This window comes from Apodemus sylvaticus, chromosome 6, assembly GCF_947179515.1.
Source record: "Apodemus sylvaticus chromosome 6, mApoSyl1.1, whole genome shotgun sequence".
In the NCBI taxonomy this organism is placed as follows: Eukaryota; Metazoa; Chordata; class Mammalia; order Rodentia; family Muridae; genus Apodemus; species Apodemus sylvaticus.
The window spans coordinates 21999548-22267741 of record NC_067477.1 but is presented as its reverse complement, the minus strand read 5'-3'; the positions used below and the strand labels follow the sequence as shown (position 1 = coordinate 22267741).

The 268194-nt window shown below is 47.6% G+C and overlaps 1 protein-coding gene across 3 annotated transcripts; it reads right to left on the bottom strand.

Annotated features, from left to right (window-relative positions):
• Positions 1–25039: 25039 nt before the first annotated feature.
• Positions 25040–240208, bottom strand: Ttc7b (tetratricopeptide repeat domain 7B). Of its 3 annotated transcripts, none has more exons than XM_052185252.1 (20): positions 239913–240208; positions 216730–216884; positions 214160–214328; positions 187804–187934; positions 175775–175896; positions 145492–145570; positions 141001–141173; positions 132156–132219; positions 128558–128695; positions 112533–112616; positions 111540–111644; positions 109808–109925; positions 107805–107862; positions 101869–101941; positions 99062–99222; positions 80432–80548; positions 72640–72737; positions 58377–58517; positions 50077–50279; positions 25040–25105 (listed from the first exon to the last, which is right to left on the bottom strand). In XM_052185252.1, the coding sequence occupies exons 1-20, from the start codon at positions 240031–240033 to the stop codon at positions 25055–25057; spliced, it is 2361 nt and encodes a 786-aa protein (XP_052041212.1). In that variant the 5' UTR covers positions 240034–240208; the 3' UTR covers positions 25040–25054. The 3 variants fall into 3 exon arrangements, with proteins under 3 accessions (XP_052041212.1, XP_052041210.1, XP_052041211.1); XM_052185250.1 differs by lacking the exon at positions 25040–25105 and adding an exon at positions 26647–27632 and having other exon boundaries at positions 239913–240207; XM_052185251.1 differs by lacking the exons at positions 25040–25105; positions 58377–58517 and adding an exon at positions 26647–27632.
• Positions 240209–268194: the final 27986 nt, after the last annotated feature.

Below are 268194 nucleotides of genomic sequence, written 5' to 3'. Positions count from 1 at the left end.
AGACAGGGTTTCTCTGTGTAGCCCTGGCTGTCCTGGAACTCACTCTGTAGACCAGGCTGGCCTCGAACTCAGAAATCCACCTGCCTCTGCCTCCCAAGTGCTGGGATTAAAGGAGTGCGCCACCACTGCCCGGTTCTTTAAAGTTTCTTCCCCCCCCCCCCCCCCCCCCCCGTCTTCTCATAAGGCATCTAGGGCCCCAGGCAGCCTCTGAAGGCATTTCAACTGCCTGGCTTTGTGCATGTATCTTGCACATTTTGCCTTAGGCAGTGAACGAACCATCTAGCTCTGGTTATTAAGATAAAAGAAGAACCAGATGTGTTGACACACACCTGCACTCCTAGCAGAAGGATCCCAAGTTGATACTTAGAGGGTCCAGGCTTTGCAAAATGAAACAAAAACAAATTAAAAGGAGAAGGAAGAGAAGACAATGTGAGACAAACTAAGATCCCATCTCCCCATTTCATGAAAGTATACATATTAATTTATTTCCCCCTTTTTAAAAAAAAATAGATATCTGCATATTACTTACTCAATAGATTGAACAAGATTTGGAGGAAAATGGAAATCTGAGCACCCTTCCCAAGACATAGTCAGGGGAGACTCCTTCCCACTTGTTCCTCTCCCTGCAGGAGGCTTACTCTGAGCAGCGCTTGCCTGGTTCACTGGCCTGCAGGAGACTATCACAAGCAAAAGCCAAGTGACCTCACCCTAGGGCTGTGGCTGGGGTGACTTGGCAGAGGCAGCTGTGTTTCCACTCTGGTTGTGACCCTGGGCATGGAAGGAAGAGACTTTGGCTTCATGCCATCACCAAAGCCCCCGCCAGACACATGACAGAGAGGATCTGGGAAGTCCCAGAAAGAGAGGCCTGCATACCCAGAAGACCTCTGATGGTCGTAAGCCAGAAGGAAGGCCATCCGCTCTTGGGATCCAGAGCTGGACATAGGAGCGGAGGGGGTTTGTGATCCCTGCTGCCTGCCTGAGCCCCAAAGAGGAGTCAAGGCCCAAAGACTTTTCTTCCCATGGTGCACCTCACCGCTTTCTTTCTTAGCTCTTCACCCATATATGGCGAAGAATGAAGCTTTAATGAGGTTTCTGGCAGACGCTAGCACACACGTGGCACCCACAGCCTCCCTTGCTTGTAGTGACTCAGGAGAGCCATGCTTCGGCTGCTTGTCTGTCACTCCTCCCTGTGGCTGCCCACGGCTACATTCCGACGGGTTACTGGGTCACCTGAAAGGAAAGCTGGGGATGGGAACAGGGTGGCAAGAGAAACATGGAGTCAAGACAGGAGTTCCTGCTCAAGACTCAAAGTTTAATGGAGGTCTCCAAATATACATACATACATATATGTATATATATATATGTATATATATGGGGCAAGACCCTTCCTCCAAATTCCAGGGTGTGTTCTGGGGAACTGTCTCGCTGTTCACTGTTCACTGCTCAGGCAGCTGGGCGGGTCACCTGCTTAATTCAGGAATTCGTAGACCTGGAGGAACAATGAACTTCACCTTGGTCAATGTCAAGTTCCTATCAGGTGGCATAGCACCCCAATACGGCTCTCTACTCCTCCCACCTCTTTTCTTCAGGGTCCCTTGTGGAGACATTTAGTGCTACACCTTACCGTGGTAATTCACACACACACACACACACACCACTAACCAAGTGTTCCAGTAGCCTCAGGGGAAATGACTTGGACACAGACATGTATTCGGAACCCAGCAAGAGAACTTAAAAAAGCACCAAGTGGTACAGACTCTGAAAGATGTCATCAGGGAGAAAAGAGAATCCCATCTTTCAGCCTCCTTGTCTAGGTTTGCCAGGTAGAGGTGTGTGTGCTTGTGTGTGTGTACATGCGTGTGTGTGTGTGTGTGTGTGTGCGCGCGCGCATGTGTGTACATGTGTGCACATGCATGTATGCAGGCATTCTTTAAGCCTGAGGCTGGATGAAGCTAAGGGCAGAGCATGTACTTCTGAAGCTGTCTTGTTTTCCTTTTCTCTCTTCACCCTGAATTTTTAGTCACTATGGTGACTAGGAAAAAAAAAAAAGAAAAAAAAAATCCACCGGCTTTATATTCAGGAAGAGTCAAAGTTTCCTAGGAGGCCATCTGCGGCAGCCGTTGGGTGTGGCTTTTTCCTCTCTGTGAGCACACACACACACACACACACACACACACACACACACACACACACACACACGGTTGGCCAGTCCATGCCTCCAGCCACAGATGCTCAGCCCTTTGTGGGCCTTGTGCCAGCTGTGGTTTTGAACCCTGTTGTTCTCCTGAGTTAAGGATCTGTGGTTTTTAATCGCACTTCAGACTACCACGCTATCCTGTTCCCACAGGTGTTCCTGGGTCATGCAAACACGCACACATGTATCCACTCACAGTGCACCCTGGAAGACGGGCACAGAAGGCCAGAGCGTGTGCTCTGACTTTAACGTGTGTTTGTATATGTTAATATCTGAATTGTGGGGAAGTGTGGACTTACTGGACTTCGGGTCCTTGTGACTGTTCTTCATCAGGAGTCCTTCCTTCCTTCCTTCCAGGCCTCCCGGCCTCCTTTTGCAGCCTGACTCTTCTCCACCTATTAACTGGCGTGTCTGCGGGAAAGTAAAGGCACAGATGCTTAGGCCTCGTTCAGGACACTCTGTAAAGGGTCAGTGTTATCTTTGGTGGGTCATGCAGTCTTGCTTGTACTGACTCGTGCCTGCCACTGTGGCAAAAAAGGCAGCCATGCTTACGGCAAATGAGTGGGCGTGGCTAAGTTCTAACAAAGCTTTCTTCTAAAAGCAAGCTGTGGGCTAGACGGGACTCATCCGGCCACAGTGTGCCACCCTCTGATCTAGAAAAGACAAATGCGAAGCGAATGGCTGACCTGGAGAGTGTTGAGGAAGTGGAGACTTACATGTTTGGATGGAGGCTTCCAGTGTGGCTCTTGAAGACTCAGAGTTGAGAATTCCCCTTAAACCATCACAGGGTTAGGGGCAGACCCACTCAGTGGGCTCAGAGGCTGGCTCTAGCGGGAGGGAGTTACAAAGGGGGGCATCTTCATTCACCACAAGAAAGTCCTCCTGGTTCCTCAGCGCTCAGTACCGGACAGGTGATGGGCACACAAGCAACGCTTGGTTGTGGCAAGTGTATTGCTGTCCTGTGACAGCCTCCTCATCTGTCTCACGCCTCTGGCTCTTACAGTTCAAGGCTAGCTTATTCCTTTTGTGAGGTCCAGGGGCTCTGTTCATCCAAATGGTGGCAGGTCTGTGACTATGTGAGAGGTGAAATTATATGCTAGGGGTGTTAAGATTCTGTCTAAGCTCCACCCCACAGTTACCTGGCAACAGCGAGGTAGGCCTGGCCTACTATAAAAGGGGCTTCTTGCCCCTCCTCTCTCTCTTCTCTTGTCTTGCATCTCTTATTCTCTCACTCTCAGCTTCTCTCTCGCCCCTTCTTGGGCTCTCCTCCCCTCCCCTTCTCTCCACATGATCATGGCCGGCCTCTGCTTCTCTGCTCTCTCCCTCTCTCTGACTTTCTCTTCCTCTACTACCCCCTTAACTCCCTCCTCATGCCCTAAACAAACTGTATTCTACACTATATTGGGGTTTGTCTGGTCCCTCAGGGGGGAAGAGATGCCTCGGCATGGGCCTGCTGAGGCACCCCCTTCCCCCACACCCATATTCACCACCACCTTTTTCTTTTTATGATCATAACAACGGGGAGGAGTCCAGGGGCGGGTGGGGTCTGACTTCAACTTCGCCCACACTGTTCTACCTGGCAGTCCTGCTGAGGCCTTTCTGACATCTGGCTCAACCAACAGACAGGTGGACAGGTGAGTGAGGTAATGCTGGTCTCCACACTGGCAAGGGATCAGAGGCCCCGAGTCAGACCCGTTCGACCCCAAAGCGGTGGGTCATAGGGTGAGCTACAGTCTTGAGAGCAGTAAACAGGTGGTGTTTGTGACTCTCATGTTAGAAGCCCCTCGCTGCCTTTCCCCTGAGCCATGCAGAAATGAGTCTGTGCATGTCTCAGGCGCTGCACACATCCCATGCTTTCTGGAAGCTTCTTCTCGGTGGGAGCAGTGTGTGGGAAATCTCTCTCTCTCTCTCTCTCTCTCTCTCTCTCTCTCTCTCTCTCTCTCTCTCTCTCTCTCTCTCTCTCTCTCTCCTTCACAGCTTCACAGTCTTCTGAGACTCACTCTCCCTCCCTCCCGGACGCCTCTGCTCATCCTCCTCAGGCCCCAGAATGTCTGAAGAGCACCTGCTCTCTTCAGGAAGCTCCTTTCCTGGAGTGGCCAGAACAGCTCTCTGCAGGGAGGGGTGGGGCTTCTTAGCCATGGTTCTCTATACTGCTGTTCCAAAAACCAATCTCTGCTGCTGCCTAGCTCACACGGGAAAGCAAAAAAACCAAGCCAAACCAACCAACCAACCAACCAACCAACCAACCAACCAAAACCGCACCCATGATCAAGATGGCTACAGAATTATGGAGGGAGATGTAAGAGTTGGGGGATCAGAGTCTCCCTCCCTCTTATCCCTTCCACAAATCTCCTCCTCAAGAAGACTGGCAATGCCAGTCTATCCAGAGGCAACCAGAGTCCTGCACCCAAGCCCCTCCAGGGACGCAGTTAGGGTGTGGCCCTGGCACAAGGGTCCCCTGAGGACCTGGACCATTCAGTATTTCCATCTGGGATCACCCAGTCCACCTCTCCGGCCAGAAGCGCTCTGGCCTCCAGCTGCCCCATTTCCTCTACACTTGCCTTCTCAGGTAGAGGTGGCTAAGATGCTTCTGGAGGAAGAGAACGGGGTTAGAGCTCGTGCCTGGGCTTCAGACTAAAGCAAATCTAGGTTGTCCTTTCAGCCTTGTGACCCTGGCTGTTGTGTCCTTTCAATTCGACAACCCTCTCTGAGCCTCCTGAAGGAGCAGTTCCTTCTGGGGCTGTCACAAGGCTTGAAGAGACAACACGAAGAGTCATAGCACAGGACAATCAGCAGCCGTCCCCACTGTCATGGAATGGAACCCACGGAAATCATACCTCCAGCCAAGGCACGTACAAGCGCCACAGTGTCGCCATTCCCCCGAGCTCTCCCTCCACCCTTGCTTCACAGTACTCCTGACTTCCAGGCCCAGGTGAGCCTGTCCCTTCCAGTCACCAGAAGAACCTGGAGCACCTAGCTCCAGAGGTGCTGGTTGTGGTGTGCTCCTGAACTTGCAAGCATGAGCTCAGACCTGTCTCCACAGACTTTCCCTGGACCCCTCCCTCAACAAAGGAGAGAGAGAGAGGTCCAGAAAAAGAGAGGGGATTGAAGTCTGGCTTTTGAGTTAGGGCCTCACAGGCCTCAGAGAAGCCATGGGAACCTCCAGAGGCTCAAGGATACCTTGCTCTGTCCCTTCTGAGCTCTGTGACCATGAGTGAGTCCCTTCACTTTTGTCATCTCTACTGTGGGGACGGTAGTACCAGTCTTGGGATGTCAGGTGCTCTGGGCTGGGCTCTGGGCTGAAGGATGATCCTTTTTGAGGGACCCTGAGGTTGCTCTCTCCTCTTTCTGGGCATATGGGCCCCACCCCCACCCCACACAGAACCCTCGGCACCCCCTATGTGTGTGCCGGCTTGTCTTCCCATCACCTGAGGGATCAGTTCTCACCACAGCCCCTGTTAGTGGCCCTGTCCTGTCCTGTCACAGGGATATCTACAAAGACATCAACCTTGTGACAGCCACACTAATTAGTGATTCACATCTCCAGTCAGGACTGAAGGACCAGAAAAAAAAGGTTCTGACAAACACCCTTCACAGCCACCAGGCAGAAATTCTTTGCATACCACAGGCCTTTGGGGGATTCCTAGGTGCAAAGTGTAGTCCAGCCCTGAACACTGAGGTGGTGATGACTCAGCTGACTAACTGGTCCCCGCCCAGCAGTCACTCTGGGTTCAGAGATCCATCTGCCTCAGCCTCCCAAATGCTGGGATTAAAGCCATTGACCATCACCACCCAGCATGAATATACCTTCAAAAACTCACAAGATGCTCTATTTATCAACGTGGAGGCTCACAGAGCTTGCATACCCAATGTCTAGCAGACAGCAAGGTGGGAAGACATCTGTCTTCAGAGGCAGCTGCTATAAATGAATTATAGAATGCAGCCTTGGGTCCAAACGACATGTTATCCCAACAGCTCCCCCACATGCTATAGAAGAGACACATGTGCTTCAGCTCCAGTGGTAAATGGGACAATAATAGGAAGAGTGGTAAGGGGACACTTGGCTGAGAGACCTGACATCCAGGTCTTCTCCCTGCCTGCTGTCTATCATATGTCTGGAGCAACATGCTCAGGTCTGGTGGGATTACAGCAGGGTCAGACAGGAGTCTGCAGACACCAGGGTTGGCTCTAGTGGAGTGACAGACAGCCTTACAGTATGTTTTCCCCAGGTAAGGGAGGACCTATTTGCCCCTGAGCTTCCTGTCAGGAAGAGAGCTACAGCTGGCTGCCTTAGACAACAGTGGGCCAGGATCCCAGAAACCCAGGGTTTGGCCCTGAGCTGTGGGCTGTTTTCCAAGACATGGTGACCCTGGGGTCAGGAGGCCTCCCCAAGATGATCCCCCCCACCTTTGAGGAAATTCCCACTGTGGTTAGGTCTCCAAAGGATTCCCTGCCGTGGTGTGACCGGGCCAAGGTACACAGAACATTCGTTTGTGGAGTCCAGGCTTCTCGGCAGAAGGGCAGGGTGGGGCTCTAGCCAGGAGAGGCACCTGCCTGGATCTTGGGCACGCTCAACAATCCATTTCTGGTTAGAGGAGCCTCCACTCTTTGCTCCTGGGTCACCAAGGTGGGACGGGCAGGGCCTAGGGTGTGGCCTGCCCTCTCTGTGAAGGAAGGGAGCCCAAGAGTGGTCGAAGTTCACACAGGGATGCTGGCAGGTTGCTACCCTGGGCTGGGCCAATTACCAGAGGCCTCTGGCATGCCAAGTACCTCAAAGGTAGCCTCGGCCATGCTTTCTGAAGAAAAATTGGGCCTCTGACGGGCACTGTTGAGATGTCTGTGGCTGATAGGGATGGTCCCTCATCAGGTCCCTTTCTATGGCCCCTACACCCTTCAGGTGGCTTGTGGCTACCACCAAACTATTGCTCCCAGGTCTTCAGAGCAGCAATTTGTTCATTGCAAACCGTAAGAGATGCCAGCAGGCTGCCTCCTGACCTAGCCCCATCTTGATGGCCTTTGTTAAGGAAGATTCTGAGAACTTGGAAACTACCATCACGGACGGGGCTGGTTCTCGCTCCAGACGCTGGCACCAGGACCTGTTAGGAGGAGGCAAACCACTCAGTCCTTACCTGGGGGAACAGTTGAGGACTTAGCCAAACAGCAAATGAGGGACAGACGTATGGACATATGGGCCTCCGCCTCCAAATCCCTCTGGGCAGAGGCCAGACTTGGGCTGCCTGGTTTATCTTAGTCTGTCTTCTAGGAGTCAGGGTCCCCCTCTAGACTCAGTTTTCTAACTTAATCCTCAAGTTAAACAGAGAGACCTTTCAAGTCTACAGCAGGTCCACCCCTGCAGGGCCTGAGGGGAAGCCTCTGGGCCCTGGGGAAGCCACTACTCTGCTCACGTGGGGGAATCACCTAGCTGGGACTGGGCTCAGCAGCTCAGGAAGGAAGAGAAGGCTCTTTAAGTTGTCATAACAGAGCAGGCCTCCAGGCACCTCCTGTTTACCCAGGCTGAGCAAATACAGCCGGGCCCTAGCAACAGGCACAAAGGGGCCCTTGTGCCTCTGCTCCCGGCTCCCTCTCCAGGCCAGGCCTGCTGGGAGCTCTCTGAGAGGCAGGGGACTTAGCCTGGCAGGTAGGAAGAGAGTGCAGAACCCGCTCTGGATTTGGTGTGAGGAATCAGGTCCTTAGACACTCTGTCCTGTGCAGGAAGGGACTCCCCCATCCCTCAGATCAGCAAACTGAGGCTCAGAGAGAAGCCCAACAGGGGCTTGTCGATCAGAGTTGCAGCATGTGACCCCTCAGACCTACAAGGCAGTGTTGTCCGAGAGACATACATTCAGCAGCGCCTTGAGTTCTCCTTGTCTGCACTCGAGGGATCTTGGCTATGTGGACCCCAAGTCTGAAGAGCTTTGTGAGCATTTGCCTGGTAAACTCTAAGCCCTGATCCAGACGGGAACAGACAGGAGGCAAGAGGCAAGAGGGAATTAGGAGCACCCCAATAGTGCTTCCTCAGATAGAATGTGGGGGTTGTCCCCAGTGGCCCAGCTCCCAGTGGCACCCACAGGCAGAGGTGCCCACCATATAAACAAGGGACTAGCATTGATAAGCTGTTCCTTACAAGGGTGAATGCAGAAATTAAAAAAAAAAAAAAAAGGAAGAAGAAGAAGAAGCCAAGACCCAGGAGATGGCTCAGTAGGTTAAGGGATAGCCTAGCCTATAACATGTCCATGAGGACATGAGTTTGATCCCCAGCAGCCATCCTAGGCTAGGTGTGGTAGTGCATTCTTGAAATCCCAGCTCTGGAGAGGCAAAAACAAGATCCTGGTAGCTCTTCAGTCAGCTAGCCACAATGAATCAGTAGATTTGGGGCCCCAGTGGGAGATCTTGTCCCTAAAAATAAGGGGACTGCTTCTGAAGTTGACCTGTGACCATGTTCATCTGCATGGCCACACCCACATGCCTCTACACAGAATAACATAAAAAAAAAAAAAAAAAAAAAGAGCTGGGTGGCCACGCCTTTCATCCCAGCAGAGGGACTGGGAGAAAGAGACAGGAGGAACTCCGGGTTTGAGGCCAGTCTGGTCCACATAGTGAGTTTCAGGACAGCCAGAGCTACACAGAGAAACCCCTGCCTTGAAAAACAAAACAAGCAAACAAACAGCAAAACAAAAGAGAAAAAGACCTGAGAAAGTAATTTCTACAAAATGGAACCTGGGTGGGACCCTGGGAAATGGAGTTAACCTGACCGATAACAGTGAAAGGGAACAGAAAGGGCTGTGGTGAGTCCAGCCGTGGAGCCCTTGCTCAGAGTGTATGAAGTCCCAGACACCCTCCCCGGGACAGCAGACAGGACAAACAAGATTTTCCTCTCCTCCGTATTTTGCAGAGGATCTGAGAGTCTTTTCCGTGGGTCTGGCAAATATACCTAATGAATGCTGGGCCCCTACAGTGGCTTCTGACCTCCAACATTAATTGGAGACCTTATTATGTTGGTCTGTAAAATGGGCTGTGGCAGCAGCTGCCTCCCTCTCCAGGGAGAGGATCAGTCCTTGTGTTATTAACTTATTATGCCTGAGTGCTTGAAGATGCATGGGGTGGGCTGAAAGGCTGGTTAGCTGTTCGGTTTATGGTTACTGCCGTTCAAAGTGCAGGTCGGATTAGTGCGGCCTTTCTAAATTCCAGAGGAGAGCAGTGCACTTCAGTTTTCAGTGAGCTTGGTGAGTCCAGGGGGTGGAAACAATATGAATAGACAAAGAGCAGCATAGATGGATGTGTGATCCTTGAAACAAATGAGATGAGGTTGTGCTGGTGTCTGGGAGGAGTGCACAATTAGATTCTAAATTGTCTATGCAGTGGGGTGCTTTCTGGCATCAGAGGAGGCAGAGTGGAAGGGCTAGTGCAGAGTGCGCAATAACGGACAAAAAGGCAGCCACTTGGGAGGGGTGCATCTCTGCAGGGGGTTGAGAGTGGTGACTGTGAACAGGCTGTGCCATGGAAGGTGACCCCAAATGTGGAGAAGGCTTGCTTCCCTTCATGAAGGGGTTTAAGGTTACCTTTTGTTTCTTTGTTACACTTATGTTTAAAAATATCTTGGCTTTGCCATTGTTTGGTTGGTTTGGTTTGGTTTGGTTTGGTTTGGTTTTATTTGTTTTTTCCAGACAGGGTTTCTCTGTGTAGCCCTGGCTGTCCTGGAACTCACTCTGTAGACCAGGCAGGCCTCCAACTCAGACATCCACCTGCCTCTGCCTCCCAAATGCTGGGATTAAAGGCATGGGCCACCACTGCCTGGCCATTGTTTTGAAACAGGGTCTCACTATGTAACCCTGGCTAACCTGGAACTCACTATGTAGACCAGAAACTCATAGAGATCTGCCTATCTCTCCCTTCTTCATCCCGGGATTAAAGACCTATGCCACCATATCTGGCCCTGAATTTTTTTTTTTTTAAGTGTAGGTTGTTTTTTGTTGTTTGCTTTGTAAAGCTCCTGGAAGTGACTTCCTTTGTTTATAAAGATCAACAGGGGAGCTGGAGAGATAACTCCATTGGTAAAGTGTTTGCTGTACAAACAGAAGGACCTGAATTCAATCCACAGCACAAACACCCACAGCGGTCAGTAAACCCAAGCCACAGAGGGACCCTGTTTCAAAAAATAAGAACGACACTCCTAAGGAACAACTTCTCCATGGGCAATATCTGTTTAGGCTCCACATGCATATACACATTCATACATAACTACACACACACACACACACACACACACACAGAGCAAATTAAAGTTCAGATATAGTAAGCACTGTCCCGGGGCCTAAGATTCTGGGTCCACAACAGGGATGCAGCTGGGGTGTTATCTAGGGTTCTCAGTGAGAATCCAGTCCACACTAGTGGGGTGAAGAATGCACATCCATTAGTAGAGGACCCAGGAAAGGTTCTGGTGCAGCAACAGAGAGGAGACAGGAAGAAAAGCTGGATGCAGCCTTGGGAGCCGACAGGCTAGGTGCAGACTATCGGAAGTGCCAGGGGTTCAGACCGGCCTACTGCTCTTAGCTGCTTCTGTTTGGATACAGCCCCAGAGAATACCTGGAAAGGAAGGGGTTGTGGGGTGACCCCTGCCTGTTTTTCCCAAGGAGACAGGCCATGGGGGCAGCTGCAGGACCTGTAAAGTAATAGTCTCCTCTTGGGACCTCCTGGGGCTGAAGCTGTGACCAGTCAGGGCCCAGGGCCTGGGCTCCCTGGGGACATGTAAGTCATCCTCCCGTTTCTGCTGGACGTCTCTGTCTATGGTTACCAGGCTGTCACCGCCCCAGAGGCAAAGACCACATGCTACTCTCCAAGTCTTTCACACAGAGATCTGTCCAGGTAGTACTGTGTAAAGGGGACTGTGGTCTCCTGTGCTCCAGTAGCTGTCACTGCCCATGTCCCATCACCTGAAGGAGGAGGCGTGAGCTCCCTACCATCATGCCGATGGCCCAGAGATGTGCTGCAGATGTTTGGGGCCTGCCCTTTATACTACGGCAGTGGTTCCCAACCTGTAGGCCTCGATCCCTCTGTAAGTTGACAACCCTTTCACAGAGGCTGCCTAATACCATTGGAAAACATAGATATCTACATTATGATTCATAACAGTAGCAAAGATACAGTTATGAAGTAGCGACAAAATAATGTTATGGTTGGGGGTCAGCAGGACCTGAGGAGCTGCGGCATGAAGGTTGGAGCATTGGGAAGGTTGAGAACCACTGGGACTGTGGAATGTTTACTTAGACCAACCCCTGTCCCTGCTTGATGCCTGTAGCAGCTCCTGCCATCACTATCAACCTCAAATACCATCAGACATTTATTGCCCAATGATTCTTGGGATGGGGAATCACAATTACCCTAGGTCTGAACCTTGGATCAATGGTAATCTACGTGACTATCAATGTCCTCTCCAGCGCCCTCCCGACGGAAGGAGGAGATCGGTCACAGGACATTGAGCCCCTGTCCGTGTCCCCAGCTGGCCCTGAGGCAGGAAGATAACCCGAGAGAGCTCATTCTCTGCCCCCACCCCTGACAGCTCTTGGTTCTGGAGGGTGAAAAGCTCCACCTTTTTCAGTGAAACCTTTATTTCGCTTAATAGCTGTCCCCACCCCCTATATACAGGGATGACAGCCTTACCAACATGCAATAGCATGGAGGGGGGGGTGTCATTCTCAGTGGGTCACCGTTCCCATGTCCCTCACACACCCAGTCACTACACTCTCACAGGTCAGGGCCACTGGAGGAATGGCAAATTATTCTTAATACTATTTTAAGGCAGAAGTCTCATGGAGCCCAGGCTAGTGTTGAACTCACTATGTAGCTGGAGATGACCTTGAACGTCTGACTTTCCCGTCTTTACTTTCTGAGTGCTAGGGATACCAGTGTTCACCACGGAAGCCAGTTGATGAAGTGTTGGGTGTTGGAGCCAGCATTCTGAGCATGCTCGTCACGTGTTCTTCTAAGTGGGCCACACCCTCAGCCTCTGTATGGCACATCATTACCATCCAAATGCACTTTGGCGGAACCGCTCTCTCAAAAGGGCACTCCCAGGATAGGATCTGCAGGGCCACTATGGGGTTAGCAGGAGCCATTTGAGGTAGGCAGCTGGCCCATGCACAGCTACTTAGAGGGCTGGAGGGACCCAAGGAGCTCCAGGAATCCACAGAGTCAGGGACCCCAAATTTGTATATCTCAAAGGGCTACAGGTAAAATGCGAAGGTTGAGTACTGGCAGACCCCAGTGGGCTTTCTAACCACACCAGAGAAGGGACACATCTCCTCAAGGAAAGGTTGTCACTGTTTCCCGGAGAGGAGATGCTGGATCCAACCAAACACATGAGTTTCGTGCTCAGGGACAGCCAAGTTGCCGCTACTCTACCTTTGGTAACTGAACCATAAGGTGTTAGAATTTCCATTCTAGAAGGAATCGACATAGGCTGTATTCAACAAATCAGCTTCCTAAATGACTTCTGGCTGATCTGCCCTTTGAGGGGTTCCTATTGCCCTGTGAGATCCCAAGAATGAGGCCTGCGTCCTGCCCTCTGTCCCTGGAGGGGGACAGTGTGACCAGCATGCGTACAGACCGGAAGAGTAGCCTCCTTTTGCTTCAAGATAGCAGTTCCAACAACTTCAAGATAGCAGTTGGAGGCCCAGCTGCACTGGAATCTGGGATCTCTCCCACCTCCTCAGGGAGTTCACACTTCCCTCTTCTTTGTCCCCTGTCTTTAGACTGCCTCCTGGAGGAGGGACGGAGCACAAGTGGTAGACATTTTGGTACCCTTTACTTTCCACTCCTTAGCCTACAAACTTGGATTTGCTCGAGGCAGTAATCAAGGTAATGATGCGACATACAGAGGCTGAGACAGATTTTTCCCTTGCTTCCAATTTGTCCCTGTCATGACCACTCTTTGGCCAGATCTCTGCTTGATGGACTCCTTTGCAGCTAGGGGAGGCCATTGGCACAATATCAGGCAAAGACATATAAGGGAAGGTCTATGGGAAGACTTCCAGTCCAGAAGGAGGTTCTGCATCTCCATGAAGGAGTGTGGCAAGAGGGTTTTCTTAGGTTGCCATACTCTTTGTTTATGACGGAGTACAGACATAGTGTCTGGTGTGACAGCAGTCACCCTACAACTATGTGGCTCCAGCTGAGTCTTGAAGGTGACAGGGAGAGAGATTTTGGGTCCTCAGTGACCTCGCCAACCTTTCAAATGATCCTGAGATCACCTGTGCCAGGGTCAAGTGGATAACTGCTCTATTTGCTTTTACTTACACACTGGAGAAGCGCTGGAATCCATGTGCTCAGAGTGAGCACCTGGCACAGTGCCTAGGGCACAGTAGGTCCTCAGGAAACAATGGCAGCCGCCACCACTATGTGTGTGCAAGTTGGTTACTTGAGTGAGTGTGTGTGGATGATGGATCTGAGGCTTACATACACACAAGGACCTCTGGGGTCAGAAGGTCACTTAAGTCCAGGAAGTGTCACTTGGCTCAGGAAAGTGGACCACTCCCTTTGCCTTTCTGAGAGGCAGCTTCCTTGACTGTATGCTGAGAGCAAGAACAAGGGCAAAGTTTTTAGTTAGCACTCTGGGCCTCAGACCTCAGAGACAGAGGTGAAATACTGGCTCCGTATGGGGAAACTGGGACTCAAAGAGGTCCATGGAAATGCCAAAGTTGAAAGCCAAGAATGGTGAACCATGTGACCTCACATAGAATCTGTATGTGGGAGAGCTGTGCGTGTGCATAGTTGAGCGTGTGATTGTACAAGGGCGTGTGATCAAGGGTACATGTGTGTGTCTGCATGTGTGTGTGCAAAGGTGCACATGCAGGGCTGTGTCTGTGTATGCAGAGGCATGTATGCAGGGTTTTATATATATGTGTATAGAGTGTGCATACATGCAAGGGGCCTGTGTATACATAGAAGTGTGCATGAGCATAGGTGAGTGTGTATATGCAAGGGCACATGTGCAGAATATGTACATGTACAGTAACCTGTATGCAAGGAGTATGCATATATGTAAAGGGACATACTCGGGTATATGTGTAGGGTCTGTATATGGGGTGCATGCATGTGTGTGAGTATATATGTGCAGTTGTATGCCTGTGTGTGTCTATAAAAGAGAGAGAGAGAGAGAGAGAGAGAGAGAGAGAGAAAGCAAGAGTGCATTTGAAGTGTGTTTACCTGTGTAAGGTGTGTACGTGAAGTCGCTCCTCTAGTATGTAGACAAACCCTAGAGACCTAGAGACTTACGTTTTGAGGATGTCTTTCCTCAGCCCTAGTAGAGAGGCACCTTGTGCATTCCAGGCTCCCAGACTCCTGGCTTCACAGGCCACCCCTGTGTACCTCTGACTCCTCAGAGCCCAGCACTCCCCAGGGCTACATGCTCCCCAAGGCTGCCTCCTGCTCCCTTCTTCAAAACACCAGCAGCAGCAGCAGCAGCACTGGCAGCAGCGGCCCCCTCCTTCTGGCAACCAGCCTGAGCTTGACCTGTCCAGCTGCTAAGGCAACTTTTAGTGGGTGTGTTTTCTGGGATCCAGATTTCTCCCAGCATCTTCCAGCTGAGTAGCTGGCCTAGAGGGCTGTGTGTGCGTGTGCGTGTGCGTGTGTGTGTGTCCATATCCTCCCTCCCCTCCCCCCCCCTCACGAGCGCGCATGCGCAGCTGCTTCTCCCAAAGCTTTCCTGAGGCCGGCAATCAATTACCCATCAAGCCATGCGGCATCCTCTAGGTTTCTCCAGCTGGGCTCATGTGGGGACTTGGGCTGGGACTTGCAAAGCAGGAAGGCAGGTGAAGGAAGTCCCGGCTCCTCACAGAGGCTTCCCAGAGGACAGGGTCACTGGACCTTGAACTCTGGCTCATCGGTTGTCCAGTGCTGGACAGCGCAGGAAAGCCTCCTAGCCTCACTTACCCTGCAGGAAGTTCTGGCTTTTTGCTTTTGTTTTTGGTTTTTTGTTTTTAACCTCATCCTCAGGTCCATCTCTCACCTGTAGTGTGAGGGAGCTCAGACTCTGGGGTCACCAGCCCTCCAGCTACCGGCCTCCCTCACCTCCACAATCTTTTCGTCTGCCCCCCCCCCCCCCCCCGAAAACTCACAGTCTTGTCCTAGTATCCCCCCTACAGGGAGGCTTTGATCCAGCCTGGGTCCTGAGCCAAAAAGTCATTAAAACAAAGAGCAGCCTTGGAGAGGGGAAAATATCCCTTCTGGCTGGAGAGAGCCAAACACTGTAACACTCCAGGCTCTAGCTCTCCGGGGAGCGGAGCGCGAGCAGAGCGCAGGGAGGGTGGGAGAGGGGGCAGGGCAAGTGCGGCGGCAGCTAACGCAATGGGAGGGGCGGTTTGAGGGTGGCTTCAAGGCTGACAGGCAGAGCACAGAGCCTGTTTTATGTCTGCTGTGGCCTGAAGAAACACCCTGCCCCTTGGGGCGGGGGGGGGGGGGGGGGGGCGTAACCTTGCTGGATTGGGCACTATAGAGGCTGGCATGGAGTCCCTGGTTCCTGATGTGTCCTATAGCTAACAGACATTGGGGAGGGAACCCTATCAGGGCCGTGTGTGTGTGTGTGTGTGTGTGTGTGTGTGTGTGTGTGTGTGTGTGGTGTGTGTGTGTGTTGTAGCCTGCACTCTATAAGACACTTGACTAACAGAGAAACGAGGTACCATTGGCCCTTCCTGAGTTCTCTGTACCTGTGTCATAGCTGACCTGCAGGTCACATGACAGAAGCTCAGTATCCTCAGAAAGCCTCACCTCACTGCCTGGCTGATGAAACTGATGCTCTGGGTGGGAACTCTAGTGGACATGGGAACCGGTTTGAGAGAGTGTGGGGACTAGAATCCAACCGTCCTGACTGCGTGCCTGCTATGAACCAAACACAGTGCTTCTTGCAGTGCAGGGAGGGGGTTGGGATGTGGGGAGGCACAGGGGAGGGGTGAAGACTTGGTGGACATGGGGCAGTGTGGGGACATGTGGGGAGGCATGGGGTGCATGAGGTGAGGTGTGGGGGTGTGGTGGGCATGGGGGAGCAGAGGGACTTGATCTGATTTGACTCTACAGGAGTAGACTCTACAGGACTCTCCCCCCTTATCCACAGTGGAGTCGGGTGGAGCCCAGAGGTGGCCTTGGCCACACGCTCCACATCGAAGTCAGGACTGACACACGGGTGTCATGGCTTGAATCTGGTGCTGATGATCCTGTGTCATGGCTAGGATGAGAGAGAGAGAGAGAGAGAGGCTGGCAGAGTCTCTGCGCCTGGTGGGAAAGGGCACCAGAGAACTGTCTGCTGGGTTCTTGTGTGCTGTGCTGGGCACACGGGCAGGTGTTCGGTGGGCACAGCATTTAGTTGGATGGCAGGCAGGGTGGCATCATGTTAACAGAGTCTGCTGGCTGAGAGCCCGGGGAGAAACTGGTGCCCACAGAGGACGTGTGGGGACGGGTGTTCATGATGCAGAGGCCCATAGAGGTGATCTGAGAGGCACCAGGGCCTAAAGATGGTCAGAAAAATGGGCTACACGCTGTGGCAGGAGAGACCACAGTCTGGAAGCCGTGTGATGGTGGCTGCTGGGCTAGCGGCTTCCTGAAGACACTTGGTTCTGGTTGGGTGTGGTGGTGGTGGGGCTGAGCTGTCCTGTCTGCACCATGAACTGGGGCCTCCTCTCTCCCCCAAGTTGCAGGCCTTCTCTGGCTTCTTGAGCCTGACGCTGAAAGCCCACCTTGGTGCCTGTCCTTGGGATCTTTCCCCACTGGGCTGGATATTCTTGGGGAAGGGTGGGGAAGGGCCGGGTGGAGCAAAACCCTTCAACCTGTCCCCAGGGATCACCAGAGAAGCCCACTCAGCGTGGGCGCCGTGGTGTGAGTGTGAGAAAAGCTAGGCCTTCAGCTTCAGGCTTCGAGCCCGTGTTGGTTGCTAGGGTAACTGCAGCCCATGGCAGCAGGCCTAGCAGCTGAGAGGAGGCGGGTTCCTGGAGTGCTGGGGGGGTGGGGTGGGGGAACAGCTCAGCCCCCTTCTTTCCTGCTCCAGTGGGGGAGTGTGTGTGTGTGTGTGTGTGTGTGTGTGTTTCTAGGCCCAGGGTTAGCATAACTTGGGAACAGCAGCAAAGCTCTTTTCCAGAGACCTCTTCTTAGAGCAGAGCTCACATTTGTTAGTTTGTTTGGTTTTGGTTTCTGTTGTTTTTTGTTTTGTTTTTGTGATGTTGTTGTTGTTGTTTTTGTTTTGAGACAGAGTCATACTCTGTAGCCCTGGTTGCCCTGGAACTCACTATGTAGACTAGGCTGGCCTTGAACTCACAGAGCTCTACCTGACTCCCAAGTGCTGGGATACCAGACTCTCATAGTGTCTTTTAATCACTCAGTAGAAGCCTGAGGCGTTGAGTGTGAGGGCTTTAGTGTGTGAATTTGGAAGAGGTTGTAGTAAAGATTATTAACTATAAAAACACAGCCTTTAAGCTTGGGCGTTCCCACCCTCAGAGCCACGTGTGTGTTGTAGCCATCACCCTGACTTGAGAGTTGAATAATCTTGTCCCAAGCAGACCTTTGGTTCCAGACCCCGGAGCCTGGCTAGGGTACTCCCCCCGCTGCCCTGACATGTCTGCTCTACTCACAGAAAGGTCCTGAGAGGCCCCGCTCAGGACTCCAACCTCCCCGATAGTTTCTGAGACGCTTTGTCTGAGTGTGTCAACGCTGCCACTGGAGACTATTCTTGTGCATATGTCTATATGTTTTCATGCGTGTTCATGTATGTGTCATACATGTGGAGGCTTGAGGTCACCTGAGGCATTGATCTTCAGGAGCGCCCATCTTGGTTTTTGAGGCAGAGTCGTACACTGGGCCTGGGATTCTTCTGGTGGTGGCTTGGGAGGCCAGGAGTCCACTGGGTTGGCTTCCTCGGAGCTGGGGTTATAAACTCTTGCCACCACACCCAGTTGTTGTTTTACATCGGTTCTCTGGATTGAACTCACGAAGCAAGAGCCTTATTGACTGAACCTTCTTTCCAGGCCCTGCAATGGGAATTTTTGAAACAGGAAAGGCCCAGGCTGTTGGATTAAATCAAGCAGGGACCATGACTGAGATGTCACTTGCCTTAGTGTCTCTGACTGTAAGTGCGTGGAAGGTGGCTGTGATAAACCAGGGGCTGCTTTTTTTGTGGTGATAGGCCCAAGGTCATTCTTGTAGGTGTGTCTGCATCTCTTCCAGACCAAAGAAAACCCAAGCCCACAAGGCCAGTTTCTCTCTCCTGCTTCCCCTGAGAGGCAGAGGGTTCCTGCCAGCCGCTTGAGTTGGGGGCTAGACTGCAAGAGACAGAGCAGGTAGCTGGGGCCAGATTTTGAGAATTTGAAGCTTCTAGATCATTTTGAAATTTAAGTTCTTGGAATTTTCTCTTTGGGGCTATGGACTCTCAGAGATGAACACCTCAGAGGGTTTGCCTACCTCTACCACCTGTCTGGCATGGCCTTCAGGATCGGAAAAGCATCAGATAGACACTGCAGGTGCTCAGGGAAGGCACCTTAACACTCATGCCTAAGCATCACCGTCCAGGCCTCTGTCAGGACAACCTGGTGGCTGAGGGGGTCGATGAAAGAGCAGATGAAGGTCTTCACTCTGGGCTGGCAGAGCCTCTCTGCTAAGATCAGAACCTATGACATTTGGCAAGGCCTAGCCTTTGCTCCCCTGATCTGCCATGCTCCCCAAGGCTGGGGCGTGTCTACAGAGGCGTGGGCAAAGGAACAGACCTGTAAGCTGCCGCCTATTTATCTCCTGGTCGAAGGCTTGCGCCTTGGGCCGGACAGCATTGTGCTTGACTGTGAGGGAAGAGCCTCTCAATCCTTCATTAGGAATGTCCCTTTATCCCAGGGGAGTCACCAGTAACTTCCATGGTCCTTATGTGGATACTACCCTTCACCTATTTCAAGGTTTGCCCACCTCCACTGCCTGGCTGGCATGGTGCCAGTTCTGGGGACAATAGGACAAGGAATGTTGACTCCCTTCCAGATGGGGAAACTGAGGTAGTGAGAAACAATGCAGGGCATCCTAGGTGTTGGGCATCAATGCATGGGACCATGGGACCTGTGAGAGAAGAGGATGGGAGGGCGGCTGGTGCCCAGGGTGCTTCTGGCAGCCTGGTTTTCAGTAAGCTAGGAGACTGGGGTGGCCAGAACAAGCAAAGGGTCCCCATGGGCTCGTCCTTGGCCCCTGACCCAAGCACCATCCGGCCGAGCCTTTACTTCCTGAGCCGGCTGCTAGAACAGGCTGGGTTGCTGGAACCCTTCCTAAAAAGGAATCAGGCTGTGGTGGCCCAGGCTATTTTTAGCCAATTGTGTTGAAAATCCCAAGTGCATGTAGCATCATGTGTTTTCTTTTATAGAGGGGAAAATCGGAGATTCCCACACCCTCCCCAAAATGGTTTGCGTCCTTGGGAGGAGTCTCATGTAGACCTGTCATCATAAGAGCCCAGCAAGTAACTCGCCTGTGACTAGCCAGCGTGGAGTTTCTGGGCTCAGGAGTTCTGGTTCACAGAAGTCCTACTACTGACCTAAGTTCTTGGGGGTATAAGGTATGTGGGGATCACTCCATATTTCAAGTCAGGGTTGGAGAACTGTCTTTAGCCTCATCTCCATGTCAGTCCTTATTGTTTTAAAATATGACCTTTGGGGCTAGAGAGATTAATTCAGTGGTTAGGAGCACTTACTGTTCTGTGAGAGAACTGTGCTTTGGTTTTAAGCGCCCACTTCAGGTGACTCACAACCACCAGTAACTGCGGCTCCAAAGGATCCAGTGCCCTCTTCTGGCCACTGAAGGTACCTGCACTCATGTGCACATACCTACATATAGGCACATGCATATACAGAATTGAAACTGAATCTTTAACTTTAAAAGATATAACTGTATCAGAGAATCTGTCCATCTTTGTAGTGTCCAGTGACACCTGTGTGGATATGTATCTACTGCTATGAAGTTATCACCATGCTTATGACACTCAGTCTACCCATCACCCCCAAAGTTTCCGTTCCCTTCTGTGCGAACTGCCTCGCTGCTCTGGCCACCCTGGCTATGCTCTCAGTGACGCTAAATTGGCTCCTAGTTCCTGGAGTCTGGGATTCACTGTGGGACCACACAGCATGCTCGAGCTGAATGGCGTCTCTAACTGGCAGCAGCATCTTGGGATTTGGCTATTTGTTTGCATGTAACTATTATTCACCCCTTTATCACCAATGTCATCTCATTCCAAAGGCACAGCAAAAGTGGTTACCTGTCATCTGCGGGCAGACATGCACAGTGTTTCTATTTGGGGATGTTACACACAGAATTGTTGGAGGTTTGGGTATCAGGTTTTGGATGGGCATATATTTCCTTTTCTGTGGGGTAAACAATGAAGGAATTCTTGGGTCCTTGGATTTAAGTTGTTTTTTATTTTACTTTATTTTTTTAAAGATTTATTTATTTATATGTAAGTACACTGTAGCTGTCTTCAAACACTCCAGAAGAGGATATCAGATCTTGTTATGGATGGTTGTGAGCCATCATGTAGTTGATAGGATTTGAACTCAGGACCTTCAGAAGAGCAGTCAGTACTCTTACCTGCTGACCCATCTCTCCAGCCCCTTATTTTTTCTTTTTGAGACAGGGTTTCTCTGTGGAGCCCTGGCTGTCCTGGAACCCACATTGTAGACTAGGCTGGCCTCAAACTCACAGAGATACACCTGCCTTTGTCTCTTGAGTGCTGGGATTAAAAGCATACACTGCCGATGCCACCACCACCCATTGGGTTTTTAACAAACCACCCAAATATTTTCTAAAATGGTGGCACTATTTCCCATCCAATTTCAGCGCTCCTTTCCACCAATACTTGCAACTGTCTATCTTTTTTTCTTTTAAATTAAATTATTTGTTTATTGTACTTTTATGTGCATGCGTTTGTATGTGCCCACAACATGCATGTGGAGGTCAGAGACAACTTGTGGATGTTGGTTTTCTCCTACCACAAGGGGTCCAGGAATTAAACTCAGGGATCTCAGGGAACCACACTTGTCAGCACACACCTTTAGCAGTACAAACTGACATCCTGGGGGTGGGGTGAGGGGAGTGAAGCAGCAGTGAACTGTAGCTTAGATGTACACTTCCTCCACGACCAGCAGTGTTGGGTATTTCATCACATGGTTGTTGCTGATAGTGTTTGCTCTGCTTCCACAGGTAGGTCATGAATGGGTCACATGGTCAGGTGCATTCTGGATGCAATGCAGGCTGTTCGAGGAGTCACCTCCTGGCCCCAAGTCTCAGGTTTTCCCTCTGTAATATGGCGAGGGCCCTGTGCTACCTCTTATATTGTGTTTAATTCATTCGAGGCCATCCTGGCGTGCATGGATGACAGATAGGGAATTCTAATCAGAAACACACATTCCAATGCTAGTGAGTTGGCATTGGGAAGTTTGTACTCAGAAACCTGTGGGTGGGAGACGTGTATTAAATGCACCCAGAGGGTTTGAGGTGTCTGTAGTCAATAGTGACAAGGAGGAGCAGTTTGGGGGTGCTATGCTTGCATGTGCCCTCTAAAGTATGTGTTAGAAATCTAACATCATGAGGTAAGAGGCAGGGCCTTTAAAAGATGATCCGCTGTGGGCACTCCTCACTCGTGTGTTGATGGTAGTGTGATGGGAGTGAGTTCTTAGAGATGAGTGGGCTTCTCTTTCATCTCCCCCCCCTTTCTCCTCCATCATGGGATGACAGAGCCGGGAGGTGCTCTCCAGATGCTTCTTCAACCACACCTTGGGTCTTGCAGCTTCTGCAACTGGAGACTTTGCAAATGCAGGAGCCACGCCACTTCAGGCTCTGGAGAGGAAAGGAGGCATGTGATGGGGGCAGCCCGGAGCCTGGGACACTTCGAGGGGTGGCTTTTCCCCGTGACACTCAGATGGAATCCATCTTGCCTTCTCCTTGGTTTTTGCTCCATAGAACCAACTTCAGACTTTTGCAGAGCTGCGAGGTAATGAATGTGTACATTTTCAAGGCACCGACTCAGCTTTGTAGCATGTGGTTCCAGGGGTGAAAGGGATGGTGATATGGTGGGCATGCGTTTTATTGTCATCAAAGAGAAACTGCACCATTAAAGCAAAGTGGCCGGCAGAGTGGTTCAGAGTGGCTATCAGGAAACCCTGGCGGCCAGCTAACTCAAGAACAGAAACAGGTTTATTTTGCTCACACTTTTGGTAATTCATGGTCATGGTGCCTGAATTGGCTCAGGTCCAATGAGGATCTCATCACAGCAGTAGGAACACAGATGGAGCACGCCCCTAACAGGAAGAGGAGAATGCTGGGTGAGGCCAAACTGGAGGTTTTTGTAACAAGCCTCGTGAGAATTACGAGAACCACCAGAAGGACTTCTCCTGGGCACACCTCTGCTGGCCTGAGGCCTCTCCTCCAAAGGTTCTACCACCTTCCACGGTGGCACCCCGTGCCACAGACCAAGCCTTTGAACACCAGGGACCTTGGGAGACACTCTGCTCAAACCACCACCAGCTTTGTCCCTACTCAGGAGCCTGTCTGCTTCATGCAGATGGGAGCGGCCAGACATAAGGGAGACTTTAAAAATCACTGGGGTGAAAATTGTGAAATCTCTCTAAGAGTTGAGAGCCAGAGAATTTGAAAATACTGCTTAAAATATGGCTGGTCTGAGCTCTACTCACTATTTATTTTTATTTAAAAAAAAATCATACCTATCATCTATCGATCCATCGATCTATCTATCATCTATCTATCTTCCTTCCTTCCTATCTATCTATCTATCTATCTATCTATCTATCTATCTGTCTGTCTGTCTGTCTGTCTGTCTGTCTATCTATCTATCTATCAATCATCTATCTATCATCTATCTATCTATCATCTATTCTTTCTATCTATCTATCTATCTATCTATCATCTATCATTTATCTATCTATCTATCTATCTATCTATCTATCTATCTATCTATCTTCCTTCCTATCTATCTATCTATCTATCTATCTATCATCTATCTTCCTTCCTATCTATCTATCTATCTATCTATCTATCTATCTATCTATCTATCTATCTATCTACCTATCTATCTTCCTATCTTCATTCCTATCTATCTTCCTTCCTTCCTTCCTTCCTTCCTTCCTTCCTTCCTTCCTTCCTTCCTTCCTTCCTTCCTTCCTTCCTGTCTTTCTTTCTTTCTTTCTTTCTTTCTTTCTTTCTTTCTTTCTTTCTTTCTTTCTTTCTTTCTTTCTTTCTTTCTTTCTTTCTTTCTATCTCTGTGTCTATCTACTTATCTGCTTACTTGTGTGTGTGGGCACATCTGCCTTTGTGTGCATGTGGAGGCTCGAGGGCAACTTGGAAGAGTTAAGTCTCTCCTCCTACCACGTGGGTTCTGTGGATCAAACTCAAGTCGTCAGCCCTGCACTGGGCCATCTTGCCATTGGTTTTTAGTGGTAAGGTTGACACTAGTTACATTCAGACAACCGTGTGTAACACCAGAGGGGCCTCAGGTTGATTATGTCTTCTCATCTAGGGTGGGTCTCATCCCAGGGTGGGTCTTCGCTGTGATTTGAAGCTAGGCAGGCCTTTAAGCCCTTGACTACCTGAGGTAAAGCACCCCCAGAAATCCCTGAGTCCTCTCTGCTGTCAGCTGTCTCCAGTAGCCATCCATTCACACCCTGCATTCTGTGTGTCTTCCCAGCCCCCAGCTCAGATACCCTGCTCTCCAGCCCAGGCCTCTGGGTCTGTCTGTGATCCAGGATGCTCCAGGTGCAATGGCTGCATGAGGAAGGCCTCACTGCTCATGCCAGGAAGACTTGGGGGAGCTCCATCTTCCGGCAGTCATACCTCTGAGAGTCAGCAGGATGAGGGTGGCGCTGAGACCCATCTCAGACCCTCTTTCCTTGTGTGCGCTGTGGAGCTGTGTGGGTATGGGTATGTGTGCACCAGGCTCGATCCGTGGGCAGGCAGGTGGCTGTGTGACAGGCACCACTGTAAGAGAATCTTCTGTGAGGCCCCGTCACAGGCTTGGGTTTGACATTCACTCTAACTCTTAGCAGTCATTCAATGTCTCCATCTGGCATCTGAAGAAGCTGAGGTCTACTGATCCATCCAAGGGTCCTCAGATCTGGGGGCCAGGCTTGGGTTAAAACTCTAGCCCAGCTGACTGCATCCCATAGGCCGAGGTTTGGCCCTCAGGGCTCTGCCTCAGGCAGCTGTGGTTTGAGCTTCACATCATTCTTTAGACCTCAGCAGCACTCAGAGCCCACACACGCTCTCTCTGGGGAGACTGGTGGGCAGGCTGGGCCAGGTTCTGTGCCAAACACATTCTACATCTTCACATTGTCCCACACCATAGCCCCTGTCTCCATGAGTGCCTGGACGCTTGTCTTGCTTTCCACACCCGTGAATCCATCTGTTTAGCAGGAGACTTTGGAGTACTCCAGAGAACACTCACCTTCAGCCTTGTAAAGGAGGAAACCTTTGACAGGACTAGCTTGGACTGGCAAGCACGGGGTGAATGGACTAGTCTATGAATATGCCCAGCAGTCCTGAGGGAAGTCACTGTCTTCATCTGGGAGATTTAAGATTGATGTTCCTTCTCTATTAAAAGTAGCAAAGATGATCATAGCTGGGACTCTAGCCAGATCTGTATGACCCACTGCCAGGTGGTCACTAGAGAACCCTATTGTTCTCAGGGAATGCCAGGGGTCAAATGGCAGACAGGGAATGGGGAACCACTGTGGAGGCTGTAGATAGCCAGAGGGCCAGCTGGAGCTCATGGGGGTGGTGGTGGTGGGGGCAGACCTGCAAAAGGTGCCTGCCACCCTCTTACCACACCTTACCTCCAATCCCAGTCTGTGTCTAGGAGGAGTCCTGCTGGCAGGTCTGGCACCGAAGCTCTGGATGGAAGCCCTGTGAAACAATTGCATCCTCCGTGTCCCAAGCCTGGTACCCCACAACCCTAAGAGCTGCCTGCTGACTCGAATCTTAACTCAGCAGCGTGCTGGGAGCATGGGCAACTGTCCCCAGTTGGCAGTATGCTCCGAAAGGGGCAGATCCAGGGTCACCTGGGAGGTACAGGGCTGGTGGGAGTTTCCCAGGGCAAGACCTTACAGAGCAGGCCACAGCCTGGGTTATTTGAAGCTCCTGTGTCTGCATGAGACGTCTGCAGGATATCCTTTTCCTGGTTCTCCCTGGTGATGGTGATGTGTGGGTGGGAATAGCAGGAAATGAGTGACCAGTGGGGCAGCAAAGTTGGCAAAAGCAGAGGCAATGTGGAGAGGCTGCCTCCTCAGACACACACACACACACACACACACACACACACACACACACACACACCAGAGAGGGGGGGGGTCTCGGAGGCCCTGTGCATCCTGTCAACTGCTGGTTTTCCCAGACAGAACTGCAGCCAGTTCTTAGGGTCTGGGGCCCAGTGTGTGGACACTTTTGGAATGGGCAGAAGACAGAAAAGAAGACTGGGAAGAGGGGAACATGTAAGCAGAGGTAGGAATAGCTATCCGGGGATCATGGTCACCTGGCACAATGCTCTAGGCTGCTATTTACCTCACTACAAGATCCCTCCCTCTACCTCTCTGGCTTTGAGAGGTGGCTGGGGGCGGGGCATGGATGGAGCTGGCTGAGATCTTTAAAATGGCTGGTGCTGGAGCGCTTCTACCGTGAAGTGCACCAAGGAGAGGTGGCGACCACATGGCTAGCTTCTTTTAGAAAGTCCCTTCTACCGCCCCAGGCCTTCAGCCAGTGTGCCACCAACTCCACCCTAGTGTGGCTGTGCTGGGGCTCTTAGGGTGGGATGCTCTCTGGGCTCTGACCTTTACTCCAGCCGGTCTTACCTCTTTGGGGGGGGTGCCCCTCTCGTAGGGATCCACCCAGTTTTCTCCAGCGTGTGCTGTTTTATAAGGGATCCTGGACTACCCTCTGTGAGATGGTGGTGTGGCCCCTCACTACGTCCATGACCTGACTTTATCATGACCCTCTACCATGTCACAGTCAGCATTACTGCAATTATGTCATCTCACACATGGCCCAGTGCCCAAAGCCTCTCTGCACAGGGCACACCTGACATCTGGCAAAGGCTGCATCTCAATGCCCTTTTCTGCCAGGTAGTTTCCCCAGGTGAGTGTCTTGACCCCACATCTCCTCACCCATGAATGAATGGATGAATGAATGAATGAATGAATGAATGAATGAATGAGAGTGAGGTGCTAGAGGCCAAGAAGGAGAAAAGAACTCACGCAGCTCAGACTTGGAGCAAGGAGCCAGCCCAGGCCTGAGGCTCTCTATAGCAGCTGCCCACACAGCTGAGGTAGGACCCTCCCCATGCCCAGGCAGACTGTTCAGAGCAGGCCCGGAGTGGGAGCGTCTACACCTCACAGATGGGCCAATGGTTGTTCTCTGGTCTGCCAGCTTTGTGAAAGACAAAAGCCAAGGGCTCCATTTAAAAATCATTTTTTTATTAACATCATCTTCCTGTTTAGCCAAGTGTCTGTCATGTATAAGGAATGTCGGTAAATATTCCATTTGAAGCTTCTTTGTACATATTTCCATCGATAAATAAACTCTGAATTCACATAAAAAAGTTAAACTTAAATAACTCATATTTCCTTCTCTTGTAACAGCCATATATTGGTAAAATATAAATATTCTTAGACTCGGGCTTTGTTCTAAGGAGGAGGACAGTAATTCACCACATGGTACAACTGTTGACAGTGAGACCGAGACGTTGTCAGCTGGTGTCCTGGCATGGACGAGTACTGAGGCGGGAAACAGAAAATTCACATTTGGTTTGGGCTGAGGGAGGGGCAGGAGAGGTGGCGGAGAGGTCAGAGGGCAGGGCAGTTGCTTTCATTACAGCACTGATAAAAATAATCTGTTCTGCCACTGAATTTTAACCTGGAATATCTTCTTCTACATTCGCTGATTAAATCCGTGATCATTTTACTTAAAACTCAGGTGTCGACTAACTGAATATGGCACACAGTCCAGGGGAACATCAGTAGGTTCAGAGAACGATCCTGGGTCTGGCAAAAACAAGAATGAATGAATGCGGGTGTGGAGAGCAATGATTCTGGGTTGGTCTGGTTATGAATCCATCCAGGGCCTCGGTACTGCAGATGTGTCCCCTGGGTGGCAGGATGGCCCTGGCAGCCCGCGCGGAGCATCCCAGCCGGTGTGGCAGGAGAGGCGGGTGGCCCGCTCAGAGCACACGGGGGATGACAGTGAAGGGCACAGCGGGGCTGCTGGCCTCCAGCTCCAAGGCTGTCAGGAAGCACTCGGTGGCCGCTGCATCGTTGCCCTGAGCTTGAAGGACCTCGCCCAGCCCGTTCCAGACCTCATGGGCTGTCGAATTCACCTGCACTGCATCCCGGAGAATCTTCTCAGCTAGACTGTAGCGGCCCAGCTGGTGAAGGACCAGGGCCTGTGGAGACAGTCAGTCAGACGTTCAAGGAGCGCCAGATCCTACCTGACCTGGGCCCTGAGCAGGGACCCAAGACGTGGGGATGTATCTCCTGTTAGGCACACAAGTTCTCGCCAACTCCTGAGCTTAGGAGCAACAGTTTAAGACACTGTTTGAAATCCATTTATTTACCTTTCACCTACAAATGGGGTACCTGTAGCCAGATGCAAGGCTCACTGCACTCAGGAAGTAGCAAGCGTGAGGTATCCTGGGCTACAGTGAGACCCTGCCTCAGAAACAAAGCAAGCAACCCCTCCAAAACCAAACCAAACCAGAATAACAACGACAGCACCCCCAACTCAAAAACCAAATGAAAGGGCTGGGCAGTGGTGGTGCACGCCTTTAATCCCAGCACTTGGGAGGCAGAGGCAGGTGGATTTCTGAGTTCGAGGCCAGCCTGGTCTACAGAGTGAGTTCCAGGACAGCCAGGGGCTACACAGAGAAACTCTGTCTTAAAAAAACAAAAACAAAACAAACAAACAAAAAACCCAAATAAACCCAAATAAACCCAAATGAAAGGCAGTTTTATATGCTTTATCTGAAAATGTCTCAAGAATCAACCAATTGGAAAGGTCCATCGTGGCTCAGTGTGGCTGACCTGTTCTGTCCTAGCCAACACCAACCTGTATGGGAGGGCATTTATCATCTGTGGCATCACTGGATAAGACATTTTAAAAAAAGGTTCCTAGTCTCTTGCCTTAGTCAAGTGCCTCATGCTAATGTACGGTGCTCAGTCCAGCTCAGCTGCACACAGAAGTCACCTTTCCACTTTAGTAAGGGTGTCTGTGTTGATCCCCAAATATTTGACCACAGACACGTCTCCCAGTTGTGCAGGTCAGTAAGTGCGTTTTCATCTAATGGCCACACTCTTAGGTAACTAGCCTTTCCTTTGTATGGTGACACCGAGGTCATGGCCAACCTCTACTCTCGAATGTCACACATTCACAGCCATCTTTCCAGACAGTGTTACTCTGTCCTTTGAATGGGATTTCACTTTGTAGACCACTCTGACCTGTAGTTTGTGACAATCCCCCTTCTTCTGCCTTTTAAAGTCAAGTGTAGCCACTCTTTACTGGACTGTTAATGTTTTATAGCTCCAGCAGCCTCTAGTGAGATGAACTTATTGAGAAACACTTACTGTTGGTTCATAAACAGACATGGAGCACTGATCTGGGTGGAGGGGGAAGCTGGGCCGTCTGGGGTCCCCAGTCCTCACAGTGGCCTTCAGTTATTTGGAGAGTCTCTCTTTAGGGTAAATGTCTCCAAAGTGGCAGTCATTGTTAGAGGCCCTGACTCCTTTTAGACTGCTGCAGGCTTCCCTGTGAGGGTCTGCTGCTCTGGCAGTCTCCTCCCCCCACATCTCTGTTGTCTTTGTGCTAAGATAAGGACTCATGGTCCTCTCTGCTGAGGTCTGCACTTCTGTGGCAACCAAGGCTAGCAGACCCCCCTTTCCTTTGGACCCTTTAGAAGACTATCTGCTACCACTGTCATCTTTGAGTTCTCTCTGAATCAAGATCCTCTGCCCCACCCTGCCATTTATTAGTTAATTATTTTTGTGTATATGTGTGTGCTCCCGTGTGTGGTTATATGCACATGTGTGTTTTGGAGCCCACAGAGGGCAGAGGCTTAGAGTCCCCTGGAACTAAAACTGAAGTGCGTTTGAGCTGCCATGCAGACAGATGCTGGAGACTGACCCTGGCTCCTCTGCAGGGGCAGCAGGCCATCTTGACCGTGGAGCCATGCTAAGTTCTCAGTTTTTAGATGAAATTCACGAATGGCTCTAAATCTGGGGTGGGTGGTGTCACTCTCTAGCTTACAGAGTTAACACCCTTACAGGACCCACAATCTTTCACTGTGTCTTGTGACTTGTCCTGCTTTAAGTAGCTCATTTTGCCGTAGCAGGCAGGCCTAGATTCCTGCTGCCGTGCAAGACACAGAATGGCTAATGGTGCTTGCCCTTCGCTCGCTCCGTGGGGTGCTGGCTCTGCCTTACAGCAGACAGTGTCCAGAAGCCGGGGCCACCTACCATGCTCCAGTGAGCCACCCAGGTACCCTCTGTCTCGGCATCACGCTCGCTGTTTTAGTTTCCCAACTCTCAGTCATATTTTAACAGGTAGGATTAAAGTCTTTCCTCTCTACCATCTGCTTTTAAATATTTCCTGATCACCTTTCCTTGAAGGATGACGAGACAATCATTGGTCAGTCCCTGTACTTACCCTGACTCTCCATGTGCATGGGGAAGCTCATCTTTATGGTGGATAGTTTTCCTGCCCAAGATTATGGCGCGGCCTGACATTGCTCAATACAATCCCAACTGGAGTGGATCTGGCCTAATGCTGCATGTATTATGTTAATTTGGTCCCCAAAATTGCACGAGAGGGACTGTGCCCCCAGTTGGTTTTGATTGGTAACAGGGCAGGGAAACAGAGGTGGGGCTCTAGGATTCCTGGGCAAGGGACTGAAGAAAGACAAGGAAGAGGGAGGGCCACTATGCCTGGCGTAGGAGGCACGCTTGAGGTGTGCTGGACAGCCCCAGGCGCTGGGAAACTCAGCCCCAGAGGCCACTCAGAAATATCAGCGGGGAGGTGCTAGCCTTGTGGATGCTTGGCAGTGGCCCAGCCATTGAGCTGGTTTTTTGGTTTTTGTTTTTTTTGTTTTTTTCTGAGACAGGGTTTCTCTGTGTAGCCCTGGCTGTCCTGGAACTGACTTTGTAGACCAGGCTAGCCTTGAACTCTGAAATCCTCCTGCCTCTGTCTCCCAAGTGCTGGGATTAAAGGTGTGCACCACCACTGCCCGGCCATTGAGCTGTTTAAGGCATATTAAAATATAAAGCTGCGTGTGCGTGTGTGCGTGTGCGTGTGCGTGTGTGTGTGTGTGTGTGTGTGTCTTTCATTTGGGAACACAAACCATTGGGTCATGGCATGATGACAGTGCTGTTGCCACTGCTGGAACCATTTGAGTAGAGTTATTTGGTTTCCCAAGATCCACTGCTCCCCTCAAGTAGGTCAAGAGCTCTGGCCTCAGCCCTCCAACAAGCAAGAGAGAGGGAAGCTGATGACAAACTCCATGACCCTAGACTCATAGTGGACACAGCCTATGGGGTGATGTCAGACTTGTGCAACACACACAGGTGGGTGCAATTCAGGCCTGTCTTAAAGAGTAGCAACAAGGGCTAGCGTCACCATGCCCTTGGGTGCTAGGTGCTGGCTCGACCCCATCCTCCTCAGCTGCCACCAGGGTGGATACCACTACAGAGCTGTGCCACAGGCCGAGCACCTCCCCCTCTCGTGTGCCCTTACCTTGGGTCCCCTCATTCTTGCAGAATACAAAGAAGCAGGGGCTCCTTGCTAGTTCATTTCACCAGACACAAATGCAGTCAGCTTCCCAGGCTTGTAATTATTCTAATCAGGTGTTTTATACAAATAAGATCTTGGTGATGCACCAAATTAGAAATAAAGGATTAAATTAAACCTGTTATTTCAAGTGAGATGAAATGGACTTGGCTAGTTTGAGGGCAATTAGCGTCTGCCTTTTTGTTGTGGTAATTGCTGCCCTAGACTCAACACCTTGCCACATGCTAGGGAGTGAACAGGAACCTCGGGAAGGTGCGGTTCATGAGTCAGAAGCCTTCAAGGCCAAAGCTCCTCTGGGAATCTTGGACATGGCCATGGTGCTCCCATTTACTGAGCTCAAGGCATGCCACATCTGTGCTTGTCCCAGGGGTACTGGCACGGGGAGGTGATATCCATGAAAGAGCATCCTTCTCAAAGAAGCCATTGCTAAAACTCGTGCTGAGCTGTAGTTGGGGCCAGGTGTCCTGGCTCCAGCTGGCTGTACTTTGCCCATGGCATCTGGGGAGTGAGTGCTGGGCACTCTGCAGACAGGGCATGGATGGCTCTTGCTCCCTGTCATTACCCGCGCTGTCTCCGGCTGCCACTCACTGGACTTTTAACAGCTTTGTTCCCACTTCTAGGTCAGAAAGGCCATCACTGCAACCCTGCAGGGAGCAGTGTTAGGGCAAGTGGCTCAAGGCGATGATGTTTGGTGTCTTCAGAAACCAGAGGCGGACCAACGCCTAGGGCCGGCAGCTTGTATGAGTTCTCAGAGCTTGCTGAACTGAACTGTGTGAGAGGTTTTACCTAACTGCAGGAAACGCTCTCCAGCCCCCCTTCCTCACTGAGCGCTGCTATGGGTGAACCCCATCATGTCAGCAAGCCCTGAAAAATCTTGGATTCAAAAATATGGCCTAAGCATTGAGTGAGTATGGCCTGGGCTTTGCGTGGCTGTGACGGTCAGCTCCAGTGTGGGGCTGTCGGCTCCAGAGAGAGCTGGGCTCAGAGACACAGGCCTGATGGGACAGGCCCAGGCTGGCTCTGAACTCGTGGCAACTGGACGGAGAGGAGCTGCACAGCGCAGACCAGAACGAAGAGAGTAAGCCAGGGGTATTTTAGCAAACGTTTCCTTAAGTCAGAGTCTGACAGTGCACTAGTTCCACTCTCAGAAGCCCACAGGGAGCAGTGGTTTTGTCAGGATGGTGGGTAGTGGCCCTGGAAGGCAGAGCCTTGGGTGGGCCTGAGCCGCTCCACAGCCGCCTTCCTCCTCTGAAGCATTAGAAGATCTGTCTGTTCTGGGCATGAGCACTTTGGGATGTGGCCCAGGGGACTGCTACCAGCCCACCCTGCTTCCCACTGACTCCTGCAGAAGAACTGAAGCAGCGCCTGTAGGTGTGTGTGTGTGTGGGGGGGGCTGTCCTTGGTTTCTCTGTCTGGGTCCCAGCATCTGTGGCCTGGTTTCCACAGGCTGTCTTCTGCTTCCTTTGTTTACTCAGAGCAGAAGATGGGCAAATGCGTGTATCCAGGATGGCTACATCAGTCTGGCTCTGAGCCAGGTAGCCCCTGTCTAGCCGTCCAGCCGTCCAGCCGTCTGTCTCTACTCTTCTGTCCCCACCCACCAGAGCAAACCCCAGGAGGGGCTTGCACCCTGCCCCTGGGCTCCCTGGAGAAGGAACCTGGGAGGTCAGGTAGCCCTATCTTCTTTCAGAACAGAGTCGGGCTGGCTTTGCAGCTTGAGTCTATTTAAACTGTTTTAACCCAGTCCATGCAAAGGCCTTCCTGACAACCTCGTGCCCACTGCAGACGCAGAGCGGCAGCTGCCCCAGTGTGTTTGCCTGCAGCTCTCTCCCTAGCACATGGCTTCTGCTGCCATCCCTGGGTGGCCTCCAGCTGCCTGGTGAGGAGAGAGCGTTTATGAGGCGGCTCAGCCTCCAGAACAGCAAGGGCAGCTCAAGTTCTGCTCTGGGGACCTGGGCTGAAGGGCAGCAGCAGGGAGGCTGCAGAGACAAAGGACATCAGAGAAATGCCATCGGCCAGCTGCCAGAGCTCTGTCACACTGCAGAGAGGGACTTCTGCCAAAGGTCAGCAGCGGGCTGAGGAGAGAGCTCTAGAACTGACTGAGGCCAACTGTGGCCTTTCTCCAGAGCTGGGGTGACATTAAAGGTAATTTTCTCTCATCTCTCTGGCCTCCGCCCTTCACACCACACTACAACCCCTAGCCCCACTTGAATATCAGGACCCAAACAAGGGCTGCCTCCTCCTTCTCTCCTCCAAGTTTAATAATAATAATAATAAATAATAAATAATAATAATAATAATAATAAATACAACCTTGTAGGCAGCCTCTAGTCAGACCTTGCATATGGTATGCAAGGCAGGAAGGAGGAGGAGGTGTTGGCTTGGGGCAGAGGGTGGGGTGCACTTAGCATATACCCCTGACATTCTTTGTTACTTAGTGCTGCAAATACCAGGAGAAAAGTTCCTGGTGCCCCTCATGAAAGACCCCTGCTGCCCCACACAGGTGGCAGGCCTCTGTTCACAAGTGACATCTGAGGTCAGGAGGGTGCTGTCCCATGGGGTTCCTTTGCCATGTCAAATGCATCACTTGAAGGAATGAGCCTTCTGGGGCCTAGGCCTTCCAGCAACAAACTAACTCAGGAGCAAACAAACCTCTTAGTTTTGTGTGCTTGAGAGTCAATCAGCCACAGAAACAGCAGACAGGGGTTCCGTCCCTGCTCTCTCCTCAGCAGGTGGCCGCCTGTTCTTGCATCTTCCTGTGAGCAGGAGCTTGCTATTCCCCAGTATCTCTGGCACTAATGGGTCTCTGATGTGCCCAAGCTCTAATCCCCAAGCTCTGATGTCCTCCTGAAGTCACTTGGGTAGGCCCCCTTCTGCCTCTGCCTGGTAGGCCTTATAGACCAGAAGGAACTTCTGGAATAACTCCTTCCCTCCCTCCCTCCCTCCCTCCCTCCCTCCCTCCCTCCCTCCCTCCCTCCCTCCCAACCCTTTGGGCTTTACAGGGATGGTAGATTCAAATCTCTCTCCATATGACTGAATTCTACATCATGTTGGTCCTTAATGGAAGAGCCCTCACTATGGGTCCAGAGAAAGCCATTATTAAGTCTCAGGAAAACATGAAAATGGCTTTTTTTTTTTAAAAAAAAATATATATTTTTAAAGTCACATGACTGGCAGACTCTTTTAAAACAGCTTCTTTTCAGGATGGTTTGAAATATCCTAGCAGAGTGGTTCTGCAATTAGAGATGCTGGAGTGGTAGCTGTGAGGCAGGACACTGGCAGTGAGGACAGCAGCAGGAGGCCCAAGGGCCCATTCAGCCAGACCTTCAATTTCCTCTGGCCTAATTTCTTGGAAAGGGGGTACTCAGCACCAGTGCCATATATCTATAGGCTTCTATAGGTTGTAGAAAACTGGGGATCATTGGGTTAGTTTGGGGGAGGGACCACAGTCAGCTGGCCCATCACTTCCAAGGCCCAAGATGCCCCCAAAACCACCCCCTCCTAGAAGGAATTCAGGATGCAGTTGGGGCAGAGGACAGTAGGTAACTGGAGCATCCCCATAGCCAGCACCCTTGTTTTATGGGCGGGGCAGGGGTGATGGAGGCTAGGAGAGTAAGCATAGGATCTGTGGGGAGGTTAGCACCCCACTAAGCAATCTGTTAAAACCCTCATACAGATGCTATGCTTCTGATTATTATCCATGCAGTTCTGTGTACTTTTCAAAAGTGAAAATCAGAAAAAGGGGATTTATTCAACATGGCTTCATTGGGAAGGGGGGACAAAAAGATCAGTCACCCCTCCCCCAGCCCTGGCCCATCTTCAGGGTTCTGAAGGAAGGTCACTTCTATACCACATATGACACCCACTGCCAGGGAAATCCTGTTGACAGCTGCCATATCGAAATAGTTACCACGACAAGAAAGTCAGTATGAATCTGGAGCACATATATCTCTCCCTAAACAGTCCCTATGCTGGGACTGCAGAAGTGAGCCACAGAACAGCATCTGTATCCCCAGGACTGGCTCTGCTCGCTCTGCTACAACCACAGCAGCTTTTAGCTCTCTCCTCCCATCCACAAATGTGTGTGGAGAGCAGCAGGTATCTCAGCACCACTGTGCCTGTACTAAGCGGTGTGCTAGCGACTCAGGGGCAGACTGTCACAGGGACATACACCCTACCCCCTGAAGAGCACAGGCCTGGGCCTGGAGGGTAGACCCACTGTGAGTCTTGCCCTGGTCTGATGTCCTGAGCAGAGCTGGGCTGTCTTTGAAGTGTGCAGAACCAATGTCTGCCTGAAGGAAGGAAGTTATAGGAAGTATCCCAGATGACAACATGCAACTCTCCTGCCCACTTGCTAAGTAGATGGGAAGGAGGAGGCTGAGGGTCCATGACCATTTAACTGTAGGGGAGGAGCGGTGACCCCAAGATGGTTGTGAGACAGACAGAAGACAACTATCTAATTCCTCCTGGTGGACACACCAGGTGCCTGGCTCTTGAGAAGATGAGCTCATTTAATAACCAGTAAATGTCCAATCAGAAGGCAATGAGGCAGAGGATCAGGGTGTTATTGTTACCAACAATGTCAGGACCCGGCACTCTGCCTGGGCACACTGCCCTGGCCCCAGACAACTTCACTTGCCTTTGGGATTAATGTGCAATAATTTTGTTAATTAGGGAAGAGGGAGATGTGGCTTTTATGATGGAAAGACACTGTGTCTCAGCTCCTCTCTGAGGTCATGCTGTCTTAGAAAATCATATCTAGGCTGTCTGGGTGCTGCCCCCTGGCCCTGAGACAGGGAACACTCAGTGGCCCTGGTGTCTGAGCACCTGGTGCTTGGTATAACTGCAGGCAAGGGCCCTGGAAGTCAGGCAGGGGGCTGTGGGGAACCCCAGCACCCGAGGAGTTCCCTCTGGCAGCAGCCTGAGGCACAATGCTCACCAATTCAGCCACTAGTCAGCACAGAAGTACAGCACCAGCCCCCGCAGCTCTGCCTGGTGTGCTGACCCACTTGAGGAAGTGTCAAGCCATCAAAGCAGCATCAAAGGACATCCAGTTAGCAGACAGCCAGGGCCACTGAGGGGGGTGAAGTCAGTGACAAGGAAGCCTTGGACCTCCCCAGGATGTGGGGAAGGTGTGTACCTGTCTCACTCTGAGACTGGATGTAGTCCAGTCCCTGCCAATAGTGCAGACTGAATCTCTGGCTTCCCCCTCCAGCTGCCACCTTGAGCTTGTGCTTTGCTGCAGTGAGATGAGCTCATAGGCTGAGCTGACTTGCTCTTCTGAGAGAAGTGCTGTGGTCCTGATGCTGTGGTAACTGCCCTTCCCTAGGCAGTGTGTCCTGTTCCGTGGCTGCTGCCTGGCCGCCCTTCCTGGTACTTTTCCACTGGCAATGGGCTCCTGTTGACTTTTTTATACATCTCCCTGGTTGAATGACTTATTTATTTATTTTTATCTACCTTCAACAACAACTCAGGCCGAAAACAACGAGCCAGAACAGCCTTGAAGTCAAGTGCTTCCCCATGGCCCAAGTTATCCACACAGTGGAAAGTCTGGTGCTAATCACCTCCCAGGGGGCCCTACCTGTCGCCAGGAGAGACTTCTGTGCCTGCCTGTTTGGAAAGGTGGTGTGCTATTCTAAGCAGGTGCAGGAGCACAGCTGTCATAAGAGGCTCCGCTTCCCTAGAGGGGACATGGACAGGTGGGACATCCTCAGGACCCTTGTTGGGGAGGGCAGAGGGCTTCCAATTATGGGCCTGTCACGGTCAAAGCAATGTATATGTAACCAGCCAACAAAAGGGCTGTTCTGAGGCTTTCCTAGAGTCCCAGGGCCTGAGGGGAAGTCCTAGAGACCCTGACCCTGCTACGGTGGCCCCAAGCCTAGATCCTTCCCCCTACTTGGTACAAGCCTTGTCTCATCTTCATGACCAAATTGCAGACAAGAAGAAACCCGGGGAGGGGCCCAAGGCGAGCCGGTGGTGGTGGCTGAGGTGTGAGGCTGGCTGCTTGCATCTTGGTGGACTAGGAAGCAGGGGATGAGCTATCAGCCTTAAGCCGCTTCCCTGGATCCAGTTCCTCAAGCCAGGCCCTGCTTTCTCAAGGCTCCACTCCTTCCTGGACAGCACCATCAGCTGAGGACCAAGAATTCCTACAAACGCCTAGAGTACAATAATATATCCAAACTGTAGTACTGACCCCAGCGCCAGCCTGTTCTCAGGAGGGGAGGGAAGCCACGCCTTTGTGGGTGTTCTCCTTACTCAGTCTGACCATTCTGCACCAATCACTGCAAGCAAAAGCCTGGCTCTAGCAAACTTAGTGAGATGCCTGGGCAGAAGGCAGGGAGTAGCCCAATGGATGGGGCGTCCCGTCGCTATCCTACCATGTGATCTATGACTGCTAGCCTAGACTGAGTCTTGTCTCTCTAAGAGTCTCACTTTTCAGTCTGGAAAAGAAAGATACAGAGTGTATGACTAGTCAGGTCTGTTATTTACTACCTATTTTGGGAGCATTATTACATATTCAATGTGCATGCTGTTCCAGGACTTGAGAAGCAGTGGCTCGTGTGGCCAGGAAGGTTTCTCAAGGAAGAGGCTGAGTGGCTGTGAAACTGAGGGCTCTAAGAGAGCAGCCTTGGGAATCACAGCGCTCTGCGCATGCGACCAGCAGGGAAGGCTGTTCTGCTCCCATTCTGCACAGAGGCTACAGATGAGCCCCAAGAGTTCTGGGAGGAGCAGCATCCCCTGCTGCCTTCTTAGGAGGAGGCGGATGAGCAGGTTTGGGCTGAGAGTGCCTGAGGATCCAGGATTTACAGGAAACTTGGAAAACTCCCAAGAAGTCAACAGTACAGAGCAGAAGCCACCAGCTGCTAGACTCGGGAACCCTAGGGAAACTGAGGCAGAGGCCACAATGACTCACCTTTCTACCTCTGGGCACTCGCAGTGTCCAGACAATGCATACTGCTGACTACCAGCCATTTCACCCCCAGCACATTCTTGGTCACTTACTATAAGTTCTCCATTGATGACCTCAGAGTGGGTGCTAGGTCCTAATTCTGCCCATTACCCATCTCGTCCAGCTTCTGTGTCAAATGTACTCCTGGCCAAGTGTAGCCTGCTACGTGGGAGGTGTTGGCTTCCACACCCATGCCTGAATGTTGCCTGGAGATGTGACTTCTCTGGGCCCATCTGGACTTCAAATGGCGAACGCCAGCTGCAAGAGGGCTTCCAAAATGACACAAAGCCTCAGGGCCCTCCACAGCCAGGGAACCAAAGAGGATGGCCGCCAGGTGGTGGTCCCATGTGGTCATCTGGCTCACTGGGGTACAAACACAGGGATGATTTACTGCCTGCCAGGAGGGATGCGGCCACTTTGGCCGGCACCTACCCCATTCCTGCCAGGGTCTGGCAAGAATGATTTTTCCATTTTTAAATAGGAACAAACAGAAATGATAAGACATTTTCCAATGAGGGAGGGGGGCCTGAAACTGATTAGCCTTGGAAAAATTGTCCCCAAAATAACAAGACAACTCATAATCCTCTCTCTGGATGGGAGAGGGGTGGGTCTCACCGCACAGCACTAGGCCTCCACTCAGCCATTCCTCACCACATCTGTGCTACGCTGGAAACCCAGCCCAGGGGAAGCCCTTTATGGAGGAAAGGAGAAATAGACAGGTTGCCTGGAAGCAAGCTTTCACTGTTGTTTGTTTGAATAACCCCTCCCTGCCCCTGGTGCTCTCAACTCAGACCCAGGGCTGGAGGAAGGAAGATAGTGACCAGGCTGGGGACATAGTGAGCATCTGGGGACAAAGTGGCTCTGCAGAGAGGAAGGTTTCCACCTCGGAGCTCCATGGGAGAGCAGAGATGCAGCAGGCGCTTTCCTTTCCCCCACACCGAGCTCTTCCCATTTCCCAATTCAGTGCGGAATAAATCAGCATCAAGATCAGAGGCGTCTCAAGAGCTCCCAGTCCGGGCTGAGCGGTTTGTGCTGTGCGTGGGAGATGCCGCTCATCTGCCTTTGTAGAGGGACTGAGTTTGTGTGTATGTGGTCCCTGCTATGTAACAGGCTATGGTTGCCACAAAATGGGTGCCCGTGGTCTTGACAATGAGGGAGACTAGAAAATTAGACTTGGAGGGAGACTAGAAAATTAGAATAAATTAAAACACCCACCATTACTCCTGGGCTAGCCTGCTCACAGAGCCGTGCTCAGACTACAGAGTCGTTTTATGCTCTAGCCCAGTGGGGGTGTACCCAGAGGTGACCTTCCACCGCACTGGCAGATCCCGCACCGGTGCTATAACCCTACTACAGCAACTCTTGTTCTGACTGTACACTCTGCTAGAGAATGGGGAAGGGGCAGGCCACAGGGAGCCTCACGCCTGTATCCTAAGGGGATCTGGGGGAGTCTCATATTTCCCATGTGACTTTCATGCTACCATGTTTGGAAGAGGGTCAGGAACTGAGGTGAGGTGCTTGTACTGGGCCAGGATCATGTCTACAAGGCAGACAAGAGGTTGGCATGATTGTGGTAGAGGAAACATGAAATGTCCTGGTCAAACAGATCTCCAATGCATGTCAGAGCTAGATTCTAGATGCTGTTCTTTTCTGCTCCAAATTGTGTACTTTCAGCCACTACTCTGTCTGGCCCTGGCCCAGGAAGTTCTGCAGTTCTTCCTCCCCCCGGTTCCTTCAGCCCTGCATCTACTCAGAGGGCAGGTCTGCTGTCTGCTCAGTGCCACAGCATCTTCTGAGTGTCCATGGTCACTGCTGTTTCCCCCTGCTTCCCTCCTTCATAGCAACTTCCTCCCTGCCCATGAGTGCAAGTGATGTAATGGCCGACATGGCTCTCTGAAAGGAAGGAAGCCCAGATGTGTGGCACTTGCCATTTTCCACAGAGTAAGTCCTATCAAGGCTGACCTCATGCTGCCCGTGTGAGCTGCATCAGCGTGGAGTTCTAACTCCAAGGCTATGCTTGCTGGAGTTAGAGAAGGCTATGCTTGCTGGAGTTAGAGAAGGCTATGCTTGCTGGAGTTAGAGAAGGCTATGCTTGCTGGAGTTAGAGAAGGCTATGCTTGCTGGAGTTAGAGAAGGCTATGCTTGCTGGAGTTAGAGAAGGCTATGCTTGCTGGAGTTAGAGAAGGCTATGCTTGCTGGCCCAGCACTGAGTAAGTGAGACCAATCCCTCCCCCAAACGCAGAAGAAACCACTAGAGTGCCTCTAGGTGACACTAGAGCCACTAGACACCAATATCAGCGTCCAACCATGCTGCTCTCTTGAGGGTTGAGGGGAACCACACAAACCCCAATTTTCTTTCAGCACTGAGACTCCAGAGGGGCACAGGATGAACTTTCTCTACCATGGAGCAGCTCCAGGAGCTCCCCCCGCCCCTCCCCCCCAGCTCTGTGCATCGCCCAGGAATGTGTCACCCTGGAAACATGGCTAACTCTCCTCTGCAGCTTCCAGCTGGTTGCCAGCAACATGACCTCTGAGCCTGACTTCCCATAGCTGCTTCTTAGCAGACTGTGTGTTGCCTGTGATGCTTGCTGGTGGCTGTGCAGGCATCTGAGTGAGGCAGCGGTGGCTGGAGGGGGCTGCTGCCAGCCGGAAGCTGGTGACTGTGGCTGCCTCTTTAATCAAAGGCAGAAATGTATTTGTTACCTTTGTATAGAACGCAGGCAGCAGGTAAAGAATTTAACAGCTTGTGGGAGTTCTAATTAGAGAGCCAATTATAACTCGATTGACCTGCCTTGCTTTGGAAGGCCTGGAAACTTGCATGTTGTCCTTAGGAAGAAGCAGATTTTGCTTCTAGTTTGTTCTGGGAGATCTCCGCAGGGATCTTTCGCTTGAGCTTTGGTCCCAGCCCCATGCATCTGTCTAGATCTGGCAGCCTAGTGCAGAGGATGAGAGAGGACCTGCGGAGCCCTGGACCCCTGTAGAGAGGGGCTGAGCTTCTTTATTTATGAAGACACAGCATCCACTGTCAGAGGCTGCTCTGTGCCGGGCTAGCTTCTGCTGCATTTAGAAGGATGCCGGCCAGAATTTCAGATAGATCTAATCAAGAGTCAACTCTTAGCTAAACAGGATCCCAGACCAGTGTGTGTCTGTGTGTGTGTGCATGTGTGGACGTGTGCGTGTGCATGCATGTGCGTGTGCGTGCGTGCGTGTGTGTCTGTGTGTGCGCGCACACCATCCCCTAAGTCCCCTCAGCAAATCACTGTTGCTACCAGCCTGGAGAGCAGGCACCAGACAGACATGAAAAGGGGGTGCTTCGCACTCGTGAGAGCCCAGGTCTGGGCTGGTCATTAGACACACCTGTCGCCCCCCAGGCTCCTACTGTGATCGTGGCTCACACGTGCGATCGTCTCTCACTCCTGCTAGGGTGATCACCTTCATTCCCCACGGATAGAAGAACTGAGGCTCAGAGAAGGAAAGGCAACTTGTCCAGGAGCCTCAGCTCTGTCCTGCGGAAACCAAGCATGTCTGTTCCTGATGTGTAGACAAGAGATGCTTTGCTGTCTGAGCTGCTCCTCTGCGCGGTGCAGGAGCAGGGCTGGCCGACCCCTGCATGGATAGCAGAGAGGACTTGGGATCTTTCTATAGGGACGAGCAGTGTCCTCTGCACGATTCACTGGTCAGAGCCTAGAATTCCCACGAGTGTCATTTCCCTCCTGCCCCCTAAGTGTTGGCATGCCAGACTCTGCTCTCGGCCTCTCTCGCTTCCTCTCTATAATTTCTGCCTTAGCTTCAGCTACCACCCATTGCCAGCTCCAAGTCACCGATCCAGCCTAGTCACGTGCAGCCTGCCATGATTATAGGCAGTTCTTCCTGGAGCGGGTGTCTGATGCCACGCTGGCACTGTCTAGTGCCCGCACCAAGCCTTACTGGGCTCCCCACATCTCATCTTAAATGTCCTTAAGGGTTCTTTTCCCAGGTGGCCAGCCCGCTGCAGCTTCCAGAGAATGGTCTCTCTACAGTGCTAATGTAATCGCATTGGCTCGGCTGTTTAGATTTCATCTTGCACTATTCCAGACCTTCAGAAAAACAGAAAGGCTAATATAACAAACTAATAGCCGAAGTTGACGGCTGCTAAACCTTTTCCTTGTGTGTGCGCGCGCGCATGCATGTGTGTGCACCATGATATGCTTGTGTAAGGCAGAGGACAGTTTTAGGAGTTGGTTCTCGCCTTCCAGCACAAGGGTCCTGAGAACTGACCCAGGTTGTCAGGCTTAGTGGCAAGCACCTATTGATCCACCCCACTGGCTCTGCTAACTTTCTTCTATATTAGCTTAATTAGTCTATTTGGGGGGAAGGGTGGGTGTTTATTATAAATGACAGGCATTTTTACCTCTAAGCAACCTTTTAAAATCAACCACTTGAGCATCTCAGACTCACAACTGTGCAGTACCCTCAGAAGTGATGCGGCCAGGACTCCTGGTACAGCCATCACCTCCATCCACCTTGTTCCTTCCTACTGGGTGTCTGCTAAAATTATGAAGCTGTGATGATCTCTAAGTCTGCAGTGCACCCAACTCACTGCTGAGGTAAGGTCTGAAGGCACACACCTGCCACGTGGCCATTTTGGACGTCTATGCTATTCAAAGAGACTTCCCATGGGAGATGTCTTCCCAAAAGCTTTGGGCCTAAAAGTTTTAACTTTCTTCTGCAAGTCCAGAAATCAAGTGAAGCTGACATGGCCCAAAGGGAGCCCACAGCACTCAACGGGGACTTCAGAACAAGCCCTAGTACTGGGAAAGCAATTAGGTACAAGAAGGTTTAGAACTAGTGGTCTAGGAAGTCCTAAAGGCCACTCTCTCATGATGGCAGTCACACCGTTAATCCATGTGGAAAGGTAGGTAGTAGGCTAAGGAGGGCTGCAGAGTGAGAGAGACTCAGGGTTCAGATGCAGGGCCAGGAATTTGTAACAGGAGTTGGAACCATTACAGGGAAACACAGACCAACCCAGGCAAAACACTTTCGTGTCTTTCCCAAGCCAAGAAGCTTCCTGTGTGCTGCAGGAAGGCAGAAGAACCTAGCTGGCATGTTGTATTGGAACAACAGGATGGGATTTCTAAGAATAAATGGCATGGGTAGGGTATATCAGATTTGAAAACATTTAGGTACTGAGACTGAACTTGGCTGCCAGTAACCGGTCACCATAGACGGCAGAGCAAAATCAGAAGGAAGCATGGCTTTGGTGTTTCCCTTCAGTTGAAGTGAAGAAAGACCTACAGGGCACCACACAGTTTGCATTTGGGAGCCTGTCCTGCCCTAGGTTGCTTTGGGGTCTGTGACTGTGGTCCCTAGGGAGAGCCATGTCACCTGATGCCACTTCTTCCTGGACAGTATAGGGACAACTGTTGCTGGGTTGGAGGGCCCCCAAACAAACAGAAACTGCCCGTGGAGGAAGTCCCTGCCCCTGAGGGATGTTTTGACTATAGGGCTAGGGCAGGGACAGCTGGGCCACAGCTGGACAGGAGCCACGTGATGACAGCAGGTTCTCAATGCTCAGGGGCATCACTTTTGCTGAAAGGACACAGATGCCCAGTACCCAAAACGGTTATAAACTAAACATAAGTAATTTTTTAATAAAAGAGTTTAAGAATCTTGACGACACAACTGACATCACTTGCAACACATGCCTCTGGATACCACTGCATCTTGCACTGGGATGGCTGTTTCTAGAGTTGCCACATGCTCCCAAACCAGACTTCAAAGCCCCCATCAGGGGAGCCCATTCACAGAGCAAGCCAAGGTCCCCGATGCCCTGGACAGGAGCCATGGCTGCTTTCCTCAAGAGGACGTGTTCTAATCACAGTCACGGACTCCTGGAGGTTGCCGGAGCTGTAATCTACACAGGGATGCTGACAGCTCATCCTGTACTGGACCTATACAGTGACACGTGTAGGCCCTGCACCAACTCCACCTACCATGAGAAAATGCAAGTTTACAAGTGATGTAAGTTCAGTTGCTTAGCATTTACATAGCACACTCAAGGTCCTAGGTTCAATCCTAAAAATATTCAGTCCAAAAAAACCCAACTCAACCCAACCCAACCCAACCCCAAGAAACAAAACAACAAAGGAGGCAACAGAGTTGAAACCACTATTCTAAGCAACTGCTACTGAGGCTCCGATTCCTACATGCTGAGAACAGCTCAGTTTGTCCTGATTTGTGCTAACTTACAGCGTGACCAAGGCACATCACCTAGAGCCACTTTCCTCTCCAGTAACAAGAAATTCTCTATTTCACTAAATATTGTAACAATGGCTATGGCATATAACCTTTTAAATTACACTGTAGAGGAAAAGTGAGATTTAGGGCTAAGTACTACTTACTAGTTGAAAGGCCTTACATTGCCAATGAGGTTAAAATGTCACATGGACCACTCGAAAGAGTAGAGACAGAGCGCTCTGCAGCGATGACCCATCGGCTAGACGGCAGCACTGTCCCCTCTCTGGACCAGGAGCTTAAACCCAGGCCTGCTGAGTACAGCGGGCAGGCAAAGAAGACTGCAGACTTATTAGGGACTCAGAAAGTACACAGACAGATGGCCGGGAGGCATCTAAACAGCTCACAGGCCTTTGGAGAAGCTGCTCGCTCTAGTTTTCAGAGCAGTTTTCTAGTTCTAAAAGCACACAGAGGACAATTACTAGATGAGAGAGCCTTCACAGCAGACGGCGGGGCGGGCTTGCTGTGTCAGTCATTCTTTCTGTGCATGGAAGAAAGCTGACAGCGGATGACAGGGACTGGCTTCTGACAGGAGCTCTATCCAGGACGACCTGTGCCTTAGCCAGACAGTGGAAGGAGCAGAGCCTTCTCCCAAGAGAAGTCAGAAGATAATCTAGGACTGTTAGTGTCACAGGACCCTCATTAAGCTGATGGCCGATCAGACAGATGCAGGAACATGGGCTGCCACGCCCCACAGTCCTAGTCTCTCTCTGCCCAATAGGAACACGTTGGGAGGCAGACTTCTGATAATAAACCACAAGACACAGAAACTTCCTCTATCTTGGGGACAGACAGACACCTCCAAGGATGGGAGACAGCAAACACCAAGTTTCATGCTGGTGATGTCAGCTCCCTTGCTAAGAGAGGCTTCCCTCTTTCTCTGCCTCACAGCCACCACGCCCTACAGGAGGAAGTTTTGACACAGTAAACAGGCTTGAAAGCTTGAAGACAGTTTAAAGACAGCTCTAACTTCGGGTCTCCATTTGAAACTTCAGAAGAGAGGCCATTATGGCAGAATAGTATATGTGGGCAGCTTTGTTTCAATGGGATACCTTAGGGGCTGTTCAAAGAACTGAAAATGTAGGCCCAAGGCAGGTGACAGGTCCCAGCAAACCTTGTGTTGTATTGCCTGCTATTCGTGTAGGGCAGCATGGGGCATCCCTAGCACCACAGGCTCCTCCTGCTGTTAATGCCTTCCCTCTGGAGTTGTTGCCAGCCCAGAGCCTATGCTTCAGAGAACATGAGACCCAGGAGAGCCCCCTCAGCCAGGCTGCGCACACGCCATTTATGTGTATCCGTTCGTGACACTCCTTATGCTTTTGGTTTGCTGTTCTCAGCGTCAGCACTGGCAGCCGGTCTCTGCCTAGAGTAGCCGTGTCTTGGAGGACTGCTCATTTCTGGGGCATACACTGATTCTCCCTGCTGGCTTTTTGTGCTGGAGGTGAATGGTGGGAGCAGTGTTAATTAAGCTATCCTAGGACAGAGACCCCCAAAGTAGGCAGTTCCAGTTGTCCTGGCCAGAAGCAGGAAATGGTCTAATTTCTTCGTGTCTTGGCCAGAGGGGACTTAGGTTCCTGATCAGGTTTTCTACTATCTTTCTTCTTTTTCACATGACCTAAACAAGCACCTTTGCCTGGAAACTATGTGAAGATGAGGCTGAAACTGAGAGGCAGTGGACTTCTCACCAATGGGCTGAGTGGACTGACCAGCTCATCTCCCCATGCCTCACTCTGGCTTCTTCTAGAAGACTCTTAGACTAAGCATCTTATGGTAGTTCATTTCTTAGGACTCACTCCTGCTGTATGGAAGCTCTGCCTCTTTCTCTTAATTCCCAACTACAATCTTATGAAATTCCTTGTCAAACTCACTCTCCGGTTTTCTGTGAATGTCACTGAGTTCCAGAGACAGGGGCCTGGAAGCCACTGCCCCTCTAGCTTCTCATCCTCTCCTATGCTCTGGGCATCTTTGCTCGCTGTCCCCTCCCCCCATGTTGTCCACTCCAACAGACCCTGAATGAGCCCTGCATCTGTTCCTGTCTCCTACCTTTGTCTCACCCTGTCACTCACTGTGGAGGCAGGCCCAAGCCTCCTGTTGACACTCATGTCCCTGTTGACCAGCAACACCTTCCCTTCCGGTCTTACTGACTCCCCTCCTCACAGGCCTCCTGACTCCCTCCCACCTTTGCTTCGGAACACCCATTCCTTCCTTACCTGTCCATCTTACACATCACCCTCAAAAGCCCAGACTGATGTGATCAGAGGGCAGCCAAATGTCCCCGTTTGTAGAACTTGTTCCTGTCCTGGTAACTGTGTCCTTGGCTGTACCAAGTCTCCATGCCTGTCCTTGGCCTGCAAAGTCTGGTCCCGGCAGACAATCTTCTCCCTGAGGCCACCTCTGGCCACGGCCCTGGACCTTCTTCCTTTCCCTCTACTCAAAATACAGGATGACTGCTTTGGGAAAAGCCTGCCCATGCTTCATTAATGCATTGCGGGCATGGTGAGCTAGACTTTTAACATAGAAAATAAATGCAAATGTATACATTTATGCAAACTAACATTAGAAAATATTCCTTTGGGTTTTCTGGGCAAATGCATGATCACTCTGAGAATATTGCCACAGCTTCAATTCCTTGTCTCATAAACTTATTGCTTGCTTAATAACTGTCCACACTCAGCCCCTGACCCTGGTCTGGGCTATCTAATTACTAGTGGCCAACACCTTCGTTTTCCCTACCCTTTCACCATGTGTTGGCTGTGACTGTTAGAAGATTATCCATTCCCCTGGGTTCCACTTCCGTTTATCTCTCCAGCCTGTCTTTCCATTCTCTTCCATCAGTGCCATCTGCCTCACCTTAGCTTTGTAACAATGCAAATACCTTTGCATGCTGCATAACGTGCAGGCACTGCTCGTGTCCCTAGAAGGTACGAAGGCTCTATTTTCAGTGTCAGCCCAGGCTCCCGCTTGTGTCCTGTGCCCAGCTCCCTGTGTCCTCCATCAGCTGCCAATGTCCACTGGTGACAGACGACATGGCTGCCTGCCTGCCAGACAACTCCTGGAGACCACTCCTGCAGCTGCTCGGTTCGGTTCTCCTCTCTTAGCACTGGGGCTGTCGTGGACAAATTTTCTGTCCTCAGGTTTTCTGTGCCTGGTGGTCTGCCTCCCATGTGACCTTGTCCTGGGACCGTCTTGGTTTTATGGTGGTTCTGTTCCATGTTCTTCCCACTGGTACGCCTGATCTTTCTGGGCCCTGGTGCCGCACAGCGTGCTGTGGCCTAACCTCCCAAGGTGGCACTTACTCTCTCCTAGGTACCCGGAAACTTAGTGCTCATCACTGTTTCTGCCTCTTGCTGCCCCATAGATGGGTCTGCCCATCTCCTCCCTGGACTTCTGCTTTCAAGGAGTTCAGAGACTCACAGACTAGGCTGGTTCCTGTGAGGTGTAAGACTCCTGTGAGCCATCTTGGCCTCTAACAGCAACTGGTACTAACATTCTCCATTGTATAGATGAAGAAACTGAGGCACAAGGAAAGGATCTTGCCTCAAAGCTACAAAGGCAATGAGTAACAGCACTGGGATTCTAGCCCAGGCCGGTCCATAACCTATAGCCCTGCAGTAAACTGCGAGCCACCTTCTTGATCTCTCAGACACTGAAACCCGGCTCTGCTTTAAGTAGCTGGGGCAAGGTCCCTTGATGTTTCAAGGCTAAAGAGCCTGCGGATTCCAGGGATTCTCTGTTGGTACTAGAGTCCCAGTGTCCCAAAAGGAAGAATCTGCCCCTGGCTGTGGGTGGGCTGTCCTCAGCTGTGGCTAGCTGAGGCAGGGGTGGGGGTGGGTGGGTGGTGAGGTGGGGGAGGACACAGGTAGTGAACATCACATACAGGATCACCAGGAAGGAGTCTTGCAAGCTCTTTGGGAGTTCCTGAGCACAGGCACTGGGAAAAGCTGCTGACCAGAAGCTCAAGTGCCCCAGAGCTGCAAGCAGGCTGCACAAGTCTGCCTCCCATCTGACGAAGACATCAGGATACACAGGTCTGAGATCTTAGGGTCTGGGATTAGTATGTCCCCACTGGCAAGGCCACCAAGGTGCATAGTGTCTTCAGGCCTGGGGCGGCTCAGAGGCCCTCCCCGGCTCACTTCCCCTGGGCTGCACCTGGCTGGCTCCTCAGAAAGGAAAGCATTGGCCAGGAGCTGGTGCTTGAAGAGCTCAGAGGGGGAAACCCAAAACCTCTCCTGAGGTGACTTTCCTATTGATCTTTTGTCTCAAGTGTTTCCCTTGGGGATGAACAAGAAACACTTCTCTGAATAATTCATCATCAGCCCTGAGGTAGAAACACACTTCTTTTTAATAAGGGCTGGGCACTTTGTGTTGATTTTAATTCTTCGGCAATGTTCTAGCAAAAGCTGGGAGACTTGAAAAGCTCTTAACACATCTCCCTTTCACTAGTGAGACAAAAATTAAAAGCCAGGTATTATCTTTAATCAAACAGAATGGTATTTAGATAATATGTAAAAGTATTTATAAAGCTGTGTCATAGAAGGAAGTGAAAACATGAGTGACTGTAAGTGTCACAAGGCTTGGCTTGGTTTTGAAACTGAAGATGACTGCCTCTGGTTTTCTATTTAGTGAACATCTACTAGGTACCAGAAGCTCGTGAGGCTTCGTACTCAGCCATTTTGTTTAGTAACATTTTACCATTAGTTACAAAACCATATCCTCTCAGTCCTAAACACACAGCCAGTCTAACAGAAGGACTTCTTGCAACAAGGGCATGGGGGCACAGAGAGATTCTGGGCTCTTCTTAGGGCTAAGGACAGTGTGAGGCTCGACTGGGACCTGACATGTGTCCCAGGATTCTGTGTGCGGTACCCCTGATCCATCTCACACACCTTTGTCTGATGACAGGCCTGAGCTCCCGAGGGCCACAGACGTGACAGATACCCATCTCACCTTCACTACAAGGCAGTCTCCTTTCCTGTGGGCTGTTAAACAAGAGAGACCCTCTGCTAAGGACCACACTGCCTCAGAGCCTCAGCTTGGTGCTGGTCCAGAGGAGCCTCCCGCCAACTCAGAATACAGACTTTCATGTTCAGCTCAGAATCCCACATGGAGGAGACACAGACAGAAATGCCCTGTTGGGGAAGACAGCCATGCATATCCCCGCTAGCCACAACCTTCTGGAATGACACCAAGATGGCAAGTGGCCTACTCTAAGGCTTCTTAGAGATGGCTTACTCCAGAGGTGGAGCAGCAGGACAGGAGAGGCGCTCCTTTTCTCATTTGGGCACCCAGAGGAAGGACACATGCATTTCTGAAATAGCCTCGGGTATACACGGGGGGGGGGGGGGGGGGGGGGGGGGGGAAGGGAAGGGGTTGTTGGGGGGTGGAAACTGGCCAAACATCTCCCTCCTGTGCAACGTGGGCACCCCTCCCTTCCTATAATGGGATGCAGCCTACTAGCCAGGACCTTGGGGGCAAACCCGAGTCTCTGGCTCCCTTAGGAGTCTCTGGTATAGATACTCCCTTAAGGTGTCTACTGTAAGCACTGCACATGCCCAGATGACAATGATGGTGACCAATCACAGGGTGACATTGATTGCTGACTGAATTGACCCATTGCACCTAATAGGACTTTAGGTACGACAGTTGTCTATGTACTGTCACCTCCTAGGGTATCACAGGAACTGCCCGTTGGCTTTGTGTCATGTTGTGTTTCAACAGGCTAACTGTACTTGATCTTGGGAACCAGTGGGTAGGAGGGTTGTAGGCTACCTGCTGCTTCCAAGGAGAGCTGTGCTCCAAGAAATGGGGACCCTGGCTGGGGTCTCAGACTTACCAGTCGCTGCATGCTCTTCACATGAGTAGGGCTGATGGATAAGGCTTCTTCGTACCACCGCCGGGCCTCATCGAAGTTTCCTCGAAGCTCAGCAACCTGGCCTCGCATGTATAGGACATTGTGAGACATTGGGAAGAGGTTGGCAGCTTCTTGGGTACAGGCTGTAGCTTCAGCAGGCTTTCCGATGCCAATGTAGACCTCAGCTGTGGGGGTAGAGCAGAAAACAGATGCTGCCCTGGATCGCTGCCCTCTGAGACCCTGTGAGCAGTTGGTGCTCGGCTTCAGGACCTTCACTCCCCTATGGGAGTTTGGCACAGCTCAGAGCCAGCTGTCCCCTACCATCCTGGACATGGCCATAGGCCAACAGTCTTTTGTGACCACTTGTGCGCAGGTCATTTGTGCTTTGGTCCTTGAAGGGCAGACATATGTCACTACCAAACTGAAGGCAGTGAGGGCTGCCTGGGCTTTGCCTCGACCTCTGAGGACAGTCATCCACTTAAAGCCCTTCAGCATGAGGACAGATGCTACCCTTAGTCTGCTCTTCACAGAGACAGGGCTGCAATGAGCCGAGTGCCCAGAGGCCCAGGGCCAAGCACACACAGCAAAGGGCTCTGCCCTCTGGAGCCTGCTCTTCAGAGGCTAAAGGCATGTCAAGGGCTTTCTGGGGGCCTCGTACATCCAGAAGGGATGTCCTTTATGAAACTCAAAGGAGCAGTCTGTTAGGGACATTCTGAGAACTGAGCTTGGTTTAGTGGCTGGTAGATATATCTTGCAAGTCACCTGTGTGTGCAGCAGAGCGGGGTGACACAGCACAGCACTGGCTGTCTCTGTCACTCGGGACAAGCCACAGGCAGACAGACCCTCCAACCTTTGTTGTCTACCCAAGACTCCCAGGAGAGACACCATACAGGGCAGGGTGTCCTAGCAGGGTGCACACAGGGGGTTGGGGTACCGAAAGTGCTGGGAACATGTGGGCTGTGTTCCCTGGAACATTCTTTTTCATACAAAACGTAAGAAGAGGCAAGCCTTGGAGTGATTTTCTGTCACCCTTTCAAGGCTTCAGGGCCCAGGAAGGCCCCCTCCTCCCCGGCCCTCCTGTCTGCAGTTGCTTTGCTCTGTGAGAGCTGGCTGTGAGAAGGGGCGGAGATTCTGTTGTAGCATTGCTTCCCTCTGAACACTTCTGGGACACACCTATGCCTGCTCTCATTGATGGCTTAGCCAAATGCCTTTTCCAGGGCCTTGGCCACACAGCTTCTACTTTTCTCTGGATCTGTGCCTGGTTGTGCCAGTCTGTCAAGAGAGATTCCTTTCCAGTGGCTCAGTGGGTGAGTGAGACACGCTCTCATCCCACCAGTAGACACTCCAGCCCGTCTAGGCCGTGACCCAGCTCTTCTGACTCAGGGATTTTCTGGGGTAGAGCCTGAGTGACCTTGACTCATCAGTGTGAGGAGCCAGAAGCCTGCAGGCAGAGCACCGCCACCGCCACCACACTGACAGACATGTTCTTTGCGCTCACCGCTGGGCTGAGTCCTGCTCCCCCTCCCCCAGTGTCTACTTCCACACAATTCTGGTGTTTGGGTGCTGGCTGGTCTTTACTGGGTTATCTGAATTGTCATCAGCATCTTTGCCAGCCATTTTGCACACCCAGGCTTCTTATCCTATACACCTCCCCAGATCCCAGTGCCGATTGATCCACAGGGACTTTTCTAGCAGGGAAAGAAGTGTGCGCCCTGCCAGTGTGCGGCTCCTGTCATTCACTCTGAATCCCTGGCAGATAGTTTTTAGTCTACCCCTCCTCAGTGGACTGATCTTGTCTGGACCCCCAGCAATTCCTTCCATCCAGATCCACTGGATAATTTGTCTTTATCATGCCACACAGTCTTCAGCAGAAGAGTTCTTTGCTGGGCCTGGGGGGATGGTTCAGTGGGTGACCTTGCAGTATAAGCATGAGGAACCCAGTTCAGATCCTCAGACCCATCTAAAAAGCCAGGTGTCCATCACCTCAGCTCCGTGGTGTTAGAGACAAGACCACTGGGGCTTGCTAGCTTGACAGCACAACCAAAAATGGTGGACTCTAGGTCTGGTGAGACTCTGTCTCAAGAAAACAGAATTGACAGCTACAGGAAAGCCACCAGAACCCTCCTCTGGTTTCCAAACAGCAACATGCACACACATATAACACAAATAAACACACCCCTCTCTCACACAGACATATATGCACACAGTTTTCCCTAGTGATTAGTGTTTGTTGCATACTGAGCATGTCACTGTGTGATCTAGTGTGAATGTTCCAGTTTCCTTATTTCGCTCAGTGGGATGAGAACTAACTTGCCTGTGTCCTACCTGCAAGAGACAGGAGCCAGAATTATGTGTACAGTGACAATCAGAGCTGTACACACTCTATCATGGAGCTACATGTGTGTGCTGGCAATCAGAGCTGTACATACTCTATCATGGAGCTACATGTGTGTGCTGGCAATCAGACCTATACACACTCTATCATGGAGCTACATGTGTGTGCTGGCAATCAGAGCTGTACATACTCTATCATGGAGCTATATGTGTGTGCTGGCAATCAGAGCTGTACACACTCTATCATGGAGCTACATGTGTGTGCTGGCAATCAGACCTATACACATTCTATCATGGAGCTACATGTGTGTGCTGTCAATCAGACCTATACACACTCTATCATGGAGCTACATGTGTGTGCTGGCAATCAGAGCTGTACATACTCTATCATGGAGCTACATGTGTTCTGGCAATCAGAGCTGTACACACTCTATCATGGAGCTACATGTGTGTGCTGGCAATCAGAGCTGTACATACTCTATCATGGAGCTACATGTGTGTGCTGGCAATCAGAGCTGTACATACTCTATCACAGAGCTACATCCCCAGTCCTCATCTTACTTTTGACTTGGGGTCTTACTGAATCCCCAGGCTGGTTTTGAACTGACTTTGCAGTTCAGACAGGCATGGATTTGCTTCTGTCTCAACAGTGAGATAAATAGCAAACACACACTCTCAACTCTCCTCTGCAGCCCCCAACTTTGCTGTCTTCTGCCATTCCACACTTCCTTGGAGGGAGCTTTTAAACGCCCACTCAATAGCTTCTCAGGACCACTAGGATTGAGTTCAAAGAGTCTAATGTGCTGCCTGAAACAGTCTAATGTGGATGATCTGACCCTGGCCACAGGCCTTGCTGCCTCCCCTTGGGTCCTGGTACTGCATTGTCTTTGCCCTCTCAGAGCTTCTGTGCCCTGCAGGACTCTTTTGAGTTGTGCTATGCAGGGTGCTGCACCTCTCCTCATTGTTCCTGTCCGGTGCTAACCAAACTTCGATTGCTTCCTGCTTCTTGCTTTGGCAAGACCTTTTGTTCCCAAGGGTTACGGGAGCTGCACTGCTTGTTCCTGGTACTTGGCACATGGAAGTCACAGGCCTCTGCAACTGTTGTTCTGCATCTGCAGACCCTAGGAAGGCAGGAACTGAGTGTCTGCCTCCGTGACCACTGTGCTGCCGAGCCTGGCTCAACCAGACACTCCACAATGTTACACAGAACAACTGAAGGCAGAGCTGTGGGCTGCACCGTTGGTTCTAAATTTAGGCCTTCCGGCACATGAGCCTTGCAACCTCAGATGAGTGACCTGGCAGCTCTACCTCAGTTATGATGGGAACTAAGCGAGTCACAGAGCTATTGGCACAGTGTCTGAACCACACCTTGTGCTTGGTAAGTGCCAGCTATACCAAAGGTAAAGAGTATTAACCCACACTCCACAGATTAAAAGGCTGCTGGGGCAGGGCTAATGCCTAGAACTCTGTGACCAACACACTCCTGTGTATTGGCCCACATACCACGTGTCTCGGAACTATATTTCCTCATGGTGGCCAACCAAAGTTCCTCTAGATTCCACTGATGAACCTCGTGGTGGCTGAGAGAAGCTGAGGAGGGGAAGGGGTCAAGGCTAAGGAAATTGTGACAATATCATAGCTTCAAATTCCCAGCAGAAATCAGAAAATCTGATCTTGCACATCTGAGAATAGCTACTGGTTTCGGCTGTGAGAGGTGCCAAAGTGAAAGCTATAATTATTAGTAAGTAACAAGCAGGAATTAACCACCTACCGCAAAGGCACTTTCAGCTGCCATCCCAATGTGGATACGCAGAAGCTAGTCTGGCTTGGAAGAGGTCCGGTTGGGTGCTGGATTCCAGGAGCTGTCTGACTTTCCAATGAACATGGGGGAGGCCGGCTGTGTCTGGGGGTGAAGGGCTCCCTCAGCTGCAGTGGGTCAGTACTGGGGTGTGCCACTGTGCCCTCCTGGCTTCTGTCCTGGAAGACTCTGCCATGTTCACAGTTGTTTACTGGGGTTCCCCTGCTACAAGGCAGGGGCGCCCTCCTCCTGCCCTTCTCTGTGGGAGGCCGAGTACAAATGATGCCATCCATAAGATTCTTGGCACTTTCAGGGAAAATGATTAAAAGCTTGGGAGCTGACTTCTAAGTGTCATGAGAAGCTCAGGTGCTGTAAAAACATAATCCTGCGTGGGTGGGGGCACAAAGAAAACAGAAGGACTGGGGAGGTGGCTCAGTTGCAGACTCTTACAGCATGAGTATCTGAGTTTAATCCTCAGAACTCAAATAAAAAAGCCTGACAGGAGGGCATGCTGGTAGCATCCCAGCACTAAGAGGCAGAGGCAGAGGCAGAGGAATTCCTGGACTTCACCGGCCAGTCACCTAACTCACTTGGTGAGCTCCAGGCTTCTGAGGGACCCTGCCTCAAACAAGCAAACAAATAAACAAAGGTAGGCACTTCATGTGGAATGACGGCCAAGGTTGTCCTCTAGCTTCTATGTGCACACATATGTGTGCACCATGCACCACTGTACACACATACACACACACACACACACACACACACAAATGTCTTCAACACATAGTAAATGACTTATGAGTGAAAATTTGATGCTTGACATCTAAGAAGATAAGTGGTAAAGCCATGAGTCATCAATGAAAACATCATCTTCCATGCATCCAGTGGGATTTTGAAATGCATGGTATTGGCAAGGAGATAAGAAGATAGTCATATGCTGTTTACTGGACAGAAATCAGTCCAGCTCGTGGGAGGTCGTATGGCTAATTTATCCAAATAAAGAGGATGCACCATTTGACCCATCAGATCCACTCTTTGGGGTTGATCTTAGAAACAGAACAATACACGTCGGTACACTTACTGACATGCTGTCTGCAATGGCAAAGCATGAGGAATGATGCAGATGCTAATCTACAGTGTACTGCTGACATCATAATGCTTCCTATTGTGCAATTACACTGTGCAGCTGTAGGAAGTGTAAGCCAGCACCACGTAGGCTGGCTTGAGGACATGGGGAGAGGGCAGCAGAGACACAGCACAGAACGGGCAGAACCTCTGGAACGTGGCAGAACTGCCACCAGGGCCTACGGCAGGTGACGGAGGCACAGGGACCGGGGAGCATTTTCACTTTACATTTTTTTCCCATGCTCATTTGTGTGCCAGGAAAGTATGTTATCTGAAGAATGCTATGTTATTTAAATGAATTTGTGACACTTGTCTAAACAAACCAAAACACAAACATGCGCAGCCCAGGCTGTATTGGCTAGCAGGCTAGGGAAAGTCTGTGGCCCTGGGGTCAGAGGCTTCCAAGATGAATGAGGAGGTGGTAAGGGGAGGGGGCTCTCACTCCCCGGGGAGAAAAGGACCCCCTAGAGTCAACTGTCCCCAACTGTCCCCACTTCCTGTGCCCCAGCTGGCCTGTTCTTGAGGTGCATGTGTCATGTTCACAGTTTTCTTGCCATCACAGACACAGCCTGGAAACCTCAATACAGATTGCTGGAACCTGACATTGTCTCAGAGAGACCTTTCTTTCCCAAGAGACTCAAATCAGGACCATTGCCACCACAGGCTCCCGTCCCAAGGTCCACTACTCTCAGCCAGTTCACCAGAAAAACTAACCAGGTAGGAACATGCTCACAAACACCCAGAAGCTTTGGAAGTCAGGTCCTGACTCAGTTTCGCTAAACCTTGTAGAATGTGTGGACTCTGGAGTCCTATAAGAGCTGATGATGGACACAGAAGGCTGACATTACCTAGTTCCCAAGAACTGTCAGAAAGGGAGGTGATTGATTTTACTTCTTAGAGCAGTTAAGCACAGGCTGCACAGGGTGAACCCCCCAGTTCAGTGGAAGCCACCTGTTTTCTTTTAATGTCACCCCTTTAACCACTATGCAAATGTGTATGTTAATTGACTGGGAAGTATCAACAGGGAGAAGATGCTGAGAAGCTTCTACCTGGCCTCACTCACTCTCAGCACACACTATGCTCACCGCATGTACACACATACCGCGGCCCAGAGGCTGGAAGGTGAGATTGGCAACTGCTTTCCATAGTTCCATCCCAGTAAAGACACACCTATTAATTAGTATCAAGACCATTGTTCTGAGCCTCGGTGATGAAATGGAAGTCACTCTGCATGCAATCTTTGTCACTGAGTTCTTCATCGTATGCAAAGAAGCACAGCAGCCCTGGACAGCCGAGTGGGATGGGGGGTAGGGTGGGGTGGGCTGTCACTACCCTCTAGGCCAGTGGCTCTCAGCCTTCCTAATGCTACGACCCTAATACAGTTCTTCATGTTGTGGTGACCCCAGCCATAAAACTATTTTCACTGCTACCACAAAACTGTAATCTTGCTACTGTTAATAACTGCAATGTAAATATTTTTGGAGACAAAGGTTTGCCAAAAGGGTTGCAAGCCACAGGTTGGGAGCTGCTGCCCCAGGCTAAACTTCCTGGCATTCTATTGTGCCCAGTTTTAAGTGTTCTGAGAAGGGGCTGGAGATGGTTCAGTGTGCAAGGAACATTCACGCGGGCCTGACTATGTGCTTTTCAAAAACTAGACTTGACGTTCAGTGAGAACGACAGCTCTCTGCCCTGTGTGTTCAGTGTGGCTTTCCTGGTCTGGTCGTTAAACAACACTTAGTCCCTCTGTTTCCTCTGAGGTCACTGTCTGTACAGGACTGAGCAAGATGATACCAGACTCCTGTGCAGGGCACGGGCTGTTCTGGGGAAAGCTGGGAAGTGGCTTCCTGCTGGGCCCTGGCTCTCGGAGGCAGCCTGTCTTGACCTCTTTGGGGAGTGGGTGGAGGACAAGGAAAGCACACACGTACGAATCAGCTCTCTTGTGTACTTAGAAGAACAAAATTTGTTAATTTATAGTGGCTGTTATGGGTTAATTAAGGATGCCAACACTGAGAATGTAGATGGGCCAGTTCTGTGACTGGCCACATCTTCATACATGCATATCTGCTAAAGGAACACACAAGGTAGACCATCACACAACTGGCCCAGAGGCTGAAGGCGGAAATAGATGGATATCTTGTGGTGACAGGCATCCTTCCTAGTGTCAGATGGGCTCCAAGCATGTCCCTGGCGGTGGCGAGCCTGAGAAGGGGCACCAGGGTCGTGTAGATGAAGTGGTTAAACTCAAGAGATAGGTTACTGTCCTCAGAAATGGAAATATGCATATACACTAATAACCACTACTTCCTTGGGAGCTCGCCATGTAAAATGTGTGGGTAACTATGCACAGACACCTGACTGCTACACGAAACCAGGGCACAGGGGATCACACTTCCTCTGGGTCGGTTTCCAGAATGGGGGCTGCTTTGACTGCTTCCCTCCCAGCATGCCTGTGAAGGAAGTGGGGACACACAACACTGCCTTGCCCTGCCCCGCCCTGAATAAAGGCATCTGTGCCATCAACGCTCCTGTCCCATTGCCCAGGGACTTGGAGGCCCATCGCAGTGATGTGCCAAGCACTGTGCTCCTTGACCTAGGAGACAGGTGCTTTTCTAACCCTGCCATGTAGAAGAATAAACTGAGGCTGAGAGGCAAGGCAACGCTGCAGTCTACCCAGCAGGAAACAGTACAGGTGGGATTCACTGCCACCTACAGAGGCAGCACGGGGCACAACACTGGGCACCTCTCCAGTACAAGAACCCCTTGCCCTGCAAATCTAACAGGGGTCCCAATTTTCTACTGACTGCCTGGGTCAAGTGTGGTCACTGAGGAGGGATGAGGTGATGAAGGAGAGCACATGGTCCCTGTACAGATGCAGTATCAGTGTGGTGCTTGGCCACAAAAACTTCGAGTTCTCTCACAGGCTGAGGAGTTCAGGGCTAAACAGTCGAACGGGCACCTGCAGAAGCTAGTGGTCTCAGGATCTGTAATTGTGGGAAGAGGCCCGTGGGGTCAAGAGTGGGAGTGGTACCTGCATGGAGCCAGATCTGTGCCAGCGTCATCCAGGGATGCAGTGGACCCTGCTTGGGAGCACTACTCTGCAGAGATGAGGCCACTTCTGACAGTGCTTGTTCCACTCTTGAGGCTGCTACTGAGGTGGCGTGGACGGAGCCTGTGGGAGGTTTCAAGACTGTATTAGGGGTTAAAGGGGGGACTACGGACCTCATACCTGACCAGTGATATCCCCTCCCAAACAAAGACACAGGTACAAACACACACGCCCCTTCCCCAACATGTGAGTTATTATTCTTAAAGAAATGGGGGACCAACCATGATGGTCTAGAACTTTAGTTTCACCTCTGCCTAGCTGGTCCTTTAGTCAACACAAAAGGCACATGCTATGCTAAGCACTCTCTAGGAGCTCAGTCTGGCATGGTGTGAGTGCTGGGGCAGGAGGGTAGTATAGCTTGACACAGCAGGAACTCAAGGTTAACAAAGAGCATCAGGGAGGACTGGGGGGGGGGGTTACAAAGCACCTTGCTGCCAGGGACTAAACCAGTAACTGCATGGGGAGCATGGGGGACAGCCATGCTTACTTCCTAGTGTCTGCAGAAGATGGCTGGACAGCCCAGCAACTTCTACTAATTACCACATCCTTTCCTTCAAGAGACAGACAGCACCACGGATGGAGAATCAAGTTCTGCGACTTGACTTAACCATGGAGAAAAAGTATATGCCTTCTTTGTATACAGCAGCTGCCTGCTCTTCAGGCTAACATTGGAGTAGAGGATGAGGCTTGGGCTTCGAACATACTCCTGTTCTCTTGAAAGGCCACTGAGCACAAGTACCAGGCTAAGGCACAGGTACGGTGCATGAATCAAAGCTGGGATGGGGGCCTGATGACCGGAGCCCACAGCCTTAACCAAGAGCCTGCTTCTTCCCAACATTCACTCTTAAAGGCATGGTTCAGAGCTGAGAGGACGGCTCTCTATTATTTCAATTTAGAACTAGTCATAGACACATTTACCTATTATATATATAATTTTGGTGTTGGTTTTTTAAGACTGTGTAGCCCTGGCCATGAACTCCATAGACAAGACTGGCCTTGAACTCACAGAGATCTGCCTGCCTTTGCCTCCAAGAGCTGGGATGAAAGGCAAGTGCCGCCATATCTGGCTCACCCACAACATTCTTATCTTATCATTTATTAGAAGTTCAGCATGGAGACAAACACTGCAGTGTTGTTACTGGTAACAACTATCAACTTAATAAATTTACAACAGTGACAACATGTAAAGATAAATCTTCACTATGTAAATAAATTATACACTGGGTAATACAAGGTTGTAAACCTCAGTAAGTATCTCAGTTGATCTTTGGAATGGATAATGATGATGCATGGAAAACTGGGCGTGGCATTTTATGCCTCTAATCCCAGCATTCAGGAAGCCGGGGCAAGACTGTGAGTCCAAGTCTAGCCTGGGCTATACAGTAAGACTGTCTCAAAAAAACAAAAACAAAACAAAGAGTGGGTGTTAGGATAACAACTGGCCACTCGTATTGTGCAAATGTTTCAACAAGGTGGAAAGATGGATTCTTTGATGGGGGCTTGATGGATAGAACCCAAAATCTATAGACGAAAAGTCATTCTATCTTCCATGGATAAACCACAGGCAGACATGCCTTGGAGGACCCTAGAGAAGACAGCAGCCTCACAGGAGCCTTGGGGTTCTCCAGAGAAAGCTGCTGCCCAAGAATAAGGGAGCCGATGGCACGGTGACACTGCAAAGGAGAAACCTATGACACCTGGCTGAGTCTACCCTGCTTTAGACAAAGGAAGTCTAGAGTTATTACTTTTTAAAAACAGCAAAATGGTTCCGCTGTCATGAATACTTTGCTATAACTTTGTGTATGTGTGTATGTATGTATATGTATGTGTGTGTGTGTATGAGTATATGTGTGTGTATGTGTGTATATATGTGTGTATGTGTGTATATATGTGTACACGTGGGCGGGCACGCACACATGGCTATGTGCATGCTGGTGCATATGCACGTGTATGAGTATGCAGAACCAGGGACAACTGTGGCTGTCACCCCTACAGCTGTCTACCTTGTTTTTTGAGACAGTGTCTCTCACTGGCTTAGAGGTCTCTGGAAGAGGTTTTCAGACTCTTTGGTCTCAGATCTGTTTGGATGTTGGAAAATTGTAAAGACTACAAGGAGATACACTTGTCTAAGTTATTGCCACATTAGGAACTGAAATATGCTTAACATGTTCATTTATTGGATTATTTAAAAATAATAATGTACTGCAGCTGTAGCAGAGCCATGCACACTTTGTCCCACAATCTATAGATTTAGCCCTTGCTAAGGGCCTGTGGTTTGCGGGAAGCTAATGTTGCTTTTGGGATTAGCTGTTTTGTCTTTTGCTCAACAAAGGAACTACATGATCCTTACTGAACTCCTGACCAAATTCTTTTTCTTTGCAATAACTATACTGTCAGAATTAATTCATGTTTGGTATAATAATAAATTTCACTCTGAATAAGGCCTGGCACATGAGAGTGGTCTGACCATCTTACATTTAGACACCACTTCATTCTGTTTATGTGACAGAACTGAGACTTGAGAGATCATGTAACCACTCAAAGCTATACAGCCAGTTGGTGGTAAAGTCAGGATGCAAACACTGTCTGGCTCTAACCCCAACCTCTACATCCAGCCATAAAGGCCCCCTCCTGCAGGAAGGCTGCAGCGAGCCTCCTGCTGTCCCTTCAGCACACAAGGCCTTGGGTCCTTCCACGTGAGTGTCATTATCACCATGCAGTCTACAGGCTTTGAAGAAGATGCACCCACCTTCCTTATTTGGTAGTGTGGTTCTAAAAGACAGTAAGGTGTCTTCTGTTTAGGCCTTTTCAAAGTTATTTCAGCAATGCTAAGTCTATCCAAGGTGTTGGGTAGGTGTTTGTAGACTAAATAAAAGAGTAGCTGTGAGCAGACATCTTTTTATGCTGTTCAGATGAGATGGGGCGTGTTCAGAGTGACATGGCTATAGACTATGACATTCAAAAGATACAGTCAGTGTGGTCTGCTCTAGTAATGGGGGACGCTCTGACCTTCATGTCTGCTAACAACTTTTTCATCATATCTGTCACACTCTGGAAATCTCGGGAACAGAATTAAACACTGATGCTATTTAGTGACTTTCTCTCTCTAATACAATTAAACCATCAAATAGAGAGGATGAGGAGGGTAGTCAGGAATCCTTTCCTGTTCTTGGTCGATTTCTTGTTCCCTTTATCACAAGGGCAGAAAGCCTGGCTGTGATGAGCTTGGGATAGATATTAGAGGAGTCAGAGGGTTTTTAATGGCAGGTAGCAGTGGCCAGAGTACATGATCATTAGCATCCACCGTTCTTTGCAATAACATAACAAGTGAGTCTTTGTCTGGGCTAGAGTTCGGAGGCATCACTGACAGCACAGCAGAGCGGCAGCTATTTTACTGTGGAGTAGGACTGACGAGGTAAGCAGGACTATATACTGTGGCTGTGACTTATGTGGGCACAGTTGGAAATGCTGCTTCTCCGTCTGTCTTTAAGGAACTTCATTTTTTTTTCTCACCACAGAAAAAGCACATTGTGCACGACCCAGGGGGAAAGTGGAGACAGAGTCTTGGAAAAGGAATCCGAAGGAAGACTAAAGGACACATTTCCAGCTTGAAATCCAAGACTCTGGAGAGATGTTTCCAAATTATCGGTTCACCGGCGGAGCCAGGCAGTATGCCCAGGCTGCTCGCATCTCTTATTTATCACACTAACTTGAGAAGTGCTTATCAGCGCTGTAACTGGGGAGCGCAGTGCCTGCTGTGTGCTGCAGCTGCCACGCCCTGCCAAGGAGCTGAAGCGCCCCTTCCCTTAAGCCACGGCCAGGACAAGCCACTGCAGAGTCAGCTTGGCCGGAGCTGATGGAGGCAGGGGGGACTGTGCCCTAAACGCCAGCCCAGGGTTGCTGTGCTAAGTGCTCGAAAGGTCCACAGGGATGCAATGCCCTGAACCAGGCAGCCTGCGTTTCCTCGGCTCACAGATTTTGTTACCCTCCTACTCCGAAGAGAAAAGGCCGCCTGGGACACCTGATTAAAAGGCGAAGTGATGTTTGAAGAACTGTTCTAATTCCCAATTCAGTTTCTTCTAGATTCTGCCAGGCTGGGGTTGAGAATACCAGGAACAAGGGTGGGAAGACCTTCCTCTGTGGGTGGATAGCCGAGGCCTCGGATCCCTGGCACTTCAGATCTAAGCTCTGAACCCTCCTGAGGCTTCCTGTCACGTGCAGAGCTGTCAGAACCCTGACTTAAGGAGGCCACGAGCAATAGTTGGCTCCAGCCTGCGTCTCAGCCAGAGCCTTGGCCAAGCTTGTCTGTATGGGGAGAGATGCCTGTGGTTGATTCCATACAGATCTCAACGTCACTAGAGATGAGCTCTACCCAGCCACCAGAGCTCACCATTCGAAGGGACCCCAGAGGCAACAATTTTGTTAGGTGAAATTAGGAGGCTTAGTTAGGTGTGGTCACCCTGCACCTTCACAAGTAGGGACCCCAAATGAAGGGTACACATAGTATTCTGGCTCCCCCTTTACCTGTCTGGTGGCACTGACAATCCAGCACAGGACACATACTTGGCAGGAGCCCGGCCCTGGAGGACTGGTGGATTGCTTCATGCAATGAACATGGGAGAGTGATGGAACCTGTGGCCGCCACACCCCATTCCTCAAGCATGTTCTCTCCGCCTCGGGCTGCTGCAGCCCATACCTGCCTTCCTCACTTCTTTTCTGAGGAGAACTCGAGGCGCCAAGGCATCGTGCATGTGGCAATCACTTATCATCTCCCTGTCCCTAACAATTCCGTGTTATCCGACACCAGACTATTCAGTCTCCAACATCTAGAAGCTGTGCCCCCCAAACAATTAGAGCGAGGAGAGAACGCAGTAATTTTCCCCCTAAAGATCCCAGTTCTTAACAGCAATCTGAATGATCCTGCCACCCAGCTTCTTAAAACATTCTCATGTTAATAGGCAAAGGCTGTCTTTTAAGCAAGGCTTAGAGAAGCCATCTGTCCAACACTGCAGCCTGCTGGTGGCTGAGGCCTTCTTGTCCCATCCCTGCTTCCTCCATCCCTGCATGTCCTGATGAGAAGAGCAACAGCTCTCAAGATTTGGAGGAAGAGGAGATGAGAGAGGCCACTCTTATATCAGCCACCAAATTAAGCATACTATCTGTACCTTTTGCTTTACGTTAAAAGATTTAGTTCTGTCCCCACAGTCCCCAAGGGGTTAGACTTGATCTGTCTGTCTTTCCTATAAGGCTGTCCTGCTTGCTGAGGCAGTGGCTCTCCGCTGCTGTCACACAGCTCCCCTGTCTGAGAGCATGGCTGTCTCTCTCCTCTCTGGGCATGCCCATCACTGTGACAGCAAGGCCAGGGCCATAGCAGCTTAGCAGACAGCTGCTGCCTCCCACTAACTCCACAGCCCACACTGCCTCCCACTGGACTCTAATAAACACTGGCCAACATTCTCTGTGGAACCTCCTTTTCACCCCAAGTGAAGAACAGAATAGATGTCCATGCCCACAGCTCCAACACGAATCCATTTCTCAGCCGCTTTAACAGTTTCAATCGTTAACACAGACAAAATGTCTTCTCCCGAGAAGGAGAAGCTCTTTCCAGGGGAAAGCTTTGGGACAGGAGTCCACGAAGCAAGGAGAGACAGGGCCATGTGCTCTCCAGGGGGCATGCAAGGCTGAGGCAGTGCTGCCAGGGCTGGAGGGCCGAGTGGTCACACACAAGCATGAGGAGAAGCCATTCGCAAGCATGCGAGGGGAAGGCAGCTGTCAGGGCCACACTGGTGGGTCTGGGTTGGAGACAGTGCCTTCTGGAGGACTACAGTGGGCAGAAGATCCCTCGGCAGCTCACCCACCCCGCTGCACGTTCACTCTGAGCTACTAAGTGCCCTCTGCCTGGGGAGGCTGTGGTAGGTCTGGCATGGTTACCCATGGTTGTAGTACTGTGGGGGAACGCCTGCCTGGTGCTACCCTGTGTCGACACCGACATCTATACTGACTTGCCAGCTGCTTATCATTCCATTCAGCCTTGTTCAAAGAAAGGCACCACAGAACTAATTAAGGAAAACTATATTAAATTAATATTGACCAAATGTAAATAGCAAAGAAAGGTTATATTTTAAAAAGATTGTCTCAATCAGGATCTTTTTCGCTGTAAATTCAAAAATAGGGAATGTAAATAAATAAATAAATATTGAAAAAAATTAAAAAATAGTGTTGGTTATCACTAATGTTATTGATGAGGAACATAGGGTCAAATATGCAATTTGACCATTTACTTTCAGATTGTGACATTCACTAATGTGTGGGATGTCATGACGGAGAGTGGACGTGCACGTCTGTGAGACACTCCTCTCCCTCTCATCTGGACAGTGCTGGCGTTACTCTGTTCTCAGGGAATTTACTCCTAAGCAGGGCGGTGGCAGCCTTATCTCCACTGCAAGGTGGGAGGCCAGAGCCAGTCGTCCTTCTTGGCTTTAACACACCCTTGGAGATGGGAACGGAACTTCCTACATCTCTCTCTCCCCAGTGAGAACTGCTAGAATGGCTGAGAACAGAGTCTCTGGCTTTGGGTCTGGGGAGAGGCAGTGTGGAGGGGCCCTGCACTCTGGATCCACCCAGAAGAGATAGAAAATCTCTTCAGACTCTTGAGAGTCTCCGCTTCCAGGGCTACAGCTCAGGACAGCGTGGTGGCTGGGCCTTGAACTCAGGTCAGGTCTCTGTCAAGCCGCACAGGTGCGTGCAGCTAGAGTGCTTCGCTCATAGTTTTACAGGTGACGAATCATCTACAGACCTGGCCCTTCTCAGAGGCTTGGGCCTGCTTTATGAAAAATATTTAAATCTTTTGTATAAATGTTGCAAGTTTCAAATGAAACAACAGATAGTTAAAGGCTTTAACATAGTCTAGGTTTTGGAAAAATCTTTTTTTTTTTTTTTACATTTTCTCAAAAGAGCTTGGTATTAAAGGGGCCTTGTGAAAAAAATTTTTGTTTGTGATGAGCTTTAACAGAATCAAAATGCACCTCTTTCCTATTATGACTTTCTCCCCCTCCTCTGTGTGTGTGTGTGTGTGTGTGTGTGTGTGTGTGTGTGTCTGTCTGTCTCTCTGTCTCTGTCTCTCTCTCTGTGTGTATGTGTGTGTGTGAATACATGCCACATGTTACATGACTGCTGAGGCATGTATTCACACACACACAGGAGGGCATCAGAGCATCTGGCGCTGGTGTTCCAGGCCATTAGAAGCCACTGCTGTGGGCACTGAGTCCTCTGGAAGAGCAGGAAGCACTGTGAAGTGCTGGAGCCATCTCTCCACATCCACTGCAGATGGACAGATGGACGGATGGACAGACAGCTGGGAGTCACCCATTCCCTTGTGTCAGAGGGAGTTGTGCAGCCTCTGTGCATCCTAAGGAAGCCGCTCTCCCTGTCTCCTCCTCTGTAGTCCTCAGAGCAGCACTGCCTCTGCTGTTTATGGCCTGGCGCCTCAGGCCGTGTGCCCAGGTGACAGAGTGGACGAGCAGGTGGCAGCAAGGGGATCACATCACCCCAGCATTCCCGACCACAGAACATTCAACAGTGGAGGAGGCGTGACTCCAGAGACCCTCGAGGGTTAATAGATCAGAAGACTACTTACTAACTGAAAAGAGGGAGGGAAAACCATGAAAGTGTGCTTCTGGAGAGTTGCCTTGGGACAACAGATCAAACCAAAAATTAAAACCAAGGAACAAAACAGTTGAAAACTCAAAATTAAAGCTAAAATAGCAAAGAAGGTTCTAGTAACCTTCCAACTGCAAGCCTGGCTGGCTGGAATCAGGGTTTATTTTTCCACTAACAATGACTTTTGTTTTAAGTAGAGAAAGGCCAATCAGGCCCCTTGCACACTGCCATGTTCACCCAGCACATGGAAACTGACCAGCTGACACCATGTGGAATTTCCAAAGCAGGAAATCCCAAAAGGAAGAGGCAAACAGCGAAACCAGCAGGTTTTGGATCTCCCCACGTGACTGTGATCCTGGGTCTGTCGGAGCGCAGGGTGGGCCAGTTTTCATTGGTAGGCAAGAGCGTTGAAGTTCTTTACAATTAGATCAAGAAACTCTATTACCAGTGACTTTCCTTCCCAGATTAACAAGTGCATCTATGAGGAACAGCTGGTTACCAGCCAGGCACTGTCCCCGAGGGTGGGACAGTGGCTCATGGCTTCTCTGAGACTAAGCACAAAACACTGATAGGGGCATGCCACATTTAGCAGGGGGCCCAGTGGGTCCTCACTGCTCCAATGATTTACTAATTCGATTACTCCGAAGGCCCCACTGTAAGAGCCAGAATTTCTGAAGAAACACTGGGCTCCTGGGATGACAGACCTGGCAGGGTGCTGAGGTTGGTGGGTGTGCTGTGCAAACAGTGGGCAATGGAACAGATGCCATTATTCTAGAACCTCAGGATCTCATTTAAGATAATAAACTCAACCAAAGCCAACCTAAGAGAAAAAAAACTTTTTTTTCCTTGAAAAAGGAAAGTTTGGCATTTGCCCCTGGGCACCGTATTGTGAGAAAGTGCTGGTCTGTGGTGGATAAAAAGATAACATAAACAGTTTATAAATATCAATTTTATCTTCCACTCCATAAAAGCAAAGCCTGGATTATGCCGTACGCACGTGAGTGGGGTCGAGTGGCTTCCCGTGAGCGTGTCTTTGGTTGACCTTGTTCCTGGCCTGTATGGAGGTTTACATAACAGCAGCAGCCGCCCTAAAGAGCACACTCGCCAGAGTGGTTCCTCCTGGCAGCAGCCTCTTATGGGCTTTTGTTCAGCATGTAACAGCATTTGGAACAAAGCCGAGCCCTTATAAATCACAGATGCAGATGAAATCTGCCGGCTGCTGGCAGGAGTGAAGGAGACAAGCGACTCTCGCCGTGAGCACCATATTTAGGTCCCTATTAAGGACCTCACCAACCACTGTGCTTCATTTTAATATGGGGATTAAAAACAACAACTGACTGAGTCCTGGTACTTCCTAAAGTAGACTTTCAAAATTTCTGTATTATTTAAAATCAAGATTAGGCAGCTCCTATTCAGTCACTCCATACTTTGATGACAGAAACCCTGCCTTCACAAGTAAAAACCAGTTTCCAACCTCTCAAATGTGCTCTGTAACCGGCCTGCACTGGCCTCAGCTGGAAGGGTCTGGAGCAGAGCATTAAGAGCCTTCCATTCAGTGTTGACCAGCAGGTGATGTCATCTTTAGAATATGACTTTTACTGTTATCTGTTTCACTGTTTCATGGATTAACTTCCAAACTAAAATGCAGACATGTTTAGGATTATTTGCAAAATATTATAGCTTGCTTCTTCTTCTGTATATATGCCTATGCATGTATGAGAGGTCACATGTGTGTAAGTGCATGTGTTTGTGGGGGCCAGAGGTAACCTCCGGTAAGATGCCTATTTTATAGGGTCTCACTCAGAAGCTCTGGCTGGCCCAGAACTTGCTACATAGACCAGGCTGGCTTCAAACTCAGAGATCTGCCTGCCTCTGCCTCCCGAGGCTTACAGGTGTGTTGCTACACCCTGCGAGCCTGTCTTGTTTAAGACAGAGACTCCCAGTGGCATGTAGGCTGGCAGGCTAGTGAGCCTGCACAGTCTGCTGTGTCTGTCCCTCCAGCACTGGGGTTAGAGTTGCAGTGCTGTTCCCTGCTTCTAAGTGGGCGCTGGAAACCAAACTTAGGTCTCCCTGCTTGTGTCTCAAGTATTTTGTCAACACAGCCATCTCCTCATCCGTTACCTTTGCCGTGGGACCCCTGTTTCCACTCCCTTGTGCCTGCTCCGGGAAAGCGCCGAAGGACCCAGGAACCAGAGGCCACTCTGCAAAGGCTTCACTTGCTTTGCTCTGGATCCCGCCCAACGCCTTTACTTTCCAGGAGAGGTTAGAGCGTGGCTACTGTCTGTGGTCTTAGCTTCCTTCCATCTGTTCCTAACAGTTTTGGATTTTCAAATAAGCAAGATCTTTCCCTGACACATTTTCCTAGCCAGCTTATCAGTTGGAAGATTATCAGAAAATAATACAACAGGTCAATGAAGTGGGGGGGGGGGGGTCTAAGAAGGAAGAAAAAAACAACCATGTTTACAGAGTGAAGGTTCCAGGTGAGGACCTGGGTCACTGAATGAATGAGCAGCAGGGGGCCACACAAAGATGTCAGGTTTGGGATGAGAATGAAGAGGAGAAGACACAAACAGGTGGAGAGGAGATTCGGTTCTTGAGAGAGAAGAGGAGGAGGAGGAGTCTGATACTAAAAAGTGAAAGAGAAAAAAAAGAATGAAAGCAGAAAAAAAAGAACCTTTAGAAACACAAAGAAAAAAACAAACTAGCTTTTAATATACTCACATAAGCTGCAAAGAAAATGAGGTCATGTAATACAGTCACTCCTCTGCTTGACTAGGATACAAGCGCTTTTCAAAGAAAACAAATCTGTTTTCCACTGGTTATTTAATTGCTCTGCAACATCATGGAATAAAAATAACTCTGGTTTACCTGGGCACAGATTCAGCAGTGTGATCCCCTGAAAATAATCCATCTTTAACCTGCAGCGTGCAGGGCCTTCTGCAGGACACCCTTCCCTCCTTATTCCCACAGATTTGTTTTTTCTCAGAAGCACTTATGTAAATTCGCTTGAAAACTCAAGTTTTCCAAGGTGCAGTGGGCTGAGTACAATGACATGTCCCATGGTCTCAGTGTTGTGACAATGGAATGGTAAGCTATTTGGGTGCTCTCCTGTTGTGTGCACTGGCTGGCCCTTTAGAAAGTAAGCTTGTACCGTAGCCCTCAGGCCTGACAGCTGCAGGGTATGGGGTCATATAAAGACCACCACAGCTGCAACCAGAAACCTTCCCAAAGGAAAGGCATCAGACTTCCAGGTGAAAAGCTATTTTGCTCTGGATAGGTGTCTGGTGATCTCCACCAATGATTAAAGGTAAGTCCCCTTGCCCCATATCCTGCTTTGAAGACAAAAGAAAGACAAGTAATTCCCCTCTCTTTATTTCAGGAACTACTGACTCATTCCAAAGAAAAGACAATGACCCATAGCTTCAAAACTGTCACTCCACTGATTCCTGCTTTCACTGGCTGGGACCTACTAGGGGAAGAAGTGAGGGCGGGACAACAGAAGAAATGCCATGTTCTGTGACGGGGCCTGCGCAGTACCTGTCTAATAAAACCTAATCAGGGTTTATGCTTTATACTTTTAAAAGTTCTTATCATATATATGACATATGTATACACACACACAAATATATATAACTTAGTGATGAAGAATTCATTATATTAGAATCTCTATTCTGATACATTTGAATTCTAGAGAACAATCAAATGTATACCAAGATGATCTTTTGATTTCTCAAGAGTCTGTGTGCAGTGGGGCTTTTGGCCCTGCACCCCTGAGTGACAGGATCAAGACAATGGAAAGTTGCTATTGCTTTAGTTCTGATGTCAGCACTGTGTGACTTTGCTTGTGTCAGATGCTATGGGGTTTAGGAAAATAAGCATCAGGCTGGGCTATCAGTGAAAACACGCTGCCACCTGTCCGCTTGGTTCTCCGAGACAGACCCTGATCCTAGAGCCCCTCCTGCTAGACCACAGCTGGCATGGCCTTCCTTTTCTCTTCTGCTCGGTGGCCCAGTCTTTACTAAATGAGCAAGACTGCAGTGGATGTGCAAAATTAGCTAGCCGCAGCCAGCACCACATGGGCCGAAAGCTGCGGCTGGCTGAGTGAGACGCCCGCCCGAGTGCAAAGCTCGGGTCCTGCAGCACTTCAGAGTTCTGAGACATAATGAGGGCACTGTCGAGGGATGTGTGGGAAGCGATGATCAGGGCTGCGGAGCACACAGCAGTGGCTGCTCCTGGAAGGGGCGTGCTAATTCAGGAGGGTAAGCAGACAGCAGCTGAGGATGCGGCCTTCAGGAAGAGGGAGATGCTGATGGAGGCAGCGCTGGGACCAATGCTTCTCCATGGTGCACCACTAGTTAGCTTTGTGATTGAAGTGGAAGTTGTGTTTGCTCTTGAAATGAAATCAAAATGAGAGGAACAGATCAAATCCATGGGCAGCTGAGGTAGATGGACTATCCACAAAGGTGTGAGTCTAAGGTAACTGTGCCCCCAGATACCTCACACGGAACCAAAGAAAATTGGCTTTTATTAATCAATACAAAGGCATCGTTTCCACTTCTAGGTAAACCATCCTACATTTCAGTGTGTGTTATGCTCAATGACAAGACTTCCTGTGAGTAGGCCTCCTGGCCCCCCAAAGATCCCTGATCTCCCAGTTAAAGGATTCTGTGTAAATAGCCCTGATTTACAGCAGGTCAGACAGAAAGGGTCTTGGAGGGTTCATTGACATAGTGAAATGGACTGTCAGTGGACAATGTCTGGGAGGAGTGGTCTCCACTGTTGTTTGGTAGGGACATAGGAACCAGAAGCCCAAACTCCAGATACTTAGATTTCCTTGGAATAAGGGATCTTTCCAAGCAATGAGCCACACGAGAGGTGTTAGGATGGAGAGGGGAGAACAGACAGCGGGTGGTTGCTCTAGCCTGAGCCACGTGGTCCACTTGGACAGCACGGCACCTGAGAAGGTTGATCCTGCAGAGGGCATCCCTGACAACCATAGCAAAGATGTTCCCACGAACACAGGGAAGCAGGAAAAGGGGCTCATCCCTTCCCTGCCGCTCTCTGTTACTGGTAAACAGCAGTCATTCCAGTCTTGGACCTCAAGAATTAAATAAGATCCAAGCCAGCTCAAAGGAAAGAGGTTGAGATTTAGTATGGCTAATCTCATGGATACTGAGGAAGAGGCCAGAGGGGCTGAGAGCCTTCAGCAGCCGCAGCAGCTCTTTGGAATCAGCTTGAATTTCAGCAGTGGCAATAGTCCCAGCCTCATCTCATTCTGTCTAGAGCCCCAACAGTCTGACCTTTCCTTTCTACAAGGGCCTTAAAAGCCTGCTGAGATGACTGTATCCACAAGCAGGGCTATGCCTTGGCATCTGCGTCCACTCACAAACGCTGATCAACCTGGGGTGAGCTACTCCCAGAGTTGCCTGTGGTTACACCAGTGTGCCTGTGACCAGTACCGGCTGGCCTGGCTAAACTCTATTAAACCAACTTGTGTCATTTCTTGTAGCTGGCAATCACTGGAACAGGGGGCCAGGGTCTTTGGATGGAATGTCTTAAGCTGATTTTGATTCTGGTGAAAGGGAACCTTGGCAGGAATGAGTCAGTTGGACTATGAGAGCCCATGCCTACCAGCCATCCAGGGGTAGATTTTTCCAGAGGAGTCCAGGGTTGGGGATGTGTCACAAGGACAGGAAAGTGTCCCCGAGGCTCCTTCTCTAAAGTCATCCCATTAAGGATGGACTAAACCACATCAAGACTAAGGCTTCCTGCGTCCCTTGTTGGGTGTTGGGGGGGGGGGGAAAGCAGCAGAGCTGGTTTTAATGGTGTCCTAGAAGTACCACTAAAGCTCGAAGTTGAGTGAATTTCATTATGTTTTGTGGGTCTGTGGGGTCCCCAGATTGTCAGTGATGACCCAGCATTACTGCTGGAACTGTTTGTCTGCAGCTATGAAAATTAGGGAGGTGTGCTTCTTTGCCTCATCCAGGGAGCTGTGGACACATGAGCACGGTGCACACGACCCCCTGCGGTCCTTATCAGCCAAGTAGAAACATTTGCTCAGAGGCAGTAAAGTGCTATGGGCCACCACACGAGGACAGTCGGATGAACTAGCAGCTCAGAAGCCCTGCCACCCACAGGTCCTCCTACTGGAAGCATGTGTGTCTATGTATGCAACTGATTAGAACTCAGAATGGTCGATTTCAATAAGGGGAGAAGCCTATGGGGGACACACCGGAGAGGAAACTTGTCTCACACAGAAGCCACCAAACTGTAGTTTCAAAGTTTAAGTTCCCAGAACAAGGGGAAACAGATTTGAGTCCATCTGGGCTAATGACACTAATTTCCTCACTATGAACCAACACTGGAAAATGAGGCTGAAGTGTCCTGTTATTTGCCTCTCCCCACACTCTACCCCTCTTACCCTCCGCCCTACTCCTGGGGTCTGTCGATCTCAAATACCAACCCAGCACCTGGTCCCACCTTCTGCTCTCCCCCTCCCTGCCCCCCTCTGGCCCTTGATTCTCACCTGTCTCAGGATCGCTGAAGTCTGGCAAAGTGATTGTATTAAGCTGTCGCCTGTCAGCGATGGTTCTATCTAAGAGGCTGCTCCCGCGTCCAGAGTCACTGCAAAACACATTGTAAATGTCAGTCACTTGAAAGAGCAAGGCAGGCTGGCACAGAGTGCAGAAACACAGGGACACCTATGTATGTCTGGATGGTCCTCATCTGTCCACGCCCAAAGGGGTCCTGTACCCAGGGCTTAGTAATGTATATAGTGATGTGGATAGTGGTGTATATAGTGGTGTGGATAGTGATGTATACAGTGATGTGGATAGTGATGTATATAGTGATGTATATAGTGGTGTATATAGTGATATGGATAGTGATGTATATAGTGATATATAGTGGTGTATATAGTGATGTATATAGTGGTATAAATAGTGATGTATATAGTGGTGTATATAGTGATGCATATGTGATGTGGATAGTGATGTATATAGTGATATATATAGTGGTGTATATAGTGATGTATATAGTGATGCATATAGTGATGTATATAATGATATATATACTGGTGTATATAGTAGTATATATAGTGATGTATATAGTGGTGTATATAGTGATGTATATGTGATGTGGATAGTGATGTATATAGTGATATATATAGTGGTGTATATAGTGATGTATATAGTGATATATATAGTGATGCATATAGTGGTGTATATAGTGGTGTATATAGTGATGTATATAGCGATGTATATAGTGATGCATATAGTGATGTATATAGTGGTGTATATAGTGATGTATATAGTGGTGTATATAGTGGTATGTATAGTGATGTATATAGTGATATATATAGTGATGTATATAGTGGTGTGTATAGTGATGTATATAGTGGTGTATATAGTGATGTATATAGTGGTATATATAGTGATGTATATAGTGGTGTGTATAGTGGTATATATAGTGATGCATATAGTGGTATATATTGCGAGCAGAGCTTCCTTGATGCCCACAGATCCTTGCTGCTTTTACTCTTCTGCTATTATAAGATCTAAGAGAAGACTGGGCTGGTGAGACGGCTGAGCGGGTACAGCACTTGCTTCCTATGCCTCACATGTGACTTTGATCCAGACAACAATGATGGAAGGAGAGAAGCAACTCCTGGGAATTGCTTCTGACCAGCGTAGATGTGGATGACAGCCGGGGTGTGTCCGCGCCTGCACACATACTTGCCATCTTGTACACACAGAATCTTGCACACTACCTTCCAAGATGCCTTTACTAACCACAGCAGGGCTATGAACTCTGTGGCATGAGGAGAATCACCTAGAACATGTCCTGAAGGGAGCAATGCCAAGGCTTCATCTAGACCAAGTGTACTAGAGAGTCCAGGACAATGGCCACTCCTCAGAACTTGGGCAGCTCTCAGGGCAGCTGCTGGGCTTGAAGTGGCCAGAGTGATCAGTCGTGAACTTGGGTGTGCCCCCAGATGTATCTGAAGTCCCTCACCTGGATAATATTCTCATTTACTACATGAGGAAAAGACAGTGAGGAGCACTTCAGAGAACAGTTGCAGCAGAACTGGGGCAGGGCCCTCTGGCTCTCCTGGGCTTCAAAGGCTGGCTAGAGGGGGCCTGGGGGATCACAGCAGGCTCGGTGCCGTCTCCAGACAGCTACTTCACCAGCTTCCTGACTGCCCAGCTTCCTGACTGCCCTTTCTCCAGCTTGGCATCCCTGTCATTGCCACCGTCATATGGAAGCCACTGCAGGGTGAACAGGGGTGAAGCAGTTAAAGGACTTTAGACCATACAGATCCAATATCTACGAAGTAGGTAAAAATTATTATTATTATTATTCCTATCATGATAATGCCTGATAGGAATTTTTTTTCCTAAGACATTTGAAATCTACAATTTCAAGGAACACAATTTCCTTCCCGTGTGCAGCTGCTGCTGTTTGAAAGTGGCAAACAAGATTCGTTATGAACCTTAACCCAGTTTACAGGCTACAATTTCCATGTCCAGAGATGTAGTTAGAGAGACACAGGAAGCCGGGGAACCCTTGCTCAGTGCAGACTGTCAGCCCGCATTTACCACATCATCTGTGCAGACTTGCTGGAAGCTGCACTATTAATTATTGCCATACTGGGAAACAAAAAAAAGATCTGCCTTAGTAGAAGACAATGCAAAATCCTGAGAAATAATCATACAAAACACACTGAATGCTTCTAATACTGGCCTGCTCATGTAGTGTTTCTAATATATACAATCACAAAGGGTTAGTGATCTGAACACTACAATGGCTCCGCATCCAGGAGCTTTCAGAAGGCTTTGTCTAAATATATGATTTTGGAAGACATTAGGTATTGACAGTGCAAAAAAAAAGGATCAATGCGGCACCCACTGGACCACAGTGGGGGTTGCTGCAGCCGTAACGTTGCAGGATTGCACTTTAAGAGTTCCAGAGCATGAGCTTGGCTGCCACATGTGAGGTTTGAAAGGACTCAAAAGCTGGGGTCCTGGAGCCCCGATGGTCTGGGCTCTTACTCTGCCTGCTGCTGGGGTCCTGGAGCCCCGATGGTCTGGGCTCCTACTCTGCCTGCTGCTGGGATCCTGGAGCCCCGATGGTTTGGGCTCTTACTCTGCCTGCCACTGGTGAGCCATCACTTTGAGAAAGCTTTTGTACCTGGGTGGCTTTTCTGGCCAGATGATGAAGGTAAGATTATCCTCCTACACAGAACCAGGTAACAATTGAAAGAGTGAACAGATAGAACATTCTGGCAAGTTAAAACTTCCAAGTACATGCCAAGGGTCAGAAACACAGTTCCCTTTAAACATGCGTCTTGGTCACTATGCCTGGTGAGTTCCCAGAGACAGCTTACCTCTGGCCTTCCAGTGCAACTATGGGAGATGTGGGAATCTCAGGGCTTCATATTCAAACATTAGAAATTGACAGAAACAATAATCATTAATAATGATACAAGACCCATCTCCTTCCACTGGCAGAGCAACTACATCTGGGTCTGTTCTGCAGTTTGTCTTCCATTGCTACCTTAAAAACAGCATTCAAGCAACATTATTCAAAATTGGGATATCCTTTCTTCATATTGGATGTTTTCTTTCTAGATCCACCCCTCTCGCTGACATAGATGTCACTTCCCTTCCTCCCTTTGTGACTCTGTCTACTTGGGCACCTCTCACCAACTATTTACCACCACACCTCCTCTCTTCTCAGCCTGACTCTCAAATGAGATGGCAGGAAGGAGAGGAAACCAGTACTCCTCAGTGGTGCAGAGACGAGACGTGATTTCAGGAGAAGAAATCAGGAAGACCCCAAGTCCATGGTGTATGAGCTGGAAATGTCTACATACATAAGTATGCACTTCCAAGGGACTACTGCTCCCTGTTACGACTGAGAAGTCACAGAATATAGAGCAAATCCTGCTTACAATCGGAACTGTAGTTTCTCTTAGAGACTCTTCCTGTCTTCCACAGCTGCGGAGGCTAAACACAAGAGATAAGAGAGACGGCCCAGGAGTCAAATCGCTGTTGTTCCTATCACAGCTTTGCCTCTTTCCAGCTCCTAGAATATATATTTCATCTAAGAGAAGGGCTGCAGACAGAAACGCTAACAGAGGCTGAAAGGAGGGGTGTTGGGCTAGGTTTGTCCAGCGTTTCCTCTCTATGTTCCTTTCCTGCCTTTTAGAATGCTAACATATATTCTATGCCACTGTAGGTTCGAAGTTGCTATCTGCTTTTTGGTTTGGATTTCATAGGGGTAACAGTTAAGAGATTTCCTTGACTCCGACAAGAGACTATGGACTTTTAAACAGTGTTGAGACTGTGATAGACTATGGGACTTTCGAAGTTGGACTTTATGCATTTTTTTTTTTTTGCATTATGATATGGTTACAAGTCTATAGCAGGCAGGAAGTAGAATTTAGTTTGAATAAGAATGGATCTCATAAGCTCACAGATTTAAATGCTTGGCCATTAGAGAATGGCACTACTTGAAAGGGATTAGGAGGTGTGGCCTTGTTGGAGTGGGTGTGCCCTTAATGGAAGATGTCTGTCACAGAGGCTGTACTTTGAGGTTTCAAAAGCCCAGGCTGGGTGCTGGGGACTCTCTGTTCTTGCTGCATGCAGATCTGGATGTAGACCTCTCAGCTCCTTCTCCAGCACCATGTCTGCCTGCAGCTGCCATGCGCCCCGTCATGATAATGGACTCAACCTCTAAATCTGTAAGCCAGCCCCAATTAAATGCTTCCTTTTGTAAGAATTGTTGTGGTCTTGGTGTCTCTTCGCAGCAGAAGAACACTGACTAAGACAGGCTACTTGTATGTAGCCTCTGAGGTTTGGTCCTAATCACACAAGCTCTCCTTGTGTCTGTGCCTCACATCTTGCAGCAGTACGAAGAGTGTGATTCAACACGGCACTGGCCCATTCATTCTGCTTTTCTGAGGGCAGAACGAGAACATGTTCTGTAAGATAAGGAAAGCCCTGCCAAAATGCTGGTGATTATCAGGAGGACTAAGAAAGAAACCATGCAACGGTGTGTGTCAGCTTTAGATGCTGTTTGTTAGTAAGTGATTGACAGAGGAGTTAGGGAGAAAACAAATTTCTTCCAATCAGGAGGATGTCAGTTTAAGGCTAATGACAGAGAAGGTTCAGGTGGCAGTGATCAGAGGTAGGAAAGAAGTGACTTGACAGTCTACAAAGAAGAAGAAAAGAAAGTGGCTGTCATCAACAGAAGCAGTGTGCTGTCATGGAGAGAGCTTTGGTGTCAGACAGCCTCCTGTTTGATGGTTAACTCCACTCAAATCAAAGTTGGAAAACTTGGGTATGTTACACAGTCTCCTTTAGCTTTTGATTTCCTCTAAAGTCGGAGTAGCAGAGTACAGGGATTAGAGGCAGCGCAGACAGGGCCCAGCTTGGTCCTGGCACAGAGAGACTCTCAGTGAAAGAAACCACTCCCATCCCTGGCTGAAATGCTGTGATTTGGAATGCTGGGAGCCCATGGGGACCTTTCTGGTGAGAGTCTGGTTAGATTCAGGCTGTTCTGAGTGCCCAAGTCATTATGGAGAAGAATTGAAGGGGCTTTATTCTTTACTAAGAGAGAGACGATAGAACAAGTCAGATCCTTATCCTAAATGTAGGAAAAAATTCAGACCCAGGAAAAGAGAATCTGAAACAACAGCATGTCCCCAAATGTACCCTGGAGAGAACGTCCACCCACTGTTCAAAGCAGGAACTGAGTCCTCCAAGCGCAGGTGGAGCCCTATTGGTACAAGTTGTCCACAGCTCAGCTCTGCAGCCGCTTCTATTGTGATTTCCCTCAAGCAAAAATAAAGATGGAAAGCGCTGTCGAGAACATACAATCAGGGGCTGATCTCATTGGCCACTTTTGGTCTGGCCCATGTCTTCCTCCTCTTAGCGCCCCGAGAGCCTGCGCTGAGTCTCAGGATGATGTGTAAGGACCTCAGGAAAGATGGGAAACCCAGACAAATGAAGCAAAGGGGCCACAACTGAGCTCACGGAAGCAAGGGCGGTGGAGTTGGGTGGTTGGCGTCGGCCTACTCCCTCTGGACTCCAACTACTTCCTGTAAAAATCTTCCTGCTCAGTTTTCAGCTTATTTTATTTTTAGTAAAGCATGTTTCTCATGTACCATGGTTCTCTTGTGTGAAAGTCCATATGACCCAGAGAGCCCGGGGGCTGTTGTTGGTCCTCTGCTATTGCATCTGGGGCTGGGAAGTGTGCCAACTGCAGTGCTAGCCTTGCTTGTGCATGCTGCACTCCTAGCCAGGGTCATTTCTCACCCCAGCTGCTCAAGCATGCCTGCATCTGTGCAGTGCAAAAGGCTTCAGAGAAACATTTATTTATATCCTGAGAAAATGAAGTTGAAACAGACAGGGAGCTCTGATAATGGCTGCCCTGCCTCTACCCCAGGCCCAGGGCTTTGGGAGGGGTCATCTCCACCCCAGGGCAGGAATACCCTGCTCTGTCCCTAAAAGATCTTTCAAGGAAAGAAGAATATGGTCACAAGCATTTGGTTAGGTATTTTTAAAGGCTTTCCAATTCTGCTATTTTTTTTTCTCTGCACATTCAATATTCTTGGTTGCTAAGTGGGAGGAAATGTGGGAGGTGGGAGAGGTGTAGAGAACTGAGGGAAACTGGCAAAGAGAAAGCTGGTGGTTTATTTTCTCCCTTCTAAAGGGGGTACAGGCAAGAGATGAGCTCCAGCATGGAGGCTACCAGCTGAGGCAGTGTGTGCTGCAGGCCAGGTTATAGGGCAAACACTCCCAAATTCTGATGCTATTATGGGCCAGGAGAGGGGGCCTTTGAGAGAGATAAAGATCAGAATTTCCCATTTTTGCTTATAGATATGGATGAGTAGGATTTTTTTTATGTAAAAATGATTTTTATTTTCAGATCAAACTGTGACAAGGAAAATGCTAGTTGAGATTCAGCCCTGCTTCCCCTTTGGCAGAGGAAGCGAGCCCAGCACAGCTTGCAGGGGACTTCCTCCATCTCAGAGGGCCTGTGAGGTGCTGTGAGCAGGCCTGGCTTACCCAGCTGCAGTCCCTACAGTCCAAGCGGCTCTGCCACAGCTGAGTCACTGGGGCACACCCGCCTCTGCAGGCCCAGAGTCTGAATACTTGCTTCTCTTTCATTTGTTTGTTTGTTGAAGCAGGGTCTCTCTGTAGCCAAGGCTAGTCTAGAACTCATGATGCTGTCTAATTTGGCCTGGGACTCTAAGCAATCCTCTTGCCTAATCTTCCTCAGAGTTGGAATTAGAGTGTGAGCCACGCCACATTTTGTTCAACTGAAGACATTTTTGTTAAGACATCAAAATTCCCATTTCCCAGTGCCACAGCCCAGTTCCAAGCCACCTCTCCTCTCTGTAGGTCTCTGCAGACCATGGCCCAGTGCACTCGCCTGCCTCCTACACCTGGCACCACCAATAACAACTCCTTGTTTGCCTCCTGACTGTTCAGAGCATACTATACGTCATCCACATACCTTGCCATGAATTTGAAAAACCTTCTGAATATTTGAGTTGCAGGAAATCATCTGAATAATCGGATAACACTTTGCTAAATTACTCTGGCAGTGTGGCCCAGACTTGGGGCACATGGATTATGGGTGTTTGTTGGGGACCTCCTGGGGGGGGGTTGACTGGCTGTTCTTTACGGATCTGCTGACTCAAAGGGTAGCATTTTGACTTTCTGTGGGGATACAAATGATTACTCCCCCGTGGAAAAGATAGTCCCATAAAATATAGTCTGCAGTCTTATAGGATATTTTTTCCATCTACTTATAAATTCACTTCAGCATTTCTGCTTATACATGTTACAAATTCCTCTCTGAATGGACCATAACTATGTACTGGCTTCTTTACAAGTGAATGAAGTAAATAAAATATTTAATATGTGTTGATTTTATATTTGTATGAGTCATGAATTTAATTTCTTCAAAATTATTTTTAACTGTGCTCACAGTGACTTCTTGTCTTAGTAGGCTGTGACCTGCTGGCAACGCAGACCATTAAATACTACTCATTGACTATGCCATCGGCCAGTTTCTAAAACGATGCTGAGACTTGTCATTGGAGCTGGGAGGAGAGGGGACTAAAAGAAGCCGTGACTTGGAGGCTTCGTCAGCCACAGGAAAGCGTGAAGCTCCAGCATTCATCTGTGGAGAAGTGGGGCACAGGGGAGTGACAGTTCATACCAGATCCGTGCACATACAAGAAGGCTCTGGTTTGCAGATACCCATGCAAACATGACACAAAACAGGCACCACTGGCCTCTTACCTGGGATTGGTGAGGTTGTAGCAGGATTTCCATATTTGTAGCATGTGCTTACAGGTGAGCAGTGCCTCATCCGGGCCCCGGCAGAGTGACTCCAGCTTCACTTTGGAGAACAGTAGTCTACAGTGGAGACAGGGGAGAAAGCACACAGTCAGGCCAGAGGCCCACCTCATCAATTAGATAAGTGGCTCAGCCTGCGGCAGGGCAACTGCACTCATTTTATTTTAATTTTTATTGTAAATGGGTTTTTCTATATACTATATTCTGATCACAGTTTCCTGCACTCAGCTCCTCCCAGATACTTCCCATTCGTTCAAATCACCTCCCTTTCTTTCCCTCAATCTCATTAGAAAACAACAAACAGGCATCTAAAGAATTAATAATAAAACAAAAACCAACAAACCAGAATAGGTCAGAACAAACAAACAAACAGGAAAAAAGACAAAGTACAAGAAAAACATCCAGATGTGGAGACACACAGAATTGCACATACGGAATACCATTAAAAACACAAAATTGGAAACCATAATAAATAAGCAAAAGACATGTTAAGGTAAGAAAAATGCTCAAAGAATTATGAGAAAATAAAACCTTCCAAAACTACCCTTTAGCTCATTTTGTGTGGCCATCTACTGCGGGATACGGGGCCTGCCCTTAAGTGTGGTTTACTGGGTACGGGCCTTGCACACACAGTGAGATTTCCTTGGAGAAACTAAGCTTTCCTTTGTGCACAGATGACAGCTGGAGATAGCTTGTGGGTTGGGACAGACTGTGTCCGCTCCTGCTCGTGGCGCTGGGACTCCGTCTGCTTGGACCTCTGCAGACCCTGAACTGTAGCCACTCAGCATGGGGCCTTCTGTGCACCTGCAGAGTCTACGGAAGGCAGTGATGTGGAGTCAAGGATTCCTGAGCCTGTGCTCAATCTGTGGCTTAGTGTAAGTCTCACCATGGAGGCACAAGCGAGCCCAGGGGGATGAACTGTGGGGAGGTGTTTTGTTTGTTTGTTTGTTTGTTTTCGACACAGGGTTTCTCTGTGTAGCCCTGGCTGTCCTGGAACTCACTCTGTAGACCAGGCTGGCCTTGAACTCAGAAATCGGCCTGCCTCTGCCTCCCTGTGGGGAGCTTAAAAGCACCGGAGTGGACAATTTTATTCAAAATACAGAGATCTTATTAAAAGCATGCTTTTTTTTAGAACTAAGCCAATTTATTTATGAAATTTCAAAAATTCATTAAAAGTGAACCTTGGTTTATTAATAAGATTACACAGGAGATATGACTCAGTTGATACACATATATGCAGCAAGCCCTCCAGGAGAATGCTAACCTTCTCAGAAGCTTTGAAGGCTTACAGAGCTGGGGCATGGTAACCCACCCATGCATGTGGAAGTCAGAGGCAGGAGGATTACTGTTAGTAGCTATACATTGAGTTGCAGGCCAACCCGAACTATGAAATACCCTGTTTAAAAAGAAAGACTGCCTGAAGTCCCATGAGGCAAGAGGAACACGGGACAGGTCTCCCCCCTACCTGCCCAGCTCTGCTCTTTACTGCCTAGACTTTGGACTTTGAGCCCCTTCACAATCATCAAAGTAGTTCCTTATTCTCAACATCGCCCGTGGCTTTAGCCTCCATCTAGACCTGAGTGCCACGCAAACCATCCTTTTCTTTGTGGACATCAGACAACCGACTGCAGCCCACAGCCCTTCCAGTCTCTGCGCTCACATCCATGTCCTGAGTAGGCTGGAGCACAGACCGAGTGCCTCTTGTCCATACCCTGCTCAGTCTCAGAAACCTTACAGCAGACCCGTCTGATGATTCTGTTCCGTCCACTAGAGAAACGGCACGGCTCCTCATCACCTCAACAGCATGTCAAGATCCCTTTGAAGCTGTCATCTCCCTGTCTCACCATGCGCCACGCACCCTGGTGGACCGACCCTTCGTCCTTCTCTTTACTTCTGTGGCGCTGACCAGCTGCTTCTCCAGCTCTGTATGCTGGAGACTGGAGCCTAACCTCTGGCACCTAACCTCTCTCCAACTGTTCTACAGTTCAGCTAACCCCGCCACGTCGAGGAGGTCTTCCTATGACCACCTTCTTACTCCAGCTCCTCTACTCAGGGTATACCCTACAAGCTAGGGTTTGTTATAATAAAGACAGGACAGAGAACAGCTGCAGATCACTGAAGTCCTCCTCTGTGCATATGGGACTTACAGACATTGGCAGTGTCATCGGTAATTACCTTTGTAGGTAGGTAGCATTTATTTCTCTCCAACAGATGCGGACATGGATGCCTGTTCCCTCTGGCCAGTTGCTTTTTGAAGGTGATTTGTGAGCACACAAGCCCTCACCCGCCTCCCCTTCACAGTGGCCATGACTGCTCTTTGTTCAATGGCGCCTTCATCACACTCACCCACCACTGGCTTTCTCTATAGCCCATGGAAGATGAAGACATGGATTTCAAGTGTTATCAATGAGATATGGGAGAGTTCTTCAACCACATGTGATGTAATACCCAACTTTATAGCACTTAAAGTCACTGTTGGTGTTGGTGAAAGACAGGACTGGAGTAGCTTGCCCAGCACATTCCAAACTTAGCTCTGCCTCTCTCCCAATAGAGCACAGGAATCCTAAAGGTGCTGGCTTGTGCTCCCAGAGACATGCCAGGGCTGCGGCCTCCTCCTCAGACCTTGGTTTGCAGTGCAGAATCTGGGCTGAGGTAGTAATGGGCCAGGTAATGGGAAGGTGTGGTCCCTGACCTTTAAGCAGCAGAACCAAGAGGGAGGCCAGCTGCAAGCATGGAGCCAGGCTCTCGTCCATGACATCTGAAGGGAAGATAATTCCCTTGATGCCTACTAGGGCCCTCTACAATGACTGACAGTCGTTCTGGGAGTCGGGGGGTGGGGGTGGAAGGTGGGGGGGGGTTGGGTCTCAAGAGTTTCTGAAAGGAATCAGAAGCTAACTCTTGCTGAAGCGAACATGAGTCCAGAACATTCTAGGAATAATTTTTACCCAAACCCAGCATGTTAGAAGGGAGAAACTTCTGATTTGTCCCCTGCCAGTTTTTAGTGGAGACCATTTGGAGGCCTAGAGGATCTTCTAAGTGACAGTTGCTGCCAATCAGTTGTGTCTAGGAGAGTGGTCTAGGACTGTGGGACCACAGGCCTCTTTAGCACTGTAGGTGGCTGGGCTCTTGGGTAAGGGCAAACAAAGGTTTTATGGCTTGACCAGGCTCAGAGGAAAGTCTGGGAGTGGGTGAGAATGTTTCCTTGTTCAGCAGCAATTAGCCATGATCCCTTTTACTGTTCCTAAGTACAAAGGCCAGAGTACATCTTGAAGCCTTGGCTTGAGGGAGCAGTTCTGTGCTGGTTTCCTGGCTGGAAAAAGAATTTCTAATTAACATGAAATAAGAGCTTTCAAACACTTGACTCATGATATGGAGCTGAAAGGTGTAGGCTGGATCTAAGAGAGCTAGACAGGAGGAACAACAGTGGACCTGCTAGGCACACGTGATGGGAAGGCATTGGAGGGGAGGTACTGGGAACAGCATGAAAGAACCTGTCAGAGGGAAGACCGGGGAGGCAGGAACACAGGCAGCCAGGCCCCGTGCGGGCCCCTGTGCACCGCTGAGCACACTTGAAGGCTGAGAATGCACGGAGGGGGCAGGGAGAGATGGCGCTGCCTCTTTACCCACTTCCTGAACTTCAGTGGCTTTATAAGGCAGGGAAGAGTGTTGGAAACAGAACCGATGCTTCTCATCTCTCCAGAAACCTGCTCCAATGTCTTAAGGAGGCAGAATACATCTGGCGGGAAGTAAGTAGCGCTGGCACCAAAGTGCAGCACACACAATGACTGGCATTGGTCTGATGCTGCTGAATCCAAAGATATTGTACATTTGACCTACTGAGGAAATCCCAAGGCAAGAAAAACAAGTGACCAGAAAGCTTAGGACATGCCAGAGTTGGACATGGGACATTGTATGCTAGCCTGAGGCAATGAGCAGAAGAGAGAGCACAGGAAAGATCAGCCAAGACTTAAGTCAGAAGTCACGTATTCTGTAGACCTGGTTCAAAGTTCAGTAATCTCACTTAAAACATATTTTGATCAGAGACTTACTGAAAACTAATGAAGAACAGGAGAACACGCTAAAACATGAAATCTAACTCTGATGGTTAATTTCATTGGCCAACTGACAGGTTTTAGAATCACCCAGAGGACAACTCTTGGCAGGTCGGTGTGGGTGTTTCTGAATCGGCTTAACTGGGGAGTGAAGACCCATCATAAACTTGGGACACCATCCCCTAAACTGGGGTCCTTACATGAAATAAAGCAGGGAAAGAAAATGAAGAACATTCATCCCTCAAGGTATACAAACTGACCGGCACTCCCCGATTCTACCGCCAGGCTTTCTCTGCACAATCTTTCTCTTTCCCTAAGCTGCTTCCTGTTAGGTATTTTGGCTACAGCAAGGAGAAAGGTAACGAATAGACTTCATTAGTGATAATTAAGACTGAGCAACTTCTACAATGTGTGCTGTGATCCAGCCTTAGTTTGTTCCTAGTACGTCATCTTCACCCCAATCATGCCAAGGCCGGCCCCTCCCTCCCTCACTAGTCTTCATGCTCCATGCCTCTTTGCAGAGGCTGCTGTCTGAAATGACTTTTTAGGCCTTGCATTGAGGCCTCTCGAGTGCCTACTAATCCTTGAGAGTGCATGTTGAACGGCGTCTCTTTAGCTTTAAAGAACAGGAGTAACCGCCCTCCAACAACAACACAATTGTCAAAAACCACGAGCACTTACAACTGCAAGATAACAAATTATAAGCCAAGAAACGTATGCTTCCAAGACAAGTAAAATAATAACAGCGGCAGCAGCTGTGAGGATTTGGAATATTTAATCACTGATTCCACAACCACCCTGCAAATTAGGCAGAGCTAATCCAGCTAGACTCACAGCACAGACAATAAGCCAAATCTATCTGACTTCAAAGCACCAAACAAGAAGCAGGGAATGATTTTAATCTTGCAGTGTCATGGATGGAGGGGGAGGCACAGTGCTGTCTAGCCCACAGCCAAATAGTTAAAGCCCCAGACATAAGACTGTGGAACACGACGCGGCATGAAGTGTAGTCAGACCCCACCCTCTCCCACTCGCAGCCCCGTGAGGACTACACTGTGGCCTTGAGCCTGAGGAGTTGGGGCTGGGCTCTGATCCTAGACTTATTAGAGACAGCCACTCACACTGATGCGTGTGTGTTTGTGATCTGCCGCTGCCCCACAGCCCGAGACGCATAACATCCCAGGTGTTTGAGTGACTCAGTTACTCAGACTTTCACTTTTCATTAAGTAATATTTTACCCTATTTTGGAAAATTTCAAAGAATCCTAAGATAATTCCTGATATAAAGACCATGTTTGGCTTAGAGAAGGGCTTAGAACAGACATGTAACATCCCAGTGAGAATCTGGGACATGTGGTAATGCGAAATTTCAATGTTCTTCATAGGAGATGGGTCCTAGAGAGGAGATGGGCACATCCCAGGGCAAGCTGGGCATCGAGCAGCCCTTTCTAGGATGACTTCTGACCCCGTCACATCTGTCCCGCCCGCTATATGTAAACTCTTGCTCAGCTTTCTCCTGAATCTACTCCCATAAACCCTGACTTGGGCTGAGCAAAGAGGAAGCTAAAAGATGCACATTTTTAAAATTCTGAAACTTAATATACACACGTTTCCAATCAAGAATGCCTAGGGAGGCCTGAGGAGATGACTCAGTGGGTAAAGAACTCGATGTGCAAACACGAGGGCCTGAGTTTGGATCCCCAGAAGCCACCTGAAGGCAGAGGACAGACAGCACTTACCTGTAACCCCAGGGCTCCTAGAGTGAGATGGGAGGCAGACAGGAAGAAGCCAGAAGACCACTGGTCAGTATGCAAGAGGCCTGCTCTCACACAAGAGCGAACAAGGACTGGTATCTAAGGTAGTCCTCTGACCTACACACACACACACACACACACACACACACACACACAGTTATATATCACAGCACATACACATCAAAGATTTTTAAAAAAATTTTTAAAGTTCTAATTTCCTTAAGCTTATTAAGTGCCTCAAAGAGGAAACATGCATATTAATCATGAAAACCTATACTACCTCGCTGTGAGGGCTACATTCATGGAAGCTGATTTGGAAACGCAATCCTAGGAACCTGAACATTTGGGATCTTGTGATGATCTGTGAACTCCGTCTCCCAGACTCTGCATGCCAGGAGCCTTCCTTTGCTTATCAGCTGAATGTGGGCAGGAGGCAAAGGCATCTGTGTAGAACAGCCCAGAAAAGCTGCTGCAGCGGGGCACGGGTGTCAGAGCCCTGGATATCTTCCCCGACCCCGACTGCAGAGCTGGGCAGCCCACCTGGAGAGACGGAGCTGCTGCCAAGAGCCTGAAGGGAAGTGTGCATGTGACACTGGGCAAAGGAAAGACTAGATGAGCAGAGGAGGCGGCGTAGGGTGGGTGGGGCGAGTGTGCTCAAAAGACATTTTTAACTAGAGAAGACGGTTTGGCAGCCGACCCAACCAAGGCAAAATGAAGAGCAATGTGGTGATGAGGGAGCCGAGGGATTAAAGCCAGATGAGTCACTTGGGAACAGGTGTTCTGAGAGGGAAGGCGAAGCGGCCATGTGCAGCCGGCCCTGCCCAGAAGCGTTATCTTCAGGTCTAACCAGCCAACTCTTCTCAAGGGTCTAGTATAACCCAAAGGAACGCTACCTGTTTATTGTCTTCAGCATACTATGTGCTGGTTGGAGCCATGGTAGTCCTGGCTGGGCTTTCTTAAGGGACCAATGCCAGAAAAACAAACACACACATGAACAAACAGCTAGCCTGTGGCCTTGAGTTCAGCCACTGTGACTGATGCCCACCAAGGGTGACTGTGATGACGGCTTACAGCCAGGTAGGTGCCAGAGCGGAGATGCAGCCTTCTTATTCCCCTTGTCAACATCTGGAAGGAACAAGTGTCGGCTAGGTCAGGTGACTACTAATACATGTCAACTACTGCTTGAGGCCTTACTAATTGCAGATCACTCAAATGATCTAATTCTGCATCTGTTACCCAGGAAACAATGTCACAGATCATCTGGCTTACTCAACTGCATATTGGCATGTCATTTATTACCTCATTAGAAAAAGAAGTTGCAAGTTTTCCCAATTAATGCAAAGCTTGAAAAGGCCTTAACAGATCTTTGAATACTTTGTTACTCCAAGTATATGGTCCACGACATGGAGCTGCAGAATCTACTAGAAAGATTCTTGTGAAAAACAGAATCTCTATCTTTCTTCTACCTGTCACCCCAAGTCAGAATCCACACACAGCTGGGTTCCCAGGGATTGTGGATGCAAAGTTAGAAACACTACAGTTCATAGCTCTCCACCCTAATAGAGGACGTCCCTTCAGTGGTGTGTTTTGAAACAAAAGAAAAACAACTTCCCAGGAAAGAGCTCCCATGGTCCTTGCACTTCAGAAATTCTTCCTGTGCTTATTCATTCCCAGGGGAAAGTAATTTATTTATTTAGAATTGAGAGCTTGTTCTGTTGCCCAGGCTGGCTCCCAACTCTTGGGTTCTTGAGAAGATGGAACTATTGGTATGCATTAACTTCACTTGCCTCCAACGCGACTCTTGGGAGCATGGCTTCAGTTCCCAAGCTAGGTGGGAATTCTGCACAAACAATCATATTATGCCTAGAATTGTGGGTGCCCAGGCTGCAGTATGGAACACATGGTACCTGTGAGCACTTTCTGAGGGCCGATCTAGAACTCTGCCCAATGCTGCCCACATAGCTACAGAGAGGGTATGCTAGGTGATCTGTCTTCCAATCTGGGGCATCAATCACAGTGGCAGTTCCTCATGGTCCTCCCTTGAGTCTGTAGAGCACTGAGCAACTGTCCCAGTAGCATATAGACATGGTGGGATCAAGAATGGGCACAGTAAGATCTTTCCTAGGAATGAAGAAGCAAATGCTTTTCCAGAACAGGCAGATAAATAAAAAGTGGGTTTAACAAACAGCTGGGAGAGTTGTGCATCGTGCCTACTTAAATGGGCATCAAGCTTGAATGTTTTTGAAATGTGTTCAAGTCCAAAAATCTCTGCTGAGAGACAAAACCTCACAAGCTTTCAATAAGAAAGTCTTATTCTCAGGCTTTCAAGGGGTCGTTCTGGGCAACTGGTCCTGCTACACACTCAAATGCATTCCGCCTCCTGGTAAGCTGTCAACAGAGGGGAGGAGGGTCTGAGGGCCTGGCCATCCCCACGGTAGCAGCTTCTATGGTAAGGAATCCACCAGTGGCTCACTGCCAGATGTGAGCTATCAAACTGCTAAGGAGGTTCTAAACACATGGCCATTGTAAGACCCTCAGCTGCTCCAGGAGATGGTGTAATGTGCTAGCACATCTGGATCGACCTTTCTCCCTCTCTGGTCTTAGGTGTCAAAGGGCGATGGGGCAGCACTGTCTTCCCACCCTCTCAATTCAGCTGCCCCAGAAAACCCAGAGCATACTGATTTGGTGAAACAAAGATTCTTAGTGCCAAAGAATATGTAAATAGCTGGTTTTTCAGGCCTTAGCTGTCTTTTATCCTGTCCCGCGAAGAGCAGGCGGGAGACAGACCCAAGCTTGGGGATGTGGCTGCCCCTCTGCGATCCTCAGCCTGCCTCCTCTTTATGGACCATATTACTTACATTTGGCCTCTCTGTTCAAAGAGTCAATAAAGTGGAACACACTTAGCTGTCCAGGAGTGTGTTTAGAACAGACAACTGTCACACGTCGCCTCAAGGCACTGCACTCTCCCATTCTAGGCTCTTACTTCAGGGGGTGATCTCAATTTGAATTAGTATTCCAGAGCCATGGCGCCTAAGCAGGAAATGGCCTGGGTAGGCTGAACTGAAAACACCACAGCTATCTTTCCAATAACCTTCAATTTCTGCTTTAATGAAGGGAGCCATTTCACACCATACTTCCCTCAAAGCAACAGGCTCTATACACCTAGGCAGGACAGCTCTCTGACCGGATGGCATGAGGAGTCAAACAAAGATAGAGAGGGAGGCACAGAAGCGGCTGTCAGGTCTGGTAAAGGGCTGGTGGGCAGTGCCACTGGTCCAGGGAGCATGGAGAGCCAAGTGTCAGGAAACCAGGCTGCTGTCAAGGCTGAGAGAACCAGCTGCTGGCGGCATGATGCTCAGGTGTGCGAGGTTCTGGGCCAGGCTCTGCAGACCCACAGTTTCCAGAAAGCATGTTGTATACATTCTGAAGGCGATTCTTGGAATTACTGAATTACTAGGAGAGTTTGGAGATTTTGAAACAACAATCAAGACAACCTCCTTGTCTGTCAGACTTCTCCCAGATCTGACAAACACATGTGCCCTTGAGATGGCAGGGATATTGGCCCATTTTGAAGGATATAAAATTTTACCCAAAGAGAGGGGTTCTTTTGGAAAGATACTTGAGGAATTAAACCAGAACTGCCTGGCTGGGTGAACTTGGGAACAGAGGTGTAGGGAGCACCACCCACCAACCTTCGGCTGGCTGCTTCTAGCAGGACAGAGCCTCCCTCCTCAAACAAATGCAGCCACAAACACTTTCTGGTCTTCCCAGAAACAAGTGTTGGTCTCCAAGCCACTGGCCTATCTCCTAACATGCTTCCATGTTCACCAAAGGTCTCGCCACTGCTGAACCTCAGGGAAGGGTGAAGAGTGTGGGGTGTGTGGCCCTGGCTCAGCGGGTCACACTGAAAGAATGCTGGTCCAGACTCAAGGTCCCTAGTCATCTAACTCTGAGGAATACTTACTGGAACCCATCCTATAACCAAATACATCAACAATAGAAGTCAAGAAAGTTGCTATTTTAATAAATGTAGCAAAACATACATAGCATATAACTTGCCATTTTAGCTCTTTAATGCATATGGTTCAGAGGTGTCCAAGCACATTCACAATGCTATACTATTTTCCACCCTCCATCCCTAGAAACTGTGTGTGTGCACAGAGGCTGGAAATCAACTTCAAGGGTCATTCCTTCGGTGTTATATACCTTGCTTTTGTGACAGGTTCTAGCATAGACCTCACTGACCGGGCTCACTGGCCAGTATGGAGCTGCCTGACTCTACCTTTTCAATGCTGGGATTAGAAAGACACACCATTAAATACGACCTTGTAAAGTATTTTATTTTATTTTATGTATGGGTGTTTTGTCTGCATGTGTCTCTGTCCATATGCGGGCAGTGCCTGCAGAGGCCAGAAAGGATTTTGGATCCTCTAACACTGGAATTACAGACAGTTGTGAGCCATCGCGTAGATGCCAGAATTAAGCCCTGGTCCTCCAGGATAGCAGCTCGCACTCTTAGCCACTAAGTCTCCCCAGTCCCTACATGTGGCTTTCTATGCAGGTTCTAGAAGTCAAACTCAAGTGCTTGTTTCTGCAGCAAGCCTTTACTGAGGGTCCTATCTCTCTGGTCCCCAGAACTCTTCATTTTACAAAACTTTCTATATCCTTTAGACAGTAACTGCCCACACTCCCTGTCCCTCGCCTGGTGTTCCTGGGTTCGGATTGTGCTCTCAGCCCACCCAGACAGCCTTTGAATATCTACAGGTCAAGAACCATGAGGTAAACACCTTCTTCCTTAGGTCCAACTCCTTACCAAAGGCACACCCATATGTCATTACTCAGCTCAGATACAATGATAGCCCCTTTGGAATCACTAAACTCAAGAGGAGGCTTCAACTTATGCTGAGTTCCTTTGAGAGTATGAACCACAGGACAGGTTGTGCCTCAGCTTCCTGTCTGTAAAGGCAGGGGCAAGCATACTGCCCACCACAGATGTTCTCTTGAGAAATAATTTTTGTTAAGTTTTATCGATTTTTTATTTTATTTTAAGTGTATGAGTATTTACTGGCATGCAGCAACCATGTGCATGCCTGGCACTCACAGAGGAGGCCAGAAGAGGGTGTCAGATCCCTAGAACTGAAGTTGCAGATGGTTGTAAGTCCCCATGTGGGTGCTGGGAACTGAACCCCAGTCCTTTGAAGAACAGCAAGCACTCTCTATCACTGAACCATCTCTGGAGATCCGTTGTTTTAATCATGCTTATTATAGCACAGTATGTGAGTGTTACCAACCATTACTGTTAAGTAATATGTCCAGGACTTTCATAAAGTTTCTACTAGTGTAAAAAGGAAACCTGACAAAGTCCTCCCAGGGGTACCCATTAGGGATCCTTGTAGGGGAGGGAGTTTTAGAAGAGTGAAACTGATGTTTTATTTTAGTTGAAAATATACCTGAAGGTGTTCACACATAAAGACCCAAACTTGTGTTTGAACAGTCCCTTCCTTGTGTTTTGCTTAACATCTGACTGTTTCATGACGCGATCGATCCTATGACCTCATCAATAGACAACACGAGTGAGGGTGAGCTCTTGATCCTATGACCTCACCAATAGATGACACAAGTGAGGGTGAGCACGCTCTCTACTTAAACAGGGAAAAATCAAACTCCAGGCCGACGACAAAACTACTGCAGAGTTGCATAAGCACGTTGGTTTCACCCTTGGTACTGGCTTCCCTTGGGGCACTGTAAGCTTGATGCATCAATATTAACATTTTGGTGACACGGAAGTCCCCGAAAGCCACCTGGGATATGACAGCCTGGCCATGTCCTGCAAAGATCTGGCCCAAACAAATACACTCATTTCAGCATTTTATCTGTAAGAAGTTCAGATCTGAAGTGAGACTTTAGGACACAACTGTTTCAATGGGCACCTGGCACCCACTTGACTAAAAGGGTTGAAATGGCCGAGATGCCCAGGAAGGTACCCACAGAGATAAGGGAGGCCTGCCTCATGTCGAAAGCAGTAAGGATAAGGCAGAGGATGACACTCAGCTGGTCGAGGGCTTGCCCAGCAGGTATAAGGCCCTAGGTTGCAGCCACAGCACCATATAGCCTGGGTGTACGTCTGTAATCAATCACTTGGGAGGACCGGGCTGGAGGATCAGAAGTTCAAGGTTACCCTCTAAATACATAGATGACTCAACGGAGAATAGGGCAGCCTGGGCTAGAGACCCCGTCCAAGTAACAGGCACACAGAGATGGGTGTACTGACCAGTGGCATTAAAGAAAAAGCTTAGAAACAGCCCAGGAACCACAGTCTGGACATCTGACTGAGGACAGCAATAACGGTGACAGTGACAGTGACAGCAAGAGGGAAGCAGATCCTTTACATGTGTGACACTGGTGCAACTGGAGAGCCACATGGGAAACAAGCACAATGGTCCCCTGCCCCACGAAGTCTCTAGACAGATCCCGCGATTTCAATGTGAAATGTTACGTGACTTCTAGAGGCTAATTTAGGAGACCACCTTCCTAATCTTGGGGGAGGAAAGGCTCCTTATGCACAGAAAGTACTGTTCATTGGAACAAGGTCTGGTGGTGTGGGCTTGTGACCCAGGTACTCAGGAAGCTAAAGGAAGAAGATCACAAGTTCAAGGCCTGCCTGGACTACACAGTGAGTTCAGGGCAACTTAGTGAGGTCTCAAACTTCAAAGCAAACAAAAAGAGGACTGGGGATATACCTAAGTGGTAGAGCCCTGGCAGACATGCATGAAAAACATGCACATACCGCCCCCTCCCATAAATTATAAAGACAACACAATTCAAAAGTGAGCAAAGACTTCTATATATCCTTTATAAAAGGGGAAAACTAAACGACCAATGTACAAATGAAAAAAAGGCTGACCTCACTGGTAAGGAGAGACAAGCCACTTAACTTGAAACGCGATTATTAGCCTATAGCCACAGTACCAAAAAGAAGTCTGGCAATATTGGTGCAGGAGTCATAGGGGCTCTTGGGCCAGAAGGAACATAGCCTGTCAGTGCTTTGGAATTATTTGATAAGGTTAAAAATACACATACCTGCCAGGTGTGGTATCACATGCTCACCTATAATACCAGCACTTGGGAGGTAGAGGCAGACAGAGCTCTGTGAATTCAAGACTAGTCAAGTCTACATAGCTCCAGACCAGCCAGGGCTACATAGGAAAACCCTGTCTCAAAAAAAAAAAAAAAAAAAAAAAAAATCAAACCACATATCCTATGACCTCTGACCTTTCAATCTTCTATAAAATCTATAAAAATCCTTGAACATAGGTACTAGGAGACTTACAGGGAATATTTCCAGCAGCATTTCTATCACAGCCCCTGAAAAGAGCAACCATATCTATTTAGAGTAGACTGGATAAATATGCAACAAGACCAAACCTCAGCAGCATAATTTTAAGCACTGAAAGCAAGTAGTATCTGGGTTATGTTTTAAAATACACAAAACATTTTAAGCTAAAAATCTTCGTTATTTACAAGCACAAACAGACAGTAGGGGACTAGGAGACAACAGTCAGGACAGAAGTCAGGACAGTAATTAACCCCTCAGGTGACTAGCAACAGGATTGGCTAGAAATGAGACTTGGCCATTGTATTACATGGGAAATATTTGTGAATATTTGCATGAGAACAAATGAAGCCACAGGCACCATCAGTGTTCTTAAATAATGAATATTCATGTTCTGTGCTATCCTCTGAAATACAATAGACATTCTTTAGTTTCTACTCATTATTTAATGACAATTTTAAAGGGTTCTAAAATATGTTTGAAGTCACTGGAGTGGTGTGGTAATATGAATTACTTGTATTGACTGAGCAGTTACCAGGTACCATGCCTTATAACTAGATTAGCTATCTCCATTCTTACAACACCCTCTGAGATGGGCATTCATCATCCACATTTTGTGGATGAAAAGATGAGACAAAGCAACTACGTGACTTATTCAGAGTAGAAGGTTTGAGGTTTGGAGCCAGGTTTGTCCAGCTCCTGGGACTGAAACCCGGCTTTTATAAAAATAATCTATATTCCTTCCCTTCCAGAACTAAGCCAAGAACACCAGCTTCTCCAAACCTTACTTTTGGGGGAGTTTCTTTAACAAAGATTTCCGGGCTAGGGATGTGACTCATGTGACTTTGTTGGTGGAATATTTGCCTAGCACACATGAAGCCCTGGGGTTCCATCCTGAACACGTCATTAACTGGGCATGATGGCACACACCTGTAATTCTGGCATTCAGAAAGTGGAGGCAGGAGGACCAGGAGTTGAAGATCATCCTCAGCCTCAAGGTAAGTTTGGGCTAGCCTTGGCTATCTAGGAATCTGCCTCAAAAAAAAAAAAAAGATTTCTGGTTCTAAGAATCCAAATCTTTATTCACTTATAGTTCTGTTCTGAATGAAAAAGTGGCTGAGATGGCACCTCTTAGCTAAGACGTTTTTGGTCCCTGTCAAGCTTTTTCAAGGTACTAAAATCCTTTATAATTCCGTGGAGAACGAGGATGCTGTGTCGTCCACTTTGATGCAGCACTGAAAGACCTACAGTAATTACCTTATGCATAGAAAGAGCCAACTTGGTTCTAGAGGTTCCAGCTTAAATTCAAGTGGCTGCATCACTTTTGGCCTCTAACCAGGACAGAACATCTTGGCAGGAACTCAGAGTGGCGCAAACTCAGCTTGTGAGTCATAAAGAAAAGGAAAGTAGAGAGAAGACAAACTAAGGTCTAATGATGTCTCTAGCAGAGCCTACAACTCTCTAAGGCCTAGGGGTACAGTACATTTCTTTTATCTATAAGCCACAGGTGGTTAGTAACAATAACCAATAACCTAGAAACTTCTATCAGATACCACATATGGAGCTTTGAATTAGAATGGCCCAGTCTTAGTTAGGGTCTCCACTGCTGTGAAGAGACACGCAGAAACTCTCATCAAGGAAGATATTTAATTGGGGCTGGCTTACAGTTTCAAAGTCTATTATCATCATGGAGGAAAACACGGTGGCATGCAGGCAGACATGGTGCTGGGGAAGGAGATGATCGTTCTACATCTTGATCAGCAGGCAGCAGGAGACTGTGTACCACACTGGGCATAGCTTGAGCATATATGACCTCAAGGCTGGGCTCCACAGTGACACACTTCCTCCAACAAAGCCACACCTCCTAACAGTGCCACTCCCTATGACCAAGCATTTGCACACATGAGTCTATGGGAGCCATTCCTATCAAACCGTCACCGGTCCCCATAGATGAATAGTTTCAAATGCATGGTGCCCAGTTGGTGGAACTGTTTGGGAAGGATCACTGGAGAAGGTGTGTCACTGTGGGCAGGCTTTGAGATTTCAAAAGCACAAGCCATTCCCAGTTAGCCCTCTCCTGGCCTTAGGCTTGGGGATCCAGGAGAAAGCTCTTAGATACTGCTCCAGCACCATGCTTGCCTGCCATGCTCCCTGCCAGGATGGCCACGAACTCACTCTCTGAAACTGTGAGTGCCCAGTAATCATTTTCTTTTATAAGTCGTCTTGATAATGGTGTTTTGTCACAGCAATAGAAAAGTGAGCAAGATATTGCCATTTAAAGATCCAAGGTACCTTCTCAAAGCACCATTTTGGGGAGTAAGCCTCGAAATATGGGTCTTTGGGGTACACACTTCCAAACCAAAGCATATGGCATATGTTTTAGGCATGAGTGTCCCACAAAGGTTTAAATGTTGGAAGCTTGGTCTTCAGTGTGGTGATGTTGGAAAGTGGTAGAACCTTTAAGAGGTGGAGGTGAATCATGGTATGCACTCACTAATAAGTGGATATTAACCTAGAAAACTGGAATACCCAAAACATAATCTACACATCAAATGAGGTACAAGAAGAAAGGAAGAGTGGCCCCTTGTTCTGGAAAGACTCAGTGAAGCAGTATTCAGCAAAACCAGAACGGGGAAGTGGGAAGGGGTGGGTGGGAGGACAGGGGAAATGAAGGGGGCTTACTGGACTTTTGGGGAGTGGGGGGCTAGAAAAGGGGAAATCATTTGAAATGTAAATAAAAAATATATCGAATAAAAAAAAGAGGTGGGGTTTAGTACAAAGCCATTATGTCATTGGGGACACTGCTCTTGGAAGTAACTGATGTAATAATAATTTTCCTTCTCCTCTTCCTCCTCCTCTTCCTCCTTCTTTTTTAAAGACAGTTTCTCTGTGTAGCCCTGGCTGTCCTAGATCTCGCTTTGTAGACCAGGCTCAAACTCAGAGATCCACCTGCCTCCCAAGTGCTGGGATTAAAGGTGTGCACCACCACTGCCAGGCAACTGGTGTAATTTCTGAGAACCCTAGTTAACCTTCATGTGAATAGACTGCTATAAAAGTGCAAGGCTGAACCATTCCTGCTCTACTGATTTCTGTTCACGCTGTGATCTCTCAGTTGTGTATGTGTTCCCTCCGTGTCCATCTACCATGTGATATACCAGATACAGTCAAGGAGACCCTCATCAACACTGAGCAGAATCTAACCCAAGCCCTTGGACCTCTAGATAAATATACAGATAAATCTCTTTTCTTTACAAATGTTTACTCAGCTTCAGACTTTTTGTTATAGTAATGGAAAACAGACTAATTCAGACAGGGTAATGCTGGAGGATCAGCTGCTTCTATGAGAATCTTCAGCTATCTTACCTGGCAACTGTTCAACAAGACAGGCAGCGCTGACCCTAATGGGAGGAGTTTCATTCCTAGGGAACAAGTCGGAACATAATATCAACTAAGTTTGTTATCATATGGGGCTAGGAATAAAAGAAACTAGAGGCAATCCTAGGCTTTAGGACTAGGACTAAAGGACTGGGGACTGGGAGAAGACTGCCTGTCATTCTTGCTTCGGTTGGTGCTAACAGGTTCTACTTAGGTAATCATGGAACTGTGGAATCCACAGACTACATCTGCTCTCAACTTTTAGTAGGTATTCTTAGAAAGAAGTTTCCCATCACAAAAGAAGAACTAAAAATGCTAGAAAAGCAGACAAGTCCTGAGCTGATCTCAGACATGGCGCCTCATCCTCTGATTTTTCCAGTTTGTAGCTTAGCATTACAAGAACAGGCTTACACTGTGCACCTAGCTCCACCACTGCTCCTTATTTCTCAGGCTGGCAGATGCTGACAGTAGAGGCACTGCCGCATTAGCCATTACTGCTGACTGCTTACTGTGCAGGGAGGCTGGTAGTCTAGGAAGTTCCTCTCGGGTGCTGCTGTGGCTACTGAAGCAGGACCCACATGCTGGAGAGTCATAGCGCATGAGGGGGTGACTGTGCACACATGCGTGGGCACATGTGTGCTGGAGGGAGGAGTCCTAGAAGGGCACTTTGTAAATACTGATGAGAGAGCAAGTCCAACTGCATCATGTTGCTGCCACTTTATCAGGATGGAGAAAGGACAAAGTACTTTAAAACATAATCTAATCACCGTGATTCTATAGGGACAAACATTGTGGGATAAAATACAGAAATGCACAGGTGTCACATGAGCAAGTTTGAGATGTCCAGGAAGCAGAACTGCAGCAAAGCTCTGTAGTTCACTCTGCAAACAGCTGAGCCTACAAAAGAACTCTCGAGTTGCAGGTTTCCTGGATTCTACGGAGACGGGGAGAAGAGAAGCACCCTTTCCTTAAAGACAAAGATGTATCTGCAGTGGAAATCAGCACTGGTTAAAACCACCAGGAGCTGGGCGGTGGTGGCGCACGCCTGTAATCCCAGCACTCTGGGAAGCAGAGGCAGGTGGATTCTGAGTTTGAGGCCAGCCTGGTCTACAGAGTGAGTTCCAGGACAGCCAGAGCTACACAGAGAAACCCTGTCTCGAAAAAACCAAATCCAGAAAAAAAAAAGGCAATAAATAAATAAATAAATAAATAAATAAATAAATAAATAAATAAATAAAACCACCAGGAAGGGAGGAGGCGGGACGACCAAACCAGAGGTGAACCACTTAAACGGAGAAAGCAAGGCCTCCTTCTCATCCTCCCACCCACCTCAAGCTGTGCCTACCCTGTCACTGGATCTGCAGCCATGTAGACACATAGAACCTTCCAGCCCGCAGAAGTGGTTACTATTTCTGGCCACTGTGTACTGGTAAGCAAGCCCCAGCGATGATAAAATGGTAACCCGGGAGCCCAGAAGACAATGTTCTCCACAAGGCCTAACCACCAGGAGTGGAGTCTATGAATCTCACATTTGTGGGCTCAATAAAAAATGTGACTCAGAGGACAGATGTGATGACGGTTAGGTAGGCTCAAGCCTGTGGCTGCTGTGATGATGATTCTTATAGTATGTGTAAGTATTGATTAACTTATTCAAGAAATTGTATCTCCTAGATACTAAACCTAGGCTCAGAGAATTAAGCATCCTAATCCAGATTACAGTCTAACAGTTTCGTCACAGCCAAGTGATGGGAATTATTATTTACTTACTACTTTTCTTGAAAACTATCAAAACATTCACCTACCATCTTGGTACAACCGTGTGTGCTTCAGGGAACACAGTGGGGAAGAACAGGTGGGGTACCGGAGCTGTGTTAGGATGGCTAGGACACAGCTTGGTTTTAAGCACCCGGGTGACAGGGGGAGGGGGGAATAGGAGTAACAGTTCCTCTGCCTTCCTTGAGTTTCCATGAAGGTCTCATATTCGACAGTCCAGAGAGGAGGAGAGTGAAGTTCATTCAGTAATTCCAGAGCAAGGTAAGATCAATGGCAGGATTACTTACATAAAATTTTCTGGGTATTCACTCAGGGCCATGTCGATGATGTTGAGAGCATCGTGGTAATGCTTCTGGGCTGACAACAGGAGAGCCAGGAGGTGTAGGGAGTTGGCATCATCACCTTGGAGTTGGAGAGCTTGGCGAACGTATCCTAGAGCTTCTGGTATCTGATTTAAAACAAAACCCCAAAGCCTGTTTAAACAGTCACACAAAGAGGCCCTGGGTACACCAAGCCTGCTGTGAGCTGTTTTATATCATGCTGCACCCACACAGGAGTCCTCATGACAGGATACTGGCCAAACGAGAGCTCATCCTCTTCAGCAGAAACAGGACCAGCGAGGGAACAGGAGAGACCCCACTCCTCTGCTGTTTCCATCTTCTCTCTAAATAAACTTTGATGCCCACAGAACAGACATACTTTTGATTATGTCTAAGATGATCTCTCTGTAAATGGAGACACAGACAAGCTCCCAGGGATTCTTAATGGAACCAAACTGCCTTAGCTGAACCACTCTCCCTTTCAGAGCATTACTGCAATTAAAATACACCATAAGCCATGAAACCTTTAGCAGAGCTTTCTAAGGACCAGATGTTTGGATCTCCACGGGACATGAAGGAAATATGCAAACAAACAAACAAAACCCCACACCTTTCCAAACTACAGCCCGAAGTAACTGGCTGCAAGAAACAAATCACTGGACCACTTGCAAAGCAGATGTATCCAAATTCAATCAGGTGCAGATGCAACCTTGATCACCAGTGCAACAGCTGCTCAGCATGCTCTTGTGTGTGTGTGTGTGTGTGTGTCTCATACACACGTGTGTTGCCTTTGGATGTACAGGTTGAGGCCAGGGCTTGGCATGGGATATCTTCTCCACCACTTTGCACTTTTGTTTTTTGAGGCAGTCTCTCACTGAACCTAGAGCTCCCAGGATCCACCTGTTGCTGCCCCACAGTGTTGTGGTTACAGACGTTACATGAGTGCCAGGGAAAGAGCAGCGCCTTACCCACTGCACCATCTTCCCAGCCTCACAACATGTTCTTGAAAAGCATGAAGCCCAGGGTTACATGTTCAGTAGGTATTTGAAAACTTATCTCACAGGTTTAATAGAAAGGAGAATCTGAAGTTGGATTTCAAAATAGAGCTAGGGATAGAGGCATTCTGACAAACCTGCCCAGGGGACGCCTATGTGGCCTCTAACTCTATCCTTTAACTCTCCTACCTCTTCCCAAAACTTCAGGCACCTTGGCCTTTAGGAGAATCTGTGACTCAAAGACTCCACTCTGAGTTCAGTTCTACATGGACCTATGCCTTTAGTGCTGGCTATGAGGTTTTCTTTGGAACCCTGGAATCATGGTCATTAGAGCTGAGAAGATGACTTGAGCACATCACCCTACTGAGTGATGAAAAGGGGGTGACTCTGGCTGTTCAGATCCCTCTCTAGAAGTGTCACAACCTCTGTCCCAGTCAACAAGGACACACTCATTTAGAGCCTTGGCGCTTCAACATTATATGCCTACAATCCTTGTAGACAGGTTGTACCCAGAGGACTCCATCTACCTATCCACTTTCTAGGGTGTCAACCTTCTATGTGGTTGACAGTGAGCCTTAAGTAGGGAGACAAAGGCAGCAATCCTCATTGTGCTAGCTTACAGGGATGGTCAAATGTTCAGAGGCAGAGGTGGGGCTCAAGATGATGTCTCTAGAGGGGATTGCATTGAGGGGTTCAGAGCTGGCTCCTTCACTCAAAAAGTCCTTCTGGGTGTCAAACACATACCAAGAAGTGTTTCCAATGTCAAGGCAAGGCAGCGACAATGGCAGGCATGGGTCTTCCCTTCCTGCAACCTCATGTGAAAAGGACTGATACTATATAAGGAAGATGGTTTCATGAGGAGGTTCAAGGAAATAGATGGTCAGTGTCAGCACATCTTGACTCCAGCAGCAGTTCCTGGCCAGGCCGGCCGTAAGCCACACTCCACCAATGACAGACCTTTCTAGGTAGGTGTCTTGGCCTCTGTTCCCAGGTTGCCAATGGGACCACTTCTGAACACTATTCTGAGGCAACTGGGAAGGATAATGCATACCTCAGCCCAGCCTATAGAGAATGACATATCTCCAGAGCCAACATCAGATTCACTCTTCCAGTCTGCACTCAGGAACGTGCTGGGGTCACCACCAGCATCTTGCAGCTGGTGGACTGGTAAGCTTATGGCTGCATTTCAAGAACAAGTAGTGGAGTAGGGGAAGGGGAACTAGAATGTGAAAGGCAGCTCAAGATGCCTCTGGGAAGATGAGGGCTAGTGAGACTTGGTCTTCTAGCAAGGAGATGCAAAGTGTGAGTGTTCACATCATCTATGTACTTTTAAAGGATTTGGTGCTCTGGTTGATACCTTCCGGCCTTTTCCAGTTATGCATGAATACCCCTGTGACAATCAGGCTCCAGCCAGTGGCTAAGTCCCCACCATGAAGCTCAGCACTGGTTCCCACTACTCCGTTCCTGTTAGCAAAGGCCAAAGGCTCTTCAGCGACCTCTTGGGTCAGTACATGCTGTTCTGCACTCACATGGACAGCGGGCCTCAGGCTGGGTCCTCTAGACTTGTGTATTCACTCTCATGAGTGCAGCCTGGGCCTTCTGTCTTCACAGCACATGTTCAAACAGACTTGAGCCCCAAGGTCTTTTCTGGGAGTTAGCTTCTTGTGAGAGCAGTGTCCGGCTTCCAAGGCAGCCTCAGGTAAGTCTTATGACACCTCTAGCTGAAGGAGTTGGAAGGGACATCGCACAGCAGGCTTAGGGCACACTGTAAACACTGACCTGTCTGGAGATGGCGAGCTGCAGGGCCAGGTAGAAAGCTGCTTGGTGATCTGTAGGTGACAGGCTGTGGGCCCTGAAAAAGTATTCACCACTATTAGAACATTAGGCCACACTTGCTTAGCCTATCAAAAACTGTCTTCACATCTGCATTTTGGTGTCAAAGCCACATTTTCAGCTGAATTGTATATCATTTTCTTAACCCTTCCCCCACATTCTGACTACCATACACAGATATATTACGGGAATAAGTTTTGGCTTTTGTCCAGCACCTAAAATGGCCATCTTGGTTCCCAGACCGTGGAGGACCCTAGAGACAAGGAATCCACAGGCTCCAAGGTTGACAGAGGAAGCCCAAGTGTAGCACTGGGTCACAGTAAAAATCAAGTGTGCAGGTCTAATCGACTGAAGAAGTATTCACCCTTTTTCAGTATAAACTCTTGACCAGACAATGGCTACTTTGTTTAAGTTTGGTGTGACCTTAACACTACTCATCCAAATTTCTAGATTTCAGAAAAAAACATATGAAAATCAAAGATCAGTTCTGCTTAGAAAATGAGACTTGGGTTTTTGTGAACCAGGAGACGAGAACGACACTGTTCGTTCTGAGAGCTCTACCACATCCCATGCAGTTTACCAACTATGCTCCTGTAGCTGTGTTGTGTAAGAGTGTGGCGGGACATCAGGCTTTGCAGCATTACCTGGCCTTGCCGTGGGATGCGAAGAGGCTGTCTTGGCTGCCTAAGCGACTGCAAATATCATCTTTTTTTGGCATTTATGTGGCAGTTAATTGTATTTCATCAGAAGCAATCCAAAATGTGATAGCTTACAGGACCTACTTCTGCACTTAACAGACAAGTAGGAAGAAAAAAAAAACAAACTTTCTTAGGTAAAAGAGGATCATGGAACAGACTAACTGCAAACTGCGGGTCCTGGAGAGCAAACAACCCTCTCTGCTCTGACAACATTCAGTGATCAGAGGAGGCACTTCTACCCGGAGAAGGCAAATTCAAGAGGAAACAGAAAGCTAAATCATTACAGAGTCATCTGTGGCCAACTTGCAAACTTTTCTATAGACATGAGGCCTTTTAGTTAACTGTTAGTCTTCCATGGGAAAAGAAAAAAGATTTCTAATATGCACAGTCCAGAAAACATGCCGACTCCATGACCTTGGGCATCGTTTGGGCAAATGCTGTATGTGCAGGGCTGGGGTTTACCCTTTTCTAAACCATTTAATTTAGGTACAAAAGTATTGTTATTATTTGTGTGTGTGTGTGTGTGTGTGCGTGTGCAGGTACGCTTGCCTGTGTGTACTTCCGGAGGACAGAAGTACCTGTCTGATTGGTCTTTACGCTTTCTCCCTTCCCTCCGTCTCTCTTGGCCTGGTCTCTCCCTGCCCATGAGGCTCAGAGTCATGACTAGACTGACTGGCCAGTGAGCCACGGGGATCCACCTTTCTCCACCTCCTCAGCACTGGAATTAGACCCACACCATCACACCCAGCTTTTATGTGGGTGCTAGGAATCAAACTCAGGACGCCATGCTCGTGCAGCGAGCATTTTACCCACTGAGCCTCGTGGCTCCTTTTGTTAATACTAAGCAAACAACAAACTCACTCCTGGGGAATCCTTACTAGCAGCCCAGCTGCAAGCCACAGCTTCTGCACTTTTCTGTCCTGGGTTTAAGAGATGGGGGCTGCAGACCCATCACTGCCTCCCAGTGTGAATGGGTTACAAGCACTGGCTCTCCACGCATTTGTTTTTCTTTGGTATTGATAAGGGAGGTGAACATGTCATGGTTTCTGTCTTTCTCAATTTTCCAATGAAAATGACTATAAAATCGATTACGAAGAAACATTTTGTTATGTAAAGTAATTTTTTTTATCTCATCTTCTTTCAAAAGATAATAAAGCCAGGTTTCTACAGCCATCAAAAATAATTTGTCAGAACTATAATTTTTCTCAACCCAGTTTGTATTTTTCCACAAATTAAGTTAAATCATGGTTGCTTCTATCCAGTGCTGATGAAGCGAGTTGGCAGATGATCTGGTGAATTCAGAGTGTGGATTTTTTTTTAGCTATGGCCAAAGGCCTCACCCTGGTCTCAACAAAGGGTTATGGATCACTAACCACAGGCCTGTAAAAGAAACAAACTAGAAGTGCTAACAATTTTGGTGTTTCCAGGGTGCTTTATGGTAACTTCTAAAGAATTTCCAATGAGGCTAATAACAACAACGCAACTGCCAATTTTGAATGAAGTGTACCTTAAAACACACATAGTTTAAGTGCCTTGTTTGCAAAATGAATTAAGTTGACTATTTCAGCTAAAGAAAGGGGGTAAGTGGGAAATGACAAACAAAACAAGAAAAAGCAAGTGGGGGTTGCTCTCTGTAGGCGCCACATGCCTTGCTGCAGCTGTGTGGGATAGCTCAAGCCGCGAAGCTCCTGGGGACAAGGGCCCTCTGGTATGCTCACTGCTAACTTGCTCAATGCCCAGGTAATTGGGCACGAGCCTACATGGAGCTGCAGCTCCACAATCCACCCTTACGCAGGAGCACTGACGAGGTTGCTAAAGGAAATTGAGACAACTAAAAATTCCATCACAAGATGCTCACGGTGCTTCTACTGGCAAAGTGCCTACACCTTAAATAATTCAGTTCTTCTCCCATGAAAAGGAGGCTACCTATATATCCATCCCTCCCTCCTTCCCTCCTACCTACCTTTCTACCCACCCAGCCACACTCTTCCATCTATCCACCATCCTAGCTACCTCACCATCTACCTACTCTCCCTTCTACCCACCATCCATCCATCCATCCATCCATCCACTTGCTTATCATCTATCTACTAGCCCACCTATCCATTGACCTATGCACGTCCACCCATTCATCCATTTATGTATCCCTGTATATCATGTAGTACTTACAGTACGTAATCTGAAGAGTAAGTGCCACCAGGCTCTAGGGATCCTGGAGATGAACAATACAAGTGCCCTTCCGTAAGGAGCTCTTCCTACCTCACACGGAGAAACCCCAAATGAACATCACAGTGTAATGGGTGATCATAGCACCCACACTGGGCTGCTGTTGGAACATGGATGAGTCAGACCACCCAGCTAGACCTCAGCATATCCAATGGACTCCTAAATTCCATGTCCAACAGTGTCTGGAGCTGATCCAGGAATGTAGGTAATGCTGATCAGTTTTGATTCTGGCTTATAAAGCACAGATCCCATATCAATGATGACTACAATTTATGAAGTATCTATTATAAGCACCTAAGAATATCCAGAAAAAAGAGACAGAAGGAGAAATGGAGTGGAAGGATGTGTCTTTGACCTTTAGACCTTCATCCTGCAGCCCTGGTTGGCTAATTTCTCTTCCAGCCCCCTTCATTTGTGATTACAATGGACACAGAACTCATGAATGCACACATGGTTCAACCAGAGCTCTTTCACTAGTGACACACTTTAAGCTTGTCCAGGTGGTTTTCACTGAAAGTCCTACATTCTGGGGACAGCTCGGCCCCAATATCTCATCCTTTACACACACACACACACACACACACACACACACACACACACACACTAGGGGAGGAGCTACAGCAAACTGAGGCTGAATATCCCATGCCACCCTGAATGGCAAACACAGATGATGTAATGCCACCACGTCCCACAGGAGCAGCGTTGCTAGTGCAGTCATGACACTTGCTGTCATCATCTTTGGAACTGCTTTTCTCAATAGGATGTGAGTTCAGTGAAACTACAGCTTACAATACTGCATACAATGGCATTTTCTTTACCATAGTTTTGTTCAACATGGATGATCTGGCTGAAGTGGCTTATGGGTAAGAACAGCTGATATCTCCATATCTGCTTCACCCCTCTGATATATTCAGACACTGCCCCTTTGAGTGCCTCAGAGAACAAATCTTTCTAAATCCTGGCTCTAGTTATAATTAAGACTTCATTCCTATAGGCTATATCTGCAACCTTATCCCTCTTCTAAATGTACCACACTTTTTAAAAAACAAAACAAACAAACAACAAAATCAGAAACAAATATCAGTATAAAATTTGGGGGAAACTTAAATGAAATGCATAGTAGAAAAATATTTCTGGCCGGGTGTTGGTAGCACACGCCTGTAATCCCAGCACTTGGGAGGCAGAGGCAGGCAGATTTCTGAGTTCAAGGCCAGCCTGGTCTACAGAGTGAGTTCCAGGACAACCAGGGCTACACAGAGAAATCCCATCTCAAAGAAACCAAAAAAAAAAAAAAAAAAAAGAAAGAAAGAAAATTTCTTACCCAAGTGGTTTTAAATGATCTATTTGCGTTTAAGAAGTAATACAATTTGTCTTATTTACTTAAAGCCTTTTCTTTAAAACAGCCAGTGTCTGCTTGAATCAAAATCACTGTATGCATTTGAAGACTGTTCTGCATTTCGCACAAACAGTAACTTAGGTCAGCCTTCTGCAGTGCACTCTGTTAGGTTAGGAGGGTTTATGGCTCCTTAGCTGCCTTATGAGCAAACATGTTAAATCTCTTTGAATTTAAACCTAAGCAGAAAAGGAACAGAAGAGAATTCAGGCTGACAGAGCAGCTGTTACATAACCCTCCGTTACACAGGCAGCCCCAGGCAGACCACCACTGTGGCTGTTTTTAGAGAACCAGTAAGATGTGCTGATTTAAGGAAAGTGAAACAGATGTGGTGGCCGCTTTCTGAAGCATCCACATGTGGGTTTGACAAGTAAGAACTGGAGAAAGTAAAACCTGGACTCATCCGAAATGGAAATGCTTGCATGCTCTGGGCTGAGAAACACTGATAACAAAAGCTAAGCCCAGAGACAGGGTCTGTGCAGATGTGGACTGGGGCTTCTTGTCACCAATCAGGAACGGGAGTGGCAAAGAGGAGGCTTAATGGACAAGCCGGCCTGGAGACAAAGAGAGAGGCAGGGGCACTTTCAAGTAGCAAAGTCAAGCATTAATGACTGCATGAAAAACCGCACATGGACGGCAGGACAGACCTACACTATGGCGTGATTCCGAGGAAAGGATCTAACAAGGTGGCTGGTACAGTGAAGGCTCGTGAAGTTTTCAAAGGAACGAAGCAATATAGTTTTAAGAAATCAGTGTAACTTGATGTATTTAAAACAACAGGATCAATTCAAATTCTAGATTTCCCCTCAGAGGGATGTATTTTCAGGGACCAATTCAGTATGGATGATTTATTATAGCTGTAATGAGCAGAACCAAGTACGGTAGGGCTAGAGCCAGTAGAGCCTGGCTCCACCCTGGGTCCCATCTACGCTCAGGGGACTCTTCCCTCCTGCACCTCTTCCCCATACTATAATGGTGTTATTGCTGGTCCTGCCTGCCCAGGAATATACAGGAGCATGGGATACTCAGCTTTTATAATGATAATGCATTGTTCTGTGTTCATGAGAGGCACAAAGACAGAGACAAGAGACAAGGTATTGTGGCATGAGGTAGGGCGGAGAGTTGGAGAAGGCTGCTAAGGGGCTGTTTTACAGACTTTCAAATCTCTAGCTTCTTCAACTCTTAATGTAAAATCCTGCAGCTTGACATGCATAAAAAGCCAGGGGTGGGGAGGGAAGGACCTCTTTTCAAGATGATGACAAATGTCTTTAATAAAGGAACGATCTCCCTAGACAACATGTCTATCTTTCTAGAGCTGAAATCACTTTATCAGGAATGAATAAAAAGTACCCAAATGAATAAACAGATTAAAAGTGTAGCCAACAGGGCAACGAGCGATACTCTGCTTCTAGCTTTGATGTTTCGTGTTTGCTGCTCAAGACATCCTCCCGGAGGCAAAACACTGTTTACATAATCTTTAAAAATACCCTGCCTCTCTCTCTCTCTCTCTCATCATGTTCGGTTGTCACTACGTACAGCAAGTGAAAAGATGAACACCCACTCACCTCTGAAATGCGAGAAGTGCCTTCCTCTGCAGGACCTCCTGCATCCCTCGCAAAGAAGCTGAGAAAAGGGTTCTGTTAGTAGGCGTCAGGAGAAGCTGGGGTGGGGTGTGCCCACACTAAACCCACTACCAAAGCCATGCTGTATGTACCGAGCTATGAGTGCCTACTGCAGGAGGCACTGATAGGACAGGCAGCCAGTCCCATTGCTAAGGCTTTGTGTGTCTATGATCAGGACATCACTGTGGAACAACATCAAGGAAACAGTGTGAGCTTTGGGGCCTATGTGTCATACACACAGGGGGCTGTGTCATTCTGAATCCGACCTGTCCTTATCACTACTTTCAGGCACATTCTGTTAAAAGGAAACCTGGCGTATACTGGGGTAGGGTGGGAGATTAGACCATTTGGAACTCCAGGAAGAACACATTGGTTCCCCAGGTAGACATGTAGAACCATCTCTGCCAGGATGGGTTCAGTCAGGACTCAAGCACCATGAATGGGTGAATGGCTATCAGAGATTCTTTGGTACTGGGCAGCTATGACCCTGGGCCAAGGACTCTGGCTTGATGCTAGTTTAATTCATGTCTGCTAATGGCCAGGATTCTAATACCTTGATGTCAACATAAAAAGATGGAGCTGCCAAAACCCAACATGGATGTAAGAATATCAGTTCACAGGAGTGAGGCTTTCTGGCTGAGAGCAAACACTTCCCTGTGTAAAACAAGAAAAATGGCTCCCTTATAGTCTTATAGAACTAAAAGGGCACTTTTTACTACAGTAAGGAAGAGTCGGGAACCATCTGTCTGCAGATGCACTGCAGGAGACCCTAATCTAATCGCTGCACAGGGGCAGCTCCTGCCAGCCAAGACGTTAACAGTGGGAGGCTGCCCACAGGGACTACTCAGAACCCCAATGGATCTATAGAGAACCTCTACTTGACCCAACAGAACTTTCAATGCTATAAGAGGCCCAGCAGGGTGTACTGGTTCTAGAAGCTGTTAAAAGGTAGACTGTGAACCAAGAATTTATGTGGGTAAGATCTCCTTCTAAAAGTTGTTATTTGAATACATGCTGAATATGGCCAATATATCATATGTACATGGAAAAGTAGCCAGTAATCTAGTACTAAAAAGCAATTGACATGTCAAACATGCAATATTTTAGGGTAGAGAAGGGAAAGATTTGGGCTAATATGTAGGAGTCACAGTAGTATTCTGTTCTACTGTGACTGACAGGGCAGTGAGGGACTCTCCAGGAGGCCGGCAAGATCCTGCCTCTTGCTCTGGGTGGCAGTTCAGAGCAGTTTGCCTTGTTCTAGTCATTAAGTTATATATTTGTATTAAGATTTTTTTGTATTCATGCTATATTTTAAAAATGTTAAAAAATTAATCATAAAATAACATCAACTTATACTTTCTGCAAAAGTTTCATTAACTATATAAAACATAATTAAGATTTATTTTAAAGTTATTAAGATTTATTTTAAAGTTAAAAAACCCATCAACCAAAACTTTTTAGCATATCCGAAATATATAAATCATTATACTCTAGAGCCATGGGTTAGCTACACTGCATTTGGACAGATTTGTGAATTAAAATGTGCGAATGAAGAGGTGCACAGTCCCTGGCCAGTGAAGGGTTGATCCCTGCAGGTTTTTGTCCCTAATTCTATACTGTACCTAAGACCCAATATCCATCCTTTCCCTTAGGACCTGGCCAGGCGCAGGGCTGGGGCCAGGGTGGGAGTGTTGTTGCACTGACTGTTGCATCCTTGAGGCCTTGTTCTTCTTACTCTCAAGAGAGATTCCCAGTACCTGCTGGCTAGGAACCTGGGCGCCACTAGCCCCACTGTGACCACAGCTCAGGGGAGCCCCAAACACTCCCCATCACCAGGCCAGGATCCCAGGATGGCCTGGCTTCTGTTCCCTCCACAGACAGAGGAGACCACGAGACACTGCAGGGCGGTCTTGGGCTGGGGGTGGGGGTGGGAGGTGTTCTCTCACCATCGGTGGCTTGCAGACTATATGTGAGCCCCAGAGCGAGGTAGCCTTTGGCCTTGAATTCTGACGTTTTCTCTCCCACGTCAACAACAGTTTTGGCAAACTTCTCAGCCTCTTCCAACTGAAAGATAAGTTTAAAACAACCTGTCAAGCTCGTAACATCACTTCCCATGAGCACATGAGAAACCCATGAAGCCAGGTTTCTGGTTTGCCGGATTCACCCCGGCAGTTCTCATTTCTTTTCTTTTTTTTTTTATTCGATATATTTTTTATTTACATTTCAAATGATTTCCCCTTTTCTAGCCCCTCACTCCCTGAAAGTCCCATTACTGGGCCTTTCAATGACCCACAGGACGCCTAGTTATCTCTCCTTAAATGTTCCCTTTCTGATTACTGCCTTTTCTTCCAAAGCTGCTTTCATATTTGCTGGGTTTCTTTCTTCTCCATCATCATTGTTCACTCCTTGGTTCTATAATGGGGATAGCCTCAGGGGTCAGAGGTCAAATGAAGTATGTTTAAAAAGAAAACAGCTCTTGGAATGTCTTGTCTTTGTGTCTTTCCCTTTATTCATGACATAAAGAATGCATTTAAACTTGAATTCTCTTTGCCACAAGCTGTAAAATACTTCACGACTCGACCTATTTTACAGAACACAGCACATGGGCCTTGCACCAGCAGATTCCTGTGGGAAATATGTGCCTGTAAATTGTACTCTCAATGAGACCTCTTCACAACTCACTAGGAAAGAGATTTCTTTCTTTAAAAGTGTGGCAATGGTGGCTCTGAGGTGGATGTAGCACACGGGAGTTCATTATACTCTTGATTGCTGAGGCCTTTGAAAATGTGAATAATAAAATGGTAAGAAATGGCACCCAGAAAAGATTTGTTGCTCCCATCTCTAACCAAGGTTTGTTTGGGTGTTTAGGGACCTGTTTGTCCTGGTAATAAATAGAGCCGCCACTGGGAGGAGGGCGGTGGTCACTTGTGTCCCAAGACAACATACATGCTGATGGCCCCTCTGGTCACAGCTCCAAACTCTCAATCACAGGAGTTCGTCATGCCACAGCAAAGCTGTGCATCTATGCCTGCTTCCTTCAAGAGAACCACACAATGCATCACTTTCTTTACAAGGCTTGCTCTTCTCCCTGTTAGGGGAGAATACATGGAAAAAACAGGCCTCGAGGCTATAAGGGAAGAAACCCCAAGTTAGCAGAGTCTTGGGCCTTGGGACAAATTATTCTTCATCTGCAAAACTAACTGAATATGAAGTTGAATCAAAGACATGAAAACTCCAATGCAGAAGACAATCATCTATGCCTCCAGCTCGGCACGCCAATGAGCCTTCTGTTTTCTAATACTGTATTCGCTGAGGTTCTAGAACCTTGATAGATAAGATTACTGCCACACACAAGTCTGAAGAGGCCAGTCTGAAGAATGCGTGGGAAGGAAGCTGCATGAAGGATGCATGCTATGTGTCCTTAAGTATGTTGAGGCAGAGAGTACATTTTTGAAGTCAAAGGTGACTAGAAAGCGTTGGGGCCTTCTCAGTCCCATAAGCCCCACACAGTGAGCTGTACCCCTCTGAGCATGAATCTAATCTAGCCTCTCACTACTACTTTTCAAGCACATTTCCATTAAAACCCAAAGCATGCTGGAAATCTATAGACTCCCCTAGGGCAGGCCGGCGAGGCCTGACATGGGAGCGTGAAGGAAGGAGGGGGGGCTCCCCACTTACCCAGTGCAGGGACCCCACGCAAAGCTTGGCGGCCAGGAGTGGGATGGTGGCATCGTCCGGCTTGAGCCTGATACATTCCTTCAGCACCTTCACAGCACGGGCAGACTGCACAGGGACGGGACAGAGAAACTGTGTAAAACTCACGGTCTGACAGATGGAAGCATTATAGCCTTCTCAGAGGGGCCAAGGTCTGTGAGAGCCAGAGCTTGGGGCTCAGCATGACAGGGAGTGAGCTTTTACCAAGAGCAAGTTGAAATGGGCCCCTGGTACCTGCCTAACTCACTCTTTGCCTGGGCAACCATTGCAACAACAAGGAAAAATAGACTGCAGTAGTTACACTGTCATAAAAACAAACAACTAATTAAAGCATACTACACTATACTTCTGAGCTCAGTTAGCACAAATAGTATTCCATGTGAGACTTCACAACTCACTGAGTTCCAGGCTTACTAATGGTTGCACCTTTATCAAGTGTGCATATGGCAGGACTGACACCCTAAATATTTGTGTGTATTTCAGCATGCATGTCTAGTAACTCTTGAAGTAGGAACACCACTCCATTTTACTAAAAAGAAACTGAGACACTGAGTGACATGTTCCCTGTCACTCAGGTATGAAACTGCCCCGGGCTTCCCCCAAAAGCAGCAGTAAGCCATGGTCTTGGCTAGTATCCTCTGCTGCTCGACACTGCAGACTGTTGGGACAACCCAAAGACTCTCCCCAGTCACCCAGACACCCTACCCATGCACACACCTGGGACATGTTTATACTCTCACAAGGGATTCAAGACTTAAGTTTAACCATTTTAAAGATGGCAAATTAAGAATTCCTCCTCTTAGTCCTGTGTCCACCTTTGACCCTAAATGTGGCGGTCCATTATGAAAAGTGTTTGAAATGGTGTCTTAGCCTTTTACGAGGTAGCAGGTAAGATACATCCTTCATGAGTTTCACCAGCACACAGGTAGACAGATTGGCGGGCAGAGAGAGACTCACCTTTCCAGCAGCCATCAGCGACAGAGCAAACTGGTACCAGAGGTGGAACTCCTCAAAGGCAAACTTCATGGCTCTTTCTAAGCACTGGTTGGAAAGAAAAAACAATGCTCACATAACGAGGACGGCTACCAGCAGACCCGGTGAGCCCCCGCCAACTCCATTAGCCTCCAGTGCCTAGAACTCTCCATGGGCAGGAGGAAACGGGCTCTGTGGGTATGACCACAGCTTTCAGGAGTGGCCTTTCTAAGAACGGCTGCTGAGCCGTGCTGGTGAGGAAAGAACTCATGGAGACGGGAAAGAGGAGTGGACAGTGCCCCTCAGTGTGGCCACGGGGAAGAGGAGTGGACAGTGCCCCTCAGTGTGGCCACAGTGAAGAGGAGTGGACAGTGTCCCTCAGTGTGGCCACGGGGAAGAGGAGTGGACAGTGTCCCTCAGTGTGGCCATGGGGAAGAGGGGTGGACAGTGCCCCTCAGTGTGGCCACCACAAGCCCAGTGAATCCAGTTTGGACAAACATCCACAGGAGGTGGGTCTGGAACCATGCCATCTTTGAGGTGACAGCTGCTTTCCCAAGTTACTCTTCCTCTTTCTACCCTGAGATCTCCTGCTACCGTAACTGCTCCTGAGCGGCCTTCACTCCCGTGTCCTAGTCAGCCACTGGGGAAGGGCACACTCAGGCTTCTTGGCTCCCCGTGGTGGCCAGCCTACTGTGCATACAGTTCACACACTGCCTCCTAGGTAACCAGGGCCCTGCAGAATGACATATTCACCGTAGAGATATAAGAGGGCCATTAAGGCAGGCGAGGTAGAAGACCATAACGGAGGCTAGAGAATACAATGAATTCTAGGAGCTTCAAAACTCACAATATATTCAAGTAAGAGCCAGAAAGGGCAAGCTACAGGAGCATGGGCAACATTTCTTTTGAAGGGAAAGGTAGGAGAAGCATTGAGAAAGGAAATTGAAGTGGGGACCTTGCAGAGAGGCTATTGGAAGTATGACACAACTCGGAAAGGGCCTCAGGAAGGGAACAATAGATTGGAAACAAGTCAAGGAGATACTGGAGCTAACAAGGCACTTGGCTCCTTGAGGACAGTGTGTAGCACATTGGAGGCCAGTAGGCCTTAGGGCTGAGGAGCTGAGACCGGGCAGGTGAGGAGTGAAGGAAGGCACCGCCAAGGCCAGAGGATGCAGACAGGCTGCCTCAGCATGGCCTCATTTCCTTGTGGCAGCAACTAGAACAATCTTCAACAAGGAGGGCTCAGCAGACAGAGAGAACATGGGGGAGCACGCCAGGCCCCAGAAGACACAGAGCACCAGGCCCCAGTGTCAGACCAACCTGTGATGGCAGGGGCTTCAAGTGAAAGGGAGGACTGAGGGGGTCGCCCACCCAGACCATTGCTTTCTTTATCAAGGTGGAGCGAGGTGGCTGCTAAGAGAGACAGAGCAAGGCAGAGAAAAGGCTCAGATGACCAGGAGCTCACGTCAGGTCACCTTACACCAGCCTGGGTGTGCCTTGCAGCTAGAGCGCCTCGTGCTGGCTTTCCCGACAGTGCTGGGAAGCCGGGTCTGGAACGGAACATGATGGAATTCTCATGGCTAATGGACAGAGGGAAGGAAGGGCAGGAAGCAGGAACTAAGAGTCTCATGGAGGGGGTGACACACAGGACACATAAACACATGAGGTAACACACAAAATGGTGGGGTCTGGCAAGGAGAGAACAACTCTAGTATTACTAGGGACTGGGGTGGCTCAGCTGGAAAAGCGCTTGTGGTACAAACATAAGGACCTGAGCTTGGGTCTCCAGCAGCCATGTACGAAAGCCGGGTGTTCCTGTGAGGCAGACCCCAGGGTCCCTGTAGCTCACTGCCGGTTAATCTAAGCTAGTCCACATCAGTAGCCTCTTGGTTTAGCAGGAGACCTTGTCTCAAAAATAATGTGGAGAGCCGCTGAAGATGACTGGCATTAACCTCTGGCCTCCTCACAGGCCACATACACAATACACATACACATACATATAAGGACTCACACACACGCATGTGCACACGATCGCAGGCATGGACTCAGGTCATCAGGCCTGATGGCAAGTATTTTTTTTACTCACTGAGCAATTTGGCCAGCTCCATTTTTGTTATTTGTTTTTTTAATGATCAAAGGTAGAGTCATCTTGGTTTTTCTAAGACCCTATTTTGAAGTTGTAGTAATTAGGATTAAATTATAGTGCTCAAGATCAAGCAAAGTGGCTACTGGATAGACAGAAACAAGAAGCCCACGATCATACAGAACTGGATTGCTGAAGGAGCACGGCCAGGTGTGATGGCGTGCGCGACTTTAATCCCAGCGCTCAAGAGTCAGAGGCAGGAGGATCTCTGTGAGGTAGAGGCCAGCCTGGCCTACATAATGAGTTCCAGGCCAGCCAAGACTATAAAATGAGACCATGATCAGAAAAGTGGGGGACAAAGGAAGAAAGAGCAGGCCAACGTTACAGGTTAGTGTGAGAAAAAGACACTTAACATCAAACAGCACTATGACTACTTACTCACAAAGAAAATATCTTCAATTGAATTTTACCTCAATGTGTTATAAAACTCTGTTCAGGGCAGACTAAAGACAAAGTGCAAAGCGGAACCATAAAGCAACGGGTGAGACAGATGCTTTCTACCTGAACGGATTACAGAATACCTGTCATCTTAGCCCAAATGCAAATTTACAGTAGGTAGTCACTTCCATCTTCATTTTAGAAACGAAATCCCTCTGAGAGCCCTGCCCACCACAGACTGGGCTACCTCGGGCTTGCTTACTCGTGCAGCGAGGCTCTCGCTAGCACTTGCTGTGCAGCGAGGCACTATTTTGAGCACTGCCTCCTTTGATCATACTTACAGCCCTACCCAGCACAGGAAGGTGCAATTACCATGCTCCTTGAGGGATAGGAGGCCGAAACACAGGGATTTAAGTGACACATGGCATCCCAGTGAGCTGGTGACAGAGCCAGCTGTGAATCCAGCAGCCTGGTTCCAGCGGCTGAGCGAGGCACATAATCGTCGCAGCAATGGATGGCCCGAGGTGCCAATGACAGTCACGCCCCTCACGCTTGTCACTCTTGCTGTGTACAGCACTGTGTACTGAACAGGGGGCAAGGGCTCACGATCCCTACGGATTCCAGGCTCCAGAAGTACTCTTTCTGCTAATGGGGTGTCTGTTCCCCAAGCCTCTCCAGGGTGGATCCCTGAAGCTATTAAAGACTGAGACCTTTACAATTTGCAGAATTCACTTCACTGATTCCATGACAGCCTGCCAAATGGAACATTTTCAGCCTATGTGTAAAAGCCCTCAGCTTGACAAAGATGGAGGCAAGCCATATGTTCCCTCTGCGATGTCTTTCACATTCTTCACCTCTCTCAAGGCTACAGCAACCTGTATCCCATGACAAGCCATGGAGGAACCATAAAGAGAGTCGGAAAAGTTGAGGATGTGCACATGAGGGCTGGGGATACAACTCACTGGCAGTGTACTCACCTAGCATATGCAAGGCCCTGGGCTCTACACACACACACACACACACACACACACACACACACACACACACGCACATGCAAACACACACGCACGCACACATGCACACCAATCAAAAAAATGAAGACCATAGGAGCTTCAGTCAAGTGTGCTGGTGCATGCTTGTAATCTCAGTACACAGGAGGCTGAGGTGGGAGGCCAGCCTACAGTAAAGTACATAGTGAGACTCTGTCTCAAAAAGCAATGAGAGTAGCTACAGAAGATGGCTTGGAGGGTGAGAGGTTAAGTCTGCTCTTCCAGAGGATCCAAGTTTGATTCCCAGCAGCTCACAACCATCTGTAACTCTAGTTCCACAGGCTCTGGTGCCCTCTTTTGGTCTCCTTGGACACCAGAACCCCTCCCCCAAAGAACAAAGCAGAGAGAGAGAGAGAGAGAGAGAGAGAGAGAGAGAGAGAGAGAGAGAGAGAGAGAGAGAGAGAGAGAAGAGAAGAGAAGAGAAGAGAAGAGAAGAGAAGAGAAGAGAAGAGAAGAGAAGAGAAGAGAAGAGAAGAGAAGAGAAGAGAAGAGAAGAGAAGAGAAGAGAAGAGAAGAGAATATGCAAACCAATAATGATAAACTAAGCTACCTCCAGATCACAGGTCTGTGTTCCGTGTCATAGCTGATAGCCCTATCTTCCCGTGGGTTCTTAGCATTTTTGCTATACAGTTCTAGCTCTGAACATGTCCAAACAGCTCCAGATGCTCCAAATTCCAGATGCCATCATGCCCAGTGTTGGACTATCTAGCAAGTGCTGCCTTATGTTTTCAGAAACATCTAGAACTACACCTCTAAGAACTCAAGCTGCCCAAGAGACTTGAAGAGACTTGTGCTGTGACTGGAGACCTGATAGCCATAATCTTCTTAGCTGGGGTGGGGGCTTACCCACTTGTTTGATGAACCCTTTTAAGAAACTGCAACCATCTGTATGTGACAGTAAAAATGGTCAGTTTTAATGTTTGTAAGGAGGTTTGAGGACGTATGCTAATGAGATAGAGTAAAGAACACTCATAATTTAGCAGTGAAAGAAAAGTCCTGATGACAAGAGACTTCTCAGAAGGCAGCAGGTGCAAGGACACAGGGGGGGGGGGGAGGAAGGGACACGGCTGAGAAACTGTTGGAGCACACAGACCCAGCATGGCAGGAGAGAAGACACTCGCTCCGAGGACAGATGGCCCAGGCTAATCAACACCCCTCTCCAGCCACAGAGCTGAGTGGGGCAGAAGCTGGTCATGGACAGATAGTGCACCCAAGGGTGTCTGGCAGAGGGAGCGAGCACCTCGACCCTGCAACCGTGACAGCTGCTGCGGCTGCTCTTGTGACACGAAATGGCAGCAGATCACATCTGATCGCAAGTAGGAGAGTTCCTGGGACTGGGAGAGTGACAGGAGCCCGAGTGGAAATCTGGCCCCTGTTTACTTGTAGTGTCAGAGGAAGGGGGATGAACCTGGGGGTCAGGGGATGTAGCCCAGAGAGATACAACATTGTGGACACCTCTGAATCATCTCCATCGCTAGAAGTGAAGATGAACTTAGCAGCAGGATGCTGGCTTTCCAGGAAGTTACAGGTACTCTGACACCCTCTAAAGGCCAGGTGATACTTTCCAGATGCCGTGGCTATGTAGCAGTGCATCCCTTGGGGGCTAAAGGGCTTCATCATATGAGTCGTAGTCAGTATGTTACTTGCAAACTTATTTCCTGCTGGAATAAGGGCTTCGCCTTTCTCTTACTTTGGCTTTTCATGGGAAGCCATATTTGAAGGGTTCCGGGAACAGGCCGCTCCTCTGGCCTGGGAAAGGGATTTAGCAATTACCTTCCTTGTACGTAAAGCTCAATCACACCAACTGGGTGTGTGGCAGTGACAGCTGCACAATACCACAGGCAGGAGAGGCCAGGGCCTATTCTGGGAATTCAAGAACAAGACTCAGCATCCAAAAGCCAGGGGAGAAAGGGCAGAAATAAATAATCAGGTACCTTGTACACTCGGTTTGACGCCTGGAGCTGAAGCCATCCTGCTGAGAACAGTCTCAGCCTGAGCGCTTTGCCTTTCCTTCTGAACAGTTTTCACTGCAGAGACCCTCAGGGCCCTTCACCTAGGAAGACTGTCTTTCTTGTATTATTATTTATTGAGTATATTATTAAATGTCATTAATGTAATTCTTTATAGTTATATATTAACATTAAAAATTAACAAGGTAGATGACTAGCATGTTGATTCTTTTATCAATGACAATTTACTAAGCTATTTAGTCATTTGGGACCACTGCTTAGAACACGCAGAATACCCCAATCATAAGGTGTGTGGACAACCTGACTCTGTTCTTACTTTACAGACATGGGCATGAAGATTCAGAGAGTCAACAAGATCTGCCTAGGGTCACTTAGTGTCAAGCTGAAACCAGAATCCAGGTCTCATGATGCTATTATTTCTAATTTAATTAAAACTGAAAGTACAAATTAAAATGGAGTTTGAGCAATCTCGTTCAGAGAAGAATGGGTCCAGGAAAAAGCGTCTAACGGTCATGTTCTCAGGACTCAAACTACAAACAAAGCCTCCCTGCCCATCTGTGGGAAAACACAATGTCAAAGCTTGCTCAAGTTTCCTCCTCTTTATTTTAGAAATAAAATACAGGATCCTCTGTATCCTTGCCCCACCCCCTCCTCATTCCTTGTTGCTTTCAAACAGTAAGGTTACTCCAGGCAGAGGATCTCCAAGTTTTATTGCTTAGGAAATGCTTAAATAAAAATACATTATTTCTTCTGGCCATAGTGAGAATAGAAAATGAGTTTTTTTCTTTTTCTTTCTTTCTTTTTTTTGGGGGGGGGAGGGTGAGGTAGGGTGAAGGGTGTTTTCTGGAGATAGGGTTTCTCTGTGTAGCCCTGGCTATCCTGGAACTAGCTCTGTAGACCAGGCTGGGCTCAAACTCAGAAACTCTGGTTTCTGAGCGTTGGGTCTCCTGCACCTCCACACCTGGCTGAAAGTGGGTTCTCTTCAGTGGTCCCAGGCAGCAACCTTCTCAATTCTCTGCGTTAGCTTGACTAAGTGCCCAGTATAGGAGCCCTGGTTCCAACTCCCTCTGCCACGTTGCCAATGCGGTTGTTCTTTGTTGGCCTTACAGAAAGCACTAAGTTCCTGTGTCCTCCTCCTCCCCCTCAGCTGCTTCTCCCCTTTGGATCTTTGTTATTGGCTCTCTGGCCTGCCTGGGGTGCCAGGCTCTAACCCTCAGACTGTGCTGCAGCTCCCCTGATATGGATGTGAGGGCTGCAGAAGGTAGGGGGCCAGAGTTGGCGCCCTGGTGGCACGAGGACAGTGGCAGACTGTGTACAAAGGAAACGAGCAGCAAAGGCTTAAGTGAGGCACAAGTACAAAGCAAGCCAGGGCCTGCTCAGCAGCAGCGGACTCTGAAGACTCTAAGATGGCAGCATCAGCGGCTGTCCCCTGAGGAGAGCCACAGAAAGCGAAGAAAGGACCGTAAGGAGTGCAGCGAACTCTGAAGACTCTAAGATGGCAGCATCTGACGGGACTGAAGCCAAGGTGATTAAACCACAGCTCGAGGACCCAGGCTGACTTGATACTTATTTACATATAGACCTCTGGAATAAAATAAAGACCACAGACTTGGCCAGTATGGTTTCTGCAAGAGTTGCGAGTCTATTCAGCAAGGAAAAGAATACTCTCTTCGATAAAAGGTGTTGGCTTATGTGATTTCCACACATAGCCTTTGTGATGTTTGTCAACTGACTGTCAATTGACACAACCTAGAATCACCTGAAAGAAGGGCCCCTGAGACTGTCTGTGAGGGGTTACCTGGACTGTATTAAGTGAGGTGGGAAGACCCACCTGGGCGGCATCCTTCCCTGAGCCTTCGGGTCATGGACTGTACTACAGAAAGGGCGCTGCACACTAGCATGCATGCATCACTGCACGGCACTCTGATCTTCACTGTGGATGTGACGTGACCAATTCTCAGGCTCCTGCTGCTGGGACTGCCCTGTTTGATAATTACAGGACTAGAACCTGTAATTATAAGCCACATACATCTTTTCTCCCTTGAATTGCTTTTGCCAGGATATTTTATCACAACAATAGAAAAACCAACCAACCAACCAACCAACCAACCAACCAACCAACCAACCAACCAACTTAAAACAGGAATTAGTACTGAAAGTACTTTGCTGTGAAAAACCTGACCATGCATGTGGCCTTTAGATCTCTGAACAGTTTTGTGGATAGAAAGTGGCAGCTTTTGATACCTTGGGGTACAAAGCAATTGCATGCTGGAAGCAAAACTTATTGGGCCATTCTGGTAAGAACTTGGAAAAACAAGAATGTTGAAAGAAATTCAGACAGTAGAGGCCTAGATCATGACATTTCAGAGGATAACATGCACTCTACTGGGAACTGGGCTAGGAGCCATTTGTATGGTACTTTGGCTAAGTATCTAGCTTCAGTCTGACCATGTCCTAAGTACCTGAGTGTAGAGCTGGATGCCAATGTTCTGATTTGTTGGGCAGAGAAACAGTCAAGGCAGAATGGTATTCAGACTGGTGGTATAACTGCTAAAGAGATCAGCACCATCATAGAGAACACTCCCTCACTGCACTGAGACACTAAGAAAAATATTCTGAGGGCAAAACCTTACCCATCAGAGGCGACATCTTGAACGTGCAGCAGAACTGGGAAATGGTGACCACGTGACACTGGTTTTGAGGGTACAAAAGATGTAAGATTGAGGGGGTCATGGAGGAGCTGCTGTGTGGTAGGACTGTTATCCCCATGTAAAGGCCCTGAGAGGCTGCTGTGTGAACTCTTGGATGTGAAGCACTGCAGACCCTAGAGCACAGGAGATGTCGGGGCCACAGGACATTTGCCATGGAAAGCTGCGGCACAGACTGAAGCTTGGCTAAGCCCATGCACAAAGCCCTGTGTGCAGAGCAGAAGAGAGGGGCTGCTCTGGCTTGTGGGAACCAGTTGAATATATTACAAACTCCAGATGCCAGACAAAGGCAACATTAATCTGTTTTTGTTTTTCAATTTTTCCAGTGTGATGTGGTGTGGTGTGGTGTGGTGGTAGTAGGGTGTGGTGTGGTGTTGTGTGGTGGTGGTGGTGGTGGTGGCGTGCGTGCATGCGTGCACGTGCGTGTGTGTGTGTGTGTGTGTGTGTGTGTGTGTGTGGTTAGTATATGTATAGGTGAAATGTATGTGAGTGTGCACACATAAGGAGGCCTGTGGTCAGGAATCATCAATGCAAGGACTATAGCTAGTCTTGCTGGCCATCTTTCTTTGGGAATGTCATGTTAACCTTCCAAGGCTGAAATTATAGGTGGGCTGCTGTACACAGCTGGCATTTGTGGATTTCTGGTGGTCTGAACTCTGATCCTCACATTTACTTGGCAAGCATTTTAACTTCTGAGCCATCTCCCCGGCCTCTGCATTAACTCATTGCCCTCAAGCTCCTGCTTTTGTGACGTCACCACTATTATGCTATACACAGACACTTTGAGCTGAAAACCCATCTCCCATGAGCTGCTTCTATCAGAGTTTTATCACAGCAACAGAAAAACAATCTAACACATATGCCACATATATACAGAGTTCACCCAGAGAGGCTCATCAACTCCGAGTATGGGAGCCAAGCCCGGAGGAGAAGACTTGGGGGTACACCGTCATGCTTTTGAATTTGTCATTGAATCAGTGGCTCCTCAGAGAGACACCAAGGGAATAAGCAACAGAAGAAAATATACTGGGTTTAGTTAGAATCAAAACTTCTTTACATTAAAGGACATAATTAAGGAAGTAAAAACAGAATAGAGAAATATCTGAATTATATATCTGATAAGTTTATTATGTATTTAAATAAAACTATAACAATTAAAAATTAACAATTTAAAAATGAGCACAAGGCTTAAATAATCATCTTTCCAAAGAAGACATACAAATTAACAAAGGATGTGGAGAGGTGCTCTGGGCATTAGGAAAATGCAAGTCAAACCCACAATGAAATACCACTCGGCCCCAACAGGGCAGCAGTAATCAGAGTAATAGATGCTGGGGAGCAGGAGGACTGGAGAGAGTGAAATGGGAGGGTCTCTGTGAGAAACAATTAGCAGTTCCTCCAAAAGTTCAACAAGAATTTCCATATGACATGGCAGCTCCTTCTCTACAGAATAAGAAGAGGAACTCATCGCTGCTGGAGTTCTGCTTTCACCCTGTCCAGACACTATTGCAACAAGGCTGACATACAAAGCTAAGTGGACAAGCCAGGCCTAAAGGGGAATGGATGACATCATCTGTTTGTTAGGCTGGGCAGTAGTGCTCACGGCACACTCCCCACAGCCAAAGGGTGAGGACGACTCATGCAGCCATCCATGAAAGAGTGGATAAACACAATGTGACAGGTGTGCACAGGGGAACATTATTCGACAAAAAGGGATGTGGCCCTGATAACATGCTGTCAGACATACTATCATAACAAGGTTGAATCTTAAAAAGATTAGCTCAGTCAGGCACATGCCACATGATTTGTTTAATACTAGGTACCTGAAATAGGCAAATTCACAGGAAGGGAGATTAGAGTTGCCAGAGCTGTGTGTGTTTGTGTGTGTGTGTGTGTGTGTGTGTGTGTGTGTGTGTGTGTGTGTGTGTGTGTAGGAGTGGGGATAGGGAACTACTGCTAACTATGTACAGTTTTATTTGAGGTAGTGGAAAGTTTGGATTAATGATGACAGTTGTACAACAGTGTGAATGTCATTGAATATTTATGAACTGTATTTTTCAAAGATCAAGGCAGCATACTAATTTTTTAAAGAAAAAAATGTAAATAAGACACGAGGCAGTGAACACCTGGAAAAGTGTCTCCCTGAGCTGTACCACATAAGGGTTTTGACCGCTTCTGCTCCTCCCAAGAGTATAAAGAGGGAAGGTGTGCTTCACAAAGCAGGCTTCACAAAGAGAACCCAGCACTGGGGACTGAGATTCTTTGGGGTAGGCTGTGTTACAAAAATAGCATGGATGATTCTACCGGGCTGGTTCAAAATACTGGACCAGATCTGTCTAGCAGCCCTGCCCCAAGCAAGATCCTAATACGCAATCAGTGGTGCTTACAACCTTGGTAAAAGTCTGGGGAAGACACACCCATCATTCTTCCAGGAGAGTTTCCCTCCACAGCCCACACAGGTGGCTGTGGCACGGTCACACGTCACTGCCTTGCTGGGGCACCTAGGGCAAGGTGAGGCGCTTCCCAGCCGATGATGACCCTCTCAGCAGGGCTAGAGGTGGGCAGCACTCTCACAGTGCCTCCTAAGAACAGAAGTGCTCAGTTTGGGAGGTACAAATGTCCCTTTGGTACAGTTATTAGCCATACTACCCACAGCTCTACAGATTTACCATAAACAAATGAATATAGTTCAATGGAACGATAAAAATATCCCTTCAGTTGTTAAAGCTGCCATGTTTATGTAGGGGGAACGCACGCCATCTCCAGAAAGACCCTATAATATTCTTTCCAAATGGAATTGTTAATAGTCACACTTGAGAAACAAGCCTCCTTAGCAGCTTGGGTTCATTCTGAAAAACAGAGGAAGCAGGGCTCCTGGTCGTACTTTTAATAGAGGGGTTGTCATGCCAACGAGGGTTGCTGTTTAAATTGAAGGGGAAGAAAGAAGTGTTCCTTCCTACACAAACTTTTCAGCAGGGTTCACAATTAGTCCTTAAAAAGGCCCACAAAAACTCATAGCACTGGAGTGATGGGAAACACTATGCTCATATCATTTGTCAGAGAAAGGCCATGCATGAGAAATCTCAGGTTTCTTTCTGCTGTGCCATTCTTCATACCCACGAGTAGGGTAAACAGGGCACTGGAGAAAAGAAATGCTGCTGTGGGCACATGCCAGGGCAAGCTGACGCTGAGCGCAGAGAGTGGCCCTCTATCTTGAATAAGCACTGGCAAAGAATGGCGCAGCGAGAGAACAATGTCCCCGGCCCGGCCCTGCTATGGAATTTTCAAAGACTGGGTCTCTACCACGCCTTCATGACACACCTGCTGCCTAAGGGTGCCAGTGACAGGAAAGGGGATGGGGCGGGCTAGCACACACAGCAGGGCCACTTCCTTTTCTTTTCCTGGTACCTGTGGGCTGAGACTTGCCAAAGAGAGGAGCCAAAGGGAAGGAAACCTGCTCTGTGGACATGAGGCTGGTTGGGGACAGGAGGGAAGCTCAAGGACAAAACTTTTATCCAACATCCTGGTGCTATGGTACTCTCTGGGCACAAACGGCCTTGCCCACACACAGGAAGATGCTAGTGTTTCTGAGGCATGCACGGCTAGCTCAGAGATCAGTCAGGGTGTGTGACTAGATCCATTAGAGAGGGCCAACACCAAGCCCGACACAGCTGTTTCCTTCTATACGCCATGAAGTGTGGGAGCTAGCATTGAACATACCTGGCATACCTGACAGTCCATCTGATAAATGAGGAGGCTACTAACTAACTAACTAACTAACTATCTAACTAACTAACTAGCAGGCTGAGGGCCACGGCGCCCATGGCCTCTTTGCCTTCTCCTTTCCAAGCAGGATGGGGCAAGATTTCATGAAGCTGGTCAGGATGCCAAGCAACTGGACCTCTGAATTGCTTATTTTAAAAATTTTCCATTTAATATTTTAGACTAATGTTGGCCACAGAAAACTGAAACTGCAGGACAAAACTGCCAGTAAGGAGGAGGCCTACTGCACTCAATCCCAGCAGGCCTTGATGGTCCCACTCAGACATCAGCGCCTCATCCCTTCAAACCAGCACAGCCAAAGCCCTCACCGGGAAGCCGCCCTTGCTAGCCAGGAACATATTGCTTTGCTCTGCTGTCTTCTCTAGTTTCACCATCTTTATCTTTCTATGTGAGCTTTATAGGTACATCACACAGACCTTGTCACTGCCCTGCCCTGGCAGCGAGAGTGTCAGCAACACCTAAGCACTCAGCTGGCACTTAATGGGCTCTGCACATTGGCCTTCATTCACGAGATTAATAACTACCCGAGGAAATGGCTCAGCGGGGAGTGGCACTTGGTTTGCAACGAGGCTCTAGGTTTGAATGCCCAGAACTCGTGTAAAAAGCCAGGCATGGCTGTGTGTACCTGTAACCTTAACATTAGCACCCCAAGATCTTAATGCCCAGCCAGTCTAGCTGAAACCGTGATATCTGTGTTCATTGAGAGACCCTTCTTATGACAATAACCTGGAGCACAACAGAAGACACCGGATATCCTGTTTCAGTGTCTGCATGAGTGTAACTGTATACTCACATGCATGCACTGCACATATAGCCACATAACACACATGCTCACACACATACACACACACACACACACACACACACACACACACACACCTAACTCTGAACATACATAGCATTATACTCATTTTACAGAAAAGAAATAGAGACATAGGTTAATGATTATGAAGGGTGACACAACTGTGAAGTGACAGGTCCATCCAGAGCTCAATACAAAGTCCTCTCTCTGACTGCTGTGAGTGTGCACAGGGCATGCTGAACGGGTGGCCTGAGTTTCAGGGTAAAAGACAGGATGGGCAGCATGCCAATATGAGAAGAGGATAGGAATTTATCCACCATAAAATATGGATGACAGAATCCCAGTGCATGTAACACACACACACACACACACACACACACACAGCATCTCACTGTCACAGGCCATTCTTTGTACAGATAAATTAAAGATGTCTTTAAGATGCCAAAGAATAGCTAGCTCAGAGTTTCTGACTCTAAGTGACTATTATTATTATTATTATTTTTTATTTATATGTACTGTTTGATTCTTCAAGGAACATGCAGAGCTGTTGCTTCTGACAAAAAAAGAAACAGTGAAGTGAAGTTCATTGTAGGAAGAAAGGAAAACAGAAAGGGGAGAGGGGGCTCTGGGGGTTTCTCAACAGAAGAGTGGAAGTAGTTTAGAGAACATTAGGAGCAGATCCGCCCCACGTAGCAACGCTACTCACATCAGCAACAGAAGGCAGAACCAACCAAGCACTTAGCTCCAAAGCCTCCAAACAGCATCCATAAGACAGAGTGAAATGTTGAAACAACATGTAATGCGTGCAACCTTTAAAACAGCGGTGAGCCACCGGTTGTCGGCGCTGGGCAGGGAACTCTGGTCTCTGCAAGGGCAGCAAGCATGCAGAGTCATCTCCCTAGACCTGGCCATCCTTTTAGGACGAAATGTTTGGGAACCAAAGGCGAGAGTTGCTGCTGTGACTCTGGTATCCGTAAGGGTTCAGTGCAGTGGAAGGCTTAGAGTCTAGGATGGTCCCTTGGGGAGAGGCTGTGAGTGACTGCGAGGCTGTGGGCCTCAAGCTATCGGGGCCATGACGGAGTTCTCATGTGCCTTGTGAGTTATCAAAAAAAAAAAAAATCTTTCCACTCCTAATTTGACATGCAACCTCTTCCTCGTTCTCAAAGGCTCTCACAGATGCTAGCTGGTGAGTCTCACAGATGCAAGCCAAGCAGTGGGTCTCTCCACAGAGGTTGTGTCATGGGCTGTGAACCTCCAAGACTGTGGGATCAATATCCCTCTGCTTCACTGGGCAGCCAAGGCCAGAGGTCTCATTATGGTGCTACAGAGCTGACTATACAGACACACACTGTTAAAGATGCATGAACAACACTGAGTTACATACTTCACACTACTAACTTTGATATGTAAACTTCACCTCAACTCAAAATGTTCCGTTCCTGTTTTAACTGAAAATCTAGAAAACTTAGAACATAGTAAATGAGAACAGAAAAACAAGCCAGATCGATTCAAGAAAACCTCCAATAAATGAAGAGATGTATAAGCTGGTCACTTTGAGGTGTTATCTGAGATGGCAGGACGGCTCTTGCTTAGTAGAGGATGTACTGGCTACGCCCTCAGAGTGCTGGACGGGGTCCCCCTGAAGTACCGTGGAGCCTTCATTCTCATATGGCATCATCCTGTGTCCATCAGAAGATTTGAGACAGGACACTTATCACATTTGAGAAGAAAGTCCCAGCTACCCGGAAAATGCAGGAAAGGCTGAGGCCCTGAGCCCAAAGCCTTTCTCACAGGATGCAGGCTATTGTCACAGGTGTAGGTATTATCACAGGATGTTGGGTCTTCCCAGGTCAGCCATGTGTGCACATTGTTGGCTGTTTCCCTCTAGACTGGAGCCTGCACTGTGCAGAAGACACACCTCTCTCACAACTGTATTCCCAAAACACACAGCCCTTGGTACTGAATAGGTAACAATATACATATATAATGAAAAAATAAAATGTATAATTCTATTAATTGATTTATATATCTAAGGCAAAACACAGCAATGATGCCAAGTCCCAAAGTCTCTAAGGGATGTACAGGCCCAGGAAGTAGGGGCCCACAGAGGGGACTGCAAGGCTGCGTGACAACAGCCTGGCCCAAACCTAGGCCAGAACTAGGTCCCAGCAGGGCAGGCTATGCATGCGTGGGCACCTGGGCCATGGCATTATTTCATGGCCTTGTGGGGTTTGGGCTTTTCAGAGGCTGCGTAGCCACTGCACTGTATAGTCACCAAACCAAAGACTAAAAACAGAATTAAGCCCCGCAGCTCATCCGTTCCCCGGGGCTCTGCCTAATGTGGTGAGGCACCCCAGGCTGGAGGGTGAGTCTCGCTCTGATCTGATTTCAGCCAATCTGTTACTGTGTTTCACTCTCTGTCCTCGTGCCCAGAGGCTGTTGCAATGGGTATAAATTTAGAACGAGAAAGATAAATAACACAGAAAAGTTTATTTTAACAAAATAGGTTGTTTCTGTTTCTCTTTCTCTATATTGCTAAAGGAAAGATAAGTTGGTCTTACTTATTTAGCCTTACTAACGTGAAATTTGGTATTCTGGGCAGGAGCTTAATAATTCATAACCCTGACTCAGATGGACTAACCCCACATGAAACCAAAACATCACATGTCTGTCCTGAGTGCTTCCTGGTAGAGGGGGTAAGAACGTCACAGCCCCTTCCCAAACTCTGGAATCTACCAGTCCACTTCCGAGCAGGCACGGCACTCTAAAAGCATAGATAGTGCCTTTCTGACATGCAGTGGTTTCTACCAGCCAACCTCAGGTTAGTTGTGACCCAAACTGCATGCCATCAGAAGTTACGGTCATAGTTTAAAGGAAACTGTTTCCCGAAGAAAGCAGCACTGGAGAAGCTTTGGTTATGATAGAAATTATGTGGGAAAGAGACTACTTTGGGAACTGCTGTCCTCCTCCCACACACCGCCTGGAGGTTTGATCTGCTGAGGGAAAGAAGCTTGTCATCACAGACTGACTGCTTAGCCCAGGCACACAGGAGAGCAAAGATCACTAACTGGTCCAATGACGTATGCCCCTGGCAGAAGGGGATAAAGAACCAGGTCCCTCCTCAAATCATTTCCCCCCTCTAACAACCTGGAAAGCAACCAGACTTAGCAGCTGTACCTCTGACAGCATCTCATACTGGCCTCTTCTTCCAAGAGCAATGGTCAGTAAGTCATAGACCACAGATGCGCTTTGCAGACTGATGAGACGGTCACTCTTGTGTTCGGGAATCCTGCTCAGCACAGCATCTCGGTTGGCCTGAAGGTGACATAGAAAAGAGACGCAGATGGTTAGCTAGCCTACACTCCGCCATGGTCATGTGGCATAGAGGCCACCTAGGCTCTCCTGCCTCACAGGGCAGGAGTAAATAACAGACGTGTCACCTAAAGTCATACATCCAAAATCCCCAGAGCACCACAGACATAGATTACGGTTTGACTCAGCACTGGAGGCCACATGTAAGCTTCTCTGAAGGACTGCCTAGCTATAGGATTCTTCAAGTGAGCCCCACCCCACCCCCTTATCTTTCTGTGATCTGGCTTCTGCCCTGTGCTGAGAAGGGGAGAGTATCCCCAGCCTGGCACCTCGGGTCCTCGAATTGTATCATTAAGTCCCGCAGAGGTGATCAAACTTTCCTCAGTCACTGACACTCAGATCCCTGCATGACATCTCCATGGGAACAGAGCTCAAAGACTAATTCAATCTTCTAAGTGGAAGCACAGAACAGATTTGAAGTGCAGAACAGATTTACAAGACAAGAAGTGAGCAATTTTCACTTTGCCACAGAGGACTCAAGAGAACACTGGCCAATGTCCTGTGTCCACTGCTTAGTACAGAGACCCATGAGAACAGCCAAGCTCTCCCAGGCCATCTATCCAGAAAGCTCCTCACTCCAACATGCTTTCCCTGTTCCGAAACTTAATCTCACCATAGATTGCTCCAGACACACCACACAGACTAGAGTCTGGGCAGCTGTCTCATTGCCTCTTTCTTCCCTAACAAGCACTCTAAATCACTGAAGTTAGAGTCCTGCTTGCTTCCCCCCCCCCCCCCCCCCAGCTCTGCTAATGAATAGTCCCCACCGTGCCTGTCTGAGGAGCAACAAGGCATGCATGGATTCCATTTGAGAATGGTACTGAGGTTCTGGGGGTCACTTGTCCCCCAGGCTGATGTTTATCTTCCTGCCTGGCATTCAGAAAGGCCACACACACACCTTCCCTCTTGCTAATGAGGCAAAATGCCTTATTTGTGTCTGCGCCCAAGTCCAAGTCATTTAGTCTCCGTCACCCATCAGAACTTACTCACTTGAAAACTCCTGGCTCTTAAATGTCAAAGCCAAATGAGACTATGTAGAACAGGCCACTTCCTACAAAGTGAGTCATCTCTTAGGAACACAAGCCTGCTTTTGAAGAGTTCATTCTAAGTTTTCTTTACGCAGCTCCTTTTGAGCCAGCAAAAGACACTCAGAAGGAAAGAGGGCCTGCTGTAAATGGTCTCTGCTTATTCATTTGCTATAAATCAGCAAATGACTACTCTACTCAGACCAACGCCTGGAAGAAAACAAAACAAACTGCACAGATACTATGTAGGAGAGGTTTTTAAGTTATTCCTAATGTGTCTTCTTTCCAGACAGCAGAGGAAAGCTATAACCTCTAGATACCCAGAGTCCTGACTTGGATGAGGTTACACAGACACACTGCTAAAAGCCTCTGCCTCCAGTAGCAGTGTAATTTGCTATGCAGTGAGAATTGGTGCACTTTCAAATGACTCCTTGTAGGTGGAAAGATGGTAGAGAAACTGATGCTTCTAAGTTAGAGTCAGAGCTAAGAAAGAATATCATTTTTCCAGACATCCAAAGAACAAGGCAGCTCCTATTTTGGTTTTGAAATTGAGTACATGAATTATCTGTTCCCCCTCAATGAAAAATCAAAGTTCCAAAGGACACTGAGAGAGAAAGCCCCCTAGGGCAACTGCATGTAGAAGAGGTTTAGAGACAGCCAGTGCTGTAGTTGGGAGGCTGTGACATCACAGGATTTCACTGTCCCTGAAGAGAAGAGATGGTTCTAGAAACTGGATACCATGGAGGCAAACCTGACTGCCTCTAAGGGTTTCGACACTGAATACCATTGTGTACTACTTATATGAAGGAGTGGGTTAGCTGAAGATACCACTCTACAGCACCCATACCACACTAGAGGCAAGTGCTGTAGACATGTGGTCATATCTCTCAAATTCCAATTTGGAGCATCCAATCTCATAATCATTCAGTAGTCCACCAAAGGGGTTGGGCACCACAACCAATCACATCTGCATGGAAGAAATAAAGCATCCAGTACAGTGGGGAGGCCAACAGGAGCTGCCCTCACAAACCAGTGACACAGCAGGTAAGTCTTGCTCACTTGAAAAAAAAATGATCACTGAGCCACTGCCAGCATTATCCCCTCTGTGCCTTCTCTGGCACTGCCAAGGCAGAGCAAAGAATATAAATGACACCATCCCAAGTTACAAGCTGATGGTCAAGGAAAGATGAACCCGGCACAACCAGCTTCCCAGAGAGAAGTGAGCCCAATGACGTCAGCAGTGGCCCGGTAGAAAGCAGTGGTAACCCAAGCAGTCTGCCCCTGTAAACATCTTTTGGTCAGTTTGCAGAACAAGAGAATGCCAAGCTTTAACCTGAGGCAAGAGGGTTGCGCATGCTGAAGCCCTAGCCTGTGTTGTGCTGGCCACGTCCTCCTGGCATTCCTCTCCCGGCCCTCTATCCAGTCACCTCAGCATTTTTCCAATTCAGCACCACGTTGAGGGTGGGACTTCTCTGCCTTTCCTGATGACTAATTTTTCTCTATGGGCTGCCGGGTGGGCTAAAATCTCTGAGGAGGGAGCCATATAATTTACACACGGGCGGAAAACCAAGCACTAACCAGGTGTACCCTTCTTACTCTGGCCTCAATCTTCATCTGTAGAAAGAGGGAATTAGACAGGAAATCCCTGGGGCCTCTAGCAATCTGTGCTTCTGCTCAAGTGCTAGGCACATACCTTTGCCTGTGGTAGTTCTAACTACTTCACTGAGGTATCCCAAGGCTCCCTCGTGCCACACAGAGCAGAAGCCCAAGAGACAACAAGCACATAGTTTAGACCATAGGTCAATATCCCAGCCAAACACTGAGAGTGACTTTCAGAGAATCCTGATGGTCTGGCCAGAACACCCCAGACTAAAGCAGACCTAGGTGGCAGAGAGCATTCCCACAGCCTGAGAGTTTGTAGGGTTCTGATCAGGAGGTGGTAGAGAGAGCAGGGTGAGAACACTAGAAAGTTCCATCCAGCTCCTGCCAGGAAAGTAGAGGTGGATATGTTCAAAAGTGATCTACCTCGGCGCTGTCTTCATGCCCCACACTGAGGCGATGCCCAGTGTACTCTCCCTGGATTTTCACCATAGGTCCCTTATACGTGAGAGTGCTGATACCCAACCATACTTGGCAGATAGAAGATAAACCAAGAGCCCTCTCTACTGTTGCAGAACTCACGGTGACTAAGAAACGCTGGCTGTCTGGGGGTTCAGAGACAGCTTTCTTTTTAAATCAGTGCTACTTTTCCCTTCGCGTAGGCATTCTTTCTGGAAATTTTCCTCTAGACCAAAAATCATCATAATGAAGGAATACCCACAACAAGAAAGGGGTTCTTGGGACTGGGGAGAAAGCAATGAAAATCACATTCCACTTACCATAGATTCACTAATGAGCAGTAACAGCAGCGCCTCTTCAGTATTTTCTTGAGGACAAAAAATGCTGCATAAAGAAAACCAACTTTGGTATACGGCAGTTTTGAAATAACAAGAGACACACCACTACAAGTAAAGCACAATGCTAAAAGCATCTCGATTTTTATACAGACTCCATGAAAAACACTGTGTAATTTGGGCACTTGAATTAGTTTGCTCATTTCAACAGCAATCTGTGGAATTAACACGTCTCATCTACACATTTTAATGGCAAGCAGACGGATGAGATAGAACAATAAAAACCCAAACAACATATGTACCATTACAGAGGCAGAAAGTGAAATCAATACAACATGACCACAGACGCAATAGGGCGCCCTTCACAAAGTCACTCGCCTTACCTGACTCCTGCTAATTACTGCATCTTATTTTGTCATTCTGATGAAATAGGAGGTTGGTAACAGCTGCAGGGACCGAGCCACCGTCCTAATACTGAAGGAATCTGTGAGCTATCTTAACTTAAACGCAGGGCTCATACTGATTGGGGCAGCATGCACGAGCTGTCTTGTTAATCTATCTCATGGTATTTGGCTAAATCTAAATTCTTAGGTAAAAAGAAAACGCTCTTAAGATCAGTGTTGCTGAGGATTAGGAAACAATAAAATCCCAAATACATCCCAGCCCCCACCCTCTATATCCTAGGCCTTGGTTCTGTAAGCATGATTGCGACCATGTAGCAACCCCACCACCACCACCCCACTCTAGAGTGCTGGACTTGGGAGTAGAATTTTGGGCCAAACAACATTTCCCCTGAGAATTGAAAAGGAGTTTATGATAAATAAAAATAAACTTGGCTAAAACAAAAACAAATCACTGCTTATTTTTAAGATGACTAAATAAGAACTGACTGAATTTATACCTTCCTAGGAACAACATAACAATCACTTAATTGAGATTTCCTCTCCTCAAGTTAAAAAAAAATAAAATAAAAAGGTAAAACCCCACATTTTACAGATAACTATAAATCCTTGTTCTCTTTCTGCTACAGCAGAGAATACCAGAAGTAATAGGCAATCCAGTGCTCGACCCTCCTGCAGAACCCTGCTGTGGGGATTTCTAGGGCCACGCAGGGCTTCAGCGAGGCTAGCCTTGGAATGGACAGTGGGATTCTGGGCCTAGAGCCGGAACTTCTGTGGGGAGTCAGCTTCTGGTATCCTGGGTTTTCAGCAAACACAACACTTGTGATTATTCCCTGCTATCCTGGCCATACTCACATGCAATTGGGGACCTTGTAAATAAACGAGCAGCCTGAACCATTTTTCTAATGGCTAGCTAGTCCTGTATTGTTCAGACTAATTGAAAAGAGAAAGCCCAAGCCGGGCTAATTATGACTTAACACCAGCCAGTTCAGTCCATGGATAATCTCCAAATTCCATTTGAGCCATCTAGTCTACTTAAATGCTAGGTTGTGTTATTTCTTACCAGAGTTGCTAACAAACATCGCATTAACTGCATCTAATTCCGCTTCCTGGGCCCTCCCTGTATGACAGATGGAGATAGGCTCTGGGAAGCTCCAGGGCTGGGGACAAATGGTGGAAGACACAGAGATACAGGCCTGAAAACCATGCTGGAATGTTCCCTCAGAGCAGCTGAGCCTTCTTGGGAGCCATTTCTGGTCACTTCTCTTTTTTGCTCATCCCAGGTAGAGCTCAGGTGGGCAGTCAAAACTGTCAGGCCCTTCCATTTGTGACATTTTCTTCTCTGAGGCCCAAGTATTGCAGGGGGAGACCCTGTTGTACCCTGGCCTCAGTTCTGGAGAGTAAGAAGATGGAGGGCTAGCTGTCCTGGGAGTTGTATCAAGGATAGGGTAAGGGGCAAAGGGAACCATCAGACCATGAGACTCTCCCAAGATCCAGCAGGCACAGGCAGAGGCTGAGGGTGGAAGGTTTGCAAGCTCAACCTAACCCTGCCGCCAGCTCCAGGGATGACCCTCAGGCAAACACCCATTTCTTCAGTTTGGATGAACTCATCAGTGTATCTTGTAGTTGTGTAGGACTCAAGGAAAGAGGGCCCTCAAGGCACTGACAGTTACCTTTTTTCTAGGGCTGCAGGTACGCTTTTTTTTTTCCCCAAAAACTATCCCCTCCCCCCATGTATACTTCTTAGAACAAGCAAAAACAAACAAGAACAAGAAAACAAGTCAACCTATCCAACTGCATCTTAGCTTTCTTGTCACCTGGGGTGGAAGAGGCTGTGTAAAAGCAGTGGTCCCTGAGGAGTTATTGTGACTCTGTGTGACTACAAGAGTGGCACTGAGCTAACAACCAACAGGAAGCTGGTTCAATTCCGTGACCCAGCTGAGGGCCCCAGAGGAGGAGGTGGATTTCAATTAGTCATTGAGAGCAGCTTGACCAGGGGCAGCCTGAGGAGTCCTGGGCCTCCCTGAAACTCTCCCCCTTTGTCAATTCATGTGGATTAGTGATCCCCTATGACAAAGCAAAGGGACTTGGTCAGTCAGGCCAGTCCGGGGGCTGTTGAGGAATTAGAAAGTCCCATGTGGCTTGTCATCTCAACATCCCTAGGGAGGGGACAGAGTCCCTGAATCCCTGGGGAGGGGGCAGGCCTCTCTGCACAGTGACTTTAAGGGGAATGTGTTGAGACCAAAGAGTTCTGCCAGAAAAAGTCACCCTGACCTGTGTCATGTTCTTTGTCTTCCCAAAACCTCTGCACAATCCACTGGGAGATCCAGACCCAAAGCATCACCCAACAGAGATCGCCTCCTCCTTCTCCTTTGTCTACCGGGGAGGTCATCCCAAGACCTGTATTCAAGGATGCTCATTCAATACCTTCTCACTAGCCACTTGCAGGCATGATGGTGGATTTTAAATCTCCTGCTTCATTTGTGCTAATTTTCTAGTCTAATATGCATGTAAGTATCCAAGCCATCAAACACAGTTTTTACAAGGATGAAAGGAAAAATATACCTAGCTGAAAGACACGTGAATATATACGGAGGGACATGTACCACAGCCTCTATTAGTCCCAAACAGAACAGGAAATAGCTCCAGTGGCCATAAGGGAACAGGCTGGCACACTGACATTTATAAAACAGAATAGCATGTAACACTGAAAATAAACTACTGAGACATGGAAAATTCTGTGTGGATTGTTCATGTGGAACATCCTACAAGAGTTTCCATAAATGAATACACGATTGACCATTGTTGAAGACGACTCAATGGCTCCTTTATTGTGAAATGGAGTCTCACTATACTGCTGTCGGGGTGGGGGGACTGGTGTCTAACTCTCCCACCTCAGTCTCCTGAATAAGTATTTACAGGTGTGTCACCACGCCAGACAAACAACTTGACAAAACCAGACAAAAGGTTGGGGACATGATTGAGTAGGTAAAGGCACTTGCCACCATGCTGGAGGACAGGAGAGTGAGCCCTAGAACCCACATGGTAGAAGGGGAGCACAGACTCCTTCAAGGTGTGCTCTGCAGGCACACACACATTTGCACACACAATAAGTAAAAGTAAAACAAAACAAACACAGCTGACTAATCACCGGGCAGTAGGTACCTGGGAGAGGGACAGAGAAGGCTTGAGTGTTGGGCTATGTCTGATGCTGTCTGTCATATACAGTGCTCTCCGCCCTGACAGTCACTGCTTGCCTTTCCTCCACTTAGTACCCCAGCAGTTAAGCTCACCCTAAAACTAAGTATGCCAAGGTGGGCGTCCTCACAAAAGATCCAGAAGGGCAGAGGCCACCATGCCCCTCTCGTGACAGGATGTTCAGCCTTATTTCCTTTTAGTGTCAAGTGACCAGGCAGAGGAGGAGTATGGCCTCCCTTTCTCACTGGGGTTCAGTGGAGGGCAGAGATTTTGGGGGCCTTGCTCTTTAGGGCAGCCCACCTGGCTACCACTCTGAATGGTCACTTTGGTTTGCTGGAGCTAGAAGAATGCGAGAGACCTGAACCACAGCTTTTTAGGCTATGGTATGTCTCAGAGACTCATAACACTAAATTGGAGGGCTATAGAAAGTCTGACAACAGTAAAATGTTTCTGAGTGCAGTGACCAAAGTTAATTCAAATCAAACACAAACACAAAGTTCCTGGCATCAAGAACCCTACTGCAGACTTTGTTCTGAACATAACACATATGCTGTTAACATACATTTCAAATATTTTATACCATACATACAAAGGTCTATGCTCTTCTAGAAACATAATGGTTTAATTTCACAAGTAAAGACTTTTAATGTTTTTTAACCATCATTTCTCAGCACATAAGTAAAAATTAGTCTATGTTGTTGTGCTAGAGTGTTTGTTTTTAAAACTATAGTCTGAGTTGCTAACTTAAGTAGCAATAAACCTGCTCAAGGAATTTTGGTTTGAGGTTGGGACAGAATTTTCAATAATTTTTGAGAAGGCCCCAGACATATTTCAACCATTTAATACTATGTATTTATACAAAGTGGCATTCTCAGAACTGACAATTATGAAGCCAAAATACTGATTAACTCTGAAAAATGCTAAAGAAGCTCTATGTCCTGTAGAATCAAAAATTCAACTAAGATTTTATTCTTTATGTAAAAATATTAGTACATCCATCTGATTAGTATATCAATTTGCTTTCAACTGTAATAAAGGGTGAAATTATATGCACCCCAAAGTTGCATAAACACGTCTCGAGTGAGGCATTTACAAATGAAAAAGTTTAACAAGTTCTAACCTCAACTATAAGTCTGAACAGAGAAGGAGAGTTGGGGCCATTGGCCAAAATACAGTTGGAGCATCATGTGCAGACCCCGCCCACCAGCTCCTAATGAGCTAGCTAGAGGTAGTGGCAGCCTGCCTCACCACTGCTGTGTTAGACGCTCGGCCCCACTACGGGAGTAAGGGATCACTATACAACAGAAGCCTGGTGTGTGTCTGTCTCTACTAAAATACCAACTAAGAAAGAGGGTGTGGGCATACAAACTCAGAAGGCTGAAAGTTGATTAGTGTGGAAATTAATGAAACATAAGACAGACTCACAACAGATTAAACAAATAAAACAGAAAGTTGGTTCTTCAAGGAGGTAAACAAATGACAGGTTTTCAGGGAGCCTGCTCCCGTCCCCCAACAGCAGAAAAGAGCCAAAGAAGAGACGGAGCGTAACACTGAACTCCATGGGAGAAAGAAACATGGCTGACCAGGAAGGTATATGGTGAAAACTCAAAACTCTGACGAGACAGCCAACCTTATAGAAGGATATAACCCAGGAAGACAGATTCACGAGGAAAACGGGAGCTTCAAGAAAAGCCATACACGAGAAACGCCTGGGCAGATGCTCTGCAGCAAACCCTGTGTGATATTTCAAGACAATTAGTACCAAATCCTCGAGTTCTTTTTTAAAATAAAAGGGAAAGAAATAATCCCCAACTCTTTTTATGTGACTAAAATTATCCAGATGCCTCAGAAGAGAAAGGATTTATAAGAAAACCATGGGACAATATCTTTTAAGAGTGCAAATGTAAAATTTTCCAACAAAGATACAGAACCCCAAACAAGTTTGAAAACACTGTACCCTAGGACCTAATGGACTTTATCTCAGGAACGCAAGGCTGGTTCAACATGTAAAAATCAGTGAATGAAATGTCCTTCAATCAAGGACAAACCCCCACAATTAACTGAACAAATGCAGAAAAGGCACCAGACAAAATTCAATACTCCATGATAAAGACAGCAGCCCAGGAGCAGGAGGGATTGTTTTCAACCCATGTAGAGCATCTACAAAAGCCTACAGCAAACACCATAATCAATCTGGAAGGCACTGGCTACTTTCCGTGTCTTAATATCAATTGGAAAAGGAAAAGGATGCTTTCTCTTATCACTTCTATCCACTAATGGAGAAGTCATACATCTAAGAAAGAAAATGAAATCAAAAGTATATGGCTTTGAAAGGAATAAGTAAAATTATCTATTTACAGATGACAGAATAGTCGAAAGAATCAAAAAAAGAGAATTCACAAATCCAGCAAGGTTGTAATATGCAACACTGAAATACAAAACCAAGGCTTCTTCCATATTCTTGCAGTGAATAGTTATAAAATATAATTAAGAATGAACAGAAGAGGCCACATTGTGACTAACTGATGTGGGAGGGTCTACATCAGCTTTACCCCCTTTCCGTAAGAGAAATGTGTAAGGATAGCTGCTGGGGAAAAGACAGTTTCTTTAAGGGTGTGGGCCCTGGTATGCTAACCATGCTCCAGCAGAAGGCCACACACCCAAGAGCGCAGGGTAAGGCCAACCGGACCTGGTGCACCAGACTGACTACACTGCTGCTCTGGGCTCTGCCCCCAGCACCCTGCCCTAGTTTGCCTCTCTGCTGCTGTGATGAAAACCATGATCTAAAGCAACTTACTTCGTCTTACAACTCCCAGGCCACACTCCAACACTAAGGAAGTCAAGGCGGGCCCATGGGAGGAGCCTGGAGACAGGAGCCATGGAGGGACACCGCCTGCGTTCTCAGCTCACTCTCCTCTCAGTGGCTGTGCTTGGCTCACTTTCTTACACAGCCATGGCCGCCTGCGTAGGGATGACACTGCCCGCAGGGGGCTGAGCCCTCCTATATAAATTAGCTGTCAAGTCAATGTGCCCACAGATCAGGCTCATCTGGGTAACTCCTCAGTTAAGGCTCGCTCTTCCCAAATGTTCTAGATTGTATCCGTTACAATCAAAACTAAAAACAAGCCGGCCAGTGGTGGTGCACACCTTTAATCCCAGCACTTGGGAGGCAGAGACAGGCGGATTTCTGAGTTCCAGGCCAGCCTGGTCTACAGAGTGAGTTCCAGGACAGCCAGGGCTACACAGAGAAACCCTGTCTCAAAAAACCAAAAAAAAAACAAGTAAGCAAGCAAGCAAGCAAACAAACAAACAAACGAACTAAAAACAGCACACACCCCCTTCCAAAGCAAAGGAAAAAAAGAAATGTGCCTGTACATAACCAAAAAATTAGGAATATGTTTAACAAAAGAAACACAAACCATAAACCCTGAAAACTAAGAGCCATTGTTGAAGTGATTTTAAAAGCATACATAAATAACCATCTGCTGCTCACAGACCAGAAGATTCAACGCTGTATTGTTATGTGCCTAAAAGTATTATTTGCGTTGTTTTACAAGTTGTGAGTTCAAGGCAATTCCTATCAAAATCCCAGTGCTTTTAAAACGTATTCCTGGCAGAAATGAGCAAGTGGATCCAAAACCGCATAGGAACTTAAGGGGCTGGGAGAAGGTGTGACAGCTACGAGTCCTGCGTCTTACTTCTCCAGCAGTGAGATGCTGTGGTGCATTCATAACTCTGCATCTACTGGAAGCCATTGAATCTACACTCTAAGTCAGTGAGTTACAGGTAGAGATCAAACAGATCTTGTGTATCTGTGTGAAGTTAAGCTTGTAACATGGTGTGGGCCACCTCCCAGAATCCTCCTCATACCCACGGAAAGCTGACGTCAGAGTGGTATCAGAGGATCGGCAAGGATTTAGGAAACGCCAAAGAGACCAGTGAAATATGAGTGTTTCTGTCTCTGAGGTAAGGTCATGCTGGGATAGAGCTCCACCCAGGTGACACTGGATGAGAAGGATAGTGACAGAAATCCTTTGTGCACTTGGTAAAATTATGCACATTCAGAAGTTTCTAAAGTGGGAAATGAACCTAGACTTTGTTTTGAAGATATAAAAATCACTTAAAATTTGAATCTTAAGTCTGCTTCTGGATAGCCCTCCCGAGGGAGTCCAGGCTTCGCGGTGAGTCAGGGGACTGCCAGAGCAGGTGCTTCTGGAATCCAGACAAGGGCCGAGGTGGACGCATGGCTTGTAACTCAGGCAAAGTTGTTTAGCATGGCTGGAAAAACTAAATTAGATAAGTCTCAGGAAAAACCAGGAACGGAGTTCCTTGTCCAAATCTGCCTAAGAAATGCAAACTGTGTAAGATGACTGTGAGGGGAAGAGACGCCGGGGTCAGCGTAGGGGAAGAGACACCGAGGTCAGCGTAGGAGCAAGAAGTAGCTGACCCAGGAAAACTGGGCTCCCAGAAGATGCAGCAGGGATTACAGACGCCACATATGAAGCCAGAAGGCAGGCAGCCGATCGCACAGTGTGCTCCAAAGCAGCTGCTGGCGGCTGCCCGTAGCACCCTGGCAATGTGACAACACTGCAGAGGTCCCCCAACAAGTCCCTTTTCTCTTTGTGGAAATCTGGAAAGGCCATCAGGCCTTGTCTGTGGGCAATAGGCAGGGGGACCTAAGGGCTCTGAGGGGCAGTGTGGAAATGAATGAGCTCCTCCCAGCCCTTCCTCTCCATTCCCCATCCTCCTGACAGGGAGGACTCAGGCTTAAGAAGGCAGTAGCCCTCTGACCCCTTTCCTCTAAGGAAGCCAAATCCCAAATTTAAGTCTTGCAAAAATAAAGACATTCTAAAGAGACATCTCCTCCCAACTGCTGGCAAATTATTCGTTGTCCTTATACATGGTCTGCCTTAGAACGAGACTTTTGAAACGATGGGGGGATTACTGGGATTACTATCGGAATGAATGCCCACTGGCTCTGCCTGCTGCGTGGCTGGGGCCCCTGTGAGAAGCAGAGAGAGTCCCAGGAAGTGACGCAGCAGCAGACAGCTGAGGATGGAGACAGTGCTGAGGAGAGTGGCTGCTCGTGATGGAGACCTGTGCTGAGAGGTCCCTCTGCTCGCCTGACTTCACACAGGCGAAAGCCGGCCTGTGCTTCCTTCCTGCCCTTAAACATCCCCACATTCCCTTCCCCTCTCAGGGTCCCCAGCTAAGGACATCAAGTCCCATACTTCTCTCCTGAGTAGACACGGGCTCTGCGAGGGAGTGTGTAGGTTTTAGTGTTTGCTCCTTTCCGGAGAGGGTCATCCAGAGGTGACTGGTCAGGAGGCTCCTCCAGAGGGTTCCAGTAGCTCTGCTCACACATGCCCCGTAACAAGATTTCTGCCAACTGCCTGGCTATTGTCTGGGAACACAAAGGAAGAACAGCATGATTATTAATCTGTTTTCGATTATCTACTCTATCATGATCATCTATCAGCTTTCACTATGTGTGAAAAGTTATTGCAATACTCAGATTTTAAAAGACTCAGAATTAAATGTTTACTTCTATAGGAAAATCATACCCATTTATGGCAAAAGAAAATATAATATGCCAAGGCATTTGAACACTTTTTTAAAAGGATTTATGTTTATTTTAATTATGAATAGGTGTGTTGGGGGCAAGTATACATGCGTGCAGGTGAAGCCAGGAGGCTTTAATCCCCATGGAGCTATAATTACAGGGGTTGTAAGCCATGTGACATGGGTGGGTGCTGAGAATTGAATTCCAGGCCTCTGCAAGAGCAGTACCTGCACTTAACCACTGAGCCATTCTCTAGCCCATGCTGCCCTGTCTACATACACATTGAATAGGTTTAAGACCAAAAATAACTAAACAAGTAGCTAAGCCTTTCCTAAGAGCTCTTGGGTGAACTGCAGGTGTTTTTGTCACCCTGTAGCAGATGCTTGCTATAGTTCAAACCCGGAGAAAAGCCAGGAATCAACTATAATGACAATATCTCTGAAGGAGGAAAAAAATAGCTCAGCACAGCCATCTGTGACACTGCAGACACTCACAGGACCAGCATCCCTGCTCTCATAACACCACCACAGGATGCAGCACTTGGGGAGTGGGATGCCCTACTTTTCGTCCATCCAGACCTCCCAGCTCAGAAGCTCAGAAGCTAGCTTTGTATAGCAGGAAGGCAAAATGCAGCTTCTGATGAGAAAGAGCTTTCTTCAAAGCTGGTGGGCATCTTCCTCCTCCTTGTGAAAATCCAGAAATACTCAGACCTTTTCCTTCTAGTCGGTGCAGGTTAAAATGCTTTTCTGAATCCTCTGCAATACAACCACTGCCTAGAACATTATCTAACTGAGATGTGTATACAAAGAAGGATCTCGTTGATAAAGGAAGATTGACAATGCTTCCCTTTCTCCCTCCGTGTGGTGTGCGTGTGAGCATCTTGTCTTCCCACCCCCTCCATTTTCAAACAGAATCTCTGCATCCCAGGATATTCAATCCACAGTCACTCAGAGCTGCAAAATAAGACTCCAAGCAATGGGGCTTTCCATTAGCTTTCGTGTTTTTTGGAAGATACAGTGCTGCTGCTCCCTGAGAACGAGGTTTTAAAAGAAAGGCGTTCAGAAGAGAACTTTGTTAGGCTTCATCCATATGAAACTTCCTAAAACTCTCCAAGGAAACTTAAATGCAACCAAATCATGAGCTTGGTAGCTTCTGAGAACCAGTGGGTAAAAGCACATTTTCTTGATTATCCCCATGTAGAACCTACTGCCTTTAAATGTCCATAAAACAGTGAAAATAAATGCATCTAGAGCATCCCCAACTGAGTTATCTGTAAAGATCTCATAAGAACACAATTTCTAGGACCTAAACAGTACCTGAGCTGCTTCCCTGGGCCCTCCAGTACTGTGTCATTTTGATCTCACTGCACTCATATGAGCTAATGGCTTCTGCTGAAAGCTTCAGCTGTCAGAACCACCCTGCACTTACATGGCCGTGATATAAATGTTAAAAAAGAAAACTGAATATAGAACCCCGCTCACTTCTCCCATCTCCCATCTACTATGAGACTGTCTTAAAGGGCAGGATCCTATGGCATTTGGTATATCCATAGGGTTGTGAGTCCTTATAACTATCTACTTCCAGGATACCTCGTCACCCCAAATGAAACTCTAGACCTTTTAAAGCCGCAGCTTCTCATTTGCCAGTCTCAAACCCTGAGAACAACCAAAGCATTTCCTGCCTTTATGGATGTACTGGTTGAGAAGACCTCAGAAATGGGTACAACGTGGGTCTTCTGTGGTTGACTTCTACAGTGTGGTACAGAATTGACAAGAGTCCTCCATGTTTGTTGCTCTGTTTTTATTAGCATCCACCCTTTTATTGCTGAACAAGATGGACACACTCCCTTCTGTTCATTCATTCAGCTTGTTTTCAGTCTTGGGCTGTTAGAAATGGTATTATATGAACATTCATGTTTAAGTGTGTGTTTGAAAATTTGTTTAAACTCCCCTAAAGTCTAGGAGAAGAATGCTATGAAAATACTTTTATATCCCTTTCTGCTATGCTCTCATAAAATCAAGTTCACAAAGCAGCTTTACCATCTTGCAATTGTTACTAAAAGTAGAAGGAATCATAGTTATCAACTAGATTCCTTGGCCTACTGCAGACCTGCTCCGTGGGAATGAATGGTGGATCTTGCAGACGAGGACATGGATTGGCTCAGCATCCCTCAATGGAGTTAGGGATGTAGATCATTGACAAACCACAGCTCCTCATAATTCTCAGGCACCCCTTTAGGAAGGCACTCAATGAATTAGAAATGGTTTAAATCACTTGAATATCCCACAGAGAGCAAAGGCACACTTTGATTCAGAATGTCAAAGTGGGTAATGTTTCCCTTCTTAACACACTAACAACACACGTTAACAACACTAGCTCATGGTTGAAATGTCCAAGGGTAATTCCAGCTACCACATAGATTCAAGGAGGCCTAATAGAAGATTCACGTTCATTCTCTGTCTCTCTCTCTCTTTCCTTCTAGGCCAATAAAAATGCTCCATTTTGAAACACTGCTCTTCTCAGTGTACTTTTAAAGCAATCCACACTGACCAGTTGAAAAACCTTATAGGAGTCTAAGAATAAGTAAATTTGAGAGAAAATATATCTAGCAAAAATTTTCATATAATAATTGCAGATTCTTGTGCCTTGAAGGACCTTAAAACAATTGAAATGTTTTGTCTGAATATAAGACAAATAAGTAAACCAATATAAAATGCTAAAGGCCTGGTAAAGTTTTGATTGTGTGTGTGTGTGTGTGTGTATGTGTGTGTGTGTGTGTGTAATGTTACTTATCTAGTTCAACAACATATTCTAGAAAAGCCTTCTGTTTAGCTGCCTGGCCCCATATATCATATCTACACTATAATACATATATATATATATATATATATATATATATATATATATATATATATATATATATATTAGAAATGGTTTAAATCACTTGAATATCCCACAGAGAGCAAAGGCACACTTTGATTCAGAATGACAAAATGGATAATGTTTCCCTTCTTAACACACTAACAACACACGTTAACAACACTAGCTCATGGTTGAAATGTCCAAGGGTAATTCCAGCTACCACATAGATTCAAGGAGTATATATATATATCCTAAAACTTTGGCGATTCCCAAATGAAACTCTCTGTGCATTTCCCATGAAATGAATCTCTCAGCCTTGTCCAAATGAACATTAATGTCCCAACAACAATTAAGGACACACATGGCTAATAAAAGACAAAAGAAACTAGATTTATATAGGGTTGCTATATTAATTGTAATATATGACATTTATTAGTACAGTGAGCACCAGGACTTCATGGAGTTGATGATTAAATGCTAGAGTTTATATGAGAAAGACTATCCATTGTAATTCTCTTTTAAGTTTTGTGGTCATATCATTATCCAAACAATCAGTTCTTGAGGATCTCACTGCATGTCCTACCATGGACTCACTAGGTACCTACTGAGATGTCTACAAACACAAAGATAACAAGTGCTAGTTAGGCTGTGGAGAAAGCAGAGTCCTTAAAAGTGCTGGTGGAAATGTAAATTGGGGTAGCTGCTTTGGGAAACAGAATCTCCTCAAACTATTTAAAACAGAGTTTTCATATGGCTCGGTAGTTCTCCTAAGTACAGAGGAATAAAGAAGACATGCTCACTCAAAAGCCTGCACACAAATGTTCCCACAGAAGCATCAGTCATAGCAACCCAAAAACCTATCGAATGAATAGAAATTGGGTGAGCAAAATGTGCCAGGCTCATAAAATAGAATATTATTTGGTAACGAAAAGAAAATACTGAGGCAATATGGAAGAAGAATCTAAACAAATTGATGCTAAAAGAAAGGACCCAGTCACAAAGACTAAACTGTATAACTCCATTTATGTTAAATGCTCAAAATAGGCAAATCCACAGAAAAGAAATTAAGTGGTGACTGTCAAGAACTAGGGTAATGGAAGAGTGGGCATAGACTACTAATGAGTTTGGGGTTTCCTTGTGATTAGTGTTCTAAAACTAAATATTAAATATGTTGAAACACTGAAACACACCCTTACCACAGGTGAACTGACCTACATACGGAGTCTATGCGGACACATGTCACGTAAACATGCGTGGAAGCCAAATGCCCTGGCAGCCTCCGGTCAGACTCACTCACCATTCGTAGGTTTTGTGTTGTTCTCGTCTCCACAGCTCTGAGAAGCTCCCTGAATCTCCCGACTCCTCTTGTCAAGTTCCTGGGTAACACAGAATTGGACAAGGTTTCCATCTGGCACGGTATTAATATTGAGTGTTTTACACACAGATTTCAATGCATTTTGTCTATATAAAAACGTCGGCTGAAATTCAAGCAAATGATTATTCTACACACACCAGTCTGTCTTTGAGCAACTGACCTAACACTGATAATTTTGTGTGTGTGCGTTTTAAACCTAATCTAATTTCCTCAAGGAGATAAAAACCTAAAAATCAGTTCTGAGGTGAAGAGAAAAAGGCAAGATAACCTTACAAGAGTGTATTTTCAAACTCACAGCGTCCCGCATCCCAGAGTGGTACTGGAATCTGTACTTTCATTAAAAAGGGATATGATGACACTGAGCAGTTAGGGACTCAACTCAGCAAGGCACTGCATGCAGTGGAGAGAAGGCTTCTTGCTGGAAATTGACGAGCAGAAGGAGAAAAGGTACGAAAAAGGAGAGACAGCCTTACTTAACCACCTCTCATCTTTCAAAACAGAAATCACTGCCTGTAAGTCCATCACATGGACCCTACAACCCTGAACTGACAAACAGAAGCAGGGGACAAAGGCACTCTGGTGAGTCACTGTGTGCTGACTGGTGCCTGGACTTCCTGTCTGATCAGAACACGTTCCATTCATCATCCTACATTCTCCACAAAGACAAGGCTAACAAAGCACTTCACTCGGCACAGCACTCTTTAGAACATCCTGGCCAATATATCCAGGCCATACTTGTTCTCTCAGAATACTGGGTCTGGCCTCTTTGACTGGGAACACCTCCCAGCCATTTCCTTTACACTGAGCGCTGCCACCATCTATGACAGAACTCAGTGATATTTATAACACTCTCATTAGAACACATCTCAGCTTTCCAAAAAGCCATAGAACGGGTCAGCAGGTGCAAGACTGTCAGCCAGCCTCCGGAGGCTGTGACAGATGATCAAGGAAAGTATCTGGCTCTTATCTGGGTTGCATTTTAAATCGGGCAAAAGTTTGAGATAAAAATGTGTTTCTGTAAGATGCTAGCACCACAGGGGTGAAGGCTTCTCCGAATTCTCATTCACAACAACAAGTCCAGAACTTTAAGATACTGGCTGATTGGCTCAGTATGTAACTACTCTCCCAGCCCTCACACCTTCACAGATGAGATGCTACCAGGTCAGAAGCTTTGTGGTGGCATAGAAAGAGAAGGCTGTGCTCAGGACTCTAAGCAGCACTAAGAAAGTCCACTGGAGACATGAACAAAAATTAGGGAGTAGGCCCTGGGGCATGCAGTCTAAACTACCTGCCCCTTCACTCATTTGTATGGGATTCATGGTCGTGGGAAACAACGTACATCGCTCTGGGCTGACGCTCAGTGCTCTGGAGTAACATGAGGGGAGGAAACAGCCACAGCTAAAAAGGGATGGCAATGACTGTGACAGCCGATTCTATCTCCATATCACCAACTAAGTGCCCACTGAGTACATAAAGGGCAGCACTCCGAACTCATGAAACACTGGCATGCTTGAGGTGACGTCACTGCAGACCCTGGAGGACCACAGAAAGAACTGCTTTGCCATTGTGGAAATTAGACCTTGAACAGCACATCAAAGCTAAATATTGTAACTGTGGGAAGGCTACAAATAGGACCTGGTCATTTGGGGCGTCTCCCATGTCCTCTTTGCAGAATGAACTATTTATAGACTTATGGAAGCACAGAATTTTCTAGCCAGAAATGATCCGACACAGTCGCGCTTACATAGAAGTGAAAGGGTTTGCTCAGGCTCTCGGTCTGGCAAGAGAGCAAGCTGGGAGCTTTCCGCCATGCTGCTGCCACCTCGGACAAAAGAAAAATATGACCTCTAAAGCAGAAATGGCATGAGAGGAAGGAACAATGGTCTATTTTGTGCACTGATAATCAAATTACTTCACACACACAAATAGCATAAATTCTATGCTCTAGTGGCGACAGCTAATAAGATGCTCCTTAGGAACCGGTTCAAACTGGAAAGCAAATCCATTAAGCCAGGTGAAGAGCCCTGTGCCTGATGTTCTGCCCTCAGAGAAACCCAGTTCCCCTTTCTGGCTGGCGGTGGTTTCTCCCATGCAAGACGGAGGCCCTCTGCTGGAGGAATGCACAAATCTTCAGGTAGGAGGCTGAGCCTGATGATGGGAAATCTGTAAGAGGTACAGGCTCCTGAGGAAGAGTGCAAGCTGTCTCCAGGTCTTCCCAGCTTGAACCCTGACTGGGTTCAGGATTCAGAATTAAGCTCTCCTCAGCTCAGAAGAATTCTGCTCATAAACAAAGAGTCCAGAGCAGCTGCAGAGTGAAACAGGCCTGAGGCTGTGGGCTAGCCAATGAGTGTGGCATCCCAGAGCAGCAGGGAAGGGGTGGCACATTTTAAATATTAGAAATAGCCACAAGCACCCTAAATACCAAGCTCTTCAATTCTCACCAAATAGTATATAACAAACATTTTAAAGTCACATATTACCCAATCACTTCCTGTTTGCCATCGAACAGAAAAAACAAGCTAATTTTTAATCATGATAGCAAGGAAGAAAAAGGTAATTAGCCTGTAAGAATTCCATTCTAAATGCCATGAAATTGTCCAGTATGAGGAAAATGAACAAAATTTACACGATTGCTTTCATATTTCTAAACTTTTAGTTTGTCCCTAAAATGCTGAGGCCTATTAAATATCTAGAACAAACTGTTGCTTAAAGTTTCCACTCTAAGGATTTAAGTGATAAGCAGAACGCCAAGGAATTCCCCTGCTTCTGAGGGTTTCCACAGACGCCTCACAGGAGGACATTTATTCCATTTCAATGCCCTTGACTGAGATGGCGCGATGATGTCAGAATTCATTATGGTAAGGTTTTTCACCAGGACCAAGCAGCAGCGCTCCAGCAAGGTGTCAGAACTGGGGTTGTCTCCAGCACTTCGCTTCCTGTGCTGGGTGTGGTTCCCTCGGGGTGGAGCAGCTCCAACAGGAGAAAGAGTTGCAGTCCTGAGGACCAGCTGTGTGCTCAGCTGGCCAGGCAGCACCGCCTTCGATCCGTGTACCATTCCTGTGCCCAGCCCGACGCAGAGCTGGCCATGCCCCTTGGCCCAGGCTTGGTCAAACTCCTTCTCTCTTCCCCTTCTATCTGCTTTTGTTGTCCTCTAGCATCTCACCTCTGGGCTCTCTGTGGCCCCCAGGCTAGATTTCCAACTAGTCAGTGCCAGCCCCACTGTGGTCTGTACAACTGAAAGGTTCCAGCTCTCCGGCAGTTGGCCCTCCCTCTTTTTATTTTTAATTTTTTAAATTAACGTTTAAGTTAACATAAATGATGGGTTCGCTATGGCTTTTTCATAAAGCGATGTCATTGTTCCTCCTCCTCACTGCCCTGCTTCCCTCCTCCCGGTCTCTCCATCCTCCGCTGGCTGATACTGTCCCTCGCCAAATGGTGCTTCCCTTCTTTCCCCTCTCAGAATCCCCTTTCTACTTTCATCTCTGCTTCTCCCCCCTCCCCCTCCCCCCCTTTACACACACACACACACAAGCACAGTCTCTCTCCCTCAAATGTCACCTTGCTATTCTTCACAGCTGAATACATTCTGCTGTACGTATGTATGTATTCACGTGTATATCTATATATTTTCATTATATATTATTCTGCTGAAGGAGATCTAGACTGGTTACATATCTTGGCTATTGTGCATATAGCAGCAATGAACATGGACATGGAATTATCTCTGGTTTGCTGACTTAAGAGTTCTTCGGGTACATATCCAGGAACGGGATAGCTGAGTCATATGGCAGTTCTGTCTTTAGGTTGCTCACGGACCTCCACACTGATTTTCACCAACAATCAATAAACCTCACCAGCATTTGTTGTCCTCTGTTATCTTGATGACAGCCATTCTCAGTAAGGTGAGATGTAATCTAAAGAAGTTTTAATTTGCATTTCCTTGATAGCTAAAGATACCAATGTCTTTCTCAAACATTGATTGGTCATCAGTGTTTTAAGACCTGTTTACTCAGTTCAATAGCACATTAACTGACAGTATGATTGGGAGGGGGTCACTATTTTTTACAGTTCTTTATGTATTCTAGCTATTAGTCCACCGTCTAATGTTCATTTGGCCTAGATAGACCCTCCAATCTGTAGTTTGTCTTAGCTCTGTTGATTGCTTCCTTTGCTCTAAAGAAGCCTTTAAACTTATGCAACCCTACTTGTCAATTCCTTAAAATTATCTCCTATGCTATTTTTTTTTCAGAATGTTCCATGTCAATATCTAGAAGTATCTTCCCCCAACAGTCTTGATGCTTTGGTTCTTATATTAAGATCTCTGTCTTGAAGCTCCATCATTGCCACGGGCCGCTCTGTACAGATCTCCCTCTGTACAGATCCTCCTCAGTACAGCTCTCCCTCTGTACAGATCCTCCTCAGTACAGATCCTCCTCAGTACAGATCTCCCTTTGTACAGATCCCCTCAGTACAGATCCCCCTCTGTACAGATCCTCCCTCTGTACAGATCTCCCTCTGTACAGATCCCCTCTGTACAGATCCCCCTCTGTACAGATCCCCCTCTGTACAGATCTCCCTCAGTACAGATCTCCCTCTATATAGATCTCCCTCTGTTCAGATCCCCTCTGTACAGATCCCCCTCTGTACAGATCCCCCTTTTGTACAGATCCCCTCAGTACAGACCCCCTCAGTACAGATCCCCCTCTGTACAGATCCTCCCTCTGTACAGATCTCCCTCTGTAGCTCTGAAGCAGCTTTTTTCCACTTCTAAGCTCCAAATCCACATTGTTAGCATAAGCTTACAATGACATAAACTTTGTTTTACAACTCTGAACAGTTACAGCTCTTTGATATTATCTCCTGAGTCCTATCTAACAAGAGGGAGATATATTCTGAAAAGAACCAGAGCTCCAACATCAGCTCATAACAGAAAACCGAGGCTGAGATGGATGAGAGGATTTGAGAACCTTTCAGGCTCTGATGACCTAAAAATGTCAAATTCAATATGTTTTCTTTATTTATCCCTTCATTTCTTAAGAGATGGGTAGAAAAAGAAGAACTCCTTCACCATGCAGTATTATTTAGTTAATGTGTTTATTATGTATATGTGTGTTTTGCCTGCATGTATATAAGTGCCATAGAGGTCAGGAGAGGGCATCAGATACTGTGGAACAGTAAGCTGTCATGTGGGTCCTGGGAACTGAACCCAGGTCCTCTGCAAGAGCAGTTTGTGCTCTTAACCCCTAAATTATCTACTGACTTTCAGTTTGGCTCAGAACAGTAATATAAAGTCAGTTGCCGTAAAAACTCAAAGTTGGTTGCAAATAGGAGATATTCAATGTGACCCTCTGGATGGTGAGGAAGGGAGCCAGGCCTTCCAGAGTAAACTCAATTTCAATTTCTCTCTGGTCAAGAATTTCTAAGCAAAAAAAGATGAGTCAGCACAACAGAGCAAAGCAGCAGTTCGCCTCCGTCCAGTTTCTCTCCTACCGAGAGGCGCTGAGCTGCAGGAGACGCAGGCTGCTTCTCCAGCTGAGCCTTTTCCTATTGAGCAGTTTCCTGTCAGGTTCCAGCCATCCCTGAGGATGCTCTAGTGAACAGGGTATCCATCCCTGCTTTGCTGTATCCCAAGTTCCTCACAGCAGCTGGCTAGGTATCTGCTTAACCACCAGGAGCCAGAAGACCGAATCCGTGCAAGAAGTGCTTTCTGCCTGCCTCTTGCTCCCTCCTCCTCACTGATCTTAGGTTGGCAGACAGTGCAACAACATACCCGCTTAACACTCTAGACTGCTCTGGGTAGCACAGAGGCCAAGCAGGCTTTCCACCTATGCCACAGCACACGCCTGCCATGATTCTAAAGCTAGCAAGTTTTAGAGACACAGACAGGGAGGTGTCAAGTTGGGAGGAGGGAAAAACCTGCAGGCAGTTTAGAAAACACCTTCTGTCCCTGTTCCTCCACAAGTTTCTCTTGGTATCCAGAGTCCGAGGGACCAAAGCCAAGGTTTAGCTTGGGTGTTTCTTAACTTCCTTTGGAAGAGACAAGGGTTGCTTCCTGGGGGTTCCCAGCACAGCTGCAAATGCTCCTAGTAGCTCTCGTCACAGGCTAGTTCACCAGATAAACTCAACACCTTGAGAGCAAAGTCTGGGTTTTGTTGTTGTTGTTGTTTGTTGTTTGTTGTTTGTTTTTGTTTTGTTTTTTTGATACTTATTTTTCCTGGTCTCAACAGCCTCACAGAGCTGGCAGGACACCAGCTGATGGCTAGCCAGCCAGGAGACCCTCAGGAAAGAGAAGAGTAAACAGGAACCTGCTTTCTGAAACCCCTTTCCCTGTTAATCTTTGTGGCCACCAGGGACTAGGCAAAGCAGATTCCCCCATAGAAAGATGCCCCCACCCCCACCCCCATGAGGATACTGTTAACATTTAAAACGACAGAAACACAAAAATGTATCATCTATTTTCTGAAGGTCAATAGCCCTTAGTTCCCAGCGTGAGAATCTTGCTTCTCCTTCATGTCTATAAACCTTGGTATCCTCTGCTCTGAAAATGTGTGACATCAGAAGTAGATCTCCAGATCAGGAATGAAAACTGCATGCTTCCTGGTACCAAAGGACACTCAAGTTTCCCAGAGCAAAGCCTGGCGTCTCCCTCTGAATACACTCCTCGCCTCAGATCCAGTGACATGCATTTGTGAAGACAGATGGCTTCTGTAGTCAGGGGCCAGGGATCAAACCCACAACCTTGGCCTCATTAGCAAAGGACTCTACAGAGCAAGCCAGCTGCAGCCTAGATATAGCAATGGAGGGTGTGACAGCCACGGCACACTGGGATGTGTGCACGCACCCGGCTTCTGGATGTCTCGTCTCAATCTAATGAGAGCTGTAGTAGGCTTAACAACATTTTTGGATGACTCCACCAATGGAGGCTTCCTCATGACAAATGAGAAGTAAAGTGTATAACTGGTCAGCTGGCCAGGCAGCAGGAGGTAACAGGAACACATCAAACCAGACACAGAGGGTGGCTTCTAAGAGTTCATATCACGTGGGCCAGGTACATCTCACATATCACAGGGACATAAAGGAATCCATTCAACAGACATGTAAAGAAAGCCCACAGTAAAAAGAGAGCAAAGTGCGCACAGAGGGTTGCAGACAGACAGAGGGCTGCAGACAGACAACTCGGCCTTCTCTAAGCTCTGCTTCACACTACCAGACTCCAAATCTCTGAGGAGCAGGAAACACAGGAAAATGCGTCCTATCTTAAATCCTCCTTCCTTCCAACCTTTGGGAACAGTCAAAGGACATCAACATTCATTAAAACCTGCCTCCACAGGAAACTCATCAGGGAGCAGAAAACAAATCTTCTCTCCCATGAACATAATTGTATCTTAACGATGTACAATTTTCTCAAGGATTTATCTGTATTTTACGAGTGTTTTGTCTGAATGTATGAAAGTGAATTTCTTTGCATGCCTTATGCACAGAGGCCAGCAAAGGGCCCTTGGTTCTCTGAATGTGGGTGTTGGGAACTGAGCCTGAGCACTTTGCAAGAGCAGCAACTGCTCTTATCCACTAAGCAATCTTAATGAGCTTCAATTTAATCCCAGAAGCCCAAAAGAATCCAATGGGCTCTTGGATTCCTTAGAGTAATAATACTTTTAACAAACTAACCATGTGAATCTATCATGTGGAACTGCCTTTCCATGTATTTGTTTAGGAACTCTTAAGTTTATCTGTAAACCTAAATTATGAGAAATGAAACAGTACTGACTCTGGAGCTAAACCTCATGGGTTTAAATCTTCTGTCAGGGGAACCTCTGTCTCCATTTTCTTATCTACTTTATAGCTCACTGGTTTGCTATGAAAAGAGAAAGTGAGCTAAATGCATGGAGGAAGTGTTTTTAAATGCCACCCATCATCAAGGCTATAATCTTCCATGATGGCTAGCTCTATGTCGGTGTCAGCTACAGTCATGCTGGAGGAGGAACTCTGAAAAAGGCTCCCATTCACTGGCTTGTGGATGACCTGTGGGGCATTTCCTTGATTGAGGACTGATGATTGATGTTTGATGTAGGAGGGCTGAGGATACTATGAGCAGTGAAACCCTTGAGCTGGTCCCAGGTGCTCTAAGAAATCAGTCCGAGCAAGCCATGAACATGCAGTAGACCGAACTTCCCCACAGCCTCTGCATCAATTCCTGCCTCCAGGTTGATAAAAGACAACAGCCGGGGCCAGTGAGATGGCTAAGAGGGTATACACATGTCTAGATGTAAGCACAAACACAGGCATAATTAAATAAAAGATAACTGATGTCATATGAGTTGAATAAGGACTTTTCTGGTCCTTGTGCTCTCTCTGGGAAGGTAATGGTGGCATCTCCTGAGAGACTGGTGTGCAGGGGGAAGAGGGTGAGTCCCAGACAATCCTAACACTGAACGTGTTGATCCTAACACGGGGTTTAAGAAGTGACTCTTCACTATGATACCTCAGCATGGGCATCTGGGGACTACTCTGAACTGATGAAGAAGGATCAGGACAAACCAAAGACTGAACTGGGCAATGACCAAGTTTTATAAGCTTTTATAAGCCTGTAATGCAAAATGCAAGGATCAGAGTAAGTTCCAGAACATTATATTTCCTCTACCACGACAAGTGCCTGCTCAGACCCATATAAGTGGAACACGGGCTGGGCCTCCACAGTCTGAGCTGTGAGGTGGGCCCAGCCAGTTACAGAGCATCACTGAACACCAAGACATTTGAGTATTCACTTTAGAAGACCATGGTAGTAAAGAAGCAAGACAGTCTAGAAGGCAAGAATCCTAACAATTCTAAATACTCATCAGTTCTGAACAGCAAAGCCACAAAAAGGTACTTGTCACCATCCTACTCACCCGGCGCCTTGGGGAAGGAGAGAGGGAAGGGGGCCGCCCAAGGGAAGCCCATACACTCATGCTAAAAGTTCAGGTGCAGGGACAAAAGTGCACAGTGCAATTAAGCAAGCGGAAAACAGACAATGCATTTCCAGATTAACACAGTACAATACCCCAAATCTAAGACAATGGAAAAAAAGAAATCTAAGAGAACACTTGAAAGAATATTAAGGCCTTTAGGCATTGGGAAACCATGGAAAACAGACAATGCATTTCCAGATTAACACAGTACAATACCCCAAATCTAAGACAATGGAAAAAAAGAAATCTAAGAGAACACTTGAAAGAATATTAAGGCCTTTAGGCATTGGGAAACCATGGCCCAACGGCCCTAAGGATTTGAGCAGTACAGAGGGGGTAGGTAACAAAAGGCCTCAGGACGGGAAGGGGTAGAAACCTGAGGGTGGCCTTGGGTCCCAAGACCAACTCTACCCACAAGCAGCCTACGGACACCCAGTTACTAACCAGTAGAAAAAGGACCGTGACATTAAACTGTTGAGTAAACGCTCTGTGTTTTCCGTGGGGGAAAGAAAGAAGCAGAATGTGGGCTGAGGAAGCGCAGCGCCTGTGGGATCCCCTGTGAGCTGTCCCAGATAGAAGCTGGGGAAGGTGAGTCATTTACAATTAGAGAGGAAGAAAAGGGCCAAGTCGAGGTGGTCATGAGAAGGGGGAGGGCAGGGAGGGACTGCGAGGTGTGAGGCATGTGGAGACACGGACCGGGAGGAAAGGGCCAGACGCCAGACAGACACAGAAGGAAGAACGCCACTATCAACTCTCTCCACTTTTCCTCACTTGAGAAAAGGAACAAGTGCCTCCCCCTGATGGGGCAGGGGAAAGCACCCCAAAGCCCTGACCTGCTCCTCAAAACCATCATTCTTGCATCTCCCTACCATTTGCCAACTCCCACCACCTACCACCTGCCCTCCACTGTACACGTAAACATTTACTGGGTGAAAGCCAGAAGTAGACACTATGCTGCTTGATTTAATAATAAACACTGCAGAATCACAGCGATCTTCCTTATATGCTACATCAAAAATCTTCTCATGTACACTTTTAGATGTGAAGATGGGGGAAATACGCCCATAGCCACTGAGCCAGGAAACAGAAAAACTGGGATCGAACCCAGGCCCAGTATAGTTCCAGTGCCTAGAAAGTTGAAAGACAGCCCTGTCATGATGACAGACCAGACACAAACTTGAGAACAGAGCTAATTCCAACAAGCAAAGGCTAAGCTCATCCAGAGGCTGGAGAGCATAGACACAGTGCTTGGACCAGACCTAGAGGCTAGGCGACTAGGGAGAGCTGGGAGTTCTGCTGGCCGGTCTCTGCCTTAGGCAAACACACTGCTCAGAAGCTGGTCAGCTGATGAGAGAGATGCTGGTCTGACTACCTAGTGGCGAAGTGGGTCTGCACGTACATCACCAGGGCACGCTTCTGAAGAGTGTTTTCTAAACACAGTGCTTTGTTCATTTGACTCTTCCTAGACAGAGAACATAATCAGCCCAGAAGACGGGGTCAGGTTTCCCTGCGCATTATGGAAAACGGCCCAATATGCTATCATTCATGCCACTCTTTCATCGTGAGACAGCAGACAACTCAGTCTTCCGGGCACATCTTGGTCCCCACAGACTGGGACAGAAGCAGATCAAGCTCTCTCATCGTTCTCGCTCATCGCTCTAGCCTCTTGGCACTCTCACCTCTCTGACCCTCTAGGGCTCTCCTCCCCTCCCCCCCCCAGGTGGTCACGGCTGGCCTCCACTTCTCTTCTCTTCTCTCTCTCTCTCTCTCTCTCTCTCTCTCTCTCTCTCTCTCTCTCTCTCTCTCTCTGACTCTCTAACTCCCATCCTTTGCCCTGAATAAACTCTATTCTATACTTAAAAAAAAGCAGATCAAGACATCCTGAGATAATAAATATCACTAGCAAGGCCACCATCATCTTCTGCTGAGATGACTTACGCATCCTTCCCGGTAGCTTCTTCCCACCTACCTGCTAAGGCAGGCAGAAGCGCATTTCCTCGACAAACTTGGGAAAGAGTTCCAAGTAGAAAGGAGAGCCCAGCCTAACAGCCCAGCAAGCTGAGTGGGCCCTGGGAGCTGGCCCTTTCTGCATACTGCTCTGTTCTACATTTCCCCCTCCATTAATTTATTTATTCTCTTTACATCCTGATGACTGTCCTCCATTCTAGTGGCTCCCTCACAGAGGCCATCAGCCATCCCTCTCCCTTTATCCTTTGAGTGGTGCCCCTGGGTATTCTCCACCTCCTGCCCTGGCCCATCAAATCTCTGCAGGCTTAGGCACATCCTCTCCCACGAGGCCAGGCCAAGCAGCCAAGTTGGAGAAGGTATTCCACAGATACAGGCAACAGCTCCTGCTTCAGCTGTTGGACCCCCATAGAGACTGAGCTGAACATCTGCTACATATATGCTGGGGCTCAGTACAGCCAGTGGATACACTTTGGTGGATGGCTCAGTCTCTGAGAGCCTCCAAGGGTCCAGGTTTGTTGACTCTGTTGGTCTTCCTGTGGAGTTCCTATCTTCTTCAGGGCCTTCAGTCCCCCCACCCCAACTCTTCCATAAGACTCCCTGGGCTCTGTTCAATGTTTGGCTGTGGGTCTCTGCACTTGTTTCAGTCTGCTGCTGGGTGGAGGCTCTTAGAGGATAGTTGTTACTCTAGGCTCCTGCCATGCATGTCCTTTTGTGCCTGGATTACCTCACTTAGGATGGCATTTTCTATAGATTAGGAAAAGATCTTTACTAACCCTACATCCAACAGAGGGCTAATATCAAAAAATAAAAAGAACTCAAGAAGTTAGACTCCAACAAACCAAATAACCCAATTAAAAATGGGGAATAGAGCCGGGCAGTGGTGGCACATACTTTTAATCCCAGCACTTGGGAGGCAGAGGCAGGCAGATCTCTGAGTTCAAGGCCAGCTTGGTCTACAGAGTCAGTTCCAAGACAGCCAGGGCTACACAGAGAAACCTGTCTCAAAAAACAAACAAACAAAAAGTGGGGAACAGAGCTAAACAGAAAATTCTCAACAGAGGAATCTCAAATGTCTGAGAAGCACTCAAAGAAATGTTCAACATTCTTGGTCAACAGGGAAATACAAATCAAATTGACTCTGAAATTCCACTTTACACCCATCAGAATGGGTAAGATCAAAAATTCAAGCAACAGCACATGCTGGTGAGGATGTGGAGAAAGAGAAACACTCCTCCATTGCTAGTGGGATTGTAAACTTGTACAACCACTATGGAAATCATTCTGGCAGTTTTCTCAGAAAATCGGAAATACTTCTACCTGAAGACGCTTCTATACCTTTCCTGGGCAAATACCCAAAAGATGTTCCACCATCCCACAAGGGCACATGCTCCACTGTGTTCATAGCAGCTTTATTTGTAATAGCCAGAAACTGGAAAAAACCCAGATGTCCATCAATGGAAGATAGATAAAAAATAAAAAAGGTATAGCAGGATCTTTCGGAAGTGACATGCCCAGTTTTCTGAGGAACCGCCAAACTGATTTCCAGAGTGGTTGTACCAATTTGCAACCCCACCAGCAATGGAGGAGTGTTCCTCTTTCTCCACATCCTCACCAACACCTGCTGTCTTATGAGTTTTTAATCTTAGCCATTCTGACTGGTGTAAGGTGAAATCTCAGGGTTGTTTTGATTTGCATTTCCCTGATGACTAGTGAAGTTGAGCATTTTTTAAGATGTTTCTCAGCTATCTGAAGTTCTTCAGGTGAGAATTCTTTGTTTAACTCTGTACCCCATTTTTTAATAGGGTTATTTGGTTTTCTGGGATCTAACTTCTTGAGTTCTTTGTATATATTGGATATTAGCCCTCTATCTGATGTAGGGTTGGTGAAGATCTTTTCCCAATTTGTTGGTTGCCGATTTGTCCTTTTGATGGTGCCCTTTGCTTTACAGAAACTTTGTAATTTTATGAGGTCCCATTTGTCAAATCTTGATCTTAGAGCATACGCTATTGGTGTTCTGTTCAGGAACTTTCCCCCTGTACCGATGTCCTCAAGGGTCTTCCCCAGTTTCTTTTCTATTAGCTTCAGAGTGTCTGGCTTTATGTGGAGGTCCTTGATCCATTTGGAGTTGAGCTTAGTACAAGGAGACAAGGATGGATCAATTTGCATTCTTCTGCATGCTGACCACCAGTTGAACCAGCACCATTTGGGCAGATACCCAGAGGATTCCCCAGCATGTAATAAGGATATATGCTCCACTATGTTCATAGCAGCCCTATTTATTATAGCCAGAAGCTGGAAAGAACCCAGGTATCTCTCAACAGAAGAATGGATGCAAAAAATGTGGTATATATACACAATGGAGTACTATTCAGCCATTAGAAACAATCAATTCATGAAATTCTTAGGCAAATGGATGGAGCTGGAGAACATCATACTAAGTGAGGTAACCCAGTCTCAAAAGATCAATCATGGTATGCACTCACTAATAAGTGTATATTAGCCTGGAAAACTGGAATACCCAAAGCATAATCCACACATCAAATGAGGTACAAGAAGAACGGAGGAGTGCAAAGACTTAGTGTAGCAGTATAAGGCAAAACCAGAACAGGGAAGTGGGAAGGGGTGGGTGAGAGAACAGGGGGAGGGAAGGGGGCTTATGTGACTTTCGGGGAGTGGGGGACCAGAAAAGGGGAAATCATTTGAAATGTAAATAAAAAATATATCGAATAAAAAAAATGAAAAAAATAAAAAGGTGGTTCATTTACACAAAAGAAAACTGTTTTACCTTAACTGGCCCCTCATTTATTTTTAAGGCTCTTTATTATATGAAATATACAAATAGAAAGCCACAAAAAGTGAATTTATCATTTATTATAAGGCAAATATCCTTGTAACCATCATGCAAGCATCTAAGAAGAAAGACCATTACCACTCACCCTATCCTCATACGCAGGCCGTACACTGAAAAGTGACACACCAAGGTGTCTATGAAAGCCAGCACCAAGCCAGGAAGCTGCACTCTCCATGGCTTCTGCTTCAGCACTGCCTCCATGGTACTGCCGTGAATTCCTGCCCTGGCCCTGGGTCTGCCTTCACTTGATGATGAACTATGATGTGTAAATATAAACCAAATAAACCCAGCTCTCACCAAGTTGTTTTTGTCATGGTGCTTATCACAGCAACAGAAATCCTAACTAAGATAATGACTTAGTTTCTTAGATACTGAATGAGAATTTATGAATTTAAGCATATAAACCTGCTGTAGTTTTTAAATCCTTTCTGAAATTCGAATTACTCCATATTTGGCCCAAGTCCTTGTCACATGACCTAGAAGACTTTGCTTGCTCCCTTGTTGTCACATGACCTAGAAGACATTAATAGTTCCCTTGATGCCTGAACCCATGTAAAGGTATACAACCTGTCCTCATTATGCGATGAAAGTTTCTTGTTTACTGGAATACTGATTTCAAGATTACCATCTGGAGTCAAGGATGCCCACTGCCAACAAGCCAGCACCATGCCCAGCACCTCCCACCCACACTCACAGAGACCTCTTGGCTTCCTACTGATGATTCACATTCAATCATTCAAATTTATGACTATGTTTTTCCTTTGGATATTTCTATGTTAAATCATGTGCTAAGAACTCTAGTTCTCAAGAACACAAGGGATGATAAGATTAGAGATTCGATAACTATCCAATTGCTTTATTCTATATTACATGAGAAAATTTAGGCTAACAATACCACCAATAATAATTGATTGCTAGAAAGTTTTTAAGTTACTTCTATTCTCTGAGTATGATGTCAGCATTCTCTTTGTGCTTCTAATTTATGTACTATATGCATTCCTACATCAAACAGTATTTGCTATGAGACATGCAAAAAATAGAAAAGCACAATCAAACACAGAAGAAACAAAAAAAGACAAACCCATTCCAAACTGGCAAACATGCAGACCTCTGCACAGGACTCTTATGATCAAAGAAGTTATGTAAATGATATTTTTAAACTTCTTTTGAGGCAGTGTCTGCTTTCACTTATTTTATTTTTATGTATATTGATGCTTTGCCTGCATGTATGTCTGTGTGAGGCTGCTAGACACTCAGGAACTGGAGTTACAGAAGGTTATGAGCTGCGTGTGTGCTGGGACCTGTGTACTCTGGAAGAGCAGCCACAACTCTGAACCATGGAGCCGTCTCTTCGGCCCCAAAAATGATTATGTAAAGACTGAAAACACAGCTGATGTGGTGCAGACACTGGTAAGAAACACTAAAGAGAGAAAAGCAGGAAGACTAAGTTCAAGTCCAGCCTGGGCTACAGGAGACCTTGTCTATTAACAAGTAAATGGCTAAATAAACAGGAATTCTCAGTCAGTACATGGAAACTGTAAGCAGGCTTGATAGGAGTGTTCGGATGACAGAATAAGTGAATAGAAATTTGCTAATACACAGAACGGAGACTGAAGAAAACCGAACAGCAATGTACAATACAAAGCCCTGAAAGATAAAGGCTTGACAAAAATCTTTAAAGGCACAGCTCCTAAATAATGACTCCCACATAGGGAGCAGCTGGAGAGTAATGGCGACTTCTTATCAGACACGGGAGAGACGCTCACAGTGCTGAAAGGAAAACGCATCACCCAAGACTTCCATGCCCAGTGAAACTGTCTCTTTGAAATCAACACAGAATAAAGGCATGCTCAGGAAAAAAAGTGGCAAAATTCATAAAGCACAGACCTGCAATATAAAATTTTAAGAAAGTCCTTCAGACTACAAGGAAATGTCACCAGATGGTAATCCGATTCCCCAGGAATAAACTAATAACAGCAGCTAAATGTCAATATGTGGGTAAATATAAAAGACTACATCGTTTCCTTATTTTTTCTTTTTTAAAAGTTCTACTTTAAAAAGCGGACATAAAGAGAAACTAGTATACTGAATTATTGTGTGAATTATAACATGAAGACACCAAGAGTGTCAAGGAGGAGGGAAATGCTCAGTGGTTAAGAGCACTGGCTGCTCTCCCAGGGGACCCAGGTTTGATTCCCAGCATCTGCTTGGATGCTCACACTCTTCTCCCGTTTCAGAGGATATGACATCCTCTTCTGGTCTCTGCAGGCTCTGCCTACGCATGATGCGCAGACACATGCAGGCCAAGCACCCATACACATAAACTAGTTTTTGAAAAACTAAATTTTTAAAAGGAAAAAATGAAACTATATTGGGGTAAATTAAGTCAAGACTAATATGGATTATGGTTGGTGAGATGGCTTAGCAGGTAAGGGTGTTTGCCCCTGGCCTGACAACCTCAGTTGGTTATCTGAGACCCCACATGATAGAAAGGAGAGAAACAACTCTCATAAGTTGTCCTCTAAACCCCCCAGCGTGCGCACGTGTGTACTCACACACACACACACACACACACACACACACACACACCACACTCACTTGGAGAGGAGGAATAAAAATGTAACGAATTAAACAAAAGAAACACTGTGATAATTAATATGCACATTATAATCCACAGAGGATTCATTTTTTTTTAAAGCCCCAAAAATTAACAAAAGAGCAGGGCATGGTGCACAGCTGGGGTCCTAACAGTCAGGTGGCTGAGGCAAGATGATCTTATGAAGTCATCTTGGTCACCACAGTGAGACAAAAACAAAACAAAATAAACAAACAAAAAACAAAGACCAACCCTCTCCCCCAGGGCACATACAGGAGCAAAGAACAAAAGAGCCAGCATAAAGCCAGCGTCTCAATGGCTGCATCAGGTAAACATGAACAAATGCTCACTGAAAAAGCAAGTAAGTTTATGGGATTAAGAAAGCAACATCAAACACGCTTCATGTGGGCGACACAGTGAGAGAATTCATTCAAAGGCACAGACAGGCTGACAGGACACAAGACACGGCACTGCATCTGTAACCGTAAGGGGGATGCAACAGCTTTAGTAATATTAGATAAGACTGACTTCAAATCAAAAAGAAGAGAGACCAAGAGTCATCTCTCAAACCCCAGCTAACAGCACAGTGAACGAGAAAGAGTAAGGGCTGCTCTCTGGCCCAGGAATCCTCCGTTCAGTAGAGAACTGAACGGAGGATTCCTGTCAGTGTGAGGCAAGAAGATTCTGAAAGACCAAGCAAACTGTTTTCTTCACAGACGACATGATCCTATATGTAAAGCCACTAAGTCATCTTTTAAGAAGAGCTATTAATGGGAGCAGGTGACATGGCTCAGAAGACAGAGGCTCCTGCTGGCAAGCCCAGGACCCACGTGACAGGATTAGAGAACTGACTCCCACAAGTTGTTCTCTGACAATTCGCCTACACATGAACACACAAAATAAATACCATTGAAAAAGAACTAGTAATGAGATTATCACGTTTGCAGGCTACAACATCCATATACAAAAACCCCAATATTTTATAAAATAAAAAGGATAATTTGAAAATGAAACTAATGAAACAATTCCATTCACAGTGGCTTAAAAGTGAACCAAAGACATGTGGGAATAGTTATAAAAATGTAAAGCCTCTACCCTAAGTGCTGTGAGACATCGATTGGTTGCGGTGGGGCGTCCATGCGCGTCCTGGTGTGCACATATACAGAGCCCAGAAGGTGTGAGCTCCTCAGAAGCTGTCAGACTTTAAGTTTTTGAGACAAGATCTTTCATTTTGCCCTGTACTTGTAGATTCAGCTAGGCTGGTTGTACAGCACATTCCACGGATCCACCCATCTCCATCTCTCCAGCACTGAGATGACAAACACATACCACATGCCTGGCTTTTAAAATAAGGGTTCTGCATGCAACCCCTTGCAGGTACATTAGAGACTATGCTATCTCCCTGGCCACTTATGAAGTCTATTTTTTCAATTATTTGTTTATTTTGTGTACATACACATGTATGCAAGTAGATGTGGCAGACAGAGGCCAATGTTGAGTGTCATCCTCAATGGCTCTCTAACTTTTGAAAGGCCTATTTTTATTCTTTTAAATGTATGTGTATGTGTATGTGTATGTGCATGTGCATGTGCATGTGCATGTGTATGTGTATGTGCATATGCATGTGTACGTGTAAGTTGCTACCTGTGTGCTGGTGTCTGTGGAGGCCGGAAGATGGCACCAGATGGCTTAAGTTGGAGTTGAGGCAATTGTAAACTGCCTGATGGGGATGCTAGGGGTGGAACACAGCAGCTCCGGAAGAGCAGTCCGAGCTCTTAAGCACTGGGCTCTCTACTCCTCTACTGTACTTTTTAGGTAGAATCACTTACTAAACTTGAGCTCGCTGACTGGACTGCAGGACTGGTTGGCCAGTGAGCCCCAGGGATGCCCTTGTCTCCCCCTCCCCAGGGCTGCCGATACAGACACGGGCTGCAGTGCCAACTTTGCAGAAAACATCTTTTACAGAATCAAAACCTATTCTAATTGGAGAGTCATGGGACTGGACCATCTGCTACTGTAAACTTAGGTTTTATCGTGAGCATGTAAAGCCCACGTTGATCCAGAGATTCACTGTAGTCCTCACCAAAATGCTGGCAGACTTCGTTGAGGTAGAAAGATGACAAGCCTAAAACTTATAGGAAAATGTCAAAAACTGAAAACAAGCCAAGTATGGTGACGCATGCCTTTAATTCCAGCACTTTAGAGTCAGAGAGAGGCAGACTGATCTCTGAGTTCTAAGCCAGCCTGATCTACAAAGGTTCCAGGACAGTCAAGGCTACATAACAGAAAGACCCTGTTTCAAAACAACAACAATAAAGCAATGACACCCCCCCCCAAAAAAAACTGGAAATAGCCAAAATAATGTTGAAAAAGAATATATTTAGAGGATCTATTATACTAAATCTCAAAGTCTATAATACAACTACAACATTTAAGACAATGTGGGCTAGCTTAAGTATAACAACACAGTAATGAGGAGAGAAAAAAATCCCAGAAAGGAATAATGAGCATTTGTTCACCTGGGTTATTTCCCACTAAAGGGAATTCAATTCAGTAGGGAAAGAGTGTACTTTCCAACAGATGGTACTTGAACTATTGGATGGCTACATGCAAAACATCATTAGATCCTCACCTTACACCATATACAACTACTACTTCTAAGCAGATTAAAGATCTAAAATAAAGGCAAAACCAACAGAGCTTCTGGAATAAGACATATTTTTCAGACTTAGACACACTAATAAAAGGGTGATCTATAAAATAAAAATTGATAAAAGAGACTTCATCAAAATGAAAACCTTTTTCTCTTCACCCAACACCATTAAAATGAAGGTATAAGTCACAGACAACACTCATAAAATGTCTATCTGATATCCAGACTGTGTAAAGACCTCTTAGCATTCAATAAAAAAACCAAATGGAAAACCGAGCAAAAGCTCTTAGATGCTCCCCGTGAGTGCACACGTCACTGCAGAAGACAGAGGGACAGCTAATGAGCAGGCGAGAGCTGCGGATGCTGTTACTCCCCAGGTAAACACACATTGCAAGGAGTGATGACAAGTGTGTTACAATGGATCTAAATAAAAGTCCTGACACCATCAGACTGCAACCCTCGTTAATTGCTGGTGGAAATGGAAAATGGAATTGCTGCACTAGCAAAGAGTTGATCAATTTCCTAAAAAGCTAAATAAGCTTACCAATTCCTTACCTAAGAGTCAACACAAAGGAATGGGAACATTCTCCCAGGTTTGTACACAAGTGTCCACAGTAGCACTTTCTATAGTGGCCCATAAGTGGCAGGGGGAATGCCCGTCAGTTGGTGAATGGATAGTGACCTGTATCAAGGTAATGGAATGACCATTTGCATCTGAGGGCAAGAGATGCGAGTGCTTGCTTCACGAGTTCAGATCCCCCTGCCCCAAACCATAGAACAAGCCAGGGGTGGCGGCATTCATCTGTACTCAGGATTGGTAAGATGGGAGAAAGAGACTGGCAGACCCCTAGAAGCTTGCAGGCCAGGTAGCCTAGCCCTCATGGCAAAGCCCCATGGCCACTGAGAGGCCTTCTGAAGGAACGACACTCAAGGTTGTCCTCTGACCTCTACTTGTATGCACACCCATGTACACACACATGCCCATTCACACAAGTGCACACATGAACATACACAGGCATGAACAAATATATAAGCATTACACATACACATACACACACACACACACACACACACACACACACACACAGGAATGGCCTTTGGATATATGCCAAAATATAAGTAAATCTGAAAACCGTACTGAAAGTGGAACAGCTAGACTATACATACTGTCATTACATTTATATGAAATTTCTACTAAAAAAAAAAGCTGTAGAGACAGAACATCTGCAGTTGCCTGGGATTAGGGTAGGACTGGAGATTATAATCGGTGAGTCACTTCAAGATTCGAAGTAACCAGCGATGAGGGCCCATCAACCAGACACTCAGAGACAGTGAGGATACAAATGCTGCCAAAGGGAGGCAGAAGGAAAAGATCCAGAAGAAAGGTACAGTGTGTTCGTGCCAACTCAGAGAGCTACAAAGCACTGTGTCTAACAGCTGAGAATGCAAACCTAAAATAGAGAGGAAGGTGAAAAACCAAATGTCAATTGGAAACACTAATCCATCATCTTTAAATCTTCTCATTAGATGCACAGTTTTGTGAGAACACAGACACAGGCTTCCATCTTGGTGGGCAGATCTACAGCAGCCATTGTCATACCAATAAAAATGTAGGTACCTGCGAGACAAAGGCAATTCTTTCTCTTCTTTTAACAAAAAGTTCTAATAATACCTAAAAAAAAAAAAAAGTCATAAATTATACTGCAGTTGTCTTCCGGGCCTTAGTTCAGTTTTCCTTCTACAGTTTTAACTGTTAGCTAAAAATATTTTTGCAAAACAAGAATGGAGAGAAAAATGGCAATGTAAAAAGTAAGAAAGAAGCCAGGCAGTGGTGGTGCACACCTGTAATCCCAGCACTTGGGAGGCAGAAGCAGGCGGATTTCTGAGTTCGAGGCCAGCCTGGTCTACAGAGTGAGTTCCAGGACAGCCAGGGCTACACGGAGAAACCCTGTCTCGAAAAAACAAAAAAAGAAGAAGAAGAAGAAGAAGAAGAAGAAGAGGAGGAGGAGGAGGAAGAGGAGGAGGAGGAGGAAAGAAAGAGAAAGAAGAAAGAAAGAAAGAAAGAAAGAAAGAAAGAAAGAAAGAAAGAAAGAAAGAAAGAAAGAAAGAAAGAAAGAAAGAAAGAAAGAAAGAGAAAGACAAAGGAGCCATCTCTGGAGGAGCCTGGGGCTTCTGGTGTCCTCTCATAAAATATAATTTTTCTTGGCATGTGAGCTAGGGAAGGCAGGAAGCAGGCTAACACACTTCATTCTAGGCAAGTGCTAGAGCAGCTATGTCTACACTGTATGCATCACTAAATTACGACAGCTCCCTACAGGCTCAGTGAGGGCAATCTCTCCTCTCTTCTTCCCAAGACAGGTTGTAAATTCCTCACTGCCAGCAACAGATGTCAGTTACTTCAAAGGTCTACTCTCAAGACATGGCTACAAAGGACATGCTGAATGCTGTGTGCCTCAATATCCAACTTCACCTTATGAGGTTCCAACTACGTGCTTAAAGGCTTCAAAAAATTAGGGGGTGGGAAGCTGTGGGAACAAGGACCCTAAGGCACTAAAGCCACGGAAATCCTTTCCCACTATGGGAGGTCCACATAGTGTACAAAAACGAGGTGGCATCAGGGCCTGCTTGAGGCACTATAACAATACCGGCATTACTGAAGACAGCCTCCAAGCTCAGCGACAAGGTGGAGAGCCAAAGATCCCAGAAAAGATGTTCCATTTGCTGGTGTCCAGGAAACTCTTTGATACTGGGGTGGTTTGAATAAGAATGTCTCCCATAGACTCCTGTATCTGAATACTTAGTGCCCAGTTGATGGCACTATTTGGGGAGTTATGGGACCCTTAGGAGGTAGAACAATTCCTGAGACAGTATGTCACTAGAGGTGGTCTTTCAGGATTTATAGCCTTGTCCAACTTTGGGCTTACACTCTCTGCTTCCTGTGTGCGGTTGAGATGTGATCTCTCAGCGTCCTGCTCTTGTCACCATGGTTTCCAGCATCTAGCTCTCTGGAACACAAAGCCAAGGTAAGCTCTTCCTTAAGCTGCTTTTTGTCATGGTGTTTTATAACAGCAGCAAAAACATAACTATTACAGATATTCAACAGCCTCCATCTTCCTTCAGCAAAGGGAAACTGCTCAGGACCACCACCTGTTGGCCTCAACACATCTCCCCACCCACATCTAAGAGGAAGAGCAGAGACCCAAGTTCCAGGCCATCTTTTCCTCTTCATATTCCTCATCCCTCAGCACATTACTCGGCACCTCCACTGTTAATAAATACACACTGAATTAATCAGTTTTAAGGAAGATATATGACAATGAGCTACAAGCCATAGGCATTTCTATCTAAATGCCAGGCACTGTTGAAGGTGCAGATCTCTTCCCCAAACAAAACAGTGAAAAGTTGGTGTCGAGTAGCATCTCCTGGTTAACTGAGGCAGACGTGAACACAGTAAGCAACAAACAAGCAGCAAAGCAAGCAGAGAAGACGGTGGACAGAGCGCAGCGGGCTCCTGCTGCCCCTCAGAAGCTGACCTGGGGTTAACCTCCAACTGTCTTCCCCGGAAACCTAATAAAGATAAAATGCCATTGATGTTACCAGGCAACATGGCTTACAATAGCAATGACCTCTGGTTCATAACTTACATGTGGACCAATATGAGTTACAGACCCTGGTGGAGGCAATAGCTTTGGGCACCTACTGCGTGTGCTTATCATCTTACACTGGGCAATGCTATTGAAGGCTCTGGAAATCCCAGGTGAGACAGACAGCACACTTCCCTGACAGAAGATAGACAGAAAGCAGCCCTGGACAGCTGAGGCCTGCTGAGAACACTCACAGCCCATGCTTCCCTCTTGACTCCTGTACATACATGTGGACAGATGACTCCTGTACATACATGTAGACAGATGGGTCCTGTACATACATGTAGACAGATGGGTCCTGTTTTAGTTTATTTTCTGTTGCTGTGATAAACCATTCTGGACAAAAGCACCTTTGGGTGGACAGTTTATTTGGCTTACACTTCTAGGTCACAAACCATCATTGAGGAAAGTCAGGGCAGAAACTTAAGCAAGAACTCGAAAGGATCCATCAAGGAACACTATTTGCTGGCTCACGCTCAGCTTGCTCCCAAGCGCCTGCTCGATAACTAGCCTTCTTACGTGGCCCCGCCCCCTGTCTAGGATTGGTGCTGCCCAGAGGCTCCCACACATTGATCAGGTCAACCCTTCACAGACATGGAGCCTGGGTAATCTCTCAGTTCAGAGTCCCTTCGATGATATAGGTGGCGTCAAGCCAGCAGCTGAATCGAACTAGGACAGGGACCAAGTGTGGTCAGCAGCGTTCTGATAGGTCAATATTTCACAGATGCAGAGAAGATCCTCTGAGAGGCACAGTTCATCAGGAAGCTGTTGCTGAACAAACCAGTGCTGAGGAGGACAAATGCAGACACAACAGGTGGCTTGCTTGGACAAGATGCCTCTGCAGATCCCGTCACCCATGACCCGCGACTTCATTAGTGACTGGTCACTGGTACACTTCAGGGTCCCTCACTTGTTCAGAAAAGGAAAGAAAAGTCCCCCAAACCATCACATCTGAGGCAATCTCATATAAAAATGGCTCAGCATTGCAGCTGTTTTAGAATGTGATGATTGGGTTCCTCTCTCAAAGCAAGAGTTTGTCTAGCTGCTTACCACCTTACCTCAAACAGGTGACTGCCACAACACATCTATAATTCAGGGACAGTGACCAGCACAGCACTCCTCTACCTATGACGTGTGCTTCCCGGAATCATTTCTTCACATCACACCCCTCTCCCAGAGCACAGCTCTAGAACTGATCTGCACACACTACCACTGATATGTGTACCCTTCCTGGGGAATCCATCTCCAGTTAGATCAAGAGGCATCAGGAAGTGATCCCCCAGAATCAAACTAGCTCTGATATTTAACACCAAATTATATGCTTTTCTTTTAAAAGAAAAGCTACAAGATAATAAGAAGAAAAATAATATTGTCTCTTTTTCCCCTTTCTTAAAAGTCTTAGTCCATTTGTAATTATTTATTTTCTTGATGGAATGGAAATTCCACAGGGACCATTTGCTGTCTGGACCATAGTCCAGGTATCTTTATATCTTAACATAAAGTTCTGATGGGTGAATAAATGCTTGAATGAACAAGCAAACACACACACACACACACACACACACACACACATACACAGAGAGAGAGAGAGAGAGAGAGAGAGAGAGAGAGAGAGAGAGAGAGAGAGAGAGAGCGCACCTGTCAGGGAAGTCTAGTTGTTTAATGGTAGGGAAGCAGCAGTGTAGCTGAATAAACCTTCTCTGGGCTGGGCCTTTATGAGGTGCAATTAACACGCCAGTTAGCTCGGCCCTCCCGCCTTTGGCTGACAGTGACCTACCCCATCCTTCTGGAGTCCAGGACAGACAAGCATGGCTGTCCCCAACCTGGCAGCAGCAACAAAGCTTTCTAGAGAAACAGGATCCTGACACACTTGCAGTTAAGTGTATTGACGAAGCACTGAAAGCAAGTACCTGTGACAATATTTCATCACAGAGAACAGTAGATTTTGAGTTTCATCATTAAAATGGATAAAGACTCTTTTGTCTCCATATCAAGTTCTGATAGCATGAAGGGATGAAGCTGTCCCAAGGCCACATTTAAACATGACAGCGATTTGATTGATTCTTTCTATTCCAGATGTCTGAGACTCTTTGATCTCAGTCATGGAGAGCTAGCTGGTGGAGACACCCTGAGAGCTGTGACAGTCCCAGGACGTCCTCAGCCACAGCCGTCACTAGTTCCATCCGAGACAGCATGACAGGTGAACATCAGTCGAGTCTTCCAGATATGTGAGTGCCCGAGTAGCATCCCCAGAGTGGCCTCAGCTGGTAGATACAGAAGCGATCTACATCCCTTTCTCCCTACATCCTGCTCTACGAGAAACCACCTTTTGAAGCTGGAGACTCGGGCTCCTCCCCTCTCCATACCCCCCACTTCCCAGTGAGGTCCCTGTGGAAACCAGACACAGCCTGAAACCAGGAAGCCCCGTGAAACACTTTCTGCTGGAGGCCTACATGAGGACATCAGAAGAAAGAAGTGTTTCTTTTTTGCCTGCTTGCACTTAGGTTTTGGAAGCTACTTCTTCGGGATTCAATGTATATAGAAGACCAAGTGAAACAACTAGTCTCACGGGACTGAGCAACTACTAGTTTCTTGGACTTCTCATTTACAGATGCCCCTTGTTGGGTTAGTTGGACTACAGACTATAAGTCATTACAGTAAATTCCCTTAACATATGGAGACGTTCCATTAGTCCTGTGACTCTGGAGAACCCTAACTGACACAACCGAGCACCACGTTCTCCTGCATCGCTTGGTCCTGGCTTTCCCCAGCTGAGCTCTGCTCACCCTCCACCTGGTCTGTTCAAGTTTATCAAAGCAGGGCTCAACCTTCGCTCTTCCTACGTGCTCAGTACCCTCCGCAGGGGATTGCTGCTCCTGGCTCTCACAGAGCACCCCTCACAGCTTCCCTCCTGCCCCTGCTGGCTTCTCTCCCAATCTCCTCCTTACCCCCTTTCTGCTCCCTGCGGGTCCCTGAGCTGGCTCCTGGCCCGTGCTTTGCTAGTCACGCTATGTGTTCCTGATTTCACTGTCTCTGGGTTTGAAATATTACCAACCTGTCAAAACGTAAGCTTTCAGACTCAAATTCAGGCCCTTTCTGTGTTTGTCCATTTTCCTTGCTGATGCTACCCTTCATGGTGCATATCGAATAGAACAAGGTCAAAAGCAAGCTTCCGATTTCCCTTTTTCCAGACCAGATTCTCTCCTTGTCCCCACCCTAGGCCTTGAAGCCTCTTTTTCTGCCTTTTATATCTAGGCTATATTGAACTGATCTAAATACTCTGTAAAGGTCAACAAGATTATCTAAGAACATTAAACCATTTTGATGCCCATGCTTAATAGAGATTAGTGGTCTGTTTGTTTTCTATAAAAACGGAATTCCAAAGCTCTTGTGTAACCTTCGATCCCCACACCTGCTTCATCCATGCTGCCTTCTTTGAGTAAGGTCCTCCCTGACTCAGTGGTACCTTAGCCAACGGTACAATCTAACAGGTTTGCCTCCCAAGTGCTAAGAGATGTTCATTTTAACCAATGCTTACCCTTCCTGCTTAAAACCAATTTAGAAGCAGAGGAGGCACCAAGCATACCTGACATGGCTAACAAAAGCAAAGTTATAACAACTGTCCTTTGCTGCCCTGCGTGTACAACAGATGCTTGAATAGCCTGAAGCAAAATGTAATTCAGTCAATGATTGCCCACCCCACCACCCCTCCACCATCAGCACCAACCCTGGCCAAGCCAACCTTCTCTGGTGATTCTAGCTCTGAGTAGTGTCTCAAGTAGGGAAGAAACATTTCTCTTCTCCTAGGAAGACTGACAGGAAGAAACCATTCTTTGCCATTGGCTGTACTGTCTAGAAAGGACTCTGCTTTTCAATAGGAAATCCAGTCAGCCCTAGCTGCTTCCCTAAGAACACCAATATGTTATATGGTGGTTTGAATATGCTTGGCCCAGGGAGTGGCACTATTAGGAGGTGTGGCCTTGTTGGAGTGGGAGTGGCCTTGTTGGAGGAAGTACATCACTGTGGGCATAGGCTTTAAGGCCCTCATCCTAGCTGCCTGGAAGCCAGTCTTCTCTTAGCAGCCTTCAGATGAAGATGTAGAACTCTCCACTCCTCCTGCACCATGCCTACCTGAACGCCGTCATGTTCTTGACTTGAACTCTGAACCTGTAAGCCAGTCCCAATTAAATGTTGTCCATACAAGAGTTGCCTTGGTCATGGTCTCTGTTCATAGCAGTAAAGCCCTGACTACGACATGCTGTCAGTGGGAGGTGACCTGCCAAGAACAGGTCCAGGAATCATAGACAAACGTCCAGTTCCCAGGCCGGGCCTAAGAGCCCAGACTCCAAATGAAGCCTGCCTCTCTACCAGCCACCGAATCAACCGGCCTACTCTCATGATACGTTTAGCCGCTGGTCAGCTGAAGCAGACAGATGTGGCAGACAGGCAGATAATACTTTGCTGGGTTTAGCCCAGGCTTCCTGTTCCTACCACTGTGTTACAGCTCATGTCCTTTTATTCTTACACAGTATAGCACTAAGCTGTTCAGGCTGACCTTGAGCTTCAAGTCCTCCTCCTCCAGTCTCCTGAGTTACAGGTATGCACCACCACACACAGCTGATAGAATGTTTTCATTCTTGACAGGCTTGCAGCCGTCACTCAGGGAGATCAGAGAAATGCATACGAAGGATATGTGAGTTCATTCTAAGTCCGGCCATATCCAAGGACTCCTCGGACATGAAGGCTGGGAGTGACAGAGGCCTGAATGGTGACCAGGGGGATGCAAGGGGAATTAAAGCACCAGCAAAAGGAGGGGAAGGAGGATAGGGGCTCACAGGGCAGCAGGGAGCTGAGTGGGACGGTGGTGTGAGGAGGAGCAGTGAATACAAAGTCAAGGCAGGTGGGCAGCCTTAGACACCAGGGCCAGGAGCTGGTACTGGTCTCAGGTTCTCCAGAAGATACTCAAGGATGGTGGTCGTCACTCTGGGGAAGACTGGCAATTATAAAAGGTAAGATTTGTTCCCACAACTCAGAGAGTTTGTAAGAATCACCCGAACGCTAAGTATGGAATTGAGTAAGTTTCTAAGATATTTTACCCATTTCCACCTCTCATCACCAAACTCATCTACGCTGCACTTTCTTACCACCGAAAATCACTCTGTTCATCCACACAGAAAAAAAGAAATAAAGAGAGATGGCAAAAAGCAGTGCACCAACAGATAGAACTGTGGGATGCCCCAGGACACAGGCTAACAGCTCCTCCACGTGTTCAATGTCTAGTGACAGCTGACCCTCTCCGAGTGGTCCTGTGGCCCTGAGAAGCCACCAACATGAGCCAAGTGCCCCAGGGTACTGGGAGCATCCAAAACCACCCGGGGCTTCAACATGGGCTCCCACCTCCACATCTGTAGTAGCTCCCACAAGTGTGGCCACGCCCAGACTTTGAACACCGCAGATGGGAAGAACCCTTGGAGTGGCTGCTCTGTGGAGGATGGAGGAGGAGGAGGAGAGTTTATGGAAAAAAGAAAGGCTTCAGAGGTGCGCAGGCCCAGAGGGCTGTGTCAGAGGGTACTTCCTCAAACTTTGTAAAGGAGAATGTGCAAGAAATAAGTCAGAAAGCAACCCACTGAATGTGACCCATGCAAAGCCCTTATTACCACCTCAGCTGAGCCCAGTGGGCAGCTGGCATTCCCAAGGATGAGGCCAGAGCCCAATAGTCCCATGTCCAGCCCACCTCCCTAAAGCAGGCTTCAACAACCGACACGAGCTGTCCAGCCCACACGGTTACTCGCACAGAAGGTGTTTCCTGTGGAAGGCAGTGATTTTGCCCCTGGGATTCCCAATGGAACTGATTTTTCCCTCTGGATTTCTATATCAATACCCACTGCATGCGCACGTGTGCGCACGCACGCGCGCGCACACACACACACACACACATACACACACACACAGGTTAGAGATAAAGAAGGGTTTCTCTGTGATGGCCACCATTTATTGTAAAGAGGAGAAGAAACAGATGACTAGAAAAGCATCCCCTTTCCCCTCCCTCTCCTTCCATTTACAGAAGCAGAAAATAGACTAGGGGACATGCGTCATTGCTCGGACGATCTCAGTCAGTGGCAGATGAGATCACATTTGAGAGCCTCTTTGTGCCAAAGCCACAAAGCTAGCCAAACCTTGGGACGTTTGTTATAGTCTTTGGTGGGCCATGCTGAGCTGAACCAGTGAACTTTGGAGCAAAGTAGATCTTTCTTCACAAAAAGTTTAATAAGATTTGGAATCTAAGATTTTATTTTTCAAGAATATAAAATGGGCTCATGCAGGAGTGAATTACCAGGCAGACCCTTCTGAGAGCTACATTTCAAGGTTTAAAGCTCTTGAGAATGAAGAGAGAGCAGCTAGCCCCAGTGTTCACTGTGCAGGAGGGGTACTTGTGTCCCTCCTGTCAGTCAAAGCACTACTGGACTCCTAGAGGGAGGGCACAGGCATCTATGGCCTCCCATGCAAAGCCTTGGAGAAGCTACAGAGAAAGCAGATACCTACTGTTGGTCTTCATGCACATCTATCCTGCAGCACAAGTCAAAACAAGGACAACTGAGGAGATGTGGACAGAATCAGCACATTTCTCACACGAACAAAACAAAAGGAAAAGAGATGTCAAAGCCTTAGAGAGCCAGCCCTTCCATCCACGTTCTGCATCCCTTCCTAACCCTCTCAAAGGCAGTATGAGGAGGAAGGGTCCTGATAGTCAGGTCCTGAACTCTTTTCGCTTGGCGAATCCAGTTTTCAGCACTGTTCAGAAAGGGATTCTATGTGTTGGGCTTCCCTTGACGAACTGGAGAGGCAGTGTCGTTCACACGGAGAAAGGGCATCTCAGACATGGCTCCATCAGCACCACTAGCCCTGTCTAGAGCTACCTTCTTGGAGTTCATAGTCACCCACGTATCTTCCTCCCTCCTCTCCTACCTTCAAACCTCACAGGAAGTCAAAAGAATCAGGTAGAGAGGGCACACACACACACACACAAAAACCCATTTAATTCTTTTTACAAAACATTCCAATTATATCACATAGTGGGCTCGTGCATGTGTGTGTGTGTGTGTGTGTGTATGTATGTGTGTATGTGCGCATGCGCGTGCATGTATGTGTGTGTGTGTGTGTGTGTGTGTGTGTGTGTGAGAGAGAGAGAGAGAGAGAGAGAGAGAGAGAGAGAGAGAGAGAGGTCTTATTCTATCACATTCTACCCTGGTTCTTTTGGAGCTCACTGGTGAGACTAGACTAGCTGGCCAGCTAGGCACTGGGACCCACCCACCTGTGTCCACTCCCCAGTACTGGGGCTGTAGGCAAGTCTGCCATGCCCAGTTCTTACATAGATTTGGGTCCTCCTGCTTGTGGGGCAAGTGCTTCACCCACTAAGCCATCTACCCAGTTTTATAATTCATATTTAAAATCACTTTGTTCTAACAACTGAGCCAGAGACAGCATATTAAAAGACTATTTTCCTTCTTAGGAAGTGAATTTAAAGCAACAACAAAGAAAGCTTACCCATTTTTGAAATAGAGGACATGGGCTCTCTGAAGTCCTGTTTCTAGGAAAAAACCTAGTTCTTGATCGTGGGGAGCAGGGCCAGGCTTAGGGCTTCTGTTCTGAATATTAGTTAGTATTACCTAGAAGGGGAGAGAATTGGAAAACTAATCAAATACAGATTAATGCCTACTTTCTTCAAACCCTAGCTCAAGACACAGTGGAAGACTCAAACAACCAATGTCCTCTGGTAGAGACAGGTGCAGTCTCTAAGCGCGAGCATTAGCAGCAGAGATGACTTCTACCACAGGGGACATCTGGGCAGCCCTGTAGCACGCTGACTTTGAGAGCTCAGAGCATGCATGGTACCAGCAGAACCACCCAGCGTGGAGTCTTTGCTAAATACCAAGACATTGCCAGGGAGGCTGAGTGAAGCAGAACTGGTCTCAGCAAAGAGCAGGAAGTCCTTGCCCACCAATGGCTCTGGTCATGCAGGTAGACCTTTTCCTTCACCTAGAGCCATCACATGATGCAATAGGCACTAACTCTGGAATTCACCAGAACACAAACTCACCAGGCTACAGGGCTCAGGCCAGGAGGCTGAGTGCTATTCATCTACATTCAAAGAAAATGCTGAAGCAATAAACCTCTCTCCCTAAGCATGGCCTTGGGAAACCATGAATAACCAGATTGAAAGGATTTAAATCTTTAGTTCTGAAAACAAAACAAAACAAAAACCCAAACCAAACCAAACCAGACCAGAACAGAACAGACAAAGTGCCAACTCCTCAGGTAAAAGACTTCCACATTGAGTTTACAGTGAACTGTAAACACACAGCAGCAACTCTCTTTAAGTTCAGGGGTCAAAGCATTTCTCAGAGAGAATCAGACACATGGCACGTTTAAAAACCACGCATGCAAACATGCTGCTCTTGTTTTCTGGAAATCAGTAGCTCCTTAAAAGACTCAAACCCAAATATCCTAAAGGTTTTGAAATTACTCTCCAAGGATAAGCAATTGCTGGCTCTCTAACCTACAAATTTTCCTTTGGGCACAAAAGAATGCACCACACCAGGAACCCATCGTTGGAGAATGAGATCCAGGCGGTTGCATCTACACTGCATCCCAGCAGCTAATCCGACGTCCCAGGCTCCTGGCCAACTCTGCAGTCAGTGTTCCTTCCCCAGGGGCAGGCATCTCTACTCCACTGCGGCACCTGATCTGTCACGGGCCCAGTGTGGGAGATGCACAGGCTCTTCCCCATTCTCTCCCGTGTCTATCCTGAGATGCGAGCATCCATTCCTGTGAGCGTCAAAATTTACTGGCACGTGACCAAGTCCCCAATTTGATTTCTAATTCTTCTGGATTTCAGACTCATGTAGCAACTGCGCAACTTGGAGGTCCAACACTGAAACTTTTCAAATCACCCTTTATGTTCTTTTGGCAATGGCTTTTACTTTTGAAATACTATATTATTCAAAAGTAAAAATAATTCAGTACAGTCCAAATGGAATTAAAAACTACCTCACAATTCTATGTAAACATCTGCTGGATAACAATCCAGACATCTCTCTGTGCATAAGCATTAAGCAGAGACAGAAACACTTTACAAAAAACAGGCCATCTTATAAATTCTAGCTTTGAATTTAAGCCATTACATGTAATTTAGTTAATCTTGACAAAAGTAATTAAAGTGTAACCAAAGTAGTCATGGAATCAGGAGTTTCTTTCCTGGCGGTGGGGTCTGGTTCAGTGTTCACAGATGCCAGGCTTACACTTTACCTCCAAACTACATTTCCAGACCCCCAAACAATTCTGTTCATGTAATTCATTAAAAATCTAAAAGTTAAATACAAATTTTATTGTAGCTATAGGTACATTAGTATGTGTGTATAAAAACTATATACATGCAAGGAAAGGGGGAGATAATTAGTTTTTATCTACATATTTTAGCTTTATATGGTAACAAATGACCCATGTGAGATTAGTACATCCATGCTTTCTATTTTGACTTTTCCTTCATTTACTTTTATTATATTGCTATTTTTAGATTTAAGAGTCTCACTTTTTGTTGCCATTTTTATATTGCTATGTAAATGTCTGATTGAGAAAAATACATGATGGATGATAGACAGACAGACAGACAGACAGACAGATAGATAGATAGATAGATAGATAGATAGATAGATAGATAGATGATAGATAGATAGAGGTATAATTGATGTCCTTAGATTTGTTTGTTTGTTTAGTTAGTTGGTTTGGTTTGGGTGCTAAAGATTGAAGCCAGGCCTTGAAACCGTCTCTTCACCTCCAAGCTGCACCCAATCTATACTGAGTGCTGATAATGGTAACTTTGTAGTAAGTTCAGAGATCAGGAAGTATTTGTCTTTCAACTTGATTCGTCTACTTCAAGACTTGTTTTGGCTGCTCTGGCTCCTCTGAAATTTCACACAAACTCCTGAACCAGCTTGTTGATTTTTTTTCTTCTTGGAAAAAGTAGATCATGTTCTGATAATTACTCGGACTTTGTGGCTCCGCTTCCAAAACGATATCATTTTATCAGGTTGTGCACTTGAACTCATGAGCATGGGTTATCTTTTGCTTAGTGAGGAGTCCCTTTCTATTTAACATTTTTTTAAAAAAAACTTTTGGTTCACATGTTTGTGTTATATGTATTCCTATAGATTTTCATCTGATGTTAATGACATGCTCTAATTTTAAGTTTAGCGCCGTTCATTGCTGAAGCACATGACTTCATGTACTAATCTTGATATCCTATGACCCTGCTGAATTTGTTTATTAGCGCCAACAGATTTGTGTATGCGGATTTTGGATATATACAATCATATTATCTGACAAGGAATTTCCGATCCAGATGCCCTTCATTGCTTTTGCTGGCCAAAGCTCAATGGGAAGAATTCCTAGTAACACATCAAGCAACTAAAAAATAATAATTTTCTTGTCTCTGATCTTAGGGGTACGCACCCTATCCCAGGCTGAGAAAATTCCCACACATTTCTAGACTATTGGCTGCCTTTTCTCATTAGCAAAACTGGTGTTGGATTTTATCAAATGCTTTCTTTGAACGTACTGAAGTGACTACAGTTTCTTTATGCCACTGTGCTTCACCCCATTAAGATGATAAATTATCTTCCTGAACTGCATGTCTCTTAATCATCGAGGACAATCCTTAGAGAAACCCCTCAGTTTCCAACAGGTTTGTTTGTTTGTTTATTTATTTATTTATTTATTTTGGTTTTTTGGATTTGTTTTTTTCGAGATAGGGTTTCTCTGTATAGCCCTGGCTGTCCTGGAGCTCACTCTGTAGACCAGGCTGGCCTTGAACTCAGAAATCCGCCTGCCTCTGCCTCCCAGAGTGCTGGGATTACAGGCGTGTGCCACCACCGCCCGGCTCCAACAGGTTAATTTTGATAAACGCATCATCAGTTGGAAGAGCACTTAATATAGCTAACTGGGCAACTCAGCTTGGCATAATCTACCTTATACATGCTCTGAACACTTACAATAGCCTACAGTTGGGCAAAAACATCTAATTTATTTTGTGATAAACTCCTGACTAACTCATGTACTTTACTGAATGCCTGGACATAAAATCTGCCGGGTATCGTTTCTTCCTGGAGCTGATCTTGACTTCACACAGGCCCAGCGTCACCTCTGACTTTGGAGTTGTCTTGAGTCTTCCCATATCAGCAGCTCCTCGTGCAGGCTGGGAGCCTGGGTCCTTCCTCTTGGGGTGGGGAAGTCCTTTGGGTCGTGCTCTGCAGCTTCTTCATTATTCATTAAAGGTGCCTGAGGCCAAGCTGCTGATCCTGCTGCCTGTGAGGCTGAGCCTGCTGCCTGCTGAGACTGATCCTGCTGCCTGCAGAGGCTGATCCTGCTGCCTGCAGAGGCTGATCCTGCTGCCTGAAGAGGCTGATCCTGCTGCCTGCAGAGACTGATCCTGCTGCCTGCAGAGGCTGATCCTGCTGCCTGCAGAGGCTGATCCTGCTGCCTGCTGAAGCTGATCCTGCTGCCTGCTGAAGCTGATCCTGCTGCCTGCTGAGACTGATCCTGCTGCCTGCAGAGACTGATCCTGCTGCCTGCAGAGACTGATCCTGCTGCCTGCAAAGGCTGATCCTGCTGCCTGCAGAGACTGATCCTGCTGCCTACAGAGACTGATCCTGCTGCCTGCTGAGACTGATCCTGCTGCCTGCTGAGACTGATCCTGCTGCCTGCAGAGGCTGATCCTGCTGCCTGCAAAGGCTGATCCTGCTGCCTGCAGAGACTGATCCTGCTGCCTGCAGAGGCTGATCCTGCTGCCTGCAGAGACTGATACTGCTGCCTACAGAGACTGATCCTGCTGCCTGCAGAGGCTGATCCTGCTGCCTGCAGAGGCTGAGCCTGATGCCTGCTGAGGCTGATCCTGCTGCCTGCAGAGACTGATCCTGCTGCCTGCAGAGGCTGAGCCTGCTGCCTGCAGAGACTGATCCTGCTGCCTGCAGAGGCTGATCCTGCTGCCTGCAGAGGCTGATCCTGCTGCCTGCAGAGGCTGATCCTGCTGCCTGCAGAGACTGATCCTGCTGCCTGCTGAGACTGATCCTGCTGCCTGCAGAGGCTGATCCTGCTGCCTGCTGAGACTGATCCTGCTGCCTGAAGAGACTGATCCTGCTGCCTGCAGAGACTGATCCTGCTGCCTGCAGAGGCTGATCCTGCTGCCTGCAGAGACTGATCCTGCTGCCTGCAGAGACTGATCCTGCTGCCTGCTGAAGCTGATCCTGCTGCCTGCAGAGGCTGAGCCTGCTGCCTGCAGAGACTGATCCTGCTGCCTGCAGAGGCTGATCCTGCTGCCTGCAGAGACTGATCCTGCTGCCTGCTGAGGCTGAGCCTGATGCCTGCTGAGGCTGATCCTACTGCCTGCAGAGACTGATCCTGCTGCCTGCAGAGACTGAGCCTGCTGCCTGCAGAGGCTGATACTGCTGCCTGCTGAGGCTGAGCCTGCTGCCTGCAGAGGCTGAGCCTGCTGCCTGCAGAGGCTGAGCCTGCTGCCTGCAGAGGCTGAGCCTGCTGCCTGCAGAGGCTGAGCCTGCTGCCTGCAGAGGCTGAGCCTGCTGCCTGCAGAGGCTGAGCCTGCTTCCTGCAGAGGCTGGAACTCACCTCTTTCACTCACATCTGCCTCTGCCTTTTGTTGGTTTTCTTCACTGCTTAAGCCACTGGTTCTCAACCCTCCAGATGCTGCAACTCTTTAACACAGGTTCCTCATGTTGTGGTGACCCCCAAATATACAATTATTTTCATTGCTATTTCATAACTGTAATTTCTACTGCTCTGAATTGTAGTGTAAATATCTGTGTTTTCTGATTGTCTTATGTGACCCCTTTGGGGTCATTTGCCTCCAAAGGAGCTGTGGCCCACAGGGTGAGAACCACTGGCTCATGCTTTTCCCTTCCTTTTATAATTTGGACGTCAGCAGGATGGGGTCTTGGCCTGAGGCCCCTCCCTTACTCCATTTAGCATCAGGCTGTCTCTACTACACTTCCAGGTGTTCCTTTTTTCCTCAAAATATACATTTTTAAATATTTTCTTGCTCAGCTTGCTTCTCTTCCTTATAGATTTACATACGACTGACCAGTAAAACCCACACAACTGAGCCAGTACTAGGCTGTTTGAAACCTCCCCTGTCAACACCATTAATCCCAAACTCTTCAATTTAGCCTCAGGTAGACTTTTTTGAACAAGGGCAGAAAGCAACCACATTATTCATCAAATTCCACAAGAATGATCTCTAGGCCACCTGTCACATTCTTCTCCTCTGTCACCTTAGCTGGGCCATCTCGATCTCCCTTGCTCTCAGCAGCACTGTCGCCATGTAGTATAACACATTAAGCCCCACTTAAAGCATTTAACTGCTTTTCTCAGTCAAAGCCTCAAAATCTATTTTGCCAACAACCAGCATTGTCAGACCTGTGACAGCACAGTCCACACTCCTGGCAACCCTGGTCTTAGTCCATGTTTTATCGCTATGAAGAGAGACCATGACCACAGCAAGTCTTATAAAAGAAAGCATTTAAATGGGCCTGACGTACATTTTCAGAGGTTTACCCCATTGTCATCATGGCGGGGAATACGGTGGCCTGCAGAGAGAGATGGTGCTGGAGAAGGAGCTGAGAATTTTGAATCCACAGGCAGCAAGGAAAGAGAGCCTGCAGACTTGGAATGTGCTTTGTAAAACCTCAAAGCCCCACCCCTAGTGACCACTTCCTCTAAGAAGGCCACACCTCCTAATCTTTTCAAAGAGCGCCACTCAGTGGTAACCAAGTATTCAAATCTATGCGCTTAGGGAGGACATTCCCATCCAAACCTCCCAAGGAGACACTGACTTTTACAACAAAAATTTTAATCATAGCCACTATATCAAACTGAACCCTATTCTTGATTTGGGAGTTAATTCTTTTTAAATATGGAAAAGTGGAAATCTTTTGAAATCCTAGATGGGGGTGGTATTCTAACATTCAATATGATAATAATAATAATAACAACAATAACAATAATAATAAACTTAATGGTTAAGATATACTATTCTTGTGGAGGACCCAAGTTTGCTTGGCAGCATTCCTGTCTGGTGGCTCACAAATGCACACAACTTCAGCTCCAGGAGACCTTAAACTCTCTTCTGGCCTCCATCGGCACTGCCCTTACATGTACAAACCCACACACAGACACATAAACCAAAACAACAAGTGAATTAATAAAAAGTACAATAAATGCAGTGAAAGATTACATGACAATAAGAAGTACAATGCTTGCTACACCAGCAACAGATCTTGAGAACATTATGCTAAGCCAAAGAAGCTAGTCATCATAGGTCACGTACTGTATGGCTTTATGTGAAACATGCACATTTACAGAAGCAGAGAGGTTAGCAAGGGCTCCGCACTGTGAGAAGGGACAGAGTGGAAGGTGACTGCAGGCGGGTACAAGACTTCCTCTAGATGGATATCTAAATAAAATATGCTGGGATTAAATACTGGAGATGCTCACAGGACGCTGAACACAATCACAGTACAGATGGCTGGGCACACTAATGTGTGCCTGTGGGCCCAGCTACTTCAGGAGCTGCGTGTGCTTAGGTGAGATCCTATCTCATCTACATAACTAAACAAACGGATAAACAAAAGTTACACAGAATTACACAACTTAAATGGATGAATTATGCAATGTGTAAATCATGCCTCAGCAACACTATTCTCTAAAATTATTACATTTATTCACTTATTGCATGTAGGGGTATCGCATACACTGCAGAGCAAGTGTGTGACCTAGAGGACAATTTGTAGGAGTTGATGCTCTCCTAGCATGTGGGTCCTGACTGATAATTGAACTCAGGTCTTCTGGCTTGGCAGCAAACACGTTTTCCCACTGAGCTAAATCTCACTTATACCATTCTTTTATTATTATTATTATTATTATTATTATTATTAAGCAAATATGGGGGAAATGTCAATCCCATTAATAATTAAAAATGTAAACTAAGCATGCAAGACACTCTGTTGACCTAGAAAATAATTTTGCAACAATTTGCCAAAATGCAAAGCAACTCCTAGTCTCCTGAACTGCCAAGTAATGGCCCCAGTGTGTGGCGACAGAGTGGTGAACTAGCCCCACATCTGGAAATTTGCCCCTCCCTAGGAAATAATGCAAATAAAGCAATAGAAGTCTGCTTGAGGAAAGACACAAAGTCACACCCAATATTAAGGTATCACTTGAAATAATATATAACCACGAAAGTAATGTAAAATAAATATAAACTGAGGACAAGGCAGACAGAAAATGCTTTACTGTTTTGAGGGATGATTTGATTACAACAGTGCACAAACATGAACATAAGTGAGTATTCCTCTCTGGTTACTAGACTTTTCTGGAATGTTGTACAATACAGGCCCAGGCAGCCAGATGCCAGGCTCATAATTAGTGGTGCTGGAGTAGAGGCTAGCCAGTCCATCTCTGGCTCTGAGTGGGCTGAGCTGAGGGAAGCTGAGAGCTAGGAGGACATGAGCCCTTAAATGTCTCAACTTGGAAAGCCATGAGTGCAGCGGCTTGCGTCCTCAGCGCAAGCTCTGCCCTCTCAGCAGAGCGCCTAGCTTCAACACAAGACACACACTGACCTTAACCTAATCCACTCTGGACCCGTCACTCAGCTGTGCCACTCAAGTTCCCTCGCATGGCAGACATCATAAAGTCAAGTGGTGACCTGTACCCTCTAGCTGCTCATTGAGAAGGAATCTGGGGTGCGCTCTGTAATACTTGGGGACCTGGTGTTTCTTTGTGAAACTTTAGCACTAAGTTGGCCCAGAAACAGTTACAAATGCCTGGCAGTTTAGCTTTAGCTTCTTTTCCAAAATTGGGTGTGAAGAAATAAACTGTCAGCAGAGGGTAGAGTTGCACCCTGGCCCTGCTCCTGCTCTAGAATGCCACCACCAGCTGGCCAGGCAGTATATGCAAAGCCCGAAGACGGATGAGTTCATGTGCCAAAAGCAGGGCTCAGGTTATGACAGCAAGGATGAGGTCATCTTCATCCACGTCACTGCACTGCCAGCAGAACCTTACAGGGCAGAAAACTTTGTTTGCTGTTGGCATGCTGCCTCTATCTGAATAGAAACTAATCAAAGCCACCCTGCATCACTGTTAACGCTATCTGGTTTGATTTGTCTGATCAAATTATTTTACACATATGTTTGGTATGTTTTATCCTCTTTCGGATAACAAGCTATCAGAGAACATTGTCGGCTCACGTCTCTACGACCCTAACTTAACAAGGACAACTCTAAACAAACATTTAACGCACAGCTCTCAAGAACTCATCTCCCTCGACCCTGCCTCCACATTTGGAACAAGAAGGAAGAAGAGCCAGGGCCAGCACCCTGCATGCCCCCTGGTATACAACCATCCTCTGTAAAGGACAGCTAACTCAACTCCTGCTAGTTCTGCTATGAAAATAGAAAGCTAGTAAGACAATGTACTTGTAATATTCCAGATTTTCATCTAAACGGCTGGAACTTTAAAGGCTGTAATGAACACTAAACTAATATTTGATATGTGCTAACAATGTACTGGGACTACATGAGCTGGCCTAACGACATGCCAGTTACTGCGGCTATTTTTAGCTGAGGCTCCTGAACGCAGCGAGGCTAAGTGACATTCCTTCAAGTCTCACAGCTAAGCAGCATCTGCAGCAGGTCTGCAGCACCAATTCAGTGGCCTGCTCTGCTGCTCCTCACAGCTTAAGCTACAGACTCAAGGGAAGGATGGGATCAGCCTCTTTCTGAAGGGTCAGTCACTGCCCTTCTGCACAGCAACTCTGTGGGTGACCTTCTCCCAAAATTCCCTCACCTCGGCATGGCAGGAGGGGAGGGGAAGCCACTGTACACTGCCTTTGCCTCTGCCAGTGACCAGCAAGGCAAACGCATATCAGAGTTTCTTCCCAGGACGGCTCAAAGGCCAGGCTCTGTCTGTCCCAGACTTGCCAGGGCTTTTACTCCTTTCAGAGACTATTTTTTGTTTTCACTTCAGCATAATTCTTTAAAAGTTCAAAATCAAGTCGGCTGAGATCAAAGATTTAAAAACAAATAAGGTTTATGAATCTCTGAACTTCCACTAAGCCTAATTTTCCCAGTTTCTAGACTGACCAACATACACCGTCTTGAGTTCCTATTGTAGCAGAAACAGATGTTTGGCTCATTCAACCTCTCTCTTGCTGAATCGAGTTGGTCTATGAAGGAAACACATATTAAAAAGTCAGAGCCAGAAAGAGTCATGCAGAAAGACTGAGATCTCATTGTAGGCTGTGGAAGGAGTTGGGCTGTGGTACTGAAAGCCAAGGTTCTCACAGTCCAGGACCAGTGGAGAACTGCATTCCACAGGGGGTGTGCGGATGGTGAGAAGGTGACAGTCTAGTGTGACCATGCAATGGCCTAGAGGCCTAACTAGGTGTCATGAAAGAGTTGATTTCTAATATAGCTTTGACCAAACTTGCTGGGTATCCCGGGTCCTTAATTTTCTTTTCAAAATGTATCTCCAATGATCACTATAGCCCTCCTATGATCACGGAGGAAAAGAGGAGTCTTTTGAATTCCATGATTATATGAATTTCCTTGCTGTTCAGCTGAAGAACTCAACAGTAACTGGGGAGTTAGAAATGACTACAGCGGGTCCCATCTGCCACTTCCTGTACCCTTGCACATGTGACAGATGAGCCCCTTGGTCCCTGTCAGGGAAGGGCAGCTCCAAAGTAGACAACCAAATGGTAAGCTGAGGTATAAGGGAGATGAGAGAGCTGAGACGTGGCCAGAAGCAAGGCTCAGCCAGGATGAGCTGAGTGTCCACGGCCACGTGCTGGCCATGACAGGCCACGTGCTGGCCACGTGCTGGCCATGACAGGCAGGCAGGGGAAGAGACAGATTTCACAACCAGCCTGCATGATCCGTATCCCTGACAATCAGTACAGCAACTCTGAATGATGACAACAAAATCCTCTCCTCCATAGAACCTTCTGATGGAACCGCATACCGGCCAGAGAGACAGAGAGCAACCAGAACTCCCAAACACTGTGTCCTATAGTCATGGCTCGGTAAGGCCATCACATGATTCTCCACAGTTCCCATCCACTCTTCAGTTTCTGCAACTCTATTCTGCTTTCCCTGTCAAGGACAACCCTGACTCTCCTTATACCCACCAATATACTCTAATATGATTTACATAAGAATTACTTCCCATCTATACATGTAAAAACAAAACAAACAACAACGACAAAACTCCAAGAGCTAATCACTATGGAAACCAAGGCCTAGAAAATTCAGGGGAAGCATACCTTCTGATCATGCTCAAGTCTCGCAAGAATGGTTATCATTTCAAACAAGCCCACAGGGGGTATCTGGATCTGACAGAGTTAATATCACAGTCCAGTTTTGGCTAGTGCCTGGGAAACTGCTACAGAAGAAACTTCAGAGTTACTGTCATTACGAATCACTGACACCAAGAATCTAGTATGTTCCTAGACCTAGTCTTTATACACAAGTCCTTATAGACGTCGTATGTGAACTTCATGAGATAGTGCTATTTTTATGAGCTTTTTACAGATGGGAAACCTAAGGCTGAGCTGAGAAGAAACTCTGTACAGAGCAGGCTGGAAAGACAGAGATCCTTCTGAACAGGTAAGAAGCCCACCCAGCCCTGACCCCATGCCCGATCCCATCCTTGACCCCAACCCTGACCCCATCCTTGACCCCAACCCTGACCCCAGCCCTGACTCCATCCCTGACTTCATCCCTGACACGATCCCTGGCCCCAGACCTGACCCCAACCCTGACCCCAACCCTGACCCCAACCCTGACCCCATCCTTGACCCCAACCCTGACCCCATCCATGACTTCATCCCTGGCCCCAGGCCTGACCCCAGCCCTGACCCCAGTCCTGGTCCCATCCCTGGCCCTAGCCCTGGCCCCAGCCCTGACCCCAGCCCTGGCCTCATTCCTGACCCTATCCAGCCTCAAGCCAACCCTGCTCACTCAGTCTCTGCTTCCGTGACATACTTGTCGTTGCTACCTTTCCTTACCCTGACACAGACCACTTGACTGCTAGGTCCTCGGCAGACAGTCTCAGGAGACACACAACCTGCTCCAAACAGACTAGTTAAAGCCCCAGCAGACCTCTGCCACACTATCAAGGTAAAGCTACCCAAAACCCAGGTAAATACCTGCTGGTGTGACGATCATGCAAAGATGCACAAATCTTAACCTGGGAGACCAAGAGTGGTAAAGGTATGGACAGCCCATACACATATCTGCACTTACACACTGGCCCAGTTATTTTCATAAATACCATACCTATGACCACTTTTTCCATAACACTAAGGAATACAAGCAGAGTTTGTACCCAGAGGCAGAAAAGCAAGCCAAAGGCTTTCTTTCCAGTGGTAGGCTACTAGTCCCACGATTTGATGTGGGCGCATGGAGTGGGGTGATAGCGTCTAGAATGAACATGTGGCTCTTACTTACCCTTTCTATTTCCTGGAGGTACAAGAGTGCAATGTCCCCTGCTTTCTCATAGCAGGTGATGACGTCCTGTTCCCGGTCCACATGGAGATTACTGGTAGAGGATGAGACAGGCAGTTTCTCTAAACAAAGTCCTAAGGCAAAGCAAATGCACAGAAATTGAACAAGTTGGTTTCCATGGGACTTAATTCTAAGTATGGATCTTCAGGGCCACAACATGGTCTGCTTGTAAGAGGCTGTCAGAGAAGCAGATCCTCCACCCTGTGGTCCTCCTTTTATTGAGAGAGGGCCGCGCTATGTAATGCTGGCTGCCCTGGAACTCCCTAAGAAAACCAAGGATCCACTTGCCCCCCACCTCGCTCTGATTCTCAGTTAAAGGCATGGGACACCACACGCCCTGACTGTCTTCTCTTTTAAACACAAAATGGAACATCAAAATGAATGTCTAAAGTTGTAGAATGAAGGGGCCATTCACAGCACACGCTGTCTGCTTTACCCTGACACTCAGCTTGAACATGAGAGGCCCTCCACCACGGGCTCTGTCAGTCCTGAAGAGCACAGAGGTCACTTTTATGCACCAGCATGACCAGGCAATGGGATGCTAGGACATTTGGACAAACATTCTGGGTGTAACTGTAGGGTTTTTCTGGAGAAGACTGACACTTGGGCTGGTAAACTGATGAAAGAGGTTCCCTGCTCTAAGTGGGCAGGCCTCATCCGATCAGCTGGGACAGAGAAAAACATGGTCTTCCCCTGCCTGAATTGAAGCACTGGCTTCTTGCTTGGGGCCTGCCAGCTGTCTGACTGAAACCTATGCCACTGGATCTCCAGGTGCCCAGGACTCTAGGAAGTATGCTAGCAGCTCCCTTGAAGGTTCTAGCAGTTAACTAAAGGTCTCATCTCCAACTGACCCTGTCCTAGGATGGACCTGATTCTCAATCAACTATGCCCAAAGCTTTTCAACAATTTTTAAAAATAAGCAAGTCTGTCAACTCTAGTTTAGATTTCATATGTCCCCTAAGGCCATTAGTTAAAAAGCTTGACCCCCAGAGTGGTGGGAGCTACAGGGAAGATGTGGACTCTTTTAAGAGGTGGCAGCTAGTGGGGAGTCTTTAGGTCACTGGGGCATGCCTTGGAATAAGTTTTCAATGCCCTGAGGGAACATTACTTAGAAACTAGGGAACTCTGATTACATTAGGTCCAACCCTTGGGCCTCCGAGCTTACGAGGAACCAGACCACATGGCTCATTTCCCAGTTCTAGACCAAGAGAAAACCCAGAACACTGAAGGCATTTTTCTCCTAGATGGGGCAAACTCTTTGCTAGGGTAGAGCTCAGGACTGAGATGTACAAAAGCATGAGAGACTGAGAAAATGACAACGTGAGGCGAGCAGGCACTTCTCGACCCCGTGTGCAGACCGACCTTCAACCCCTAGAGAAGTCAGACTCAGTTCCTACCCACCTAAGGCAGAGAGACAGACACAGTGGGGGCGGAGTTGCAGATTTTCACAATAGGATTTCTGTTGCCTCAAATGCCCCACATGATATGCATTCTAGCTTATTTAGAAGTCTGAGTCTGGAACTGGAAGGGACCAGAAAGATCAAGTCTCTTTTACAGGTAAGAAGTAGAGACCTGTCATAATAAAGAAAGTGATTTTCCTCAAATCAGACAGTTAATGGGTCTTTAGTCTCCTGGCTGGCATATATCATTATACATGGCATACATACATACATACATACATACATACATACATGTTAGGTACTAATATTCAAAGTAAACTCTACTCCACGGAGGGAAGTAGACACACTAAGAATCAGGAAAACCTCATGCGCACCTTCTTGGAGAAGGGCATCATCCAAGTTGCTCTCCGCACAGTGTAAATGCCCCTAGGCCATAGACAGGCACAGGAGAGCACCAGGCAGTGCAAGAGAAGAGCCACCTCACTCACAGGAAGCCAGCACTCAGCATAGTACCCTGCAGTCAGCAGTCACTGCTGTCACCACAGGAGCTCTGCCAGAGCTTCTGTTAGGTTTGAGAAGTCTTGTTGAGGGGCTGGAAGGATGGCTCAGTAATTAAGAGCAGCAGCTATTCTTGCGGAGGACCCAGGCTCGTCCTCCATCACCCACACGTAACCCCAGGCTTGGGTTATATCACAGTATCTATGGGCACTGCATGCACATGGTGCATAGATATACATGCAGACAAAATACCCACAGACATAAAATAAATCTAAAAGAAAGCCTTCCTGAGGTCAAGTTAGACTCTGATAAACTAGGCATCTTCTGTACTTCATGGTGATAGGGCTGGCTTGCGGTCCTGTTTCTTCATTAGTAAAAGGTTATAGCTGTGTTAAGGTTTACTCTTTAAATTATACATGAATTGTGACAAATGTATGACATCATGTATCTACCATTGCTACATGACCCGATGTGCCACCTTAAAAATGTCCAGTGCCCACCTATTCATCCTGGTTCTCCTGGAAGGCACTAAGCTTCCAGTCTCCAGGGGTTTGCTTTACCCAGAACATTATGCAGCTGGACTCAGGGGGTCCACAGCTTGGCTTCTCTTCATAGCAAAACACACTGAAGGCCCCTCCGTGCCTTTTCAGGATTTGCTGGCTCATTTCTTTCTCTTGCTAACCAATACTGCACTTACCTATCTGTCTACTGAAGAGTTTGCTTGATTGCTTAGTTTTCGCTATGGGAGAAGTTATAAACATGCTTGTGTAGAATTTTTTTGAGACATGTTTTTATTTAACTTAGTAACCACTAAGATGTATAACATCTAGATCACATGCAAGGCTACATTGAAATTACAGCCTTGGAAGAAATGGCCCCGCACTGCGTCTCGCCTTTTGACTAAGATGGAGTCTATGCACCCTCCAGGGCTGAGTGAGCTTCACTCCTCCTGCCCAGCACTGGTGTTGATGGCTGGGGTCAGCGAGGCAGGCAGGAGTGCAGTGCTCACTCCTGCACTACTCTGCACATCCCTGATGACTTGTGTCAAGGACTTTCTCGTGCTTTTTTGCCACCTGCATGCCTTATTTAAAGTGGGGCCTGGTTAAAGTTTGTGCTCTTTGGCAACTGGGGTATTTAGGGGACATTTGGCGTATTTCAGTGTTGAGTTGTATGCATTTTCTGTATGTTTCAAATGAAAGCCCTTTATAATAAATCTTTATATTATAAGTACTTTTTCAAATTCTATGATGTCTGTAGAGTATATATGCAGATATGTGCATCTATGTGTAGATGAGTCTGCATGTGTCAGGGCAGGCAGAGTTCAAAATCAGGTGTCTTTCTCTCTCTCACACATCACGTTTTGAGACAGTGCTTCTCACTGCACCTGGAGCTTGTCAGTTTGGCTGGACTGCAGGCCAGCAAGCCCCAGGGGGCCTCCTATCTCAAGCTCCTTAGTGCGGAGGTTGTAAGCACGCGCCAGGCTTTCAATAGGGGCCAGGGCTCTGTGTGTGGGCCTGGGTACTTGACGGCAGCACTTTCCGAGCTAGGCCACTCCCCAGCCTCCAAGCCAGCCGCCTCGTTTTTCCACCTCTTTATTGGCATCTTGTGCAGAGCATCTTACTTTAATACATTCTAATTTCGTCAGCTTTCTCTTTCACTGGACTTTAGATACTGCAACTCCTTGGCAAATACAAAATCACCTAGTTTTCTCCTGTGTTGTCTTCTAAGTTCCATAGTGTTGCATTTTACTGTACTACTTATGATCTGTTTGACATAACACTTGAGAGATCAATAACCGGGTTTTGATCCTTTATTTTTCTGACCATGGCATTTCCGTAGTCCTGGCGCTCTTTGTTAAAGACTATCCTTTCTCTACTGAGCTGCCTTTGCTCCTCTGTCAAAACTTAGCGGACTCGGTTGAACGGATCTATCTTTTTAGTCCTGCTCTGTTCCATTAATGTACCCATCTGTTCTTTTGCCAATATTATGCTATATTGCTCACTATATACCTTTCTGATATCACTAGTGACACATAATATACAAAGTAAAAATCCACCTATTCCGTGTATTCCGAATTTTAAAAACAAATACACAGATTTGCATAAGCATCATCACGGTGTAAGTTTAGAACATTCTCAAATGCTGCTTTCTGCTCAGATTAAGTCAGTGCCTGTCCTGCCCTCCCTCAGCTTACAGAGCTTCAAGCTACTGTCACAGTTCACTCCCTCTGGACACTGTATGTAAAACACGGTCCTGCGTGTGGCCTATGGGAGCAGACTCTTCGTATGGATGCTTCCGGCTCCTCCAGGGTATCGCAAGCGTTGCATCTTTTCGTGGCTTTCTTTCCACTGCTCTGATAGGCTGCACTTTCTATCCAATTGCCAATTATAGACATGTGGGTTGTTTTCACTCTATTATGAACAATGTAGCTATAAATATTCATGGACAGTTTTCATGTGGAGAAATATTTTTAATATTCTCTAGCAGATACCTAGGTGCAATTGCTGGATCACACAACAATTTTCTTTTTAACTTTTTAATTGCCAATGTGTTTTTCACCTTTCTGCATCTGTCCAGCAGTGTGTGTGGGTGCTAGCTCCACAGAGCTGCCATTGTTACTGTCTGACTTTTAAACAGCACTTCCAAAGAGGACAGGAAAGAGCATCTCATTGTGTTGAGTAATACTTCTATCATCACCGACTCCAACCGTCCATCTGTTCATGTGAGTACTTATTATCTGCACATCTTCTTTAGTCAAGTGTCTCCTAAAATCTTTTACCCACTTACAGGGTGGCCAATTCCCTTACTGACTTGAGATATTTTGTATATTCTAGATATAAGTGTGCAGATCTGTGCAGTCTATGACTCCTTTCTTCCTCTTTCTCCTCCTGTTTCTTTTTGCTTGATTTTGTTTGTTTATTTGTTTGTTTTACATTTTTTAAATAGCAGGGAACAACTTCAGATGAAATCCAATGTTTTCTTTAAATGGGCCGAGCTGGGTTAACAAATCTTTACCATACATGCTCCTGTAGACTTGGGAAGCAAGACTGTGGTTCACACTGCCATCATTTCTACATAGGCTGCAAGGTGCAACCAGAACTGACTTCTTTGCAAACAGGCCTTCAGCTTCCTAATTCCACACAACTGGAGATTTTCCTTCCCGGATGAAATGTACTTTCCTAGAGACTTGATAGGCACCAATGGTGCATTTCTGGACTGTCTTCTGTTACGGACAGCTGTGCATACTCACACTGACGCCATGTGAGCACATCACACTCATGGCTGGGGGACCATAGACTGCAGGAGTCTGGCGGGAGAGGATGAATCCTGAGTTCAAGCCTGCTCTTTCCTACGCTCTTCCTTCCATGACTTTCACCTTTATGATTTTAGGCTGTCTGTTCATGTAATAAACAGTAATCATGAATAGCTTTCCTGAGGGGTGGGCATCTTCTTTTCCTGCTGATGTCCTGAAGATAGTCTTGGAGAACACTGACGTGCATTACAGAACATAGTTGAATTCTTCTAACTTTGTCACAGCTTGTTTCTGACCTAGAATACAGTTGTTGGTGCTAGAAGAGAATGTGTGCTCTGTTGTTAGGTGAGATGCTATCCCAGTCATCACACTTTCTCTTGGTCTCTCTATAACTTACAGATCTGTCTTCCTGTTTTAGCCTTGATTGAGACAGGGTTACTGAGTCACAGGAAAACTATACAGCTACCTGCTTCTCTGTGAACTTTTATCAACCTTCATTCATATATTTCGAAGCTCTGCAGCTGAGTATATTCAGAGTTGTTATTACTTAACTTAATGGACTGACTTCCTCGCTCCAGCACCGCCGCTGCAGCTCCTCCCATTAGCACACAGTTAGTGTACTGTCTCATTTGTCTTCACAATCTGGGGATTGAACCTAGGGCCTTGTACACGCTAGGCAAGCGCTCCACCACTAAGCCATAGCCCCCGCCCACATGGTTAGTGTGACCACAGCAGGTTTCCTATCCTTTCCCCTCTCAATCTGTTCTATCAGTACATTTAAAATACTTCCTGTAGGGGGCCGGAGAGATGACTCAACAGTGGTGAGCAACCACTGCTCTTCCAGAGGTCCTGAGTTCAATTCCCTGCAACCACATGGTGGCTCACAACAATATGCCCTCTTCTGGTGGGCTAAGATAGCTACAATGTACTCATATAAATAAAAATAAATAAAATTAAAAAAAAACCCCAACTTGCTGCATTCAACATTTAAACTTTCCTTATTTTCCCTTCTGATGATCTTTGGTTAGCATATTTGGAACATTTATGTTCATCCGGACATGACACATACCTATCTATGACCCCAGCGCTCTGGAGGCTAGGGGTCATGCAGCTGAAGCCAGCCTGGGCTACACAGTGAAAATCTATCTCTAAAAACAGCAACAAAAACCTAACATACACACAAATCCCCCACAAAACCCCACAATGACATTTACTGACAGCATGTGCGGTTTTCTTCCTCTTTTCTGCTCTTACTTGCTAATGGACTAGCAGAGATGCTAATCGCTGCTTTTGGCTTTAACCTGTTGTGATCTGCTTCAGACAACTTCACATCTGTGAACGAGTCTTGCAGCCACATGCTCTCTCCTGCCCCTTAGAGCTAGTATTTGTTCACTGTATATATTTTACTTTCATGCAGGGTGTAAATCCTACCTTGGGTACTTATTAAAGTAGTCAGTTATATTTTAAAGAAATGTGCTTTTCTATTTTCAATGACACAGTCAGGCTCTCTGTGCTACACATTCATCTGTGTTGATTCACATGTCCTTCAAGGGTCTGTTGCTTCTGCCGCAGTAGTCCCTTTAGCATATCTGGTGGTACAGTCCTATGACTGCTGGTTTTAGCTGCACTATCCCTGGGACGTGCCACACTTGTCTCCACCTTTGGAGAGTTCACCAGGAAGGGGATTCAAGGCTGGCGGTCTGCTTTTCCTCCCAGTCTTCCTCTGAAGATGTTGCTCCACTGAAATCTCTTTTTCCAGTTTCCTGACAAGAAACCCCGCTCTCCAGCCTTCTATTTGTTCACTTATGTGAGTCTCTTTTTCTGGCTGTCTTATAACTTTATCACTGGCTGTGAGCATTTTATATTATAAAGCACTTGAGCTTCACCAAGAATCCTAGAAACGAGTGTTTATAGTTTTGTAAAAATAAAAAGTGTCTAGCCATTGTTTCTTTTAAAAACGTTTGCATTAAGCTGGGCGGTGGTGGTGCATGCCTGTAATCCCAGCACTCTAGGAGGCAGAGGCAGGTGGATTTCTGAGTTCTAGTCCAGCCTGGTTTACAGAGTGAGTTCCAGGACAGCCAGGGCTACACAGAGAAACCCTGTCTCAACAAAACCAAATCCAAAAAAAAAAAAAAAAAAACCCAACTTGTGTTGGCTGCAGGGATGGCTTAGTGGGTAAAGTACTTGCCATGATCCCAAGTTCAGATGCCCGAAGAGAAACAAAGACAAGTGTGATAGCACTTGCCTATAAGCCCAGCACTCCTATGAAGTGGTAGAGACCAGAGACAGGAGAATCCCCAAAGGCTGGCCAGCTCACTGGTGTGTGCAGTGGAAAAACATGAGACCAACCTCAAACAAAGCGGTAGACAAGGACCAACATCCAAGGTTGCTCTGCTCTCAAATGTCTACATGTGCCTTGTAGTAAGCACATGCCTGCACATACACACATGACAACATACAGATTACAGATACACAAAGATAAAAGCAAAATTTTATTTTCCCAATTTCCTTCCCTAGCTTTTTTTAAAATTACATATATGTCAAGTAATCTAGTATTACCACACAATTTAGATATATTCTAGTTTGACCTCTTTGCTGTAAAAAAAAAAAAAAGCATCTTGACCAAAAACAACCTAGGAGAGTAAAGGGATTATTTGACCTATGCCCCCATGCTACAACCAAACACTGAGGGAGTCAGGGCAGGGTCGCAGGGTCGCAAGCAGGAACTTGAAGTGAGATTATGGAGGAATGCTGCTGGTGTGTTTGTTCTTTCTCAAACAACCCAGGACCTTCCTGGGAAACAGTGCCTCCACAGTGGGCTGGGCCAGGCTACATCAGTTAACAGTCAGGACAACCCCTCACAGACTTGACCACAGGTCAATCTGGTCTGAGTACTCTCGCAATTGTCCCTTCGTAGGTGACAGTGGGTTGTGTCAAATTGATAGTTAAAGCTAAGTAGGACAAGACTATACTGTATCTTCTTTCCACTTTAAAAAAAAAAATCCCTTTTAATTTTAGATAATTTCTATTTCTTTGTCTTCAAATTCACTAATATTATCTTTGCAATATCTACTTTGCATAAACCACATCCATTGTTTTTTATCTTAAATTTGATCAATTTCATCTGGAAGAATGTTTCAAAAGGAATCTTATGAGTCAGAGTCCAGACTTTCTCTCACATCAAGAGCTGTCCCACCTTGGGCAATCCCAGGACCACAGGCCTCCTAGTACTTGTCTGTTCTATGAATTATTGAGACACTAACTTGTGCTACAGAGAGGAATAGCCAAATAGGTATTTTGATTCTGTTTATTTTTATTTTTGTTTTAGGGTTTTTGGTTTTTTGAGACAGGGTTTCTCTGTGTAGTCCTGGCTGTTCTGGAATTCACTCTGTAGACCAGGCTGGCCTTGAACTCACAGAGATCCACCTGCATCTGCCTCCCAAGTGCTAGGATTAAAGGCGAGCGCCACCACTGCCCAGTGACATTTTAATTCTTAAAAGTCACACAGAAATGAACAGAATGACAACTTCTTATAGCTATACAATGTGACAAAGCTGTCAGGGTTACAATGAACAGGGTAACAACCTCTCACAGTTATATGAAGTGATAAAGCTGTCAGTATTACAGGGGTCCTGTGAACTACAGCACTGCCATTGTTTTCCCATTTATCTTGACCACAGCTCCGGAAGTCAGGCACAGGAAAGGCACATCCTGAGGCTGGAACAGGACTACAGGGGAGTCTGTAACTGGATGTATATATACATCAATAAACGTCAATATAATCTCACATCTCTGATAACCCAGCACCATGGTGTAGGCTTCAAAGGCAGTAAGACAATGTTTAAGGATCTCAAGTTTGAAAACTAAAAGGAGGCCCAGGAAGAGCCCAAGACTCATGACACAAATCGATAGTGAGGCGGCCTGGAGTTGTTAAACGTGTTCTGGTTTATACTCTCAGGATTCCCACAGGCATCAGATGTGCACAGTCTACTAGAGGATGAGGGGCAGCCTCAGAGAGAAGAGATGCCGAGGGAAATGGCCAGGGCTGAGGATGGAGGAGGAGAAGCCCCTCCGGGCCTCCCTCCCACGAGGTCTCTGTAAATCTACAACTTCTGTGACTTTAAGTGGCTCCTGGATGAACGTCGTGGATGCCCCTTTGGGGGACCACCGTGAAATGTTTTCCTTCTAGGCTCAGCATATCCTTCTTAGAGTTAAATACATGTGTACACACACAGGCACATACAGACACACAACCCCTCAGAAGTAAAGCCAATCCTGGATTGATATTTGTCTGCTAGAGTAAACACTTTCAGTGACTGTTTCCTGTCACTCTATAATTCTGCAAGCAAACGAGATGCTAATTCAACTGAAATACTCATGAAATGAGAGCTTGTGGTTTGAATTTATGCTTTTAAAGACTTCATTTAATAACCATATATCAACATGTATTTAACATATAGCAATAATAACAGGTGTTGAAAGCTACTTGCCAATTATCTGAGAGCTTCATGACAGAGGGCCTGGGCCTGGAGCTGCTAAGTAACTCACCTAAGATGATGCCAAAGGGGCAGGGCTGGGACCCAGCCAGCCTGATTCACGCCTATAGTTTCTGGCACTACGTTACACCCTGTAATGTCACTATGCATTAGCCGGTAGCTGTAATAGCCAAGAATGTGGGTTGTGAAGCCAGGCTGCTTTGCTCATTGCACACGGCTGAATGAGAGGCAGAGGCAGAAAGATCGCTGTGAGTTCAAGGCCAGCCTGGTATACAGAGCGAGATCCAGGACAGCCAGGGCTACACAGAAAGCAATGCTACCCGATGTGATGGAGACAGAGCTCAGCACACAGTAAGTCCTTAAAAGCAAAGACGTGAGTGGCCAAGCCTGATGCTTATTGCCTTTCCACTATTGCCTTTAGGTAACAGCAGCTGGAGAGACTCCAACTGGGAGAAGTATACCAATCTTCTCCGATTTTATATTTTTAAGCGACAGCTTTACTGAGACACTGCCCAAATACTACTAAATGATTACAGTGTGTAACTCAGTAGACCATCGCCAGCTAACTCACTCCAGAAGGAAGCCCCCCAGCAGCCCCTTCCCAGGCCCCTCCCTTAGACCCTGGACACCACTCACTCACTCTCTGCCTTCGTGAACTCGCTGTTTCTAGGCAGTCCATAAAATAGAATCGCATAAGATGTAATCTTCTGTGCCTGGCTAGATTAAGGAAAATGCTTTCAAGGTTCACAGTTATTTAGCAAGTATTCAAGCTTTCTTGCTTTTTAAATTGAATTAGTACACAGACATAAGATTGACCATTCACAAGCTGCACTTGGTACAATATTGTATGGCTACTATTATTTATTTTCAAAACCGTATTCCTTTTGATTGCCAAATAATATTCCACTGGGAAGAGATGCTTCATTTTTTTTTAATCCATTACTAGATTGCTGAACTTTGGAGGTTTCCCACGTCTTGCGCAGCTGGGGAGTCTGTCACAAGCCTTCACGCCCTGCCTCTCCTAAGAGCTTCAGTTTTCTTGGCTGCAAAGCAAGGCAGGAACTAGTGGATCATGTTGGGCAACTCTTTCTCTGTTGTGCTATTTTTAAGCTTTGTTTGAGAAAAAAAAATCACACCTACCTAACTATAGTCTTCAGGGAGAAATACTGGAGTAAAGGTGTGTGTGTGTGTGTGTGTGTGTGTGATTCTGAGCAGATGTCTGGCTTTGAACCCTTGCTCCTTAGCACGACTGTCCTGTGAGTCAGGAGCATACTCTCTAACACCCTGGAGCCCCCTTTCTCCTTGTCACGAAAACGTGCATGGTGGCAGTGCCAGGGCCCGGCATTCAGAAACACTGAGCAATCAGTCACCACCTTCATTAGCAGGCATCTTCCTGGTACCCGTGACAATTCTCTTCCTTTTTATTTTTAAAGGGGATATCTAAAAATACAGGAAGCTCTCAAGGAGAAAGCAGCCATCACCCACATTCCAGGTCCTCGGAGTTAATCCCCATTAGCACAACCACCTCAGGCCCTGATCCCAGTGAGGGGCCTTGTCACAGCGGTCCTGGCTCATTTGCTCCCAGAGAAGGGAGAATGTGCCACACTAGGACTCTCTGCAAAAGAAGATGGAACCTCTGCCCATCCAACTGCAGCAAGGGTGACAGTGATCTGGGGACAGGAACAACTGTCCTTGTCTCACTGCATGAAACCCCAGGAGCAGGAACTAGATGTGGCACCCTAGCTGGTGTGCACTTCTCAGAAAAGCCACTTGTAGAGAATGAAGGAGCTAGTCTTCAAATAATGTTTTACACACACACACACACACACACACACACACACACACACACAGTCAGCAGCAAATGTGACAGACATAGTGTGCCTGAAGAACTTGGGACAGGGCAGGTAAGATGGCCAGCCAGCAGAGGCACCTGAGACAGCCTGGTAACCAGAGCTTGATCCCTGGAATCTGTGGTGGAAGGAGAGAGCGGTCTCCTGCAAATTGCCCTCTGACCTCCACACTCTACTTGCACACAAAAGGATACTAAACAAACAAACATATGTAAATTTTAAAGTTTTAAAGATAATTCAGAATAGACACCTCTGCAGACCTTCACTTAAAACTCTGTCTAAAAGCCTTCTATGGACTCTCCGAATTCCTACTGCCTCCAAAAGGAAAACAAAGAAAGAGAAGTTGACCGACACAAACAGCATAAAATGTGAATGTGGGCCAAGCAGTCAAAGGACTTGTGCTCTTCTTACCGCATCTAAATATAAACAGGAAGCCCTGGCCAGCAACCTGAGATGCATGCCCACTCCACACAGCCTGCAGCCTCCTCCCGCAGCACAATCACGACCTCTAGAGTAGAAAGGGTGGTGAGCTCAAAGGAGATGTGCAGTTGGCTAGCAGCAATCCATATCATCAGGCCAGACAGCATCCCCCTAACCCTCCTGACCCCCATGACCTCCCTGACCCCCCTGACCCCACACACACAAGCCCTAGTCCCCGCAGCCTGACCTTCCTTCCACAATGGCAAAATCAGCACGCAGGAGCTGTGCAGTGACCTACTTCCAACGTCCATCCCCACCACACATCGACTTCTCTAGAAAACTACTTGCCCCTCACCATCCAAAGTGATCTCAGAGCTTCAAAGGCAGAAAGCAGCTTCTCAAAGAAAAGCAACAAGGCTTCTCTGGTTTCCTGCACTCTCTCTAGAAATAAGGAAACATTATCACAGGGGGAGTTGAGGCTGTATCCTGGGTCTCAGAGGGTATTAGCCACTGATTCCTGACCTTTCTGACTTAGACACAGACTCCAAAAGATCAGAGAACTGTCTTGTTCTACAACTCACCTAGAAGGTCATGCTCATTTGCAAACACACAATGCTAAAGCTTAAGACATGATTCTGTTGCTTCAAAGAACCTGTCAAGAAACCCTTGAGCTTCCACGTGGGCATCCTTACTATCACAGGCTTTTCACCCAGGAGGATACAGCACTCGACTCCCACTAATGCTCTCATATTTCCTTTCCCTTTTCAAAGGTCCCTGTGTAAACTCAGTCTCGGCTAAAGCTGCCTGGGTGTGACCCTGCTGAACAAAGATGGCTGTGGAGCTTCCTCCCAGGGAGTGCCGGGCATTCCTGGACCCTCCTCTCTAAGTTCCGGTTAACAGAGAAGCCTAGGCAGCTCAATTTTCTCCTTGCATCTCTGAACTCCCGTTTAATTACCCAATGACCCCAGTCTCCGAAACTGCAAATGCCAACTCGGCCTACAGGGACATTAAGTCAATCTGCCTTGTGACTGGGTAGAGAACATGAGGTATTAAGACACAAATGGCAAACAGATAATTGAAGGAAGGTGTGCGAGGCACGGGGTAAGGAGCAACTGCGCATGCGCCACAGTGGTTCCTGTCTGGGTCTTGACAAGGCTCCTGCGACCCCTGGTGGCAGCTGCCCACCTACTGCAGAAGGACCTCTGGCCCCTGCAAAAAGTCCTGATCCTGACAGAGGTGGCCCTAAGCCACAGCTTTTGGTTTCTCATCTTGCTATATAATTTTGGGGTCTAGATTTTTAACGTGTCCAGAACTCCAAAGTTTCCCAGATATCTTTAAACAAAAGAGTCTAAGGGCTGGCCGCGCTGTTTAGTAAAGGCTGTCTGGCCACAACCTGCTGCAGAGTCTGCACTGGTTCTAAGAGCTGTTACTCAAAGTACCTCATCGCAACCAGGATCAACCTGTCACTCAGGGTGTGCAATCTCACGGTGACACAACAGTGAAGAGGTGGAGTGAAGGATCTGCCCACTTAAGTGGGGACTGTGTCCATGCTTGTCTCTAGGGTAGCAGGGATCAAGGGGGATATAAGGGACAAGTGCTTAGGGCATGTTTAGGATGCCTTACAGCTGTAATCATCACCAGTAATTCAGTACTATATCCCAGAACCCAGTATCCAGCAGTCCCTGTGCAGCCTGAGGCTCTCTGCACAGTCGTTGCCACCTCTGATGGGCACTGGGCAAGGCCCAGGGCAGGGACATCCAGCAAAGTGGAATCGGCTTCCTGCTCGTCCTGTGTTGCGCTCTCCCCAGCCCACTACGGACAGCTACACCCTATGCCACACTGCAACACCTCGCTTTCTACGGAACAGTCTGTGCTCTGCTCCCGCCCCCAAGAGAGCTCAGAGCTTTCCAAATATGGGTGTGTGTGTTTTCTTCTTCATTTCCAAAGCATCAAGAATATCTGGGGGAAGAAAATGAGCACTAGATATTGTTTGGCAGCCACAGGAGACGAGGAGGGATTGTGACCAAGCAAGGCCTGCACTTGGGATCCAATTAGTCAAAACACAAGAACCAGGCCAGGTGATAGCCCATATCAGACTTTGTGTAAGTCCAGGCCCCTAGGAGATCCTAGGAGGAACCTGACTGCTACAGTGCAAGAGCTAACGGCATTACAGGGGCTCTTTAGCCAAACAGATTGGAGGCAGTCGGCCCACAGATCTGAGGTGAGTGTCAGCAGGAAAGGTGCAGCAGACAAGGTCACCTGCTTCAAAGCATGCTCTTGACCACACCCATATTCATCTCAAATAGGCAGGATTCCAGACACACTGAAAATCCCTCACTTCTGACTTAACAACCAGTGTCTATGCCAGTAGAGCTCATCACCAGTTGTGTCCCCTGCATGCCAGGGCAAAGCTCTAACAAACAGTCCTGTGCAGTGGCTTGTGAGGCGGCCCTGTCCCTGTTCTAGTACACAGAGACAAGGCAAGCAGTGAAGACATGGCACAGCTTCAACGCCCAGCCTAGACCATGTCCCAGGCATTTGCTAACTCCATCAGTTAATTAATTATATAGTCTAGTTATGGGGAGGCAAGTGGAAGAAGTGAAATAGTTAAACCAACACTGGGTGCCAAACTAGACTATGCTAGCTACAAATAGAGGTGGGGTCAGCGGAAGGAGGGTGGGCTCAGCAGAAGGAGGGTGGGGTCAGTGGAAGGAGGGTGGAGCCAGTGGGGAGAAGGGTGGGGTCAGTGAAAGGAGGGTGGGCTCAGCGGGAAGGAGGGTGGGCTCAGCAGAAGGAGGGTGGGATCAGCAGAAAGAGGGTGGGATCAGCGGAAGGAGGGTGGGCTCAGTGGGGAAGAAGGGTGGGGTCAGCAGAAGGAGGGTGGGGTCAGCAGAAGGAGGGTGGGGTCAGCGGAAGGAGGGTGGGGTCAGTGGAAGGAGGGTGGGGTCAGCGGAAGGAGGGTGGGGTCAGCGGAAGGAGGGTGGGGTCAGCGGAAGGAGGGTGGATCTGCATGCATCAACAGTGCCACTGATGGTGGACACAACTAAGGGACAAGAGGACAGCTTCAAGCTGAGGATGACAAACCCAGTCAGGGAGTGGGCCTGGAGGAGGTAAGGGCAGTGAGCAGGCAGGCGGGAGGCCTGCAGGAGAGGGTGGGTAGGACGCAGCAGGATACATGGCCAGCCTGGCCATCTGGGAGCTGTCCACAACTCTGGAAGGAAAAGGAAAGTGTGCCTACATTTAGCAGAAAACTCACTGAGAACCCGAGCTCAGAGCATGGAAACTCTTACTTCACTGCGGGCTTTTCCCTGGTCCATTTTTAATTTCTGCTTGGCTTGTCCTGACACTCGGGCGCTGTCTAGCTGCTGCCTTCATCATATGTGAACATCACCTGCTGCAATAGGAAATGCGCAGAGGGAGGCGCCACACCACTCAGACCCTCTCTCCTGAGGCCAGAGCTCCACTGAGCACCACCTACCGAGAACCCTGTCACCACCGGGAGCACCAAGTTCAGTCCTTGTTCTCCTCCTTCACTGTGGTCCTCCACAGTGAACGCCAGGCATCCCAGCTTATATGCCCAGGGACAGCCTCCTCCTGTGAGGCTCAGCTGCTTCACTGGTTCCTGCCTAGCGGGCTGGAGTGGCCTTCACTCTGCATATGCTCAGTTGCCTCACCAGACCCTCACACACACAGCTTGTACCCACTGCCTGCCGCTTCCCTTCAAACACCTCCCAGTTCTAACATGTCTGCCCTGGCCTGGGTGCAGCCCTCTGTACCTGGAATCTAGGCCCTGGCTGTACCGCTGGGATCAGTTAGGACCAATGAGAACAGAGGAAGCGCGCTAGTTTTTGAAATGAAAGGAACTGGATGCTTGGAACTGTCTGCATAGGAGATGAAAGATGAAGAAGAAAAGCAACATGGCTACCCCCCTCCCTCCCCTCCCTCCCCACCCTCCTCCCCCTGCATCTAGCAGCAGCAGGAAGCTGCTGCCATCACAAAAGCTGGAAAGGCCAGAGAGAGGAGGTAGAGTTGGAAGGGCCCAGAAGCTGGGGTCATTGTGTGGGAGTTAAACAGAGAGGGACACTTCATTTGTCAGGAGTTGGACATACTGTGACTTTTCTCTCATCCTACCTGAAGACTCCAGCAGTGCCTTCTGGTGGCTAAAGCCAGGTGCAAATCCACTAACTAGCCCTGAGCCCAGGACCAGTTCAGAGCTTCCCACAAGCCTCCTTCCCTGGTCTTTAATGCCTTCCTAGCCTCTCTTAACCCAGTGCAGAAAATCATTCACACTTATACATCCATTCAAGCCACTCTTCATCCTTAAAATTTGCCAATAGTTGGAAGCATCCTGGCAAGAGAAGACGCAGAATTTGTCCACTAGACTGACGCTGTCAATCAACTACGTGTACAGAAAGTGCTGTCTGCTTAGACTATGATATGTACCGAGTCTGCTTTAAAACATGGGCAAAACATTGTCCAAATTATCACTGAAGGATGAAATGCAGAGTATTTGCAAAGCTGTCAATCCTGAAACTGGAACCAGCAAAAACAGCCCAGATTGTCTGTCACGATTGACTAGCACAGAGCGCCATCGAAAAGATGCCTTAGAGCTGGATCTCTGGTGCCACAGAGCAGGTGGTGCATAGCTTTAATTCCTCCTACACAGGAGGCAGAGGCAGGAAGACTGAACGCTCAAGGCAAGCTTGGGCAACAGAAAGAAACTGTCTCCAAAAAAAAGTCAAAACAAAGAAAAACACAACAAACACCAGTATGGCACTAGACGTCACATACAGCACAATGGAGAGTGGGGAAGGCTACGGAAGCCTACGGTGGGAGAGAACCAAGAGGCTGACAGCATGCAAAGGCCCACAGAGAAAGAAAGCCCCAGGTGCATATGGATGTCTGAGAAGCAACGCCAAACACCAGAGGGAGCGAACACTCCTCAAACACCACCTTCTGACATCAGTCTTCATGACAAGGGCAAGCCTTCACATGGAGACCACAGGTGTCCTGTGTGTACACAGACATAGAAAGCCTTGAACCCCAAACCCAGCTACACAGCAAATGATGACCCCATGACCAAATGGGATGGGTCCCAGAATACAAGAGTGAGCTAACATATAGAAACTAACATACTAAAAGAATGAGGCGCAGAAATTCCACGGCCTTCACATCAGAGGGAAAAAGTACCCTGTATTCTCTAGCACACATACATGATTTTTTAGAAATCCAACAAACGGGCTGGAGAGATGGCTCAGAGGTTAAGAGCACTGACTGCTCTTCCAGAGGTCCTGAGTTCGATTCCCAGCAACCACATGGTGGCTCACAACCATCTGTAATGGGATCCGATGCACTTTTCTAGTGTGTGTCTGAAGACAGATACAGTGTATTCACATAAATAAATAAAAAAAAAAAGTGGAATTAAAAAAAAAAAAGAAATCCAACAAACTAGAAATAGAAAACTTTTCAGCGTTAATAAAGGTCATAAAAGAAGACTCAATAACCCACATGTAATCATAAAATTCCCCTACCACGGGGATGTCTGCTCTGGTCACTTCCACTTGCCACAACAGGTCTGATACACATGTGAACAGACAGGAGTGTAGCACACACAAGAGCTGCACATGTTGAAATTAGACAGAATCCCATCATGGAGGAGAGGGAGAGAACACAAAATCTCACTCCTAACAAAGAGGCCATTTGCAACTGATAGCTTCTGGGTACAGGAAAAAAATCAGTGTTCTCCAGTGGAGTGGAAGCGGACATATTAATCATGCCTAAAGGAGGGCCTCATGCTCAGGAGAAGCTGGCTAATACAAAATGGAATCCATGGTTTGGTTTGGTTTTTAAGTGAAAGAAAGAATATGAAATTGTGTGGGTAGGGTGAGGATCCAGGAGAAGTCAGGAGAGGCGAAAGGCTCTGATTAAAGCATAATTACATCATTTTTTAAAAGGAAAAAATGAAAGTTAAAGATAGCACAGACTGAGATGAAACATTTACAGACCATGCCTTGGCAAAATGATCTATAGCTAAAAATGTAAACAAACAAACACTACTGCAGCTCAATAGAAAAAAAGGAGCAAATGACCTCAATAGATCTCTCTTTTAAAAGACACAATAAACGGCAAAAGTATGACAGCTCCTCAGTGTCACCCGTCACTGGGGACATAGACGGAAATCAGAGTGGGTGTGGACAGTCTCATATGGCGGTCGTGTCAGAGGGGGTGGGGTGGCTCAGTGGTCAAGAGTGTTCTTGCAGAGGACCATGTTTGACTCCCAGAGCACTCCTCAGCTGGCCCACAACCTCATAGAACTCCCTTTCCACAGGAAATGATACCCTCTTCTGGCTTCTGTGGGGACTGCACTCCCTCACATGTATGTACAACTCAGACACATACATACACCCATAATTTAAAAACTAGATTAAAATGTTTAGATGACAGATATTAACAAATGTTGACAAGAATCTGGAGGAAACAGGACTCTGCACAGGTAAAATCCTTTAGAAAAGAGTTTGTGGTTCCTCAAAGGGGTAAGCTCAGAGTTACCCCAGGACCCTATAATGCTAGCGTGTATGTTCTAGTATGTGCACAGGCATATGAAAATACATGCTCACCCCAAATCTGTGCACAGCCACTTACAGCAGCATTGTTTCAGCCACTAAAAAAATGATACACGCTCTAACATCTAAGAACCTTGAAAGCATGCTAAGTGAAAGAAGTCAGACTCAAAAATTTATTATAAATTTAATTTATATGAAATTTCTGGAATAGATAAATCTATAAAAACAAAATGCACAGCAGTTAACTGAGTGTTGAGTGGGCTGGACCCTGGGAAGCAATTGCTATCTAAGGAGTATGTCTTCTGACAGCTGATAACGTTTTCTAAAATCAACTGGTGATGGTTACACAACTGCAAATATACTAAAAGCTGATGCATTATATACTCTAACGGCTAGATTTTATGGCAAAATATGTGAATAAATATATCAATAAGTTTGTTAGGAACAAACAAACAATTGAGCCATCGAGATACATCCCAGTAGGTAAAGGTGCTTGCACACAGTCCTGACAGCCTGAGTTCAACCTGACTCCCCATGATGTCAGGAGAAGATCAACTCCTGAGTAGTCCTATAAGCTCCACGTGCACACACATACACACACAAAGTACTTTCTAATATACACAGAGTATTCTGGAAAGATGGTAGACTAGAAATAGGTCTTCCAACTTAGGCAATGTGGCACAGGCATGATTTGTTTGTTACATAGTGCTGGCCACATGGAGGAGGCTGGGCTCTCACACTGAAGGCACGCACAGGCTCGCACAGGCAGCACAGGCATGTACAGGCATGTACAGGCACACACAGACACACACAGGCATGCACAGGCACACACAGGCATGTACAGGTACACACAGGCATGTACAGGCACACACAGGCATGTACAGGCATGTACAGGCATGCACAGGTATGCACAGGTACATACAGGCATGCATAGGCACACACAGGCACGCACAGGCACACACAGATACATACAGGCACACACAGGCACGCACAGACACATACAGGCACACACAGGCAAGCACAGGTACACACAGTCACGCACAGACACGCACAGGCACACACAGGCACACACAGGCACACACAGATACATACAGGCACACACAGGCACGCACAGATACATACAGGCACACATAGGCACACACAGATACATATAGGCACACACAGGCACGCACAGGTACACTCAGGCACACACAGGCACACAGGCTGTGTGGGTCAGCTTTTTGTTGATGGGGCACACGCCCGAGGAACCCAACTACAGGGTGGAAGGTTTCTTGTAGCCACAGACGTGGGGTTTGCTGAGGACAACCTGGTTCCACTGTGTAGCCTGTTCTGAGCTATGACACTGTGGTAGAGAAGGTACAGTGGCTGAGCTGCAGGGGCAGGGACAAGGTGTGCCTTGCAGAGCATTGCTCCAGTTAACCCACTTCCCATTACCTCCCAACAGAGCTCTACCAGCTGGGGCCCAAGCCTTCAATGCACGAGCCTAGGAGGACATTTCGTATTCAAATCTGAACACAAATCTAGCTATTCTACAGAATAATCTAGAAATCCTTCTCTTTTGACAGAGACTCTCTATTTCTGGGAACTTTGTGATGGGACCATGAGGAACAAATACCAGGGCCAGGCTACGAGGGCGCACCTGGCTGTCTTAGGTGTAATGGTGAAAAGCTAAGACAAGAGGCATGCCCAGAGCAGAGGCGAAGTGACACCTTGCACACACAAGGAAAGAAACTTGGGTAGCTCCTCAAAATTGCTGAAACCTATTGTTGGGAAAGGTGTTCAAGAACTCTCACAAGGTGGAAATATACTAATCATAGAACAGAGTATGTAACAAAATTTCATATAGAAAAACCCAAACTCAAGAATGGCAAGTGTACAAGGGGTCTGGGGGGGCACCCAGCAGATTGCAAGTGCTATGCCTCTGGGGAGATGGAGTACCCATGCCCTCTTGATGTGTCTACACACTGGATATATAATACCTATACTCTTTGTTTACATTGTGGGGAAGGGTCAAGAAATCAACCCCAGGGACAGTTGGAAGCACCACTCTTGGCCCTGGTTAGACCTTTAACCCAAGCAGGGAAGTGTGCAAGAGGCAAAGTCTTCACTCAGCTGTCGACATGAGGATGCAGAGGGATGAGGAGGCAGTCACTGGAGTCACTGCTGCTCTGCTCCTAAGCTCTGCCCACGGAGGTGACGCAACATAAAGACCCTTCGCTTGACCTGCATTTGTATGTTTCAAAGCATCTTCTCGTTGTCTCCTTTGATGTTCTCCATACTTTTGTAGAGGAAAAACCATGGGAGTCAGATTAAATGTCTTACAAGTCACAGAATAGAACAGAACACTTGAGTGTCCGACATCAGGGTCTTATGCACACTACAGGATCACACAGATTCTAGACTCCATGAGCCTTGCCTAGAATCTCAGCTCTGCATTGGCCAGATCTCTCAGCTTCCTTGCAGGGAGTGACAACCCTAAAATACCAGAGTCTCCACAACAGTGTATTCCCACAGGCCTGTCACTCTCCACACCTGCTCTGGAGCTCTTTATAAAGGCCAATCCAAGGGAGCTGGGACTGTTGCAAAGGTTTCTGCAAACAGACTGACACTGCATCTCTGCCTAAACCCTGAGGTCAGACAGATACAGCCTTCCTCGAGACCCCTCCGCACACACACAATACCTCCGCACACACACAATACCTCCGCACACGCACAATACCTCCTCCGCACACGCACAATACCTCCTCCGCACACGCACAATACCTCCTCCGCACACGCACAATACCTCCTCCACACACACACAATACCTCCTCCACTTTCCCAGGCTGCTCTTCCCCAGGAAAGTTTTAGTGTTTACTTACTAGACAGGTCTGTCTGAAGATCATAGTGACCCTGTCACAGAGCAGCCTCCTGGCCCCTCCCTATCAGGACTGCCTCAGCAAAGGGGACAGAAGGCTCTGAATCTATTTGAGGACTCTTGCTCACAAGAGTCACCACTGTAGACATCTCCCCAATTCCTAAGCGGGCTACTCACAGGCTGCACTCGTTGTGGTTGCAATGTATGCATCATAGGTGACTCTATCAAAGATGGGAGTGCAAACCTGCCAGTGCTGGTGAGACTCACTGAGGACCCTTGAGCATCGAACCCAAGAGAAATGGGACCTAGATATTCCACCTACCCAACCTAAGTGGGAGCCAGCAGGAGGGTGGGCCCCCAGAGAATGAGAGAGAGAGAGGATCCAAGCCTTTGCTCTGAATCTGGATGATGGAGGTTTAATTGGGTTGGGTATGCTTTCATCTAAAGATTCAAAGGAGTCCTCAGCCTGTGCAAGCCGAGGTCAGCGTGTCACACATGGCCGTCCTGTGTGTGTTCAAGACAGAGCTGTGGTCCCAGGTCCGGGGAGTCATGTGCAATGCAGCATTCGTTGCTGGTTTTGGATTGAACCACCTCTTCCACCTTCATTGTGCACAGAGCACACCTGTGCATCTCACCTGCTCAGCAGGCAGGTGGAGTGGGCAGAGACATGGCAGGCTGCTCCCTACCACTTCTCCACCTGCCCCAGCAGCCACTGCACCTTTGTAACAAATCTGAGACTGCCCTGAGACTCTCTATTGCCCTTGCTACCCCTACAGTCTCTACCAGCAAATAGGAGCAGGCTGAAAACTGAGCTGTGATAGTTCTTCCTGGGACTGAAGCTACTAGCTAAGCAAAAGTGCCATCTGGCCCATGCGCCTTTAGCCCATGGCCTAGAAAGAACAGAGTGACTGTACCAACGACCTGCAACGACCTGGATGCTTCAAGCACAGATATGGACCGCCTGGAACCAACACCACCATACCCAAATTCTCTCAGCAGCCAAGAACAGAGCCTCAACCATGACCTGAGAGCATCAAGAAGCCTCTCTCCACTCCTAAGAAAAGCAGGGCAACTGCCTGGCAACACTGTTCCAGGAGGGAAAGATAAGCTTTGAAAGGAAATTCACTCCCTAAGTCACACTGTTGGGGTGTCATTTCTTCCTGACATATGGAGCTGTTAGAATCTGCCCTAAGGAAAAAGAGTAAATACACTTTGATTGCTTTGTTTTATTTTGAATTGAGTAAGAGAAAAATCCTAATTAAAGATACATGTTTCTTTGGTGGTTTAATGTGTCACCTTTTTAGAGCATGGTAATGTTCAAGTCACAACCGCCCACTCCGGAAATTCCCAACTCAATGTGTCTTGAGCATGTTTGAGAGCATCCATGTGCCCAGAACTAAGGAAAGTGTGGTGGAAAAAGACCAACACCTGACAGGGAACGCCAGTCCCGAGCGGGCCACCTCCAGGGTGAACGCCAGTCACGAGCGTGCCACCTCCAGGGTGAACGCCAGTCATCTGCAGATCATCTCCGAATGTTGGCTTGGCTGGCTCTGTCCTGGGAGGGAAGCCCCTCAAACACAACAATCCAGGAACTTCTCTCTTTGTTGACAGACACAGGCTGCCTACAGGCTAACCACACTGTGTTGAAGTATGTGGGTGTGTGAAGACACTGTGCTTTCAAGATGAGACTGGGTAAGACACAAACCTCTTTAGACATGTCTTCTGTATAAAGACTGTGGCTCCCAAGCTTTGGGGAAACTGGCAGACTTGTGCAAGTCTTGGCCCGAGGGCTCCCCTGGCCTCTGTGCAGCCCACTGTGGGAGGCAGATATCGCAGTTCCTTCTCTCATACTCCACCTTATGAACAGGCGCCTGATGCGCGAATGGGTGCTCAGAGGGAGGGCATGGGGGCTGGTGAGGTTGAGGCAGGGAGGCAGGTGAAAAGCTCTGAGACCTCTGCCAAGGCCAGCCGCTCATAACTAGTTGTCACCTCCTCACTGCTATTCTCTTCACTCACTGCCAGGAAGCAGCACGGTCTGTGGACTCTGCAGCCTGGAGACAGCTAGCTAACACTGCAGGATGGGCCTGGCTCCAGCTTGGTGGGGACTTTAGAGCAGAGGAACCCAGCAAGGGTCTCCAGCCCACTCCTAAGAAAGAGTTGTGTGGGAATGCCTGCCTCTTAAAGAAACATTTCTTGAATTGACTGCATACCCCAACATGAAGGGCCTGTGATGAAATAATTAATTCAGGTGTTTCCACATCAGTCCTGGACAAGCCTAATGAAGTTGAGAGTACTCGTCCAAGCCCTGAGCACTGGGCAGCCTGCTTGCCCTCTCTCGCTGCCCTGAGCCTGGGCAGCCCTGCTTGCCCTCTCTCGCTGCCCTGAGTACTGGGCAGCCTGCTTGCCCTCTCTCACTGCCCTGAGCACTGGGCAGCCTGCTTGCCCTCTCTCTCGCTGCCCTGAGCACTGGGCACTCCCCTTTTCCAAGCAGCTCTTCAGGGCTCATCATCAGATAAGCTGTCTCGAGAGGTAGCCCTCCAACATATCCAGAAAATACAGCCAAGAGGCAGCAGTGTGTTCATGCAAGAAAGCCAGCCTCTCTCTTGCCCCTAAATGGATGCTCCGTAGGCTATCAGAAGAGGGGCATCCACTTGGGGTCAAGTCCAGGGACACCTCAGAACAAAAACAAGCAGCATTTGCTGCTCTGCCAGATGCTGTGCTGAGTGTCTTCCGTGTGCCCCACTCCCAACTCGTTCCTATCATCCTCTGTGAGAAAGCTGGGAGCCAATGAGAGCATACCTTCCTCGCCCATAAGCCTTGGAGCAGGATCCTCCAAGACCCTATGAATCAACTCAGCAACATCAAACTCAAGAACAGGGAGAGGAGCTGATGAGGGCTCTACAAAGTTCCTCAGCACAGAACATTTTCTCTATCTAGGACTAATGCCATGAAGCTAAGGAGAAAAGCTTCCCATCAAAAGACTCTCCTTGGCGTGGGAACATTGGTAAGAGCTGTGATAGAGCTTGCTGTGAGACTGTGTCTCTTAGGAACGTCAGAAGCTGCACTTGTCACGTCTCACCACCATACCTGCCTAAACACGAGCTGAACAAGGATGGCTCCAACAGACATGCCAATGCAGATGGACAAAAAAGTCCACAGGCCTCAACCATACACAAAGAGCTACAGGCAATTAAGGAACACTGAGAACGGAAGAATAGTCTTCGCCAGGGAACAGCACACCAACTGGTTATCCAATACCCGATGATCAGCCCTGAAATATACATACAAGTAATACTATACAGACTGAACTGGTTATATTTAGGAATATCTGTATCTATCTGTCTGTCTGTCTATCTGTCTGTCTGTCTGTCTACCTACCTACCTATCTATGAATATCTGATATATCAACAACCAATAGAAAAAGAGGCCATAATTTGAAAGAGAACAAGAGTGGTAAATGAGGGTTTAGAGAATGGAAAGAGAAGGGAGAAATGATGGAAGTATATTATAATCTCAAAAATAAAAATGTCAAAAAAGAAAGAAAGGAAGAAGGAAAGTAGAGAAGGGGGAAGGAAAGACAGAAGGAGGGAGGGAGGGATGACAGGCAGGCTAAGAGATGGCTCAGCTGAATACTGGCCAGCCTGAGTTCCTGCACCACCTGAGGGAAGACATAGCTCTGCACTCATCTCTGAGGTCAAATCGTGGCTTAAGTTCTTCCTAGCTGAGGACCCTGGGCAGGTTATCTAGCCTCCTGGGCCCAGGTCTCCTCCTCTGTAAAACAGAAAGAACAATAGTCAGCCTTATAGGGTACTGTGAACACCGAGTGAGATTTAAAATTACTCTGTACACTAATTCACAAATTGGCTTCAAAGGACTGTGCCCATTACACTGAGAGTGCATTGCCAAGAGCAGTGCCATCTTTGCCCATCCCACAGGGACATCTAGATAATTAGAGGAACCCAGCAGAACTGGTGAGGACATCAAGCCTGTCTCAAACCTCTTAAGTAAACCTCGGGCTGGGCCCTGTTCAGTTCTGAACAGGATGAGTCAGATAGACTAGACCACTGGCAACCCACAACTAAGCAGTCTGCAGGTGGCCTGCTCCCTGCCCTGGGCCAGCCATGGTCAGGGGCAATGTGTACCTAGGACGTGGGAGGCTGGAAGCAGAAGAGAGGCTTCATGCTGCCCATTTATGAATGCCACGGCCTTGGGAAGCCCACTTCTGAGTGTCCTTCCGTCTGGAAGCATTCCTGAACCTAGCATCCCAGAGAACCTTCTGCTGCCTCTGAGAAGGTGCTGAGTCCTCAGCCTCTTCACACAGGCTTCTTGCTGGAGCTGCCACAAAAGCCTCATTTACTAAATGCCGAGCAGGTGTCAGACGCCATACCAAGTGCTTTCTGTGCATTTTGTGGCCTCCTCCTCAGAACCATGACACAGACACAACAGAAGAGGGACCAGCAGCGTGGTGACAGCACAGACAGACAGTGTGTGCACTGCCTTCCACCCTTCTCCTCATGGGACCACATCCACTCACACAAACTACAAGCTGCTTTGTGGCAGGGGAAAGATACACTTTCTTTGTCCCTGCAATGAGACCCTTCAGGACTGTTACAGATGGCTACAGATTAATCAACTGGCCTTAATTTACCCAAATGTAACACTAACATATAAAAATATGGTCACCCGTGGCCAGGTGGCCATACGAAGTGAGTTCTTGTACATGCTGTGCAGCAACTACATTACCAAAAACTTCACTGCATACATGGTAGAGTATCAAGAAACTTGACCAAGATGTAAAAACTAGAGAACTGAGGCTCTGAGGAAAGAAGATGCTATAGGCTTACAGTTCCCCAGCATGTGCAGTAGGACTGACCCTGGTGGCCAGCCTTCCTGGGAATAGCCAGGTTACTCACCAGTCGAGAGCACGGGCTGAGCAGGACCCGGGGTGGGGCACTCACTCACCTTTGGTAGCATAGGCTTCAGCCATCATCCGCAACCTGTAAGGAGGCACCGCCGTCAGCGGCAAGTCGTCGAGGCCCACCCGGGCATAGATGTTCAGGGCTTCCTTATAATCTCCTTCCACATAATTCAGTTTGGCCATGATCAGATTGGATTCTTGTAGGAATTCTGACTAGAAGGAAAAAGACAGAAAAAAATTCCTACAGTATTACATGCAGTGTTCCCAGGGGTCCTGCCATTGGCTGCAGGACAACCCTACAGAGCCTCTCAGAAAAGCCTTCACATGACTGCTCAAGCACTCTTAGTCACAGTAGCCCCAAAGGGTGAACAACCCAGCATCAATCGAAACTTCAGCTAGCCATAAAGCTACTTCTGTCATAATAAGAAAAAAATGAATTACTAATACATGCTACTACATGGACAAACACACAAAAACATACCAAGTGAACAAGAAGTCACAAAAGGCCATGTGATGTAGTGACTTGCATTGGTCAGCAAAGTCCACGAGTGAATTTATAGGCTCATGACTATGAGACTGTGCCTGAGGCTGGCATCAGGGAATGGCGGAAGGGGAGGTGACTACTATGGGTTATGGGCTTTTTTTTTTTTTTTTTTTTTTTTGAGGTAATGGAAGAAAATATCTGAGAATATCTAGTGGTGATGATTGCATGATATCATGAATATATTAAAACCATTTTTTAACTGTGCACTTTGAATGGGCAGTTGGCTCATTATATGACTTCAGTCTTAATAAAGCTATGAGAAAATAAAACTCTACAGATCCCCACAAACTTGGGCTGGACCAAGGAGAGAGAAAGGCTTCCAGAGTAAAGTTAACAATGTGAGTATTGGCTCAAAGAGCCCACTCCAGGGGCTGGAGAGAGAGATGGCTCAGTAGTTAAGGTCCGGAGTTCAATTCCCAGCAACCACATGGTGGTTCACAACCATCTGGAATGAAATCTGATGTCCTCTTCTGGTGTGTCTGAAGACATCTACAGTGTACTCATATACATAAAATAAATCTTTAAAAAAGAAGAAAATAAAAGCACACAGAACTGAGAAGGAAAAGACTTCCCCAAGGCCCCAAAGCAAGCTAATAGGAAACACAAGTTTCCAAATTAGAATTAAAAAAACTATATATGGCCTCAGGATGGGAGCGCTTGCTCAGCCGTAACAATCACTTGTTGCTCCTGTCCAGGACTTGTGTTTGATTCCCAGCACACACATGGTGGCTCATAACCAACTGGACCTCCAGTTCCAGGGGATCCGATACTCTCCTCTGGCCTCTGAGGGCATCAGCACACATGTGTTGTACAGACATACATGTAGGCAAAGCACCTATACACATAAAATAAAAGTTTAAAAAAGAAAAGTATAAAGAATAAGGCGTCTCTGGGATGGAGGGTAGGAGGTGTACACATAGACAAGTGCAAAGCCAGGAGGCAGGAGGATTCTGGGAACAATTATGGGAACTTGTCAGATAAAAGGAAAAAGAAATCATAGCTTCCAAAGTTCCCCAGAAACTGCTGTCTTCAGTGGAAAACATTCCAGGACGGACAGAGCATCAGCTGAGTGTGCTGATTGGTGGTGCCGTGAGCTGTGTCAGAGCTAGATCACCCAAAACCTCTAGGCACGCTGTGGGGCTTTGACTTAGCCCTGGGCATGCCTGTCAGGGATTAGTTGAGGTGGGGTCCTACGCTGCATAAAAAGGAGAAAGGGAAAAGCTGGCTCAGCACGAGCGCCCATGTCTTTCTGCTTCCTGGCTGCAGACACGTCCAGCTGCTTTGTCCTCCTGCTGCAATGGCTTCTCTCTAGAGAGCAACGGAACACCTCCCTTGAGTTACTTTTTGTTGGGGTATTTTATCACATCACCGGGAAAAGAAAGTAGTACATTGAGAGTAGTGTCAGAAAGAAGCAAGGGACGGAGGAGGGGCAGGGCAAGCAAGGAGAGAGCCAGCCTTCATGAGACGCAGAGGGGATGGCCAGGTTCGCAGGAAACAGGCAAGGGGCCGTGGGGGAAAGAGAACAGACTGAGCTCTACAGGCCAGAAAGAGAATGGATACAGGGGCAGTGCCTGAGTCAGTCTAGACCGGCTGTGTGTGCGTATGTGTGCGTGCGTGCGTGCGTGCGTAAGTGTGTGTGTGTGTGTGTGTGTGTGTGTGTGTGTGTGTGTGCCAGGGAGGTTCCTTGCTCTCTCCCTCAATGTGGCAACACCAGGCTTAATGACTGTGTAATTTAACCACATGATTTAAATAGGAAGCTATATATGAATGTTGAGTTATAGTTAATAATGAGACCTTGTTTCAAGTACCTGGGCGGGGGAGGGGGAATGATCCTTCATTCTGATGGCTGTGTTATTGCAGACTTTCATCAGAGACTCCTACTAGGCTGGGAGCCCCAAAGGCCAGCCAGCCAAGAGCGGATACACTGATCATGCAAGGCGTGTGCCTGCTAAAGGAGACAATCCCAACACTACATGTGTGCTCCAAACAAACCCTGCCCACCACACTGTCCCCAGGAGATGACGGCAGTGCCCTCTTCCATCACTTCTTGGTCCCCGAGGCACACAGTACCTTGAGGTTCCCTCGGTCCAGGGCAGCGGTCAGATGCTTGCGCACTTCAGTCAGCTGGGGTCTGGGGCCCCGGGGACTGGCTCCCTGCCGCAGGGGCTTCTCCTTCAAGTGCTGCTCCAGTTTCGACTCCCCTAGGAGAAGTTCAGCCATGTCATCTGCAGAGCCAAGTGAGAAGATAAAGGAGTAAGACATGGTCTGTGTGCTGGGATGCCCGCGAGCTCATGCCCGCATGCCAGGAGCGTCCAGGTTTCTGGCGAGGCTCTTCTGGAACCTTAGAACTGGGTCTATGTGAGAGACTGCTCTTTAGCAAGGAACATTCCAGCAGTGTTGGCTTAAGCACTCAGTCATTCCTTTGCCACATAGTTACCGACTCCAAGATGGATACATATTAATTTGGAAATTTAAGATCAGAAGGAAGAAAAAATTCTCCTGTGATAGTAAAACATATGATGATCTTATGAAATATACACCAAGTCCAGTGTTGTCTGTTCCAGGAGAAGGCAGTGAAATCCCCTGCCCTGACACAGTCTATGTCCACCAGTGTGGACAAGGAGCCTGCGGGAACATCTTCCTAGCTGGGTTGTCAGAGCGTTGTGACAGCGACCTGAATGAAGTCTGTACAGACCACACTGTACAGCTTGAGGACAGCTCATAAAGATACACACTGTGTTGAGCAGCTACAATCTCCATGCCAGGCGGCTGGTTAATCTGCATTCAAAAGAGGCAAGGGACAGCTCTTTAGAGCCCACACATGCAGACTGTTCTGGATGAACCCAGAACAGCTCATCCACCAGCCTGACTGTGTGACAGACACAGGAGTGCTAAAATACACAGTCAGTTTGAAAAGGTCTTGAAGATCTACAAGGACCCTATTATTGCCAGCGTCTAGGAGACCTCAGCTGGGTCTAGTGGTTACAATGACCTTTAGGTTGATTTTTTTGGTCAATATTCTGGCCATAGAATGGAGAACAGCTTTACCTATCTATACTGCATAAAGTCACAACTAAAACAGTCACCACTGGGGACCCACCACGATCCGGTGGTCAGCCCAGCAGAGGCCCAGTACACCTCATCTTCGTACCAGTCACACTCTGCAGGGGCCACAAGCCTCAGCCCTGCTCTGTCTGTGTCCCAAGGAGCCAGTTTCTCAGCGATGAGACTGGAGTTCCAGGAGGAGTCAGCCAACCCCAGAACACAGCACAAGAATTCCTTAGAAGTTTGTAAAGAAAACAGATTTCTTGTAACACAGGAAGTCAGGTGGCCTGCAGCAGCTTCCAGTGTCAGAAGGAAAGGAAGTGATGTTTGCAGAAGGCCCAGGGACACTGAGGGTCGCAGGCACAGACTGGCTAGGGCCGAAGCCCCAAGCAGGGAGAAAAGAGGAGGCAGCAAGGAACGCTGTCGCTATGTCACAGCTTTCTACAGCCAGGTCGCACTTCACAAGGACAGCACGGCTCGACCGGAGCTGCCACGTTTCACCTGGTCAGTAGCTACGCGTGGCTAGTGGATGCCACACTGGCCAAGATGGGAGCACATGAAAGTGCATCTCAATATTCACATCTATGTATGCCCATGCCTCCATACAGACGCCTGAAATAATCATCAGCAAGGTTGTCACAGTAATAAAATTTGGGATATATTTACATTTTTTATCTTTATAGCTCGAGCTATACACACAGAACAGAATCTTTTATTAGTTTGTTTTTAAACAAAACCCCCTGTGTAAGCCGTCCTGCAATCTGTGATCAGTTTCCATTGCTAGGATCGAAGGAGCGTTGGTGTGCAGCCGGCAGAGCTCAGTGGCTTTCACCTTGGGCTTTTTCCTTTTTTTTTTTTTTAAAGATTTATTTATTTATTATATGTGAGTACACTGTAGCTGTCTTCAGACACTCCAGAAGAGGGCATCAGATCTTGTTATGGATGGTTGTGAGCCACCATGCGGTTACTGGGATTTGAACTCAGGACCTTCAGAAGAGTACTCAGTGCTCTTAACCACTGAGCCATCTTTCCATCCCTTGGGTTTTTTTTTTTTTTTCTTGTTTTTGTTTTGTTTTGTTGTTTTAAAAACAGGGTCTTACTATATAGCCCTGGATATATATGTCACTGTATAGACCAAGCTAGTTTTGTCTGGAACTCAAACTCACAAATATCTGCCTGCCTCTGCTTTGAAAGCACTAGGATTAAAGGCACACACTACCATGCCTGGCTCCGAATCGTTTTATATTACTTACAGGGGGGAAATAGAACTTTCTCTTAAAAGCTACAAGTTTTGATGTCAGGATATTTATTAACTATAATAATGATAAGATCACTGGTCATCACTCTATGCCAATCCCTTTCTGTATATTTTGTTTTTCTGTACTGAGAATCAAATTCTGGACCTCGGGCATGCTAAACAAGAGTTCTACCATTGGACCCTGTATATTGTAAGGAATGGAGGAAGAAAGAGAGAATTCAGTGAGCCCTAGGCTTGATCTCAGCCTCAGTTCCCAGAGGCGCATTCTAAGAAAGCATCCAGCACACCGGCACCCACAGGCACCCACGCTGATGGCTCCTATCACCTCTTTCCCACAGCTCCACCCATCTGCCTGCTTCCCTGCTGCAGGGCCTGAGGCAGAATTCCCAGACCCACAACAGCAGATGAGAACCCAGCTACCTGTTCTCACCGCAATCCTCATTTGTTAAATGGCTGCACCACAGGGCGAGACTAGGACCAGTCTGGTGAACCGGGTGGGAGGGCGCCAGGCTCAGGGAATGGAAAGGCACAACTCTGAACCACAGCCAGGGATGAGGACAGAGAAAGTGGAGAAGAGAGCAGCAAGGTTACAGTGTCCTAATACCGGTAAAGAAGAGACAGGCTCCACCAACAGGCGCTTTCTGACTATACCCCGCCAACAGAGCTTATTGTCTGACTTTAGTTTAGCATGCTATCAAACCCACTTCTGAGTGTTTTTACTCTCTAGGTTCCCTTTTAATCTGCCAAGAAAATTATGTTTTCTTTGTCCTCTTGGGGGGAGGGGGAAGGCATGTTTCCTGTCACTCATTCTCCCAGCCAGGAGAACAGAGATTTAGACATCAAGGGCTCTTGCCAAAAGATCTTTCAGAGACAAGGCTCAGCCCTAACACTGGAGGGGTCCTGGGAGGCTGGACCTGCCAGGATCTCATGGGTCCCCAGTTCACATTCTATCAGCAAGAAAAGATGCAGACATCATTAAACCAGTTCTTAGTGCCGGAAGTATCTGGCTACATGCTGGACAATGAGGCAAGAAGGAAGAAGGAACCCCAAGCCATGGGGATATTCATTTCAGATGGATTAGTATTAAAGAATTAAGTAGAAAGAAGAGAGGATAAAACACATGTTCACTCCCCCAAGGGTAGAACTATGGAGACGAAGTTTCTCCCTCTGGCTTAGTCACAAAAACAACAGAAGAAGCTCAGAGACCCTTGGAGAAAGCTAACAGACACAGGGCTGCCTTTGATTTCCACGTGTGACTCTGGAATGGGGGCCTGCCCTTTGAACTCTGCCCACAAAGCCTAAGTCTGAGCACCCTCCTGTTCCAAGCACTCCCCAAGCACAGCGGAAAGCACAGGCAGGGTCTCCGCCTGACAGGAGCAGCCATGCTGAAAGTGGCCAGGCCTGCAGCTTCCAGGACAGAGAAGCTCAAGCAGCACCAGGTGGAAAAAAGTCTCAGGCTTAGGCCGCCTGGGACCAGAATCCCGCACTAGCTGTCTGGGGCTGAGGAGTCACCTAACCTCACTGAGCCTTAAGAACCACACCAGCAATGCAATGCATACACTTAGGAGGTGCTAAGCAACACTAGAGACTAGGACTGATCTTTTCTTTCACGAAGGACTCACAACATCCCAGAATAGTAACACTGGAGACTGAAAGCTCTCTAAGTCCACTCCTTGTGCACCTGGGGTCTGCAGCATTATCAGGGTAAAGAGATACTGGATACCACTGACTAACAGCCCAGCCATACCAGGCTCTTACTAAGCACATGCCATCTACCAAGCAATTCCTAAAAGCAGCATTAAGATGTTGAGACAAGCACCACTGCCATCTCACACAGGGAACAGGCAGAAGAGAGAAAGCAGCACGCCCAAGGCCACAGCCAGTTCATCCTGGAGCAGGGGGATGAACCCGAGCAGTTCCTGATGTCATCTCTCCAACACGCCAGGCGCAAACTACCAGGCTTTGGCATCTAGACGTGTTCAGCCTCCACCAGAGCCACTCAGGCCCTAGGCTGAAGTTTCCAACTGGACGGGGGGTGGGGGTGGGGGGTGGGGAGCTTTGGAATCCCCTTCCTGTCCCATTGGCTTAGACTCTGGAAAAACCAGAGTGAGGAGGGGATGTGAGGGGCCTGAGTCAGACTGGTTTGAAAGAGTATTCCAGGGCTGGAGAGATGGCTCAGCAGCTAAGAGCACTGACTTCTTTGAAGGTCCTGAGTTCAAATCCCAGCAACCACATGGTGACTCACAGCCATCCATAATGAGATCTAACACCCTCTTCTGGAGTGTCTGAAAACAGCTACAGTGTATTCATAATAAATAAATAAATAAATAAATAAATAAATAAATAAATAAATAAATAAATAAATCTTTAAAAAAAAAAGAAAAGGAAAAAAGAAAGAATATTCCAGTAACTAAAACAGAGCTAAAGCCTGAGGTGAACCACCAGCAGAAAAGAGGGCAGATATCAGCCTCAGTGGATGGACCCAGGGCCCTGGTTCAGCTCTCAACAGTAAACCTACAAGGCCTACAGCCACCACAGGTCCTGGAGCGCCTGGCTCGTTGGTACCCAGGGCAGGTAGGAAGGGCTGTAGCCTTTGTCTTCTCCACAGCAGCTCCCTGGTAGGATAAGCAGCTGGTATGCAGAGATTAGATACTGAAAAAATGTCAGGTTTCTTCTCCGTTTTGAGGAGTCCTTGACACCAACACAAAAATCTCAACCACTCAGTTCATATGTCATTTAGCTCTATTCAGACCATGCCTGGTGTGGCGGTGACCCAAGAGGGAAGAAACAGGCCTCTATTCAAGAGGTGGCCCTGCAGCACCCCTTAGTCACACAGCCAAGGCAGCTGGGTTCTCCGCTTCTCCTGTGTCATGTTGGTCCCACGCCCCAGTTATCTGCCGGTTTTCCAGTGACAGGTAATGGCATTTTCAGTACCTGTTATTCCCCCAATTCCTAAGTGTTCTGACAAAAACAAACAAGTAGTATTGACAGGAATATAAATTGTCAGGAGTGCCTCCAGGGGCAATTTAGCAATTTCTATATAGTAGTTTATAGATCTGTATCATCTGACTCAGGAATTCCAGGTCTAGGAACTTTTCCCATAGACCTTTGCATCTTTAAGTACAAATGCATAATAAAGAGACAATTTCCTATACACAGAAAACAATATATATAGGGACTTGTTTGATTAATTTTGATGTGTCCAATGAAACATAAGGTATCCATTAAACAAATTAAACAGATGGAATTATTTAAGCACATCCATGTCACCTAAATATATGAATGCCCCCTGTCTTCAACGAACTCCCCAAACCTGAACAGCAGGATAGTGTAAGCTATGATATACACAGAAGCTTAGGAAGGGGAGGACTCACTTCCTCTTCTGTCTGGCTACCCGTGGTTATCAGTGGACCTGCTTGGGCCTATGCTGATCTAGATTAGGCCAAGCCACTGGAGGCCAGAGGAAAGACAATGGCATTATCTGAGCCACACTCCACATGAGAGCCCACCCAAGAGCAGCAGGCACCAGGCCGAGCCCAGGCCACAGTCTGCTGTAAGGCACTGCATTTTGAGCCAGTTTGTTACACAGTAACAGCCAATATCTGGGAGACAGAGGGTATTATTGTGTGGAAGGAGGAGGAGGCAGAGAGGGAGGCAGAGAAGGAAGGAAGAGGAAGAGGAGGACGAAGGAGGAGGAAGAAAAGAAGGGAGGAGGAAAAGGAACAAACGGAGAAGGAAGAAGGAGAAAAGGCAAGAAAGGAAGGAAGAAGAAGAAGGAAAAGGAAGAAGGAGAAAAAGGAGGAAGAGGAAGATAAGGAGAAGGAAGAAGGAGAAAAGGAAGAAGGAAGAAGAGAAGGAGGAGGAGGAAGAAGAAAAGGAAGAGAAGGAAGAAGGAAACAGAGGAGGAAGAAGGGAAAGGAAGAAGGAGGAGAAGGAAGAAGGATGAAGAACAAGAAGGAAGAGGAAGAAGAGGAAGAGGAGGAGGAGGGGGAGGAGGGGGAGGAAGAGGAGGAGGGGGAGGAAGAGAAGGAGGAGGAAGAAGAGGAGGAAGAGGGGGAAGAAGAGGAGGAGGAGAAGGGGGAGGAGGAGGAAGGGGAAGAGAAGGGGGAGGAGGAGGAGGGGGAGGAGGGGGGAGGAATGGGGACTGGAGCAAGGCTAGGTGGGTAAGCACTTGCCTTGCAAGCCTGACATCCTGAGCTCAGTTCGGGGCATCTGTGGGAAGGTGGAAGCACGCCCACCCCACAAAGCTGCCCCTTCACCTTCACATGGACACTGCGTCACATGCACACCCCTCCTCCCAAGAATAATATTTAAATTATACATATGGGCATGCTGCTTTGAGACTCCCCATATAAAGTCCCAGAAGTAGCTGTATTGGTGAAAGGCTGCGAGCAGACAGACAGTATGGGACGGACATTCATCTTTTACACTACAGAAGATCCCTCATTTACAATGGTAATACTTAATAAGTTTTCAACTTTATAAGGATGTAAAATAAAAACCAATACTCTAGACTGTGAATATCTTTTCCAAGTTTATTATTAACATAGAAGGGACTCCCTCACAGTATTTGGGTGGCTTTCAGCATCCATGCAAGCACACGGCCCATGTGTGCACCCAGGTTTTGGGTTGGATTATTTTTCTCTAACTGTAAGCTAATCTAAGTGCTCTCTGAGTCTACTAAATGCATTTTCAACTAATACTATTTTCAACTTACGCAGGGTGTGATGACTAAATTTACTGTCAATTCCACTAAATTTAAAACCACCTGGGAAACACACCTCTGGAGATATGTATGAGGGCATTTAGCAGAGGTGTGAAACTACCAGATTTAACAGAAGAAAAAAGGCCTAGCCTGGAGGTGGGCAGCACCAGCTTATAGTCAGGGTCCTAAACCGATAATGAAAAAGGCAAGCAGAAATGGTGTGCAGAAGGCCAGCATTCGTCTCTCTGTGGACATGTGATCAAGTGTCCGTAGCCACAGTCACAGCCACAGCCACAAGCTGCTCCTGCCACTGTGCCTGCGACACCATGGGGGACTGTGTCTCCGTAGACTGTGAGCCAGAATAAATCTTTCCGCTCATAAACTGAGTCTTGTCAGGTATGCGGTTACAGCAATAAAAACAGTGACTAAAAGAAGGGATTTATCAGGACATAATACCACTGTCAGGGGCAAAAGCGCCCATAGAGTCCTGAATTATTTGATTTTTACTACTCTGCACATTCATCTGCCAGACAAATAAGATTAACATTATTCTATGTGTTAGTATGTGCACACATCACAGTGCACACATGAAGGCAAAAGAACAGTTTCTTGTACTTAGTTCTCTCTCTCCACCATAAAATCCAGATTATCAAGCCTGGCAACTGTTTTTGCTCACCAAGCCACTCACCAGCCCCTAACCAGTTAGTTAAACAGAGAAAAGGTGGCTTGTGTTACAGTGTGCCCTGAATCTGGAGTAGCTGCTCTTGGCCATCCACAGAGTTCTCTTGACTTCAATTACCCTCTAAGAGTCTAGAAGAAAGTAACAAGGCTATGACCTTTCATTCCTGATGACCCCCACCCCCACCCTCAAGGCCATTAGCTCTCTCTCTCTCTCTCTCTCTCTCTCTCTCTCTCTCTCTCACACACACACACACACACACACACACACACACAGGCACGGGCTCCAAGCTCTCAGCATCCCCCTGAGGCCACAGTCATCATTCTCACCTAAAAGTCTGGATGCACTGGGCTTTTCCTCTTTCTATAGAATCAATCCCAGAGTGGTGGTTTGAATAAAAATGGTTCCCATGGGCTCATAGGGAGTGGCACAGTTGGGAGGTATGGTCTTGTTGGAGTGAAGTTTTGTTGGAGGAAGTGTGTCACTAGGGGCAGGTTTAGTATGGCATCGCCTCCTGCTGCCTGCCCGTCTGGATGGAGAACCCTCTGCTCCTCCAGAGTGACTGCCTGCACGCTGCCATGCTTCTCGCCATGATGACAAGGGAGTAAACCTCTGCAACTGTAAGTGAGCAAATGTCCTCCTTTATAAGAGTTGCTGTGGTCACAGTGTCTCTTCACAGCAACAGAACACTGCCTAAGACAACCAGGACCCTTTAAGCCACCCTTCAGTGACCCCCCCCCCCCAGCTCCCCCAGCTAATCCTGACAGGCCGCAAACCTCCCGGCACCACCATTTAGTCAGGGTCTGCCAGCTCCCAACTGCTGCTATGACTGAGAGGATGAAGTATCTACCCTCAGAGAGCCCTCACCCCAGTTAGGGAAGACAGATAAATCAGAAAAGGGCCACAAATGCTAGGGTACAGAGGATGAAGGTGGGTGGTCAGACTGAGTGCTACCCCAGGGAAAGACTCTCCAAGGAGAGAGTTCTTGAGACAGTGACAACAGAGACAGGAATGCAAAGACCTATGGGAAGGGCATTCCAGAGAGGGGAGGTGTCAGGTGGCATGGTCTAGGACCAGTGAAAAAGCTGTGCCATTGCACGCTCAGTGCAAAAGTCTCAGTGCAAAAGTCTCGGAGGTTTGCGAGCAGTGGATGACAGGCAGACTTGAGTTTCTGAAAGCTCCCTCTGTCTGCTGTGTGGCAAGTGGGCTCAGAAAGAGGAGAGAACAGGAATAGATTATCCCAGTACTCTGTCCAGAGGAGGCAGCAACTCAGACAAGAGAGACGGAAGAAAGTGAAGAAAGTGGGAACATAACCCAGACGCAAGACGAACCCGGCTGCTCCTGGACTGTGCTGGGAATGTGGCCCCAGCAGTTCCAATATCATGGTCTCAGGAAGGTGTGAATGCATTTATGTGTCACTGCACATGTGACTACATGAAGGACCTGGAGACGGAAGGATTATCCTGAATTGTGTGAGTGAGCACAGGTCCACATTCAGGAGATCTGGCTGCAGTGCAGAGATGGGAGGCTACACTGTTCACTCTAAAGATGGGGGAGAGGGTGTTAGTTAGCATTTTGTCTACATTCCCAGCATCCACTTCACCTGCCTGCTGCCTTACCTATGGGTGGTAGTGCGTGTGATTACGTCACGGCCCAAGTAAAAGGCAGAGACACCCCCCCCTGCCCCTCGCCCTTTCTTCCTCCTTTCTTCCCCGCTCCCCCCAGTAAACCCTCTCCTCGTGGAGCTGTACTGGCCTGGTGTGATCTGTCCAGATACAAGCCGCCTTCTAACACAGCAGAGGGTAGGAGCCACACAGCACACACAAGCTACAAAATGCAGGCCACGGAGGGACACATCCACCGTGGAGTGCCACCTGATTAACCCTGGAATTAATACTTGCATGGCCCTTGATTAACCACAGATGCCCACGTTCTGACTCCTCATCTCCAGGATGCGAAGAGGATACAACTGTGGGATGACTTGCTACAGTGGCCACTGGAAACTCTGATACATGGCCTGTGAGAAAGGAGAGGGATTAAAGACTAATCCACTGCAGGCCTCGTGTGGGCAGTAGCACCAGAGCGCCATTTACGGAAGTAGAAGTATGAAGCTAAGTTCAACCTGCAGTGACATCCAGTTTCCAAGTCAGATCAAAGCTAAGAGAGACTGAGGGGGAAGGCCGAGGAAGAAAATTGGGATGTGTCTGCTACAGAAACCAAAATGAGACTTGTGGGAAAAGCATTCTGGGGAGAAGTCTCAGCAGGAACCCAGCAGGTGTGGTCTAGCGCTTCTGGCTAGAGGCCAAGTGCCTGACAAAGGCTGAAACATTAAGTGAGGTAAGCATGCAGGCCTGGCCATACCCTGAACAATATGGCATCACCACCACACCGCGACCTTGACTACCTGTGTAGTCTCTGTGGAACTAGAGGGCACTGAGGCAGTGCAGTCTGTAGGAAGGCAAGTCACTGCTGGAGAATGGTGCAGGGAGCAAGGACTGACTGCAGCTAAGGCAACACTGCCCTGAGGGGAGGAATGGCACCTGTGTGCTGAGGGCAGGAGCAGAGGGGAAGAGAGAATGGCAGACACTGAGGGAGAGGCATGAGCAGAGGTCGAGCAGAAGTCCACAGCAGGGACAGGAGGGAGGGCTGGCAGACTCCACGGTAGTACCGCAGGGGGCTGCCCGGGTAAATATGAGGCAAGGTCGTGAGGTGAGAGAAAGAAAGTGGGAACATAAGCCCTCAGAAGAGCAATGGCGCCTGTGTCCTGTGGCCAGCACACACAGTGAGCCCTGCCTGTAGGTAGAGAGGGAGAGCATCGGGCAATAGAACAAGAAGACGCACACCTCTACTACAAAATAGGGGTCTGTTGTCTACTCCCAGTTATAAAATGTAAGACGGATTGTATCATGCGACTCTTCCCGAACCCTGAATACCAGCCTATCCCGAGTACTCATTCGATCCTGTCACTCTCTGCTCCCACACTGGAGCAGGGCCCGGCACACAGTAGGTACTTCTGAAATCAGTGGATACATACATCTCCCGTCCTTGGACAGGAATCAACCGCGTACACTGGCTCAGGAGACTGTTCCCCAAAGCTTCCTCCACACTGGCCGCCACTGCCGACCAGCAGCCAGACCTTCCCCGTCCCACCTCAGGGCTTGTACTGGACAAGCCCAGCTGCCGCTGGCTAATCTGTGACCCAGTTCACAGTATGAGAGTATTTGGAGCTCGTGACTAAAAGCAAAGATGACAAGAGTCAAAGATTACGGGGCCCAGAAGATGCTGGTGTAAATGATCTTCTAAGGTAATCTTGGTATCCAAAGTCCAGGCTCTATACCACACCTTCCTCCCCACTACACACAGCACAGAAATGGGGAAGACAGGATTGGAGACAGCAGCTTGGGGAAGACTAGAGGATATGCCAGTCACAGTCTCAGCTACATCCTCACACACATGTGCACACTCCCAGTTATTAGAGTTGTACATGGTTACACAGGCTACACATTCAGCAATACAGTCACACACATGTACACACTCTCAGTTATAGAGTTGTACATGTGTACACAGACTACACATTCAGCAATACAGTCACACACATGTACACACTCCCAGTTATAAAGTTGTACATGTGTACACAGGCTACACATTCAGCAATACAGTCACACACATGTACACACTCCCAGTTATAAAGTTGTACATGTGTACACAGGCTACACATTCAGTAATACAGTCACACACATGTACACACTCCCAGTTATAGAGTTGTACATGTGTACACAGGCTACACATTCAGCAATACAGTCACACACATGTACACACTCCCAGTTATAAAGTTGTACATGTGTACACAGGCTACACATTCAGCAATACAGTCACACACATGTACACACTCCCAGTTATAAAGTTGTACATATGTACACAGGCTACACATTCAGTAATACAGTCACACACATGTACGCACTCCCAGATATACAGTTGTACATGTATACATAGGCCTCACAATCAGTAATACAGTCACACACATGTGCACACTCCCAGTTATACAGTTGTACATGTGTACACACACGCCACACATTAATACAGTCACACACATGTGCATATTCTCAGTTATACACTCTACACATCCTCACTCATACCCTCAGACTGTTATACACTCATACTCACACTCGGTTTACACCTACAGTCACTCATACATGTATGCACACACACTCCAACACTCAGTTATATACTCATACGCATACCCACACTCACACCCACACATGTCCAGTGTCACAGTCTTACACACTTCCCCCATACTTGCTCGCACTTACTTCCTAACCTACACTCTCACACACATGCTCACACACATTCACCGCCACCATCTGTTATATATTCACCCCACCCATACTTGCTCATATTTCCTTTCTAATACACATACTCACACACCACAATTGTGAACACATACTTCTGCTCAAGAAATCCAACCCAAGAACCGAAAGATAAGCTGAAAGAGCCAGTTGCCTAAGGTTGATCTAGCCTGTGTCCAGAGCTCTGAGGACAGGAAGCAACCACAGAGCAGAGGGTGTTATCAGGCTAGCCCAGAGTCTAGGAAATGACCTTCTCAGGAAGCCAGCTCCACATACACAAGACAGACCCACCCAGACAGAGTTGACGGGAGCTCCCAGAGGAGCCAAAGGCCATGTCAGGCCATCCTCAAGGAGCCTGGCCTATGAGGAAACAAGACCCTGAGTCCCGGCACAGGGGACACTCATGTAGAGGGAAGGAACTGTGATAAGGGGCTGGACCTGATGAATTCTCCATGCCTAGTAAGACATCAGTGCCAGGACAATGGGCAGAGGCAGGCAGGGGGTCCATGGGAAGTGAGGCAAGTTAGATAGCTTCTCAGACATCCTCTTCCCAGGCTTCTGGGCCCAGGACTCAGTAGAGTCAACCCCTTCCACCTGGGCCAGGGAGGAAAAGTTGCAATTGCTGTAGGCCATGGGCCAGGCATGGCCTACAGAAGGCCCTTGTCAACCGGCCCCTCCTGGACTCTAGGGAGCTTGAGAGAAAGCCTTTGGATCCACAAGGGCCAGGGAGGAGCAGCACGTCCAGGAAGCAGGGCCTCCCAGGACAGAGTAAGCAGTCTGAAGGAGTGCAGAACTAAGGGCTAAAGAGGGCAGTAGAGGGGACCCAGAGCTACCCCTGTGTTCTGGGAAAGACTTGGATACCCACAAGAGCCCAGGGAGGAAAGGGCCCGGGTGTTCATAATCCCTACAGCATCCACCAGCCAGGACTACACAGGGCCCCAGGCGAGCAAGCCGGGGAAGTCACCCAACCCAGACAGTCCTGCATTTGGACCAGGTCTGACAACCCCCCCTCCCCCCCCCCCCCCGTGGGCGGCCATGGCCCTCAGCCCACCACCACACCAGCCCTGGCCTGAGCAGCATCTGCTCCATATCCATACTCTACATCTAGACAAGCAGGAAGGTCTCAATAGTCACTCCACAGCCTCGGGGCAATGGGTGGTCCTCAGCAGACATTCAGTGTTGAAAAGTAAACGAGTCCTTAAACTCTTCAAGGGTGGCGTGTTCATTAATTGTGCACCACTGTGTACCTGACACTATTATTAGGGCTTAGGGTACGTAAATCATTAACTGTACCTACAGTGTGCCTAGCACTAGTATTTGGGATATGGCAATGAGCAAACCCAACCAAAAGGTCTAGCTCGAGGACCCAGACAGTCTAATTTACCTGCGTTCCCATTACATATACAACTCCCGGACATCCTCTGCTGGTTTCAAAGTGTTGACTCAATGGCTGGAAGAGGAGGGGCGTGGACTCTGCCAGCCATGGGTAGGAGCCCTAGTTCTGTGAGCCACTGACACATCTGTCCTGAGCTCTGGGCCTCTGTCACGTGTAGCAGCACACGAAACCCCGCACTGCTATCTCTGTCCTCATACTTCCTGCTCCCTTGGCCCCTCGAAAGAGCCGGGCATCTGGACCTCAGCTTTCTGAGGCGGTCTGAGTGAGAATGGCCCCATAGACTCCTATGTCTGTAAGCCTAGCCCCAGCGGATGATGTGTTTGGAAGCACTGGGAGGTCTGGCCTTGTTCTAACAGGTAGAGGAGGTTCGTCTCTCAATGGTCGGGCCCAGGCTCCCTCTCTCTTCCTGCTCCCTGAGGATCAGGATGCAAAGCTCTCAGCTACTGCTCCAGCCCCGGGCCTGCCATGATGAGGAGCTCACCATCAGAAACTGTAAGCCAGCCCCCGTTAAAGGCTTTCTCTGATAAGTGTTGCCTTGGTCATGGCGGCTTTTCACAGCAAAGAAGCACTGCCTGAAGCACCCTCCTTCCCCAGACCAGCCTCCCCACTCACCTGCTGGCTGCTTCTGCTCCTCACACCTGAAGAATCGAGGGGCAGTATGCCTCCCTGACACCAGACAGGGCGATGCCACTGCTATCCCTGCACCAGAGCTCCTTCCCCATGGTAAAATGCTTCAGCGCCAACAGCTGCCCCGCTTGCCAGATCTAGCCAGTAAACCTCGGGGGCAGGTTGTTCGTTAATTGTGCACCCCTGTGTACCTGACAACACACTTGGGGCTTTCAGTGCCAAACACACAGACTTTGTCCACTAGGGTGATGTCCTTTGAATGTGAACTGTCCCCACAGGCTCATGTGCTTAGACACTTGGTGGGGGGGGGGGGTTAGAAATGTTTGGGAAGGTTGTGAGACCTTGAGGAGGTGGGGCCTCAGTACAGGAAGTGGGTCGCCTGAGGCTTTACAGCCCGGACTGACTTGCTCACTCCCAGCTTACCGAGAGCTCATACAAAGTGAGGAGCTGTCTGCTGCTCCTGTCGCCATGCCATCCGCAGCATGGTGGGCTGCACCCTCAGACTGGGAGCCAAGAACCAATGCTTTTCCCGTAAGCTGCTCTTGTTGGGGTGTTTTTTTTTTAAATCACAGCAACACAGAAGTAACTGAGGCAGCTTGTCAGCTCCTGCCAGTCTTCCCGCTGTGTTTGCCAGGCCTACCCACTGCCACCTATGCCCAAACCTAGCCTCAGCTTTCCAGCAATCCAACCAGCCTGTGTGGTTTATGACACTGTCACTGTCCCCCAGGCTGCAGGGTCTCACCTTCTCACCATCTGAACAATCGTTCTCACATCTGGTCCGGGGACGCCCTATCGCCCAGAAGCCTGGCCCGGGGATTGAGAGCGATGCTCCCATGTGCTGACAGTGACTCGGCAGTTAAGAGCACTTGTTGCCCTTGCAGTGGACCTGGATTCAATTCCTATGGCAGCTTACAACTGCTTCTAACTGAAGTCCTGGAGGTCCAAAGACTTCTTCTCACCTCACAGGCACCAGGCACACATGTGGTAACACATACACATGCAAGCAAAGCATCCATACACTTAAAACAATAAAGTAAATAACCCCTCCTTTTCTAAGAGAACCCAGCTTTCTGACCCCAACAGCATCTCCTGAAGCAGATGCTTAGCCAGGTGCAGGAATCTGAGTCCTTAACCTGATCTGTGAATGTTGCGGAGTGACCTACTCATCCTACTTTTTGATGTCCCTCTGCCACCACGGTGGTGCTTTGTTTGCCATGGTGCTTGCATACAGTAGGCGCTCATTAGTTACTATGATTTCAAAGCATGGGCCTAGCAGCTGCCAGGTCAAGCCATAAAGTTCTGCTTAAAAATGCAGAGCCTGAGCCCCTACCTTAGCCAAAAAGATCACCATTTGTCAAGAGATTCCTCCAGGACTTATCTGAAAATCTACCATGTCCAGAGCCTGTCCTCACTGCTTCTCAGACCATGACAAGACTGGCTACCCTTGGCACCACTGGGGGCTTGTTAAGAATACAGACCACTCCAAGATTTGCAGCACGGGATCTCTGGGATGGGGCTTGATAACCTAGACTCTAAATGAGCTATCTCGGTGATTCTGTAATCCAATTGGTCACGAGTGAGCTAGACTCCATCTCAGTGAACTGCTCTGGGCTTTGGCCTATTCATCCCCAAATGAGAAGTATTAGCCTCATTTAGTTGCTAGGATCACCAAGAATTTGTGTAGACATTCATACCCAGCATTTGACTCAGAGGAGAAGCCTAAAAAATGTTGTCCAGTCTCCTTCCCTCCTGACACTGTTTTAACAGCTGCAATTCAGGAAAACCAGCTGTAGAGGCTCACATGAAGACCTCGGTGGGCGAGGCAGTGTGTGAAGATGCTGGCTCCAGGTCTAGTGGACCTCTAAAAGAACCCAAAAGGTCTGTTCTGTGTGGTTCTGGCACCTTCTCCTCTGGCACATCTACTAAGCAGGGATGGGCAAGGCCTAGGGTGGCAGGCACGTGACTCCTGCACTAGTTTTTTTTGGTGGCTGTGGCTGTCCTCCATGGTTGAGGGGGATAGTTCTGGAAGGCATATGAAAACCTCCTTCTTCTTCCTGGGCTTCTCAATGGGAACACCAGCTTCCACACACATCAGCTGCCTGCAACACTCCATCGCCTGCCAAGCATGAGGTCACCCAGAGGGAGAGGAATCTTGCTGTGTGAGGCCAACAGAAATGAAGAGCAAAGGCCAAGTGGCCAGACCAGGCTGGCCAGGCAGCCCGGGGCAGAGAGGAGGACTTGTTGAAATGCCCTCAACAGTAAGCAATCAGCAAACACCTGGCTCCGCTGGGCACTGGAGGAACGCATTACCTCACACTGCAGGGAGCCCTGGGAAGAGCTGCTCCAGGCACCAGCCGCCAATACCTCAGCAGCCCCGTGTTTCTTGTCTCTTTGCTGCCAACCTCCACGGCTCAGCCCCACGTAGGGGCCGGGGACCCATTATGGGTACAAGACAGCAGCAGCTCCAGGCCTCAAAGGCCTGAACAGATTTTTCCAGGCAAGAAAAGTGCTTCTTCTTCCCTTACAAGCATGTACAGGGACTCTTCAGCAAGAGGAAATCTTTCCCAGAAGCCCTTGTACCAAGTAAACACCCACTACTGCCTCACTGACTAGAGCAGGCATGTGCTTACACCTCAGCCAATCATTGATCGGGTGGGAAAGCCTCAGAAGCAACCATAGGTTTGAAGCTGGAATCACAAATCAGGGCCCAACCACAGTAAAGCCGTCAGCACAGCACGAGGAAGGCTGGCAGCCAAAGGAGAGTGGGAAGGAAGGCGGGGAATCCCTCACCTCCAAGGCAGGAGAGCCTCAGCCTTACTCTGCGGTCTGCTCTAGTCGCTCAGAGAACTGGACGCATAAGCCGCGGCAACACAACCCTCCACCAGTCAGCTGTGAGCCCAGCTCCACAATTTGAGGCCACAAAATCAATGGCCCTCAGCCCTAAAAGCTGGTGAGGAGACAAGAAAGGTAGTGTGGAAAGAGTGCGAGCCTTGCACAGGGAGTGGGAGACAGAAACACCACCGTCAGCGAGATAAAATGGCTGCTCTGTGGTAATGTCCTCCCTGACCAGGCACTGAGCTGGGCACTAGTAGATTGTCCTCACAGCCATCTTACAAGTCTGACACTTCTAGATTACAGTACATTAGCAGTAATCAAGAACTCTCTAAAAAATCAAAAGCTTGTAGTTTATTTAATGTGTGTGTGTGTGTGTGTGTGTACATGCACACACACTTGCCGTCACCCATGCATGTGCGTCTGGAGGCAGAGGCTGACATAGGGGATTCCATAATCACTCTTCATAGAGGTTCTCACCAAACATAGAGTTCGTCTTTTTGGCTAAACTGGTTAGCCAGCAAAACCTAGAATCCACCTGCCTCTGCTCCCGGGATGGGAAGGGTGGGTCCTGTTGCATGCTGCCACACCCAGCATCTTTGATTGGGCAGCAGTGCTGGGGCTCAGAGCCTTGTGCTCTCTAGTAAGCAGGCACTTCCCCACTGAGCCATCTCCCCAGTCCCCAAAGTTGTTTTTCACTGTTAGTCATTTGAGTAGGAGGACCTGGGTGAACTGTTCACAGTGTTGTCATCCTTTTGCAACAACTACTTATACAGTCTGCTCCCCGGCCCAACTCAGAGTGCCACTCAATGCTCAGGATATATACTGTATTCTAAAATAGCCCTCATTCAGAAATGCACGGCTTCAAGGGGTCCAGAAGGACTTTCCGAGTGCCGCTGCTCTACCCTAGCGTTTCTAAAGGTCCTCTGACACGATAAATCAGGCAGCTGATCTTTAGGGCTGGGGTTCCCTCCCACTCTGCTTGCTTCTCCTGACTAGAGCAACTCAGAGGACGCCCCCTTCTCTGCCCTCTCACGTGTAGGCGTTAGACTTGGTTCATGGATTTCAATGGTTTTGTTTTCTAAGCACATGAGCCCTTCCTTCAAAGGAAACCGTAGGGAAACGTTCAGTGGCTCCAGTACATGAGACCTGCCCCATGCCCAAGAGAGGTTCCCCAACGCAGCTTGAAAAATGGCGTCTGACATGATCTCTATGGTCTTACATTGTCCAGATTATTGTGGCTGCACTTTCTGTGGAGGATGGGCAGTGGGAGGAACTTGGACCAGACCCTGACAGAAGGGTAGTCTGACCTTCACTGAAGACTCCAGGAACAGAATGGGCAAGAGGAACCGTAGTCAGGAGGCCAGGAATCAAAACCAACCAGGGGTAAGGGAAGGACTCTGCTCCCAGGTGACAGGAGGATGTGCTCCAAGAACTGCTGGACCAAGCCCATCAACCTCAGGAACTGTTCCCTTCCCCAGCTCACAGCCTCAGAGTTCCTCCAGGCGTGAGGCCACTGGGGGGCAAGGCAGTCCCAGCCCGTGTCAGCCATAAGAAGTCAGAAAGCTAGCTTAGTGCCAGCAATCCACTGTGGTACACATTCTGTACCACAGAGCATGAGCTGCAGGACACAAAAAGACCATGTTTAAAAGCAGGGTGCTGGCGTGGGAGCACAGCTGGAGAGGGTCACAGGAGGCCTCACGGGCCTGGGGAGCAATTTTACTCCCAGAGGCTTGTTGGGTGCCCCAGGAATGTCCTAAGAGGTCAGTCCTAAACAGCAAGACCACTTTCTCACTTCACAGCAGAAAACCAATGACTGCGGCTCTTGAGAAGGCTGCAGACACTTCAAGATACTAGCAGTCTAGACAGGGAAGCCACGAGGCCATTGGTGCCTGTCCTTCGTAAAGCATAGGGGTCAGCCACAGGCAAACCAAGACCTCTCTCATAGCAATCAATAGATTTTTGGGGCCAAACTCTAACAACCCTCCACACACACACACACAAAAGAGCTGTTTCCCTAGCAACCCATCACCACCAATTGGTTAAAATACCTTACCTTGGAGTCTCACTAAATCAGATGGGCTGGGATCCCTAATGAGAGACCCACCATAAGCCTCAATGCTCAGGTGAGCTCAGGCGCACAGCTGATGAGGTGATGAACTGCGAGTTAATGAGAAGCTTCAGGGCCTCGCACGCCCGGGACTCATGGACGGCTAGCTCCTGCCTTAGCAGCGTATCAGGCCTCGGTCGAGTACCGGCTCAGACACACCTGTTCCACTGACCCTTACTCTGTTTCCGCAGCCAGGTCAACAGCTGGGGCCACACAAAGCCATTGGGAACACTACTTCACCACGTACTGAGGTTTTCAGGTGTCAGTCCTTACAGCCCCGTTAAAGAAGCAGATGGTATCTTATCAACGGAAAGGCAGACTCAGCGCCGTTACTCTGCTGGCTCTAGGTCAGTCAGTCAGTTCCAGGAAGAGTCTGGGTAACACCCCCGGGTGCACTACACTTCACACACAGTGAACCTTGCCATTCAGAACTTGAAGGGTGACATTCTGGGAAGTCAGAACAACAGAAATGTTCTTTGGAGTATCCTGTGTGTCAATCAGAAGTTGATGTATAACTGATTCTCCTCGAATCCTGCTGCTCCTCCATCTTAGCCTGGTCATCCCAGGCTTCCCTGTCCCCAACCCCTTGTCCTCGCTGATATGCAGATTGTGCATGGGTGGGGTGGGCTAAGAAACACAATCCTCACAGTCTAGGTAATGCTTAAACAGGCACAAGAGCCTCAGCACTCGTCAATAGAGATTTCCCTACTGCTTCTTATGAGATTATCCTTGTGCTAGAGCCAGCCGGCACAGAGCCAGCCATTACAACCAGGGTTTGATTTTTTTGAAGACAGTGTGGAATGAGGGCTTGGAGATGTATGTAGCTCATGGAACAGGTGGTATAAACCCTGTCTTACCAGTGGGAAGACAGGCTCAAGAGAGGTTGACCAGTTGGTTCAATATGACTCAGCCAGCTCCAGAAACAGTCTGGACATTGGGAGGATGTGTGTCTGCCGATGCACAAGGCCCTGAGTTCCACCGCTAGTAAAGCATACAAATGCCTGTAATCTCAGCAAGGTACCAGGCGTTCAAGGCCATCCTCAGTACACAGTGAGTTTGAGGCAAGGCCAGCTTGGGATACATCAAACTACGTCAGGAAAACTGTTTCTAAAATAATGACTGAGATGGTGCATACAGTGGGGTGTGAGGCCTCGGTCAGACTGCTGGGCCACCCTAGCTTCCTCTAAAGTCAGCAGTCCCTGCGGCTCCCCACCTCACCTTTCTCTTTTCTCCCTGGCATCCCTGGTCACCATCACATCCTGCTTGTTATGCAGGGGTTACACGATCTGGCCTCCCTGGCCCTTTGCCACCAAAAGGCAGCCTTCACAGAACTGGGCAGAGTCATTTTTGTCCGTGTTCACTTGCATAGTCTCCTGTAGCTCACAGAGCGTGTTCAACATTTGTAGACTTGATGGGATAAATGAGTAAAGAGAGAAAAGGAAAGACTGCGCTGCTGCTAAGGTGTCAGGCTGTTGATCTTCAGAAACTTTCACCTTTATTTCTTGACACACGGTCTCCTACAGCCCCAGTGACCCCAAAACTGATGAATTAGCCAAGGGTGACCTTGGACTCTCACCCCACATTCTGAGCGTCTGGGATCACAGATCTGCCACCTCACCCAGTTTGCATACACCACTGGGGATCAAACCCAGAACTTCATAGCTTTCCCTGTGGAACACGAGACTGGCCTGCCCCTGCCTCTGCCTCTGCCTCTGCCTCTGCCTCTGGAGCTGATATTACATGTGTATCACCAAATCCATCCTGCCTTCTTTTAATCTTCATAATTCCTACAAGGTACTTATCTGAAACAAACAAAACCCCCATGGTCACACTATGCAACCCTGACTGGGCTGTCTTCTGAGTTATGCAGCAACTGAGGCTCGGGGTTGTTCAGAGCCGACCAAGGTCACGGAGGCAGGAGGAGTGGCAGCAGCAGGTTCAGGCCCCTGGGTTCCAGCTGCAAGAACTAAATGTTCTTGGTGGTCTGCAGCTGCCTTCAGAAAAGCTTACTGTGACACGCTCGGTGTTAACTAGTTTTCCTTACTTTAAACAGCAAAGGTTTAACTTAAGCAATGTGCCACCTGCCTAATACCTAGCAAACCCACAGGGACTGAAGGGTAGCCAGGGCCCCCAAAGCCAAGAAGAGGAAGACCCACCCTCAAAGGTTTCCGCGCCTGTTCTGGGTTTGCGTCACCCCTTCCTCTGTTCTCCCTTTGCCTTTCTGAGCAGTCTCTCTGACCTTTTCAAGTCTAGATGACCTTTCCGCATCGATGGCGGCTGCCCACCCTGGGAGGCTCTGGGAGGAAACCATCTCCCATGACTTTTCTGAGGCTAGCTAACTCACATGCAGCCCCACGGCCACACAGTGCTCCGCTCATCGCCACTGCCCTGCCCCTCTCCACAGCCTCTTCAGATGAGGCCAGATTCAGGTTCTGGAAAGAGAGCCAAGCTCAGGAAGTCCTTGGAAATGGGCCCACGAGTGAAAACAGAGGGGTCCGTGCCCCCTCTCCTTCCAGGGACCACAGCAGCTTGAACCAGTCGCTTCTCCCTCTCTGTCCACTCTCTCAACCGCCCAGACGAGTCTGTTTTCCTCAAACAGCTTCGCGCTGACTGCTGTTTCTCAGCACTGCTCTCAGAGGAAGTGAATGCAAGAGAGCAGGGCCCTGGTCAGCCTCCAGCCCGGGTGGGCACTGAGCTCACTGCTGAACGAGAGCACACAGCGGGTAGCAGGTGGAGACATGAGGATGCTCAAAAACCACACCAAATGCCAACGTCCACCTGCACAGGACGGACGGATGGACGGAAGTGACCCAAGAAACTCAGGAATGCGACTTCAACAAGAAAAAGGGAAATGCAGGCAAGGAGAAGCCACAAAAAGCAGGCAAGGTCAAATTGCCTTTGGGGTCCTGAGGACTCCACACGTGCCCCTCAAATGCTGACTTAACAAAGACAAATTACCATCTTCCAAACACCTACCCAAAGCAAGGTACTGTGGTTGGCAGTGTGCAAAACCAAAAATCTTACCCTCTCTGCATGGTAACATTTGCCTATGGTCCTAGGAGGCAAGGCAGGGGCTGGAGACTTTGGAGCTAGCCTAAGCTATGTGGTAAGTTTGGGAGATATATACCGAAAAATGTTGTTGTTTTTAAGTTTCTATTTCCAGGCACTATTTCCATCAAATCACAAACAGCCACCAACCTTAAAGACGCTGGCTATGTGATGTCCCTGTCCATTTCTGGATAGTGTGGGGTGAAAATAGTACACATGTCCTTCCCTGAATGAGCATGACAGTTCTTCATTCATTCCCTCTGTGACGTGTTTGTCCCACACCGGCTCAGACAGTCTTGGGAAGCCAGAGGTGAAGAAGGACAAATCCTCTGCCCTCTCACCAGGCTCCAAGTGCCTGCCTGTGGTTTTGGCGCGTACTAAAAGACAAGCAAATATTAACCATACTTGCTTCCAAAACAAATAAGGCCACGTGGAGTCTCTCTCTGGAATGTGATTTTGGCTGCAGTTTTGGTTGGATAGGTTGGAAGAACCAATTCAGCAAATGGGGTCATTGGCCAAGTCCAGCCACCAGGTTTCCCAGCTCAGATCCTGGTTCCCGGGAGCACCAGGCCCCTCATCCAATCAGCTCCAGTTCCCTCATTGTTAATCACATTCTCACCTTTCTGCCCAGTAACCTTCTCCCAGACTCCCTGACTCTGTTTCCCTTGTACTCTCCGCCCTTACCTCTCCAGGTCTGCAGATTTGACACCCAACTGTCTGACCTCAAGACACAACCCCCAGCCTGCCAATGCTACCCCTGACATCCTCCTCTAAGTCTGAGCTTCTTCCTAGGGCCCTTGAATACCATATGTTCACAACATCTCCATTCACAGGACCCCTGAGCACACCACACACACTCTGGAGGTCCCCAGATGCCCACAGGTATGTCCTGGGGGCTCCGCACACACACAAACGCACACACAGACAAGCTCCAACTTCTTGGAAGCCCGGGACTGGCCTCTGGTCTCTGGGGTCAGTGAGCCTCTCCACCCTGCACGTCAGGACTCTAGGGCTCCGACACAGCCCGCCCGCCCGCCCAGCCGCACGCCGCGTGACCGGAGGACCCCGCGATCCCCAAGGGCCTGGCCCGCGCACACCGCGCGGCCTGCGCCTCGCCGCCCGACCGCGCCCCTGCTCGCGCCCCGCGCCTGGGGCCTAGCCCCGGAGGCCGCGGCGGCCCCGCAAGCCCCGGTGCGCCCGCGCGTACCGTTGGCGATGAGCTTGGCCGACAGCTGCTTGACGAGCTCGGGGATCCGCTCCCATTGGCACTCGGAGCGGCAGCGCTCGATCTCCGTCTCCAGCCGCGAGCCCGCCTTCCTGGTCGCCATGGCCGCCCTGGCCGGCCCGGCGCGCGCCCGCAGGCCCCGCAGGCCCCGCCGCCGCCGCCGGGCCCCGCGCCGCCTCCCGCTGCGGCCGCGGGCTCCGGCTCCGGCTCCCGGCTCGGCGGCGTAACGGGAACGCCGGCCGGGGAAGGGGCGGGGAGCGGGCGGCGGCGGGCGCGGCGGGGCCCCGGGCGCCGCGAGGAGCGGCCCCTGCCGGCCAGGGCCGGAGCCGCAGCGGGCCGGGGCGGAGGCCGGACGGGCAATGGGGAGCGCGGGACCGTGCTCAGGAGTGAACCTGGAGCGGTGCCGGGTCAAGCCAGGACGGCCAGCCCGCCCCAGAGACCCGGGTGCCTAGTGTGATGGGGCTTGAAGGGCGGGCCTGCCTCGGCTGGCCCAGCCATCGCAGGTTGCCTGCACTGGCCTGCGCCCCTCCTCAGTTTCCCCTCTGCCCAGGCAGCCTCGGTCCCCACAGGGCCAGGAGCTCCGGAGACTCATCCTCCTCCAGCACCTGCAAAAGTTCCTTAAATGTGTGTTGGAAGCAAGGGAGTGTGTGTGTGTGTGTGTGTGTGTGTGTGTGTGTAGACTCATCCTCCAGCAACTGCCCGAAGTTGTGTGTGCTCATCCTCCTCCAGCACCTGCAAAAGTTCCTTAAATGTGTGTTGGAAGCAAGGGAGTGTGTGTGTGTGTGTGTGTGTGTGTGTGTGTGTAGACTCATCCTCCAGCAACTGCCCGAAGTTGTGTGTGCCCGAAGGGTGTGTGCGTGTAATACCAACTCATCAGTGGGCCTTCCAGGTCTTGACCCTGGAACTGAGAGCAGGCGCTGAACATCATTTCACCTGTGCGTTTATTCGATAACGATAGAGTTCGAGATCACCAGCACCGCGCTAGGTAGAGCTTTAGGGCTGGGGAACGGAACGAAACGGGTATAAAGCTTTGCTGGAGCTCAGAGCCCGCTCGTGGATGTGATTTGATCAAGTAAAATAGAGTAGCAAATTAGGAGGTTATGGGATGGTTAAGGACAGTGATGAAGTGATGTTTGACAGTCTTAAAGATGCGAGAGAGTCGGGGGATATGAGGAGGAAGGCTGAGGAACTACTGAGAGCAAAGGCCTGGGTTTACCATATTTGGTGAGTTAGGAAAAGGCCAGAATGGCTGGAGTGGCGTGAAGGCAGGGAGCAGAGCAGATGATCTCAGAGAGGAGGGGTGCGGATTTAGTTCATGCTGGGCCTTCCGGACCATGACTGGCTTTCTTCTTGGTGAGATAGGGGGCCCGCATGTTAGTCAGACAGGCATGCAATGGCTCGGCCTGCAAGTATGGACATGACCAGTATCTGGGAAAGTTGCTCAGGGAATGTGGCTTCGGGGGCAGTGGGGGTGCTGCACTCTGCAGCACTGCATCTGAGGATAGAGCTGTCACCCTGGCAGTGCCCTGTCACCAGGTTTCTTCTCTCTGGTGTGTCTCCTCCAGTTTTCCAAATCTATCAAGTGCAGGCTTGTCCCCCAAGCCCCGGGGATAATGAAGAACTGACTCGCAGTCCTTGGTTTACCTCAGCAGCAACTGAAACTCAGTAAGGGCCAAGAGGAAAGGAGGACTTGGGACGTGACCAGCACCACACTGAGGCAACCTGAGGCTCTCCAGAGTGATGGAAGCAGAGCAGATGGGGCTCAGACACTAAGGACAGCCCAAGGGCAAGCAAACAGAATGCCAGAGGAAGTGAAGGACAAAGAGTCTGCCTGGGAGCTGTTACATTGTTAGACACTTCCAAAGCCAGCTGAGAAGTCTGTCTGCATGTGTTTGCTTGGAATAAGCTTCAGGTCACCAAGAAGCTTTGTCCAGCTGACAGCACCTGTGCGACTCTAGGCCTGGCCCTTCATGGTGCCACGTAGAATAGAAATGTCATAACATTAACTTGGTCTCCATGGCCACAGTGTAAGGCAAAAGCATCATGGAGTCTGTTTCCTGGCCTGTTTCTTGGTTAAGCTGTTTTTCTGAGTGTGGGAGATGCCAGGCAGTGGGATTTAGCACCCCGCCCCCACCGTCTTCTTCCCTTCCTATAATGTGTACCTGTGGAATGCAGCAGTTAGAACTTAATTAGAGGGGAGAGGAGATTAGGCCACCGTTCTAACAGCTCCGTGCCTCTTGCCCACGCAGTCTAAAGTCAGCTAACTACACAGCAAATACACCTGACTTTCTTTGGATTGGTTACAGTTTGAGTGTAGGTTCCTCTGTTGGGAACCCGGACCATAGGGTGGAGATGCTGAGATGTGGGGGCCTTTAAGAGGGGAGGCCGGATGGAAGGTCATGGGTCAAATGGGAAGCTGCCCTTGTTAAGGAATCAATGCAGATCTGTGGGTGGGGCACCAAGTTTTGAATGTGAGTTGTTTTAAGAGTGAGCCTCCCACTCTAGCTTCCTGTTTGTGGGTGCCATGGTTTCCCCATGCAACCCTGTATTAGTTACCTTCCATTGCTGGGATAGGGTACCGTGACCAAGGCCATGGATTTTGACAGAGCAAGAGTAAAGGGGCAGGAAAAATGGCGGATGGAGAAAATGATGTAATTCTATTTTACACACACACACACACACACACACAAACAAAGCATGACCAAGGTGACTTACAGAAGGAAGGATGTGGTGGTTTCAATAGGAATGGCCCCCATAGACCCCTGTAAGTGAATGCTTAGCCCATAAGCATAGCACTATTAGGAGGTATGGCCTTGTTAGAGGAAGTGTGTCACTGTGTGAGGCCGCCTTTGAGGTCCAGCTCCAGAAGGCTAAGAATCCATGATGGTGGAAGGTGAAGACTCACAAGCTGGACCACAAGCAGGAAGCAGAGTGGATAAACCGGAAACGCCGTGAGTCTTTACACATCCAAAGCCTGTCTCCAGTGACATATCACCTAAGCATTCCCAAACAGTATCACCAACCAGGGACCAAGGCTGGGGGGGGGGGACAGTATCATCAGTCCGTGATATATATATATATATATATATATATATATATATATATATATATATATATATATATATACTCCTATTACACATCCTGATGTTGTCACAAAAACTGAGCTGATACCAACACTATATTCTTCAGAACTGTAAGATTTTAATAAACTTTTTTAAAAATAAAGTTCTGTTGTCTTTGGTGTTTCATTACAGTAAAGAAAAGTGAACTAACACACGACTGCATTGCAGGCTTCCCCCTTCACTGGAGCTGAGATCGGAGAATTTTCAGATCTCTTTGAGCACCAAAATTTGTGGGTACAGAGGTTGAGAGCGGAGTCTAGAACACAGTCCACTTAATCTAGTACAGAGAAACTTCTGGTATTCACTGTGCATAGCCTGAGAGCTGGGCCCTGCAGTTTCCCAACTAGGTAATAGTTTGTCTATCATTGGTCCCGTGCTGGCCACCACCATAGCAGCCCTGAAGAGGCATGAGAGAAAATTCCCATGAGAGAAAATTCCAGGTAAGATTACTGGCAGGTGGTACAAGGTAAGATCAAGTAGAGGAGGAGGTTATTCCTGTAATATAATAGCACTTATACACCAACATCTCTTTCTCTGTTCATTCGTTCTGGAACTACAAGTCTGACAAGCTTGTGAGGAATTATTGCCTAGGGCCTGGCAGAGTCAGAAAAGAAGCCTCAAGGAAGTGGGAGGTCAGACCTCAGGCAAGATCCCTGCCAAAGGTTGCCTGGAGCAGTGGAGACGGGCGGCGGTTCAGAGGGTCAGGGCTAACAGGTAGCCAAGGTAAAAGACCCTCAGAACCTGGAGTCCCGAACCATTAGACTAGGAGAGAGGAGAGCTGATGGGAGGGGCTTTAGGGTATGGAGATTGTGGGTTGGGCTAGTGTGGAGGGTGCTCCTGGGAAGGAGAGGGTCCTGGTGAGAGCAGGGGTCAGGGCCTCTGTCCTTGCTCCTGCCTGGGTCTGATAGGCCAAGAAGTTTCAGCAGTCCTCAGGCAGGCCTTCCCCGACCATCCTACCTGAATCCTCCCCACATTCCTCAGTTCTACCCTTTCCCCTCAGTTCGCTTGGATTTTGGCAGCTGCTCATACTCCCTGGTTTGGATCGGAATGGATTGTCAACCTGCCTTTACTGGAGGGAAGCTGCAGGTGGGCAGGGTGTGTGTGTGTGTGTGTGTGTGTGTGTGTGTGTGTGTCTTATTTCACTCATGTGTCCCCGCCTAGGAGAAGAATGCCTAACATGTAGTAAACACACAATAAACATGATAAAAGGTTAGGGATATAGTTTAGTTGGTAGTGATTGCTTGGCAAGCACAGAGCCCCAGGTTCAATCCTCGGGCCTGCATAGAGGCCTGCCTGATAACACACCCCTGTGATCCCAACACTTGGAAGGTGAGTCAGGAGGATCATCTTCAGTTGTTAAGACACAGTGAGTTTGAGGTTAGCCTAGGGTATGTAAAATCCCATCTCCATAAACAAAACGAAAGAAGAAAGGAAAGAAGGAGGGGAAGGGGGAGATGAGGAAGGCAATGGCTGTCGCCGCGCAGGCATCCCAAGCTTGCATCTCCTAAGGATATACCCAAAGGGTCATGGCGCCTACCAACTGAAGCAGATGGTTTGAGTTTAAGGGGGAAACGAAAATCTAAAAGGAAACAGTAAAATTAAATATATAAACTAACAGAGGGCAAGCATTTGGCCTCACACTGCCAGGACAAGTGGCCTTGTCGTCCAATTGTCAGAGCAGGGAGCTTCTTGGCTGTCCTGGGAGGTGTGACCCAACTGAAGTCGAGACTGTGGGCGGCTGCTGGAGGCGGGGGCAGAAAAGGTTCATTGAGGTTTGCAGGACCTGGGTATGAGTAATAAATAATGCCTTTGGGTGACTTTTAATTACATTGTACTTGGTGTATATAAAAATACTTCTAATTGAAAAGTTACACAATGAAATAATAGCATACATACTGATTATCCCAGCTCCAGCTGCCTCTAGATTTGGTATTTGCAAGACTTTTGTACTTTCATTGTTTGTAAGTCAATTTTCTGCTGCTTTTTGTTAGTGTAGTGTGTGCCCCTCCGCATGGCATGGCTGGGTGGTTGGCTTATGAGCCCTGTAAACCTATAGCATGTTATGCGACCCACTTTTCTGCTCATCAGGAGTTCTTGAACTCATCCGAATCTCACACACAGGTGCTCTTGATTGTGTGATGCATCAAATCCACGGGAACCAGCTGCTTCTTCACCTAGCTTCTAGAGCCCAGGGTGGCTTCTGTGAACAAGGCCATCTTTCATAAAAGACAGCCATGCTAATGTTTGAAGCAGGGTTTCTAAGGATAAATTAACATAGCTATGTGCCCCTTCCCCTTGCAGTACCCTGGCTCCCCTGCCTTTCCCCCTCAAGTGCCATCTGTAACTTCTGAAGCCCTGGATCCCGTCCAGATGCAGAAAAACCCTGTGGTGATCTTGGTCCCATTTCTGGGCCTGCCTCTCCAGGGTCAAGATTTAGTGTGTGTCCTTTGAGAAGACCCAGGCTGGCCCAGCTCTGAATTTTAATCCATGCTAACTGAACCCTGAGTATGGACACCATAACCAATAGGCTATGATATCTGTCCAAAACTGTGTGATGGCCCATGCCTGTGGCATCAACACTCAAGAGGCAGGGGCTGTAGGATCACAAGTTCAAGGCCAGCCTATGCTATTTTGTAAGGCCCTATCTTGGCAGTGGGCGGGGCAGGGGGGAACAGGACTTACAGAGAATTCCCTTGTTACACTTGGATACTTTCTGTCTCTGTCTTTGTCACCTGCCTCACCATCTCTAAGAAATGTGAAGAGTGGACACCTACACCGGTAAATGAACTCAAAGATCGGAAACTGCCCAGAAACACTGCCAAGCTTCTAAGAGGGGACACCAGACTGCTCTGTGAGCCTCCTAGCAAATTAGGTTCAGAAGCACACACGTGGCGTGGTTTGATTCACGCCATGCACTTGAGGTAATTCAGGCAAATGATGCTGAGAGTGTGGCTCGGCGACGGGGCATGCTTGGGTGCACAAAGCCTTGGTCTCAACCCCCAGTGGGTGTGTATGTGCATACACATAAACACAAATGAGGTCGATGCCACATCCAGAATTTTAAAGAGAAACCAGGAACCGAGGAGACACATCAAACAATTTTAATGTTCACCTGAAACATTGTACCTCAAAATCGATGTTAAATAAATGAGTAGAGTGAGAAGCTGAGGCTGATCTGTCAGTTATTAGGGAAGATGACAGCACCAGCTATCACCAGCAGTCACCGGTCCAGCGCAGGAGACGTTGCACTCAGGCCTGTTGAAAGGAGTTATTCGGCTCTTTTCAAGACTTTACCCGCTATGCCATCCACTATTTTAAGACACAGAGCCCAGGTTTGCAGACCTGCCTAGGAACTCCAAGGCCTGAAGCGACACGGCTGGGCTAGCAGAGCTTTCTTGCGGTCCAATGGAATGGACAGGAGCGGTAGCAACAGCCAATGAAATTACTTTCTGATGAGGTCATGGAGTCTCTCGGCGTTTCATTGGTGGATTTTGGAAGAGGGCAGGGCTGTGCTGTGGCGGGGCTACCTAGCCCTGGGAGCCTGGGTCAGAGCTTTTTCCCAGTCCCAGCATCAGCCAAGGAGGATGGTTTTTGCACAGCGGCGCTTCTAGTCAGCTAGAAAAGAAAATGCCCTGGGGGGGGGGGAGAGAAAAGTCCTGTGGCCCCCTCCCTCGAGACTTTTTTCTTTGCGTTTTAATCCAGCCACACATACTGTAACCGTTTAAAGATGATCATGACCTCCTCCTCCTCTTGAGAACATCCATCACTAGCTTTGTTGTTGTTTGTAAACAGGGAAAGTCAACCCAAGTGACCTGCCCAGTCAGTGAGGCAGGGAGGACAATAGAAGTGAGCCCCAAGTCTCTGCCTTCCCAGGACACTCACTCACGACCTTGGGTCATGGCCCAGGATTTTCTCCACAGCAGGACAGCAAAACACTAGGGCCTGGTTGCTTTTAATAAATCATTTTCCTTTCAAAGTACTGCCCAGAATAGTCTGTGGTCACTAGAAGCTGACAGCCTCGTCTATTTTAGGACATAATTTCCTGGTGACAGTCAAAGTGGATGGTGTGAATCTCTGTGCAGGCATTACATGGGTTCTCCCCACCAATGTCCTTAAAAAAAAAAGATGTTTCCAAAACCTTTATGGCACGTTCATTTAATAGAGCAACTGATTCGTGGTTAGCGGTCCTCAGGATCCTGGGGGGAAATGGGGATGGGAAGGGCTCCCAGACTCCCTCTTGAACCGGAGCAAATAGTCTTATTATGTACAGTGTGTTCATAAGGCAGTGACACCAGAGCTCCTGTGCTGGGCTGGGCACTATTAGGAAGAGGCCTTTGCCATGCCTTGTAGCCACCTGGGTCCCTGATCTCTTCTGTGTTTGAGGACACTCCCAGGTGAGGAGGAAGACCCCTTTCTTTACCAACAGAAAGTGACACGCCCTTGGGGATCAGGTGTTACATTCTGCCCCGGAGGCTCCTAGGCCAAAGCCATTTCTGAAGTAAGGTTGGCAAGGCAATGGAGTTCTGCAGAGAGGGGGTATTCTCTCAGGTAGTCCACTCCCAAGGGATGCCTGAACCTCCATCCTGGCCTGATCAGCTCTTCCAGAGCTGGTGGGCTTCTGGAGTTTTATTCTTGCTTTGACCTGTTCTTGTGGAAAAGTCTGGGCTAATGAGAGGAAGCTTCCTGAGGGAGCGACAGGGACAGGCCCTAGCTGGGCAAGAAGGGGCTCCTGGCAGGGGAAATGACGTCAGGTAAGGGGCTCAGGGGCTCGCAGAGCTAGAGAGGAAGAGGCTCCAAAGTTTTACTTCAGTTGAAGTCCTGAGGCTACAGGGAGAAGTGAGTCACAGCCAGGTCACGTGGGGCATCCGGCAGCTCCTCTCAGGGGTCACCCTGGGTCATGGGAACAGCAACCTCTCAGTTAGAAGTCTTCCTGCAAGTGGGCTCCTTCCCTTTCACTGCTTTCTCAGTGTTTTAAGACGTGTGGGCTCGCTTCCCTCAGGGGAAGACCGTCATGTGGAATGAAGACTTAGGGCAGTGACTGTGGCTTAACCCAGACAGATGCTCTGGGCTTCTTCTCTCTTCTAGACAGCCGGCTATCGCCTCAAGTATTTCAGCTAGGGTAAAACCTATCTACACTGAAAAGTAAGGCTTTAAATGCCCTTCCCTGGCCCAAGACAGCTTTCCTGGTCGTGCCTTCGATGGGTGCAGCCCAGCCTGGGCACGTCGTCTTCATTTGGGAAGCTCTGGGGCCGTAGTATTGCAGTTCCAGGGGCAGGGACAGGATTTTCTTGGAGACAGGGTTTGAGAAATCAGTGGGCACCTGGGGAGAGAGAAGGCTGAGAGAACGAGGAAAAGGCAGGGGAGAGGCAGCCCCAGATACTACGCCCGCTCGCCACGTCCCGGAGCTACAAGCTGATACCTTTCCCTGTAGACAAGGCAAAGTTCCACACTCAGCTTCCTCAGACTTGGCTGAGGTAGAAAGGAAAAGGGAGAACTAGCTTTGGGGGCCTGGGCTGCTAGTCTGTCACCACAGATCTCAGGGCACAATGCACATGGACAAGCTGGGGACCTGTGCCCACGAATGGGATTTAAAAAGCACAATCCAGAAAGGGCTGAGGCAGGGCCTAGCTAACCTCAGCACTTAGCATCCTGGGCCCACAAGCGTCTCTCTGCCCTCCCCCACTCCACGGTCAGAAGGTTCCTCCCTGCTTTGGCATGCTTTGGAATTCATCTGAGTGGCTAACTAACATCCCTTTGTGCGGATACCTCATCAGTTCATCCATTCATCACCAGGCATTGTCTTAGTCAGGGTTTCTATTCCCACAGCTCCTCATTTTCTCAGGCCCCTTGGGCTTGGGACCTCTGGGCACTGTTGGCCATGCCTTTGTTTCCTCATGCTCTCCAGATGCCCAGCAGCCAGGGACTGAGTCTTAGCCTGTACCTGGAAGGTCCACTCATCCAGCCACTGGGTTTCTTTGAGAAGCCCCCAAGGAAAGAGAGAAAGCCTACTCAGCAGCCTGCCCCTGTCTCAGCAACTACCCACAATTCCCGCCACCCCACCATCACCACGAGGTATCCCGGTATGTGACCCCATCACCTGACAAGTGCTCCACCCACCATCTGGGTTTTGAAGGAAGGAATAACTCTCATGCTTTGAGGCCACCTACCCCTTCCACAACATTTGGGTGTGTGTTAGAATCATGTGATTTAAAATCACTTGTTGAGACTATGCTTCCTAGCATAAGCTCCTGGTGTAGGGTCAGAGTTCAGCAGCTGTTGGATAGCTGTCACCACAATCAGTCTTAGAACCGTGGTCAACTGCCCAAGGGAAGTCCCACCCTTGATTCCCCAGTTCTTCCCTGGCCCTGAGGGCTAGGATTTTTCTGCCTCCACGGATTGATTGCTCATTCTAAGCATGCCATATAACTGACATCATACAATATGTGGGCACTTTAAACTGCCCTCCCTCACTCCACGGTCCGAAGGCTCCTCCCTGCTGTGACATGCTTTGGAATTCATGTGAGTGGCTAACTAACATCCCTTTGTGCGGATACCTCATCAGTTCATCCATTCATCACCAGGCATTGTCTTAGTCAGTGTTTCTATTCCTGCACAAACATCATGACCAAGAAGCAAGTTGGGGAGGAAAGAGTTTATTCAGCTTACACTTCCACATTGCTGTTCATCACCAAAGGAAGTCAGGACTGGAACTCAAGCAGGCCAGGAAGCAGGAGCTGATGCAGAGGTCATGGAGGGATGTTTCTCACTGACTTGCTTCCCCTGGCTTGTTCAGCCTGCTCTCTTATAGAACCCAGAACTACCAGCCCAGGGATGGCACCACCCACAATGGGCCCTCCCCACTTGATCACTAATTGAGAAAATGCCTTACAGCTGGATCTCATGGAGGCATTTCCTCAAGGGAGGTTCCTTTCCCTGTGATAACTCCAGCTTGTGTCAAGTTGACACAAAACCAGCCAGTACAGGTATAATACTGGGTTATTTCCAGGGTGGGCTGTTGTGAGTGAGGCTGTTGTGTGTGTTGTCTGACTGTACATTTTCACTTCACACAGGTACTAGCTCAAGAGTGGAACTGTAGGAGGAATTTGTTGCTTTTCTGATGCTGTGATAAAATGCCATATCTAAAGGCAACCTGAGGAAGAAAGAGTTTATTTAGACTTATGGTTCCAGAGGGCAGAGTCCATCATGTAGGGGAAGGCACGATGTGATCAGAGAAGCAGGAAGCTGGCACAGCATGCCACTTTGTGTTTTGGGAAATGTGCACAGGGGTTTCAGGAAATATTAAAAATGAACTCCGAGTTCCTGTGCTACACCCAGCTCCTCTCAGCCCCGGCAGTCTCGCTGACCAGTTCTTATCTTGTGGAGACACTGACTCAGAGCTCCAAAATCTCTCCACCCAGATCACTAAGTTCCACTGGCGGATCGATACCTCGCCAGCCCCATGCTTCAAAACCCCCATGGCTCTGTGGTACACATCTGGCAAACCCATGCTTTACCATCATACCTTTCTCTTTTGAACCCAGTCGAACCACCACGTAAAGGAAAACACCACACAAACTTACTTCAGAAACAACGGTAACTCAATCGTTGGGCTCAACAACTAGAATCCTAATCTTGTAAGCCATATTAAATCTAAATCCTCTGGTGGTGAATCCTGGCAGATTCGCCATATATGCTGGGGGATACTAGTAGGTACATCTCACCCTCTTGCTATCTGCCATCCAAAATGCCTAACTCTCTCCTCCTTCCTCTGTCCAACCTGGAAGTCCGGCCTACTCGCCCAGTGATTAGTCCCTTTATTCATTGGGGGAAGTTCACTTAAGTCACCTGAAAATGTGACTCACTCATTGCTAGGTCCAGACAACTCCTTCTCAGAAAGTGGAATTAACATCAAAATACAGGCATCCCCAGGGCCATCCACAAAGCTCAGGAAGCAGGAAGTGGGCAATGGTATAAACCTTCAAAGCCCAGGGTCCAGAAAGGCTGCACCTCTTAAAGGTTGAGAGGTGCAGTTATCACAATGCCCAGAAGACTGCATCCTTGCAGATGTGGTGGCTACCAGACCCACTGATATACAAAAAGATCCTTTATCATTGTGAAGAGTCCTAGGATGACAGTTCTTTGCCAGGAAACTGAGATGAAGACCCTACGTGCATTTCCTAAAGTCATACTCCAATCCTCCATGGATGTGGTGTTTATTCCAGTGATTCCATGGGAGATGGCACTCCAGGTGACCTTGGTTTTCATTTTCTTGGTGACCATGAGTGATATCCAGCATGCTGACTGACCATCTGTCTTTGTATGGTTCTAATTTTGCTTTTATTATTATTATTATTATTATTATTATTATTATTATTTTAGTGGAGTTGTAAGAGTTCCTTTGTTCTAGGAAGAAATCCCTTAGCTATCTGCTTGTGTAAGACCCCCCAAAACCGAGGGCGCCCTAGCGCCCCATGCCTCGGAAGGCAACACCCAAATCACTCGTGAGAATCGATGCACTAGCAAGAGGATTTTTAATTCCAGAATTCTGGGTTCCACAGTCGTACACTGCGCAGGGGTAGAGGACTGTGGACCTCGAGTGCCGAATTGTGACAGCTTTTATAAGTTTACAACAGAACCCGTGAATCACAAACCAATCATTCCTTAGAATGGAGAGCCTGCGAAATGTGAGCCAATCAGTTTGTACCACTCCATAGTTTTTAGGCCAATCAGTTTAAATTATCGGAGCCAGCTCTCAGTGGACCAATTAGTTTCCTATTTTCTTGGAGTCTATAGCTGCATGAAGTCCTGCATAAGGGTAATGGTGTAAGCAGTTTACAGAAGCAAGATAAGCTTAGCTCATTTCCAGTTACCTTATGGGGTCAGGATCACCTATTCATGGCCTTTCTGCTAAGTCTAAACAAAGGGCAGGCTCTGGACTGTGACCTTTTACCTAGTTTCTAACAAAGAGTGGGCTCTGGAATGTGAAGTGTTTGAGGCTCCTTAGAAGGCAGGAGTTAGGCTGTATGTTCTATTCTTTCACTTGTAGACATCTGTCCTTCCAGGAGTGACTGTTTAACTTTGTCCATCATGATCACTGAAATGCAAATGTTAATTTTCACCAATTTGGTGTATTTGAAAAGTCTGTCACATACTTTTGTTAAGAAAGGAATGCTTAGCCAGGTGGTGGTGGCACACGCCTGTAATCCCAGCACTCTGGGAGGCAGAGGCAGGTGGATTTCTGAGTTCGAGGCCAGCCTGGTCTACAGAGTGAGTTCCAGGACAGCCAGGGCTACACAGAGAAACCCTGTCTCGAAAAAACCAAAATCCAAAAAAAAAAAAAAAAAAAAGAAAGGAATGCTTAATTCAAGGTCATAAAGGTTAATGCTTATGTCCCTTAAGAGTTTGTTGTTTTAATTCTAATGAGCAGGTGTCTGCTCCGCTTTCCACTAGTGTTTTGTATATGTGGAGGGTGAGGATCCAAATCCTTCTAAGATGTATACACTCATCCATTAGCAAGGGCTCTTGTGGCTCAGGGAATGCTTAGTCCTACAATTGTGCTTTTCTGGTCCCCAAGAAGGCAGGGACCAGAGAAGCTGTCGGCAAGGTCATCTCCAGAATTCTAGGGCCCCATTCCAGCTGAATCCTACCTGACCCCCCAAGGTCTTCACTGAACACGCCCCCACCACCTGCCCCCCAGGCTCAGAACCCCACCACAGACTTGCTGCCTTAGGACAGCTGTTTGTAGGCCTTTTGCACGTTTTATAGCATAAATGGAGTCATTCCAGGCAAGCAATAACTCTGTTAACAGACACTAAAAATAGCTTCGCCCCAGAGTATCATCCTTCCTCCCAATATCTTCCCCACTTAAGAGATCAGGCAAGGTGGCCAGTGATGTGCCACGGTGTCTGAGGTTACCCCACAGCCACTGTCTGAGTTGTACACTCAGTAAATCTCTAGGTATGTCAGAGTTGGAAGAGATTAGAGAATGTGACCAGCCTTTAAGTACACTGACAGAAGTGTCCAAACAGCCCAGGCAGAGAAATGCTGGGCCAGAGGTTGTGTGTACTGAGAATAGATGAAAAACTGCTCTGAATGTAGACAACTTAGAAACCATGTTTTCTTTGTGATCTAGCAATCTACAGAGTGGACATTTTCTGATGGCAGCGATAGGCCAGAGCTGCCCCTCAACTGGAGACTGGAGACTGAGGTTAGCCAGCTTTGGTCCACACCTTTACATGGCAGTCAGTCCCTGGCCAGCAGCACCGCTGCTAGGTTTAAGCCTGAGGATTACAACTTCTTGGTCATATAAATAGCTGAGCACCTGTTTGAATTAGTGGTTGATCCATGGGACTGGCTCTTAAGATTTCAGCGCTGGTTTACATCAGCTAGGGGGCCACACGCACAGCTGAGCTGGCCAAAGTTAAAGCACAAAATAAAAAAGTTGGGCTGTTTGGGAGTTGGTGGCCAGATCTAAGACTTGATCAGGGTGGTGTCTGCTGAAGAGTCATTGTGTGACCCTGTATGTGACCCTGAGCTGCCTCCAGACTCCCATCCTCAAGCTGTGTAAGAGCCCCAGTACTGCTGAAGTGGCCCCTATCAACTAGACATTCTTTGTGGAAAAAGTCATTTCTTTCACTGGGGAAAGAGTTCAGGTTTCAGAGAGAGAGAGAGAGAGAGAGAGAGAGAGAGAGAGAGAGAGAGAGAGAGAGAGAAGCTTAAAAGCAAGGACTCTGGAGCTTGGAAGATGGATATAATCTTTTTAAAAAGATTTACTTTGGAGAGAATCCCCGCGACCATATTCGCTGCTGGCCAGGGCAGAAGAGCTTCACTAGGTACTGTAGCACCCCGAACTTTAGATCCCTGGGAGTGCAAACCGCCAGGGCTCTGCCTGTGCTCAGGAACTGAGCTCTTAGGTGGTTCATCTGCCAGACCTCCGGGCGTGGGGCCTGTGTCCTGCCTGGAGACCAGCACAGAGAGAGAATCCCTGCAGCCATATTCGCCTGCCGGAGCAGAAGAGCTTCATTAGGTACTGTATCACCCTGAGCTTTAGATCTCTGGGGGTGCAAGCCACCAGGGGTCTGCCTGCACTCAGGAACTGAGCACATAGGCGGTTTGTCTGCCAGTCCAACGGGCGTGGGGCCAGTGTCCTGCCTGGAAACCAGCAGAGGGAAAGAATCCCTGCGGCCATATTTGCTGCCTGCCAGAGCAGAAGAGCGTCACTAGGTACTGTATCTCCCCGAGCTTTAGATCTCTGGGGGTGCAAACAGCCAGAGGTCTGCCTGCACCTAGGACCTGAGCACACAGGTGATTCATCTCCCAGCTGGTAGGTCGTGGGGCCTGTATCCTTTGCAGAGAACAGCAGAGGGAGCTACTCCCGTGGCCATCTTTGTGGCCTGCCAGGGCAGAAAAACATCACTAGGTACTGTATTATCCTGAGCTTAAGATCTCTGGGGGTGCAAATCTCCAGGGGTCTGCCTGCGCTCAGGACCTGAGAACATAGGCAGTTTATCTGCAAGCCGGTCGGTCGTGGGGCCTGTATTCTACATGAGAATCAACAGAGGGAGTGACCCCCCCCCCCCCAACTCACCATCTTTGCTCCATAACAGAGCAGTCTGAGAACACCTGGTTCACCTTGACAACCCAAGTATAACATTTCCTGAGGCAAGACTGAGCAGGGCTCCAAAGGCACAAAAGAGGAAGGCAGCATATCAGTAATCTGTGCCAGAGGAAACCCAGTCATCCAGTGTCTCGGAAATAGCCTTAAAGGTCCACAATAGGTTGTGGCACCAGCCAGTGACAATAAGACCATCTAACACCAGTGAGAACTAGATGGCTAAAGGCAAGCGTAGGAATGTTGCTAACAGAAACCAAGGCATTATGGCAGCATATGAACCCAATTCTCCAACAATAGCAAGTCCTGGATACCCCAACACACCAGAAAAACAAGAGTTGGATTTAAAAGCACTGGTAAGGATGCTGTTAGAGGAACACATGAAGGACATAAATAAATCTCTTAAAGAAATCCAGGAGAAAAATTATCAAAAGCTAGAAGCCCTTACAAGGGAAACACAAAAATCACTTAAAGAAATTCAGGGCAATATGGGTCAAAAGTTTGTAGCCAATAAGGAGGAAATGCAAAATTCACTTTAAAAAAATACAGGAGAAGTTTGATCAACAGGCAGAAGTCATGAAAGAGGAAACACAAAAATCTCTCAAAGTATTAGAGGAAAACACAAACAAGCAAATGACGGAACTTAGCAAAAACTTCCAGGATCTGAAAACAGAAGTAGAAACAACTAAGAAAGCACAAAGGGAGACATCTTTGGAGATAGAAAACCTTGGGAAGAAATCAGGGACCATAGATGCAAATATCAACAACAGAATACAAGAGATAGAAGAAAGAATCTCAGATGCCGAAGATACCATAGAAACCATGGACTCAACAATCAAAGAAAATGCAAAATGCAAAAAGCTTGTAACCCAAAACATCCAGGAAATCCAGGACACAATGAGAAGACCAAACCTAAGGATTATAGGCATAGATGAGAGTGAAGATTTAGAACTTAAAGGGCCAGCAAATATCTTCAACAAAATTATGGAAGAAAACTTTCCTAACCTAAAGAGAGAGATGCCCATGAATATACAAGAAGCCTACAGAACTCCAAACAGACTGGATAAGAACAGAACTACCTCCCGTCACATAATAATCAAAACCCCAAATGTACTAAACAAAGAGAGAATACTTAGGGCAGTAAGAGAAAAAGGGCAAGTAACATATAAAGGAAGACCTATCAGAATTACACCAGACTTCTCACCAGAGACCATGAAAGCTAGAAGATCCTGGGCAGCGCTCATGCAGACTCTAAGAGAACACAAATGCCAGCCAAGACTACTATACTCAGCGAAACTCTCAATCACAATAGATGGAGAAACAAAGGATAATAGGGGGAAAACACCATTACAACGAGGGAAACTATACCCTGGAAAAAGCAGGATATTAAGCTTCTTTCATCAAACCCAAAAGAAGATAACCACACTAGTATAAAATTAACATCAAAAATGATGGGAAACAGTAACCACTACTCCTTAATATCTCTTAACATCAATGGACTCAATTCCCCCAATAAAAAGACATAGACTAACATACTGGTTATGTAAACAGGGCCCTACATTTTGTTGCATACAGGAAACACACCTCAGTGTCAAAGACAAAAACTACCTTAGAGTAAAAGGCTGGAAGACAATTCTACAAGCAAATGGTCCCAGGAAACAAGCCGGAGTTGCCATTCTAATATCAGATAAAATTGACTTTCAACCTAATGTCATCAAAAGAGACATGGAAGGTCACTTCTTGCTGGTCAAAGAAAAAATCCAACAAGAAGAACTCTCAATCCTGAACATCTATGCTCCAAACACAGGGGCACCCTCATTCATAAAAGAAACTTTACTAAAGCTCAAAGCACACATTGCACCTAACACAATAATCGTGGGTGACTTCAACACTCTCTCATCAATGGACCGATCAGGAAAACAGAAACTAAACAGGGAGACAGTGAAACTAATTGAAGCTTTGGACCAATTAGATTTAACAGATATATATAGAACTTTTCATCCAAAAGCAAAAGATTATACCTTTTTCTCAGCACCTCATGGTACCTTCTCCAAAATCGATCATATAGTTGGTCACAAGACAGACCTCAACAAATATAAGAAGATTGAAATAATCCCATGCCTCCTATCAGATCACTATGGAGTAAAAGTGGTATTTAATAACAATAAAAACAACAGAAAGCCCACATATACATGGAAACTGAACAATACTCTACTCAATGATACCTTGGTAAAGGAAGAAATAAAGAAAGAAATCAAAGATTTTTTAGAATTTAACAAAATGAAGGCACAACATACACAAATCTATGGGACACAATGAAAGCAGTGCTAAGAGGAAAATTCATAGCTTTGAGTGCCTCCAAAAAGAAATTCAAGAGAGCATACACTAGAAGATTAACGGAACAACTGAAATCCCTGGAACAAAAAGAAGCTAATTCACCCAGGAGGAGGAGAAGACAGGAAATCATCAAACTCAGAGCTGAAATCAATCAAGTAGAAACCAAGAGAACCATACAAAGAATCAACAAAACCAGGAGCTGGTTCTTTGAAAAAATCAACAAGATAGATAAACCCTTAGCCAGACTAACCAAAGGGCACAGAGAAAGTATCCAAATTAACAAAATTAGAAATGCAAAGGGAGATATTACAACAGAAGCGGAGGAAATTCAAAAAATCATCAGATTCTACTACAAAAGCCTGTACTCAACACAACTGGAGAATCTGGAGGAAATGGACAATTTCTTAGACAGATACCAATTACCAAAATTAAACCAGGATCAAATAGACCATCTAAACAGACCCATAACCCCTAAAGAAATAGAAGGGGTCATAGATAGCCTTCTGACCAAAAACAGCACAGGACCAGATGGTTTCAGTGCAGAATTCCATCAGACCTTCAAAGAAGACTTAACACCAATACTCTTCAAACTATTCCACCAAATAGAAACAGAAGGAACACTACCCAATTCTTTCTACGAAGCCACAATTACACTGATACCAAAACCACACAAAGATCCAACAAAGAAAGAGAATTTCAGGCCAATTTCCCTTATGAATATTGATGCAAAATTACTCAATAAAATTCTTGCCCACCGAATCCAAGAACACATCAAAACGGTCATCTACCAGGATCAAGTAGGCTTCATCCCAGGGATGCAGGGATGGTTCAATATAAGGAAATCCATCAATGCAATCCACTACATAAACAAACTCAAAGAAAAAAACCACATGATCATTTCATTAGATGCTGAAAAGGCATTTGACAAAATTCAGCATCCTTTCATGCTAAAAGTCTTGGAAAGGACAAGAATTCAAGGCCCATATCTAAACATAGTAAAAGCAATATACAGCAAACCAGTAGCCAACATCAAAATAAATGGAGAGAAACTTGAAGCAATCCCACTAAAATCAGGGACTAGACAAGGCTTCCCTCTCTCTCCATATCTTTTTAATATAGTTCTTGAAGTCCTAGCTAGAGCAATTAGACAACATAAGGAGGTCAAAGGGATACAAATTGGAAAGGAAGAAGTCAAACTATCACTATTTGCAGATGATATGATAGTGTACTTAAGTGACCCAAAAAACTCTACTAGAGAACTCCTACAGCTGATAAACAACTTCAGCAAAGTGGCTGGCTACAAAATCAACACAAGCAAATCAGTAGCCTTTATATATTCAAAGGATAAGCAGACTGAGAAAGAAATTAGGGAAATGACTCCCTTCACAATAGCTACAAACAACATAAAGTATCTTGGGGTGACTCTAACCAAACAAGTGAAAGACCTACATGACAAGAACTTCAGATCTCTGAAGAAGGATATCGAATGGATTGGCAGGATTAATATAGTTAAAATGGCCATACTGCCAAAGCCAAAGGCAATCTACAGATTCAATGCAATCCCCATCAAAATCCCAACCCAGTTCTTCATAGAGCTAGAAAGAGCAATGCTCAAATTCATCTGGAATAACAAAAAACCCAGGATAGCTAAAACTATTCTCAACTGTAAAAGAACTTCAGGGGGATTCAGTATCCCAGACCTCAAACTTTACTACAGAGCAATAGTGATAAAAACTGCATGGTATTGGTACAATATCAGGCAAGCGGATCAATGGAATAGGATTGAAGATCCAGAAATGAACCCACACACCTATGGTCACTTGATCTTCGACAAAGGAGCTGAAAACATCCAGTAGAAAAAAGGTAGCCTTTTCAACAAATGGTGCTGGTTCAATTGGAGGTCAGCATGCAGAAGAATGCGAATCGATTCATTCTTATCTCCTTGTACTAAGCTCAACTCCAAATGGATCAAGGACCTCCACATAAAACCTGACACACTGAAACTAATAGAATAGAAACTGGGGAAGACCCTTGAGGACATGGGCACAGGGGGAAAGTTCCTGAATAGAACACCAATAGCTTATGCTCTAAGATCAAGAATTGACAAATGGGACTTCATAAAACTACAAAGTTTCTATAAGGCAAAGGACACTGTCAAAAAGACAAAACGTCAACCAACAGATTGGGAAAGGATCTTCACCAACCCTAAATCTGACAGAGGGCTGTATAGATTATATTAGATTCTCTGTATCTAATATATACAGAGAACTCAAGAAGGTAGAACCTAGAGAACCAAATAACCCCATTAAAAAGTGGGGTACCGAACTAAACAAAATTTTTCACATGAAGAACTTCGGAGGGCTGAGAAACACCTTAAGAAATGTTCAACATCATTAATCATTAGGGAAATGCAAATCAAAACAACCCTGAGATTTCACCTCACACCAGTCAGAATGGCTAAGGTCAAAAACTTAGGAGACAACAGGTGGTGGCGAGGATATGGAGAAAGAGGAACACTCCTCCACTGCTGGTGGGATTATAAGATGGTGCAACCACTTTGGAAATCAGTCTGGTGGTTCCTCAGAAAACTGGGCATATCACTTCCTGAGGACCCTGCTATACCGCTCCTGGGCATATACCCAGAGGATTCCCCATCATGTAATCAGGAAACATGCTCCACTATGTTCATAGCAGCCCTATTTGTAGTAGCCAGAAGCTGGAAACAACCCAGGTGTCCCTCAACAGAGGAATGGATACAAAAAATATGGTATATTTACACAATGGAGTACTATTCAGCCATTAGAAACAATGAATTCATGAAATTCATAGACAAATGGATGGATCTGGAGAACATCATACTAAGTGAGGTAACCCAGACTCAAAAGATCAGTCATGGTATGCACTCACTGATAAGTGGATAATAACCTAGAAACTTGGAATACCCAAGAAATAATCTACATATTAAAAGATGTCCAAAAGGAACAGAGGAGTGGCCCCTGGTTCTGGAAAGACTCAGTGCAACAGTATAGGGGAATACCAGAACAGGGAAGTGGGAAGGAGTTGATGGAGGAACAGGGGGAGGGAAGAGGGCTTATGGGATTTGCGGGGAGTGGGGACCCAGAAAATGGGAAATCATTTCAAATGTAAATAAAGAATGCATTGAATAAAATAAAATAAAAAAAAACAAAACAAAAGATCTATTTTATAATAATATACATTATAGGACACACAACACACACACACACACACACACACTGTACATGTGTAATTACAGATGTCCTGAGTCCAGAAGTTGGTGTTGGTATAAGACCCCAAAAACCGAGGGTGCCCCAGCACCCCACGCCTCGGAAGGCGACACCCAAATCACTCGCGAGAAACGGTTTCAATGCAATAGCATGAGGATTTCTTTATTCCAGAATTTTGGGTTCCACAGCCGTACCCCATGCAGGGGTAGAGGACTGAGGACCCCGTGCAACTGAAGTCAGGGGTATTTAAAGGGGAAAAATCACAAGACAAGGGTTGGAGGACACAATTCATGAGGCAAGGGGTGGAGGACAAAACAAGCATGGGATGGGGAAGTACAGAATGAGGGGTAGAGGATTGTGGGACTTGAGCAACTGAAGTCAGGGGTATTTAAAGGGGGAAAATCACAAGATAAGGAGGACAATTCACAAGGCAAGGGGTTGAGGACAAATTATGCGTGGAATGGGAAAGTACAGAATGAGGAAGTCAGGCAATAGTTTATGCCTTTAGGAAGGTTAGAGATTATCTGGAGCAAATGTCCTTGGGGCATTGTTTAGTTAAACTTTGGAACTAGAACAGGGTGGGCTATCTTTCTCAAGCTGAAAGCAGAAAAACAAGTTACTCTGTGCTGGGCTAGTTGTTTAGAGGTCTAAAAACATTGAGTTGGGGGGTCTCTCATTGGACCTCACAGAGCTGGAGTCATAGGCAGTTCGTGCTGTCCCATGTTGCTGCTGAGAATTGAACTCAGGTCCTAGCAAGAGCAGTGAGCACTATTAGGCAGAAAGCCACCCTCCAGCCCTGTAATGGAAACAAACCCCGAAGGAGACAATGGCAGGAAGTCATGACTGTGATGCTAAGCTGCTTCCTCAGCAAATGAAAGAACCCCATTGTGTCTTTTATTTATACAGCTTAAGACAAAGCAGAAGAGAACTCCTGGCAGCCTCCACTGGAAAGAACTGCTCCAACCTTGCTGCCATGGAGGAGGGCTGACTCTTGCTGGCCAATCTCAGTCCTGACTACAGCCTGAGAGACTCCCAAGCCAGTATCAATCCAACTAAGCTACTCATGGAGGAATTGCAAAATAGTAAATGCTTATTTGGTCACCAAGTTTGGGTGCTATTTGTGCTATAGCAGCAGATTATTAATCTGGCCCAAGTTTGCCTCTTTCCACCAACTCCTGCCGCCTCCCACATCATCCAGTTATGGTGTGTTGTGCCTTTCCATGACTGAAGGAAGCTGGCCTTGGGGGATAAAGGTGTCCACAAGCTTCAGACCACAAAGTGAAGAAGTGGCTACTGGAGCAGAGGCAGAGAGTGCTTTGAGGAATCCTGGCTGTTGCCAGGTAACTGTTGGGAGGGGCATACCTGGCTGTTGCCAGGTAACTGTGGGGTGGAGCTTAGACAGAATCCTAATGGGGATGGGGGAGATGGGGTAAGGAGGGGGGCTGGGGTGGGGGGTGGAGGGTGGGTAGAGGTCCTTCGAAAGTACATTCAGAGCAGAGGGAGAGTGTGGTTCTGAAACTACTATCCATTCTCCACAAACAATGCTAGTTCAAACACAGTGACTGAAGTCTTACAAGACATAAAAATACTGTGATGTACCCTGTCCTTCTTTAATAATCCTAACTAAGGAGAAACTAAAATGCCCAAACCATAAGCCTCATCTCTCCAAAGAAAATCCCCACAAATCCAGGCCAGATATCAGTATTTGTACATTGGTAAGCTTTATTTATTTTTTTAAGCTTGAACAAATACATCTTTACACACACAAAAGCAGGTAAAAAGGAAGCCCTTGTTGTTTGGTTCAAAACAAAACCCATGCGTGAAACTTCCCCACCGACACCCCCCACAGCGTGGGGCACATGGCGTGTATCTACAATACCTCTGGTGTTTTTTATTCGTGCGGGCTTCTTTTCCTAGCCGACCTGCCCGAACAAGGGAAAAACTCCCTACCAGGCCCTGAAAGGATAAAGCACACGCCTGTTACAACTTAGAGTACAAACATTTCTTAGCTCCAGACAGTTCACCTTAATCCAAGGCAGTAACAACTACCAATCCAGGAAAGTCTCAAACGCACTAAGACAACTATGAGTATTTACAGCAGCCAAAGGAACTCGCTCCATTCAGTCCTCTTAAATGATCCGAGAAAGGAAAAGATCATCATAAGTTAATGCATGGAGATTCTAGCCCTGCTAGAATCCATCAATTTAAAAAAAAAATCTGCCATAAGGAATATAAATACAAAATTCGGGAAGGCTGATGAGAAAAACTGCCACTTACTACATGCAGGTGGCCTTAAATGACAACAACAAGGCTAAAAAAAAATGGAAGAGGCATGGATTTACAAAGTAGAAGTTGATCCTTGACAAGAGGATAACTCTTCTTTGCATGGGAAGAATGAGTTTCTTTAGGGAGGCAGAGGCAGGCGCATCTCTGTAAGTCCAAGGGCAGCATGGTTTTGAGTGCAGGACAGCCAAGGCTATTACAGAGAGAAACACTGTCTCAAAAAACAAACAATAAACCAACCAATCAAAAAACAAACAAGAACAGAATGTGTTTATTTCTTCCAAGGATACCTGTGGGACTGTAAAACAATGCCAGGAAGTTTGGTGGGTAGAGAACAGGTTAAGGCCCAGATACTCGGCGAGCACACACCTGAGACTTTGGCAACTCTGCTCCCTACCAGATTCCCGGCCTGGAACATGTGCCACGCTCCTCACATAAGGAAACATGGCCTCTGGTCACGTAAGCCCAGAACAGAGTTCTCCATGCTAATGATGTACCTAGAGGCCCTGAGGGCTTAGCCAATAAGCTTCCCTTCCTAGACATCCCTCCTTGCAAAATGCATTTAATCTTGGGTCAGACCCTGAGGAGAGATTATGAGCCCATTTTCCGTGAAGAATAGCCAATGACAGATATAGATAAACACAGACTATGGTTTTTCATCTATCACCACCAGTGGGAACATGGAAAAGGACTTGGCCCACAGAACCGCAGCTAAATCTCCAGTAGAAGGCCCATCTGCACTCCCATTCAACCACACCAAACTAAGGACAATCACAGCTGAGACAAACCAAGGACCCCTTTCCCTGGCCCCAGGCTAGACACTGTCCTCAGCCCGAGGGTCCCCCTCCCCCACCCCACCCCACTTCCATTCTTGGCTCTTCTGGGACTCCCTGCAGAGCCTGGATAACCCAGAGTCTGAGAACCCCTCAGCCCCAGCCTCACTGCTGGGGACCCCGGAACCAGCTCTCATTTTCCCAAGTCTCAAACTGCGCTGCCCTCCCCCGCGTTTCCCTGAAGTCCAAACACTAGCCCTGAGATAAGCACAGCCAGACTCCCCTCTTTTTGCCTCCCAAATGGTCAGGCCCGAGGGTGAGGGGGTGAGGGGTGTGGACTGAGTGACTGTCAAAGGTTGGCCCCTAGGCCAGCTTTCAAAGACTCAAAGACCTGTTCTAATGATCCTTCAAACTGATTGTTCCACTGAAGAAGAAATAATACACTCCCAAGGCAAGGCTCACTTATTCCCCTCACAGATTCTTGTTCACAGAAGGGTCAGGGTGCTTCTCTTTCTTTTTAAAGCAAAGTGAGGGAAGGGTGTGAGGAGGGGGGAGAGAAAGATGTGCAGGCAAAGAAACTCATCATACCAGGCAGGAAATGTGGCAGACCAGTGAAAGGAAAAATGCAAGCACTCCTGCCCACAGGCAAGGTGAGGGAGAGCTCGGCCTGTCAAGAGAGCTGCCCAGGTGCTCTGTGCCTGCTTGGGGAATGATGAATTAGCTTCTGCTTATCAGGGAGCCACAGAATCAGCAAACAAAAAGGCTACAGAGACAGTCTCAGCACCAGACACCCTCAACACTAGGCCTTTGAAACCCAAGACAGTTCTGGCAGGAGATGAACCTGCATTCACATGGCTGAAAACAAACTTTTCAAAAGGCCCACTGTCAAGTACGGGTCCTGTGCTTTATAAATATTCCCATTCTGCCTGCAAAAGCTTCTGCCCGACAGACCTCCGCAGACTGTGAGGAGGCAGATGATATTGAACAGAAACTGCTTAAAATGGTTTATGGTGGTAAGACACACTTTTGCCAATGGCTTCATGTGGCATAAGTAACATGGTGCCCTGATTGGGGCTCAGGGTGGGAGAAGGAATACATGGTGTGTGTGTGTGTGTGTGTGTGTGTGTGTAAAAGACCCAAATAAAAGATATGATTAAAGTGTAAAGTGATTTACTTATTGATGCTGATTTGGGGACAGTAAGCAAAACCCTGGTTCTATCATTTCCCCCAAATGAACAAAAAATGAATTGAATACCCATGCTACATGATGCTACATGACAGCCCCAAGTCCGAGCAGTAGGATAAACATGGAGTCTCAGAGTCTGGCATATAATAGAAATGGAGTCTCCTCAACAAGGAGACGAAAACACAGGCTGAGAGTAGGTTAACGCTGTGGTCTGACTCTGGAAGGGGCCTGGTCCTCTGTGTCCCTATAGGCACTACTAACAAACTGACTTCCTTTCTCTGGGATCCCACCAGTGCCCCCACATTCAGGCCTTAGCCTTACTTTCTCTGCAACAATCTTGCTCCCCCAGCAGGACAAGCATAAATGCAGAGTACTTAAAAAAAGAAAAAGAAAAGACCTACCTCCTTCCCGGCCACTATAAATGTTAAAAGAGAGAAAAGTTAAAAAGAGAAATCATTAGTCAGGCAGCGATGGTGCACACCTTTAATCACACTTCTTGGGAGGCAGAGGAAGGCAGATCTCTGTGAGTCTGAAGCCAGCCTGGTCTACAGAGAGGGTTCCAGAAGAGCCAGGAACACACACACACACACACACACACACACACACACACACACACAACCTCTGTCTTGAAAAATCAAAACTCACCTCCCTCCCCAAGAAAAAGAAAGAAAGAAATTGCTTCAAATTATTAAGGAAATTGAGGAAAAAAACAATCAGAGAAGGAACTCGTGAAAAAGCCTGGAAAACCCTGCCTGAGCTTGGCCGCTTAGGAAGGCGAGACTCAGTGTTGGCATCTTTTAAAATACCATGATGGCCTCCACATTTTCGGATGTTCTCCAACAAAAGGAATACATCAGAATGTCAGGGCAGCTAAACCTTCTCCAAAGGTTCTTAGGAAGAGATCACATGGGCGCCTCTCGGTGATATCACCAGGAAGGAACCCTGCTTCCGGGAGGAAACTGTCTGGGTGTACGGCCAACTCAGATGACAAGACAGTCTACAAGTTACCCAAGTAAGATGATGCATTCTAAACCCATATTCAGACCTACTATACAGATACACACTGCAACTCTTTACTAATGCATTCAGTAACAACAAATATTAAAGGCTGATCTACACCTGCCAAAGCCTCTGACTCTGCTTCTTCTAGTCAGGATTCATGCTTCTAAAATTGACCTGCTACTGAACAAGTTCTGCACTTTAAAATCCAGCTCTTTGTTGTGCCCATCTTTGGAATTAATGAACCTTAGTGCCATTTTCTTCCTGAACTGGTACTAAAGGTGGATGGTCAGACACAATCATCTCCATTTTGCAGATGAAGAAATAGAGGCATAAGACAGCTGGGTGATTCACTCAGTCACCAAGTATGTCAGTTAGTACAAAATTGCCTTCCTGATTCGATTTCATAAAAATGCCTTTTTCTTTAAATGTGGAAAATTTATCTTGAAAGATTCCTCAAACCAAACCACTGATTTTCAAAATCTAGAGGGTACAGGGAGCAAATATTTACTCATTAATCGAATTACAAGGAGTCTATCAAGAAGAAAGGCTTCCAAAGTTCTAAATTTCACTGAAGAACAGCTGTTTGGAGCCAAACGCTGTTGGGCCAGATCACATTGACCACTACAACATAAGAATGAACATTTCCTTTGCCACCAAGAAGCACACCTGAACCTTTATTTCCTCCATGCTAAAAATATTTACTTTGAAGTAAAAGCATTTCATGAAGCCTCTGCTGGGGAAAAGGTTATGAAGTCTGTAAAGCAGTTATTAAGGAGGGAGATCAAAGACCTGAACAGAAAGGCCTGCTGTCAGTCAATCACAGAGTGAGCTCTCTTAGAAGGAAAAGAATTTGCTAAGCTATTTTAATTTATCTTCTGTCATGGACAAAATAAATCAAACCCTAAAACCTAGCCGGGAGAATAACACAACAAAAATTTCCCATCAACTATTATAAAGCAGGCAAGCATCACATTTATGATGTCTAGATAAAATCAATCAAATCAGAAATTCCTTACTTCAGTTTTGAAAAAACAAAACTCAACCAAAGTACTTCCTACTATTTGTATTGTATTTCATATAATGCAGGTTTAATGATGTGGTCCCACTATTAAGTTCAAATCTTGTCTTTGATGTGAAGTGTTGTGGGAAATATTAAAAAAAAAATAGAGCCTGTAATCCCAGCACTCTGGGAGGCAGAGGCAGGTGGATTTCTGAGTTCGAGGCCAACCTGGTCCTCAGAGTGAGTTCCAGGACAGCCAGGGCTATACAGAGAAACACTGTCTCGAAAAAACCAAATCCAAAAAACAAAAACAAAACAAAACTAAAAAAATAGAATTGACATGTTCCCACGCTTGTGCCTCTGCCCCGGTGGCCTGGCCAGCCATGCACTGGCAAACAAGGACTGGCCTGTTTTTATCTCATGGAGATTCTGACTCTGAACTCCACAATCTCTTCACCCAGTTCACTAGGTTCCCACTGGTGGGTTGCTACCACGCCTCAAATCCTCCATGGCCTTCGTGGTGGTGCACATCTGGCAAACCCATGCTTTACCACTGTACCTTTCTCTCTTGAACCCAGATGAGCTGAGGAAAATGCAACACAAACTTAGTTCAGAAGCAATCATAACTCAGTCTCTGGGCACAACAACTAAAACCCAATCTTGTAAGCCTTGTTAAAATCTGATTCCTCTGGTGGTGAATCCTTGTGGATCCTCCATGATACCAGGAAACTCTAGCAGCTGCATCTTATGTCTCTGCTGTCCCCATTCCAAACAGAACTCTCTCCTGCTTCTTCTCTTCCTCTGTCCAACCCGGAAGTCCCGCCTACTCACCCAGTGATTGGCTCCTTTATTCATTTGGGATTGGTTTACAAGAACAGCACCAAGCCCATCCACAACAGCTAAATATCAAAGTAAAAAGTATCTCCTGTTACAGTCCATGGGGACTTTTGGAAAACGGTGTGTACTCCAAGTGAACCACCTGAATCTGTACCTTTCATGGAAAAGAAACAAGAATTTCTCTTAACTTTTAGGCTCACCCATCATTTTCAGCAGATAGCACTTCAGTACAGGAGGAGATGCCTGGCAGTGCAGATGATCAGTTCTATGTTGTTAGCCAAATGTGCATATGCATACATATAAATACATACCTGTGCATTTCATAATGCCGATCTATTACTTGAGTAACTAAAAATATTTTAGTTAAAGATAAAGCATTAATGAAACTAAATTTTAAGTAATTACAGTGCAAGGGGCCTCACTGGAAGCATGAATTTCACATTGCATGTGTATGATTTCCAAATATGTCATCAGATTTAAAATACAAGTTTCTATTACAGACATTGTACTCTAACTTTGAAAATAGCCATTACCAAACACAGATCAGCTTTTAAAGAGCCTACCTAAGGAAGACTGCATATCATCATCAAACACAGCCACCAATGTTTATAGTTTTAAGCTTCATAACATATTTGCTGCTCAAATTAAAATTCTAAATAGAATTCTCAAAAATGCAAATTTTTCACTGAATGTATTTATCTTAGTTAGGGTTTAACTGCTGTGAACAGACACCATGACCAAGGTAAATCTCATAAAGGACAATATTTAATTGGGGCTGGCTCACAGGTTCAGAGGTTCAGTCCAGTATCATCAAGGTGGGAACATATGAACATCCAGGCAGGCATGGTGCAGGTAGAGCTGAGAGTTC

Coding starts and splice junctions, on each gene's coding strand:
- Ttc7b (XM_052185250.1), bottom strand. CDS start 240,033: ATGGCGACCAGGAAGGCGGGCTCGCGGCTGGAGACGGAGATCGAGCGC. Junction 101,942..107,804: donor GCACTTCTCGCATTTCAGAG/GTGAGTGGGTGT, acceptor ATACTTTTTCAG/GGCCCACAGCCTGTCACCTA. Junction 80,549..99,061: donor GAATACCCAGAAAATTTTAT/GTAAGTAATCCT, acceptor TCTCCACTGTAG/ACTACTGTTCTCCAAAGTGA.